General features: G+C 42.8%; 4 protein-coding genes across 14 annotated transcripts; 2 read left to right on the forward strand and 2 right to left on the reverse strand.

Annotated features, from left to right (window-relative positions):
* Positions 1-23,279: 23,279 nt before the first annotated feature.
* Positions 23,280-106,285, reverse strand: NEK11 (NIMA related kinase 11). Of its 5 annotated transcripts, none has more exons than XM_060280641.1 (16): positions 106,209-106,285; positions 100,810-101,070; positions 73,042-73,207; positions 72,054-72,172; positions 70,327-70,391; positions 68,271-68,397; positions 65,962-66,111; positions 65,788-65,866; positions 64,115-64,200; positions 61,453-61,572; positions 59,930-60,023; positions 59,269-59,407; positions 42,914-43,059; positions 41,081-41,141; positions 34,404-34,500; positions 23,280-27,389 (listed from the first exon to the last, which is right to left on the reverse strand). In XM_060280641.1, exons 2-16 carry the CDS (start codon positions 100,980-100,982, stop codon positions 27,188-27,190), a joined length of 1,824 nt encoding a protein of 607 aa, XP_060136624.1. In that variant the 5' UTR covers positions 100,983-101,070; positions 106,209-106,285; the 3' UTR covers positions 23,280-27,187. The 5 variants fall into 5 exon arrangements, with proteins under 5 accessions (XP_060136624.1, XP_034986177.1, XP_034986179.1 ...); XM_035130286.2 differs by lacking the exon at positions 106,209-106,285 and adding an exon at positions 106,094-106,200; XM_060280642.1 differs by lacking the exons at positions 23,280-27,389; positions 34,404-34,500; positions 106,209-106,285 and adding exons at positions 38,921-40,094; positions 106,094-106,200.
* Positions 106,286-106,414: 129 nt separating this feature from the next.
* On the forward strand, positions 106,415-119,189 carry ASTE1 (asteroid homolog 1). 3 transcript variants are annotated; one of them, XM_035128776.2, is made up of 5 exons: positions 106,415-106,455; positions 108,778-110,132; positions 111,203-111,413; positions 116,666-116,861; positions 118,279-119,189. In XM_035128776.2, the coding sequence occupies exons 2-5, from the start codon at positions 108,801-108,803 to the stop codon at positions 118,574-118,576; spliced, it is 2,037 nt and encodes a 678-aa protein (XP_034984667.2). In that variant the 5' UTR covers positions 106,415-106,455; positions 108,778-108,800; the 3' UTR covers positions 118,577-119,189. The 3 variants fall into 3 exon arrangements, with proteins under 3 accessions (XP_034984667.2, XP_034984666.2, XP_034984668.2); XM_035128775.2 differs by having other exon boundaries at positions 108,781-110,132; XM_035128777.2 differs by having other exon boundaries at positions 108,781-110,111.
* A 1,110-nt stretch (positions 119,190-120,299) lies between these two features.
* Positions 120,300-174,486, reverse strand: ATP2C1 (ATPase secretory pathway Ca2+ transporting 1). 4 transcript variants are annotated; one of them, XM_035128771.2, is made up of 28 exons: positions 167,756-167,892; positions 166,801-166,991; positions 156,382-156,492; positions 154,315-154,431; positions 152,333-152,422; positions 149,829-149,864; positions 148,296-148,357; positions 146,941-147,049; positions 144,874-145,029; positions 142,884-142,952; positions 141,992-142,067; positions 141,831-141,897; positions 139,090-139,214; positions 138,448-138,545; positions 136,606-136,701; positions 136,429-136,518; positions 133,435-133,539; positions 132,498-132,654; positions 131,299-131,469; positions 129,935-130,032; positions 128,800-128,850; positions 125,931-126,097; positions 125,433-125,501; positions 124,436-124,552; positions 123,216-123,363; positions 122,521-122,616; positions 122,148-122,289; positions 120,300-121,130 (listed from the first exon to the last, which is right to left on the reverse strand). In XM_035128771.2, the coding sequence occupies exons 2-28, from the start codon at positions 166,804-166,806 to the stop codon at positions 120,997-120,999; spliced, it is 2,763 nt and encodes a 920-aa protein (XP_034984662.1). In that variant the 5' UTR covers positions 166,807-166,991; positions 167,756-167,892; the 3' UTR covers positions 120,300-120,996. The 4 variants fall into 4 exon arrangements, with proteins under 4 accessions (XP_034984662.1, XP_034984665.1, XP_034984661.2 ...); XM_035128774.2 differs by lacking the exons at positions 166,801-166,991; positions 167,756-167,892 and adding an exon at positions 174,341-174,486; XM_035128770.2 differs by lacking the exon at positions 166,801-166,991 and having other exon boundaries at positions 167,756-167,939.
* A 24,150-nt stretch (positions 174,487-198,636) lies between these two features.
* PIK3R4 (phosphoinositide-3-kinase regulatory subunit 4) lies at positions 198,637-226,670 on the forward strand. Of its 2 annotated transcripts, none has more exons than XM_035129500.2 (20): positions 198,637-198,885; positions 202,399-203,160; positions 205,710-205,843; positions 205,950-206,532; positions 207,261-207,395; positions 209,879-210,100; positions 211,443-211,616; positions 212,753-212,898; positions 214,110-214,313; positions 215,099-215,300; positions 216,436-216,635; positions 217,901-218,111; positions 219,837-220,002; positions 221,347-221,511; positions 222,632-222,843; positions 223,338-223,469; positions 223,836-223,936; positions 225,194-225,282; positions 225,730-225,838; positions 226,126-226,670. In XM_035129500.2, the coding sequence occupies exons 2-20, from the start codon at positions 202,431-202,433 to the stop codon at positions 226,294-226,296; spliced, it is 4,086 nt and encodes a 1,361-aa protein (XP_034985391.1). In that variant the 5' UTR covers positions 198,637-198,885; positions 202,399-202,430; the 3' UTR covers positions 226,297-226,670. The 2 variants fall into 2 exon arrangements, with proteins under 2 accessions (XP_034985391.1, XP_034985390.1); XM_035129499.2 differs by having other exon boundaries at positions 198,637-198,806.
* Positions 226,671-233,123: the final 6,453 nt, after the last annotated feature.

Genomic DNA, 233,123 nt, shown 5'->3' on the forward strand with positions numbered 1-233,123 from the left:
GGTATGCAGGCTGAGACCCTACCTGCCCACGGACTGCCTAGCCAGAGTGGTGCATGCTCTAGTTATCTCCCGCTTGAACTACTGCAATGTGCTCTACGTGGGGCTACCTTTGAAGGTGACCCGGAAACTACAACTAACCCAGGATGCGGCAGCTAGACTGGTGACAGGGAGCGGCTGCCGAGACCACATAACACCGGTCCTGAAAGACCTACATTGGCTCCCAGTATGTTTCCTAGCACAATTCAAAGTGTTGGTGCTGACTTTTAAAGCCCTAAACAGCCTCAGTCCAGTATACCTGAAGGAGCGTCTCCACCCCCATCGTTCTGCCTGGACACTGAGGTCCAGCGCCGAGGGCCTTCTGGCGGTTCCCTACGAGAAGCCAAGTTACAGGGAACCAGGCAGAGGGCCTTCTCGGTAGTGGCACCCAGAGGGCCTTCCCACCAGAGGTCAAAGAGAACAACAATTACTAGACCTTTAGAAGGCATCTCAAGGCAGTCCTGTTTAGGGAAGCTTTTAATGTTTGATTGATTTCTGTATTTTAATATTTTGCTGGAAGCCGCCCAGAGTGGCTGAGGGAACCCGGCCAGATGGGTGGGGTATAAATAAATTATTATTATTATTATTATTATTATTATTATTATTATTATTATGTTTATTTATATCCTGCCATTTCCCCCAATGGGTACAGGGTGCCATTGATGGGCTCTGGCCATTTCTAAATTCTCACAACAACCCTTCAAGGTAGGTCTTTTGTGGGGGTGGGGATGAGCTTCATGGGTCAACATGGACTTGAGCCCAGGTTTCCCCAAACCAAGCCTAAAACTTTTCACACTGTGCCGCCAAAATGACTCGGTAGATCATAGTACAACGAGGACTGCCTGCATTCTTCCCACCTTCATTCATGTGTTTCATAGACTCACAGAGTTGGAAGGGACCACAAGGGTCATCTAGTCCAACCCCCTGCAATGCAGGAATCTTTTTTGCCCAGCTTGGGGCTCAGACCCATAACCCTGAGATTGGGGACTCAGCTATACAGCTGCAAATATAGCGTTTTAAGTACATTATACAAATGTGACACTAGATGGTGCTGGTGAGCTAATGGCAGATTCCATATATATTTTAAAACATTTTTGGAAAAAGCATTTTCGCAGTGTTTTTTATACATGCGTGAATTCAGGCTAAGAGTCTCATTGCTATAGCCAGTGTAAAAATCAAATCAAATCACATTTGCTCTTTTCCTCCTTTAGTTTTTTGTGGCATTTCTCATCTCCGCAATATTGATACTCCAGTGATATAAACTCAAGTCAGGCTTTCTTAATGCCCTATTTTGCCTGTTGTATCACCATCTAGATGGCCTCGGTGAAATCAGCAATGCAACTGCTTAAGTGTAATTAATGTCCACTTGGACAAACAACTAAAGCTACCAAGCCTCGGGTGCAGAAAAGATTTTTGTGGGTTTCGGGGGGAAGCTTTTTGGTTCTTTATGTTGTTCTGTTCTTGTTGTCGCCTCAAAGCATGATGAAACCATCTAGTTCAGGCATCCCCAAACTTTGGCCCTCCAGATGTTTTGGACTACAATTTCCATCTTCCCTGACCACTGGTCCTGTTAGCTAGGAATCATGGGAGTTGTAGGCCAAAACATCTGGGGGGCCGCAGTTTGGGGATGCCTGATCTAGTTGGTGTTGAGCCACTAAGGGTCCTTCATTCCTTCTGTAAATGGTGGTGATCACTCCTTCAACTTTTAGTACTAACAAATGTGAAATGGCCCAGTAAAAGGTAAAGAGGTAAAGGACCCCTGGACGGTTAAAGGTGACGATGAGGTTGCAGCGCTCATCTCGCTTTCAGGCCGAGAGAGCCGGTGTTTGTCCACAGGCAGCTTTCCGGGTCATGTGGCCAGCAGGACTAAACTGCTTCTGGTGCAATGGGACACCGTGATGGAAGCCAGAGCGCATGGAAATGCCGTTTACCTTCCCACCGCAGTGGTACCTATTTATCTACTTGCACTGGCGTGCTTTCGAACTGCTAGGTTGGCAGGAGCTGGGACAGAGCTATGGGAGCTCACCCCACCATGCAGATTCTAACCGCCGACCTTCTGATCAGCAAGCCCAAGAGGCTCAGTGGTTTATAGCACAGCACCACCTGTGTTGTCGCCCGAACCAGGAAGTGATCCCCTCTAGACCACGGAACGACTCTCCTTATCTCTGTGGCTGCAAGATTGTCACGACACAAAGCACAAAAAGTTGTAACTATAGCCCTTACATTATCTAAATGGGTACAGTAGGTTAAAATCTTAGCCTGATGCATGAAGCCTTGGGAAAGTTTGGGGCAGGGGGGACACCAAGGAGCTAATATGGCAGGGACGTATTCTGGAGGTCTGAGCTTTCTACTCAACAGTATCAATCTGCTGCTGTTGATAATACGAATGCTGGAGCCTAATGTGTTAGCTATCTACCTGGAGTATTGGTAATTAGCCTGCTCAATTGTTAATAGGTATTCTCTCCCCCCCCCCCGCTGTGTCTCTGATCCTCATGTCAGAATAATTGATTAAGCCAAGTTCCCCTTTTCCAGATTCATGCAGCATTTAGTTATGTAATAGGTTTTCTTCCATTTCTTCTCTCCAACATTAAACTGCTCAAGGGACTATGAACCTCTCAATATATCCTTTTTATTCTCCATTCGCTGGGATGATTTGTGTCCATCATTTGTGCTGTGATGCTATTGAGGCCAAAATAGTGGTATCGGTGTGAGGAGGCAAGCAGCAGCAGAGCAGGATGGCTATTTGGGATTTGCCCTGGCCTGTTCTGGCTGCTCCTCTGCAGCTTGCCTGGGCCACCCACCACCTGCACCACTCACCTGAGCTGCCTGCTTGCTCGCTCGCCTCTCTGGGGCTGTGAGCCTGCTTTTATGTCGTCATGCAGCAGTTTGCCCAGCCACCTACTGGTGACCACATGAACTACAGCATGATGGCATCCTTACCATTTTAGTATTGAGGCAGAAAATGATATTTATCTTTTTCTTCCTGATAAGAGTTTGAATTGTTTGAACATAAACACATAGCATAAGAAAAGCTCTGCTGGATCAGACCAAAGGCCCATCTAGTTCAGCATCCTGTTCTCGCAGTGGCCAACCAGATGCCTGTAGTCAAAACTAAATAATTGACAACCCCCCACTGTTTATGGCACCCCAATTTCTGCTCCCTGAGATAAACCGCATCACCCAGGGAAATGGTAGGGCTAGCCGTGTGTGTGTGTGTGTGTGTGCGTGCATGTTTTTTTCTGGTGGGAAAAGTTCCTAATGCAATTTTCCACAATGTTCCTCATAATTAGTACACAGCTCTTAAGCTACCCTTGAAAGAAAGATTTGTGCCAAATAGGTTCCCTTAGAAAATAAGGCATAATTGGAGGTGAAAATTGTGACGGCAGCAAATGAATCCCCAGCTCCCAGTACTTGCAAGCCCTACTCTTCACTACTTGAACTTACTGAGCACTTAGGGGGTGGAAAGCAGAGAATGGCATCTAAGGATTTGGCCCATTAAAGGACACATGTACAACATAAGACCATCTTCGCATGTGCATGTCATTGGTGGTGGTGTAGCATTCAAGCTGCCTTGGAGGTTCCCAACATGGTGCCCACAGGACCTCATGTGCCTACAAAGGCCTTTGCTGACACCCCATGAGGATCCTGCGTACCCCTGATATCTGGGGAACCTCTCAGCATCTCCTCCCCTCCCCCTACTGAAATGTAGCCTTCAGTTCTAGCCTGTCGAAGGCCTTTTACAAGCCTAATTGCAGTGGGGGAGGGGTGTTGTTTTTTTTTTGCAGGGCCACAGGTTTGATGGAGAAGCTTAGCCCTCTCCTCCCAAACTCTGACTCCCCACCCCCCAAGTTGCCGAACCTCACAGCAATTAAGCCTGGTGAGGATGGAACTTTCTACTGGTCAAAGGAGAGAGATGTTTTCATTGGAGGACTCACACCTGGGGGGAGTTAACTATTTGCTTCCCAGTTGTGATCCCTACCAATTGTTTCTCCCCAGTGGAAATTAGTATTGGAAAAGATTAACCTTACCTTCCCAGTTGCACTCTCCAGGAAGATCCCCTCCCCACCAAAAAAAAAGAATATTAGGCTGGGGGAAAAGGTAAAACACATTTTTACATCTGTGGGTTGTGTGGGGAGGAGAGTGACTATTGAACTAGGTGGCAATTGGGTGCTTTCTAGCACACGGGAATTTGTTGCATTTACCTTCTCTAAGTAGCTCCATGTGCCATACATGGATTATCCCCCTCCTCAATTAATCTCAACAACCCTATGAGGTAGTTTAGGCTGAGAGGCAGTGAATGGCCCAAGGTCACCCAGTGAGCTTTGTGGGTGAGCTGAGCGGGGATTTGAACCCTGGTCTCCCAGCCTCTAGTCTGACCATCTAACCACACTGCCTCTGGAGTGTGATTGTATCAGAGCCTCTCCCTCCGGTAACCGGACTCCCACACGAACAGCAGAGTAAACGAAATCTTGGCTGCAGAAGTATGTAGCATCCACTATTTTATTTCTGTACATCAAATCAAACCAGAGTAAAGCAAATCATAATAAAGAAAATAACAACAGTGTGAGGAGCAGCTCACACAAACATCCTGCCTGTCCGGGAGACAGAACAAAGAGCCTAAAAACAAAAGCACATAGGACGGAAGTTCAGTGTCTAAGCTTCCGTTCTCACACTTCCAGAAGTAATGGAATGTAAACAGTGTGGATTACGAGATCCAACAGCAATGGAGAATGAAAAATGCTAACAGACTGGTGTCTATGGCCCTTTCCCAAAATCCTGCATGTTCCCACAGGCCCCAAATGGTTGGCAACCCCTGGCTTCTAGGGACATTCCTAGTCCCCATAAGGATGCTTCTCACAGCAACCTGGTTCCCTTCAGATGTTTCTGCACTTCATGTGATCTTCAGCTAGTCCACACTGGCTGGGGATTATGAGACGTATAGTCCAGAAAATCTGGAGGACATTGGATGAGCCAGGGCTGCTTTAAATGCTTCTTCTCAAGTTGGGGTGAAAGGAATGGTCCTCAGAGGTCTTCCTCTCTGCTGCTTAGTCTGAACTTGAACTCATAAAGCAACCAAGCAGGAAGGACAGTTCTTTTTTTCCTAATGGGCTGCTCACAGCAAGCAGTTACATATCCCTTATCACCCAGCTGATACTCTGTTCAAGCAGCTCAGCTTCTATAATCTATTTGCTCACCTTGTCATGGACACATCTCTTCAGCTGTGGATGTTTGCGAAACTCCTTGTGGTAATCTGTAGATGCAAAGCCCAACTATATAAATGCTAATTTAATGTATCCGTTCGTGCGATGCCATTGAAGGTTTACACAAAGGCCAGGTAAATCACACCCAAGCTTTCCAAATAGGGGTGGCCTAGTTTGCTGTAACCCCTTAGTTTTCAGGTATGTCATTTTCTTCTTAGTTATGGCTTATAATAAATATATCCCAAAATACCATTTTTTATTATTCCTGGTCCAATAAAGTATCCCTGGAATGTAGTAGACCAGAGGGCTGTGTGGGTGATAATGCTCTATGTATAGGAAAAGGGAGAAGCCCCCCCCCCCCATTTTTTTATTTGTGTTAACAAGGGGAATGACATTAAAAAATATGACACACACACACACACACACACACACACACACACACAATCCATAATAATAATAATAATAATAATAATAATAATAATAATAATAATAATATATTATTATTTATACCCCGCCCATCTGGCTGGGATTCCCCTGCCACTCTGGGCAGCTTCCAACACACATTAAAATACATCAAATATCACAGATTAAAAAATTCCCCTAAACAGGGCTGCCTTTATGTATTTTCTAAATGTCAGGTAGTTGTTTATCTCTCTGACCGCTGATGGGAGGGTGTTCCACAGGGCGGGTGCCACTACCGAGAAGGCCCTCTGCCTGGTTCCTTGTAAAATAAATAATTCCAGTAAAATAAACTTTACTTCTTCAAAATCCTGCAGCTTTACCGATCTCAGGGCCTGCAGCCACTTTGCCTAAACACTGGGACGTGTAACTTAACTCTGCAGCTTTCGTCACAGATTATTTTACGAGAAGCACCCGTGTACTCTCTGCTGCTGAGGGTGAAATTATTATTATAGAATCCTGAATCGTTCAGGAAAAGCGGAGCACAATCACCGCATAGAAAGGTGTCATTTTTACAATAGCAAGAGCCCTAGGCATTCGGTTTCTGGGAATTAAGCCAACTGAAGTCTCCACAGAGCCTAGGAAAAGGCACGCCGTTCTTTTTACAAAGAAAGCCCTCAGCAAAGACGCAATTGTCTCATTAACAAAAGGGACAACTTTATTAGTTAGCAGCACAACTCTTCCATACTGGAATAATAGCTGTTAATAATACTTTGAAGTACTTTTAATCAGCTCTAAAATGGGATTTTTTTAAAAAAAATAATTCTTATTTTTATTCATGATGAGATGCAAAAGGCACCCCTGTTCCATTTTACACACAACATTTTGCCAAAATGCGAAAGGGAAGATGAGGTCCCATCCATGCTATACATTTAAAGCACTACCATACCATACCAGTGTAGTTTGTCAAGGGTGCTGTGGGCGCTTAGGAGACCCCCATTCCCCTCAAGAAGCCGAACATTTCTATAGCTACTTCTGCCATTGATACCTAACTGGCCTGCCCCTTTCCATCATTGCTACTCATTGGTTAAGCCCTGAACCTGCCCTCAATTCACTCTTGTCGAAGTCTGTGAATCCTCACAACACACCGAACAGTAGCACCTTGATTATTTATTACCCGAGCTTTTGAAGCCTCTAGCCCAGGCATCCCCAAACTTCGGCCCTCCAGATGTTTTGGACTACAATTCCCATCATCCCTGACCACTGGTCCTCTTAGGTAGGGATCATGGGAGTTGTAGGCCAAAACATCTGGAGGGCTGCAGTTTGGGGATGCCTGCTCTAGCCTCTCCATCCCAAATCACACAAAGATGCTCTTTCCATATTGGATCCCTCAATAAGACAAACTAGATATGGCATTACAGTTAATGCGCACGTTTTTTCCCACCCCAAAGCAACTATTTGGTATGAAGAGCTCATAAGGACTCAAGGGATCTGAGCCAGGGTCAAGCAAGCATTTGCCCTTCTGCTCCACGGGAGGTTTCTGTCCACCCTGATCCTCGCTGATCTTGCCCTGTTCTTTGCATGCATAAGGTCCCGAGTTCAACCCTTAGCATCCCCGGGAACAGCTGGGGAAAGGCCCCCGTCTGAAACTTTACAGAGCTGCTCCCAGGCAGCATAGACAGTGTTGAGCCTAGATGGGCCAATGTCCTGACTCAGTACAAGGCAGCTCCCTGGGTGGCTATGGCCCACAGGCAGAGTTTAAAATAGAGTAGAAATGCACAAATAAAGAGTGCCAGCAAAGAGTTTCATGCAGAGAAATCTGAGGACTATGAAAATAGATCACTTGGCTGATGGAGAGCTGACATACCCACCGATGAAAAGAGGGACACCCTATTCATACTCTCCAACATTTCTTTGAAGAAAATAGTGATGTCCAGTGTGTGTGTGTGTGTGTGTGTGTGTGTGTGTGGAAAAAGAGGTGCCGGAGCTCAGTGTGAACACCTCCCCTCATTTTCTTAGAATGGCAATGGCGCCCACCTGAGAGGTGCCAGAACTGAGTTCCGGCTGAATAAAAGCCCTGGGGACAGCCTATTCCATACCTTCCAACATTTCTCAAATGGAAATAGCGATGTCCTAAGGAAAGGCAGGACAGTTTGGAATCAAATCGGAAGCTGGGATGGCTTCTGTAAATCCAAGATTGTCCATGGAAAACGGGACACTTGGAGGGTCTGAACTGAAGCTCCGTGATAATCAGTTAATCGCTGGTCAAGTCACGGAGGCCTAAAATGAGACACACACACCCTTAAAAAAATCTTGTCAGGGACAAGGAAGATCTTTCTAACCTGAAAACCTCAGTGGAAAGGTCTGGGCGGCTGCCGCCTTGTGGTAGGCCGGGACAAGACCCAAGAGTGAGGAGGAAGGATGTTTTCTTCTGCCATGTATGTGACCATACACTTCTTCATTCCAGGATGTTTATAGTATAATATCTTTACCTCATTAATAAAATAGATTCAGAGCTCAACTTGTGGGTCTCCTTCTGCTCCCAGACTATAATTAGAGGTGTGCGAGTGGGCGGCAGGGCTGGCTAATTGCCTGTATTTTTTTAATATTGGCATCGTGCTGCACCTACTATTTATGATGAGGAGCAGATGGAGAGGAGATAAACAGAAGTAGCATGCAGCAGGAAAAGAAGAGAGTAGGATTAAACAAAAATAACATTTCAAATTTCCCAAGGGAGTTTCAACAATATTGCAGGAGCAGAAGGACTTGAGGAGGGGGATAGTGGCTGCTGTTTCACAGAGAAGTAGACTGTTGGGTACCTGCCACTTCCCTGTTTGGGATCTCAAAAGTCGTACGTAAACGAACCCTCAACATTCGCCATCCTGTTGCTGGGCAGACAAAGGAGGGGAAACCATTTTGCCCAAATTCTCCAGCGGGAGAAATTCGCTAATGGTGCTTCAGAGTTAGGGCTCACCATCAGTGGTGGCAGTAGCAATAATAGTAAACAAAATAATATTATGATTTATATGCCACCCATCCGACTGGGTTGCCCCAGCCATTCTGGGCAGCTTCCACCAAAATATGAAAGATACAACAAAACGTCAAACATAAAAACGTCCCTATGCAATAGCGCACCAACTTCTTTCTGACGGCCTCCAAGGTTTGATAATATTATTTTGTGTGGGCTGATGTTCGTTACAAGTAGCAGTAACTATGCTGGCACCCTGGCTTCCATTTGCACCCTCCACAATGCGCCGAACCTAGCATTGTTCTAGGACACTGGAGTCGAAGGCACCTCACCCGCACAAAAAACCCCAATAGAGATTCTGCAGTGCGGACTTCTGTTTCCTTTTAATAGAAAAATGTCTCCCGGAAATTGTTTGGCTCAGCTCTGCAAACTGCTCATTTGCAAACCCCACCCAACTCTTCTCCTGAGTGAGATTTACACAGGTGCAATATTGTAAAGGCAGCATTGCCCCCCCCCCTCCGGAGAGTCTGCTGTGCTGACGCAGGAGCTATAAGGATTCTTGCTTCAGCTGCCTCTTGGAACAGACAGGGAAGGGGTGTTTTCAGCCATGGAAAGAGGTGGTATCAGTTTGGTTATAAGGCTTAAAGAGACTTTTCAGATATTTGGATCTTTAGAGCAGGGAGGGCGCACTCTTTCGTGAGGAGGATGCAAATAATTTTGTGTCGGGGCTGGCACCAGACACAAGGGGGCCCTTACTGTGGTTTGGCTGATGCTCTCACTTTCCCCCCATCCCCTCCTCTTTGTGGTAGTTAGCACCACAGCCCTTCTTTCCCTTTCCCCTGCTGCCCCTCATTCATTCTCCTCTTCCCCAACCTTCCCATGGGACCCAGGGTGGTGTGGTGGTTAAGAGCGGTGGACTTGCAATCTGGTGTGAACCAGTTTCACTTCCCCGCTCCTCCACATGCAGCTGCTGGGTGACCTTGGGCTAGTCACACTTCTCTGAAGTCTCTCGGCCTCACTCACCTCACAGAGTGTTTGTTGTGGGGGAGGAAGGGAAAGGAGATTGTCAGCCGCTTTGAGACTCCTTAAGGGGAGTGCAAGGCGGGATATCAAGTCCAAACTCCTCCCCCTCCTCCCTCTTACTTTAAAAAAAAATCCCTTCTAGTTCCTAGGTCAAAGGTGCCCGTCTTCATAACCAAACTGCTGAGATGACCAGGAGAATGAATGCCTTAACCGTCATGGTTTATTACAGTGGATAGAAACACTTTGTACTTGGATCCTGTCTGTCTGTCTGTCTGTCTGTCTGTCTGTCTGTCTGTCTGTCTGTCTGTCTGTCTATGAGCTGATGTGAATTGCAGTAGCCCAAAACAACATTGGCCAAGGCTGTGCTAGAGAAAGCAGTATTCTCATTTTGCCCTACAGTAGGCCAGACCAAGAAAGGAGTACACACCTTACAAGTGTCCCTATTTTCCAGGGACAGTCCTGGATTTACAGACGCTGTCCCAGTTTCCAATTTGATCCTGGAATGTACTGCTTTCCCTTAGGATGTCCCTAGTTTTATCAGAGAAATAGTGTAGAGAGATTGTCACCCCTGAACCAAGGAGATGAGTAACTCTGCAACTTTTAGAAGACATATGTAGGCAGCCCTGTAGAGGGAAGTGTTTCTTTTAAAATGTTTAATGTATATGTGTATATATATATATATATATATATATATATATATATATATATATATATATATATATATAGGAAGCCACCCAGTCAGATGGGCAGGGTATAAATAATAAAATTGTTACTATGGAATAAGGCATCCCTATTTTCATCGGAGAAATGTTGGACAGTATGGGAGTATGGTGAGAGAAACCACAGAGGCATCCTGTGTGGGGCAAGACCAGAAAGTTCCGGAGTGTTCTGAGCACCTGCGGACCATGTTACTTGGTGTTGTTACTCCAAGTAACGTCTGCGAGGTAATTACCACACAATACAAAGTGCTTACCACACAATACAGTCTTTACTTTAAATGCTGAGCGGGCCATGGCTTCCAGTTCACAGCACCAGTGCAAACCAGTATTCACACACAGACGTATACCCTTGTTGAACGCAGGCAAACTTTCCCCCAAGTCTTCTGTGTATCCAAAACTTCAAGCCAAGTCTGAAGAAGCCTCTAATGATTACTCTGGGGAGTTTGAAAGCACTTACCTCACATCTTGTAGGTGAGCTTCCTTGTTAAAAAACAAAAAACCTGCCTTCATATACCGTTTGCCTTTTGGACCTTCCATTTCGTTGCTGCAAAATGTCAGCTATATACTCCAGGCAACCCTCGTCTTTGACTGCAGGTGGGCAGAGACATTATTGAAGATGGAAGTAACCTTGATTTTCCTCCTACATGCTCCTGCTCTTTCCCTCCCAAAACTCTTCGTTCAATAAGCTGGCTCCCTTCCCAGCCCTTGACAGGGCTGGTTTGGGGTGTGTGTGATTTAATATCTGACCTACGTCGCCCTGACATTTCTCCTCCGGGCTCCTTGACTAGACACTAATAGATGGATTCGACTCTTTCCAAGGCAAACCTTTTTGCCGTGCTTTTTTTGGGGGGGGGGAGGAAGGAATTCTTTGTAGACAAAAAATAAAATAAAACAAGAAACGATGACAGGTGAGAAAAGTACAGCGGTGCTTTCTGAGTCCTTCCCTCTTGGCACTGCCTTGATCAGAACCTTTTACAAGACCGGCTGTGTTGGAGATGTCCTAACGACTTTAAAAATTATTATTTCTTTTTCCCTACTTTGGGCAGTAGCAATGGATTTTGCTGCACTTTTACAGTCACTTTGAGGGTCCGAGTTTTCTGGTTTTAATTGGATAGCTTCGCGGCAGGCCTGGCTAGCCACAGATGCAGACCGATTTAAATTCAAATGAGCTAGCACTTGCGAATGGCTGAGCATTTTAAATTCCAGTTATGATGGTGGGGGAACAAATGAAAGAGCAGCCCTCTGGAAGCAAGGCAGGTGTTCTCTTATGTGGAAAGAGATCGTGCTCTCAGGATTGAGGTGGAAGTGGGGAGGCTGTGATTTTGTTGATTGAAAGCTTTGGTTTTATTAAGTTGATCTGTGACAATCCTCTCATCACAAAGGTAAGTTAGCAAGTTTACAAGGAGAAAAACACACACACACACACAGAGAGAGAGAATGGCCCACAATAAACAACTAACACGCAAACATGTCCTAAATCTCTGTGGGTTTTGACCGGGCATCCCCAAACTGTGGCCCTCCAGATGTTTCGGCCTACAACCCCTAGCTAACAGGACCCGTGGTCAGGGATGATGGGAATTGTAGTCCAAAACATCTGGAGGGCCGAAGTTTGGGGGTGCCTGGTTTTGACAGTAGAAAAGTCACACCATGACTTGATATGCTTTCTTATTCTACAAACCTACAAAAGGTACAGAATTTACAAGGCCACAACCCAGCCAAAGTTATGTGCTTTTCAAGTCGCCATTTTGGTGGGAGAATCAAGCTGGTTTCTCTCAGTGGAATCAAGCGGGATTTAAAAGTACCTAGCTTTAGCTGGACTGTGGTCTAAGTTGCTGGCACTACTTGGGGACCATTTAGGCTGCAATCCTTCAATCTCTTACCTGGGGATAAGCCCCACTGAAATCTGTGGGGTTTACCTCTGCGTAGACATGCCCAGGATTGCACTCTTGAGATGGACTGGCTACAATCTGCCAATGTAGCCCCGCACCTAACTGTGCTTTCATTTACAGTAAAAGTGCTTAACAGATTAGACAACTGGGCCAAAGCAAACAAGATGAATTTTAACAGGGAGAAATGTAAAGTACTACACTTGGGGGGGTGTGTGTGTGAAAGGCGCAAATACAGGATGGGAGACATCTGGCTTGAGAGCAGTACATGTGAAAAGGATCTAGGAGTCTTGGTAGACCACAAACTTGACATGAGTCAACAGTGTGATGAAGCAGCTAAAAAAGCCAATGCAATTCTGGGCTGCATCAATAGCAGTATAGCATCTAGATCAAGGGAAGTAATAGTACCACTGTATTCTGCTCTGGTCAGACCTCACCTGGAGTACTGTGTCCAGTTCTGGGCACCACAGTTCAAAAAGGATACTTTCAAGCTGGAACGTGTCCAGAAGAGGGCAAACAAAATGGTCAAAGGCTTGGAAATAATGCCTTATGAGGAACGGCTTAGGGAGCTGGGCATGTTTAGCCTGGAGAAGAGAAGGTTAAGGGGTAATATGATAGCCATGTTCAAATATATTAAATGATGTCATATAGAGGAGGGAGAAAGGCTGTTTTCTGCTGCTCCAGAGAAGCGGACACGGAGCAATGGATTCAAGCTACAAGAAAGAAGATTCCACCTAAACATTAGGAAGAACTTCCTGACAGTAAGAATTTGCTGCCAAGGAGTGTGGTGGAGTCTCCTTCTTTGGAGGTCTTTAAGCGGAGGCTTGACAGCCATCTGTCAGGAATGCTTTGATGGTGTTTCCTGCTTGGCAGGGGGTTGGCCTGGATGGCCCTTGTGGTCTCTTCCAACTCTATGATTCTATGCTTTGTGTCCTTGCCAAACTCCCTCAGCTGATGCTAGCAATGAAATGTGGCACTAGGCTTTCATTCCCTGTGATTGCTTCCTTGTCTCATGCTAAGTAACTTTAGAAAGTAAGGCTTCCAGCTTAAGCACACTTGCCATGACCCTCCAAGTCTCCCTATTTTCCAGGGACAGCCCTCATTTAGAGAAGCCATCCCGATTTCTGATTTGATCCCGTAACGTCCCACTTTTACTTAGGATGTCCCTATTTTCATTGGAGAAATGTTGGAGGGTATGGCCGTTATCTTACCCCTGAGCCGTCTGTGTTGTTGTTGTTGTTAAGTCGTTTAGTCGTGTCCGACTCTTCATGACCCCATGGACCATAGCACGCCAGGTACTCCTGTCTTGCACGGCCTCCCGCAGTTTGGTCAAACTCATGTTCGTAGCTTCGAGAACACTGTCCAACCATCTTGTCCTCTGTCGTCCCCTTCTCCTAGTGCCCTCAATCTTTCCCAACATCAGGGTCTTTTCCAAGGATTCTTCTCTTCTCATGAGGTGGCCAAAGTATTGGAGCCTCAGCTTCACGATCTGTCCTTCCAGGGAGCACTCAGGGCTGATTTCCTTCAGAATGGATAGGTTTGATCTTCTTGCAGTCCATAGGACTCTCAAGAGTCTCCTCCAGCACCATAATTCAAAAGCATCAATTCTTCGGCGATCAACCTTCTTTATGGTCCAGCTCTCACTTCCATACATCACTACTGGGAAAACCATAGCTTTAACTATACGGACCTTTGTCGGCAAGGTGATGTCTTTGCTTTTTAAGATGCTGTCTAGGTTTGTCATTGCTTTTCTCCCAAGAAGCAGGCGTCTTTTAATTTCGTGACTGCTGTCACCACCTGCAGTGATCAAGGAGCCCAAGAAAGTAAAATCTCTCACTGCCGTCTGTAGGCAATCCTGTATAGGGAAGTTTTGTTAATGTTTAATGTTGAAAGTTGCCCTGAGTGCCTAGGGCAACCCAGTAAGATGTGTGGGGTATAAATAATAAAAGTATCATGGGATGGGGTGCCCTTATTTTCATAGGAGAAATGTTGGAGGGTATGTGGGGAATAAGCCCCCACTGAATACATTGGGTTTGGGCAAACCTGGGGACCCAACCTGTTTTAAGGCATTGCCATCCCATGAAAGCTCCCCATTTTTTCAGGTGCCTATGCAAATGTTTTCTGCATCCAGCCGCCATGACATTGTTCCCTGGAAGAAAGAACTATTGCATTTAGACTGCAGCGAGCTTCCTTGGCTTCTCACACCTCCAATTGTAGTTGCCGTATTTTCCTCTAAAGAACTGAGCGTCTCTTAAGTACATTTCCCCCCTTTGTCGTGCCAAGTATAATAGCTCATTATGTGTAGTTTTCTACTTTTTTTATAGCACAAAGCTACAAAGGAGTCAATTAAAATTCAATAACGGCACAGTGTTTATGCACTCATTAAGCAGACATGAGGCAGATCTCCTTCTCGGTGCACGTTTTCTTTTTCTCTCGGCGAACATCTCTCATAACGAAGTAGCTTGAACGCAAGCAGGGAAGTGTGGCTTGCATTTTAATTCGCAACTTTGATGTGTAGACTTACTGATTCCCAGAAAGCTGGTTCCTGCTGCTGCTGCTGCTAAGTGAGAGCCCTCATCTCCCTTTAATTCTGGAGAGCCACCTCTGCAACCAGGGAGCTCATTCACAAGCTTTGGGCTAGCTATGTCCGGGAAAGGAGTTGCAGAACTAAATGGGGAAGGCAGCCAGGCAGGAACAGTTTAGTCTTCCTGGTGGGAATACTCTCCTTTATGGCATAGTTTGCCAAAATGGTACCCTCCAGATGTTTTAGACTGCAAAAAACTATCTCTCAGCATAGCCTGCTGCAAAGCATTGTTTTCAGAAGAAAACAGAGCAGGGATAAGAATAATGTGTGCTGTCTTGAGCTCCCTGGAGGAATAATGGACTCACAAACAGGGCTGGCCCTACGTGCAGGCTGGGTGGCGCAGGGCACCACGGTGCCGGCCCGCCAGGAGGGCGCCGCGAGCTGCGCCAGCCCGCTGGCTGGCCGGTCCGGTGCGCAGCAGCGCGCTGCGCCCACCCGCACACCGCGCTGGGAAACGGGGCGGGAGGGTGCCGGAGAGATTGCACTGTGTCTGCCTGCCCGCTTGCCGCGCAGCGCGCTGCAGCCACCTGCCCACCGCGCTGGGAAATGGGGCGTTAGGGCGCCGGAGAGATCCGGTGCACCACGGCGCCAGGGGCGCTTAAGACGGCCCTGCTCACAAATGTAATACATGAATTTGCTGTTCCCACCTTTCAGATTCCCCCAAGTCAAGTGACGCCAGTGCTTTTTTTTCTGGAGATACTCAAGGGTACGCAGTACCTGAGGTTAAGAACTTAATTCGTTCTGGAGGTTCGTTCTTAACCTCAAACTGTTCTTAACCTGAGGTACCACTTTAGCTAATGGGGCCTCCTGCTGCCGCCACACGATTTCTGTTCTCATCCTGAGGTAAAGTTCTTAACCCGAGGTACTATTTTTGGGTTAGCGGAGTCTGTAATCTGAAGCGTCTGTAACCTGAAGCGTCTGTAACCTGAGGTACCACTGTACTGGCACCTTCACACACACACACACACACACCCGAGTGCAGTGCTTACTTCATGGTGAGTACAGACACCATTTTTTCTTCCCAAGGGGGGGGGGCTGGGTGACATCCCAAAGACAATTAAACCAAGCAAACGCTGCATTTCTGTGTAGTAACTGTGTAGCCCAGGCTTCCTCAACCTCAGCCCTCCGGATGTTTTGAGACTACAATTCCCATCATCCCTGACTACTGGTCCTGCTAGCTAGGGATCCTGGGAGTTGTAGGCCAAAAACATCTGGAGGGCCGAGGTTGAGGAAGCCTGGTGTAGTCCATATGAACCTGCCCGGACCCTGAGATCTTCTGAGGCCTTCCTTCGTGTGCTTCCTCCACGAGAGATCAGAAGGGTTGCAACATGAGAAAGGGCCTTCTCTGCAGTGGCTCCCCATCTGTGGGATGCTCTCCCCAGGGAAGGTTCACCTGGCACCTTCATTATACACCTTTAGGCATAAGGCAAAAATGTTCCTCTTTAACCAGACTTTTGGCTGATAGACATCTAATCCCCTTTTAAAATGTGTTGTGGGAGGGAGGATTATTGGGTTAGGGTGACATACAAATTAAATAAATGAACAGAAATGAGCATACTGTATAAAGGTAAATTTTACATCCATTGCTCTGCCATCTCTTTTCTCAGTCCCTCCCCATCGCTGTCATGTGACCCTCAGAAAGTTGTCCAGAATGACATGTGGCCCACACGCTGGAAATCTTACTCACACCTGTGTTATACAAACACACAGGCCCACCCTTTGCATGCCTCCCACCTTTGGCACATGCCTTCCCTAGTCACTGTCTTATGTCCTGTTACTATGCCTGAATCATGTACAGTGGTACCTCGACATCCGAATGACTCGACTGCTGAAGTCGGCAAACCCGTAAGTCTTTTCGCCGCGCACGCGTTCTGCGCCTGTGCAGAAGCGCAAAACGGGCGCTTCAACAACCGAAGACTTCGACTTACGAAGAGCGCCGCGGAACGGATCGCCTTCATAAGTCGAGGTACCACTGTAATGGGATTGGGATTGCACCTTTGAAACATTATCCGTGCCCACAGTCCACATACAACATCACTTATTTCTAGCAAACTTCATACACCCAACATTTCTCCGATGAATAGTAGAATACCGTGTTTCTCATATTTTAAGACGTCCCTATAAAATAAGCCATGGCACGATTTTCATGCTTTGAAAAAATATAAGACATACCCCGAAAATAAGCCGTAGTGCTACCGTAAGTGCAGTTCTGGAGGGCCTCGCCAAAATACCCAGCAGCGCGCGCCGTGTGGAGCCCCGAGCCAGCGGGACCCAGCTGAAGCGCCGACAAAGCCTCAATCATCCTGTTCTGGGAAACGTTATGGCTGTGGGGTGGTGGAGGTTACTCTGGCTACCCGGCGCTGCTCCTTTCACCCTCCGCTGTTTGTGGCGTGCAGCAGCAGCAAACTGGAAGGGCCAAGCAGCGCCTCGTGGTCTGCAGAAACGCTCACACAGTGCAGGATTGTTTTCCAATTATCTCGGGACAGTCGCTCCACCTGGAGCCATAACTTGCCTTTCTCTTTCGCCGTGTAGCGCCAGCGATTATTCCCCTCCTCCCTTTCTGCCCGCTCTCTCTCCCCTCCTCCCTTCCTTTCCCCTTGGCACGGGACCCGCTGAAGCGCCGACAAAGCTCCCGGCAGCGCTGCGCAGAGCGCCCCGAGCCGCAGCAGGAGGGGGTGAGAGTAACGGAAGTCGGAAGTGGTGTGTCTGCCGCGCGCCTTTCCTCTATGGTCTCTACGGGTGCCGCGGAGGAACCTCCTGGTGGAATTGCACTCGCCCCTGGCTTTGCATGGAGCACTGCCGAGCGGGCGAAGCCTGGGACGCCCCGGGAGGGAGCAGGAGGCGGCGGCGCCTGCGGCGGAAACAGGAACAGGACAGCGGAGAGGCCGAGAGCCACTGTGCTCCTCCTGCGGCTCAGGGCGCTCTGCGCAGCGCTGCCGGGAGCTTTGTCGGCGCTTCAGCGGGTCCCGCTGGCTCGGGGCTCCATGCGGCGCACGCTGCTGGGCGCTTTGTCGGTGCTTGAGCAGCAGCAGCAACTTACCGGTTAGTAAAAGAAATAAAATAAGACACCCCCCGAAAATAAGCCATAGGCTTATTTTCTTGAGTAAAAATAAATATAAGACATGTCTTAAAATGTGAGAAACACGGTAGTAATAATTTTACTATTTATACCCTACCCATCTGACTGGCTTGTCCTAGCTATTCTGAGCAGCTTCCAACAGATATAAAAACATAACAAAACATTAAACATTTATTTATTTATTTATTAAAAACATTCCCTATACAGGGCTGCCTTCAGATGTCTTCTAAAGGTTTTATAGTTACTCATCTCCTTGGCTCGGGGGTTGCATAGCTGCCATACAGTCCAACATTTCTCCGATGAAAATAGGGACAACCTAAGAAAAAAGCCGGACATCCCATAATTAAATCAGAAACCAGGACGGCTTCTGTAAATCTGACGCTGTCCCTGGAAAATAGGGATACTTGAAGGTCTGAGACTTAGGTCACTGATAGCAAATGCTTTAGTAGTATATAATGCTTGCATTGGGGGAGGGGTTAATTAAAGGGGAGGAGAGAGATCACAAATCTCTTTCCAGAACAGATTAACCACTCACCAGATTACTGAAGAAAGTGTGTGGGCAATTGATCTTACACCACAAGTTCACAAATAAAGTTCTCATCTGCTCTTTAAAAAAAAGAAAAGCAGCAGCAGCAGCAACGTAAGTTGCTACACAGGTTGGAAAAAGCAATATCAGGTAATAAGGGCTGCCTCTAGGTACAAGAGACAATAACCAACAACCTCCCACGGGAGAGTCTCAAACACCTTGTTTGTGTGTGCCTCTCTTTTTTTGATGGAGGAGTATTTGTGTGCCGTGCAGAGCGAGAGAACAAAAATTAATTCAGTTTATTGCTGACTGGGGCTTAGGACAATTCTAAGTGCAGCACTGATGGTGATGATCTACTTTAAAAGTTCAACTTCGGAGAAAAGAATGGAAGCAATAAATACCATGACAGTGAGGCAGGGAGAGCCAGGAGCTCTCCCTTTATGGAAGAATTAATTCCCCATAGAACTGAAGTAAATGGACTCCAGTGGGAAATTCAATCTGCAATGTATTCAGCCTTGATGTCATACTTGGTCTCGCTGCCAGGGCTGTCAGAGTCTTCTTTAAATAAAAATAAAAATTGGCCCTGTGCCTCTGCTTTTAACAACAGTTTCTGGCACGCAGAAATGTAGCAGGCAAAGGTTTCCCCATCCTTCGTTTAACATCAGGTATTAAATACATGTATACTGTATGTATGCCAGGCTGCTGTTAAAGACACAGGTTATATATCTAAGTATACTCAAAGCAGATTCTTTGAAATGGATGGATCTAAGTTAGTCCCTTGTCTATTAATTTCAGTGGGTCTACTCTAATATTAGATACAATCAATAGGAACAGAAGCAATTCAAAAGGTGTATCCTCCACATCCCAGACCAAAAAGTGTAACATAGTCAGTGCCCAGCTTGCACACAAGCACAATATATTGTGTGAACACCCATATAGCCGGATTTGAACAGACTGCCTTTTACCGAACGAAATATGGCGATGACCTTTCCTAGCCTTAAATACTCCATTTCCCAGCATGCCAAATGTCACTGCCGATTAGAACAGGTGGCTTTCAGAAGCCGCAATTCCAAGAGAAAGGCTCAAAAATATTACCTTTCTGCATCTCATAAAGCTGCGACTGGTCCAGAGATGGATTTGAGCAATTTCTCAACTTCCATTCCCTTCTATAAATATGTTAGTAGAATAGCAGCAATCTCTGCATGTTCTCTATCCCATATCGACCTGTTTATGGGCAAAAGAGTGAGGAAAGGGCCAGTGAAATAGCTGTACACGACTGTACAGGTGCCCTGCTTGCAACATCTCTCTCGTATTTAGTGGGTGCATGGGAAATAGGCAGGAATGTTGCTCCGTAAATCTCCATTAGTTCACACACAAATGACCGCTTTCTCATTTGTACTGAAAATCTTACAGCAAAATGGTAAAATTGGTTAACGGATCTATCAAGAAAAATACCCTCAATACTTAGGTGATCATTGTCAAATAGAAGGTTATGTATTTGGGTCAAGAAAGACAGCTCTACTAGACTTTAATTCTCTCTATTCTATGTATGTAATGAGGGTCCACCCTGAAGTTCATTTTCTTGAAGCTTGGAAATGGATCAGACCAAAGGCCTACCTAGTCCAATATCCTGTTCCCATGGTGGCCAATTGGATGTCCATAGGAAGCCAACGAACAGGACACAAGCAGATTAGCACTGTTCCACTCATATTCCTCAACAACCGGTCTGAGATACACATGGGTGTAGAAAAGGGGGGGCAGTTGCCCCCTGCGACGAACCCCCTCGCCGACGTTGCCGATAGATTATGAGACGAAAGGGTACAGGGGTAAAGCAATCCCCACTCAATTCCTTATGCCTTAAAATATACCCCTCAATTCTGGGCTTCTCAGTAAAGAGGGTCTAATTCCAGCTTTCGTGGCCTGATCTCACAAACACTCGGGGCTATTTGAATGAACAACCTCTTGCCTACAGAACAGGGACTCCCTCAACTCAGATTCCCACTGTATCAGTCTGCCAGATCACCCTGGCAAACTTGTGGCACTCTAGATTTTCACCATACTGCCATTCCTGTGTGACTCTAGGACACAAACTATCCCCTTTTCCTTAGGTAAGTTTTGCCCTACTCTGAGTCTCCACTTCTGTGAGTTTTAATACGCTGCTGGAATAACCAAGACGATACTCTTTGGCACAAAAAGAAGATGAATTTTATTTTCTTGAGAACATAAGTTTTTCTTAACGATGCATAAGTTTACAATCTTAGTTACAGTTATACATTAACTCTGTCAGACTTTTAACTTCAAATTATCCTAAGCCTAACCTAAACCACCACTATCCTGGCCCCACACCCTTCTTCTTCCCTCCTCGTCACCAACCTCCCCCTCTTCCAACTGCCGAAACGGTTATTCCCTCCTTTTTAAAACCGGCACCGTCCTGCCTCCTAAAGATGCGCTGTCAGTTAAGCTGGAGGTGGATTAACTCTTTCTAATCCAGGGTGTAATAAATCCTCCATCCTGGGGCTAATCCGTTACACCCCCCAAATCAAGTAATTCAATAAACGTATTTAACGAAATGCATAACTAACTGAAGTTCTGCATACCCAACATAGAGCCTGCCCCCCGTAAATCCTGGCTACATCCATGGAGATACTGGAGGTAATATAGAAGTAATAATAATTAATAATAATAATTTATTATTTATACCCCGCCCATCTGGCTGGGTTCCCCCAGCCACTCTGGGTGGCTTCCAACAAGATATTAAAATACAGAAATCCATCAAACATTAAAAGCTTCCCTAAACAGGGCTGTCTTGAGATGTCTTCTAAAAGTCTGGTAGTTGTTTATCTCTTTGACCTCTTGTGGGATGGCATTCCACAGGGTGGGTGCCACTACCGAGAAGGCCCTCTGCCTGGTTCCCTGTAACTTGGCTTCTCGTAGCGAGGGAACCGCCAGAAGGCCCTCGGCGCTGGACCTCAGTTAGGACAAGCAACCATGGATAATCTTAGCTTCCATGAATAACGCTCTATTAAGACATCCAAGCTCGTGGCCCATCATTATAGGCAAATTCTATAGTGTAACTATGAACTGTGTACTTCCTTTTGTCTGTTCTGAATCTCCCACCATTCAATTTTACCGGCTAAACCCTGTTCTATTATGAGAGAAGGAGATGCACCACATCAAGGGAAATTGCTTGGCAAAGATGTGTATTTTAGGCATTGAAAAATATGTATGCTAGAATAAATTCACGCTAAAATGCTGGTGAAGTTTCACGAGGACCTTTTCGCAGGGGGAATTCACAAATGTGGAGAACTAAAGACTGCGAAATTAGAAACTGAGAGAAACTCAAATTGCCAAATCCACTCATCCTTAGCCGTGAGGCTGGGAAACCCAGCCATATGGGCGGGTTATAAATAATAAATTATTATTATTATTATTATTATTATTATTATTATTATTATTATTATTATTATTTGGACTATGAAAGATGCCACATTGTCCATTGTCCCGTCAAAATACACCTCTCTTTTTCCATGTAAAGTGACGTGTCCTTCAGTTTTAATTAATTAATTTAAGAAAACCTGTTCTTAAAGGGCAGCCTCAACCTACAAAACTTTCATAGCTAAATACATACTGTGAGTTGCATGGATCAGCTGAAAAGGCATAGGTCTGTCCCTGGGAAAGGATCAGGTACCTTGTATGAAGATCCCTTGGATGCTCAACAAGACAGAAAGGAAATCCAATCACATAAAACTCAGGGGGGCAGGGCCTTTTTGCTAATGGCACCTGAATTTTGGAATGCAGGAGTCATCAGGAGGCTCGCCTGGCACCTATTATGAAGTTCTTGTGGGCAGAAACAGATCACTTCATTTTCTCAAGCCTTAAAAGGCTCGGGAAAATATGCCTTATCTCTTGTGAGGTTCATTTTAGATTTTGGACCTGGCTGTTTTTAGCCGGTAGTGCTTTAAAACGCTTTTCCACATTGTACTTTTGATTCAGTACTTGTAAGCCACTCTGGGAATTCATCTGAAGGGCAGGATATGAATTCTTAAACAAAGTAAATAAAATCAGTAATTCCATGGATTATCCTTGGCTCTCTGCAGAACTTTCTTGACCTTCGTCTCCCTTTGAGTTCAGGTCCACATTACGCTCACAATGGGCGAGCGACAGCAAAGCAGACCATCTCTACATAGAGAAAGTCAGAGGGACTCTGAATCTCACAACAAGAGGAAAGGTGGGCTGACTTTTCTGTCCTGTCCATTTTTTCCTCTGCCCTCAGTGGCTCATTTGGGGGGAGGCGAAGCAAGAAAAAGTAGCCATTAAAAGGAGAGACAAACAGGGATTTGCTATGGGGTGGGTCCAGAGTAGAATACTTCGCTTGCAAAAGGGATTGAGAATCAGCAGAGTCTCTCCCTACAGTAGGGGTGGCAAATCTTGGGTCCTCCGGATGTTACTGGAATACAACTCCCATCATCAGCGACTACAGTCCATACCAGCTGGACCTGATGGGATTTGGTGCCCAACATCTGGAGGGCCACAGTTTAGACACCCCTGTACTAGAAGAAAGATGGTGCATTTGCATATTCCCTCTGCAGCCTGCCATGCCAGAAGTCAGGGGCATAAGTGTGGGGGAGCTTAGAGGCCGTTGCCCCGGGTGCACAGTTTTGAGGGGGCACAACCAGGCGCCCCAATGCAAGGGAGTGGAATTTGCAGTGACACGTGCAACCTGTCAGGCCGCTGCAGATTGGTTGCTCCGGGCTGGCACGGTGGGCTCCCATCACCATCTGCGCCTGCTCCCCCTTGGTGTGTGCACACCGACCCTGGGCACTGGCAACCCACTCTATGCCACTGCCACAAGCAGCTGCAGGGAGAAAGAAGAATGAGCAAAATTTGTCTCCACCCACTTCCTCCAACAGGAGCCTGGCATGAGCAGCACTCTGCTCTTGGGAATTCTGGATTCAAGACAGGTGGAGAAAGGCAGCCTGTGGTTTGTCTTGCTTTGTGTGTGCAATTGTATCTCCCTAAAGCATTATCTGCCTGTAGGCAGGGGAGGCTACAGCATTCTCAATGGGCAGAGTCAGGCTGCTCTGACATGATGAGTGTCAGTGAAGGAGGTGGAATAAATACTTCACACCACAACCTGGATCCCTATTTATTTTGCCAATTGTTTCAACACATGCATTTTTTAAATAAAAAAGATCTATAACAAAATAAACTAAGGAATCGAATGCAGAAAAGAGCAGGAGAAAGGCCGCGTTAAATCTGTAGAAGGCTAAGAGGCGAGAGGAAAGTGAAGGAAAATGCACTCAGTTCCAGGTTTAATATCAGCTGAAAATTGGTTTTGCAGAACATTAGACAGTGTTGTCCTTAGTTTTATTCCCACAAATGCAAATTGGCATGCGTTCCAGTTGAAAATGCAGGCACTGGCACTGCAGTTGGGTGGCATTCTTGCAATTACAATGGTAGCTGACTTTTTTTGCAATTAGGGAAAGTAATGGGGAAATATACTTGAAAGTGTTGGATAACCGAATGCTTAGTGGGAAGATGCATAAACACTGCACAAGCAAATCCGGATGAATGCTCATTGCTGTATCAGCTCCCCACAAACAGATTGGAATGAATGCTCAATAAGGACCTGGATATAGCACAACCTTCACATAAGCATATCAGGATGAATGCTCAATAAAGAGCCTGTCTGGAAGAGCCCCATGACAGGCAAACTTTCAAGGATTTCTATTTCACTTACTGCACATGATTCCTCCATTGCCCTGATTTACACAGCCCCTTTGCTCCATAGCCAAGTGTCTCAACTCCTGCAAACAAGTGGGTGCTAATGTGCTCAGGCAAACCAGAAGTTTTCACTCTTTCCAGAGCTCAGCACTCAGTCTTCTGTATCTCAATTAGGTCATGCCTTGCAGCTCCTATAAAAGATTTTCACTTCTACCTTCTCCTGCAGCTTTGCTCTCTTTCAAGCAGAGAAGCAGCATTCTGACACTCTATGCAAATTAGCAGTGTTCACAGTGGATTCTAAAACGCAGTTGTCTTGCTTCACATAAAATGGGGTCTCTCCTTCACTAGATACTTCCCATGTGGCCAATGTGAGCCAATCACTTGAGAACTACTAGATAACTCTCTAGAATTAAGTTACCAACTAATCAAATTTGAACACACAGTACAGTGGTACCTTGGTTCTCAAATGCTTTGGTACTCAAACAACTTGGACCCCAAACACTGCAAACCACTGGCAGTTTTGGAAACTTTTTCAGAAGTCAAACATGCTCCGCTTTGGGTGTTACGCTTCTGTTTTGAGTGCCACACTTCCGTTTTGAGTGCCACACTTCCGTTTTGAGTGTTACGCTGAGGTCTGTCTGTTTTTGCTATTTATTTTGCGTTTTTGTTTTAGCGGCTCTTTTTTTCTTTTTGTGACTGTGTGGAACCCAGTTCAGCTACTGGTTTTGATTGAAACATTGTTTATTGCTTTCATTTCATGGATCAATGGTCTCGTTAGATGGTAAAATTCATGTTAAATTGCTGTTTTAGGAGTTATTTTTAAAGGTCTGGAACGGATTAATCCATTTTGAATTACTTTCTATGGGAAGGTGCGCCTTGGTTTTGGAACGGACTTCCAGAACGGATTGAGTTTGAGAACCAAGGTACCACTTTAATGCATGCAAGCATTTGCAATCTCAGTGAATTAAAACACCATACTTAACAGGGCACCTTAGCAGCCCCTGCTGCCCATGGAGATGATCTGCTGTTGAAGCAACTGGGGAATTGGCACGGCCAGAACTCTGCTTGCTTGCCTGCGGCAGTGTATGCGAGTTGTAAATCAGAGCAATAGATTGTGAAGGGATCAGGTGCTGCGAGCTTTGGGTATCTTGGAAACGTACCCATGAAATAGAATTTGCCGGAGTTGCTTGGATCTTGCTCGCTCGGTCTCTTTCATAAATAAATAAAAAAATGCATCAAAAAGCTCTTGAGAGAGTTTACCTGAAGCAGAGTGGGTAGCCACAACATGTAAAGGTTACAGTTAATGGATTTTTGAGGGCCAATTGCTCCAGGGAGTCTTGTTCACCCAAAGATTGTTCTTTGCAGCTTTATAATGCCAAAGCCCCAGGGGTTGAGGACTCTTAATGGTGTGATATTAAACCATCCTCTAATACGGTCTTTGCGATGCTCAGAACCTACGATGAACTAGTAACAGACGACTCAGCAGATGAGGCTGTATCACTTGGCCCCCAAAGCACAGGAAATCTTAAGAGGGTGCTGACCGCGAAGCAAAGTGAAAAGTTGCAAGATTTGCATAAAGTGGAGCTGAGCCAAAATTTATCACTTTGCAGAGTTTCCTTCGTTATTCACGGTCTTTTGGGTGGCAGCAATCATTTCCTTCCAATGCTCAAGGAAGGCCTAGGTGTGGGGGCACCGTCAAGAAGGCAGTGTGGTGGGCAGGCTGCCAGTGCACTTGTTGCTGCTGCTGATCTTTGCAGTGGCAGCACACACACCATATTTGAGGGGTATGGGAGCTGTGCTACTATCACTGTTAATGCTGAGCCCCAGAGAAACCGTTAGAAAATTTCTTCTTGCCCAGAGGAATTGGGTGAAATGGTCCTCCTGATTTCTGTGCTTGCAAATAAAGTAGGGAATTTCAAGAGACCAGATGGAAACAGCTGCGGCATAAACAGAACAACATGGCATTTTATTTTTATTTTTTTAAATTCGCATTTAACTCGCAAGGGTGCCATTTGCAAAATGGGAAGAGAAATGCTGGTGTTAGGACTTTTAGATAAAGCATGGTCACAGATCACTGGTATAAACAGAAAAAAGCAGGTTAATAGTTTACAAAGCAATTCATTTACTAGGGCAAAAGCGCACCAGCAATGCGTGTTCTGCAAATATTTTAACCCCGCCCCCTTTTTTCTTCAGGTCTTTTGTAGGGTTTGTTTTGTCATGGAGGTGTTGCGGGGAGAAGATGGCAATGCAGGCCCTGGCACACATTCAAGCAACCTTAACCATCCCTCCTCCCAACATCTGGTATGTAGGCAGAAGAAGCTGGCATGAGGCTGTGTCAGCCGCCCTGCATTATAATCCCTTTGCAGTACCAACTGATTGCAAGGAAGAGGATCTAATTTTGAAACAGACAAAAATGCTGCAGTTGATTGAAGAAGCAAACAAGCAGAAAACTGGTGCAAAAAGAGGCAAACTTCTTGGGGGATTTTAGAAACCTCCCCCCCCCCTTCTCAGAGCACCTTTGTCACACTGAAAATGTTTGCTGGAGACCATCTGATTCAGCCCCAACATTGATTTTAAAAATTTCTTACAAGGTTCCTTCTTTGCACGATAGAAGTAAATCAAAGTGAAGTGTTTTATTTCCCCTCTATCCCGTATTATCCCTGTACCTCACATCTCAAGCATTTCCTTGCATATCATTTTGAAACATGGCTGAAATGCAGGCTTTTGAACACCCCAATTTCTCCCAATGGAGTACTCGAGTACGCACACTTGTGATCGGCAGCCATAATCCAGCAATTTTCGAGGCAATGATTATTGAGCTCCAAGTGTCAATACTGCTGTAGGAATCAATCAAAGATCTCCTGGTTTCACCTGGAGATAGTAAGAGTACTATTTGTCTCAAATAAGAAAATGGCATACATTATTCCTGTCAGTGTCTCCATGATACTCATTGCCCTAACCCTATGGCATAATGCCTGCTTCCATCTGAACACTGCCCCATTTATTGATTTCTGATGCTCCAAGTAAAACCATTCTTCGATGTCACACAGAGGCTTCTTCAGAAGCCTTCAGCTGGTCTTCAAAATAGAGGAGCTGATCTACTTCAAAACAGTCACTTGCCCGAGACACCATTTTTTCCAGGTATTCTCTGATTTCGTTTTCACTTGCATTCTGTCGTCTTGCTCGTTGCAGGAATTCATAAACTTTTTCAAAGGTTTCTGTTCCCAGTTTCTGAATGGCTGACCTGTCAACAGAAAATGAATGCCAGCAAGTGAGCTGGATTATAAATTACTATAATTAGACAGATATTGTATCTGGCAACTTTCCATAGCATTTGAACAAAATTGTATGTATGTATGTATGTATGTATGTATGTATGTGTATATGTGTGTGTGTGTGTGTGTGTGTGTGTGTGTGTGTGTGTGTGTGTGTGTGTAATGCATGCATCACAACACACACGCAACATATATGAAGAAAATTTGATTCAGTAAGATACTTTTATCACAACACCAGCTCCTGCATGCATATTTACAGCCTCTGGATTTTATAAAAAAGCTCTGAACAATTTTCATGGAGTAAGTAGATAGCACAGCCATGCTTCATAAATCATCCTTTGGACCAGGCATCCCCAAACTTCAGCCCTCTAGATGTTTTGGACTACAATTCCCATCTTCCCCAACCACTGGTCCTGTTAGCTTGGGATCATGGGAGTTGTAGGCCAAAACATCTGGAGGGCCGCAGTTTGGGGATGCCTGCTTTAGACACTTACCAAAAGAGAGGAAGACTGTAGTTCACCACAAAGTGGAAATGGCACTTGTCTTCTGAAAATAGAATCTCCTCTCTTTTAAAATCTAATACAGTGGTACCCCGCTTTAAGAGCAGTCCTACTTACGAACGATTTGGTTTACGAACTCCGCAAAACCGGAAGTACTCTTCCGGTTTGTGAACTTTACCTTGGTCTACAAAAGAAAACTGAACGGTGGAAGGGCACTGGCGGCGGGAGGCCTCATTAGGGAAAGTGCGTCTCGGTTTAGGAACGGATTCGGTTTAAGAACGGACTTCAGGAACGGATTAAGTTCATAAACTGAGGTACTACTGTATAAGCATGCTTCATTAATGAAAATTATACTTGTGCTGTCCTACTAGGACAGAGGGTTTTAGTCTAAGAGAGTGAGACCCCCACCTCAATTCAGTGTACAGAAGGCAAAAAGATACACTTCAGTGACCAAATCTAGCACCAGTACTTGGCACCCTCAGGCAAGAAGGCCCAAGAACCCTAGCGGATTCCACCATGCTTACATAAGCTCTATTACAGTGGAACCTTTACTTACATCCGCCTCTTCTTTTGGACATTCCAGTTGCGGCCGCGGCAAACCCGGAAGTAAACACCAGGTTTGCTGCAATTTGCGCATGTGCGGAAGTGGCTCCTGCCATCCGCGCATGCGCACAAGCGGCTGCTGCCACCTACGCATGTGCAGAAGCACACTGCCACCGAATGTGCATGTGCACAACAGCGCCTCTACTAGCGTCCGGTTTCACCCAGTGGACGGGCCTCCGGAACAGATTGTGATCACAGGTAGAGGTGGTACTGTAATTTAATTTTTAAAAAATCGGGGCCAGGTTCTGAGAGGAAAATTGTGCCATGTGGCTGGAGCCACTGCCATGCCATTTCTCCCAAAATACTTCTGGGCATTACCCTGCAACAAGACTATGTTGAGAACCAGGGGCAATGTGGACGAAGATGGCAGCACCTCCGGCCTCGTGGCACAACATTGGTCCTCTTAGCGCAGGGCAATGCTACGAGGAGCTGCCAGTGCTGTCAATCCTCCGAGGGAGGGTGGTATATAAACTTTATTATTAATAATAACAATAATACCACCCCTCCAGGGGCTGATCGTGGATTGTGTGACCCACAGCCCCCCAAAGGTGAGGCACCCCTAGTATATAGTCCGTAGAAGCCATTTGCTATTTTCTGACCTGCAACATAAATGCCTAGCTAATATTTAAGAACAGAACAAGGGGGAATGCAAAGAAGACTGCTCCCTCTTCTGAAGCTTACACACACACACTCCAAACCCCATTCCTGAAAAATACATGTTTAGAAGTATAATTTTCTACCAAGGATAAAAAGATTTGCTGTCAAATCAATTACATATTACAGTGGAATAATAATGCAGAACACCAGAATAATAACCTGAGGTTGAAAGGACGCTTATATGTTTGATAGATAGCAATGATGACCGTTTTCCTCTGCCATCAGAGCAAACATGAATTAGTGTGTTGAAATGAACTGTGGATTGTTCTGCTGTGATTCCCACTTCAGCCATGGAGTAAGGTTGATTTGATCCACCCACTCTAGTTCCTGATGGTAAATCTCTATTCCACCCAACCCCGCTTGTTCCTGTTGTAGATCTTCACTCAACCCTTTTCCCCTGGTGGTGGGAGGCACCATTTTGGGGTTTGCCTCAGGTGCTAGAATGTCTTGGGCCAGCCCTGATAACATAGCCACACATATTTGACTCTCAGTTAATACTCAAGGTGGATCTACACACAGGGGGAAATGCTATAATTAAGTAATAAATTAAATCGTTATAATGAAAGGAGAAAAAAAACCCTGTATATTCCGGCGTATAAGACGACCCCCAACTTTCACAGTTAAAATATAGAGTTTGGGATATACTCGCTGTATAAGAAATACGACCCGGCGTATAAGACGACCCCTGACTTTTGAGAAGATTTTCCTGGGTTTAAAAGTAGTCTTATACGCAGGAATATACTGTAGGTAAAAATCACATAGAAAAGTTTTGTACTCTACAGCGCCATCTGGTGTTGCATGTTTATAGCACATTTAAAACACTGTTGCTTTTTGACTAATGTAGTTGAGTCCTCGGTAGTCACTAAGGATTCCAGTTCAATGGAAGTATCAGCTGGGAATGTCAAAAGCAACTAATGGTGACAGTTATTAAGAAGGGGGGCCAAATGATACAACACTCAGATTACTGATATGTGTCAGTTTCAATGTATTCTGAGGGAAGGATGCATTCTTCTTTTGTCAGAATGGTTCTTTAAAATATAGGACATAACGTAATATATACGTTAACATATTGCATTTAAGCAAGGCAAAATGTGATGTAAGAGAACAACTTGTTGAGAAATGGATCATTTTTATTTATTTTTGGAATGAGAAATTTGGAGATGATGCAAGGCCATAATCTTAATTTTATTTATTGCGTACCAACAGAATGCAATATTGATTTAACTTTCTTTGTTTAAGATTAAACCTTTTTCAAAACCATTTATTTATTTAAGCAGACTTAAGTTAGTACAGTCCATTGATAGGTATACAGTGGTACCTCGGGTTACAAACACTTCAGGTTACAAACTCTTCTTTACAAACTCTGCTAACCCAGAAATAGTACCTCAGGTTAAGAGCTTTGCTTCATGATGAGAACAGAAACTATGCTCCGGCGGTGCGGCAGCAACAGGAGGCCCCATTAACTAAAGTGGTGCTTCAGTTTATGAACAGTTTCAGGTTAAGAACGGACCTCCGGAACGAATTAAGTTCTTAACCAGAGGTACCACTGTATTCTGAGTATGAATTAGTTGGGTCCAGTTCTCACTTAGGAATTTATTTGTGTGGTGGGGCCTTGCGACCACCCTATTCCCTAAGGTGCAAATAACTAGACAACACACAGCATATTGAGTTTTGGAGTCAAATAAGGCCACAACTTTATTGGTTACAGGTGTGAAAGGTTTGGCCATAGACACTGAGGTAAGTGATGGCACAATGCACTCCTGTCCTTCCACTGGGAGTATTTCTAAGGGTGAAGCCGCTGGCGGGGGATGTCCCCCTGTTGGAGGAGTGGTATGGCCCTAGCCCCCATCTGGGCATTCAAGCGCCGCTACTGGTCAGTTGGCACAGCACCCAGGTAACGCCCCCTGGATTCCTGCTGCCATTGGCCAATTTTGTGGTAGGATTATGATCTGGCCGGCAATAGGTCAGTTTGCAGGGAAGACACCATGCCTACCCACAAAGCCGCTCACCCGAAGAGGGCAAAGGGACTTAAGTTACACCATGAAATTTGCTGATAGAAAGAGGAAAACATACGTAAAAGTGATTTATTTGAATGTGGTTATTGGAAAGTTTTCATGCCCAATAACTGGTTAGGGGGGTTCTCATGGAAATCAATAGTAAAACAACCTTTGAGCTCAACAGGAGCACATTGAAGCTATTTAGAAAGTCTCGGCATTATTCTAAGCACTCACATGGACTATGTACCGCTTTGCTATGGAAAAGTGGACTTTTTCTTAGCTAGCTGTCAGCTAAGCTTAAAGATCATGCCGTGCTCAATCAATTACTTCAACATGACCTTTCTTTCTGAATTTTTAAGAGACATGGGCATTTGATGCCAACGTCATAGGCCTAAGGGTCTTATATACATAAGCCTTCTGGATCTCAAGCAATGAGAAACATGGCCATTCATGGTGAAAGAACAAAAATATCACAAAATGCCTTTCTTTTGCAGCTTCTGAAAGACAATTTCACTTAGACTCAGCAGGCAATGATGATGCCTTGTGCCTAATCCTGGTGCACTGCTGAGTAGAAGACACTGGGGACTGAACGAGAAGCAGTCACTGCTGTACTGCAAAATTTTAATTTACTTACATTTTGGGTCCATGAAAGCTTTTCCATTGTACCCATCTACATGTTCTTGAATATTTAAACTGCACTATTAAGTTCGCTGCCATTAAACTCTGAGCTTATTGCATGTATTCTTAGGTTTCTTTGTAAAAAGAACACGAGATGCCATGTATTTTAGAGTCATTTCCCTCCCTTTCTTTTGATTCCCTCACTGAAAGAGAATGGTATAAATGCCTAAGCCGATTATGCATGTTCTGTTGTTCTGTAGTCAGGCACACACAAGGGCCCAAATCATGAAGCTACAGATAAGTCCCAAGAATAAAGTTCAGTTCCCATTAATCAGCCAGGAGGCTGCCAACAGCAGTTTAGCGGACTCAGCTCATAGAATCATAGAGTTGGAAGAGACCACAAGGGCCATCCAGGCCAACCCCCTGCCAAGCAGGAAACACCATCAAAGCATTCTTGACATATGCCTGTCAAGCCTCCGCTTAAAGACCTCCAAAGAAGGAGACTCCACCACACTCCTTGGCAGCAAATTCCACTGCCGAACAGCTCTTACTGTCAGGAAGTTCTTCCTAATGTTTAGGTGGAATCTTCTTTCTTGTAGCTTGAATCCATTGCTCCATGTCCGCTTCTCTGGAGCAGCAGAAAACAGCCTTTCTCCCTCCTCTATATGACATCCTTTAATATATTTGAACATGGCTATCATATCACCCCTTAACCTTCTCTTCTCCAGGCTAAACATGCCCAGCTCCCTAAGCCGTTTCTCATAAGGCATCGTTTCCAGGCCTTTGACCATTTTGGCTGCCCTCTTCCAGCTTGCAAGTATCCTCCTTTTAACTGTGGTGCCCAGAACTGGACACAGTACTCCAGGTGAGGTCTGACCAGAGCAGAATACAGTGGTACTATTACTTCCCTTGATCTAGATGCTATACTCCTATTGATGCAGCCCAGAATTGCATTGGCTTTTTTAGCTGCTTCATCACACTGTTGACTCATGTCAAGTTTGTGGTCTACCAAGACTCCTAGATCCTTTTCACATGTACTGCTCTCAAGCCAGGTGTCTCCCATCATGTTGCCTCCCAATGGCTTTTGCGTGTCAAGGCCCCGAGCCCTCTCCCATTTGTTGAATAATAAAACACATGGACACCAGTATTTTAGGTTAATCGGCTAATTAAGGTCACAACCTTATTGGTTACAGAATGTGAGTGGTATTGGCTTAGGCACTGGAATTGAACAGACTATATCTGACTCCTGCCCACCATGCAGGCAGTCCAGTAAGGGTCAACCACCAGCAGGGGAAGCAGGAACAAAGAGGGAGATCCCCCAGCCGTGTGGCTGCTTAAATACGGTAAGTCATGCCCCCCCCAGCCACCTGGATTGGTTGGCTGGGGGCGTGACGCAGCCGGGACTCCCCTGTGGCGTGGGGGCACTGCCACGCCCCTGCCGTGCATGGGGAGAGTGCGTGGCCTGCCTGCAACACTGCCCCACAGGGAAGTGGAGTGGCTTATGCCAATGGTTCTGAAAGGCTTTTAAACGTGGCTCACAAATTTAGAAAGAGAGATGATGTTGATGGCTGGGGAAGAGGTATGAGCTTTCGTGTGCATGCACATTTCTTCATTTTGTGCATGAACACTATAATATATATATATATATATATATATATATATATATATATATATGTGTGTGTGTGTGTGTGTGTGTGTGTGTGTGTGTGTGTGTGTGTGTTGGTCAAGAACCATAATAAATCAATCTTATCCTATATATCTATAAGTACGTCCCGTCCCGTCCCTCCCCCAAACCCAGAGTCCTTTCTGTTGGGGATAATTCAGACTGAAAGTCCCAGGTGTCAGAAAAGGTTATTTATGTATGTTACTACTGCGGGCTGTGTTTTGTTAGCCCAAAAATTGCAAATGAGTGTGGTCCCAACCAAAGAAGAATGGCAACTTAAGTTGGCAGAATATGCACAACTATAAGAGAACAAGAAGAACATACTTTTAGAGAAGATTGGAAAACATTTATTGAATATATGGGAAATAATTGCTGTACAGCTGAAAACGCTGGCAGCATTAAGATAAATTCAACAGTATAAATAAGTTTTGATGGATGCAATAATGGAATACTGAATGGTATAAGTTTTATAAAATATACAGGGATTTATGATATGTAAATGAACCATGGAAAGAGAAAGAGAAGAAGGGAAGTCATTGATATTTTAAGGATGTAAAATGAGTATTTTAAATTGCAAAACAGAAAATTGAATAAAAATTATATACAAAAGAAGAAGGAGGAGGATTGCACGCAGTCAAAGAGAGCAGGCAACCATAAAAGCAGAGTTTTGGACATGGCTAAGCAAAGCTGATTGATCAGATTTGCACTGAGATGATAACACAAAAGGATAAAATAACTAGTTTAGAGACTGGCAGAGACCAATGAGACGATGTCTCACTTCAAAATAAATGACAGATACTGTGCAAAGAAGAGAGAAAGCATCCTGAAGTAAAACGTAACTGCCGCTGGAAAAGATGTGGTTGTAATCTTAATATTCTGGAATCAGGTTTTTTTGTTTGTTTGTTATATGCATGCAAAAACTAGCATCTCTAAAAGGCAACTTACTCCCTCATACTCCTCAGCTTGGTTGCAGCCGTGGTGCCACTCAGCACTCCTGATCGTTCGGGTCCCAGCGGAGTCGCTCTGGTGACAGTCCCAGTGCCTACAGATCAATGCAGAGATAGACAACCTCATTCACCTTGCTCCCCTCAACATCACTACAGATCCATAGCACTATTCAAGGACAATCAAGAAAAGGCTAGCGATTCACCTTTGTCACAGGTAAGCGCTGCCTTGATTAAAGACAAATTAGCTTATTAAATACGCATTAAGGCAACTTGGCTCAGCAGGGACAGCGACGGTTTCAGTATGATAGCGCACGCCAGATCTACACCATGTCTTGTAAAAGATGTTTTTGTGGGGGAAACTCCTATAACAGTAGGAGAAACTGCACAAAGAAGCAATCCCCGCCCCCCAGTTTTTCAAATTTCATCAAATCTTGAAAGCACAGCTGGAGAAGTAGCAGTCAGAGGATTTTTCTAGAAACTGCAAAGATTGGTGAAGTTCCACTGTTGCATGAGGAGTGTGGGGAAAGCAGCTATGCTATAAGTCAGGCATCCCCAGACTTCGGCCCTCCAGATGTTTTGGACTACAATTCCCATCTTCCCCGCCCACTGGTCCTGTTAGCTAGGGATCATGGGAGTTGTAGGCCAAAACATCTGGAGGGCCACAGTTTGGGGATGCCTGCTATAAGTAAACAAATACATTTAAACAAACAAGTTAAAAGGTTAAACTTAATATTCCCATCACAGACTACCATTAAAGACGTGTGTGTGCGTAAGAGTCCAAATATGGATCAAAACCAACCTTAAGCTGCTTGTTGCTGTTGTTCTTTTAATCCACTATGGACATGATGTCTTAACTTAATGGCAAAACATAAAGAATATATATTTTCAGGATGTGTCACTGTGATTTGCGTAGTCTGCACACTCTTATTCTAGCAATGCCCCAAGTAGTTTTACACCTATAATATTTCAGATTCCTTTAACGTGAAATGTTATTAAAGGCATCCTTCTCAGCTTTTCTGGAAAGTTGGACTAAATAACCCAATTTTTTTATTAGGTTTTTGCCTTCGTGCTGGCTATTGGACCAACAAAACCTGTCCCTGATTACATTATTGCCCTCTCCAGTAACATATGTATCTTGCACAAATAATTTAGCTCAGTTTATAAAGTTAGAAACCAGCTCATTCATTGTTACGAAGCTTTATAGAGATGGGTTGCATATGAAGTCTTGGGACAGATTTCTACAAGCACCGTGGAGATTTGGGTTGAGCTCTGTCTATAGACCCTGATTAGTTTCTGCAGCTCTTCCTTAACCCCTGCCCCCTTTTTGTCATACCGTGGCATTATTTTATCAAGCATATACATTAGAAATAGAGACTGTCACACATGTGCTCACCTTTCTACCCCCACCTCCCCTCTTGTGGAATGCTTTGCTGAAAACACACCTAGGAGGGGAAGCTTAGCCCTATCCCCAGTATTTTGGACTTGGCTTAGCGCTTCCTATTGGCTTGGAGCTGGAGGAGCTTCACTGCTGTTTTCTGCTGGTTGGAATTCCTCACTGCAATGCACCCCAGTTGCTGTTGCAGCCTTTTTGCTGGAACATACATCCTAGGCGTGTGTGTTGTTGAATGACTGCTGTTTAGACATCCAAACTGGACTCCCAGGTTTCCTGGGTGGAGGCATGAGCCAGAACTCAATAGAAGTAGAAAATCCCCTAGACACTGAACCTAGCCCCCGGCCATCGACCCAGGCGTTACAACTTTCTAACCACATGAGGCTGCTGTATTGCTGGTGTGTTAATACTGCTTTTATAGTAACTGCTGGCAGCTAAATCTGTGAGTTCTTTCCTGCATAGATTCAAAAGCTGATTCAACAGCAACACTTCTTCAGAAGTACACTTTGGGTAGCACAGATTTGTTCTCAAGGAATGCTGGGGACAACAAAACGCTTTTGATCAGCTCGAGATGTTTCATCAGCAAAATGAAGGCCAAAAATAGTTCTTGCTTAAGACTGCAAAACTCTTTCCAATTCATGCAAATTTATACTCTCGTGGAGACATTATGTGACTATAAAATGGATCACCTTCATTGTGCATTGCCTCTGCGCTCTGCTAGCAAGATCACTTTTGAAAACGTTTATATAGTAAAATTAGCGGGGACACGATAAGCTTCTACACAAAGCATTACATCCCATTGTTACATAACTTGAGCACTGTAGAAGATACAAAAACAGTCACATTGGCCCATTCATTATAGCTACATTGCATCGTTTTGCAACTTGCAATCCGTAAATGTTTAATGAACATTATCATTCATTAATGTTAATGAACTGAACCTTGATCTTTTTAGATTCCACCAACTGCTTTACACACACGACACAAAACAGTGCAAGCACACCATTTAAGCCTCCCACACACCAAATGCAACGTTCCTTTTGTTTGAAGGTTGTTCTTATCATCTAATACACGGATAAATCATAAATGAAGTGCGGGAGGGCGAGGATGGGGGTTTAACGCTAGAAAATCAAAGTTTAGCATGGGGCATGCTAAACTTAAGCACCAGTCCAATGTCAAAAAACTGCGGTGTCAGAAAATAACTACATATTTAATACATGTGATGGCTCATCATGTGTACAATATCCAAAATTTGTGGCCAAAAAAGGACTATGTTTGGCTTTAATAGGACACTGGCAAGTGGAATTCTTTAACTTTTACGTACAAAAAATCCAGAAGTTCTGGAAACGGTATTTTGAGAGAGAGGTGCTGTCTGACCAATAATATGACATCTAAAGCAAAGTAGGCTTTTTAACTATGTAGAAAGATTGTAATGAAAATGCTTTAAAGTATTTTAGAGAAAGAATACAGATCAGCACGAAAGGAGCATTGATTGGTCTTCACACTCACCACTATGTCACAAACACATTGTTCAGTTAATAGAAAACAGGATCTCCCTGGATGCTACACTGGTATTGTTTATTTATATCCTGCCTATCCTCCAATGAGCTCTTCCCTCCCCCTCCATTTTTTCCTTCTAACAACCCTGTATCAGGCTGTGACAGAGTGACTGGCTCAGTCACCTAGAGAGCTTCATGCCTAAGCAAGAATTTGAACCTGGCTCTCTCTTGTCCTAGTCTGACACTCCAGCCCATGGTTAAATAATGCTATGCACTCCAGATGCTGAGTGTACTACAATTCCAATCATCCAAGACAAGTGGCCAACAACATCTGGATCACACCACCAGGGCCGGCCCACCCAAAGGGAAAGGTGAAGCAACTGCCTCAGGCAGCAGGATCTACAGGGGCAGCAGTGCCTGATGTAGCTCTTTCTTCCCTCCCTGCCTTGTTCCTGATTTAGATATTCACTCAGCCCTTCTTCCCTGGCAGGGAGAGGGGTGCCATTTTGTGGTTTGCTTCAGGTGTCAAAATGTCTTGGGTCACTCCTGGACATGACATTAGCTACCCCTGGTCTAACTAGACTATGATCCAGTGTTCAGGGAGATTCAACATGTGGCTACCTAAAAACCACTCCAGTTTCTTCTGTTGGTATCACATCTTTTCTTGGCTCCTTATGATGAAGTGTCTACATTGCAGGCCTAAAGCTGTAATCTCTTATTTAATTAAGTTATATAATGAAGTGGGCAATATACTCAGTTGGTGTTAAATGGCTACAAGCACCTTTTGCAGCTTTTTCATTTTGTATCTGAATGCTTTAACTCCCATGGGATTGTATGCAAATTAGTGGCAAATTGGAAATGGACACTTTTTTTCCATTATCCAACACCCCCCCCCAAAAAAAAACCCAACTGAAAATAAAAGAAATTGGGACTTCCATAAAAATAAAAAGCAAATTAAACCAGCAATCTTTTAATTATTAATGTATTGATTTATATACCCCTTAATTTCCAAGGTGGCTTCTCACTCAATTTACTTAGTTTGTTTATCTATTTGTTTAATATCTCCCTCTTGCCTACTTCCTATTCCTGATAGTTCTGGAGCCTTTGCATTTACAAAACTCCCTATTGCATAGAAAAATTCCACCCTCCAAATGTGCAATGCAAATGTGTACACATCAGCTCGATCAGAAAAGAACGTGCTTGGTTTAACTCCACTTCTAAGCCTGGGGAGAAGTGGATTTGAGTTTGCTTAGAAACTTAAGTAAGATCATGGCCACTGGTCCCATCACCTCCTGGCAAATAGAAGGGGAAGAAATGGAGGCAGTGAGAGATTTTACTTTATTGGGTTCCATGATCACTGCAGATGGTGACAGCAGGCATGAAATTAAAAGACGCCTGCTTCTTGGGAGAAAAGCAGTGACAAACCTAGATAGCATCTTAAAAAGCAGAGACATCACTTTGCCGAAAGGTCCATATAGTTAAAGCTATGGTTTTCCCAGTAGGGATGTATGGAAGTGAGAGCTGGACCATAAAGAAGGCTGATCGCTGAAGAATTGATGCTTTTGAATTATGGTGCTGGAGGAGACTCTTGAGAGTCCCATGGACTGCAAGAAGATCAAACCTATCCATTCTGAAGGAAATCAGCCCTGAGTGCTCAGTGGAAGGACAGATCTTGAAGCTGAGGCTCCAATACTTTGGCCACCTCATGAGAAGTCTCACTGGAAAAGCCCCTGATGTTGGGAAAGATTGGGGGCACAAGGAAAAGGGGACGACAGAGGACGAGATGGTTGGACAGTGTTCGCGAAGCTACTAACATGAGTTTGACCAAACTACGGGAGGCAGCAGAAGACAGGAGTGGGCATGACTAAACGACTAAACAACAACAAGAAGAAACCATCTGAGGAGGTATTAGGGCTTTTTCTCAGCTGGAACTGAGTTCCAGCACCTCTCAGGTGGGTGCCATTGCTGTTATAAGAGAACAAGGGAGGCATTCATGGTTCCAGTACCTCTTTTTCTAGAAAAATAGCACTGGGTGGATAGCATGTTGGAGCTAGAAAAGCCCACTCAAGGTCCAATACTGCTAAACTAGACTCATGATTTCCTCCTGCCCATACATGTATATCCCATTTCTCCTTCATCATAGAACCAAATGTGGCATGTTTCTGTTTCCCAGAAGTCACACCTAAGCACTGATCAGCCCGAGGCCTGATGTGCTTCTGCAAGTTGGTGGTCTCATGACGTCTGGGAAGAATTTCTGAAAGGTGGCACTTTGTCCTGGATTTTAGGCAAGTCAATGGAAAAATCGTGGTGGTTTTTTTGGCGTTTTGTTTGTTTGTTTGTTTTTTTTAAAAAAGCTCAACAGCTTTTTGGGGGGGGTCCTGGTTTTTATTTACTTTTTGAAATATGGCAATCCTACTCATGTACTTTCAGTGAGGAAATAGCTTTTTGTAGCTAATTGAGGCATCCTATCTAGTGATTTGACTGCATTGGCATGGAAGAGTGGGATTAATGTCCATGTTGGCTCCATCCCCAACCTTCAACCAAAGTTTTGAACAAAGCCTCTGTGCATACAAGTTGTACAAGTGAAGGCTGTGTTCACAGCTTTGGATACACTAGTGGAGACTGGGGACAGGACCAACAGGCATGTTTGTTTGTTTACCTGCTCCTTTGAAACCTACTGCTGATCATCTGATGCCATTGGTTTTCCTATAGCTTTGTTTCATCACTGCATGTAGAAGTAGGTTCTACTCATTATAAAAGGAGCTCTTAGCTGGCCTTGGTTCATACTCCATAAACATATCTATGAGGATAAAATGGAGCATGTGTTAATAAGGCCATCGACATCACAGCAATAATTCTCTAATGGAATATAGGCAATTGCCAGCATATCTAGAGAAACAGAACCATGCAGCTTCCAGAGGGATAGCTGTGCCAGTCTCTTGCAGCAAAAGCAACAAGAGTTTTGCTAATCTTGAGTTAAAAATTAACACAATTATTATGGCATAAGTTTTCATGGACTGCAGTCAACTTCTTAAGTAAATACATTAAAATGTATACAGTAAAATAATATATATATTAAGTAAAAATATACAGTGACTAAACACACAGCTAAACAACATAGGCAGGAATTTAGGAGTTAAGTCCTGCACATTTAAATCTACACTTGTTACAAATTTGTCTATGGGGAAATGTGGTATATTAAAGGAGAGTGATGGATCGTATCCAATCCCAAATTAATTCTAAATGAATTGACTTTAATGTTTTTTTCTTTCAAGGCAACATATGCTAATATCCATTGGAATCAATTGAGTATGACCTTAATGTGATGGAAGATAAATGGTAAAATTTTATTTTAATCAAGTTTTTCCTACCCATGAATCCAATTATTCTTTTTTTAAAAAAATGGTTACATATGGTTTCTAATGTTACATTTTTAACTTTGTTGTTGTGCACCACATACTAAATATAGAAGAGCCCTAAAAATGAAATAAATAAAACAAATTCATAATAATACTAGTCTGGAATCAAATATTCCTTATGATCAGTATTCTTTCTGTTAAGCTTGCAGACTCAAAAAGATTCCAGTGCTAGTTTTGGAGCTGAAAAGCTCATTTGGAAATGAGCTTTTCTTTCAAATGTGTGGTGTGGTGGGGAAAGGTTGACAGAAGAAGCACCATTTGTTTTTATGGGTCTTCTGAGTGTCATGGAGAGAAAGAAAATTCAATTCAATATTCAGTATTGCTATCAAACTGTTCCTAATTTGAGGGAATGGGCACCTCATCTTACCTAGACAGCTGGTGTTTAGGATGTTCTCCATGTACCTGACCATTGCTTCAACATCACTGTCCTGTAGTCGGAAGGAAAACAAAGAGACCTTAGGCTTGGGAACAGCACCATATAAGCAGTATTTGTTAGAGAGAGAGAGAGAGAAATGCTAAGAGGCAAATGTTACAATCATCAGAAAACACTGTATACCACTGTTTTAAATCTTTTGCCAGTCCTGAGAGAGAGAAGGAGAACATGGTCTATGCCAGGCATCCCCAAACTTCGGCCCTCCAGATGTTTTGGACTACAATTCCCATCTTCCCCAACCACTGGTCCTGTTAGCTAGGGATCATGGGAGTTGTAGGCCAAAACATCTGGAGGGCCGCAGTTTGAGGATGCCTAGTCTATGCCAACAAAATTGTTTTGAGTCCCAGTCCATTGGTACAGAAGAGCTATGCCTCCTAGATGGGCACAGCAGATATTCATTCTGCTCAGGGGTTAGATAAGCATTGTTTGGGTGCTCTAGGTAGTTAATATGGTCTTTCTGCACCAATATTATTTCTATGTTCACCCATAAATCTTGCTCTGCCCTGCTGCTATTAACATTGTCTATTCAGTTAAAGGAGAAATCAGTGCTTAACATACTGTGAGGGCCAGGGGCCACCATCACAGAAACAGATTTGAACTCATTTCAGCCTCCAAAGGATGAACCAGAAGCTGAAGGAAATGAAATAAAGGTAAGCAATATCAAGGAAGATCAGGGACTTTTGTTTCACCACTCTTTCACCCAATTCTGGGTAGGCAGCCACTTCTAAATTGTGATTGTATGGAGAGAAAACTCTACCCCCCCCCAAAAAAAATTTTTTTAGTAGCATCTAGCCTGTCTCATCACTGGCGATAATTTTTGGCTCAGGCTGCAGTGTTTTCAATTTACAAAGCTGAAAACAAGGGTTTGTTTGATGGTGAAGAATGGAGATTTAGAAGAAGGAAATGATCAAATACGCTGACATAAGGGAAAGGTGATGGGACTGTCTTGTTTTATTGATAAGGTGCTAGATGCGAATGTGCCAGGGTTGTACAGCTCTCGCCTGATTGTATAGCTGCTTCATCCATTAATGACAGAGAAATTTATGTGTGTGCACTGGGTGGAAAACTAACAGGCACAAACAGTAGAATCAAATTCTGGCAGAGGTGTCAATAAAACCACATCCATTTCTCCCCTAATTTTTCTTGTCACAGAAATGTGAACCACAAAGACATGACAAAATGTGAACCGCGGAGGCTTGACAAAATGTCACTCTGCCCCAGTCTGACTGCCAGTCCCGAATTTAACTCTGCATTGTTCAAAATTATATTTTATATTGTATGTCTTTGGAAATACTGAATTGCAGCCAATCCTGTTCAAAACACAATTAACTGCAACTCGTGATTATATAATTCCCTTACATTCTACCTGGAAATGAAAGGGAAAGTTTGGATTAGGAAGAGGGAGGGAATACAAGTTGCAGTAATAAAAGTGAGGAACCATATGTATGTTGCAGCATACATTGGGGAGTTTTCAAAACAGTGGTACCTTGGTTTACGAACTTAATCCATTCCGGAAGTCCGTTCTTAAACCAAGGCGTGTTTTCCCGTAGCAACGGGGGACTCAATTTATACTCAACAGGAAGCTGAACATGTTCTGTTTCCAAGGCAAAGTTCACAAACCAAAACACCTACTTCTGGGTTTGCTGTGTTCTTGAATCCAAGTTGTTCATAAACTAAGCTGTTCTTAAAGCAAGGTACCAATGCATGTTTACTTAGTGCAGTCTTAACAGTCTATGTTCAACGGGCAGCTGAAGAGCAAGTGTATACCTGCCGATTTGTCTGACACACAGTCTGTGATGTGACCATCTCTTCGACTTCTATCTCCTCCTCTTCCTCCTCCTCACTTGTTTCTGAGCATGAATCGAATGCATCATTATAATACTCTTCTGCAATGACTGGATCTTCTGGGATCTCTGAAACAAAATAGAAACAATAAACGAACTTAAAAATCATGATCAAAAATTATTTAAAATATCACTTTTAAAAAACCCATGCAGATAAGTCAAAGTCTCTAGTGAGAAATTTATAGGAGGAGGAATATATGAACTTGCATGAAGGTTCTATCACAGGGGTCGGCAACCTAAGGCCCATGGGCCACAAGCAGCCCATGGGGGTCGTTTAACGGGCCCACAAGCTGCCCCTGAACCAAGCCGCCTGCTTGGCGAGTCCCTATGCAGACGCAGACGCCAGAAATCGCAGGCGCACATGCTCACGCGTAATCTGGCCCACAGAGTGATCTCCGCTGGAGTGAACCTGCCCAGGCGAGGTAAACCTTGCCGACCCCTGTTCTAGCAGCTGTCAAATACCCATGAACTCTATATGAGATGGTCATCCTCTTTCACAAAGCATGCAACTTCGAGATGGATGTACATGGAGTGATGAAGAAGATGACATATGCCTAACCAGCCCTATCAGCCAAATGAACTCTGGTGATCAGCGTGGTGAGATATGTTGCAGTCAGCTCACCCTCCTGTTGAGGAGCAATATGAGTTTTTACATTGCACGTGCCCAGTGACATAAATAAAACCCCATGCTAAAAATGCAACTTTCTTTTTTTAAAAAATGTTTTTTATTTATTTACTAAAAATGTAACTTTCAAGTGGTCACCATGCAATCATCCTGAAATTATTACATTGCGGCAAGACTTTACACAGCAAAGCATGTTCTGTGCCCTATGGTGCCTGAAGATCTGTCTTTTCTTTTAGGTATGTTTCTGACCTCTGTCTGCAATCAGACTTGGCATACACAGCAGAGTGTTGCATTGCAGCTGCTCAGCTTAACTGGGTGATCACCTGCACATACCAAGATCACAGCAAGGATCCCTTTTTCAGGAAAAATAAGTGGTAAGAGAAAGTTGCAATATTTTATTACAGCGAACAATGCATTTTTGGGAATCATGCACTCGGCATACTGAGGCAACTGCTAAAGGCCCATGAGTGCTCTTGCCTTCACTGGATTGGATCCACCTTCTCTCCCCCCCCCCCCCCGGTATTCCCTAGCTTAGTTTTGATTTAGCAGCAGGTGGCTACTAGGCAGTGCCGGAGCTTCTTCAAGCTCTGGCGGGGGCGGAGAGCAGAAGGGGGCGTGGCTAGCACGTGTCCCATGGGCGTGGCACGCTGCCTGCAGGTGCGTGGTGCATGTTCCCGGGGCATGGCGTGGGCGTGCCACCTGCAGGGGCACAGCGCCCAGTGCGGGGGGGCAGCTGCAGTGGCACCCCACCGGGATCATGCCACCGGGGGTAGTGCGCTTCCCCCGCACCCCTGTTCCTCCACCAGTGCTAGTAGGTGGTTAAATGACTCCCACCCTTTAAATTCACCACGTTGTCCTAGAGGAACACCATGTTTCCATATTGTGGGGCAGGGGGGCTCAAAGTGGTAAATCTGCAGAAGAATTCTGAGGTTGCTGGCCCTTTGCTTGGACAGCCCATTCAAATCTAGAAGCACTCCTGATTGGAACTGCAATGGGGGAAACTAAAACAGTCCTCCTTAACATTAATCTAATGATAAAAGTGTTGTTCTCGTGAACAAACAAGAGGAAATGTACCTAGCACATAATGAATACTGAGGTTTCTACCCAACACTTTATAGGCTGATTCTTTCTGCAAGGATTGAAATTCTGCAGAAAAAGCAATGAAATATGAAATATGAAACATCTAAACGTGGGCTTGCCAAGTTTCCAGCTGCCTTTCTTAGGTAGCATCATCTTTTATATCTACTACAGTTTCCCCTTCGTGAGATAAACAGCCGTTGAAAAATAGTTTTAATTTGCTCTATCCCCGGAGCTCATTAATTAGTGCATTAATGCAGCACTCTAAATTTTGCCTGCATTTATGCGGCACTGAGTGACATTGCAATCGTAAGCATGCTTACTCAGAAGTAAGGCCTGCTGGGCCTCACTCCCTAGTTAGTGTGTTCAGGACTGCAGTCTCAGTTCATTTATTTTAAAGAAATAAAGCACAATGGAATAAGGTGACCACATGAGGATAGAGTTTGGCTACAAGTTAGCAAGTTACTAATGGACAGAAAAGGGAAGAACTTTTTTTCTTTTTTTGCATTTAATTCCAAATCCTATACATGGAATAAATCTGCTTGTAGGTGTCTAGGAATGTATCATTTTACATAGCTGGATGATGGGGGCAATATAATTTCACAAAACTTAGAAAGAAACAATGAAGACAAAAGGGTGCTTCGTCAAGTGATGTAGTTACATAGTTCACAGTAATAACAGGAGTTTAAGCATGAATGAGGTTAACATCACATGACAGCTGACTTTGTAGTTTGTGTAGTTTCATAGCAATCAATGAGCAGTCCAACAACAGTAAGAGATTGATGTGAATAAATCCTGAATATGTTCCCAAACAGCTGTCTTAGGGCATGCTGTCTGCTGAATAGCAACAGGGCATATTTCAGATTCCAAGTCAAATAAGAACTTCTGGGAGAAATTACTCTTGATTCATAATATAGCTGAGCATTATGACCAGGACAAATATACCAACAAATCAGATAATTACAAACTTCAGCAATTTCAATATTCAAAATGTAATTGTTACCATCTCTGGACATATCTCTAAATCACATAAAAATCAAGGTTTATGAGTTGCTCCAGCTACTAATGAAGTAATGAGGCCATGCCCATGCCATTTAGGCAGCAGTCTGCCACTTATTCTTGGGGTCAAACATTCAGCTGTGTCTGTGAATTGGCAAAATCAACTAATTATAAGAAAGCTAATTGCCAATAAAGAATAAATTATGCCACAATGTGCACAATTATCCCTATTGTGTTCATTCCATTATTTGTTTCAGTAACACAAAGATTTCTGATTAAAATCTCTAGGTAAAGGTAAGAAAATGTGATCAAGCAGTGTCACCCTGGGGAAGTATTATTAATTTCCTTATCTACTATAGCTTTCCAAAGCAGAAGTAAACAAGTTATGAGTGCTGCTTTTCCTAAAACAGACAGCGAGGCGCATAAGAAATAGAGTAGAACACTAAATATAGAAGTTTTTTTATCTTCAGAAGTGCTTAAGGGAGAAGGAAAGAGAACATTCTAAAGAGAACAATGATGGCAAAGGACACTTGGCGATCACCTGTGAAAACTTTCTTTTATCATGGCACAACAGTTACTTGAAAAGTTGCCCTCTAAGAAGCACAGGATCCAGCAGCTACCTAGCAAAAGCTAGGTATCCTAAAAAAACAACTAGAACATAAGCGTAGGCTTCCTAAATCCTATGCTTACTTTGAGGATCTGCTCAGTTCTTCAAACAGACAAAAGAAATACAGTAGCAGAATTCTGACTGCTAATTGCTGTAATGAGAATTATTTTGAAGAAGTTGCCTGCCCACCCATCACTCACCACTTTTGCATTGGGTTGAAATGAGAAGACTATTTGAATAACAGACTTCTGGAAGGGTAGCAACATTGGTCTGATGCAGCAAAATATGAGTGTTTTATGACATATTTAAGTTTGGCTTACCGTAACATGAAAATCAGGCCTATTTGTTTTACTCAATACCTACTATTCTAGTCAAGGCTACTACTAATTTTCAGACATAAAATAATTTCAGATGTCTTAAGTCCATTTCCCAGAAATCAATTAAATTGATAAATAATGAAATTGTGGCTAGGAATGCACCGTTAGTATACTTATAATAACATATGATAATGCAGTTAACAAAGTCTTGATTGTTTCCTTATGTCTGCTCCCAAATGCATTTATTCAGAAGGGAATCCGTATAAATGAGCAACAATCCTTCCTTTCAAATTGAATATACTGAGTTTCTAGTCTTAAAAATGATTCTACTCTGCAATATTACCAAGGAAATGTTACATGAGATGCTTTGAATGGGCTGTGCAAATGCTACCCACTAATAATTATACTAATGAGGAGTCATTTGTCTTCTTTCAGTTAAGAGTTCCTGGAAGAGTCACCATGAATAGGAGTGTTGTACCTGGATAAAGAGAATCTAGACAGCATTTGCTGAACTGTACAGTGAATGAGTTCAAATTAGAGAATGGAATTCATTCAGTGCACGTCATGTTCATGCTCATTACGAGTTTTGCAACCCCTCTGACTGAAGCAGTGGGACAAGTGTCAAAATCTGGCACAAAGTATGTGAAATACCATCTGCATGTTGACTTTTAAACTGAATGATGTCTTTTTGAATTGTTTATAGATTGCATACGTTAGGCATCACTAATGAATGTGATGTTCTTCGAAATATTGATCTAACCAAACCTTGTTGTTGTTGTTATTTAGTCGTTTAGTCGTGTCCGACTCTTCGTGACCCCATGGACCATAGCACGCCAGGCACTCCTGTCTTGCACTGCCTCTCGCAGTTTGGTCAAACTCATGTTCATAGCTTCGAGAACACTGTCCAACCATCTTGTCCTCTGTCGTCCCCTTCTCCTAGTGCCCTCCATCTTTCCCAACATCAGGGTCTTCTCCAGGGATTCTTCTCTTCTCATGAGGTGGCCAAAGTATTGGAGCCTCAGCTTCACGATCTGTCCTTCCAGTGAGCACTCGGGGCTGATTTCCTTAAGAATGGATAGGTTTGATCTTCTTGCAGTCCATGGGACTCTCAAGAGTCTCCTCCAGCACCATAATTCAAAAGCATCAATTGATGCTTTTGAATTCTAACCAAACCTGGTGACCTTCAATACCAATGCGAGGAAAGCTCAGCAATTCCCAATGTTGGCACCATCATGGCAGCTGGAGGCATAATCCAAACTTGAGAACGCAGCCCACCAAAAGGAGAGGTAATTAGAGGGAAGGCAAGTCAGGGACAGGATCGTGGACACTAACCCTATGCGGCTGAGGGCACCTCAGACCATCACCCCGAAGTACGTGAGGATGGGGCTGAGCCCCCCCCCAATCTTGAGGAGCCTCATAGCCTCCTCTCAACACATGTGATATCACATGTGTGTCACACATGTGACCCCACATGCACATGATGAGCCCTCCCAGTGTCGGGCAAAACTCAGTGCCCCTGGACAGGAGCAAGAAAATGTGACAGGCAGACTAGATGACAAATAGCTGAGCAGCATCTTGATCTTCACTTGGAACAGCAGAAGCAGACTCTGGGAATTTAGAAGACAAGGTGAAGTATTATTACTATCTTGCCGGGGGGGGGGGGGATTCAATCTGGTCACATTTAAAGGCAAACCCTACCACATAGCTTTCCAAACTTTTCATGTTGGTGACGCACTTTTTAGACATGCATCATTTCGTGACACAGTAATTCAGTTTTACTAGCAAACCAGAAGTTAAACTAACCTCTTTCCTGCCCTGGGAGGAGTGTGGGGAGCGTTCATGCAACATACCTACAAACTGCAGTCGACACACTAATATGTCACAACACAGAGTTTGGACAGCTCTGCCCTACCTAATTAACACTTCCTGAAATGATGCATGAACTGAAACACACCCATCCTTTGAAATTCCCACCGCTCCAAATCTTGCATAGTTCTCCAGACAAATAATGTGTACAAAACTGCATTTATTAGGAGAGATTGTGCATAAAAATGCATACATTAGTGAAAACAGCAACACACCAAATGCACTATGTTGGGGAAATTTGCTTTGCAAAATTGTGTATCGTAGGCAAACTATATTTCAATGAGAAATTTGCACAGGGCCATCTTAACCATATCCGGTGCCCTGGTGCCAAGATCCCTCTGGCGCCCCCCGTGAGGTGGGCAGGAGGGGCGCACGGGGAGCTGAGAGGCGTGTAGGAGGCAGCCCCAGGCTCGCGCTCCCTGCGTGCCTCCGGAGAGCAGCCTGAAGCCGCTCAAAAGCTGAGAGGCGTGGAGGAGGAGGCCCCAGGCTCCAGCTCCCCGTGCGAAGCTCCGGAGGCGCGCAGGGAGCGCGAGCCTGGGGCCACCGCGCTGCACCTCTCAGCTGTTCAGGCGGCCCCAGGCCAGCACTCCCCGCGCGTCTCCAGAGAGCTGCCTGAAGCTGCTGAACAGCAGAGGCGTGCGGAGGCAGACATCAGCGTTCAGTGCCCCTTCCGTGCCCCTGATGGCCAGGCACCCTGGCGCCTTGCGCCACCCAGCCCGGGCCTAGGGACGGCCCTGAATTTGCACTACAATGCTGACGAGTATTCATGAGAATTTTTTTAAATTGCAAACTGACATGGAAATGTGGAAAACTGCACTTAAAGACTGGGAAACTGAACTTTAAAGAGTGGCAAATGAGAAACTGAGAGAAATCAGACATCAATCCAAATTTGCCCATCCCTATGGACTATTAAGTGAACAACCGTCATGTTGGTATTGCATACAGGTCCCAGAGAGATGATAGCTTTTTCGGACAGTTTAAGGTCTGAAAGCTCATGGTGCGTTCCCTCATTCCATTGTTGCTTCTAGCAAACTGGTTTTACAGGCAGTTTAGAAATGGGCAACACTTGTCTCCAGTGGCAAGAGGGGAACTAAGGAATCAGGTTTGTATATCGTGGGAAGCAGCACCTCTTTCAGATATCTAACCATCTTCAAAACCATTGTCTGTCTTCTGTCCTATGTTTGCAACTTCTCCCAAGAATGGTAGACAGATCTAGTCTTGGAATACCAGGAGTGGCATTTTATGGCTAGCTATCTCAATGGGAAAGGAAGTAAGAAACTGAACCATTTACATAAAAAATCAACTGTGCTGGAATGTTTTTCCTGCACCTGCTTTCATGGGAATGATTTTTCAAAAGCACTATCATGAAAATAAATGTTGTTTCAGAAGAGGGCCATGGGGCTTGACTGCTCTAGTTTAAATAAATATGAATATCGGTTTCACCAATCATCAGTGTCAGAAGTTAAGCACAGTCAATCAGCAAATGTTTTAGAAAAAATTACAGCAAGAGCTTCTGAAAGCAATGTTTTTGTTACCCAAGCTTTTGCACTCCATTCTTCAAAGACTGACCGTATTAGCCAAACAAGCATCTCTCAATAGAGTACAGTATTGCAGGTCAAAAGGAGAAGCAAGCAGTAAAGTGCATATTAAACAATTTCATCTCATAGTTTCTCATCCTTGGAATTATAAGAAACTGCTTTTCTCATTTCAGCAACACTGGAGCTTTAATTGAATTACTGGCTGATCTACAGGAATAAAAGTTGATAACAGAACAATCCCATGCATGCCCTACACAGACCTACTGTGTTCCTGCTGCAGCTTCCTTCCAGGTGATTGTATAACTGTTTATATTTCTATAACTCACTTCTGACGTCTGTGTGACATTTATAGTAAACCTGGGCTTTCAAACAGTTCAGGTTATATAATTTTGTCTGGATAGACAATTCGAAATAACCTTATCGGAGGTTGATTTGTGTCTGGTGTCGAGGTGAGGTATGTGTTAAGCAAAGAATTTGGGGACGATTTGGGTGAGAATCAGCTAAAGTGTGGTTTATGCTGATTTGTGGTTGCTGGATATCAAGTATGGACAGTACTATAGTGTAATTGACAAGGGTTTAGGTCTATATGCAGTAACTGGATGGGATGGAGGAGAATGTGTGTGTGATGGGGGGCATAAGAAATGCTCAATAACACTAATTTTGGCTTTAACATGTAGATAAGCAAAAGCTTTTAGCCACAAATTGTAGATAGGGCAGAGAGTCCCATCTACATACAATGTAGTAAACCCAGGAAATCCCTGACAGCAAGAACCAGTTTTTCTGTGCTGGGCAAAATTTGCATATAATTGTCTAATTAACAATATGCAAAATTATTTAAATTAGTTTCCTGGGGGCCTGTATCCCTTACCTTTTTAAATACCTAGCAAAATGCCCCAGCTGAGCTGAAACTTTTTTTTTGACTGAAATCCATAGTGAAACATTCTTACAAAATTAGCATTGGAAATATGGAAATGATATATGCAATTATTGTAATGTGCTTGGCTATTTTGGTCTCATAATAAACTCAGAGGCTTGTCAGATGCAACATATTGCACTGTATTTATTAAGGAAATGAATTTTGAATGTTGTAACCGGTAGAGTATAAAGCAATAACAGAAGAGAAAAGTGGGCTGAGAGTTTAAGGTACTAAAGCTCAGTGACTGACAAAGGGGAGAGATGAAACTTCTTTAAAAGTTGAAAAGAAAGAAGATGAAAAAACAATGATCTGGCAGAGAACCTGGCAGAATTCATAAAAGCTTGTGAAAGGAAGCAAGTATATTTATGCAGTGCTGAAATGGTGAGGGGGAAGGTGGGCGAAGCCCTTAATGAAATCCACAAGCCGAATCCCCAACTCACCTCAATTTTAGAATCATGGGTGCCCTGCAGCCTTCTAATAACTGCAGGTAATGTGACTGACCACAAAAGATATACAAGTCATGCCCCCTCTGTTCCCACTATAGTTTGAACATTGCATTTATGTAAATATCTGCAAGCATAGGTAAATCCTAACTCTGGTCCGCCACAGACTTGCCCCCGTGGGGATTTCTGGCACCCGGTCTGCCCCTGCTGACTTTGTACTTTCCCGTGTGTGATTTTTTTTTGCGGAAGACCGTTCTGCCAAAAGACCTTATCCAATGGGAACAAACACCTTAGTCCAGCACATGGACTTGTGGGATTTTCTCTAAACAGAAACCACCCCAGTATCAACCACAGAAAATAGGGGAGTCATCCCTTCACAGACCACATGAGATGGGCGAGACAGCAGGATCAGGTTATCTGGGCCCATCAGACCATGGATATAGGGCATGGCTCCCCCTTAGGGCAAGTCAAATTTCATTGGCACCCCGCGTGACGCTAAAATTTGGCAGGCCTCCTATCGTCACTTTCCTTCCATTCTACATTTTAGTTGTGGCGCCCCTGAAGCCCAGTGTGACCAAACTAGAAAGGAAAAAGGTCACCAATCTCACAAACTGACACAGAACAAACACTGGAAATGCTACAGATGAGTTTTGTTTTGTTTTTCAGAGAAGAAAGACCCAGCAGGCAGGGTTGGTCTGGAAAGAGGGATGAAGAAGAAGAAGAAGAGTTGGGATTTGATATCCCGCTTTATCACTACCCGAAGGAGTCTCAAAGCGGCTAACAATCTCCTTTCCCTTCCTCTCCCACAACAAACACTCTGTGAGGTGAGTGGGGCTGAGAGACTTCAGAGAAGTGTGACTAGCCCAAGGTCACCCAGCAGCTGCATGTGGAGGAGTGGAGACACGAACCCGGTTCACCAGATTACAAGTCTACCACTCTTAACCACTACACCACACTGGCTCTACACCACACTGGGATGACTTCTCCCCCTGGAAAGAAGGCCGAAGACTTCAGAGGACATGGCCTGATCCTTGCAGAAAGAGGCATCACCCCTATCAGGATTGCCCTGCAGCAGAATCTGGTAAATAAATAAATGGACTATCTGTATTTGCATGCACAGTTCATAAATATATTTTTAATTGCCCCTCTCGTTTACAATGTCTTTTCAGCTGTGAAATTGATATGAATATAAACCAGCCCACTGCGCAAAACGTAAGAGTACATAGTTTTATATTTTCATCGCAAAATCCACTTTTTCCCACTGAGTCATTGTGTTGAAAAATTGAAGTGATTAGATACTGTCTGATTGGTCCATAACATAAACCTAGCAGATTTCATTTTAAGTTATTACTACCAGCAGAGCAGCACATAATCAAGCGCAATGCTAATATAGTCCCCTCCATATCTACTAACCCCCCTCCCCAATAATTTCAGTTTCATCCTCCTAAAGGTACAGATTCAATGTCAAAAGAAATATAGCCTCCACCGCGTTACTTTTATGAAAGAGGCACTATAAGTACTGGGTGGCAGGCTGCATTTGTTCTAGATGTCCTTTGTTCTAGATGTTCTAGATGTGCAAACAGCTGCTCATGCACAGGCTTTTTCTTAGCAGACTGCCACACTAATGTAGGATCCTATACGTAGAAAGGGTAGCAATTATTTTGTTTATTTACTGCATCTTATTAGCTGCCCAATAACTAATGTTCTCTGGGTAGCGTTCAACATACGAGAAAAGCAAATTAAAACAATAAAATTTGGAAACATTCTAAAAGCAGCATTAACACAATCCTTAAAAGGCAGGTGTTTTTACTGCCAGGGAAGGCTAGAGGCACTTGTGGGATTTTCTGCCTCAGGTGCCAAAATAAGTTGACCGGCCTCTTGGTACTATTGCGAATGGATGCTATGTGCTGCCTCACCTGAGGTAGCAAAACGCCTTCAGGTCAGCCAGTTTCAAACAGTACCAAACAGTTAGTGTACCTCACAGTGAACAGCTCAGGGCCTTTTTTCAGACATTTCCAGTCACCTCAGGGTTTTCCTCGCCCCCAAAATGGGCCCTTCCCTGAGCATGGTGGCCACTGCTGAAAGAAAACCAGCCATGCTTTGTCACAACTGTTCTCTCATGCCGGAGTTTTGTCAATGCATCAGCAAAGGATGCTTCCAGCGAACTAAAAGCTCATTTTGCTTTCTTTTTAAGTGAGTTCTGAACTCTTTGCTGAGCCAGGATGCTGCCTTTCTGCACAAAGCTACTGGAGTGAATAGAAAGAAATGACAGCATGTCAAGGTGAGCTGGCAGTCGCAAAGCAGTCTTGCTTAGCAATAGATAGCTGAGCAGATGGATTCCGCAGTCATGCTTTGCCTCAGTTTCAGTCTCAGGAGCATCAGATTGTTCAGCAGTTCTCTCCGTTCTTAGGTGAAAAGAATAAATCTCCATAATTATTCTGGGTGGTGCAGTAAGGAATGAAACCATCCACAGCTAATATTAAACCTGCTTCTTCATTTTTTAAATATTCAGATTTTCCATAAGCATATATTAATCTTGTGAATTAACTTTATTGCACATAACCAAAGGCCTTTGCAAAAAAAAAAATCCCTCTCATCTTCTCCATATAGATAGCCTTATCTCTTTAATAGAATATAATGTGGATTTACGGTATCCATAAAATCCATCATAATTAAAATCCGTATCTTCAGTATAATACACCAATACGTTAAAAATTAGCATCATCCATTCAGTTTATTCTACACCAGTATCTCAGATAAAGCAAATCTACTCTTGAGTTAATTAACATTTAATTTTCCTCCCATTCAGCCCTGTCCTTAACAATATCACCCTTTATGTTAGGGCTAACACTTGCCAGAAAGTCTCTTTCTTGTAACTGGGCCCTCTCAGTCTCTACTTTCTTCGGTCCTCTGCCTAGGAGACTGCTCCACCAGTGCAGTCTTTTTTCTGGGAAGATGGTTTCACAGTCAAGTCTTTTGTTCCATGCCTCTCTTTTCAAGGCCGCTGCTATGCAACTGGTGCCTGTAGGAGCAAGACCTTTCCTTCAGCTTAGCTGGATCTCCTTGCTTCTCAGCCATGCTTGTTTTTCTCTAGGATTAGTCAGGACATTTTATGAGAAGCAGAAGCCAGTGGCATTCCATTATAAAATCTTTTCCCCCCCTTTCTAATTTTGAACCATATTGGAAGGGTTCTATGAAACCCAGGGTGATGAGTGGACTTCACTCAAGGACAGTCTATGGACAACCCGAAGAGATCTGTATTTTACACATGTGTTCATGGAAGTATCATTCTGGGGATTTACTGGAGATGATTGTACAGCTCTTGCAATGGACACAATTAGTATCAGTATTGCTGTACCTATTTGGGGGAAATCAGTAAGACCCAACAAATGGCAATCTGAATGCATATAAAGTGTTTATTCACACAAAAATTGTGGCTATGATATGCAGATAGGTGTAGATATGCCTTGTATAGGAGGGTGCTTGGGAACAAGACACAATGCTATGGAGGGCTAAATGCAAATGACAGGGGTGTGGATTAATGTGAAGATTTGGCAATGAGATTAGAGAGCCATCAATAAACACCCAGGAAACTGATTTTTAGGCCCAAGTGATAACAATGTGGATGAAGGGAGATTAGTTCAGTTCAAATATACATTTTATTCCTTTACCAAAACTCACAAAACTCACAAAACTCATACAGCTTTGTTTTAAATCTCCTTATTTGACAGATGCACATTTTCAAGGGAAATGTTAAAGATCAGCATTATAATTTTAAACTTAAGAAAAAGCACTTAGAAGTCATGTATTTGTTGATTAACTACCCAGTTCAGCTTGGGGTGATGGACCTGGGGAGGAACAAGGATACCGGATACTGGGTTGAAGCCTGAACGCAATGTGACAAATGTGAGTAACACACCACTCTGAACTGCCCATTAATTCTGTATCTTTCAAGCACTGATCGCAATGATATATGAAAACCCTAGCAGGGAGTTTTAAGACCTCTGTGTCTCTAGACCATGCAGCTAAACTTTCAAATACACTGGGAGATGGGGGGGGGGGGAAGAAGCCTATTAGTCCTATATATTATAACTTGATAAAAATAGATACAGGTGGTGAACATTTTAGGCTTGTCCAATTGATGCACAATAGCTGACGCGCAGGTCCTTTTGGACTTTGCATGCCCCACCAATGCACACAGGGGGCCAAGAAGGGAACCCTGCGTGAAATGGTCACCGCCTTATGTAAGAGCGACAAATTTGCCCTGCTGTTCTGATTCCACTCTTATATACTCCTTCCCTTATGTTCTAAACAGTCACAAATTCCATTCCATATCCATCTCTTTTGTTTCCTGATTTTCATTTCTCTCTCTCTCCTGCCTGGACATAGTTTCTAGAATGCAGCTTCCTCCCACACAGATTTTCTCTCCTGATACTGTAAAAGAACAAGTTGGCTGGCAATGCTTGGCTTAAAGTGTCATACGTATTTGCCTTCTCTTTTAAGATAGTGAATCCAGCAGATTTTAAAGTCCTACTAGTCAATATTAAGCTTTAAGAGTCTCTCTCTCTCTCTCTCTCTCTCTCTCTCTCTCTCTCTCTCTCTCTCTCTCTCTCTCTGTGTGTGTGTGTGTGTGTGTGTGTATGTATGTATGTATGTATGTGTAGGGTAGAGAGGTGCCCACAGATAGAGAATATACTATGTATTCTTGATGCATTGCTTTTCCTAGGCAGGTACAGCCCAATGAATATATTATATTCCATTAAAATGTATGTTATATATACTATGTAACTGAGCAATGGAAGTTTCTACCTGCTCTAGAAAAAAGCTACCTGATTAACATTTTAAGCCATGCTTGTTTTTAATATGCTGTAATGGGGGTCACCAACCTAGCACCCACAACAGCTTTCATGGAGCTTTTATGGTATTTCAAAAAACAACAGTAAGTCTGTAGTCCTCCTACAAAAAAAAAGTTTGAAGCAACATGTGCAAATACCCCTTAAGTTTCATACACTGGAGAACAGTTCCAGGAGTTGGCATGGCCCACAAGCAGCACTACTGAGATCAACTATCATGTACCTCTTCCCATCCCAGAACTGCTGTTTATCTTATTAAATGTGTGCGCATTTATGTGAGATTTACATTTTGATTAAATGAGGCCCATGATGATTTACAACAAATTAAAACCCACAAATAAAGCAGCCCCTGATCCTCTGGCTGCTGGCAGAAGCTAATATCCTTCCTAGGGGTGCTCCAGAATTTGGTATGGTTCACATTTTCAAGTGTCCCAACCTGATTCACACTTCCCAGACGAATACTCAGATCAGAACACACTTTTCCCAATATTGTGACACAGTTCTCAGCTCAAAAAAATGTATAAAAATGCACACAAAAATGTATCTTGGAACAAAAGCAAAAAATAATGAGGCAGACAAGAAAAATTCAGAGACCAAATTAAGAAACAGAAGAGGTAGCACATCTGAATTTTGAATTAGTGGTCTCTGCTGCTGTTAATGGCAGGCTTCTCATACATTTCTTTAGTTAAGAAACTGTCATTTAATGAAGCATTTTCTTTTGACTTAATCTAAGTAGTACCAACCATGTTAATACCCTGGGTGTTATACCGTGCAGTTATTTACTGAATCAAAAAGCTCATGGAAACTCAATTTACATATCAGGTCTTTTGAGAAAATACCCATCATGGCTGCAGAGTGCTTCGCTGCTCGTTGTGCCATCAGTAGAAAAAAATAGAGCATGGTTATAAAAGCACAGCCCTGAACCCAACAGCTTCTCAGCCTTGACAGGTAGGTATTTTAGCTATTCATTTTCTCTTACTGGGAAACAGCTGCTTTTGGAACACAGATGCCCAGCTTCTGCAGGAGCTGTAGGCTAATACCTGTCACATGGATCAAGAAATACAGCTTCAAAATAAAGGGATTTATTCTGTTTGTTGTTCAGTTACATCTTGCAGATTTTAGGAGGCTTAAACTAAAATATCAATAGCATTATAAAGCTATTAGATGAACCCAATATTAAAATCACAGTTAATCATCTCTATACAAACTAAAACAAACAATGAAATCCTCAGTACAAAGAGCATGTAATCAAGAGAAATGAATAAAACTATCTGAATTTAAACCAGCCAACCTAATCCTTACAATTCTTGCTGTAATAATACAAAAATGTGTTACATTTTATTCAGAAACCCCACGGGCTGATACTGAGGCTTACTTCAAATCTTAAAAGTTACCTGCGTGGAAAAGCTTTCCATGTAGACGTATGTGCAAAAGCCCACATGAAAATGGTCACATACTTTCCAGGTAAGAGAACTACATTCTCAAGTGACCCCTGACCCCGTCACACACATAAGTAGACTTTTGTAAGTAGAGAGGATGCTCCTTAACTGATGGAACTTGTTGTTCAAGTTAAGTGCTTTGAGGAAGTCATGCAAAACGTCTCCTATGCTTTACAGTTTGGCCCAAACCAAAGAATTTCTGGCAATATAAGCATTAGATACATAACGCACTGGTCAATTTTCCTAGGCTGTCTTCTCTGAACAGTTGCGATCTGAGAACAATTTCTGTCATATTGATCTCTTATAGACTCTTTGCTTCAGACATTCAACTTCAGGATAAATGGAGGATGCAATGGTAACATATATCATTGTACGGTGGTGCCTCGCTAGACGAAATTAATTCGTTCCACGGATCAATTGGTGTAATGAATTTTTCGTCTAGTGAGTTGTGGTTTCCCATAGGAATGCATTGAAACTTAATCAATGCGTTCCTATGGGCTCCGGGAAACTGGCGGTGGCGGACCTTGCTCTCTTGGCTCGGGGAAGGCAGGCAGGCACTTGCTCTCTTGCCTGCCTGCCTTCCCCGAGCCAAGAGAGCAAGCGCTGCTGCTGCCAGTCCCTGAGCCGCAGTGCGAGGAACACAGCGGGGATGGGATGGGGCTTGAGAAGCCTCGTCCTCTCCCCGCTGTGTGACAGGCGGTGGTGGGAGGGAAGCGGGGTAAAGATCCTGCGCTTCCCACCCCTGCCTGCACTTCGGCTTCCTTGGCAAAGGCAAGCGGGCAGGCTGTCTGCCTGCTTGCCTTCACCGAGGAAGTGGTGCTGCCGCTGAGCCGAAGCGGCAGCGGGCACTTCCTTGGGGAAGGCAAGCGGGCAGACAGCCCGCCTGCTTGCCTTCACCAAGAAGGCGCCGGCTGCCGCTTCGGCTTTCTCGGCGAAGGCAAGCAGGCAGGCTGTCTGCCTGCTTGCCTTTGCTGAGGAAGCGCTGCTGCCGCCGAGCCGAAGCAGCAGCGGGCACTTCCTCGGCGAAGAAAGCCCGCTGCCGCTTCGGCTTCCTCGGCAGGCGGGGGGGAAGAAACGCTTCTCTCCCCCGCCACCTCCCGCCTGTCTTCCCCGGCATGGGGTGTGTGGCGGTGCAGTGGCTCCGGGGGACGAAGCCGAATCACGGCAGGCGCTGCTTGCCCCCGCCTGTCTTCCCCGAATCAAGGGGAAGACAGGCAGGGGCAGCCGCCGCACTGCTGCGTTTTGGCTCCGTCCCCCCTGGCAAAGGAAGATCAGCTGTCAGCTTCATCTTCCTTTCCTGCTTTCTATGGCCGCACTTCGCAAGACGAAGCGGCGGTCATAGAAAACCTTTTCGCCTTGCGAATGCCTTGCGCAACGCAAAACTCTTTCGTCTAGTGAGTTTTTTGTTGTGTGAGGCATTCGTAAAGCGAGGCACCACTGTACAGAGAAAATGCATACAGTTTGTGATCACTTTAAAATCAAGTTTTGATTTTCCAACCTTTTAAAAGACTAAACAGACACCCCCAACTGAAACATCTTACCTCATCTAGCTTTAACTAGATGAGGAATTAACACAGCATATAACATCAATCTCTTACCGCGCTCCACAGGATCAGACATACAGAGTCTGCCTGTTGCATCACTGTCACTTTGATCCTCACATTCTATGGACAGATAGTTCAACGTAGTGACTGGCTGAGATTTAATCAGAGTCTCTGCTGTCTGTTCATCAGGTTCCTTATTTGAAAAGAGACAGTAAATCATAAGTGGTCACAATGAAACATGAAAATTCCAGCTATTACTCCATTCAGAATATAAGAATTTGTTGTTGTTGTTATACCGGTATATGCATGTGTATGAACAGGATACTGGCAACAGGCTGGGGTTAGTGCCAGCTTTCTGTATGTAAATTTTGCAGCACTATCAATTGATAGTGTTTGGGATAGTTTTAAGTATGGGGGCTACATTAATTGGAATCTTCTTTCAATATCCAGTCTCTATTGACTTTTTGTGAGTCACAGACATTGCTATTTTTCTAGAAAAAGAGATGCAAGAACTCACCATGAACACCTCCCTTGTTTTCTTAGTATGGCAATGGCACCCACCTGAGAACTCCCAGAACTGAATTCTGGTGAGTTCCAGCTGAAAAAAAGTCCTGGTCATAGAGGGCTAAAGAAAAGTAGAGAAGACAGAGGTAGAAAACACTGTAGAAGTTGGTGTCTGGGTTTTAGAAAATAGAAGCAAAGGCTAGAAACTTACATGAAGCACATCTATATTCACACGGTGGAAGTTACGGGATCTAAGCTCCTGCATTCTCTTGAGATTCTCTTGATATTTTTCTTCAGCCAACTGCCTGAAAAGAATGACAATACCGGTAATTCTACATCACAAACGGTAACTGAGCTAAGAACTTTCTAGCGACTTCCTTCAGCCGTGATTCCTTCAAGCAAAAGGATTACAACTGGTATGAGAAATGAATATTAATGCTTCATACTTGCAGAGGGAAGAAGCTCCTCAAACTTTGCAGACATCTTGCAACTTTAAGGGGTGACAAGACAGGAAAGTCACCTTCCACTGACTTCCTTCTGCAAGCGGTTCTTAGGATCAAACCCAAAGTAAATCTAGCTCTAAGGCAGCCTTCCTCCACCTTGATCCTAAGATGCTGCTAGACTGCAACTCCCATCATTCCTCATCACTGGCCATGGCTGAGAACAGTGAGAGGCGAGAGGCGGCGGCGGGAGGAGGTCTTCCCCCGCCTCTGGCCCCGCACCCCCTGCACGGAGCGCAACTTCGGAGGCCTCTAAAGTTGCGTTCTGTGTCAGGGGAGGCGGGCGAGAGCCGAAGCGTGCCGATACGGGGGCGGTTTTGCCGGCTGCCTTCCCCTTGGCTTGGGGAAGGCAACCAGTGAAAACGTCCCCACACCGGCGCGCTTCAGCCCCGTCACACGGAGCCAAAGCGCGCCGATGCGGGGACGTTTTCGCTGGCTGCCTTCCCCAAGCCAAGGGGAAGGCAGCCGACGAAACACCCCCGCACAGGTGCACTTCGGCCCAGTCACCAGGCGCCGAAGCGCGCCGGTGCGGGGACTTTTCGCCAGCTGCCGAAAGCCCCGCTTTCCCCTCACCCCGCTAGACACAGCGCAGAACGGAGGAGGCTTCTCCTCCGCTCCGCCCTGTGTCCGGAGGGGTGGGTGGAAAGCTGTCGGCGGCAGGGGGAGAGGAAGGAAGGAAGAGAAAGGGCTCTTTCTCTTCCTTCGTTCCTCTCCCCCCCCTGCCCAACAGAGCCCGCATCTGACGGGGGTTCGGAAGCCCTGTCTAATGCAGGCTCTGTCGGGCGAGGCGGTGGCACACACCTCTCTTGGCTCGGGGAAGGCAGGCAGGCAAGAGAACAAGCGCCTGCCTGCCTTCCCCGAGCCAAGAGAGCAAGTACCGCTGTTGCCGCCAGGCCCCCGGAGCCCATAGGAACGCATTAATTGACTTTTAATGCGTTCCTATGGGAAACAGTGCCTCGCTACACGAAATTTTCGTAGGGTGAATTGAGTCCTGGAACGAATTAATTTCATCTAGTGAGGCACCACTGTATTGGATAAAGCAGTTGTATCTCTTCCTGTACATCAAGGAATGTCCAAATCTCCAATTAGGGGGGTGGCATTTAGGAGAGGTTGACATGAAGATTGTGGATAGCAGACCACAGAACCTTTCTGGAAACAAACTAAATGCTTCCCAAACAAATGGAGACACTGAAGGATCTCCTTTTGGAGGCTAACATAACGCCATGCTTCTTACTTCAGCTTCTGTGCTGTCGCGTCAGCAATGCTCAGCTTTCGCAGTCTCATTCGTTCACGCGGTGTCATTTTCTGCACTTCCGAGAGGGCCCTCAGAGTTTGTAGATGTACTTTTTTCTGCCTGAAGAGAGAAGGGTTAGAACTGAAACAAGTGTGTGTGGACATTTGCTTTCAAAAATTCAAATGAATAGTCCTGGGCCTGAAAAGCTGAAAACAGGACCAGCCCCAAGACATTTTGATGCATAATGCAAAAAACAAGATGACAATTATTTCCCCCATTCCAGGAACAAAAACTGACCAAACTGACACAGGGTCAGGGAGAGGTGGTGCGGTGAAGCTGGCCTGGCCAAAGACCTGCTGAATCCTAAACTGGTGCAGCTACTAATAGTGGGTTATGCCAACTTTCCACTGCAGCCAATACAAGTAGGGGGATTCTGAATTAATCAATTACTGCACTCCTCTATTAAGCTCTTCTGGTACCCGCAAGGAATTCGGATGCTCCCTAACTTTATCTGGATCCAACCACTCTCATAAGATTGATGGACAAGATTTAACATTTAAAAAAAATATTTCCAAAAGTCTCATTTCAAAATAAACACTTTTGAAGTTTGAAATAAAAACAAAATAAAATTCTGAAAGGTGCCATATTTCTATTTGGCATAAATTTGTTTCTACACTATTCTGTTGATGATAGGTTTCAGTTATTTACATTTTACTGCGCTCTCAACAGTTGGAAAAAATGCAATTAAGATGCACAGAACATTAGCATGAGAAAGCTCCAACTGCATTAATTTCAATACCACACTCGTTTTATAATTAAATTATGTAAACTTAGACCTTTGAACTCACTTCATTGGACATGAGTAATATTCATTATTTCCTTGAAAAAGAACAAAGGAATATTCCTTGTGTTTTAATAATAGAATCAAAAATGAAAAGGCGTATTAGTGATCACACTATCTCAGCTGACCTCATTATCCAGTGTACCATAAATAAGGGTACTAGCTTGCCAATGACTATGAAGCTCGTACTGCAGTATTTCATTAATTATTTTCAAACATACAATAAAGGACAATAAAGAGCCCTCCTTAATGAGAATGAGATGAAACTAGAGCAGATAGATATAATCTATTTTAATTAAAACCCTTTATGCTAAAAAGCCAGCCCTTCTAAAAGGTCCTAGTTCTACAAAAGCTTCTGATTGCATCCTGTCTGAGAGCACTGCATCTCTGCTGAATCCCACAAATTATGTACCAACCCTTCTGAGTACAGGGGGAAAGCCTTGGTAGCACAAATTGTCTTCCATCAACTTGGCTTGTGGCCCAGTTGTGCCCATATTTGTCCAGGGGTAACCCAACTTCTGTGGTCCATGCTATGGTAAGCTGTAGGTTAGATTAGTGCTACACGTTAGATGTGGGGCTATATCTGAAGACAGTTCAGAAACTTCAGCTGGTGTAGAATTCAGCAGCCAAGTTGCTCACTGGGGCAAGATGGTTTGAGCATATTATACCAATCCTGGCCCGAATGTACTGGCTGCCAATTAGTTCCCTTGTCCAATTCAAAGTTTAAACAGCTCAGGACCGCAATACCTCAAGGACTGCCTCCCCATATGAGCTGACCTGGACCCTGCAATCATTATCTGAGGCCCTTCTGCCTGTATTAGAAAGTAAACTGATACTACGTTAAGATGACATAGATCTCCTTGCAGTTTAGTGAGATATAAAAATCAAGATTTCTAAGCTGAACAATGCTTTCCTTCTTTGTTGACTTTACCCATCTCAAAGAAATATACAGAAATGCACTATCTAAGTATAATAAACATTGATTATGGCAGACAAGAGAACAGCAAAGAAAGTAATTTCCCCAGCAGTGAATGTAACAGCAGTTGATTAATGTACCGGTAATAGAGCAGCAGTAACCACAGGGAAAGAAGGGAAGTAGATCCAATAGAAACCAAAAGGGGTAAGAGTTTAATTACAAGCTTTGAAATTTCTATTCATCATTATACCATTGTGTTCTGCTATTGTTCCTATTAAATCAGCTTAATACACGAATTATGTAAAACAGAGTATGCTATTTACATTGGTTGAAAATAAGACACACAATTATCCTTTGTACAGTAATTGGAAATCAGCATCTTACACACCAGCACAATAAATGGTGCTGTTAATGCCTGCAGGATTTTGAGAAGAACTTTGATGGGGAAAGTGTGTGTGTGTCTGTGTCTGCGTACAGACACATGTTGAATTTGTGTTGAAGCTATTTCATTTTTCAGTCTAATCTATAGCCCGGTTCAATGCAAGGCAAAAGTAGACCGCCCTTTTAAGTTAGTAACAAGTTTACATTTTCATAAGGTTTGGGCACTTGGAATACAAATGGTTACTTAAAAAAAATGCACACAATTCTTTCCTCCAAATAACCAGTGCACTTTATATCACAACCCTATCCAAATCTACCCAGAAGTAAGCCCCACTGAGTTCAGTGAGGATTGTTCCTAGGTAAGTGTAAGTGAATATAAGATTGAATAACTCATCTATTTTTTGCTCCTCTTACCTAGCCAACACAGTACTACCCTTCAGATTACAACCCCCATCAGCATTGGTGGGAGTTGTGGGCACCACGTTAGCTACTCCTGTCGTTCCCCCAAATAATTTCATACTCACACAACATTAATGATATGGGCGGCTTCTTCCTGAGAATTAAGCGCTGGGTCTTTCAAAGTCATATTTGTGAATTTACACTTCATGTTCTACAAGAGACAACAAAACAGCCGTAATTGCAACCATTTATTTTTATTACCGTGAAGTGTTCAGTGCCTTTTTGCTATTTTTACAAAACCCACACAGTGTGTTCCATTTTATCAGGCTCCTTCAGCCAGATTGAGCAATTTTAGGCATCCATTTACGGACAGTCTCAGGACTCAGCTGTACATAAAATGTTTTAAGTGTGTTGTAAAGTGCAATATGCAAATGTAAATCTAGATGGCAATGGTGAGCTATGGCAAATTCAACATATTTTTCAAAACATTTTAAGCATTTCCCCAGCTTTTATATATGTGTGTAGATCCACCTCAGTCTAACTAACTGTGAGAACAGAAGCGAAAGTCACATCAGAGGTACCAAAATTAAACTTGGTTACAAATCATCCTGTCCCCTTTCCTTCTGGGTGCTGCAAGACAAAGATACAGTAAAGGCAAATGGAAAGCATACCATTTTGGTTCCTTTGGTTTTTGAAGTGCCTGCACTAGCAGGAAAAAAATATTGGGTTACACTCAGATTAAGTAAGTTGAATGCAGTTCCTATCAAAGTCATAGAATCATAGAATTGTAGAGTTGGAAGTGACCCTGAGAGTCATCTAGTCCAGTCCCCTGCAATGCAGGAATCTCAGTTAAAGCATCCATGGCAGATGACCATCCAACCTCTGCACAAAATCCTCCAAGGAAGGAGAGTCCCCAACCTCCTCAGGGAGACTGTTCCACTGTTGAATAGTGAGTCTACTCTGAGTAATAGTGGGCACCACCATCTGTTACTGTATTTTTCACTCCATAAGATGCACCTGACCATAAGATGCACTTAAGTTTTCAGAGGAGGAAAGGGGGAAAGCCCTGTTTTGGGGGGGAATCAGCTCACAGTTGTGCAGCTTCTTTTGCAAAGACGAAAAGCCCCATTTTTTAAAGGATCAGCTCAAAGTTGTTGAGTTTACTTTGCAAAGGGAAAAAATCCTGTTCAACTCACAGTTCTGCTTCTGATAATCTAATCAGCCAGATAATCCAATCAGCCAGTCACATGTTGCTGGGGAAACAAACAGCCTCCCTCTGCAGAACATTCAACAATGGAGGCCTGGGCAAGGGGCTGGGCCGGGAAGGGAGCTAGCTTCCCTTATCTCCCTCCCCAATCTCTTGCAATCAGCTGCTGAGCGGCTTCTTTTCAACACCCCTCTTTCCCTCTTGTTAGCCTTTAGCGCTTTCTAAAAAATTTTTTTTAAAAGCACAACCTGCTTTTTGCCCCTGGGCAATTCGGCTCCAGGGACCACATTCGCTCCATAAGACACACAGACATTTCCCCTTACTTTTAAGGAGGAAAAAAGTGCATCTTATGGAGCGAAAAATGTGGTATGTTGACTCTAACAACATGAAATATATATCCTTCCCCATTTGAACACCTAATGCTCTATTCAGTATCTTATACAGAATGACTTGGATTTAAGTCCCATATTTCAGTGGTACGTCTGTGGAAGTAGGCTTAGGACTGTTTATTTGGTCTTTTATAGGGCTCATTCTTTTCAATGTGGGTGACAATTTCAGCTATTAAGTCTACTGTCATTTCATTTCAAATACCTGTAATTGATCACGAACGTATGGAATCCTTAAAATCTCTGCAGCGGATGGCCTCTGTGAAGGATCCTTGCTCAGCATGCTGAAATATTAATGGTACGAAATGAAATCTATTCTCATGCAAACTATAAAACCGCTGTGGGTGAAACCAGTTTGAAACAAAAACAAAAAACCCACCTGTGCAGCAAGGTATCAAGTTCGCTTGGATAGATGGCTGGCAGAGATGGTGCTTCACCTTCCACAATTTTTAAAACAATGGACAAAAAATTGTGACCAGTAAATGCATGATCCAAACAGCACATCTCATATAAAATGCATCCTAGGGACCTGAAAGGAAAATAAATAAAATGAAAGCAATTCAAGGACAAGAAAATTTCAGCGTCTGCTGACTGCTTGTTGCTGCGTTTTAATCCTGGTCATACAAAACTATGAGCGCCTTTCTATTGAAAATGAAACACACTTTTATCTCAGTGAAAAGCCTGTTCTTCCATTTCCACAGGGTTCATAACGCATAATGTAGGGGATATAAAAGAACAGAAGGTCATAAAGTACTGTAAATGTCGCCTTGCCATGACCATATTCAAGTTGCACTTCCCTACAGGATTAATCTTGGGTGCGTGGGTGGAGAGACTGTTTGCAAATGTGTAGGCAAAGCAAGCTGAAAACGGAGTCATTTGGGTACCTCCCAGTTTTTGCCCGTTTAAAAAAATGTTTTCTTAAAATAAGAACAATAAGAGGAAGAATGAATGTAAAAATAAAACCGATAGGGTATGTGATCCTTTTAAAAAAGCAAGAAAAATGTGGCAGGCCATCTGCCACATTGGCAGCAACAAGACCCCCATCCTTGGTCAGCCAAAGATAATACTTCAATGAAAACACCCCCCCACCCCCACACACATACAGCTGGATCTCAGAGCATGGTGTAGCACGAGTTGTTGGCACCCAAGATGGGGCAAGTGTTGCGCCCCCTGGTGGACTGGGCAGTGGTCAGTCCCTTCCCCGGCCAGTGTCTAATCAAGGGAGTCTCTCCTTGCAAACTAGCCTCAACCTGGGAGCAGACATAAGGCAAAGTCAGGAGCGCCTCTGTGTTGCCTTGGCCCCCTGTCCTTGCAGCAAGGCGCTTTGGGCAACACACATGACACTGGCAGTGCTTTTCTGCCTTCCTCTTCCTCCCTGCCTCCTCAGTGGGTGGTGGCTGTGGTACCCTCCTTTTCCCTCCCTCTTGGCCAACCCTGGGGTGGGGCATGTGTGGGTGTCCTTTTGCTGGCCACAAGGAGGAAGAGGCGCTGCTGCCCCAGCCCCAAAGGCCCAGCCTGGGTGTGGCTTGCTTCCCTGTGGCTCCAGCCTTGATGAGGGAGCTTGCTGTGGGGACGCCTGGTTGTGCCCCCTCAGAAATTTGTAGTCGGGCCATGGTCCCCCCTGCCTTCCCCACTATGCCACTGTCTCAGGGCCACCTACTATTTTAAACTTCCCGCAGTGCCCCAGTGTTATGCTAATTTGGGTGCTGCAGCGCACCCTTCTGAAGCCTCCTCAAAACAAACTGGCACTCCTACTCCAGCATCTGAGTGAAGGTTTGTCAAGCAAATTGCAAGTCTAGGAAGAAGCTAGATTCTCCTTATGGGTGAAAAGCCCTCTATAACTTTTCCTGGATTTTTATGTCTCTCTTTATTCCTATATACAGGTGAAGGTGCTGTCCTTGGAAGCTGCTGATATGTACACCTAATAATACACAAAAATGACATGGTCGCTAATCATGATGGCTGTATTATGAGCTCCACTTGCCTAGGAGTTCACATAGAAACCTGGTTTGTAAGCAGCACTTATACCAACTGTGGGAAACTGTGATTTAACAGGATATAAGCTCTGAAGCCTACCAAGTGAGGGGATGAGGGAAGGAGAGAACATGTAAGTATATATGAAATATTATGAGGCTGATTTTCTTTTCTTTTTTTGCAGGAAGTTAAGAAAAACTGTTAGAAAATAATAGTTCAAATTATCAAACTCCCAGGAAGTGAGGATCCGATGAAAAACCAGGCGCTGGGGCTATGACAGAGCTGCTTTAAATCCCCCAGGAGCGAAACTAAAGGAAGCCTACCTGCCCTGTCAGGCCTGCCCCCAGGCCAGTTTGAAGGCAGGCTTGAATCCAAAATGCCAGCCAGTGAGAGAAACTTGAAGCTGCCCTCACCAGCTGGGCAGTCCTTGGCACTAGGGCCCCCATGGGGTGAGGGTGCCAGGAGGTATTGCCAGCCCGCAACACAGCCGCACTCAAAGGATAAGCGGACATGTCCTTGAATACATTTATTTTTGGCAATAGATACATTTCAGCAACATGGAAGCATATTTATTCAAATAATTTCATTTCTTCAGAGAAAAAAGAGATAAGCACACAATCTAAGCAGAAAGTGACCTAGAAGCCAGTACTGTCTCCAGCATGATCATTAAGATAAAATGAAAGATTCATGTGAAACAGAATGCTGCTTTCTTACCAGATGTCTGATTTTGTGTCATAACCCTGGTGTTGCAGGGCCTCGGGGCTCATGTAGAAAGGTGTCCCAGTAAAAGTAGTTGCTAAATCACAGGATCCCATCAAGAGGCGAGAAACACCAAAGTCCCCTTGAAAAATATTTTGAAATATAGTTACTTGAAGGAAAAACAGCTGATGAAACAAGAAAGGGACGGATGGGACATATTCTAACCTGTGCTATTTATATCTATTGTAATTAAATGTGCAGCTCAGAGAGTTCATAGGAATGGGCAAATCTTCTCACTTTTGGTTTCTCTCTTTCTCATGTTACCAGCCTTAAGTTCAGTCACTTCCACATCGGTTTGCAATTTATTTATTTTTATAATGAAGTCCTCATAAAAATCAATCAGCATTTTAGTGCATTTTTTTCTGAATATAGTACATTTTCCAAAGCATTTCCCCTAATATAATGTATTATTGTATATTATTTTCAGTAATATATGCTTTATGCGACTTTATCCTAGTATATTCCTTTCCGTACACATTACTTGGCTGGAGAACTGCATTGCAAAATTCAGAGAACTGCCAATTTGGACGATTTTGGCTGCTTAGTGGCAGTGATTATCGAGGGTTAATTTTTCTGTTATGCTAGCATAGTGGGCACTATGCACATTAGGAATAAAGAAATATGTATAAGCAAATTGTAAAAAAATAAGTATTCACATTTGCTGTTGATGGTTGTCACATGATTACATGCACCTGAATAGTTACAAGCACTACACTTGCACAGTGCGACCCAGTTCACACAAACCATGGCTTAGTGCAGATGCACAAATGTGCAGGTTCCCAGAGAGATCATGGCTACTTTGCTCTCCCTCCGGCCCCGCTGCTGCTGTGCTGTTGCAAGCTAAGCTATGGTCTGGTTTAGCATGTTGACCAAACATGATCTTGCGGTTTGTTTCACTCTAAACCAGGCTTCCTCAAACTCGGCCCTCCAGATGTTTTTGACCTACAACTCCCATGATCCCTAGCTAGCAGGACCAGTGGTCAGGGGTGATGGGAATTGTAGTCTCAAAACATCTGGAGGGCCAGGTTTGAGGAAGCCTGCTCTAGACCATGAGCTATAACCAAGGTTTATTCTATGGCAGGAGGAGGACAGGAAGAGGAACAAAAGAGCTGTGATCTCATTTCCAAGAGCCTGCAAATTTGTGATAAGCCATATTTTGGCTTAGCGTTATGTGTGAATTGAACCTATGAGAAGTAACTGTGGAATGCACACTGGATATAACTATACAGTACAAAATTTCATGCAGCCAGAAATCACTTCCATGGCACACAGACAAACCACATGAAACTTATTTAATGGGGCAGAGGTTTCACTGGCCTGTATGAGGAGCAATAAGGCTGCACCCCTTCATTGATCTCTCAATGCGTAACTACAGGCACCCCCAAACTGTGGCTCTCCAGATGTTTTGGCCTACAACTCCCATGATCCCTAGCTAACAGGACCAGTGGTCGGGGAAGATGGGAATTATAGTCCAAAACAACTGGAGGGCCAAAGTTTGGGGATGCCTGCGTAACTACATCCAACATCTGCATTAGCATTATATGCAATGCTCTGTTACACACTGGCACTGTACAGAAATAACCAGACAAAGATAAGCTTTCAGGAACTTCTGAATAGCATAGGCATCATTATGTCATATATTTATCATTTTAAAAAAGATGGACTGCAACAGAAAAGTATCGTTTTTGAAATTGAAAGAGGGGTAGAGATAAGGAGGGGGGAACCCGCTCCTGGTCCCAAGATGCTGTTCTTGTCAGTGAAGCTCTCATACCAGAAGTGTACTTGGCCAGGAGAAATGCTTTGGGAGACAGGGGCAGGTTCTGCACTCCCTGCACCCAACAACCTTGGCTACTGGCCGGGGTCCCATCTGGCATCTGCCCTGGGTCCAGCTTGGAGTCTCTATTTAAGTTTCCTACGATGTCCTGGATCACCCCCAATGCAGCATCATTCCATGGCATTGTGTAAGCGGAAATGTTACACAATAATAAAACCACATTGAAAAACCTCTTACCAATTTTAAGAAGGTTGTTTTTCAAAAAAATATTCTTTGCTTTCAAATCTCTGTGAAGTATTCGCCTGAATATGACGAGAAATGAAACTATTTCAGTAGGATGAAAAAGTTAATAGCACATATTACAGTCTTTTAGACTATTGTGAAATGTATTCCTTGCTCCTAATCACCTAACTTTGAAGTGCAAATGACACTGAACACATTTACTAGCGCTGGACATACTTCCAAGCAAACATGTATAGGACTGAGCAGCATGTCAAATTTACTTCCAAATATTGGCCACCAGAAACCCCTACAAGAAAGTGTGTCTAACATATTCTATACAAAATCAACCAGAAACTGCATTTTAATCAGTTTGAGAAGAAAGACTGCTTCTGTAAAAACTGTGAATTAAAAGATCTATACTGTATACATACACATTTAACATGTGCAGTAGTATCTTCTTTGCTGCCAATCACTATAATCTACCAATTTCATACAGGGATTAATCACAATGGAGCAGCAGATAAAAATGCAGCCCTTTGCCATTACAGATCTGTTTCCACTGAAATTAACAGGACAGCCCACAAATGCAATAGCTTTGTGAGCCCTAGTTAATAGAGATTGGAGTTTGTTATACGTATCACAACATGTAGTGGAGACAAGCAGATGGAACACAAGTCTGAAAATGTGTGTTTTTGTTTTTTTGTGTGTGGTAGGGTTCCAACTTCTGATTTAGCATGGAGCACTGTCAGAAAGAATAATCAGGGCCCAGAGGAGACACAGGAACAATGGACACTGTAAGAGGCTGTGATATTTACTACTTTCACGGCAGATCCTAAACCCCAGAAGAACAGGATACTCCTGATTCTTTGTTGCTCCAGGAACTTCTTTCTTTCTTTCTTTCTTTCTTTCTTTCTTTCTTTCTTTCTTTCTTTCTTTCTTTCTTTCTTTCTTTCTTTCTTTCTCTCTCTCTCTCTCTCTCTCTCTCTCTCTCTCTCTCTCTCTCTCTCTCTCTCTCTCTCTCTGTGTGTGTGTGTGTGTGTGAATAATTCAGATTTTAAAATTGCCCATCTGCTCTTCAGCAGTATAGCCCCTTTTTATTTGGCTCACTGAATGGCTGCATAAACCATTTAGGGCTCATAGTCAACGCTAGCACCTTGAGTTGCACATATAATAGCATTTCTATGCTTTCTCTGATAACAGTGTGCACCAAGAAATCCAAGACCTGAAATGTACATATTAATTTTTAAAGATGCTTGCAATTAAAAATGGATGATGCAATAATAAAATGAATATGAAAAAATAAAATTGTTGAGTTGGCAGCATGTGACCAGGATAGTACTATTAAATAGTGGTCACCTTGAAACCATTGAAAGGTGTTTAAAAATTCATTGCTTCAGTCACTAAAGAATTAAACAATCATTTTTAGAAAATTTAGTGGTTCATATGATCAAAAGTATCTTTTAAAATAACCCATGGGGATTTAAATATTTTTTTCCCTGTTTTGCAAGAATGATGATGGTGTTGAGAATCCTGGGAACGGTACTACTCTACGTGGAACTTAAAAGTCAAAACTTGAAAAATATACTCCCATCCATCACACATTAATAGTCTTATTCCAGGCGGCGGAATATCAAAGGTAAGTAAAGGCTAGTCAGCAAGTTTTAATTTTCACTTTAATATAAGCAACCAAGAGGTGCAAAATGTACTCAAGTTTATAACCATTTGAAAGCAAATGACTGTACCTTTCATGCATGTAGTTGACTCCAAGTAACAACTGTATAAACCATTCTACTATTTGGCTTTCAGGAAATACTTTGCCAGCCTCTTTGTACTCCTGAATGTTAAAGTCGAGGTCTCGACCCTGAAATGCAGGAGCAAATTTACAATCAGAAACATTAAATCGCAACTTCATTAAAGTTAATGGGTGGGAACTGCTATCAACCTGAACAGAGCTAAGATCCCTCCAGTTATGACAAATGCTTCAGGGCTGAAGCTGTGGTTAGTACATGTTTCTGTAATAGTTTTAATAACACACATCTTCTATGCAAATCAAAATATTATCATGAAAGCTTTCCTTTTAAGTCCAAGGCCAAAAAAGACAAACCAAACCAAACTAAACTAATAACCACAATATTTGTGGTGCTAATTATTATGAGGTTGCCAAGGTTCTTATGCCAAGCCAATAATGGTTGTTTTGTGAACCCTTGCTTCCTAACCTGTGGGTTTTTGCAGGTCACCAGCATATCCATGATAGAAATGGCACTATCCTGGTGTGCAGAAGACCATCATGAAAGCTACAACATGTAAAAACCCACCACCACCATGACCATCAAGAACACAGTGCCACTGACATGTAAATCCCATTCTGGTAGAGGGAAGCTTAACTTCCTGCAAAAATAAAAAAATCAGCCACCACATATTTAAGCAGTTAAGCACAATGCAGAATAGGAAGCTTTCTGTATCTCTAAGTGCATTATCTAGTAGTCTAGGCCAGTGTTTCCCTACCTAGTACCTTCCAGGTAATGTAAGGTAATGCTAATTATTAATAATAATAATCATTATCATCATCATCATCATCTCTCTCTCTCTCTCTCTCTCTCTCTCTGTGTGTGTGTGTGTGTGTGTGTAAGTACTTGACAATCATTTAAAATGATTTCTATGCAATATTACACACATTTTCCCATTCACTTTTTAGGAAAACACATTCAGCAGAAGTAAATGAAGTCCCACCTCACAGTATTCAGTGATGATGCAAAAACTCTCTCCTTCTACAAAGCTGGTATAAAATTTGACAATGGCTGGGTGGTCTAGCCTGGACAGCAACTGCGCTTCTAGATTTGCCTCAACTGTTTCATTAGGCTTAATGTCTCCCACGGAGATCTCTTTCAAAACTTTCCTGTTGATAGAAAAAACGGACGGAAAACATAATGTGGATTGCTTTCACACTAGCCCTTTTCTCTGGGATTCCTATTTTTTGTTCATGTGCTTTATATAGAGGATACCCTTGCTGTCAGATTCTCTATAATACATTTCTTCCATGCTTTGAATTGCGATAATTTCTTAAACAATAGAATACCTGTCTGAACAGGCAATGTACTATCAAGCCCTTTATGGGGTCTTTTGTGTTTAATGTAAAGTTTATGGTTTAAAGGTCCTATCAGTTTTATCACTTTTGTCAGTTTCTGACTTCAGAAACATAGGAAGCTAGCTGCCTTATGATGAGTCAGATCATTGGCTCATCTAGCTTAAAATTGTCTACACTGAATTCTGTGAGGGATTGTGAAAATTATATGATTCCCCCCACCCTCCACTATGGCAGTAAAACCAGCAATTATTCTCCATACATGAAATAAATTCATTAACAAGACAAACTGGATTTTTAAGGACTCAATCAAAGTTTAAGTTGCTAATTCTGAGAAGTGAGAATAAATGTCTACTGGGGAGAACTTGTAATATGCTAAGGAGATTAACTGTGCAGCAGAATTCTTATCAAGGCAGATGGAAATATGGACTTAGAAGAATTTGTGGAAAGAAGTAGAGCTGCATATGGCAGGCAGCTCTTTCAGGAATTCTACGCCTTAATCTTAAGGAAAGCTTTTACAATTTTTTGTTCAGATGGTACTTTACTCCAAAAAGACTGAAACATATATACCCCGGGGTAGGTAACAAATGCTTGAGATGTGGGAACATAGTAGACATACTGCATGCTTGGAGGGTAGGGAAGGGATGTACATTTACAGTATTAACAGGTTCTGGGAATTAGTTTGGAGAGTATCAAGGAAATGACAAATTATAACTTAGCATTATAACTTAGCATTATAACTGACCCAATAGTCATTTTGCTTTGTTACATCAAAAAGAAAAGAAAAGAAGTAAACCAAGAGGATGAAGAGCTGCTTATTTATTTATTTAAGGCTCCCAGAATAGCAATTTCCTAAAAGCGGAAACAACATGTATCTTCAAAATAGAAAAGGTTGCCAAGCTAGTAAATGTTTTATTGAAAAGTGCTCATTGTACTTCCAAATGCACAGCTTAATGTGAGTTCTGTAATAGATAATCAGAAACATTTACTATGTTTCTCTTGAATAAAGCACACATGATTTTTTAAGAACCCAACTCAGAAATAAATATATATTTTTCCTGTGCAATCATTATTAACGGTTTCTTAGTTATTTAATGGAAGGGCAGATAAAGAGCCAACCAAAATTTCTGCTAGGTAGAAGTTTAGTAAAAGAACTGCAAACTACAATTTCCCCATGTATTTTAATCAGGCAAATAATGATAACATAAAGCATAATACTACTTTATATCATAGTCTGATGAGTTTATATATGCAATATTATACTGTACTAGGGGTTTAGAAGACTAAAGCAATATTTTTTCAATAGTTTAAATCAACCAAAAGGTAAATTCCAGCTCAAGTTGTATGATGAGATCATTTCATATTTTAAACACCACTCAGTATTGCTATCACAGCAATAGAAATCCTAACAAAGGAAGCACAAATTATTTGTTTTGAAAAAATGAATTATCATAAATCCCTGCAAGTTATTTCCTTACATACATCACACATCAGTTACCCAGTAACAGAGCATACATTTTCTTTCTTTTTATGCATACAACTTGCCTAAAACCCTTCTGGAAATCTTATAATAAAACATGGAATTCACTTGTCTACATCGCTGCAGACTTGCTCAGTGCTGTTAAAATAGGTAATATCTACAGCAATCTTCTCATCTTTGACTTGACACCATGACATTTCTTACTCCTGCTCACAGATCATGTCACTAAACTGTCAAACAGAATGAGTCTTCTTTAAATATCACTTAATACAAGATCTTTATGCACCAAAAGACAGCAATGAAAACCTGACGCACCAGGACAACTTGTCACCTAATTCACTCAAGTGATTTGGATGCTGCCATCACCTGTCAAACAACATGACAAATGTTTATCTTATTAAAATTCTATCACAGGAAAGCAAATCAAGAGTCTGTACACTTATAAATTAGCCAACAGTTTTCTGCTCCACAATGGTACTTCGATACCAAACTGACAGCTTGTACTATCATCAACTGGAAAAAGCATTGTTATGGTATCAGAATTGTAGTTACTTATACATGCAATCTGGGACAGATGGCATAGATAGTTTTATGGGGTAGCTGACTTCTGTTGTGTCTTGAAGCAGTAGAATGTCCCAAATACTTGTATTGTATTGTCTCAGGAGAACACTTTTTAATCTGGTTCCCTGGAACATTTTTTGCCTGTAAAACCACACAGAACATTTTTACTGTTTACATTAATCAGAAACTAAGATATAAGACAGTTGTTGAGGGTCTTTTTTCTAACTCAGTGCATCGTGTTGGTGTCCCCAGATAAAGCCATGTGTGGTGTATTGCTTGAAAACTGGGTGGAATTTTTTTTACTACTTCAGTTGGTAAACATTGGTCACATCTACACCATAAATTTAAAACACTCCTATACCACTTTGATTGACATCACTTCCCCAAAGAATCCTGGGAACTGTAGTCTGTTAAGGATGCTGACCTCATCGAGCTAAAGTTCCCAGCACCCTTAACAAACTACAGTTCTCAGGATTCTCCCTGACATAAGAGTGCTTTAAATAAATGGTGCAGATGTGACAGTTGCCCGAGGCAAAGAAAAAGAAAAAAACCCACCCAGTTTGTAAAAATCGGTCCCTTCTCTTGGGATTCCCCCCCCCCCCCCGAGGTGCTTTAGTTTACAGAAAGAAAACTGTAAATGCTAAGTGGCTAAAATCTGCAGACATTGTTCACTGACACTGTTGTGTTATTGTAGGTGACAATAAATTAGAAGGATTGCACCATAGGTCTACTTCTGTGCAAATTCTGCAATAGAAAGTGCACCTAGTTCAACTCTGTTTTTCATATGAAGTTAAATATTAGTGGTTTCATTATTTAAACCATTCACAGGCTGCCTTTTAATAATAAAACTTGTATCGTGGTGGCTTTCATCACAAGAATAGAAAAACATATTATAACCAAAGTTCTCCATCAGTTAATAAAGCCAGCAGTAATGAAAGCACACATTCAGCCCAGAAGTAAAATACAAATTGTAACTATAACTGCAAAATATCAGCAGCAAGAAAAAACACTGACTAGATAATACAAATAGGAAGGACAGAACAGCTTTCAAGTGTGATAAATTGTGTTAGATCTTACGGAGCACAGGATATCTCACCTGAAATCAATGGGCATCTCACCCCTAAGTCAGCACCGCTTCTCTGCCACTGACAGAGGTGGCAGAGCAGCTGGTGCAAGTGGCAGGTACAGTGGCACTGGCGGCAACTGCAGGGCAGTGTGGCACTTCTTGTTTCGCCTCAAGCAGCAAAACAGAATGTGCCATCCCTCATAGTGAAGGATGCAATTATTCTGCTAAGGTCCAAAAGCCATCTTTGGTCAAGGAAGAAGACGACTGATCAATGCATACGCTACACTGTAAAGTATAGACACCAGACCTGAAATCCAAGCCAGCCAACCAGGCTTTACTTGGGCTTGAGTTTGCAGAGACCTTGGCTTGGCATAGATCTTTAAAAAAAAGAGCTTCTGCACCACTGAAACATCTTCTAACGTTTTGCTGAACAACTACTGGGACTTTTGGGCACTTGGTAGCAAAAACGTTGGCACATACTATGTTCAGTGCATTTTCAAGTAAGAAACAAATTGCTTCTCAGAAAAGACTGTATGTGGTGTGTATGCACACACCCTTCAATAGCCTTCCAAATCTGAGCATGACTAAAACCATGAAGCACCAACAATTAGTGTGGGGGCATGAGCAGATTAGACCCGAGTACACATACATTTGGTGAAAGTGGGTTCCTCACATGACGGCCCAGCGCTGCCATGCTGAAAGCTCCACTAGTGGGTCAGGCCTGACTCAGGGGCAAGAGAGGAGAAGAGGCAGCAGCAGCACCGCTGTGCCTCTGCTGGGCTCCAGTGCGCGAGCAAGCTGCAGAGGCGGCTTCCTTCCATGGTGGTCCAGCACCCCTGGGCTGCCCAGTCCACCAGGGGGTGCAACACTTGCCCTCCCCCCTCTTTGGGGGGATGCTATTGTACTCTTGTACTCTATTGATTAAGTGGGGATGGTTCCTACTTCAGTAAAGGAGGTCTAGGGACCAGCACAGTTTCCCTACATTGCAAACGGTAAGAGGCATTCTATAGCCATGGCTAAGCACTCTGCACACCCTTTCTCTTTTTCCTGGGGTGTTATTCTACTGATTTATTATTTGCATGACTAAATAAAAAACAAACCTTGTAATGCAGCACTGCTTTGAGATCTGGAATTGTCTGAAACAGTGGAAATACAAAAGGACAGAATGCTGTCGATCACTGTCAAACTCACCTCTGCAGCCAGAAGTGATGGGCAGTTAGCACACTAAAAAGCACAGATGAAACTAATAGGAAAGGAATAGCAAAAAGGAAGCCGAGAATGCTCCAAGAGAATGGTCCCTTAAGATAAATGGCATCTGGCCATATAAGCAGTACACGGCATCTGCCCCTGCCTCAAAGCTCAGAAGACTGCACGGAGCATATGCTAATATCCCAGGGAGAGACAGTGATTGCCAAGTTCTATCGCTCTGCAGCAAACTCTGCCAGTGAGGTTCCTTAGAGGGTCTTCCATCCACAGACTTACCCAGGACTCCTGCCTTGGTTTATTTGAAAGCTTTATTTAAATGAATATAGAACAAACAGTTCCTTTAAAGACACAAGGGTATTATTTAATAAAACAGTGAGCACTGCTGCTACCTACGATGTGTTGCAAAATAACTGAAGGGCTTTAAACTCTCACTGTCATATGCAACAGATGATTGTATAGCCAACCTTTTAACCATCCTCAAGCAAGCTAACATTCAATCCCAGTTTACAGCAAGGGTGCCAAACATAAAGCAGATAAGGTGCCCAAACACAACAGGAGGAAATTCTTTATCAAAAGAAATGTTTAATGTGTCTTGACAAACACTGCTTGGTGAATCTTTTCTACTACACCCCTTAGCAAACTTAGGTGAGCTGTTGTAGAATAATGATCCCAAGCCATTCTTATCAAGAAGCATTAAGCCCTTTCTTCAATAAAGAGCTTCCTAGAAAATGTCTAGTCAACCAGATTGGTAGTGGGGTTCCTATTGAGGATATTCAATGAGCCAACATGACAGTGATGTGGGATTGACAGTGAAGTGGGATTGAGGATTGGAGTAATCATTCTGTGATATTATGGCAGTGGACAAAGCTGTATTCTAACTTTTGAATTATTTTTTAAGGAAATGTGCTGAGAACCATATCTACTGTATTAATTTTACAGAATAAAAAAAAAACAAGAAAAAAAAACGGTACATACATAAACACCTGTTTATGTTTTAAAAAAAAAAGAGAACCATATCTACTGTAAAGCCATCTTTTTTATCTTGGATCTTTCTACGGTATGATTGCTATGGATCCTCTCTATTTGTGTGCCATCAAACCTAAAGCTCAGAGCAGTAGACCAGGCATCCCCAAACTGCGGCCCTCCAGATGTTTTGGCCTACAACTCCCATGATCCCTAGCTAACAGGACAAGTCGTCGGGGAAGATGGGAATTGTAGTCCAAAACATCTGGAGGGCCGAAGTTTGAGGATGCCTGCAGTAGACCCTGCATGAGTCATTGATACAACCTGTGATGCCTTACTGTGCAGTCCTGGTTAGGCACTGTGACCCATAATTGAAAGCACAGGTAACTCTTCAGAAAAGTACAAGTATCCCAGGAAAGTCAACTGTGTTGAAGTACACAGTAGATGCTTTTCAGACAAGATGGATGAGCAAAATCTAGCTGAGGCTGAACCACCTAGAGATCTTGACTGTGAGAACCAGGGGAACCGAAGCAGTGGCAGACCAGTAAATAAATTGATGGAGAAACAACCCAACAAAGATTATCAGGGAACTGAAGCATCTTCCCTATGTGAGAAGGGTGCAGAGTTTATGGGGGAGGGCACTGTGGAGGATTATAAAACATTTCAACTTTCACATGGAGAAACATAAATAGAGGTTTTTCTCCCGCTCTAGTCAAAATAAAACTTGGGTTCATGACATCTAGTGAAACTGGAGATTCTGGACAGATGAAAGGAAGTACTTCAGTACTGCAGAAATTTATCTACAGACTCTCCTTCCTTAGAGGTTTTTAATCAGAGGTTGGGTGGCCATCTGTCATGGATGCTTTAGTTGAGATCTCTGCATGGCAGGCGGTTGTACCAGATGACCCTTGGGGTCCCTTCCAACTCTACAATTTTATGATTCTATAAGATGTGGTGAAGGCTACTAACTTAGGTGGCTTTAAAGGGGGATTTGACAAATTCATGAAGGCTTTCCATGACTATGAGTTGTAATGGCTATACTGTATGCTACTTTCAGGATCAGAAACGAGCAAAACTACACTGAATGCCAGCTACTAGGGAATAACAGCAGGGGATGCGTACAGCTTTCATGTGCTGTATCTGTTTGGGTACTGTGGGAAAGGGAACTAGATTAGCTTTTTCTTTTATTTTTCAGGGCTCTTCTTCTCGTTCTATGCTCTTGAGATACAAAAAATCATAAATTCTGGTATAGAGGCTCTTAAGTGGGACCACCTGAGCAGAGCTCCAATTTTAAAGATTTCCAGAAGTCTGCTGTTTTCCTCCATTTGCAAAGGTAGATTAGCGGACAAGGACTTATGCTAATATTGCGGGAGCCAGCAATGCTGACACATTATTTGGCAGTGTTTTCTATTATTCAGAGTGTAGAATGTTGCGGAAATAATAAATTAACTGCCAAGTCAAATGTAAATTTGCTACATGATTGCCAATCAATATGTAGGAACAGAAAGTCCATTTAAAAATGGATTGCAATTGGCCTTGCTTGGGTAAGGAGATTAATCATCAGAGGATGTCTGAGGGCATATGCTATAAATTTAAAAGAAGACTGATGCATTAACGGGGGTGGGGGTGGGAGGGAGCAGTGACATAAATGATGAATTCTGGTTATTATGGAAAGGACTAGTTTTTCATTCAAAAGAAAACAGATTTATGAGGGATTAATGTGGGAAAGGTGGGTAGGAATCAAATATTTTTGTCTTGATTAAGCAACCTTGATGAATGCATGCTATGGTTTCATCATATTACAAAGCCAGAAAACTCCTATCCCTGTTGGGCCGGATAAGATAAATCCCCTTGGCCAGCAAAAAACAGTAAGTTGGTGCAGTGAATTCAAACACACCTTGCAGTACCACTGCACTGGTCGTAAAGTACCATTTGCAAAAAACAAACACACACACACACACACACACACAAAACCCACTAGATTGGCAGCACTATGAAGAGGAGAGGAGTGTTTGGAGTTTGGGCAGAGCAGGGAGGAGCTGGCATCCTATGTTCACTCGGGGCTCCGTCGCTCCTGCCCCTCTGATGCCAATGTAACATCAGGCCAGTGAAAGGCAGTGTGGGTAAAAACACACCCACTGACTCACTGAACCTTCACCTCCATGCAACAGTGTTCTCCCGACTGCTGGTTCTCAGGTAAGATTCACCTCTATCGTGTGTGCTGCATGATCCCTCCCCTTACCTGGCCAATCCCCTGGCAACACCTCCCCAGGCTGGATTGGCCGATTGGCTGAGGGAGGCGGAGACCCTAGGTATCCAGCCTGGGGAGGATGACACCAGCCCGAACTTCCAGGGGCTGCTCTGGAATCCAGGGGGCTGCGTGCGACTGCGCAAAAGTCGCCTCCCATTTGTACAGCTCCACAAAGAGACTGCTCGGTACTGGCCTCTTTAGCTGGAAGTCCAGGCCTCTACTACCCATAGGACTGGTTGAAGGAAAAATTATGTGCTCCAAGCTAGTCCCTGGGAGAATAACGGTCACAGCATTTGTCCCTCTTTTGCCTGCAACTGCACCCTTGTAATTAGGGTGTAGCTGTGTGCTGTGGACAAGCTAAATTCTAGCTTCCTCCCTGCCCTCCCTCCATAATAATTGTTACCAACAGCAACCCTTACACCATCCTCAGCTCAAAGCTAGGGATTGCCTTGCAAAGGCCACATTTATATTGCACTGCTCTTTCCATCTCCTTTATCAACGAATTAAAGTGTTGTCTCCTGTGATCTTGCAGTTATAATGTGCATTCTACACTGTCCTTGAGTTTCCCTTTCCAAAAGCTTGTTCTTTTCACACAGACACATGTATACATGTTGTATAGTACAGTGTTCTAAAACAGGGGTTCCCAAACTGTGGTCTATGGACCACCAGGGGTCTGCGAGCTTCATTCAGGTGGCCCATGGCATGTCTACATTAAATATTCACATAGATTATTATTATTATTATTGTATTTTTATTGCTCCTTTCATTTCTTACACTGCATTTTATTGTACAAAATTACAATTGGGATTCTATGGAATGCAATGAAAGAAATAAAAGCAGCAATAACAATACAATTAAAAACCACACAGCACCTGGTCCAGCACATTACAACTCCTACAACAGGCAGAAAAATATTTAAGTGATCCACCAAGACCGCCAGCAATTTTCAAGTGGTTTGCGGGGTGGGGGGAGGAGTCTAGGGACTGCTGTTCTAAACACTGTGTGAACTCCTTCATATTGCAGTGGGATTCAAGCTCTTCTTGTCACCTTTCACATCCCCTTCCCACTGGACTACAGATGCTTTCTAGTCTCTTCCAAAGAGGGTACTTGGGCATTATTATACAGCACATTTGCCATCACTCTATATGGACTGATGCCTCCCATACATGGGTCGTGTGGTAGCTGGTACTTTAACTCTCTTCTTCTAGTGAAATTTTTGTGTTTTCTGTTTTGCAGCTAGAGGAGCACATAACAGGATCGTGACTATGTTAGGCTGTCACAAGCAGTAGCAAAGCAGCCACTTGGAATAGCATGGTCCTGCATAATAAGTGGCACAATCATTTGTAATGATGGGCAGATGTTACTAGATACTTATTAAATAATTAACTTCCTAAATTTCAAGCAATGGATCTAAACCCCCTGTTGGACACACAAAACAAATTGTGAACCTCTCTGCTTTCGACATGAAGTCTTCCAGTCCTCATAACCAGAGCCATCTGGAAGAGCACAAATTTGCAAACAAAAACTCCTATCTATACCACCATCTTTTCCAAGAAGATAACTCCCATGAACAAAAATTGTAATATGGCTCAATTTACAAAACCGTCTAATCAGTGGGTACTGTCATTCAATATATCACCAACTTTTACAAGATACTGTAGTTTCAACACATATTCCTACCGCCATTTCCCAATTCTGCAGGCTACGTTTGTGCCCTTGCTATCTTGATTATTAAAAATGTACATTATGGAATCCAATTTGCACCATCTACCTGATGAATGGCTCTTGTTTATAAAAGCTCATGGCTTTTACAAGGTATCTGTTGGTCTTCAATACTTGCACTTTCAATGTACCATGTATAATCCTTGTTCAACAATGCAACAAACCTCCGAGGTAAGTCCGTATTATTTCAACTGCATAAACAAAGGATAGAGTGACACTGACATATTCAACCAGTCAGTAACTCCTTAGCTGAGCAGAGATTCAAACTCAGGCCAATCAGGTTTGACTCCAACATCTCATTTAAAGTAGGCCACACTGGCCTAGTTCGCACATGATGGTAAGGCAAACTATAGCTTACTGGGACTGTGCAAAAAAGCTGGCTCCCTAGAGGCGCTTGCACCTCCTCAGTTCTAAGCAAAGGCTTGGATGGGAGTGGACCTTGGTAATATGGTGCCCTGTGCAAGGTGAAAATTTGACTCCCATCCCCCCAGCCCTTGCAATGGCTTCCCAAAGCTAGGTAAGGGAGGCACTGGGCTTTGGGAAGGAGGTGGGAGGGTTCTGACAGGGTCCTAGAGCCCTCCCAGCTCCTTCCCAAATCTGGGCAAGAACCAACTAGGCTTTGGGAAGAAGATGGGAGGACTCTAGGACCCTGTCAGAGCCCTCACACCTCCTTCCCAAATGAAGCACTTACTAGGCTTTGGGGAGGAGGCAGGAAGGCACCCCCTGAGGCTCATGATGTCAACCATGCAAGTAGCTGTGCTCACCCTGCTCTTCAAAAGGAGAGCACAGGTGGTTGGATCAGCATTTTAGCCAAGCCTAGGCATTTATCATTTGACGTTGCCATACTTTACCTAGTTGTAACCTGTAGACCACGGGTGTCAAACACAAGGTCCGCGAGCCAAATCCGGCCCGCCAGACCTCGTCATGTGGCCCGCCGAGCGCCCCAGCCAGCGGGACCCAGCAGCGGGACCTTGCTGCTGAAGCGCCGCGCCGACAAACAGCTGGGGCCTGGGGGGGTAGAAAGGCGGATGGAGCAGCGCTGCGTGGAGCGCCCCGAGCCACAGCAGGAGGAGGAGGAGGCAGCTTGCCGGGTCAGCACCTGGCAGTGCCGCACGGAGAGTGCCGAGCCTCTGCGACGCAGCAGTGCTCTGTAGCACTTTGAATCCTCCTCCTCCTGCCACGGCTCGGCGCCTGGAAACGGCTGCTGCTGCTGCTGCTGAAGCACAGACAAAGCACCCAGCAGCGCCGCGTGGAGGAGGAGGAGGATTCAAAGTGCTACAGAGCACTGCTGCATCCCAGAGGCTCGGCACTCTCCATACGGTGCTGCCGGGCACTGACCCGACAAGCCACCTCCTCCTCCTCTTGCCTCACCTCCTCCTCCTGCCGCGGCTCAGCCTCATGAACGTGAGCTCAGCAGCGGCTCAGCCTCATGAACGTGCAACTCTGAGGCTTTACGCACGTCTGCTAAAACGGACACCCACTGCCTCACGCTGCACGGGAAATGTTTTTTGCCCCTGGGTCCCTTTGCGCTCTTTTCTGGAGCTGAATCAAGGCGGCGACCCCCCCCCTTCCCTTTCTTTCTTCCTCTCTCTCGTTCTTATTCTTTCTTTCCCTCTCTTTCCTTCCTTCTTTATCTCTGTCTTCTCTCCGCCTTTCTTTTTCTTTCCTTCTTTATTCCCTTCCTTCTTTCCTACTCTTCTTTCTCTCCCCTCTTTCCTTCCTCTCTCCCTCCTGCTCCCTCTTTTCTTTCTTTCTTTCTTTCTTTCTTCCTTCCTTCCTTCCTTCCGTCCTTCCCATCTTTCTTCCTCTCCCTCATTCTTATTCTTTCTTTCCCTCTCTACTTCCTTCCTTCTTTCTCCCTTTCCGTCTTCTCTCCCTCTTTCTTTTTCTTTCCTTCTTTATTCCCTTCCTTCTTTCCTACTCTTCTTTCTCTCCCCTCTTTCCTTCCTTCCTTCCTCTCTCCCTCCCACTCCCTCTTTTTTTCCTTCCTTCCTTCCTTCCTTCCTCCCCTCCTCTCCCCTCCCCTCCCTCTCCCTCTCCCTCTCCTCAGAAACATAGGATGCTGCTTTATACTTCTGGCCCTTAAACCCTGGAACCAGGAGAGCAGCTCCAGCGGGTCGACCTCAGCCAGTCCCTTTGGTGAAGGGTGGTGGCTCACTGGCAGAACATCTGTCCTGCATGCAGAAGGACCCCAGCATCTCCAGGTACCAGTAGCTCTGCAAAGCTCCTGCATGAAACCCTAGTGAGCCTCCACCACCCAGTGCAGTTACCAAAAATCATTTTTCAATAAATTGTACAATGATTGTACATTTGAATATCTACTTGCCATTATTCTGACTATGTTTCTGCTTTCAGAGCTAGTTATTACTTACATTATTACAAAAAAAACAGTAATAATTGAATGCAGTGACAATAATTTATGATAATAAAGAGTGGACACATTGTCCTACAGATACAACCGGCCCTTTGAGGGTGACCAAACTGCTGATGCGGCCCCCGATGAATTTGAGTTTGACACCCCTGCTGTAGACCCATGTTGGGAGGCTTTACTGAATTAATAAAACTTTCAGAATCTCTAGCCGTGGTTTGGGTTTGGGTTCTGAGCCTAAGCGGGAGAGTCAGGACAGGAGATTTTATTCCTGATCTACCATGAGCAACTGGGGCTAGAGGGGATTTTAGATAGATAGATAGATAGATAGATAGATAGATAGATAGATAGATAGATAGATGATAGATAGATAGACAGACAGACAGACAGACAGACAGAGACAGATAATGATATACACCTCAAGTTCATATTACTTAAATCTAGCAACCATTTCACTAGATCAAAGTGAACTGTGTGTTCTATAAAGTTGAGAAAACCTACATGAAACCTGATAAAGCAAGCAGGAAAGTTTCCTGAATAAATTCTGTAAAAAGTAATCTTACCTAACAATATTTTAATTCATTAGATGTGGCATTAAAAGCCTCAGATATTTTTGACAAATGCAAGATTATTCCACATGGGAAAACATTGTCTTCTCTACTTGTTTGCACTTGGGAGGGTGTTGATAATTTATTTTTATTAGCAAGAAACTCAACAGTCTAGTCATAAATCTGTCACTTTAACACTGATTGTAAGTTGTTTACTTCCTTCTGCAAAATACTATTATACATATGACACCATTATGTGCAGAAAGCCATTTTACAGTCTATAAATTGGGTGTTTACAGATTGACATTCCATGCTGAGAAGCAGCTGCAGCTGTTCTTGGACATTTGTTGAGAGGGTGATGGACGGCAGTACATCCACAGCATTTTTATCAAGGAAAGTTTTATTCCTGCTTTTCACCATGAATTCCTTGTAAACAAGCTGTACCACTTTTGCTAACTGATAATAGACATAAACCACCACAGTGCAAAACATATACCGGTACTTAATTTTAAGGAAAAGCCAACATTGGTCCAGGCACAAACACCAGTACAAAATAAAGGAATTAAAAGGCTATGGCCCTACATAGCCCATACATTAAGTGAGGACCTCCTTCTCTATCATGATTTCTATGCTCAACTGTGAATGCCTCTTAAGCATACTATATGCATATCATGGAGCGTGAGGGAATAGACATAAAAGCAGAACCTCAGTCCCTCCTGAGGTTCACCAAAGCTTGAGTTTGAGCATTTTCCTGTGAAAAAGGAAGATCTAATATGGGAAAGAAGGGTTCATTTCAGATATATTGTTAATATTTCGCTTGTTATTCCCTCTAAGCTACTGAAGCTGATAAATCCACGTACAAAAGAAATTCAATTTTACTTCATATATTTTTTCCCCATTAAGTTTTTGAAGTCGGAAGTTTTCCTGTGAGTACAGGGAAATGATTTTGAAAAATAAAGTGCTTAATCTACAGATAAAGGAAAGAATGGACACTGAACTATTTGAACAAGCATGAGTAATGAAGATTTAAAAAGTCTTCCTGCTAACGCCTCTCTCTTAAGCCCATTTGTACTTTTCTCCAAGGAAAATTATAAACACTTTGATTACCTTTTTAAAGCTCTTTCCTCCCTTTAAACCGAAACTTAAATATTTATAGTTTAATTAAAATAAAGAAATTCCTGCAGACTCAGAAAATAATTATTAGGAGCATTGCTGAACACAAAATGTGTACAGCAATTCTTGGAAGGCACTCTCGATGTTACATCACTGCCATCTACAGTTCAGAGCTGTTTTATCCATAAGCCACTGCAATGATGACAGGGTTTTTAATTTATAGATATTCCTTTAGTTTTAAGAAGCTGGTAATTTGAGGGATTGCCCTAAGGTCATATGCTCCAGACACTTCCAAAGGAATGTAAGTTGCTGCACATGCTTGTCTCAGAAGCTCCAAAGAATAAAGTAGTTTCAAGCCATTCCTCATGCCTCTCGTTTGCCCGTGGACCCAGAATCATTGCATGGTGTCAGAAGAACAGAGTGAGGAATCAGCTGAATTAACTGGAAGCAGCTTTCTGGATGTACAGTTAGATAGAGAAGATAGTCAGAATCTGTGGAGCCAGTGAAAACAATAAGGCCTCCTGCTGAATTCTGATAAACATGGGTATGTTGAATCCACCATAGGAAGAGAAACCTGGTAAAATCAAATTATCCATTTATTTTATTTTTACATGATGTGGGAGAGGCCATTTATAATAACTGGGGTTGCTGAAGGTGAGGAAACTAAAATGTGGCATTTGTTCCTTATTGTACCCAATAATATGATATCCATCCTAGGCCTAGCAGCCTGTGAAATATTACTGTGCATGAGTACTGGCCACTTACCAAGAAATACCAGGATTTGTTTGTAGGGCTAGCCTGTCTGACAGATAATACGAGCTTTATGCTCCATGAATTTCTTGGAATCTCTCTCGTGTTTTCTGGCTTAAATGCTGGAAGGTCACAGGCTGTCTCATCAAAGTAACGTTTTGTTTCAGGAGAAAGATTCAAAAACTAAAGAGAACTCTGCCGGCTTCTCCGGGATCAGTCATGTTAACTGAACATCATGCCTCGCGGTGTCCATCTCTGCCACTTTGGATTCAGGGATCTGAGCCTGACTCCATTTTGATCAGCTGAGGACAATGGAAGCCATTAGAATGACACTCACTTGGTTAATAGAAGCCATCAGAATGGCTCCCACCTATCTCTTTAGGTCCTGCTTAGAAACCCTGAGCAACTCTGATGGGAAGCCATGTTAGTTAATTTGCCCATAACTGATTATTTACTACACAGCCATACCAAGATGATGAAGAGAACCCAGAAGCAGAAACAAACAAACAAACAAACAAACAAACAAACAAAAAATCCGTTGACAAGGCAGCTTGTGATGTTCCAGAATTTAAATCAGGGGACAGGGTATGCATGAGGAATTGTTCTTATACAGTGGTACCTGCTGGAGATTCATTCCCCGTGTTTGCTGTCATGGGATTGTTGTCTATCACATGACAGTGTATGTTTACATTTCACAGAGTGGGAAGTGATGAAGACAGGGTGTTTGTGTTACCGTGTTTCCTGAAGTGGGACTGTTGTCCTTTGTCCTTTCTCTTTGCTGTCTGATGCTAGGGAGAGGGAGCCATGTTGCAGTGCTCTGGGTGTGTTTTTATGTAAATAAACGTAATTAGCCAAATGCTGTGCTACTGAGTTCTGTTACGCAACTGCACAAACTTTGCGGATCCATAAGTGTGCTGATGTCAGTTGGCATCAGTCGCTGTGATGTTTGGGCAGAAGATTACCTATGAAGCTCCTGAACAATTGATGTCAGGAGGGAGAGAACATGCCAGTCGGGCATGTGTCTCTGCCAGGGTCCTACTTGCGAGTAAGAGATCCTGAACAGCTTAGCTGTTGAACGCAAACCCGTGAGTTTGCAAACGTTTTTGGAAGCCAAAAGTCCAACATGGCTTCCACGGCTTCCGAATGAGTGCAGGAAGCTCCTGCAGCCAATCAGAAGCTGTGCATTGGTTTTTGAATGGTTTCAGGAGTTAAACAGACTCCCAGAACGGATTAAATTTGAGAACCAAGGTACCACTGTACTTGAGACCAGAATGGGACAGTTGTAGAACAGCCATATCCAGGGTCATATGGAATACAGACAGCCAGGCAGTACTGGATTAAACCCTGTGGAGGCAGTCAAAATCTCTCTCTCCCCCCGCCCTTGTGCATACGCTCCATTGGAATAACATTGAACTAAGAAAACTTGGGTGTAATTTTCTTTCAAGATCAAATCAGTATTATTTTGATCCGTTGTCACAGGACCCCTAAAAGGCACAAGGCCCACAGGCCGGTAACTCCTCTGCCAATTTGGTAATCCGTCACCACAGCCAGGGTCAATTTATTGTCCCATAACCATTGTAACATACATGCCATTCCAGGATATTCCTCAGATGTATCCGAAAGTACTGATTCCAGCTTCTATCAGCTGATGCTATCAAGAAGAATTTAACAGCAGGGCCCATAGCGACCCATGATGAACACTGAAGCATTCTACTAACTAGGAAGATAAAAATTCTAGAACTTGTAAATAAGTACCGTATGAATTAACAAAGTGTAATTAACGGGCAAAGATAACTCATTTTCTGTGTATAATGCATTTTAATCAGTTATTTCAATCTATGTTTCAAAATTGTCATTTATTTACTTATTGTTATTGTCTAATAATTAAGGGGAAGATGTGATAACAGAGCCTATAAATGAGAGAGGTCTTTTAGTATTAAGAAGTTGGTAATTTGGTGACTTGTCCTAAGGTCACATGATCCAGGCTGTTCCAAAGGCCGTTGCTGCAAATTTGTCGTAGATTTGTGTTAGAAACTCTGATAAAGTTGTTTTCAAGCCATTCCTTATTCCTCTAGCTTGTCTGTGGACCCAGAATCATTACCGCCACTGTGAGCTTGCCTCGCTTTTCAAGCTTAAATGTCACACATGCCAGTCACTCCTAATTTCAATAGAAAACAAAGTTTTTCTCTGGGGGTTTCAGGGTCAAGGGCTAAACAATGTGTTTACAAGGTATTTTGCAAGACAGTGTTTCATGAAATAGAGCTTTGTAGATATCAGGAATGGCTGGTAGACTGGGAAGGTGCTGCATAGACGCAGGAACCCTTCTCCGTGCAAATGATAACCTCTGTAGTTAATTAAATGTCTGCACTGGAGATAACAATGGTTTGAGTCAACTATGATTAAGTCAAAAACATTATTTGAAAAGGGTTTGCAAGCCATAGTTTTGGGCAAACCTGATAAGTTGTAACCATAGCTGGCCTCCAATATAGATCTACTATGTCCCCAATGTGGGGACTCAGGGCACAGTCCTTCAATGGCTGCACTCGTTCCTCTCTGGTAGGGGACAGAGGGTGGCGCTGGGGGGGGGTTGTCATTGCACTACTCCTTGGTGTGTAGAGTACCGCAGGGCGCAATTCTCTCCCTGATGCTTTTTAACATCTATATGTGCCCCCTGACCCAGCTCGTCTGGAATTTTGGTTTGGGCTGTCATCAGTATGCTGATGACACCCAGCTTTATCTGTTGATGGATGGCCACCCTGACTCAGCCTCAGACACACTGTTCAGATGTTTGGAAACTGTGGCTGGATGGCTACGTGGGAGCCGGTTGAAGTTAAATCCTTCAAAGACAGAGGTCCTTTGGCTGGGTCAAGATAATATGAGGTTGGGGGGCCAACTCCCATCCCTTGTGGGGGCGCAACTAGTGCCAGCACTTTCTGGGTGTAATCTTCAATGCCTCCCTTTCTATGGAGGCACAGGTTACAGCAATAACAAAGGCAGCATTTTTTCATCTCCGCCAAGCTAAGCAGTTGGTCCCTTACCTCTCTCGCCCTGACCTCACCCCTGTGATCCATACAACAGTCACCTCCAGGCTTGATTATTGTAACTCACTCTATGTGAGGCTGACCCAGAAACTCCAGCGAGTGCAGAATGCTGCAGCGAGACTCCTTACGGGGTCTTTGCTGCAGGATCACATTCACCCAGTGCTATACCAGCTGCACTGGCTCCCAGTGGAGTACAGGATCATGTTTAAGATGCTGGTTTTAACCTTTAAAGCCCTATACGGTCTAGGACCCCCGTACCTACGGGACTGCCTCTCCTGGTATGTCCCATGGAGGAACTTATGGTCTGCAAATAACAACACCCTGAAGATTCCGGGCCCCAGGGAGATTAGACTGGCCTCGACCAGAGGCAGGGCCTTTTTGGTCGTGTCCCCGGCCTGATGGAATGCTCTCTCACAAGAGACCAGGGCCCTGCAAGATTTTACATCCTTCCGCAGAGCCCGCAAGACAGAGCTGTTCCTCCAGGCCTTTGGTCAGGGTTCAGTCTGACTCATTTTCTCTTTGTATAAGAACAAGCACGAAGGAGGTTTCCCAGCCCGCTCACAGGTCCTTATAATATCAGTGGAAACAGTTGGTCCTGGTGAGTATTAAGCGCTTTCAATTTTAACTCATTTGTCCAGTTTTACTTTTAATTTATTTGAATTAAATTTGGGGTGCATTTTAATCGATTGCTTGTTTTAAGCATATTGTATTATTTATATGATGTTAGCTGCTTTGAGCCCAGCTCTGACCAGGGAGGGCAGGGTACAAATAAAATTTAAAATAATAATAATAATAATAATAATAATAATAATAATAATAATAATAATGTTACATTGTGGCTACTGGGCCCATGGAAGGGAAGAGAGAATGGGACAATGCACACTTAACTCCAAATCGCCTGTTTACTAAAGTCAAGAAACAGCTTGGAACGCTTAATACTGCAACCTTGTTCAGACAATCTGTGCTGACTGAATGTGCATGCATCGGAGGTGGGTTCACCCTGACCCCAGCATGCATTCATTTCAGCTTCTTAACAAAGCCTATGTATGTACAAATTGCATGTGCAAAGACTATGTATTTGATATTGGGAAGCCTGTAACTATAAGGATCCAGAATCATCTAGAGTGTAAGTAATACAGTTTCTATGAGGACAAGTTCTGATCAGAAGTTATTATGGGTATAGTATTATGAATGAAGGGAGGGGCTTGTTAAGGAATGAGTTAATTCTCTGACCAAATTGTGGGAGGCAGTGGAAGACAGGAGTGCCTGGCGTGCTCTGGTCCATGGGGTCATGAAGAGTCGGGCACGACTAAACGACTAAACAACAATTCTCAATAAGTGATAATTCTCCAAAAGGGTGTTTTTCCCCAGGCTGCAGCTGCAGAGTACTTGTGACTGTCTCATTGATTGATTATTTATGTTGCTGTGCAGACTGGCAAGAAGTGCTGGCCTATATCAGACGCTCCAATTACAGCTTTCTGTGGTAGAGAAGTGTGGATAATTGCGGAGAAGGATTGTTGGAGACAGAACTGGAAAGACTTGTGAAGAACAAACAGAAGGCTAAAGTCGCAGAACTTTGGAAACTTTGGACTTGCTGAGAACTTCAAGCAAGGACTTTGAAATCCCTCTCTGGGCTCAGAGAGAGAAGCCTTCTCGAAGCAACTGTGTATAGTGTATTTTGTGTTTACTAAGTAAAACAACCTCTGCTATACTTTGTCTACTGTGGGAAGTTTAATCACTTTGCTGGACTTCTGACTGTACAGTCACCTAACAGGTTATTGGCACAAACATCCAATAGGTTTAGTGGATGTGACCAGTGGTGTAGAGGAATAAAAACAGTGAAATGGAGCTTTGAAACTTCTATCAGATGAGGAGCAATGACATTATTTGTCACAGCAACAGGTTAACTGACAAATTCTCCTTGCTCTGGGAAATGAATGAGTTTGTGACATATCAGCAAAAGGAAATCAGAGACTAAGAAGAGCATACTATTTTGATTGTCAGCCTATCTGTGCAAAGAGACTTAGACTTGGCTCATTTGGATGCCTATCCAAATTTCTAGGAAAACAAAATCCAACAAATTAATCAGAAGTAAGCAAGTAGTCAGGATGTGGGGCGGGTGTGGATGTGTCAACATTTCTTCTAAGGGCAGTTTTTCAGAGCACTCAAGTGTTGTTGTTTTGGGTAAATCCACATTGTACACTATGAAACGCATTTTCCTTATGTAGCTTTGCTTCTCCAAAGGACCACAGACAGAGCAAAAACTTTTGGGTGCTAATCATAGCACAAGGATGAGGTTCTAAATCTGGGGCAGGGAACCTCCAGTCCAGAGGCCAGATTCAATCCTCTAGGCCAGTGTTTCTCAACCAGTGTGCCTCCAGATGTTTTGGGACTACAACTCCCATCATTCCTGACCACTGGTCTTGCTAGCTAGGGATGATGGGAGTTGTAGTCCCAAAACATCTGGAGGCACACTGGTTGAGAAACACTGCTCTAGGCCTTTGCAACTTCTTCAAGTCTTTTTGCCTAGCTTGAATGTGTTCATGAACTCTAATATATAGTACTTCTTGCTTACCTAGATGAATGATAGAGGGGGGGGGGTCAGTATAGAAAATAGCCTACTGCACAAAAATATGTACATCCATTGCTCTGCCTACTTTTGCCTCTGTCCCCACCCACAACTGGCATGTGACCTCTAGAGAGTTGCCCAAAAGGGAATGCCACCTTTGCTCACCATCCATTTTTAAAATTATCTGATAACTTTATGCCTTCACTTGAGAGTTTTGTTTTTTTTAACGGACAGTGTGTGATTCCTTTCTCGTCCAGCTGATTTACAGTGTTAGATCAATGAAGCAACCCTATCATTTGGGTCCCCTGAAATTTCTCATGAGCTTAATCCAGAGTCCACATGGTCAGACTTTGCTCCCTTGATAACTGATGAGCATTCTTCAACCCCTTCCCATCTCTTTCACTTGACATAAGAATGAACGTCTACCGTAATTCACACACATGCAAGGTGGTAAGGTCTGTACAGAGTGGTTTTCTCACCTCACTCGGAGAGGCCTTGATGTGAAGGTGCACTCCACATTTTCTCTGATAATGTAACTGGAATTCACAGAGACACGTTCGCTCTGCCTTTATCAGGTAACAGGGAGGTGGCTAATTCACTTTGTCACCTCAGAAACAAAACCTATGAATCCTGCAGGGGTCATGTTTATTATCCTTGGGCATGATGGATGTCAGCTATGGTAAATTAAACTCCCCCCCCCCAAGAGCTTATTCCAGAAAGACAATGACACTGTATAAAGAAATTCAAACGTGCTGAAACTAAAGAAATTCCTATCTAAAAGGTTATAGCAAGAGCATATTTGTTCAAACAAATAAACACCCTATGACTTGAACAGAGCTTTCTCTCCCTCTATTCTTCCACCTCCTCTCTCTCTCTCTGTCTCTCTCTCTCTCCATCTCTTTCTACATTATATATAATTTTATTTTCAGAACTCAATGCCGTCGAAGAAAAGGCAAGCAGCATGATTAGATGAACAAATGCAGCGCAACCAGTGGGGAGCCATTTGTTATTGTATTAATCGATTCAGCTTCAGCGGAATGTTCTCTTTGGAATACCTTCAGAGAAACAAACAGGCCTGCAAATGCAGGGATTTAACTACACAGCAATCCGCTGATTGTCTCTTAGATATTCATAAGTTACAGAGTTCCTTCCACCTTTAGATTTCATTTCAGTTGTAATAAGAAGGCATAAATAATTGAGAGACATGCCATAAATTATTCAGCTAAGTGCGCCGTTTCCAAGGAATCCTAGCATGAGTCGGGATTAATGGGATAATGCAAGTCAGGGGCAGAAGTGGTGGTGACACCCCACCATTACCACATGCAGGAACGGTGCTGGGTGCTTGGCGCTTCTCAGCATGCAACTTCCACCGAGGGGACATATTAACACCTCTTGCATATTTATGGCGTCCAAGTCCCAACTGCCCGCTGTGTACTTCTGCTGCTTGGTCGTGCATGCCTTTAGAACAGCCTCCTTTTTATGAAACGGATGGGGACTTTCGTTACCCCGAGAAGGCTACAACGTCTTCCAGTGGCCACACTTCAATAGGACTTGGGTACTTAAACATTAGAAGTTTTTTAAAAAGAAAAGGAGATATATATTAATTGGGGAAGTGGCCTTTAAAAGGGAGTTGAAGGAAAGGAAACTCCCAGGAGTTACAGGCAATTGTGATGAGAGACATTTGTATGGAAAGCCAGTATTTGGTTTAATAGGATAACAATGGCCCGTCAGCATATTTAACGGAGAGAGGGTTTTTCTTTGCTTGCTCTCCACAAAGTGGTAACATACCATAGGGAGAGGAGGGAGTCCCAGCAAGACATTTGGAAAGCCTATACTGGCATTTAATTTGAGTTAAAGGGTAATTAATCATTCATTTTTCCAAAGAAGTAGTCTACACTGGAGGAACAGAATTGGCTGTTTCTGACTGCAAACTTCCTTTCCCTCTCCTCGCAGTCCTCTTGATTTTTTTCCTTTCCCAATACTGTTATGTTGACTTAGTTGAGTATGTTTCTGACATGCAATTAGAATATGGGGGGCACTGAAAAATAATTAGAAAGGGAGGATGCAAACTACTGGACCATAACATATTACAAGCAGCACTATTTTTTGTTTTGTAATGGTGCTATATGCCTTGATCCTCTCTAATGAATAAGTTGTTTTCATTCCTACCCAGACTTTAAGAATACGTTACAAGGTTTTCTCTTGTAAACAGTACACAGACTTCCTGCATTATCTAATTTGTGTGGTGATGGTGACTGAGTGACTTCAAAAGATGTTTTTCAGTTGCAATGAAACCCTACAAATAAGGGGGGGGGTAGCAAAAAACAAACAAACTATGAATGTAGCAAAGACAAAAGACATAGTTACACTGCAAACATACAATTTTGCAACAGTTTAACGGTTATGTTTCCACCACAAAAAATGTGGGAATTGTAGTTTGCGGAGGGAGCTGTTTGGTATCCCAATGCCCCTCAGAGAATCACAGATTGATAATGAGATTGTGTTTTGTTCTAGGTGTGGTTATGTCCTGACTTCTTACTTACACCCATCTCCTCCAAGAAGCTTGGGGTGGCATGTATTGATCTCTTCCACATTTTATCCTCACACCAACAGGGTGAGGTACTTTAGGCTCAGAGAAAGTGACTGGCCTAAGGCCACTCAGCAAACATCCTTGTTGAGCAGGAATATGAACTGGGTCTTCCCAATCCTTCTGCTCGCTTTTGGCAGTGACATGGAAAGCACTACCTGGAAAGAGCTGCTCCCCTAGGTTCCTGTATTCATGGCTCTCCCTGTGTGTGGTTTAATGTTTATGGCTGCACCCACCAAGCATTCTGCATCTGACACAGAATTCAGGTCCTCAGCATCTCTGCTTTAAATGTTTTAAACAACAAAAATGTAAGTTGCTAGATCTTCTAGTTTGAAAACATAGCAGTCTGGGGAAACAAAAGGTTTGAGAGCAGGGCTTCAAGTAGGCAGGTTTGTAAAGCATCATTGCTCTGCCAGTAGTTCTTAATTTATCCTGCCTGGCTAGGAAAAGCCAAATAAATTATGCAAAACAGCAAAAGGCATACCTATTTGCATAATTTTCTGTAACACTACATGTTACCACCCAAAAACAGTTCTAGACATCTTGTTAATTTTATCAGATTCCTTACCACAGAAGCAAAACCCACCAAATTCACAATTCTGCCTCAAAACATTGTTTTATACCCTATATAGTTCTTATAGGGAGATAATGTATTGGAGAGTCTAATGGTTTACAGATGCATATGGAGTGCAGTTGTACAAATTCAGCATTCATAGAGAATAGAAGTTTCTGTTGATCTAGGAACTGTGTGACATGTTAGCACAGGGACAACAACATGAGCCAAAATTAAAATGAAATGTAAGAAAAGCATGGGCCTGGAGCCATACACAGTGTTTGCAAAGTGCCAATGTGATTTGCTCCACAAATCTCAAAAATAATGCTCCAGAGAGGCTAGAAATCAATATTGAACCAACATTTTTAAAACAGGTTTTGAGTGTTAGGTACTGCATGAACAGTCTATAATGGTTGGACAGCAAACTTCAGGTCTTCCTAATGAACTTCAGGCTGGGCCCCCTGGCCAATGGCCCAGAATTATTAAATGGGAAGAAGAAACAATCATATGAATGTACTGCATGTACTGCATCCCACTGAGCTGCTCGGTGCCCCCCTCCATATTCATTGGCTGTTTCTGTGGAAGTCCATACAGGGTCAGAGCACAGGCCGGTGCAGCGGTTAGAGTGTCAGACTAGGACCTGAGAGTCCAGGGTTTAAATCCCCACTCGGCCATGAAGCTCACTGGGCCAGTCACTGCCTCTGAGCCAATTGTGGGGATTAAAGATGGAGGGAGCCATGTACACCACCTTGAGCTCTCTGGAGGAAAAGGTGGGATAGAAAGGCAACAAATAAGTCTTTTAGTGGTTCTGTCTGATTTGACCATCAGCCAGTGTGCTGCCCAGTAGCAAAAGTGGATGCTAGCTCAGGAGGAGGAGGCAATGTAGCAGGGCAAACACAAAAAGGAAACAAAAAACCACAATCGCCAGCAGGGCCGGCTCTAGGTATAGTCCCGGGGGCGCGGGGTGCCGGGCTGGCAGGTGGGGCGCTGCGCGGCAAAGCCGCGCGGAAGCCATGCTGTACGCTGCGAGGGCGGGGGCGATGGAGCGATCTCCGCGCCTCAGCGCCCAGGCACCCAACCTGCTCGAGGCTGCCCTGATCACCAGTAGCAAAAGTGGATGCTAGCTCAGGAGGAGGAGGCAATGTAGCAGGGCCAGGGCCGGCCCTACAGCCAGGCTGGCTGGTGCAGGGCACCACGGCGCCGGCCCGCCAGGAGGGCGCCGCGAGCTGCGCCCGCCCACTGGCCGGCCGGTCCGCCGTGCAGCTGTGCCCACGGCAACCGCGCTGTGCCTGCCCGCCCACCACGCAGCAGCGCCTGTGGCAGCCGCGCTGCGCGCTGCGTCCACCCACCCACCACGCTGGGAAATGGGGCGGGGGAGCACCGGAGGGATCTGGCACACCACGGCACCAGGGGCGCTTAAGACAGCCCTGAGCAGGGCAAACACAAAAAGGAAACAAAAAACCACAATCGCCAGCAGAGCTGTCAACAAAAAAGAATAGAGACCATAGTCAAACAGCTATCCAACTTCTTATCCTCCAATTACCAGCAATTCTCAAACTGGTCTGTGCCAGATATCTATAGTTATCTTGGAAAGAGCATTAAATCTGTGCAGCTCTAATAAATTATCTCTAAAGCATTGGAAAACCACTGAAAAACCATTGGAAAACAGACCTCAAGTTCATTTGGGATTTTGCAAATTCCAGCTTTATTTTGAGATCTGTTCCATGACGCTAAATGTAACCATTCAGGGAAGCTGAATAAACTTCATTATGACAAGGAGGAAATGTTTGTGGCATTCGCCAAGACGTACAGACAGACATATTATCCCATGTATGCCTTTTGTATACGTTCTGCTGGTAAAATGCGAGTTCTCAACAGATTCAACTTTGCTGTCTACTCAGAAGTAAGCCCCATTGGTTTCAACAGTGCTTACTCTTGGATAAGTGGATGTAGGACTACAGCCTAAGGTACTTCATCAATTTTAACTAGTTGCTGGTGGGGTGCACATGTTGTAATGACTAAACAATATGAATTCAAATAAATAAAGTTGGGGCAATGAGGCACCTACCCTAGAAGCAACCTGGACATGACAAAATAGGTACCGAAATGTCACAGCTATTGTAGTACAGTAACAGTAAATTGTGTTCTTTTCTAAACTGAGTAACAAAGCATATGTTCAAGACATTAGACGAAAAGGCAGTTCTCGGCTTGCTCTGAGGTTTAATAAGACCAGTAGGAAAGGAAGTATAACACCCTGGAAGCTCGTTATTGACCTCTGCACTTGCATCACAACAGAGGAAGGCTTTTGCAGCAGAAATACTGCTGGAAACAGAACTGTGCAAAAAAAATTCTGAGCCAGAATACTTTCGCTCAGTGGTAAGAATTTGACATTTCAGCAGCAGAATGCTTAAAGATCCACAATTCTTAGCTCATCCCTCGAAACTAATTTTGGTAGGCAAAAGTTCTCTCCTTTTAAAATAATTAAAAATCAGTGCAGAAATATTCAAACACATGTCATATCCATGCAGAAAATTATTGTGATACCTTCTGCTGTATTAATAAATAAACTTCTCTTTTCCAAAATGTGCAGCTGAGGTTAACTTTCAGTTTTGGTGAAAGCAACTGTAAATCCTCAGGGAGAAGTGAGCACTTTATAGTGGCATAAGTTATACACTGGCTCCCCCAACTGGTACATCACTAAATTGCAAAGTTCTGTATGTGAAAAGGTAACCAAAAGTACTTTGCTAAAGGCCATGAAGAATTACTGTCATAGATCAAGGGATTTAAATCTACATGAAGAGTAATGGGGGCATACTCAGCTTCACCTTTTCTGAAGAATATATTATCTCTGAAATTAATGAATTCATCTGACTCTAATTGTGCAGCATACGGCTGCTACTGCCAGTAAAACGCGGCAAAAGAAAAGAAAAAGCTTTGCTAGGTAGATGATGTGCTGCACTAGGAGTATCTAGTCCAGGCATCCCCAAACTTCGGCCCTCCAGATGTTTTGGACTACAATTCCCATCATCCCTGACCACTGGTCCTCTTAGCTAGGGATCATGGGAGTTGTAGGTCCAGCATCTTGTTTCTCAAATGGCCAATCAGATGTACCTTGGGTCCCACAAGGAGCACATGAGGACAAAACTGGCCATTCTTTCTACATGCTACCCCGATACTGACTGTAGGACCAACATTGATAACCACTGATAACTTCTCTTCCATGAATATGCCTGATCCCATTTTAAAACCATCTAAAATGGTGACCATCACTAAAAGTTGCAGTAGTGAAATTCCATAGCTTAACTCTGTGCTGTATGAAGAACTTCATTTTGTCAAATTCTTGCATCTCTTGCCATTCTGTTTCATTGGTTAACCCTGAGTTTTAAGTACAGTATTTAGTATTATGAGAAGAGGAAAAAAACTTCTATCTCCCTTTTCCATGCCATGCATGATTTTATACAACACTATCATGCCCTGCCTCCTTTCTCACATTTTGTCTAAACTAAAAAGCCACAGTATGAGATGCGGGTGGTGCTGTGGGTTAAACCACTGAGCCTAGGGCTTGCCAATCAGAAGGTTGGCGGTTCAAATCCCCATGACGGTGTGAGCTCCCATTGCTCGGTCCCAGCTCCTGCCAACCTAGCAGTTCGAAAGCACGTCAAAGTGCAAGTAGATACATAGGTAAACGGCATTCCCGTGTGCTGCTCTGGTTCGCCAGAAGCGGCTTTGTCATGCTGGCTACATGACCTGGAAGCTGTACACCGGCTCCCTCAACGCAAGATGAGCGCCGCAACCCCAGAGTTGGTCATGACTGGACCTAATGGTCAGGGGTACCTTTACCTTTACCTTTAAAAAGCCACAACTGTCTGGTCTTTCTTCATAGGTGAAGCCCCCTGATAATTTTGGTTGCCCTCCCCTGCACCTCATTTGATGCTACCTTTTTGAGATGTGCCAACCAGAAATATGCACAGTATTCCCAAGTCTGGTCACACTGCAGTTTCATATGAACCCATTTTAATATTGACAGCCTTCTTTACAATCCCCTTTCTTAATGATCCTTACATTAAAACTTGCTCTATTTACAGCTGTTGCACACAGGGTCATTTTCACCAAACTATCCACCATGACCCCTTTTAAAGTCAGTCACCACCAGCTCAGAACCCGTTGATTCTACCAACCTAAGTCTCAGGAGTTTTCTCCTTTCCCTCACAGGCTGCAGTAGCTGTTGTCTGTCAATTAGAGAACTGCTTTACAATAGCAGCTAGGAGTTGACTAGCAGATACACAAACCTGAATTTGCAAAATACATATGAATTAGCTTTGGAACAATCAGCTTGGTTCCGTTCTGAAAACTACAAAAAAGGAAGTAATGAAAAAGAACTGAGAAAAGTAGGAGAAAGTATGGGAAGAAGCTAAAACAAACTGAAGGGCCTATGCTTTAAATCAATTTTAGATCTCCATCCACTTAACATTAGGGGAAACAGGCTGAACACTCCATGCAGACAAACATTAATCCATTGTGTTTCATCATTTATCTTTGAAGAAAATACTTAAAGATGTAAACAAATCAGATATATGTAAGAGGATTAAAAAAAAACCCCAACTACACACAAGTTATTTCACCATATTTAACACTTACAATTGTTCTTCTTCTTCTTTTGCTTTTTTGTCAGAAACCAAGTAGACAGTTCCAAAGCTTCCACGCCCAAGTTTCTGTTGAATAGTGTATCTTCCTGCAATCAAGGTCTTTGAGCAAGTAGAAATGGGCATAAGAGGAGCACCATGCTTAGCAACTTCTTGGAATCTCAACATTGCTCCATACAGCAGTGCTTGGCCAGTATTTATGAGTCTGCAGAATTAAAGGGTCCTCTGTCACTGAAGCAATATTCACAAGTGTCACCTGAAAGGTGGGGAAAACCTAAGATGTAGATTATAATTCGTTTAAGTACTTTTGTGTCAATGTATGAGGAGCTACTTTAAGCTGGTCCTGTATCAATGCTACCCCAGAAATTAATTTCTACATCAGAATATTTCAGAGACTTAGACTAGCTCCTCTCCATTATATTATCTCAGCAGTAGACCTAAGAGGGACAATTCTCTCCTAGGTGCTATGCCTCACAATCTTCGCTGCCGCCACAAAAGCAAAACATATCAATGATGGGTTAGGACATAATGAAATTCATTATTTATACCAGCTGGGATGCCTATGAGTTCCACAAACATCATGTCCTGCCTACAGGCTGATATTTCTGCACTGCAAGGGTTGGACTAGATGACCCTTGGGGTCCCTTCCAACTGTACGATTCTAGGATTCTACATTGCCCCAAAAGCAATTCTCTCAGTGGGTACAGAGAATCACAGATCCCTCCTGAAATCAGAGCAGAGAATTTAATCACATAGTAGATGCAGGCAAGTGTTGTGAGTGTTCCAAAAGAAAATTTCAGCAGTGATACAGCTAGCTCACTTTCACCTGCATAAATTGTGATCTAATCCTTTAAACTTGGACAACAAAGGGAAGATGGGAAAAGTGATGATCCCTGTGGTTATTAAACAATGCATGGTAATATTTTTTTAAAAGGAATAACTGCATTTTGCATTTGAAATTTCTTCTTGCAGTTGGCTGGATAGTATTTTGCAGCTCTTACAGCATTGCCAATCTACTCTACTGAAATTATTCCTTGACGTTTGTAGCAAGTATGAAATCTAGTACGCCAAGCGGTCTTGTGTCTAGCCCACTTACGTATAAACTCTTCCACTTAATCTTATTTCCATTTCATTCATCTTCCACCGCTTTATTTCCTTGCCCTTCTTCTACTACTCACATTCCAGTAATTTTTAAGGTGCTGCAGTATGTGCAGATTGCCATTTCCTGCTCGCCAAGCCTCTCCTGTGTTTTTTTTAAATCACCCGTCGCTATGACCCAGTTGCTATCCTACTCACCAATATCTCATACTCTTTTTTTATTTTAGTTCCTTGTCTATTGAGACACATATGGATGACACAAGTGAAAAAACCCAACAGTGCTAGTAAATATATTTATGTCTACCAGCTCTTTGTACAGTATCTATATAGATCTATGTCAGGAACATCTATGTAGAACAGACTGGTTTTCTCTCTGGCTGTAATTGTCTGCTCACCTAAGCCTGCATAAATCCCAGTGAGTTAACAGATTTGTTTTTAATTTTCTTACATCTTGAGTTGGATTGTACATTTAACAAATACTGTACTGTAAATATTTTCATGACATAAATTCTACATATAAAGGCTCCTCAGCATAATGTGTATAGGAGTGCATTCCTGTGTATAGGAGTGCATTCCCACTTTTATTTAACATCACTCTGAGGGCTGATAGAGGATCCTAGCCATTTTGGTGGAGCTGTGTTGTTGCTTTTCAACTACTGCAGAAATGCTTTGTTAAATTGCGTTGTTTGTCAAACAAGCAAGTTTCATTTTATAGTTTCAGAATGTCTATGCTTAAACAGTAGCTTTCTTCATCAAACTATTCACAAGCTTCAATGAGGTATATGAAACTGTAATTTGTAACAATAACATCATGTGTGTGAAACTGTTCTGACACCCAGCTACTGAGATACTGACACATCCTGTGCCAAGGACTTGTACTTGGCAGTGTGATTTCCCAATGAAATACAGCCAAACTTCTAATTACTGAAAGTGATGTTCACAATAGAACAAGTAAATGGTGATCTTGGCTTCAAAAAGAAAACACTCAAATGAGACAGAATATGAGCATCTTTCTAATTCCAAGCCCTCCTACAAGAAAAGAGGATAACAACAATGGTAAAACTTAAATATTATGCTGAGACTGCCAGCTACGAAATCTCCTGCTTCTGCAATTCTCCATTTGCCTCAATAAGTCAAAGAGGCCATAATAAAGTCTGCAAAGCACTGATGAAGTTTTTAACTCCCCCATTTTACACACTTTTCAATGTAAAGACAGAAAGTTTTATGTTAATTATGGCTGCAACCTTATCCGCAATTTGGTGTAAGTTTCATTAAATTTGGTTGGGGTTACTTCTGAGCAGACATGTAAAGCATTTGTGTAATTCATTGGTCTCCAAATGCATGTTTGGGCTAAAAGTGGGTCCTGGGTCTGAAATAATAATAATAATAATAATAATAATAATAATAATAATTCTTATACCCCACCCATGAGATTGGGTTGCCCCTGCCACTCTGGGTAGCTTCCAACAACAAAAGTAAAACATTAAAAGCTTCCCAAAACAGGGCTGCCTGAAGATACCTGCTTTAGAGGATTACACTTGCCCTGCAATAAGGTATATGTAGTGCTTGGATGATTCTATGCAAACACTACATTAGTTTTATAATCACACAGGTACAGGTATGTGTGTCTGTGCACTTTATTGCAGCCATGTAAATTGTCATAAACTGCTACAGTTCTTAGCTAAATCTCTTACTCCTTTAAACTTTTATTGTGTTTTATTCCTCTGGATGCGTATTTTAAGTACACTTAATTAGCATATTGATTGTTAAACTCCAGGTCCATCATTTTTATTGTTTATGAAGAAGAAGAAGAAGAAGAAGAAGAAGAAGAAGAAGAAGAAGAAGAAGAAGAAGAAGAAGAAGAGGAGTAGTAGTTTGGATTTGATATCCTGCTTTATCACTACCCGAAGGAGTCTCAAAGCGGCTAACAATCTCCTTTCCCCACCTCCCCCACAACAGACACCCTGTGAGGTGGGTGGAGCTGAGAGACTTCGGAGAAGTGTGACTAGCCCAAGGTCACGCAGCAGCTGCATGTGGAGGAGCAGAGACGCGAACCCGGTTCCCCAGATTACAAGTCTACCGCTCTTAACCACTACACCACACTGCAGAAATTCTGGTTTAAACATGGTGGCTGTTTGCTCTAATAAACATTGATTGATACTGCCGCCATGTAAATTTCATGCCGGAAGATTCCAACTTGCTCTAGCCATTGGCATGCATAGGCACCTGGGATAGCTCTGTCGGGAGAGCATGAGACACTTAATCTCAGGGTTGGGGGTTTGCTCCCCACATTGAGCAACAGTTCTGCATTGTAGGGGGTTGGACTAGATGACCCTCGAAATCCCTTCCAAATCTATGATTCCAATCATTCAAAAGCCACCTAGATACAGATTGTAACATACAGTAAGAAGCCATAATAACCAGACCCACAGTTGTTATCAGCAGGGCTTTTTTCTGCTGGAACTCAGTTTCGGCCCTTCTCAATTGGGTGCCATTGCTATTATAAAAGAACAGGGGGAGGCGTTCATGTAAAACTGCCATACGCCCTGATATTCCAGGACATGTCCTGGAATTCACCTCTGAAAATGGCAGTCTGGATTACTGTATTTTTCCAGAAATTGGGCAAATGTCCTGGAAAACTGGCAACGGGGGTTAAATAATGCAAAAAAAAACAAAAACAGAAAACCAAACCCTTAAAAATTCTTGTAGTTTTTACTAAAAAAATCTTTGGGGTTTATCTGAAATAATAATAATAATAATAAAAAAGCTCAACCAATTTCAGGGTTCAGCAACTTTTGGGGTGTCCTGGTTCTTTACTTTTTGAAATATGGCAACCCTAGTTCCCACACCTCTTTTTCTGGGGGGAAATAGCACTGATTATCAGCAATATAGTGCTTACAATCTTTAAAAGGTAAAGGTAATGGGACCCCTGACCATTAGGTCCAGTTGCGGATGACTCTGGGGTTGCGGTGCTCATCTCGCTTTACTGGCCGAGGGAGCTGGCGTACAGCTTCCGGGTCATGTGGCCAGCATGACTAAGCCGCTTCTGGCGAACCAGAGCAGCGCACGGAAATGCCGTTTACCTTCCTGCCAGAGCAGGAAGTAGATGTATCTACTTGCACTTTGACGTGCTTTCGAACTGCTAGGTTGGCAGGAGCTGGGTCCGAACAACGGGAGTTCACCCCATCGCAGGCATTCAAACCACCGACCTTCTGATCGGCAAGCCCTAGACTCTGTGGTTTAACCCACAGCGCCACCTGCGACCCTTACAATCTTTAGGTGACTGTTCCGACTATAAGACGCCCCCATGTATTTGGGGGGCAGCAACCAATCGCCAGTCCACCCTCGGCACTATCTGTGTATAAGACACCCCTTCTTTTTTGACATTATTTTTAAGGAAAAAAACCAGTCTTATACATGGAAAAATACAGTATATATGTGTCTATAAAAAAAAGAAAAGGCCCTGCCTCAGGATATACAACTTGAAATTAAAGGCAAGACTCATGAGGGAGAAGATTGATCTCATTTACAACCTATGACCTATATACCCTTTTAAATTTGTGGGGGTTTTTTGGGGGGGGGCTTATTGTGTTGCTGTTTTGCTTTTCATCATGTATTTTGTGGTTTTATATCTTGGTTTTATTCTGTGAAAAAAAAACCCAATAGGGCGGTATATAAATTCGATAAATTCATAAATAAAATAAAATAATAAGGGGGGGGGAGGGATGGCGCCGGGCCTATCGGAACTGAAACGCAAAACACCTGAGGCAACTTTTCGAGCGGCCGGAGGAGTTACGCCCTAATTAAAAAAAACCACAAAAAACCCACAAAAACACAAAAAAACGCCGGAATCGCCTGAGGCGGCGAGCGGGGCCTCGGCGGGAATTCAAACGAGGGACAAGCCTCGACTTCTCCCTCACACAATCCTGTAGGGCCATCGGCACTGACCGCCAGCAGGACGTCGAGGCGGCGGAGGGCCTCGGCCAGGCCTACCTGAAATGGTCCTCTCCCTCTTGAGAGAGGCTCCTTGAGAGAGCGGCGGCGGCGAGGAAGCGAGGACCACCTTTCCCTTTCTCCCCCCATATAATAATTATATATACAGGTACTTTAAAGCCAGCGACGTCCGGAATATGAGGTGGAATGAGGGGCAGGGGGTGGGGAAGCGCTGTTCGTTTATTTACCTTGTCCATTCACTCAGCGGAAGAGGCGAGCCCAATATTAACTACGGGGGTGGGGGGAAGGGGGAGACCACCCTATAAAAGTCGCTGTGGGTGTACCTCCCACCCCACCGCACACCTGGCTCCTTGGTACGGTCAGATTCACAAACCTCCCGCCGCGCGAGTGTTTGGCTTGCGTCGCTAGGAGACGGCGCAGCGCGTGACGAACGCGCGCTTGCTTTCCCTGGGCGGGGCTAGAGGTGGGGAAAAGGGGCTGCTTTGCCCCGCCCTCTTTCCCCCTGGCGCGGACGCTTCCACAGGCCTAATATCTTGGGGGGGGGGGTGGAGAGAGAGAGACTTTGTTGGGAGCAACCCCCGCAACGCAGGTAGGTCGAGCTGTCCGCCTCCGTCCCGAACGATAGAATTGCTCGCACATTTGCTAAAGCTACGTAAGCAGGGTTCGTGGTGGTATCAAATTGGATGGAAAACCGCTTCCTGCTTTGCAAGGGACCCTCGGGATCCCTTCCAACTCTGTTTTTATGGAAGCTGCTACTGCTACTGCAGGAACTGGGTTCCCCCTCACCCACCCGCTTCCAAAGCTGCCCAGCAGACCGAAATTCAACAGATGCAGCTCTCTGCAATGTCAGAATAAGCCAGTTTCTGCCTGTCCATGTACAGTATTTAAACACACAGGAACATGGACGTAGCCAAAGGGGGAGCAGGGAGGGGCAGCTGCCCCCCCAACCAATAAAATTCAATAAAAATACATGGCAAACTGAGGTTCTGGGCCCCCCCAACAAAAGGCCTGCCCCACCCCCAACAAAAATTCTGGCAACGCCCATGCACAGGAAGGCTGGTGGTTCGACCCCACCCAGGGGCAGCTGTGGGCAAGATGCTGGCATTGCAGGGGTTGGGCTAGATGATCTCTGGGGTATCGTCCAACTTTATGAGTCTATGAATCCTGTGAGCAGTGGAACTCCTGCAACATGGACTCAGACCGAAAGGAGGAACTTGAGAGACTTCCTCAAAATTGCACACAGCTCTTTGGTTGCCACTCCTGCCTCTGACAAATGCTCAAGGAGGCAGGTATTCAAAAGGAATAGTCTTTCCCCATAACATTAACATCTTCATCATCTCACCAGTGATGTTTCCATAAGGTGACCGGCCCACCCAGCCTTTGGTGGTATGTAGGGCACTTGTTACAGAAAAATCGAAAGTCTAGGGCATGGGATTAGAAAGTCCTCGATTTTCACATACATTATTGTGTCCATACATGGTTTAAGAGACACTATTTGCAAAAAGTTCTTAAAACTCATGGCATAGTTCAAGCAGTCATAGAATCGTAGACTTGGAATGGACCCCATGGGTCATCTAGTCCAACCCCCTGCACCGCTGGAATCTCAACACGCGATCCCCCATCCAATTTGAAACAAAACCTCCTTAGCTTTGCAAATTGTGCTAGCCATTTTATTGCAGACATTCCTTGTCCTCCAAGGGTATACCACTTCAATTTCATATAAATGTTTGAAATTTGTGAGAATATCACTAATCTTTTACCTACTGTCGATTACACAGCTTGCCAATGAGACCATTGATCAGCTTGATCATACTTGTACAGTATTTCTGTTCCCCATTAAGCATCATTTTGCCATGTACCTAGACTCTGAAAGCTTTTAAAAGTACAGTAAAGGACATGCCAATTCTTGATAGAGCAGATTCCAGAATCTATGGGGTTGGGCACCAAATTTTATGGGTCTGTCTTTGGAATCAAGGTTCATTTGGGGCCCAGAGCCTACTAGAGAGAGATGGATATAAAATGAATTGAGGTGAAATATGGAATGGGTTTGTGTTGACACACCTTTCTCGTGAGTCCTCACCTCTGCTCTGTTCCCCCCAAAATTTACAGAGCCAGGGGAGCGACTAGGAGGGGTTTGAACCTTCAGAACTTGATGGTGCCACAAGCATACACAGCTACATCCTAGAATGCCAGGTAACGTGGCTGTGCTTTCTCGCATCCCTGGGCACTGCTGTGCATGCTTGTGGCATCATCCAGATCTCTTCTCTTGTTGCCCTGCACCTGCCAGAAACCTCTGCCAACAGTCCCTTCAGTAAATTTGGGGGGAAAGTGGTAGTATCTTTGAAGGCCTTGCTGTAGAAGTGGATAGCAGCAAAACCTCTGGGCCAACACTGGGAGCAGGATAGAGCCTTGGGTAAAGAATAGGGCTGGGCAATATATCGATACAAATTCCAAAACCGGTTTGAAGTCCATATGATATTGGTTTCGTAAATTTTGACCTGGCAATATATTGCAAATGTGTGTGCACGTGCTATGCAAAAATCACGATGTGGGGAAAACCGTGAAGCCACCCAGTGCCTCTATATAGCTCCATCCTTATTTCAGACATCGTGATATATCAGTGTAGCGCGATGTTTAGCTGGTGGATGTATCATGATGTTGAACACCCGATATCGCCCAACCCTAGTTAAGAATGGGTTCAAAAGTAAAATGGATACATTTTGAAAGTTCATCAAATTAATCTATTTGCACAGGCTCCAAATCAGATTGAGATGGGTCATTGGTTACCAATAAATCATCCAGGTGAAAACGGTGCCAGTTACAATCCTGACAGCAGGTTTTGATTTTTTTACTTGTTTCCCTTTGAATTGCACTGTTTGGGCATTGCATCTGTACGGCTATTCTGTTTCAGCAGGGGTGTTTCAGCCCGGCAGCATGGGCATCCACGGATTAATGAGCTACGTAGGAGAACATAGAGAGTTCTTTGTTGACCTGCAGTTGAGGGACACCAGTATAGTAATTGACGGAAATAATCTGTACCATCGCCTTTACTTTGATTCCAACCTGGACATGCGGCACGGAGGGGATTATGATTCATTTGCAGGTTTCGCCCACAAGTTTTTTGAAACGCTGTCTCTGTGCAACATCCGGCCGTACGTCGTGCTAGATGGAGGGTGTGATGCATCTGACAAAAAGCTTGCAACCATCAAAGAAAGAGCTCGGGAGAAGATCCTGTCAGCCTATTGTCTCTCCTGTGGCGGCGGCGGCGGCAGTCTACTGCCTTTGCTCATTAGAGAAGTCTTCAAGCAGATCTTGACCAGCTTGCAAGTGCCTTTCGTCCAGTCTTTTTCAGAAGCGGACAGGGACATTGTGTCATTAGCCAATCACTTGAATTGCCCGGTGTTAACTTTAGATAGTGACTTTTGCATTTTTGACCTGAAAGCTGGCTATTGTCCTCTGAATTACTTTCAGTGGAGATGCCTGCCTTCGTGCAAAGACTCGCAAGACTGCTACATCCCAGCACGGCGCTTCTCGTTAGAGAGGTTTTGTGGCCATTTCAGCAATATGAACAAAACCCTCCTGCCTCTCTTTGCAGTGATGAATGGCAACGATCATATTAACCTGCCGGCTATAGAAATGTTCTTTAGCAAGGTACACCTTCCCGTCGGAAGCTCCAGGCAGAAATGTCAAAAGCACGTCCGCATTCAGGGCTTGCTGAACTGGCTGTCTCGCTTTGCTGATCCTGCCGAGGCCATAGAAAATGTACTGAAGTATGTTAACAAGCGCGAAAAAGAGGAAACAAGGCAGCTTCTCTGTACTTTTATGGAGGAATACGAACCATCCAGTGTCAATCTCCAGGATTTTTTCCAGAGTGGAGTTTATGAATCGGAGGAAGCCAAGAAATTGGAGTTGCCTCCGTGGATTCTTACTGCGTTAGCAAAAGGCCTTATAGCACCATTCATCAGTGATGCCCTGATATTAAAAAGAACAATTCTCCACGTTCAGGTAGAGAATATGCAAAGGCCTAGTGCTCATGCCATATCTCTACCAATTCGACAAATCATCTATGGATTACTTCTGGGCGTTTCAAAGCGTTCGGCCAGTACCTCCTTGGGAAAAGCACCCACTCACGTTTTCCATGAATTTGACAGAGTGCAAAGAGCACTCAAGAAATCATTCGTCCAAGCAGCAGCATTGTCCGGACATTTTTGTAGCGACCACTATTCTCTGAATACGTTAAGAGAGGTAAATGGCTCAGAATGGCAGGTATAAAGCAAACATATCAATCGTGTTTGAATACTGCGGTTCTGTGGGGGTGGGGGGTGGGGAGGAAATAACATCAAACAAAACAATCCAGAATAAAACAATTTCAAGCTTCAAGGAAAATAATTCTGATCCTTCTCTAAGGGACATTTGGCTTTCCCCATTTTTATTTACCTGTTTAATTTATAGAGCTGTCCCATAGCAGTAGTACTCTAGGAAACCAGTGCGGTTTATTGGTTAGAGTGTCGAACTAGGACCTGGAGATGAGGGTTCAAATCACCACTCAGTAATGAAGTTCACAGGGTGACCTCAGGCTAGTCACACCCTCTTAACCTACCTGATAGGGACTGACTGTGGAGAGGTGAACCATATACTCCTTGGAGTAAAAGGTGGGATTTAAATTCAATAAATAAGCTCTTTAGCCTAGCTCAGTGGTTTTCAACCAGTGTGCCATGACACTCTGAGGTGCCTTGAATGATAGGGGTGCTGCGGGTAACACTGGCCTCTGCCCCAATCCCTTCTCTCCTTTCCTCTGATGCCCTCTTGCATCTCTGCCTCCCAAAGGCTTGCACAGCTGTTGCAGCAGCCCTGGCTACAAGCTCCCCAGGTGAATGGTGCCTCCGGGTCTGGCCAGGGGGTGCTTCCCAGGCCTCTGTGGGGCAGTGTGAGGCAGCACCTCTCTTTGGGGCAGGGAGGGCAGCTCAGAGACCAGGGACGGTAGCTGCGGCTGCCCAGAGGACTCCCAAGGAGAGGGGAGAGGAGGCTGAGGGAACACTCCACAAGGGAGGGTGTTCAAAAAGGGGGAGGAGGCTGCCAGCTCTGCAGGCAAGGAGTGACAACTGGGCTGCTGAACCCAGGGGTGCTGCAGAAAGAATGTAGTTGGTCAAGGGAGCCATGGACTAAAAAAGCCCTAGTTGCTTAAGAAAGCCGGAGGGGCCAGCCAGATGGAGATGTCCGTTGCCAGCTTGGCATCCAGAGATCTCCCCATAGTCCCAGTTGGACCCACACCAGTTGCAAAATGATTCACATCCAGCTGAAATTTCATGAAGGCTTTGCCATTTATTTATGTGCAGGTTCCCTTAGCAGACCGTCTGATACTTTTGTTGGAGACATTGGGAGTGACAGGCAGCATCCTGGAGCCTGCCCCTTGTCACCTGTGGCTTCCTCTGGCCGTGACTTGTTACTGGACACAGCATTCAGAACCCAAAGTGAAGTTACAGCACACGAAAGCCTTACTACTTGGAGTCATAGTTGGGGAACTTGATAAAGCGATACATAGTCCAGGTGGGTTCAGCTTTAGTCCTCTTTTTAGTCCTGGCATTGCCAATGACTGTTTTCTTAATTTGCACACTAGGGCTTTTACATGAAGGGCCAGAGGATCTTCTTTGCATGCAGGAGAGTCCCAGGTTCAATCCCTGACATCTCTAGGTTGGGCTGCGAGAGGATGCAATCTGAAACCTTGGAGACAATGCTGAACTGAATGGACCAATGGTCTAGCTCAGTATAAGGTGGTGGTTGTTAGCATCAATCTGTCTCGAGAGACCATGGAGTGCGCCTCCAGGGGTGAAATCAGACCGTTGCTTTAGCAGCACCAAATAGAATCATAGAATCATAGAATCATAGAATCATAGAGTTGGAAGAGACCACAAGGGCCATCCAGTCCAACCCCCTGCCAAGCAGGAAACACCATCAAAGCATTCCTGACAGATGGCTGTCAAGCCTCTGCTTAAAGACCTCCAAAGAAGGAGACTCCACCACACTCCTTGGCAGCAAATTCCACTGCCGAACAGCTCTTACTGTCAGGAAGTTCTTCCTAATGTTTAGGTGGAATTTTCTTTCTTGTAGTTTGAATCCGTTGCTCCGTGTCCGCTTCTCTGGAGCAGCAGAAAACAACCTTTCTCCCTCCTCTATATGACATCCTTTTATATATTTGAACATGGTTATCATATCACCCCTTAACCTTCTCTTCTCCAGGCTAAACATACCCAGCTCCCTAAGCCGTTCCTCATAAGGCATCGTTTCCAGGCCTTTGACCATTTTGGTTGCCCTCTTCTGGACACGTTCCAGCTTATCAGTATCCTTCTTGAACTGTGGTGCCCAGAACTGGACACAATACTCCAGGTGAGGTCTGACCAGAGCAGAATACAGTGGTACTATTACTTCCCTTGATCTAGATGCTATACTCCTATTGATGCAGCCCAGAATTGCATTGGCTTTTTTAGCTGCTGCATCACACTGCTGACTCATGTCAAGTTTGTGGTCAACCAAAACTCCTAGATCCTTTTCACATGTACTGCTCTCAAGCCAGGTGTCTCCCATCCTGTATTTGTGCCTTTCATTTTTTTTGCCCAAGTGTAGTACTTTACATTTCTCCTTGTTAAAATTCATCTTGTTTGCTTTGGCCCAGTTGTCTAATCTGTTAAGGTCATTCTGAAGTGTGATCCTGTCCTCTGGGGTGTTAGCCACCCCTCCCAATTTGGTGTCATCTGCAAACTTGCTCAGGATGCCCTCAAGCCCATCATCCAAGTCATTGATAAAGATGTTGAACAAGACTGGGCCCAAGACAGAACCCTGTGGCACCCCACTAGTCACTACTCTCCAGGATGAGGAGGAGCCATTGATGAGCACCCTTTGGGTTCGGTCAGTAAGCCAGCTACAAATCCACTGAATGGTAGCATTGTCTAGCCCACATTTTACCAGCTTCTTTACAAGAATATCATGGGGCACCTTGTCAAAGGCCTTGCTGAAATCAAGATAGGCTACATCCACAGCGTTCCCTTCATCTACCAGGCTTGTAATTCTGTCAAAAAATGAGATCAGATTAGTCTGACATGACTTATTTTTCAGGAACCCATGCTGACTTTTAGTGATCACAGAGTTTCTTTCTAGGTGCTCACAGACTGTTTGCTTAATGATCTGCTCTAGAATCTTTCCTGGTATTGATGTCAGGCTGACTGGGCGGTAATTGTTTGGGTCCTCTCTTTTCCCCTTTTTGAAAATAGGGACAACATTTGCCCTCCTCCAGTCTGCTGGAACTTCGCCTGTTCTCCAGGAATTTTCAAAGATTATTGCCAGTGGTTCTGAAATCACCTCTCCCAGTTCTTTTAATACTCTTGGATGTAGTTCATCTGGCCCTGGAGACTTGAATACATCTAAACTAGCCAAGTATTCTTGTACTACCTCCTTACTTATCCTGGGCTGTGTTTCCCCTGCTGAATCATCTGCTCCATATTCTTCAGGTCGGGCGTTTTTTTCTTTCTTGGAGAAGACTGAGGCAAAGAAGGCATTGAGGAGTTCTGCCCTTTCTCTGTCCCCTGTTTGCATTTCACCATCTTCTCCTCTGAGTGACCCCACTGTTTCCTTGTTTTTCCTTTTGCTACGGACATACCCATAAAAGCCCTTTTTGTTGCTTTTAACCTCTCTGGCGAGCCTGAGTTCATTCTGTGCTTTAGCTTTTCTGACTTTGTCTCTACACGTGCTGGCTATATGTTTGAATTCCTCTCTGGAGATTTCCCCCCTTTTCCATTTTTTGTACATATCCCTTTTAAATCTTAACTCAGTCAAAAGTTCTTTAGATAGCCAGCCTGGCTTCTTTAGGCACCTTCCATGTTTCCGTCTCATTGGTATTGCCTGAAGTTGTGCTTTTAATATCTCCCTTTTAACAAACTCCCAACCATCATGAACTCCCTTCCCTTTTAGTATTACTGTCCATGGGATTTCACCCAGCGTTTCCCTAAGTTTTCTGAAGTCGGCTTTCTTAAAGTCTAGAATTTGGACCTTAGTATGCTTGGTTGCTCCTTTCCGCTGGATAATAAACTCCAGAAGAGCATGGTCACTCCCACCTAATGATCCTGCCACTTCTACCCCACTAACCAAGTCATCACTATTGGTTAGGACCAGATCTAAAATGGCTGATCCTCTTGTTGCTTCTCCCACTTTCTGGACAATGAAGTTGTCTGCAAGGCCAGTGAGGAATCTGTTCGACCTTATGCTCTTGGCTGAGTTTGACATCCAACAAATATCAGGATAGTTGAAATCCCCCATTACTACTATCTCACTTCCTTTGGAATGCTTGGCCATCTGTTCCAGGAAGGCATCATCTGTGTCCTCAGTTTGGCTTGGGGATCTATAGTAAACTCCCACAATGAGATCACTGTTGTTTTTCTCTCCCTTAATTTTGACCCAGATACTCTCAATTTGGCTTTGAAGTTTTAAATCCTGGATCTCTTCACAGGTATACATATCCCTAACATATAAAGCTACTCCTCCTCCTTTCCTGTTTGGTCTATTTCTCTTAAATAGATTGTATCCCTCTATTACTACATTCCAGTCATGAGACTCATCCCACCAGGTTTCAGTGATGCCTATTATGTCATATTTAGTTTGCTGTACCAAGAGCTCAAGTTCATCTTGTTTATTTCCCATGCTCTGTGCATTAGTATACAGACATTGAAGACCGTTGATCATTCCCCCATGTCTCTTATTTAAGGATATTTTCATCCCACCACTAGGTCTGCATGCTGCTTGCTCCATTTGGTCCTTGACATTCGGATGATCATCTTCAGCATTTGATAGACTCCTACCTTCAGGACCACTGTCTCCCTCCCCCACATAAGTCAGTTTAAAGCCCTCCTGATGAGGTTTTTGAGTTTTGTGGCAAAAACATTCCTCCCAACTTTTGTGAGGTGCAGCCCATCACTTGCCAGAAGTCCATCTTCAAGAAACTGCAGACCGTGATCTAGGAATCCAAACCGTTCCTGTTTGCACCATTTGCGAAGCCAGTTGTTCACTTCCCCTATTTTTCCCTCTCTCCCTGGGCCATGTCGTTCAACTGGGAGGACAGAAGAGATGACAATTTGTGCATCTAATTGCTTCAACTTCCTGCCCAGAGCCTCATAATCATTTTTGATCTTCTGTAAGCTATGGCTTGCAGTGTCATTGGTTCCCACATGCACCAAAAGGAAGGGGTATTTGTCAGTGGGTTTTATGATTCCTTGCAGCCGTTCTGTTACATCTTTGATCTTGGCCCCAGGTAGACAGCACACCTCTCGAGACATCTTGTCAGGCCCACAGATTACTGCTTCTGTACCCCTCAGTAGGGAATCCCCAATCACCACTACACGCCTCTTCATAGGCTTGGTTGGGATTCTTCCATGTGCTGTCCCTTCCAAGGTTACCTGCATATTCCCAGAGGACTGACTTGGTTGCTCGTCTTCATATTCCTCATCAACTGTGATGAGGGAGAGATCCTCAGGTGGAGTCTGTTTCTCGTCTTCCATGAGCACTTCAAAACGGTTGTGTAATTCTAAGCACTCAGAGCGATCCCTGGGCCTTCTACTTCTATGAGTCACGTTCCTCCATACATCTGGCTGCTGTGTTGGGGAACTGACCTCCTCCTCAGGGAGATCCCCTGTCTCCTCCTTGGTGCAGACAGTGTGCTCTGCTGCATCCAAGAAAAGCTCCAGCTCTTTAATTCTCTGGAGCGTAGATACACGCCCCTGAAGCTGCTGCACCTTCTCTTCCAGAAGGGCAACCTTGTTTTCTAGTAGGGCAACCAACTTGCAATTGTTGCAGGTGTAGCTACCCACATCCTTTGGCAAGAAAAAATAGACCTCTCCCCTGGGCGCAAGCCTGGGCTGCCCAGACGACAAGACACCCCACCCTGGCTCTCAGCCTTGCTGATCTGGTCCAAGCACCTCCAGGCGGTATATGTGGTTCCTTTCCCCTCCATTTCCTCCTCACAACAACCCTGTGAGGTAGGTTAGACCAGTGTTTCTCAACCTTTTTTGGGCCAAGGCACACTTGTTCCATGAAAAAAATCACGAGGCACACCACCATTTAAAAAGTTTAAAAATTTAACTCTGTGCCGCCCTATAGTGACTATATAATTATGACTGTAAGAAACACTTGCCAATTGCTGTGTTGGTTGCAATCTCCTGTAATAAGGCTTCACAAGCCGCTGATTTCTCTGCCAGCACAATCCTTTGCTCAGCAAGTTTCAGGTTGAGCTCATCCAGCCAGCTTCTTTAAGTTTGTCTAAAACCACCCTCCCGTGGCGGTGGCTGTTGAGAGCTGCGCTCGCCCCGCGTCATGACCCGGCCGGCTTCCTTTCTGGCGGGTCAGTGATGTATATTGGCGGCCGCCAGGCACATGACAATGCAAATCGCCCTTCTCGTCGCCGCATGTCGCGGCACACCAGCCAGCGTCTCGCGGCACACTAGTGTGCCGCGGAACAGCAGTTGAGAAACGCTGGGTTAGACTGCAAGACAGTGTCTGTCCCAAGGACACCCAGTGGACTTTCTGACGGAGTGGGGGTTTCAAGGCTGGTCTCTTTGGTCTGGGTCCAGCCCTTCAACAACTATAGCCCACTTTCTCTTAACATGTGAATAGGCTTAGGTGCTATCAAGTAGGCCGTGACTACTATTTGGCAGAGATGGTTATGTTTCAAATATTTCAAATAGCAGTACATGCATTTGCGCTTAAATGTCTCAAAACATTCTGAATCCTCTCCCCCCCACACCCTATTTCGTGTCCAGATCCCAAGTGCTCACCAACTGAGATTGATAAAACTGTGTATGAACAGTTCTCGAAATGGAAAAAAGACACATCTCAGAAAGAAGCAATGGAATTGGACGCTGCCCACATTTTCTGCCAGTGGCAGTGCTGCCTTCAGATGGGATTGTATCTCAACCAACTGCTTTGTAGTCCTCTCCTTGAGCCAGATCTGACACGGTAAGAGTTCCCAAGGCTGCGACCATATGTATGCACTTAATCAAGGGCAAGTTCTATTGAATCAGCTGCTCTTTTCCCCACTTCTTTTTTCCAAGTCAGGAATGGTGGTGGTTTTAGTCCAGCAAAATCCAGGCCAGAGGTTAGCCACCTTGACGTATAGGAGCAGAAATGCATAAAACAGCCCCATGGTTCCAGTCCTGAGCTACACCAACAAAGCAGTTTCGGAGTGAATGTTAAAATTCCCCAGGACTGAGAGATGGGGCTCCAACACCAGACTGAAGGCCATGTTGGTAAGCTTGGCTAAGGAATCTGTTTCCCAAAGCCTAAGAGGTACACTAACAGGCTACATTAACTTGGTGCCCTGTTTTAGACAGCTGTGTTGGCAGGGACTGATGGGGACTGTAGTTCAAAATATCTGGAAGGTACTGGGTTGGGGAAGCCTCCCCCAGCCTCTCCCAAGACCCCCACACCAAGGTGGAATCTACACACATATTAAAAACGCTGTGAAAACGCTTTTTTAAAAAGTTTCAAAAAATATATTGAATTTGCCATAGCATACCATTACCATCTAGTGTCACATTTGCACATTGCACTTTACAACACATTTAAAACGTTTTATTTGCAGCTGTATAGCTGAGTCCCAAATCTAAGCACTCTCTCAAGGTAGTTTACTGGACAAGGCATAAGGTGAGCAAGGTGGTTAACAGTGTGTTGCTGATAACACCAAGGTTGCAGGTTTGATTTCTATATGGGACAACTGCATGTTCTGCATTGCAGGGGGTTGGACTAGATGATCCTCAGGGCCCCTTCTAACTCCATGATTCTATGTTGATTATGGCCACTCCACCTTACCCTCTCTGTATTTCCACTTTGGGCAGGAAGGAACCAGGCCAGTTCTAGCCGCCTCATCAAACCAGCTCTTGGTTTGCCAAGATCAAATCCTTTATCATAGACTTTCCTCCATCATTCCTAGTTCAGCAATTTCGGATTTATCTCTCCAAAAGCCTGCTCTTTATACGATTGGCCTCCACCATCCAGATTCTCTATTTGTTTTGCGCAGCCAGACTTCCTTCCTGTTCCTACAGCCACCTCACTTTTAAGATTGTCCTGTGGCAGATGCGACTGAATTCTCTCCTCTACTTTCCCCCACCAGCCCCCAAACTCCCTCTATGCTTTTCCCATTTTCACCCCCATGATATGGGGTGATTCTTGAGACCTCTCAAAATATTATCAAACTAGGAGATAAAGGAGGCTGAGTGCTTTTAAGTACCTACTTCAAATACAAAGTCTTAAAATACATTTTTATGTCGTAAAGGACACCCTTCCCATCCGAGTTCTCAAACCATAAATAACTTGTACTAACAGAACCAAGCTGTGCTAGATGCTAACTACTCCCCCCCCCCCAATCTTTTGACAGGCTTTACAATGGAACCCTGGTGCACAGTCTGTATCGGGAGCTTAAATCAACATCCTCACCAGAGAACCTGCTCAGTGCATCTCCAAAAATGTACCAGCTTTATAGCAACATGATACATATAGTGAAAGATGTAGCACCGCCAGGCTTCTTCCAGAAAAAGAAGAAACCCAAATCGCGTAGGAAAAAGAACAATCAAACCCCTGATCAAGGGCTGGATAAAAGAGAAGGCGCCATGTTGGAAACTCTGCCTTCATGCAGTATTAACAACAGATTTGAAGCATTAATGGTGGGGAACTGAAAGCCCAGTCTACTAGAAAGAGGCTGTGTATCCTTTGCATTGAATACTTCAGAAGTCCTCTCTCAAAATGAGTCTTCAAGAAACAATGACAGGAATCATATGGTGCTAATATGCTTGATTTGCTGGCCAGTTAAGGTTGGTCTTAGTTACAGGGGGGGGGGGAGTCTTCTTACCTTTGAGTAGTACTATTGCAGTGAGTAGTCTGAGCGACTAGCGGATTGACAATTTATTTTGTGCACATGCAAATCCTCACTATACCCTTCGCCCTCTATGGCCAATGACAAATCCCTGAAAGCTGACAAATACACATTGCTCACTCAGTAGTTTTTACATGCAGTTCTAAGACTCATGTTTTGACTCCCTGTTGCCCTTCTCCCCCCATTATTTTTTAATATACTTTGATGTGGAGAATATCTGCAAGAAGGATTTTTAACAGACTGGTCTTTTCTTGGCACTTCTACCAGTGTCACAAATATTTCACAATATACCTGATAAAAGTTTCCTAACACCTGGCAAATGTCCGAGGACAAAATCAAAATTATGCTAGACAAGTTTCAGCAGATATGGCTGCATTTCCAAGGGGATATCTTTTAAAAGAGATTCATTCCCCTTCCCCGATAGATTTTTTAAAAAAACAAACCGAGAGAAGCTATGGATAAGAATCCACTCTTCTTCTTTGTTCCCTTGAATACTAGGAAGACACTAATTACGTCTCAGGAAACACAGTGGATAGCCCCAACATCCTTCTGAGTTCAATTTGAATAGAACGTAATGTCTAAATTTGCACAGGCAGTCATTAAAACAAACGAAATGATGTTTTAATCCTACCACTCGGAAAGTATGAACTGAAGGACACATATATTCAACATGCTGTGTGCACTGAAGTTCATTATTAACAAAAAGCACACAGCATGTCAGCAAGGCCTTGGGAGTGACCTGCCAAAATCCTCTTGCAGAAATGTCACCAATGAGGGTGGTGGAAGGGACCAGTAGCCCACAATACTTGCAACAGGCTGGAATCCAAAGTTGTCGATGAGCAAAAATCACACCTATGCAAACACATGTGATGAGGTTTGGTGATTCCCCCCCCCCTTCCAACCTATCATGCTGTTATTGAATCGGCTTAGGAGGGCCTTCAGGAGCAGCTCCTCAAGGGGTCTGCGGTGGGATTGGGAAGCCAAGAAAGCCCTGGTTTGACCACAAAACACCATAGATCCTGACCATAGTTCACAAGTGGTTAGATCCACTCTTCATACAAAACAGTGAAGATTTATTGTATACCAATATTGATGAATTCGAGCTTTTTAAATAAATAAAGTTTTTTCCATTTGTGTCAAATTACACTGAATGCAATACACAAAAAATTGTATAAAGTTTTTTTAAAAAAAGAAACCATGGGAAATTAAAATAAAAAGGGATGAAATGCATTAAAATGGGGATCAACTAAGTGCACCTCAGAAATACAGAAGTTCTCATCTTGCTTATTAAAGGGAAAAAAGAAAACAAAGGCTCAGCTACTCATGGACTTGAACCTGATGTTAGGATGTAGTTCATCTGGGATCAGGAATGCTGAAGCAGGGCATACAAAGCCTATCGCTGGCTTATAGCCAATATTTGTGGAACCTCGCCCAAGGAGTTCCTAGTTCAGCAAAACAGGAAGTTGTTAAATTTGGCCAAGTTAAAAGATCTAGCTCACTGTGGAAGTGAAAAAATCCAGAAATCATTTTTCAGTTTGTGACCCAGCTTCATTTAAAATACCAAGTTACACATTCACACGTATTTTAAGAAAAGCAGACATTTACTTCAAAATTGCAATTATAGGCTTTTCAATCACAAAAAGGAAGAAAAGACAGTGATCCGACAGTGGTCACATCCTGTGCAAAGAACATAGGATACCTAAAAAATAAAAGCACAAGGTACAACATTGCAGGATAATGTAAATAAATACAGAATCTGAAAATATGGCACTCTTGTATCTCACTCGAGACCAGATGGAATGCCTTGAATATTTCATAGCTAAGTCCCACCACCATCATAAAAGTAAAGGGTTTCTTTAAATAAAAACTAAAATCTTTATATCTAATACACATTTCTATACATTTATATCTCTTAAGAGCAAAAGGTGGGCAAGACTTTTGATTTTTTTATTTTTAAAGTAGCCTCTCACACACTTACAAAGTTCCATACAATCTGAAAAGTACAGTTTTGTCTTTGAGGAAAAAAATATTACCAAAGTTGCATAATTGTTTATTACTCCCCTGGCTGGAAGTTTTAGAATTCACCAGTCTTTAAAAATTACCAGTGTTCGTCCATCAGGGAAAAGGAGGGACTTGTCAAAAGCCCTTTATCTTCTCGTGATAACTTCCTCCTACGTACGACAGCAGTTTCTAGTTTTGCAAACGGAAAGAATGCAATGTGCATCATACATCAAGAAAAGACGGCAAAGACGAAGAACCACCATGTTTCTGGGGCTTCTCCCTGCTCCTTTCAACCTTCTTTATAATCTCTGCTACTATACACACTGATGAGGTGAGTCCCAGAAGAAACAGCAAGTCTAAACCAAAACAAAAACAAAAGGGGTTTGAAGAATACAGGTATTGAGTAACAGCTTTTCTTTTCTTGCCAATTTTTATTCCTTTTCAAATTTATAACAAATCAAAACTAAATTAAAATTAATTAACTAACACTTTTTCAGCTAGCCAGAAATACAAAGCTAACTGTTTAGCTATGAAAAAACTTGGGAGTCAAGCTGTTTGTCCTTTGGACTAACTTGCCAGATATTTTATGGTCATAAACAGAACAAATTCTTGCTGGCCTTGCTAACTATGCCAAAACGTCAGATTCCACACTCCTGTCCTTTCACTATAATCCCATGCATGCTAACATAGAAGCAGGTCCCACTACATTCTATGGGGCTGACTCCCAAGTTAACTGTGTATATAAATTTACAGCCATGGTCTCTGATCTTCAGTTGTGCCTTTCAGAGCTGGGGAAAAGAGCAAAGGGCTGTTTGGTGATGGATGGTGACCACCGAAAGACCAGGCTTGTACTAGCCTTCTCTCAGGGGAACGTTGGGGCCAAACTGGTCAGTTGCAGCCTTCCTCTCTAGCTTGGCAGCTGCAAGGAACCTTTCCTGTCATTGCACTGAGCCCTCTTAAATCTTAGTGCAACGTTAAGATGAGCACCACATCTCTTCTCCAGCTCCAAGCTAGACAGAAAGGTGGGGGCTCATCCCTTCAAACTGAATTGAAGCTACATGTCATAAGCCCTCATTTCTGCTTTCACCCTCATCTTGGTCACACAGGCTCGAAAGCAAGAGCAATGTTTCAGTGTTGCCATTATGTGAAAGATAGCTGTTGAGGGGGACAATGCTGAAGTCGCTCTTAAAAACGGAATTTCTGCCACCTTGTGTCCAAAGCGTTCCCCCCAACTCATTTAACTATATTCATGTTTTAAGTCTACGCCCTATTTGTTAATGTCTTACAAAACAAATCACCAAGGAAATAATGTACTTGTCTATATTTGTTGGTTTGAAAGCCAAACTCTGCTGAACAAGAAAAAAAATCCTTACCAAGTATGCTTAGACTCTCAGTTTGAAAAACTTTCTGAAGAGGAGGGAAGTAGATTACTAGTAGCTGCCCCATGATCGATCCAAGCACTGCGTAACAGAACATTTTGTTGCTGCAGAGCCCAATCTCAAACACAGATTTAGTCTGCAAATAAAAACATAACATCTATGATTTTATTCTTGTGTATCCTAGTTATTTGAGATTATCCATCTTAACTCAAATGATAGGGTCATTATACACTCATCTATTAGCATTTTGGTAGCTTGAATTAAGTTATGGCTTTTCGCTACTTGCATCTGTGAAATTTTGATAATTTGCAGGGGTTGTTTTCACTTTTTCAAAATACCTTATCTTTAAACGCAGCCACTCACATACCTGAGATCTGGAACTCAAAGCATTGAACATGTCAAAAAATACAAAGCACGTAAACGTCATTGTTGTATCTCGAGGAGTTATGCCATTGTCTCGGAGCTGCACAGAGAGGGGGAGGGCGAGTTAATATATGCAGTTCTCTGCCACTTTACAATGAAACATTTTAAATTCCACCCTACATAATACTACAAAGCATCAGTTCTCTAGCCAAGTGCGGAAGTATCTCTATTGTCTGATTTAGGCGCCTAATTTGATACTGGCATCTAGAATTTTAATTCATTCCTCAGCTGTGTGTAAGACTGCTACCTAGAACTATAATTATTTCCTATCTTCCTCATACCATATCTGCATATAATTTTTTAAAAATACAACCAGACCGATTGATCTCTATTGCACACAACCTTTAAAACCTCTGCACGATTTAATTGCCAAACCTAAGTTTAAGTTCAGTGGAAGTATATAAACATGGGCATTTTGCAGTTTTTATTTAATGCTATGCTGTTTTCTAACACTGGTTTTAAAATGCTTCTCCATTTGAAAAGCAGGTGGTTATGCACCTCAATAACACTGGATTCATGGACTTACTTGCATGGTTCTTTTGCACAGTCTATGTAATTTTAAATTTGCAACTATTGGCATATATGAAGCACTGCAAGCAGATAATATACTTTTTTTTTAAAAAAGCATCTTTGTCATACCTCTCGCCAGAAGACAAATAATGTTCCACATACAATAATTATAGATGAAACTAGTATTTTAACAATCAGATTTCTGGTCAAAATGCTATCCTTGACATTTCTTGGAGGCTTTCGAATAACATCTTTATCCACAGGCTCAACTCCAAGGCTAGAAATAAGAACACAAATAACTTTTTGAAAGTTTAGATTGATTGAGGCATCATAAAATCAAATTAATGTAGACAGTGACTCGACATACTCTTCAATAAAGGTTCGTATGTGCCAGGGCAACCCAAGCATTACTGCTTAATTATTATGATATAATTAACTATGATTAGTACTCGATCATGATGGGATGGCTCCAGACCGAGTAATTCACACTTAGTTCACAGTAATACAATGCAACCTAAATTCAACTAACTTTGCCTGGATCAAACCTGCTAAGTCCCTTATACAACTGCAAAACTTAACATTATGATCTTTCTCATACCAATACTGCTTAAAAATGTAAATTTTCCTGAGTAGTTACCCTAAGAGTTTACTGCAGACTACTTGTAATATAAAAAGCTTTTGAATGCAAACACAAATGCAGCAACCTCTGGGCATCATTGTAATAACAAAACCGGAAAGTAACAGTGGTGCCTTGACTTACGAATTTAATCCGTTCCGAAGGCACCTTCGTACCGGTAGATTGAAAAATTTGTAAGTCGAAAAGCGCCATTGGAAATGCGATTTCCCATAGGAATGCATTGGAAACGGAAAAATTCGTAAGTCGAAGCAACCCCATCTAAAAATTTGTAAGTCAAAAAAACCCTATCTAAAACCGCTGCGGTTTCCGTTCAAATGTCAAGAAATTCGTAAGTGTGCGGCCATTTGCCCCACTCGTAAGTCAGTCGAAAAATTCAGTTGTCGAGTCGTTCGTAAGATGAGGTACCACTGTATTAATTTTAAATCCTTAACAAGGCGCCAACAAACAGCGTATCAGACATAAAGCCCCGTTTGGGAAATTACCCAGAGTTTTTGCACAGAAAATAATTACTTAAACAAATTATTCCAATTTAATATACTTTTTTCTAGGAGAATATATATTTGATACACAAGACCACACAGAGGAAAAGCTCTGTGCAAGATTCTATTAACATTTCTAGGAGTTATACCATCCACAATTCTAGAGTTACACCAGTCAGCAACTTCTCAAAAACTCAAAAACTTCTCAAAAACTCTCAAAGGAAAAGTGTTACCTTTGAGCTGGAGGCCCATCCATGATAATGTTGATCCACAAGATCTGCATGGCATTGAGAGGATTAGGAAAGTTCATTAATGTGGCCAATGAGATTAATGTCAATGCAGCTATACTCCTGTTGAAAAAAGTTATTTTACACAGCTGTCAGCATTGCAATTTTTTGGGGGGGGGAGTGGTTTTTTTAAATTATTTGGAAATTTGTTATTAAACATTTCAAGCATCTCGAAGACCCACAATACATGAGCAGCAAGTAAATCATCATACACAGTAACAATCCAATTGTTTTAAATAGATCATGCAGGTTATTTGGGATGCTACGCATCAAGCAGGAGTTAGAAAATATTTAGCCCAAGACAGCAATACAAGCCAAAAGGAAAACTCTCATTTCATTAAGCCCCCTCACTTAGAGGCTGTATACTGTGTGCCAGACACAAAATGTACTTTTGTTATATACTTTTGTTATAGAAATCAAAAGATAATTTAGGAGTGCCTTACAACTTAAAATGCCAAACAACTGATAAATAAAAACCCCTTCTTCTTGTTTAAACCTTCTGTTGCAGTGGTTGGAAAATGTGTGCCTTATCAGGGAGGCCAAACCATCATGAACTCTTGGACTTACAAGTTGCAGGAACTATTTTTAGATCTGTTCTCATTTAGCAACAAGGCACAACCACATGGCTCTGATAATTCCAAGTAAAAGGAACTGTTGCTAAGATTAAGCTTTTACTATGCAGATACTTGCTCAGTGTCCTATTTTCAAGCAATTATACCCCATTTTGAACTAACTGTGCCAGAATGGAGGCTGAATTTATTACTGCTGTTAGAATTATGGTCAGCAATCCATTATGGCAATACATATATAGCAAATAGTGTGCCATTTACAAATCACCGAGCTGAATTTATGTCAGTTTTGGTCATGCAAATTTCTGTGCAATTAATCTCAATCAAGAAGAATTCATAACAGGAAGCTTCTGATACTGTGCTGCAAAACTTACGTGCTGAGTTGAAATCTAACAAAATTTTTAATGTTATTATAAATTCCTTTACCCTCTTCAATTGCAGACCTGAAATATAAAAAGTAAGAAAAAATTGCTTAAACAAATTATGCAAAGGCACATTATTTGGATGGCATCCTGAAAACGCAACTCTTATTTCTTGCAATCTAACAGTAACAATAAATGGCTTCCCACTGCAAAACAGTATCAGGCAGTTTCAAAGTTTTTAGCTTTGTTCACTAAACACAAGTAAAATAAAAATACTAAATTAGAGTGATCATTTATCCTCATGTGCATGAGAAATTTTTCCCATTTAATTTTTTTTTAGAAAATCCACTAGAATAAAACAGCTTGTGTTTTAAATTTCACCTAAGTGTTGTTGTTTTTTTTTAAAAAAGTTCAACGTGATGGCGCTTATATATGCTAGACAAAATGACACCCATCCAGATAATGCAATTGCTACATAGTATGCAGAAAGGGAACGTAAAACCAACTTACATTATTGTCTGAAAATCATCATCCACCAAGATCATATCAGCTGCTTCTTTACAGACATCTGTGCCAGTCTGCCCCATTGCTACGCCAATATCAGCAGCTTTCAGTGCTACAGCATCATTCACCCCATCTCCTGTCATAGCAACTACTGCGCCAATACTTTGTAGTGACTGAGAAAACAAAATTAATCCAATCTATCATCGCAAGATTTTATCACTATCCGAGATTTTACAACGAACACTGTCATAAAACCTAAATAAAAAAATTCCTTCAGTAGCACCTTAAAGACCAACTAAGTTTTTATTTTGGTATGAGCTTTCGTGTGCATGCACACTTCTTCAGATACAGTGAAATGGAAGTTTCCAGGCACTTATGTAGAGAAGGGGTGGGGAGGGGTGGGGATGGGGAGGGGGGATCACTCAGAAGGGTGGTGGAAATGGGTGATTGACTGACTGATAGCTGTTGATGACCGCAAACGACTGCAAATGGTTTTGCATGAAAAAGCAAGGGTTGAGATGGCTGAAGATCGCTTATCATGTATAATGAGATAAGAACCCGATATCTCTGTTCAAACCAGGTCCCTCCATGGTTTTGAGCTTGGTGATAAGTTGCAATTCAGCAACTTCTCTTTCCAGTCTATTTCTGAAATTCTTTTGTAGTAAGACAGCTACTTTGAGATCTTGTATAGAATGTCCTGGGAGATTGAAGTGTTCTCCTACTGGTTTTTCTGTCTTCTGGTTCCTGATGTCAGATTTATGTCCATTTATCCTTTGGCGTAGGGTTTGGCCTGTTTGTCCAATATAGAGAGCTGAAGGGCACTGTTGGCATTTGATGGCATACACAATGTTAGAGGATGAGCAATTAAATAGTCCTGAGATGGTATGTTGGATGTTGTTGGGGCCAGTAATGGTGTTGTCTGGGTGTATGTGGCAGCAAAGTTGGCATCTGGGTTTATTGCAGGCTCTGGTACCAGTGTCCATGTTAAGTCTGGTGGTTGTATTATTGTGGGTGAGGAGTTGTTTAAGATTGGGTGGCTGTCTGTAGGCAATGAAAGGTCTTCCTCCCAGAGCTTGAGAAAGGGAGCGGTCATTGTCCAGGAGAGGCTGTAGATCTCTGATGATGCGTTGTACTGTTTTAGCTTGGGAGCTGTATGTGATGACTAGTGGTGTTCTGTTATTTTCTTTTTTGGGTCTGTCTTGCAGCAGGTTCTCTCTAGGTATCTGTCTGGCTCTGTTGATCTGTTGTTTAACTTCATCAGGTGGATATTTTAGTTCTAAAAAGGTTTGCTGTAGATCTCTTAGGTGAGATTCTCTGTCTGTAGAGTTGGAACAGATGCGGTTGTAACGTAAGGCCTGGCTGTATACGATGGATTGTTTGGTATGTTTGGGATGGTAGCTAGAAGCATGTAGATATGTTTGTCTGTCAGTTGGTTTTCTGTATAAGGTGGTGTCTATACGTCCATCCTGTATTTTTATAGTAGTGTCCAAAAAATGTATTTCTTGCATAGATTGGTTCATTGTTAGGTTGATGGTGGGGTGAAAGTCATTGAATGTCTGGTGGAAGGTTTCCAGGGTCTGTTGTCCATGTGTCCAGATAATAAAAATATCGTCAATGTATCGCAGGTACAGGAGAGGTTTGAGTGGGTAGGAGTTAAGGAAACGTTGTTCTAAATCTGCCATGAAGATGTTGGCATACTGTGGGGCCATGCGGGTGCCCAGGGCTGTGCCGCTGATCTGGAGGAACAGGTCATCACCAAATTTGAAGTGGTTGTGGGTAAGGACAAAGTGGCAGAGTTTGGTAGCAAAGTCCGCTGTGGTTTTATCTGAAATGGTGTTCCTTATGGCTTGTAAACCATCATTGTGTGGGATGTTGGTATATAGAGATTCCACATCCATAGTGGCTAGTATAGTATTGTTAGGAAGATTGTTCAAATATTGTATTTTCCTCAGAAAATCTGTGGTGTCACGTACGTAGCTGGGAGCACTAATAGCATATGGTTTCAGAACAGAGTCCATATAGCCGGAAACACCCACTGTAATGGTGCCAATACCTGAGATGATGGGGCGTCCTGGGTTTCCTGGTTTGTGTATTTTGGGTAGAAGATAGAAAGTTCCTGGCCGAGGTTCCGCTGGTGTGTTTGTGAGGATCTGTTCTTGGATGTGTAGGGGTAGCTCCTTAATAATCTTGTTCAGTTCTTTTTTGTATGCTTGTGTGGGGTCTGAGTCCAATTTCATGTAAAAGGCAGTATTGGAAAGTTGTCTGTGGGCCTCTTGGATGTAATCAGTTTTGTTCATGATGACGACAGCTCCACCCTTGTCTGCCTCTTTAATTATAATGTCTGGGTTGTTCCTGAGATTTTCTATGGCTCTCCTTTCAGCATGGTTTAGATTTTGTTGTAAGCGATGGTGTCATAAAACCTATCGTGTGCAATGTTCGGTTGACAGGGAAGACTTGTAGGTGAGTTCTCTCTGATGATGTAAGTCTATACAGGCTTTACCAAACCAGCTGCAGGCATCCTTAAAATCACTCAAGCACAAGCAATCACTGGTTCTATGCCATTTTCTTGTGCAGTCAGAACAACCTTCTTCCTAGTTCTACTTCTCTATTTACCTTTGCTGTTTTTAATCAACAGTGTATGTACTTCATACTGACTTAAACCAAGGTCCTGTATGAGTCAACTGCAAAGAATCATTCTGAATTTTAGCTGCCCCCCCCCCTGCATCTTTTCCACTAAATATATTTGTGTGAGATTCCTCTTGATGAGCCTCAAATGATCCCATCTGGATACTAGATCACTACAGTTCAACATCTCTGTACCATTTAAATTAGATACTACTGTACATGACTGTCAGTTTTAGAAACACACACATACCTTGACAATCTTCAATTTATGCCTGGGACTGGCTCTGTAGAACACTGCTACCTAAGAAATGGAAGGGAAAATTAAGTCTTTACAATTGCAAGATTGTGCTTCTTAACTATAAGCAAGCATGTTCTCTTCCACTCAACACAGCATAGCCATGACAGAAACAAGGCACAGCTAAGCAGAAAATGGACACAGGGAAGGGAAATTTTTCTACTCCCAATACTTTTGCTCTTTCCCTCCTAACCCCACCATCAGGATTTAGCTTGTCAATTCCCCATTTCCTTCCCTGCTGGCCATTGGAGCTGTCTGGGCTGGAGCTCCACTGGCAAGACTGGCCATTTGCCACCATACTCAGATTCCATGAAAAAAACACAGGCGTTTGCTTACTGTGAACTTCTGTTCTCAGTGCCCCACCAAGAGCAGTTCTTTCCTCTCGAGATAGCTCCCCCCTCTGGCTGAGTCAAACAGGATCACAGAGTCTTTAGGCTCCTTCTCTGCTAAAGGAGGGTCCATCCCAATCCCCAGACTTGTCCTGCCTAGTGCTGAGAACAGTTCAGGTTGCAGCTCCATAAGAGCTCAGCCTAGAGGACCCGGCAAGGGCAGCAGTGCGCGCCGCACTGCGCCCCAACCCAGCGGGAGCCGGCAAAGACAGCAGCGCGCGCTTTGCCGGCTCCCGCTCAGTCGGGGCTCAGCAAAGCGCGCGCTGCTGCCTTTGCTGGCTCCCGCTCAGTCGGGGCTCGGCAAAGCGCGCGCTGCTGCCCTTGCCGGGTCCCGCTGGGTCGGGACTTGGCGCGGCGCGAGCTGCGGGTCGCGCAGGGTCCTGCTGGGTCGGGGCTCGGCGCGGGGCGTGCTGCAGCTTCTGCCGGCTCCCGCTCCACGTTGCGCATCCGCTTCTGGCAAGGACAGGCATCTTCCTTTTCCTGTTTCTTACGGAAGCGCCATCCGGACCTGCTCCCAGCACGGTATAGTACCGGTACCCCCAGCATGTCTTATTTTGGGGGGATGCCTTATATTTTATTGCCTTGAGAAAATCGCGCCATGGCTTATTTTATAGGCACGTCTTAAAATGTGAGAAACACGGTAGCACACTAACTCAAGAGTTCCATCTACCCAAACCACTTTGCATCCATTTAAAACTAACCTTGGGTGCTATTTGTGAAAGTTGTTGTATATCCAGTGTGTCTATTTCTTCACCTGAGACTGACTGAGAGTTTTTGGAATACAATCCTAAGCGATTAGCTAGGAAACAAAACAAAACAAAGTTACCAGATGTTAGAGTTAAATAATCTAATGGAGAATGACCAAATGAATATATACAATTTAAAATTCTATGTTCTCACTGATTAATTTATTATTTCTTCCTGTTAGCAAAGCTACAACAATGCACACTGAACTATTGCATGTCACACCCACCCATGTGGTACATGACAGAAAATGTTCAGGGAGTTTTACAATCCTAAATGCTTTCCTGCAGCCCTGAAGCAAATACAGTTAGTTAAATACATATGCATGACCATATGCTCTGGAAATGCAACAAAGTAACTGCAACAATTGTGGGATCAAGGTCTCTCCAAAGAAGAGTAAGTTTCTCCTAAGAATGTGCAGCTAGCTGACCACAGGAAGTTCGTGAAGGTTGCTAGAGGGTGCAATGCAGGACACAAAGTGCACTTTCATCACTGCCCATGCTGCCAAATGGCTTGTCCAATTATGTGTGCTAACTAGCATTTGGTCAGCTTCAGAGCAAGATGTGCCACATGCAAACTGGAGAAGACTGTAGCCTATGATTCTCCAGAATACCAGGGCACTGTTGGGGTCCACAACACCAGAGAGGATGCTTGGGAGTGATCACATCAACCACCTGTCTCATCTTTCCTAAATAGCCTCTAAGACACAAAACAGGCAGCCCTGAAACTTCTTTGAGCCCTGCCTCCCATCACAGAGTGCCTTCCTCTGTGAGCAGAAAGTGAAGCTTTCTTTTAGAAAAATATTCACAAATGACGTATCATAATAGTAACATAAACTGATCTCATGTGCAACTGGCAAAAAAAAGTTAGTTCAAATAATCATTTCAATAGCTACAATCCAGAAGGGTGTGGAAGCAATAAAAAAACCCAACCCACTACTTGGTTGTTTTTTAAACTTGTGAGTAAAAACTTCTCAAGAATACCATATTGATCAGGATCCCAAAAGCTGGTTAGCAGCATGAAAAAGGTTTGCACTATGGAATTTTTAGCTAAAGTTTGAATAGTTGATTCCTAAGGTATATCAGATAGTTTTTGAAACTGCCCTCAGTTACAAACGTAGCTTGCCATGCACTCTGTGTGTGTGCTGTTTGTTAAAGCAAGCCTAAATAACTTATCTTGGGCTAGTGAGTGGGTCATATGGCCCTTTGGATCCTAGCCCTGATTTCAGAGTCTAAAGAAACCACATTGTTATACAGTACATTCATTGACAAGGCAACGAGTAACTCAATTGATGGAAATAAAGGGGGGGACACATTCATACCAATGGCAATGGCAGTCTCCTGTGAATCTCCAGTAATCATTTTTATCATGACTCCGGAAGTGATAAGTGCAGTGACGGCTTCTTTTACACCCGTTCTTGGAGGATCAATAATTCCAACCAGACCCAGAAATGACAACTGTCCAAGCTCAGGACCAGCAGCTAAGGCCAGAACTTTCAAAGAAACAGGGAAAAAGTAGTTTATACATTTAGATATGGCACCTACTTAAAAGATCGGAATGATACAGCTAGACCTCTCCAGTTTCTAGAATAAGAACATCTATACAGTATGTATATTTCTAGCAACACTGTAACCTTCATGGATACTTTTGTACGTGGCTTCCCAAAACAAATTTCACTTGCATAGAATGCAGTCAATCAGAAGAGATGCAACTACAGTATTTGCATAACCAGCAAAAACAGACATGCTTTTCCACCACAGGGAAGCACAAGCGTAATTTCCCTCTTTGCCTTACAGTATGTGAGTTGTCTTTTGCCCTCCATATCTAGTAGGCTGGATTCATATCAAGTTAACAGCACTGCGTTCCCTTTGCAATAACGGGACTTAAGTCATGCCTAACTTTTGGATTGAAATAAATGCAGACAAAATGCAGCCCAATCTCAGGCATGTCTACTCAGAAGTAAATCCCAGCTATTTCAATGAGATTTGATCTCAGGTAACTGTGTACAGGTCTGGAGCCTTATTCTGCTTCTAACTGTTATGGATGCTTTAGTTGAGACTCCTGTATTCCAGGGGTTGGACTAGATGACCCTCAGGATCCCTTCCAACTCTACAATTCTATGATCCAATTAAATCATGCTCACCACAGACCTACTGTAATCATTACAATGGGTCTGCTCCAAGATTTCAATACAGCTCATTATCTTTTAGGTTTTAAGACAAGTTTCCTTGTATAAAGTTACATCAGAAGTCCAACAAATAGTATAGGTGTTCCTTCTGAAATTTTAGGAACTGTAATTTGCAAAGCTAAGAAGTTACACATTCTCATTTTAAATATGAAAGTTTAAATACTATTGTCCATGCAATCTGAAAGCAACACAATGCATAAAAATGGAAACAAATGACGCAGAAGCATTATTCACAGCTTTGTTCTAGAGTTTCTCACGTTGAGCACAGCAAGCAATTAAGTTTTCAAAATGCTTTCTTTGGTAGTAGAGACAATAGTGAAATATGCTATTACCTCTGAGTCCGGCAGAGCCCATGGATGCTTTTTCTTGCTGATAAAGATCTCTTTGTTGTTGGCTGAGAGGTAAACTATGCCCTTTGCTATTGTATGTTGTACAGTATCGAATCACTTCCTCATAAGCACCTTTCATGAAGCAAATCTCTGGTTTGTCCTAAAAGATAAAACATGTTAGCACCTGCTGCTCTGTCCCCTGTCGCAACGCTAACATTATATAACTTCAAAGCTCTTTCAGTGTGCTGATAATAATTTATAAACAACTTAAAACTCATTAGTCTACTGAAGGCAAGCCTATATACTACATACTGTATTCCACTTACTGAAACACAAGGCAATATTTTATTTCCATGACTGTTCTGTGACTATATAAAGATGCATACATTTACCATGTCCGCAAAAATGCTATTCCGGCATCTAACTTAAAAGAACTGGGTTTGAATACCCTGAGAATATGGGCTGATATAGTTTAAGAGTTGTGAGAGATATGTCCCTCTCTATTTCCTCTCATTTTCAATAAATCACTTAGGTTTTGCAAAGCACTTAGAAGGTCCCCACCCCACCTAAAATCAAGAAGCGTATCATTTTTTGCAAGCAAGCATACAAACAAACAAACAAACAAACAACACTTTCTTGATTACTGTATAAAGAATAGGCTGGCCAGCAGCATTTTTGAAATAGAGGAGCACAAAGACCTTCCGCAAATAACTCTGTCCTCAAGCAGAGCTCTCCTGGGCCAAGCACATGTTGTTGCCAGACATGAAATTACAGTGCCATTTGTTTCTGTTAAGTTCATTTTAAAGTAAGCTTACAATTCCCATTCGGTTAAGATGAGAATGTAAACTTTGCATAAGCAGAACTGTTGCTGCATATTTAAAATGGTAAGATATAGTGGGATATTGGAGCCTGTTGAAATACAACTCAGAAAAGGACATACCTGTTGTGTTCTATGTACACACTTAACAGCCATCCATTTCTGCTCAGAGCTGAAGGGATATTCTGCTTTTCTAATGTAGTCCTGCTGGATTCCATCTAAGCCCATCTACAAGAACAAAGAACACAGCCAATTCAGTCCACTGCATTTGTAGCCAGAGTAGCAACAATCAGTTGTATTTTGTTTTAGTGTCCCCTCAGCTTGTTTGCTCCTGGATATGGACAGCAGGTACAGGTTACTCTGAAAATACTGCTTCACTGCAAGATATTGAATTAAGGCAGCCTGGCTAGAGCTGCTAGGAGTTGTAGTCCAAAACATTTCAAGGGCACCAGTTTGACAAAGGGTGACTTATGAAACAGAGTCCTTCTAGATCAGGCTTCCTCAACCTCGGCCCTCCATATGTTTTTGACCTACAACTCCCATGATCCCTAGCTAGCAGGACCAGTGGGCAGGGATGATGGGAATTGTAGTCTCAAAACATCTGGAGGGCTGAGGTTGAGGAAGCCTGTTCTAGATGTATATGTGGTTCAAATCCATTTCATTCTTGGATCTACTTATAGTGATGCATAACCCACACATTTTTCTTTCCATATTTATGTGGAATTAAACTCCCATTTGTTTCAGCTGAGCTTACTTTTGAATGAGTTTATGATTTCATCTAGTTTTAAAATTTCCCCTTCATATTATTTTCTCAGCAAATTTTAGAATAAGCTTATTGTAATGATTACTATATCACTTGTTTTGACAAATCCCCTAGATGCTCTACCAGTGTCACACAATAGTCAATCCACTTAGAACAGAATCAATGCACTCTGAATACTCTCTTGTAACATAGTGGTAAGCAATATACATTCTAGCAAAGCCTATAAAGCACTGTGAAGTTATCCAATGTAGTTCTTCCCAAAGTTCAGCAACTCCAGGCATACCCAATACCTCAGGCATCCCCAAACGTCAGCCCTCCAGATGTTTTGGACTACAATTCCCATCTTCCCCTACCACTGGTCCTGTTAGCTAGGGATCATGGGAGTTGTAGGCCAAAACATCTGGAGGGCTGCAGTTTGGGGGTGCCTGCAATACCTGCATGAAGATTTCCAGTCTTTGTTTCTTGGGGCATAAACAGGATACAAATGGAACCAGCAATAATTATGACAATGGATCAGGATTTGAATAGCACTATGAATTAAAATTGTAAGCAGCTTGCCCAGTGGGGCAGAGCAGTAGCACTATCTTCATGGAAGCAGGGAAGAAAAAGGAACATGGGAGTAAGGTTAGAGCTGTGTGGGCACACTAGCAGGAGCACTGGATATGCCCAAACAGTCCCGAGTTCCCCATACCACCTGCTATGCCAGAGTGCCACCATTGCTAGAAACCTAGCATTATAGCAAGCTGCCACTGATTAAAACATTATGTGTTTTCTAAGCAGGAACTATGAAATTTTGCAAGATGGGAGTAGCCTCCAAACAGCCCGGTTCAATGCGAGCATGTTCCGAAGAGTCACTAAACTTAATGAAACTAAGTCCCAAATAAGGCTGTGATCCTTATGTACACCAAGTCTTGAAAATTCATTAGAGCACCACTGAAATGCAACTGAAAAACAGATCAGAAGAAAAAACACACTGTGAATGAATGATGGGTTTAGTTTTTTTTGCCCCCTGCCTAATGGTTTGTTTCTTCCACGTCGCTGATTGAACACTCTGAACTCCACCTCCCACTCTACCTTTAGATCCAATTCAACATATCAGATTAGCGTCCTAGTCTAATTCTTCCATTCTTCCCACTATGTTTTCCAAGACTGCCCATACACACAACAAAGCCGTACCAGTAGAATTTTTTTTATTACAGAACAATCAGTGCCTAAGTTACAGAACAGTTAACACATAAATATCTTATTAACTAAGTATTCAAGAACCCATGTTAGCTTTGGAACAATTTCAAAAGCTGAACACTTCTGAATTAACTATTAAATAATACCAACACAACATCAAAATTGCTTTATTTGCAATAACTTATAAAAGTTAACTAATCAAACCACCTTATGTTCTTGGAGCTCCATGGATGCATCTTCAAGATTCAACATAAAATGGTTAGCAGTCTTTAGCAAATTTGGAACTACTGTATTTTTTCTAAAGAAACCCTGCAAATGTCTACAGAACATATTATTTCTTATTCTTATTCATTGAATTTATATAGCGCCCTGTACCTGGAGGTCTCAGGGCAGTTTACAGAACATAGTTGTTCCTCTTTAGGAGTTATTAGCATTAATGCTATTGCTATGCCTAGCCCTCTAGTTTAGAGTGGGCCACACCAATTTGATCACGTTCTGCTGCTTGGATTCTTTACTGCATAGTATTGTGACACACCAATCACTATCTCTGCATGGTGGACTCTGGCCAATGAACTGCAATAATAAATTTGTTAGCCTAAGGTACCTACCCTGTTTCTCATATTTTAAGACATACCCATAAAATAAGCCATAGCAGGATTTTTAAGCATTCAAGGAATATAAGCCATACCCCGAAAATAAGACATAGTGATAGGCGCAGCAGCAATGCCAGCCGCGGCAGGAGGAGGAGGAAAAAAATAAGACATCCCTTGAAAATAAGCCATAGTGGTGTTTTTTTTTGAGGAAAAAATAAATATAAGACATGTCTTATAATATGAGAAACACGGTAAGACCCTGGTGGCTTTGCCACAGCAGAACACACCTACTCCCTTGGAGTACAGAAAATCTTGCATTTCTATTATCAGTACAGTCGCACCTTGGTTTTCAAACACCTTGGGAGTTGAATGTTTTGGCTCCCAAACGATCAAAAACCAGAAGTGATTGTTCCAGTTTTCAAACATTTTTTGGAACCTGAACGTCCGGCGCAACGTCCATAGCTTCCGATTGGCTGCAGGAGCTTCCTGCAGTTCGACTTCCAAGGTACCACTGTACTAGCTCTGTTGCCCTTAAAAACCTCTATACTTCAAAACAATATACATCAACATACCACCTACCTTCATAGCTAGTGCAATTAAGGCCCCTTCTGTTGGTCTTCCCATTAAGGTGTTGTTTCGAATTACAGCATCATTGCACACACACCCAGCCTAAAGAAATGAAAAAGGAAGTTCATGTAACACACAAGTATCCCTAATTTCAAAAAAAGAGAGTACACTTTCTGTGCAAGAACTTACCTCAACAATTCTGCTAACAGATGGTTTGTTAAATCCATGAACGACATCACCTTCAACCGTGACTTCTCCAAACCTGTTATAACCTACTCCAGTAACCTGGCAAAAATTAGACGATATGAATTTTACAAGGAAGCAAACATTTGCTAATATTTTTTCCTTTATGACCTTTGAAGCAGAGATATTATGAAAAGAGAATATGAACTTTGAAACATTAACCCTTATGCATTCCCTTATGCATTTTAAAAATTTGTTTCTTATAATAGGTTTATAGGGCCTGCAGTATCTGTAATCAGATGGCAATGCTGAGGAGGAGCCGATTGCTGAGCCAGGGAACAACAGCAAAACTAGAGCTCATACACTGGCATGTGACATTTCCTACACGAGGAAAAAAATTACATTGAAAAGAAGCCAGAGTTATTCATTTCAAGATGGAGTATAGTTAATGTAAGAGAGAGGGCTTGCAGAGAGCAGCCCACTCTGCTTACTTCCATCAGATGGGAGAGCAGCAGCAAGTCTGGGAGTTCAAATCAGGAACAGGAAGGGTTAAGACGGGTCCAGGGCTCTGCAGAGTCCTGGTGGCTCAGCTCCAGGTTGGTAGCAGGGAAGCAGGGGAGGAGCTAGCTTCAGCAGGGGCTGGAAAGGAGGGAGTAAGTAGAACGGCACCTCAGGAGCCTGTTTTGGGACCACGGAGGACCCATAGAGCAAGGAGGGGGGGCGTTTGGATGCCCAGTCTTAAAAGGGGGGTCAGAGCCCACGAGACGCCATTGTGGGCTTCTGCCCCATGCAGAGCAGACATGATTTGAGACATCTCACCACTGTATATAGCATGCACAATAAAACTCTGAAAATCCAGAGGATGTGTGGAGTGCTTACTCGGGAGTAGCCAACACCCATCTGTGACAGTTAATATTCCTCCGAAGGCTCTCTTGCACATTTATTTTATGCAATTGAGTGGACACTTTAGTTAACGTTAACATTTCCACAATCTCTTCTGTATTTAAAGGCACACTCATCTTCTCTTAAATAGTAGTAGTAGAAACAAATGCAGCTCAGAGATAAGTGTGAGGCAGCTGCTGGGTTCACACCAGTCCTCCAAAAATGGAGTTCTCAGGACCAACACATTTCTCATAAAATTTAAAAAACCTCCCCATCCATGCTTATGTTTATTAAATACAACATAGACAAATGCAACTTAATTTTATCCCTGTGATACAGCAGTTGGGGTTCCTTTAATTGCTTCCCTTATCTTGCACCTACAGGTCTTACGATTAGTTTTTGAAAGTCACTGACCTGGCAACCACCCAAGTAGGTCACTGTGACCTGGCAACCAGCCAAGTAGGTCCCTGTGATCCGGCAACTGGCCAAGGGTGAGGTCATTCTTGGGTATATTAAGAGGGGTCTGTACATTGCCTCCTTGCTTTTGCTGCAAGGAAGCTCTGCCAGATTGATACTGATCTCTGTGCTGTATGTATGCTGTGAGTTATACTTGCTTTGCATCTGAAGCCTGCGCCTTCTACTAGGGATCTAGCGGAAGCCTGTATATAGTGAAACTGCCTTAATGCTTTGGACCTGTCAGTAAAGGACTGAACTGACTGCAAAGTTGGAGCCTGACTGAATTTCTTCCAGCACAAAACTGCACTGCCACGAACCTACATGCTTGGGGAGCTGCATGTGTTTGGCACATGCCATACGCCAACAGCAGTAAAATTACCAGCACATGCGCAAAGCTAAGCAGGATCCAGTATGGTTTCAAATTGGATGGGGGAACCACGTGTTGAGATTCCTGCATTACAGAGGGTTGGACTTCCCACTCTACAATCCTATGATCTGCTTACTACCTACCTCAGCATGTAATCCATCTGCTGTAAATATATGAGTAACAGTCATTTCATTCTTTGTCAGCGTGCCAGTCTTATCTGAACAAACAACATTGCAGCAGCCTGGAGGAAAACATGAATGCAGTAATCACACTGAAGTTATGACATATTTGGCGGGGGGGCAGGGGGCTGGAGGAATGACAGAACATGGGGAAAGAGCGTCTTCACAAAATATCAAGGAACGGTAAGAGTCTTTGGCTAGGTTAAGGCAGTGATGGAGAACTTGTGACCCTCCAGAGGCAGATGAGTTCCCATCTTCCTTGACTATTGGCTCTGCTGGCTGAGGCTGATGGGAGTCCAGAGTCCAAACACATCTAGAAGGTGATAACTTCCCTATCCCTGGGCTAAGGGAAAGTAGCACCAAGCCACCCACTTCTCTCCAGCCAAACACTGCTGACTCCCTTTCTTCTTTCGTTGCAAGTCCCACTTTTCCTGCAAGCTTCCATACAAATCTAGATTGCTCCAGAGATTTCCTTAAATGCCACCTACAAGATCAGGTTCAGCCTAGATTATTTCTAGATTACATACCCCATTGTTAATTCTTAATTCATGCTGTCATTATGACCATCAGATACTCTTGAGTAATTCTGCACATTGCCATTCTTACCTAGAGTTTCAACAATTGGAAGTTTCTTGACAATTGCCCGTTTCTTGACCATTCTCATCACACCAAGAGCCAATGTTACTGTTACGACAATAGGCAGCCCTTCGGGGATCGCAGCTACAGCCAAGCTATAATTTTAAGAGGACATGTTAAGTGATTGATTTCACAACTGTATGTACATCACGCGTCACACATAGAGAGAAAAAACTATTCACGCATCACAACAAAGCCATACTCTGCTTTGTTTCCTCCGCCAGCGCAGGGCAGGCAGGAGCAGAGGAACAACTAAAAAATTGTGCATGTTAACACTATCATTTATATTAAAGTATGGTTTAACACGGTGTTCAAACCAGGCCAGAAAATGTGTTCTTTATAGGGCTGAGTGAAAATGAGGGAGTTGGCTCATATTATGAAGTCTACAATCCTAAATTTCATTGTTTTTAAAGGCCTGCAAAACAAAGCAAAAACATTTGCCCATCCACAGTGAGTGAAAGCAGCATTGCCCTCACTCTGATTTGCCATTCTGACATCATGCCTGACTACATGACATCGGTGTTGCCTATGTAGTTCCTGTTAGCTTTTTTCAAAGGAAATACCAACCTTTGTTTCAAAAAAACAAACAAACAAACTTGTGCCTCAGCTACTGGAAAGAACCAACTGTAAAAAGGCAGCAATCAGTGTGCAAATGAATATTTTAAAAGATATTGTCCTGAATATTTCAGCCCTAGATATTAGCAAACCTATGTCAAACTAGAAATAAAAACAAAGTAGAATTAGCACATTTTATGAGTAGGTATCCTATGAAGCTCCCCACATCCCAGTATAAAGATGGGGAAAGGCCTTAGCATACATTGTGCGAGGTCCACATTCATCTCCAGTTAAAAAGATCACAGGCAGAAGAGTTGGGCAAGATCCTGAGAGCAGCTGCCAGTTGGAATAGCCAGTGGTGGGCTATACAGACCAGCATTCTGATTCAGTATAAGATGCTTTTGAAGTCTACTGAAAAGTGGCATATATGTTTGCTAAGAACAGTCATATAAAAAGGTCAATGATAGCAGGATATATTCTACTACAGCATGGAGCAGTTCTTAAGAGAAACAAAGGGCAAGAGAGCACTGTTGGGCTCATAGCAAACATGTGTTGTTAAGAGCATTCATACTCCCACTCGCCATCCAAAAAGGCTTCCAGAGCAGCTTACATCAATCCATTGCAAGAGCCATGTCCCTACCCACAGGCTTACAAACTGGGGGGGGGGAACCAAGGGGACAGGGAGGGAAGTGGAAAACAAAGTTCCTCGTAAACTAAGGAAGGGAGAAGCTCCTCAACCCTGCCCTGGACTAATGGCCTAGAACCAGCCAGTTCCCAAGAGAGATGGCATCCCAAAAGGATACAGTGAGGAAAAAGTGCTTTCCAAGGCAAATAAAGAAAACCTAATATATACAGTCCAATCAACGGAAGTTAAATGCAACATTGCTGTGAAGGCCTCACTGGGGTCGGTGGAATTCAATCAAATTTCTACAACGTGCATATGGCTCTGGGGAGCAGCTATTGCTTTTAAAGCAGATGGGAATGACCATTTGCTTTAGAGAGAGAGAGAGTTATTTTTGATTAGCAAGATCTACTTGTGTGAATAGGGACAAGGGTAACTGGAATATAACTATTTGCCTATAATAATAATAATAATAATTTATTATTTATACCCCGCCCATCTGGCCGGGTTCCCCCAGCCACTCTGGGCGGCTTCCAACAAAACAGAAATTCTAAAATACAGAGATCCATCAAACATTAAAATACAGAAATCCATCAAACATTAAAAGCTTCCCTAAACAGGGCTGCCTTGAGATGCCTTCTAAAGGTCTGGTAATTGTTGTTCTCTTTGACCTCTAGTGGGAGGGCATTCCACAGGGTGGGTGCCACTACCGAGAAGGCCCTCTGCCTGGTTCCCTGTAACTTGGCTTCTCGTAGTGAGGGAACCGCCAGAAGGCCCTCGGAGCTGGACCTCAGTGTCCGGGCAGAACGATGGGGGTGGAGACGCTCCTTCAGGTATACCGGACCGAGGCCGTTTAGGGCTTTAAAGGTCAACACCAACACTTTGAATTGTGCTCGGAAACGTACTGGGAGCCAATGTAGGTCTTTCAGGACCGGTGTTATGTGGTCTCGGCGGCCGCTCCCAGTCATCAGTCTAGCTGCCGCATTCTGGATTAGTTGTAGTTTCCGGGTCACCTTCAAAGGTAGCCCCACGTAGAGCGCATTGCAGTAGTCCAAGCGAGAGATAACTAGAGCATGCACCACTCTGGAGAGACAGTCAGTGGGCAGGTAGGGACTCAGCCTGCGTACCAGATGGAGCTGATAAACAGCTGTCTTGGACACAGAGTTGACCTGTGCCTCCATGGACAGCTGTGAGTCTAAGATGACTCCCAGGCTGTGCACCTGGTCTTTCAGGGGCACAGTTACCCCATTCAGGACCAGGGAGCCTAGCTTTGTTATCACTTCCTTATCTCATTTCTGTGCCATGTAAACAGATGAATCTGAAAGTTCTCTCTCTGAAACATTAACATGGATTTTGGAACATACATTAATATATATTAATGAAGGGACCAATTTGGGAAGAGTCCACAGGAAAAGAAAGATTCAAATGGCAGATTCTCTAATTTGCATAAAGCAAGTAAACTTTTGCAAGGACAACTTCAGTCTGAGACATTCACTTTTTCAGTATTATTAGAGATAATACTTAAGAACCTCACCTCACACCGATGGTAAACATATCAAGGATATGCTTTCCTTGCAACCAGCCAACCAGCATAATTATGCCTATAATAAAAGTAAATTGAACATTAAAAGATCTCCCTATTCAGTTAGAATAGCGCAAGATGAGAGAGCTGTACAAAAACAGTTGTTCTCTTACCAATTATACCAAAGGAATACAAGGAAAGTTGTTTTCCTAAGAGATCCATGCTCCTCTGCAAAGGTGTCTTTGGGGCCTAGGTAAGAAGAACATTAAAACAAATTTATTTAGTGGAACGGATTTTTCTAGGGCTATCTGATTTTATAGTTTTGTTAGCTTTGTATTGTGTTTTTTGCATTGCAGGACAGTTTTCTATTACTTTATTTGAGAGCGGCCTTTAAAATTTAAGCTGAAATGAAAAGGCAGAATAAAATTGCTATAAAACAAATACACTGCACTCAGCTCAGCAAAGCTCAGCAAGTGGCAATGCACTTATAGTGGTACCCCACAGGTACCAATTCTTTCTCTTCTGTCCTCCATACTTTCTGAAATACTAATCAGATGTGAAAGGAAGAAAGACTCAATAATTCTGTCATCGTCAACAAGACTTCCTCCACAAAAGCCATTTCACATCTGCCCTGAATATTTGGCTTTTCACAAAGGTTAAATGACATGGGGGGGGGGGGCTTAAAAGGCTGCATTTGTTCACAAAATGCAGGCATTTCAGTCCATCATGAATGCACAAACTTTTGAGATAATTTTATTAACTCTGTTTGCAAAGAATATTGCAGTGAGCACCAAGATATCTTGCAAATGAGAACAGAAAACATATAAAAGTGTTATTCTAGCAAAAATAAAATGAAATATAAACTAAGATTAGTAGACCCTTCAAATTCAGTATAATTTTTGGATGCATTTCTACAATTGACTTTATCACACTCCTATACTTAAAGCATCTGTGTGTAATGATGAAAGGTTATTTTTTTAAAATTCTGGTTTCGATGCTACCTCCATGTTGTTCAGCTTACAGTGAACCCTGTAAAATGTTCATTTGTAATACTATATTACTTACTTCTTCTGCTTGCATCATTTTGAAAACCTCCCCAAACTCAGAGTTTTCTCCAGTTCCAATAACGATCCCCTAGAAAATGAAACATAACAAGTTCAAAATGTAATTCAAAGAGGATTGGCTAACCCCCCCCCCCCAGTTGTAACAAGTCTATTCTTATTTAACTTGCAAGAGGACTGACTTCTAGTTCTTACTAGAATTACAACGGTTCACCAAAGTTTTAAAATGTTTACAAGGTGTATACTCAAGATCTCACAGCTGAAGCATGACTAATATTTAATTGAGCCTGAGAATGCACTTTTGCCTAAGACCACAAGAAATAATCTGCAGAATTATATCAAGGTTGACTTAGCCCAGCTATGACAGAGTTCACATTCTTCGTACGAATCCAAGCAACCAGTGGCATACCAGGAATTAGCCTATTAACCACTATCTGCCCAACCCTTGTATAACTGAAGCCAAACTCTTATTTGCACTGACTTTTAAGCATTGTCTACAAGGTACCTTTATAATGATTAAATATTTCTTCTTCAAGTTATCATGCATTCACTTTTTAATTATAAGTGGTAGCAGAGTGCAGGTGTTGATAACCTACAGTGCAAATCAGGGATGCTGGAGGAATCCGTTGAAAAATGAACTATCAATCGGATTTCCGTTCAGCGGCCCTTTCAACTCCCACCACGACACAAGATTATTGTTATGAATTATTTTCACCTTGGTTCTCTACAACAAAATTTTGGGAGTTTTTAAAACACATGCAACATTATATGTGAAAAGATACACAAATTATGGGTGTTATTTAAATATTCTTTAATGTATATTTGTCTTTCTCCCAAGGAAGACAATTTGCTAGCCCAGAAATGGAATGAAGATATGAACTATGCTGAAATGGCAAAACTCACAGGAAGAATAAGGAACCAGGAAGAATCAAACTTTAATAAAGAAGGGGGAAAGTATATAATGTATTTGAAAAATTATTGTAAACAACTATATTCATTAGTAGGATTGGCAGAGTAGAAATCTGAATGATGGATTAAGGATTTATAATAATTGGAGTTATCAAGGAGATGTAGAGGGAAATTAATAAAAAGGGGGGAATCAACGGGGATATTCTGTTTGTAGTTTTTGGTTATTGTTTGTAAAATTGAAAATGAAAAATATATATTAAAGTGGGGTTAGGATTGCAGTCTTAATCTGCTTCCTGTTGTGTTAATTTTACAACCCAACAGAATGTATGATTCATTATTGTTCTTTTCAAATGAAAATTAGCTACAGTGTTGTTTCAGCAGACACACACATAACCATTTGCTGAATAATGAAATAAAAAGGAGTTATATGTGGTTAAATGGTAAGAATAATTTATACAAACCAGGACACAAAGAACAAAATATCAACAGGATTTATACAAGTTTATATAAAACTCTGAAATCAAACTAGCGAGAAAAGTTGCAATCCTAGCCTCTGGAAATTAACTAAATTTGAAAAGGAACATATAAGAAAGGTAGTTGATTTGTAAATATCTCCTGATGCCAGATAAGCATATATTTAATATGCTTGTGCAAATTAAATTGCAGAGGAACAGAAGATACCGTGTTTCTCCAAAAAAATAAGCCATAACCCAAAAATAAGCCATACCCCGAAAATAAGCCATAGTGATAGGCAGTTTAACCTTGTAGATCAAACTGTACTATACTTAATAAAAAATAAAGACATCCCCTGAAAATAAGCCACCCTGTGTTTATTTGAGGAAAAATAAATATAAGACGGTGTCTTATTTTTGGAGAAACACGGTACCAGTGTGAATGAATGCTGGAACAGATTGAGGCATGTTCGTACCTCCCTAATACCAATGCATTTTTCCAAGGCTATATTACCAGAGTTTGTATGTATGTATGTATGCATAAATAAAATATATCCTGAATTGTAGCAAATCAGTAGCCTTTACAGTCAACCTAACTTTTACAAATGCATACATTTAGTATTCTTGTAATACCTTTGCCTTTCCACATCGAACAAGTGTTCCCATGAAAGCAATATTGCTCCTTGAAGTGAGGTCTCCATTTGTAGCAGCTGACTGAGGAGAAGTGCATTTTGAGGAAGGAGTTGTCTCCCCTGTCAGACTAGATTCGTCAATAGACAGATCCGCGGCCTTTGAGGAAAAGACAGAAATGATAAAATGGTTATATTTTATTTTCCTTCTTCTAATACAGCCTTCTGCAACCTTGGGTCCCCAAATGTTAGTTCTGTTACAACCCTCATCATCATCCCCAGCCAGTGATGATCAGGGGTGATGAAGAGTTGTACCACTAAAACATCTGGGAACCCCAGGTTGGAAAGGTGGTTCTGAAATATTAGTGGACATGCTTGGTATTTTGAGATCCTATTGAACTTTCATTTTAGACTATGCATGTTACGGACGGAACACAAACAGTAATCACACTGCTTTTGAAAATAAAGAGTTTCAAAATCAGCTTACAACGCAGCATGGGGTTAACTGTTCGAAGAAAGTAGTCTCTCCTTGGAGTGCCCAGAGGATACATGGCCTATGTTTATACAATTGCCTCTGGACTACTTCAAGTTGAATTTTCTAAATACAGTGGAACCTCGGTTTATGAACACCTCGGTTTATGAATTTTCGGTTTACGAACGCTGCGGACCCATCTGGAACGGATTAATTCACTTTCCATTACTTTCAATGGGAAAGTTCGCTTCAGTTTATGAACGCTTCAGTTTATGAACAGACTTCCGGAACCAATTGTGCTCATAAACTGAGGTACCACTGTACAGAATTGGCTTTACATAGTATGCTTTATATTCCATGCTCAATTACCATATTTTTCCATCTATAAGACGCTCCTATGTATAAGACGCCCCCTATATTGGGGGACCCAGATTTAAGAAAATGGGGGGAGATATATCCATATATAAGATGCCCGCCTAATTTTTCTCATTATTTTTTAGGGGGGAAACCAGTCTTATACACGGAAAAATAAGTTATATATTTAGGATTCAGCCGTACCACACAAATAAAGAGCTACACTTGACATTCCTTGAGATGACAACTCCCATTGGGGAACACTTTTCTTGTTCTCAGGCCAGGGGCAGCACAGAGGAATCGTGGAGGAATCATATCTGTGGGCCAGGCAGTGATGTGCCAGAGCTTGGGAGCCAGCAGTTTCCCTACAGAATTTATGGGGAACCTGTGGCCCTCCATATGTTGTTGAGACTAAAACTCTCATCAGCCCTGACCATTGGCCATGCTGGCTAGGACTGAGGGGAGCTGGATTCCAACAACACATGGAGAGACACATGGAGGTTCCCAATTCCATACCTACAGCTTCAGGGACAAAAATGAACCTATACGTGGGTGGAATAATGTGCATGAATCATATAGGATACTCTGCTGCTTTAGGAAACAAACCTCATCTCTTCAATTATTTCGCATTCTCTGGGATGAATAAGCAACAGTATATTGCTGCTACGAAATTCATGATGATCCAGCCTATTAACATGATCAAATTGTTCGAAATTAAGAAAAACCTGCTTGGAAATCTTTGAATTAGAATTATTGTATATTTCAGACAGGGCAGAATGTCCACAGCCACCAAATATAGTAGTGTACTTGGAATTCAGCATATTTCCTCATTTCATAGTTATAGCTACTGCAACTGGCTACCCACTTCAGTTAAATTTTTAAAAATCCTAAATAGATAACCATCTTTTGGTCTCTGGTTAGTCATACAAAGAATGACATTTATGTCATGCCAACTTGCTCCTGTTGACATGTCAGGCGGCCTTTGCACTAATGGATGAATTATATTATGGCCAGTTACCAGAGAGCATATAACCTGCTCACAAGTTAGCCCTTTCACCTTATGGTATAATTTCCCAAAAACTCCAGTGATAAGATGTAATGTGAAACCAGATCTCTCTAGGCCCACATTATTGTTGGGCAAAGTTAGCGTGTGAATGTATATTATTAAATGTCTAAGATTAATACATATCTGCTAGATCCCAGAATCCAAAACTACAGTTTAGCATGCAATTAATGACAACGCACCTCAAACAGACGCAGGTCAGCAGGAACTCTGTCTCCCACTGACAGGCAGACAGTATCACCTGGAACCAAGTCTCTTGCAAGTGTATGCTCCACCCTGCCTTCTCGAACACTGTAGAGAATGAAATATGTTGCAATAACGTGAAAACTCAGTGGAATACTGTACATACATATATACACTCACGTTTATTCTGAGATTTAAAAAGAAAGGACGTCTGGATACAATAACTAATGAAGAGCACTGCATCACATCACAGTGAACTATAATCTTCAGCTAGCCCTTGCAGATCTAATTGGATAAAATATGCTTGATCCGCTATGTTCAAAGAACTTTCCCTCTTCAGATGTCATTTCTTCCATTTCAAGTCAAACTGACGGTGCCAGTTCTATATTAGCAAGGGGAAAAGCAAAATGCCAATGTAAGTACTGCACCTTTAATAAAGTTCCTTTGGAAGTGATGTTTTCCATTCTGAGTCTTGAAATTACACTCTAGCATGCTACCTTTTTACACAGTTATGTGAGGCCAATTTCCATTTTCTTAAAAAGATACCATCTTCAGAGTTTTAATTAAATCTGCTATACCAACTAGGGGCATGAAGCCAAATGTGGGGAGGAGACTTACAGAAAAACTACTCAGTAAAATATATATATGCAGTCAATAGTGTAAATTAATAGCCATGATCCAAGAAGTAATTTACATATGAATAAGAAAACCTCAAAAAGCCCTATTTCTCTTTGAAGGTCTTACAGTTCTTATTTATATAAAATATTTATGAGGTGCTTCTCAGCTCACAGGCACAAAAGGAAATGTAAAATATTAAATAAAAAAACTAAACAGCAATACACTATAAATATACCAAACCCCATCCCCCATAAAAAACAGGCTATGTTTTTGCTGTTTTCAGCACATGGTAATTTCCCTTTCCAAAAGGCAAGCTCTTATACAGTTTCTAGAAGTGTCTGCATCCACCATCCCCTGAGACCGAAACAAATGACTGAATCCCAGCTATTTACTGAAACATTATCTATTATTTATTTAAAATATTTTCGTATCATCCTTCATGTGAACATGATCTTCAGCTAAGCAGTTCTATTTGACAATCTTATCAAAAGCTTAAAGAAACCAACTAGCTCTCTCGTGGTACGTAGATACAATCATTTGGCATCACGTGAAATCATGAAGGCATCTCCAGCTATATCCATAGCTGCCAAGTTTTCCCTTTTCTCGCGAGGAAGCCTATTCAGCATAAGGGAAAATCCCTTAAAAAAGGGGATAACTTGGCAGCTATGGCTATATCAGATTAGTTATACTGAAGGTTATTAATTTAGGTTAAGTCAAAAAATAAGCTGGTCCATACCAGTGACATCCTGGAGGTACAAGTTTACTCAGCTCTTCTAGAGATTTTTCAGAACGGTATTCCTAGAGGCGCACAACAAGAAGAAAATTAAAATAGCTCTCAAAACGTACTATATCAGCCCTATCTTTTTTATAAAATTTTTTATTGGTTTTAAACCAATTTAGTTTTACATTCACAAAAAGATTTTAAAAAATTCCAAAGATATAGGATTCTCTGAATTCTCAGACTTCCACCCTCCCTTTCATGGGCTCTATCAAGTCTGTCTGCTATTCACTCCTCTCTTGACTAGATTCCAAAAGAGCTGCTACCTGGAAACACTTCAGAACTGCAATAACTCCATAGAGCAAACCATAACATACAGAAGTAATCCACCAGCTGGACTGACCCATTGTATGGGAAGGTCTACAATGATTTGCAATGTTACACTCTTCTCCAGTGAAAAGTACAAAACAGTGCTCAACTACAAAAAATAAAGTCTGTCTCTTAGCACACCTGTAACATGTTTCGAAGAGCCTCTTCTTCACATTTCCATAGAAGTTGTTACAGGCAATGTCTAGTGCATAATGAATAAGCTGCTCCTTATGAAAGCACATGAAAGTGAACTGATGAAACTGCAAGAGTCCATCACACTTCCTTCTGAAACCGATTGACAGCTTCTTCCTAAATTTATTAATTATGGGCTAGCAGGCATTAGGATATCCAGCAAACCATCTGGCTTACAGCATCAATGCCACTCTCTGACATTGCACCTAAATCAGTGCTTCTCAAACTATGGGTCCAAACATATTCCTGTTTGGGTCACACATTGAGGAGCTCCCCCCACAAAAAAGGAGAAGCTATCTCTTTCCACAGTGTAGCATTACTGTTGTGTCTTTTTTAAAAGACAGACTTGCTCCCTGGGCTCCCCATTCCCTCTATGGCATGTTTAAATTCTATATCAATACATATTACCTGTATAATAATCATATTAATGTTAAAAGGGGGTGGGGCAACCTAACTTGTTGAATCTTAACTGCTGATGTGATATTCTTGTGTTTCCCATTGGAGGCTTGAAAGTTGGGAGTTAGTTTGCAGCAAGTCAACTTTGACAAGTCAACGAGCCAACATCCTAATGTAAAAATAGAGCATTTTTCGCTTTGTGGAGGTGCTTCCTCTCAACTGTATTTTTCCTCAGTAGAGGGAAGAAAAGGTTCCTTTTGAAGGAAGCACTTTTAATCTGTGTTGCTTCCTCCGGTCCCCTCGGCTGCACCAGGAAGTTTTCAACAATCCCAGCTGGACTGACAAAGAGCCCAGCTTTCAAAGGAACAACTGGGAGCCCACATAGGACGTCAGATGGATGTGGTTTGTGGGCAATACCTTCCAGGCCAAAGTGGACCCAAGCTGGGCCTAATTACGACATAGGCAGGAGGTTTCCCACCCGTGTTTGAGAAAAAAACCCCTAGCCTAAATGCTTTTAAATTGCTTTAAGAGTAATAAATACAGCTTTTCTACAAAAACGGCTCTTGGGTAAAGTAAATGAAAAAAAAATCTTACCTGAACAAAGGCAACTGTAACAACAATAAGTATTGCCTGTATGAATGAAGAAAAATGTTTATTAAAACAAACTGCCTTGTCGACATTTATATCAAACATGCAGATTTCCCGCTACTTGAATCAGGTACAATATACTATTTAAGACTAAACTGAGGAACGACAAACACAAGCAATAGCTTTCAATCATTTCTTTTTTCTTTCTAAGGTTCCGGGAGATAAAAACCAAACAACCTAGGAAGCAGGCAAAGCCCCACCCTGCTGTACCACTATCTCCATGCCAGACTTCTAAGTCAGGCATTAATGTGAGAAAGGCAAGCAAGTCACTGTATATCATAAAATTATTGATCGTCTAATAAATTAGTATTGGAATCTTTCAGACTGCATTGGTCACACACCATGCATCTTTTTTTGTTCAGTTTCTATTTTCCTACATTCAACAACATAAATGACTTTTTGGCAGGTTAATACTCTCTCTGCTTCCAAGAGTCTAGATGTTATTTTATTTATTGTCAGCTCACAGAGTCAAGTCAATTAAGCCTTAATGATTTTTACGTATTATTCTAAGAATCAAAAGCCTGGTTATTTGCCCGCCCCCTGCTGCCAACTCCATGAACAAGGCAGCAGCAGGCTGCTTTAAACATCTAGGCATGGTTTCCAACAGTTCCATTTAGGCAGCAGCAAAAACTACTCAAGGAAACTCTATAGTCATGTACATCTCCCCCTCCCCTTTGTACTGCCAATGTTTCTGCATCACTCTGAAGAATACGTACTTAACATTTAGGAATTGAGCCTCTCTACTGAAAGGATCAATGGTACGGACTGTGTTTTCGGCTAGCCAATCCATGCTTAACTTTTAGGTTTAAAAAGATTAACGCTGTAAAGGTATTTTAATAATCCAGGATTAGAATCAGACAGTATAAAGAGTAGTTACAAATGCCACTTCAGACTTTTAGCCCAAAAAAGTGAGTGAAAATCAGCTCCTCTTGACATTCAAAGCCTTCTAGTCTGCATTTCTTTCTGCTTTGTAACATTTATCCATTCTTATGAAGCTATACTCCATGGGCATCTCCCAGCGCCAGTAATTCTAGGATGTGAGCTGAATCATCATCCTGACCAGGCAAATTATGTTTCAGCCATGTATTCTAGCCTTGTTTTAAATTATATTAAAACCGCAATTACAGGTCTTCCTGTTTAATAGGAAACCATGTAATTAAAAAGTGCCTTAAATTGCATTGGCCTTATACAGAACAATCAGCTATGTTTCTAGAAGAAAGGAGAGAACAATAAACAACATACACATTGTTTTCAGCCTGTTGCTTGGCATGCAGCCCATTAAAAACAATGCAAATATTGACTGGAGGGGAAAACATAAAGTTATCACTTGGGCACCATGAAGAATCCCCCCCCAATTTTTTTTATCAATTTATTAAAAATATTTCTTAAGGAGATTTCAGGGTGATGTACAGAAGTATGACCAGAACTATTCAAGAAACTTATAAAAAATAAAATAAAATAAACCCAACCACAAGAAGAGACCTACTGGTTCAGACCAAAGACTTATCTAGTCCCTGTGGTCAACCAGATGGCTATAGTTAGTCCACAAGCAGGACATGAGAGCAATGGCATTCTCCCTACTCAGGATCCCCAGCACTTGGTGTTCAGAGGCATATTGCTACTGGAGTTAAGATATCCTTATCCTCCTCCATGAATATGCCTAATCTTTTAAAGCCATCCATGTTGATGGCCCGTCACTAATAATTTTGTGGTAGTAAATTCCAAAAACTAACCAACAAAATAAAAGGCAGACTAAAGACACAAAACTGAAAAACAGCAAGAAAAACACAGCTCCCATTAGAATACTATCTTGAATGAATGGTGAATAGGAAAATATCAATGCAGCACCAAAAATATTGCAATATTGGCACCAGATTATCAGGACAGCACCATGACATATAACCCCTCCAACTGGTGTCCCAACCAAGCAGATTCACCCCACTCTAAATTGCAACAGTTGGTCAATTAGTAGCTACAATACCCATTTTTACTACAGTACATTCTTTTTTTAGCTTAAGGAGGAGGAAGGAGTCTACATCATGTATGCCAGCTGGTACACAACAGGGAGATAAAACATATTTCTCAAAGTAACCAAATATATAGCACTGAACAAATTTCCATCTGGTCTCTAAGTATGGAGAGTTTTCAATCCAACAACGCAGACTAGTGTTTGTAAAAAGGGAAGTGCACTGTGAGGAATATTCAAGAGTTTGGGGTCATTGTGTGGGGAAGGCAAAAGGGCTTGGTGTGGCAAATGCCTCACAGGCTCCCATTCATATGAAACAAATAAGGAACTGACAAGGAAAATAGATTATTAAGTATTACTATGAAGCACCTTCTAAGACACTTGGCTGGTTTCTACTCCTCACCTGGTAACTGACTAGAAGCCCAAGATTGAATAAATATCCAGCAAATAACAACAGGGGGAGGAATCTTAGGATTTTACTTACCACAGTGATACTGACAGCATCATCAAACTGATGCATTAAAACACTGAATACTGCAGAAGCCAGGAGAAGCATAATAAGGGGATTTTTAAACTGCAAAGAAAAAGGAAACATTTTTTTCAGAAGTGTGTTAAAATAACTGTTAATAAAGCTCCTTTTTGCAAATTGGTAAATTCAGTGTATTCTGTACTAAGGTGCAGTCATGGGCTAGTAGGCCCTGATGTCTTAAAGGAGAGGAGGTCCATAAGAGGTGCAGGTACGAACTTTTATATAGGTTGAAATGCCCAAGTTTTAAAAGACTTCCTTTATTACTACAAAAATGAGAGGCTTTAAAAAATGTTAACACCTCAAAACAGTTAAACCACTATTTGAAGAAAAACTACTACATTCAACAAATTTAATAAAATCAGAGTTTCGATTTATAAATTTAGAGTTGGAATCCTCCTCCTAGTGTAAGCATTCATTTAAATAAAGATTGAACAGGAAAATGGCAAGAACAGGAACAGCATGAGACTTCCCATGCAGACCGTCGTAATCTTTTGAAAGGCCGGTGGGTGGGGAGGAAGTGGCAAGTAAAAAGGCATTCAATGTGATGTGCACTGAATATGTGCTTTGTGTAAATGTCCATAGCAGATGGCACAAGCAACTGTCAGTTAGGACATGTCCATTAATTGTATTTCAATATTTTTAAAAACCCCAAAATTTCACAGAAAATATTTAACTGGAGAACATATTGGCCGATTTAACTCCCAATAAGCTCTTCTGACTAAAGTTCAAACTAATGGGGTAAAAATAATTAATAATCTTAATAAAGTTCCTTCAAACTTTAAAAAATGGGGAATTGTTTTCATAGAAAGGTGTGTGTTTGTGTGTGTGTGTGTGTGTGCTTCAGATTATTTTTCAAAATATGAATCAGACAGTTTGACACCTTTTGACTTTTGCTTGTATAAGCCCAGTAGTTGTGCTTAGGCTGAATGCAAGGCCAGCCCAAGACATTTTGGTACCCTCAGCAAACTACAAATTGGAGCCCCCGCCCCCTAACTGGGGAAAAGGGGGTAAGTTAAGATCTACATTGGTAACAAGGGTGAGAGGAGACCAGCAGGGTCTCCTATTCACCAAGAGGCCGTTGTAGAGGCTGCATTGGAAGTGGGGCTGCTGAGATTGTAGATGTACCCTCCAAAGAGCGGGGTGCAGCTGCTGCTGTGCATCACTCACTGCACAGCAGCAGCAACGAGTGATGCATTTCTTGGGAGGCAGGATCCGCTGCCCCTGTGGATCCTGCTGTCTGAGGCAGTTTCCTCACCTTGCCTCAAGGGTGGGCCAACCCTGGCTGAGTGACATTCAGGCCCCTTAAATCAAGGAATATTACACTTTTCCAACAGTGAAACATAATGTATTATTTCTGGGGAAAGTAAGTCCCTCTTCACAACTACCAAGGCTACTGCTATTGAAAGCCCTGCCTGGAAAGCAGTTGTACAAGTGGCATGAATACCTACAGAACAGTGCTAGTGGCATCAAATGAGTGGCAAGTCCCTAACCCATCCCCGCTACCCTAAGCATACAGGGTCCTCGCTTGTCTTTGCTTAGCTTGCAAAGAGGCACCTCAGTTGAAAGCTGAAACTCCTTACAAGACAGCGAGTGAAGAAACCGCTTATGATATTCCCCTACCAAGCTGACACTTTGCACAAGAGCTGGAAATACCGAGTGAAGTTGTCTCTTTACTGATTGTGTGCACCTCTATATTTGATAGCAATGACGAGTGTCCTCTAACAAATGTGGAGAGGGCGAGTAGCCATTTCCCCCACCTACAGGTGTGTCTAATTCCTCCTTCTACTGCTCAAGGGTAATAAATCACACTGCTGCTCTGGAACTGCGACCAGCCGGATAATACCGCAATGACTAAAGGCTCTATCAACATCTTTTGAACAGATAAATCTTTCTTTCTTTTTTTTTAAAGCCCTCAGAAAGGAAGAAGAAAGGCTTACCTGAGAAATGTATTTTTTCCATAGTGGTTCATCTTCACCAATATCAAACTCATTCCATCCATGGAAGGCCCGTCTATGACAAACCTCACAGTTTTTCAAGCCATTCTGAAGGTCAGCCTATGAGAAGATGCATACTTATGTGCATTTTATTCATTTTATTTCTCGTGCAAAGCCAAGGTTTCATTTCATTGCAATCAAAAGCTGAAATATTATAGCAGTCAAGTCTGTTATTCTTATCTCACATTCCTGGTTAAAAGGTTGTTTACTGAATCTAATTTCATAGCTGTAATATTTAAGAATTTGAATGACTAAGCAGGAGTTCTATGACAAGGACAAATTATTGCTGCATTCCTGAAGTGTTCAGGGATTTTTTTCCCTAGGTAGAGATAGAAAGTGAAAACTTCCTCCGATTAGTAAGTTCCTAGACCCAGATACAGACCTGAAGGATCATCATCCCTCATATAAACCTGCTCATATTTTAAGGTCATTTTTGGAGGTCCCTAATCCAGATATGTCCACGCTGGAGATTAGGCAGGAGGCTACTGGAAATAATCTTCTCATTTGTAGTGTCCCACCTTTGGAATGTCATCTCCAAATATGCTCATCTAGTAGAAATTCTCATGTCCTTTCAGTTCTAGGTGAAGAACTCTCCCTCCCCCAGCTTCTAGAATTTCTAAAATCTTGTTTAAATCTGGTTTTACTTTAATGCTGCATTTTACTGTTTTTCCCCCTTTTCTTTTACTGTTCTGCTGTCTATGGTTCTAATATACATGTTAGTCTCCTTACGTTTTTAAAAACATTACATTAAAAGGATATTCTGGAGGTTGCAAAGGGGGATTTTGAAACAGATAAATGGCTTTCCTTCAATATTGAGTAACAGATCAGCATTTCCTCTAGCTGCTCCAATATATGATGCACATTTGAGAATACCAAAATATAAGTGGACACGTCCTGAGAATCTGTCTGATTTTAAAATTCTACCACAGATACATTGATATAATTTGCCAAGACAGCAGACTGACAGCTGTGACGTACAGAATATACGATCTGGTCATTTGAATACAATGCCCTTATTTAAATCATCCATGCTTCTAAGAAGCAATATTATATTAGAAAGATTTGAAAGCCATACCTTTAAATATGCACTTTGGCAAAAGACAATAATAACTTTCTTTCAAAGTTTTAGATTACGTTAATTCAAAATTTGATTGGCTCACAAGACAAAAATACAAAATGAGAACACAAAATAGAACACAAAAAACCAATAACCCCACTCCCACAAAAACATTTAAAATGCCAAAGAATGTTAAACAGCCAAAGGCCTGCTTGAAGAGAAATGTTTTCCCCTGGTGCCTAAATATATGTAATGCAGGTGCTAGCAAGCCTCCTTGCCAAGAGCATTCCACAAATGGGGAGCCACTGCAGAAAAGGCCTACTCTTGTGTTGCCACCCTCCAGACCTCTTGTGTAGGAGGCACATGAAGAAGGGTCTCAGATGATGATTTTAAGGTCCTGGTTGGTTCATATGGGGAGAGGCAGTCCTTGAGGAATTGCGGTCCTGAGCCATTTAAGTCTTTATAGGTCAAAACCTGTTTAGTAATACTTCAGAAAATTAATAACCCTAGTTTTCAGATCAGCAAGAAAAATAATTAACTAAATATTTTGCTATCTAGTCCACTTAAAACTAATGTTTAGCAAGTCTATTTAGAAAAAGTCGCCCTAAAACATTTCCCACAGAACCACCAACATAGCATGCTTATAGCATTTTCATATAATCGGATGCTTAATTTAAATGCAATGTAGATCACTGTTAATCAACAAAACTAACATGCAATTGTTCAGTGTAACTCCAGCATGTCAAAGCACTGTGTGCAAGTCAAAAAGCAGTAGTCAATATCCAACTAAATCGTATTCAGTGTAGGCTAACTTTGAGTATGACTCATTTGGGGCATCATTCAGTATATTAGTAATATCTCTTCTCTATTCAACTGGATAGACTCTTCAACTTAAATACTGAATAAAAAAAAACCTTTATATTATTATTTAAACATTAATAGTATTTACTTACCTGAAGAATGCTTGCAACCTCATTGACTGGTAATTCACTTGCTTTTTTGGAAGTCAGAACAGGAATCATTATTTCAGTTTCATCATTAGGCAGTTGTTGAAAACGTGCAACCTAAAAAGCAAGAAGCTATACATATCACCAGATTGTGCATTCCTTCTCATGCCAATAACTTACAAAGTAAAAAAAAAAAAAGGTACTGCCACTTGCATGCATATGTCCATTTAAGTAATAACAGTTTCAGTGCTTTATCAAAAGTAATTAAAATACCCTTAGCTATTGTGTAACTTTTCAGAATGTACGTTCAAAACGATAATATTTAGGGCAAGCTGTATAACAAATTAAACTTACATTCTAGGTAGTCCTTTCTACATCGTTAGAAAGTAGTGACTGTCCTAATTAAAGGATCATAATGATTATATGTATACATAATCCTTTTGCTCATTATCTTAATGACTAGACAAGGAGAAGCATTCATGACAGCTCACTGGACCCTCCTGTGCATTGCACTCTCTTCTCCACCCCCACAACCCCAAGCTCTAACCCCAAGGCTCACATATAAATAAAGCAACACAATAGGAAATAAAATCTCCATATAAATAAAAACAAAGCATTGAAACAATAGTAACTTCAGAGTGTTGCAATGTTATTTGACACAGCACAAATTCTTACTGCAAAAGTGTATTCTGTTTGCACTACTGTACATACAGAAATGGCATCACTTAACACCAGAGAGGAACATGGTACTAAGAAATGCACCAGTACACACTGGGAATGTGAATAAAAAACAAAAGCTACCCAGACCCTATAGTGGTTTTTTTACATGCCCAATTACCCTACGGACGTTTGCTAAATAACAGACAGCTCAGGAAAGCAGAGCATATTGAAGGCTCACAAACCTGTAAACAACAGCAGCTCATACTAATGAAGGATGTGCTGCATAAGCACAAACTGCATTAAAATGTTTGCATGCTGCAAGCATGAGAACTGGGTAAATAATAATGGCAGTTGAGGAAAAAGTGCCTCTTATGTTTAGAGAACTCTGTCTTTAAAAAAAATAAAAATCAACAAGCATGTTTCAGTAAAAAACAATACAGCTATACTGTATTTTAAACAAATTTTAGCCCCTATAGTCAGGTCTACAGTAACTGGAGGAAATGAGGTTTTCCACTTTCTGGATCAACTGCCTCATTAGGACATTAACCAATTTTCCATTCCTATGAAGAAATATACTATACGAATGCTTTTGCTACACAGCACCAACATTTTCCCACAGAGACCAATGAATACACTGACCAGAAGACCAACCATAAAATAAGTACCGTGTTTCTCATAAAATAAGACACCGTCTTATATTTATTTTACTCGGGGGTGTCTTATTTATTTTACTTGGGGGTGTCTTGTTTTTTTAAAAAATTACCTCCTCTTCCTGTCATGGCTCGGCGCCCGGAACTGGCTGCTGCTGCTGGGCGCTTTGTCGGCGCTTCAGCAGGGCACGCTGCTGGGTCCCGCCGGGTCCGGGCTCCACGCGGCGCGCGCTGCGACTCTTGCCGGGTCCCAGCTCGGTGCGGCGCATGCTGTGGCTCTTGCCGGGTCGGCGCTCGGCGCAGCGCACGCTGCTGGGCATTTTGGATGGGCAGCAGCATCCGGTTCTGGCCGCTGAAAGGCATCTTCCTCTTCCATGGCACCATCCAGGCCTGCTCCCACCACTATGGCTTATTTTTGGGGTATGTCTTATATTTTTTCAACCCAGGAAAATCCTGCCATGGCTTATTTTCTAGGTGTGTCTTATTTTATGAGAAACACGGTATGAACAAAAGGTGTAGTGACCACAACCCTAGAAGTGCATTAAGGTGAGCTCAGAGGGCACATTACTTTCACCACCTGCTCCTGATGCCACATAAAAGGTTGTCTAGGCTGTGGCTGGTGCCAACACTGGTAGAATTGGAACACTAATCCCTCTTGTAATAGAATTCCCTAATGAGGAATCTCTCTTCAGATCCGCAGCCTGATGACACAAACTCTGTGCAGGAAACCACACATACACATCAGGGATGAGGAATGCTTTCTAACCCATCTACATACAAATTATAAAGCTCTTAAAATGCCACCCAGGCTTAAAGAGCAAGTTTGACAGTTATGTGCAAGTGTGTCGCTGAAAAAAGACTATTGGGTGACTATTGGATCTCAGATATGCAAGGTTCTCCCAGGTCCAATGTGTAATACGCAACATAAGTATATTTAAAGATGTGGCCAAATTTCTGCTACCGGTAGTACTAATAAGCATGTATATAGCACTTTTGAATATTCAAACTGTTTAACATCCATCGTCTTATTACAGCACTGCCTATGACATAGGTCAGTATTTTGCAGATAGCAGTGAGCTGGAAAGACAGCAGTTAGTCAAAGGCCATATAATGAGTTCGTGGGGAAAGCTAGATTCAAACCAGGGATGCTTCCCAATACAGTGGTACCTCTACTTACGAATTTAATGCGTTCCGAACACACATTTGTAAGTTGAAAAAATTTGTAAGTCGAATTCCATAGTTATGCATTGGGAGAAAAAAATTGTAAGTCGAAGCAACCCTATCTAAAAATTCGTAAGTAGAAAAAATCCTATCTAAACCGCATCCAAGATGGCGGACAGAGCTCCATTTGTAAGTAGAAAAATTCATAAGTAGAGTTATTTGTAAGTAGAGGTACCACTGTACATTCCTCAGTCTCTTAATCCCTGTGGTCTAACAGCTCTCATTACACTTCATATCACTTCCCACATTTGACCTATTGTGAAGGCTACTGTATCTCTGTTTCACAGAGGCTATTTCCATTACTACACGTTTGTGATAGAGATTTAGTACCAGTGAAATCTCCTTTTTAGGCACTTCTTTAAAATTTGTTAAGAATGTTAAAGTCCTGCTGGATTAATCCAAATGCCCATCTATTCCAGAATCAATGGTCGCCAGCTAGATGTTTCCCAGAAGCTCACAAGGAAGACATGAAATTAAGAGCCCTTCCCTGTGATTGCCTTCTAGCAAATGATAATCAGAAACATCCTGCACCTCTCAGCCTGGAGAATTCAGTATAATTCAATCTCATTTGATCCCACTTTAAACCTTTCTTTTTAAAAATTATGAGTGTTTAGGGGGGATTTCTGAATTTACTATCTGTTTGGGGTTTTTTTAAATACGGTTTAAGAGCCTTTCTAAATTGAAAACAACAGCCAGGGAACATTTCAACCTCACAGGATACCCTGTAACTGACCTTAACATGGCCATAATGAAACAGAGGAACAGAGGAACCACAATGTGAAACCGCTGAATTAGAATTCACCAAGAGATTCAGTGCTATCACTTGTGTATAATTGGCTTATCAATATCAGGATGTCTGTGACAGCAACACAAAGTGGTTTGAGAATAGTTATCACCCTCTGAACTTTTTCTGAATTTCATTTCTTTCTGACCTCAGTGTCTGCAGTCTCCCACCCACTGCACTCTGCCACCACGTACATATATGTACCTGCAACCCTTCATGCATTTGTTGAAGAAGACTGTAGTCCACAAACACATAACTAATTTGTCAGCCTTCACAGGCCACAAAATGTTTTTGCTGCAAGAAGCTGACATTGTTACTGCCATGGAAATTGCTGTATTGATTTTTTTCTCTGCTGCTCAAGTTTATAATATATTCTATTTCTTGTTTTTCATGAGGCAGAATGCAACACTGAACCTCATGCAATGAAAACTCCCTTCCTTCCTTCCTTCCTTCCTTCCTTCCTTCCTTCCTTCCTTCCTTCCTTCCTTCCTTCCCCCCTATCAGCACCTCCACCCCATACCATCAACCTCCAAAAAATCTGCTCCAGATTATATTCTGAGAGCATCCGGGAGAAGGGCTGCAGGTAGGAGAAGAGAAAAGTGAAGTCCAGCTGTGTGAGCAGAAGTCTGTTCTTCTCATACAAAACATTGGATACACCCTTGGTTTACAGTTCTCCTTTAATATATGTTAATTTTTAATCAAAGTTGCTCAAAGCACCTTGTTATTTGCAGCATATAAATACTGATAATAAACAAATAAGCAAGCCATCCAAGTCAGTGCTGTCATCGCAGCATTTTGTGGTAGTGGTTTCTGTAAATTAATTACGAGTTGTGTGAAGAAGCACTTTATTTTAACTTCCTGGAATCTACTGCCAAATCTCAATGAGTGAAGCTTTCTAGCATCATGGAAAAGGTAGAAAGCATATATATCCATTTTCTCCACACCTTGCCTAACAGCATAAAGCTTTAGTCATGTCCCTCCCACCCACGCCATCCAGTCATCTTAGTTTCACTCTAGGGCTGGACCTGATGACAATATGAAGGGCAACAACACCCAGACGCACAGTGAAAGAGGCCAGCATGACAGGTAACCTAATTTCTACCCAGTTGTGGCAGCACTATCATTCTGCACTCCTGGAGTAAGAAGGGTAAGACAAGGAGAAAACCCAACCTAGCAAAGGCCTCACACCTCCACTCTTAATAACTTTTAGCTTGCAGAATTTTTGCACCTATTTCAGAACATCTTTCTTGTAAAGATATTTGTTACACCTTGGCCCTAGTTTTGGTCCTGTATTTGCTTCTCTAAATGCAGTAGATATCTACTAAGCATTTCCCACATTTTCCGTGTCACAATCAAGGAAGAAAACAGTCAGATTCATCCATCAGTGCTGCAATGATGTAAGGCAGGTATCCCCAACCTACAGCCCTCCAGATGTTTTGGCCTACAACTCCCATGATCCTTAGCTAACAGGACCAGTGGTCAGGGATGATGGGAATTGTAGTCCAAAACATCTGGAGGGCCGAAGGTTGGGGATGCCTGGTGTAAGGCAAGGGTGGTGTACCTTCTGTCCTTGACATCACAGTTCAAGGACAGATTCCAGCCAGTCAAGAGCACTCAAGGAGAGGGCAGAGCAACATAGGTGAGAGATGTGGTCTGGGGAAAGTCTTAAGGACCAGATAGAGAGGACTGAGGAGCCACAATGTCCCCCAGGTCTGACATTCCCACCCCACTGTAGGATAAACACATTAAACCAAAATCTCTATGCTATATATTAAATATACACTGCCTTTATCCCCATTACCGGTAGTTTTCAAAACAATTGCATAATACAAGCAAAGTATATAAAACGCAACAAAACCAAAGTTTCGTTCCAAAGTTATGAAACCATAAAGCCATTTAATACATGAAAGCAGCAGAAGAGGTCTACAAGAATCAGCACCCATTAAAAACTTGTTGAAATAAGGATGTCCTAACAAGCTTCCTGAAATATTTGCAAAAGGGTAGTTTTAGTAGGCCTTTTAAGAGAATTCCCTGGGCCAGAGCCTGCACAGTGTTCCCTCTTCTCTGCTTAGGTTCTTTTCTTGGATGGAGGTGGAGCAAAACAGGCTCAAAGATAAATATTACCTCAATATGGACAGCCAAATACAATAATCCCTCATTTTATCTGCATTTCACTTGTCCCATTTCAACTATACACGGTTGAAAGTGGGCTGTTTGACATTGTGCAACTCAACTCCCAAGCGAAGCAAAGAGCTTAAAAGCTATTTTCATGTTGGGTCAGCTTGGGGTTCTGACATGAAAAGAGCTTTTAAGCTCCGTACCTTACTTGGGGGTAAGGCCTGCTCAGCACACTGGCTCTGGGAAGGCTCTGATGAGATCTCATGGAGCAATCCAAATTCCCATGGGATCTCACAAAAACAACCAGAGCCTTCCAGAGCCACCAGACTGAGCAGGCCTTGCCACCACAAGGAAGGCGGAGAGCATAATGACTTTTTTTCACACTGGGTAACCCAAACAGTCTGGATGCAAAGAGAGATTTTAAGTTCTCCACTTCGCTTGCAAGGTAAGGCTCACTTGACCTGCCTGGTCTGGAAGTGATGGGAATGCTCTCCCCCCACATACCTGCTAGCCACGGGCAGCTCCAAAGGTTTGACTATATGCAATCTTCATGTATATACAGAACCCTGGTAACCAAACCCCCTCATAAAATGAGGGATTACTGTACAGTATGCTGAAAAGTAGTGGCCATAAATGTTTGCAATAATAATAATGTATCCTTCCAAATAGTGGGTCAATGCTGAACAATGTATGCATCCGTCATTTGGGAAGGAGGAGATTATTGGGTTGTTTTTGTTTTTATTATGTATTGTATGTTTTTATATTGTGATTTTATCTTGTGAACCACCCCGAGACCTGTGGTTATAGGGCTGCACACTAAATAAATAAATAAATACTTTTTGAAATGATTTTTTAAAAAACTCAATTCATCATCATCCAACCTTTAACAATTTAAATAAAAGCTCTTTAGGTGGCCCTGGGCAAGGCCCTATTTTTCAATGTTATTTAGCTGACAGAACTGTCAGATCCAAACATTTTTTAAAAAAAGAGTAATAAATATCTGATTAAAAGTGGATCAGCAGAACAAATTCAGTATCAGTGGCAAAAATTCAAGTTTCTGCAATCAACAGGTAAGTTTAAAAGATGACTGATTTGTCTTCAACTGAAATTACTACATTCACAGGATAGAGAAGGTCAGCCTGTGCTAATCTGTCATAGTCCATTTCACACACGTTCAACAGTTGCAGATCCACTCTGAAATGATAATCTGAATCACCTTGAAAGTAATCCACGTCTGGTTCAATATATTGCATTCTTGAGTTACTTCTTCCTTGTGAAGTTGGTTTTTTTTTGCAATCTAATAATATTAGTTATCTGAGAAATCACAATATCATGTATAAAACTGAACTGCTATTTTATGCAAGAAATCATTGGTTCAACTCAGCTATAATTTTCCAATTATGTCTATCAAATGGCTCTGGATGGGATGAACATTTCCATCCATAACAAGAGATACATACATATTTTAGCTGAGCCCAAATCAATATTACGATATGCATGGCTCATTTGCATTAGCTACACAAGCTTAAGTCAAAGTCCATATATGGAGCTGCACTGGTGGGTTGAAACAGCCCCATTCTGAACAATTTATATTTTATAGAGATAGAAACTTCAAAGCAAAATAATACTAAGAAACTGAACTGTATATAACGCATCAGTCTTGGTACTCTCACAGGCTTTACTACTGAAAGTACTGAATATCTGTAAACAAACTTACCGATATGTTGACCAAAAATATTTAGATTGGTTTTTTAACCTAAGACAGCTGCACAGTATTCAAAAACGGGCTGTTGTTTTTAATACAGAGAGTATGCATGACAACTGGCTAAGTTTGACCCAATCTTTCAGGAGGGTAGGCATAGGAAACAGTAACATTTCCCCTATTATGAAGTAATGCCAAATAGCTTTATATTGTAACTTATGAATAGAGCGAGGGACGTGGGTGGTGCTGTGGTCTAAACCACAGAGCCTAGGGCTTGCCGATCAGAAGGTTGGCAGTTCGAATCCCCGCAACAGGGTGAGCTCCCGTTGCTCGGTCCCAGCTCCTGCCCACCTAGCAGTTCGAAAGCACGTCAAAGTGCAAGTAAATAAATAGGCATCGCTCTGGCGGGAAGGTAAACAGCGTTTCCAGAAGCAGCTTAGTCATGCTGGCCACATAACCTGGAAGCTGTATGCCAGCTCCCTCGGCCAGTAAAGCGTGATGAGCGCCGCAACCCCAGAGTTGTCCGCGACTGGACCTAATGGTCAGGGGTCCCTTTACCTTTATGAATAGAGCATTTGAAGCAGCCTGCAACACTTGATAACTGGGTAAGCAAGCCTTATCCCATTTACCTAGGAGTGAGTCCTGTTGAATTCAGAAGAGTTTACTTCCAAGTAGATATGGTTAGGATTATGCGCAGGGCAACAAATTTGTCAGTTTAAAGCAAGAAAGCTACAGTTGCAACTGCTCTTTTTAAGGACTTTAGTACTTATAAAATATCATCACACGTGCACTATTCTGTTCTCAACTACTGCACCTTGCTACAAAACTACATTAAAATTTAAATGATATTAAGAACCTGGAAAAAATAGATCTACATTTTTGATAGAGCTAGGGACTCTCCTTCACTGGAGGTTTTTAAGCAGAGGTTGGATGGCCATCCATCTATCATGGCTGCTTCAGTTGAGATTACTGCATTGCAAGGAGTTGGACTAGATGACCCTTGAACTCTACAATTCCATGATACTATGATTCTAAGTTACTGATTTGAGCTACCCTTTCTGTTCATGACTGAGGATAAGCATTCCCTTTATATGTATTGGTTCTTTTCTTGCAAGAGATTAGTGTGAGGATAAGCAGGAAGGCTGCAAAAAAAAATTGTAGGCTAGTGACAAGCTGGAGATTTAATTGCAAAGCTTCATATTTCCATCTACTATTGGCAGTGACATATTTCTCACTGGAGAAAAAAAAAGAAACCCAACCAAGTACACCTGTCCAAGTACACCTGTGCGAAGTTTAAACTTCTAGTAGTAAGAAGTACCAGCTACAGACCTACAAGTATTTTGCACCTAGTATCTTCCGCTGATTATCTTCAGTACAGCAGTTATGTAAGAGTATGCTCAATGGACAAATGGTTGCCAACCGATCAATAGCAGCCTTGGACTTCGTTAACTAATGTGAAGATGTATTATGTGGCTCTTCAAACACACTGCACAGCACCATAGTATTTGGACAAAACACTTATTGCTTGCTGACTTCTGCACTTAAGACAGCTTTCCATGTTATCTAGAAGCCCATTTCAAATATGGAGTAAAAAAGGCCCTTGATTTAATCTCAAAATGGAATTTGTCGTGAAACAGATTTATACCAAGATTATTTCAGAAACAACAATCAACCCAAATCTACAGAACTTCAAGTTCTGTTCACACAAATGAGCTTGGCAGGAAACAATAACATCAGTACACTGAATGCAAGATGTGCAAATAGCCATGCTTATCAGCATAATTTAACATCACCCAAGTATTTTAAATCAAATGGATATGACAAGGGTAGAAGAAAAGTATTTCTGAAAAGTGCAGTACAATCGTATGCATGCATAGAAAAAAACCCTACTGGATTCAGTGAGACTTACTGCTAAGAAGTGTGTACAGTATAGGATTGCAAACTTGGGAACAAACTACATGGTATCAATTATTAGACCTCCAAATGCTATTTTTAAATGAAATGCTGCTGCAGAGGCTGTCAATTTGTTTGGAGCAATGGTGCCTAAGGAAAAGGAGTTTGACCCTTATCCTCAAACCACTTTCACAACCAGGGCCGGTTCTAGGGGTAGTCTGGGTGGTGCGGGGTGCCAGCCCGGTGGAGGGGCGTCGTGCGGCGGAGCCGCGTGAAAACTGCTGCGCACTGCGCCCGCCCACCAGCCGCGACAAAAAACAGAGCGGGGGCGCCGGAGCGATCACCGCACCACAGCGCCAGGGCACCCGACGTGCTTGAGACAGCCCTGTTCACAACCCAAATTCACCCCTTCCCCAGTTGCAGTTTGGCTTTTTGCAAAGAGTAAACTACAAATACCTATTAGAATTTTAAAAAGGAACAATGAAGCATTCTGGTGTTTTCTGGCATCCTTAGAAGGGTAAAAACTGATCTATGCAGCCCATTTAGCATTTCAGAAGCCCTAGTGATAATAGAACCAATTAACACAAAATCAGCTAGAAGATCAGTGTGAAGAAAGCACTTGCCAATTTAGAGTATAATTCCCATGTGGCTATTTCCAATTAACATCAGTCATCTTGATTATGCAGGTTCAGATTTCTATAACTGTTTTCCTTCAGAAGATCCAGAAAAAGGACAGCTGCTAAGTTCAGATATTTGATTTCATAACATGTATATACTGTATATTGGTTGCTTGATTCTTTTTAACCACTCCAAAGTTGTTTGAGATAATAGAATTCAAGGGCTTGAGCTAAGAGCTCACAATTACTATTGTATCAGTGTTGTTGAAAAAACATCAACTAGATTTCTATATTTTAAAAATCCCTCTGAACATTTTTTCAACAAGTTCAATCACAGCCTGATCTTAATCAATATGCCCTCAAGTGATGAATATCTGCTTGGAAAAGAAAAAGTAGTACTTTAATCTCTTCATTACTGGGAGAAGCAAGCAATACTGATTAACAGTAAACAGGACTGATCTGGGATTGTACACAGGAGTTTATCATTTATTGGGGTATATAAAACACTGCCGTTGGAGCTGCAAGATTTGGGTTTAGGCAAAGCACAACAATTTACAAAAATGTTTTACGGCAAACCTGCACAACCAAGGTCCCATAGTCTAAAACAAGTTCATTCAGCACCTTGCAGGGAACCTCTGAAACAAACCTACACCTCAAGAGTCACCCTTGTCAGCTGATCAATAAAATGCGGGTCAGTTTAAAAAAAAACAGGAAACAAGAAACAGTTGCGATCTCCCACACAAGCTGGAAACACAATTGTTACTTTGTCAATATATTTACCTTCATGTTTCCATTGAAACAGCTCTTGGGTTGATGATTACAAAGACCTTAGTGGCAGCAACAGCAGGAACCCTGGGGTTAGAGGACTGAGAGGTAAAGGGCGGAGAGAGATCCCTATATTCCAGGCAGTTGCTTTGTTTCCCCTGCCCGCAAACACAGCAACATCGATGAGGGGAGGAAATGATGTAGCACTAGCGAGGGGAAAAAAGGAAAGAGAAAGAAATAGAAGACACAGCAGCACCAAACAGATAGAAAGCCACACCACTTTCCCTTTCTCTCACTGCGTGCCAGTCAGATGCAGCCAGAGGAAGGCTAGCCACCCCCAGCCCTAGCCCCCTCTCCAGTGGGGAAAAAACATTTGCAACCCCAAGAAAACAGGAAAGAGCGAGATTTTGGCCAAGGGGCACCAGTGGCAGGGGATCTTTGCCTGCAAAAAAATAAAATAAAAAGCCAGGGGAAATAGAGAGACCCGTCACCGCACGCCCCTTCCCCCCACCCGACACCTGTCAGCTCTTTTCTCCAACAAACCCCCTCCCCTCCTCGGCGTCCCCGGCGCCTGTTGCTATGGAGCACGCCGGATAACACACAACTTGCGGGGTGGGAAAGGGGAAATAAATTTGGGGGGGGGAGAAGAAGAGGAAGACGAGAGAGGAGTTGATCATGAAAGGAGGTGGCAATGCACCGCATAAACCCCTCGCGGACAAGGCGGGCGGGCACAATATATATACACACATACGTGTGTACACACATACACACACGAACACACACACACCGTGGAGGGCGCAACACGGTATGCCCCCAGCTCCCTTTACCCCGCCTTCCAAGGGTCGCCCCAAACTCGCATGCCCGCGGCCATTTCTCGCGTGTCCACCCCCCCTCCCCACCGTGCCTCAGAGCTGAGGTGATATTTATTATTATTATTATTGCCTCGCCTCGCACGGCGCGCCCCTCTTACCGAGCGAGAAGCCCCCTCAGTGCGAACCGCTCGAGGGCGCCTCCTTCCCGCTCCCTCCGCAGCGCTCGGTGCGTGGCTCGTCTCCCTCGGAGCGGCGAAGACGGCCCAGGCGCATCCTCTCTCCGTCGTCCCGCCGCGCCACAAGCTCGCGCTCCACCTCAGCGCCCTCATTCACTTCCGCTGCCAGCGGCGGGCACGGAGCGGAAGGAGCCGGGAGGGAGGGAGGGAGACGCCCCTCCCGTCCGGCTAGCGCGAGGGACCGCGCATGCGCCGCCCCGGGTTTCGAGGCGGCGGCAGCAGCTACTCAACCTCGGCTTCGGAACTCCGCCTGGCTGCGCGCGCGAACTCGCGGAGGGAAGGAGGGAGGCCCGCCCGGGTTTGGCGTAAAGGGCGGCGGCCCGCTCTCCAACAACGCAACAAAGGCTGCAGCCGCGCAGGGAGGGAGGACCGCTCGGTCCCAAGAAAAGGGACGCGCGTGGGATTGGGCCGCCAGAGATGCCGTGAAAACCGCGGTGGCCATCCATCCATTCCACCGCGGTCGTCTTGCACTCGCCGCAGGTGGCTTGCAAAAAGCTCTCTTGCAAAGAATCCTTGTCTGTTGAAGAAACTCCTTGGCCCTTCTAGCTCAGTATTTCTGTGAACCGTCCCGAGACCTCCGGGTACAGGGCGGTATATAAATTAAATAAATTAATAATAATAATATTGTCTGCAGTGGCTGGGAGCGGCTCTCCGGGGCTTCAGGCAGGGCTCTGACTCGGCCCTACCTGGAGATGCCGAGGAATGAACCTCGTGCCTTCTGTGCGCAGAGCAGATGCTCTAACCGCAGTGATTTTCAGGAGGGCCATAACACAATTTCCAGATGTCACAACTCTCCTGATTGCCTGAAGAGCAATTCCACAGACAGCCTTGGGAAGAAGTACTGTATCTTCATTGGGCAAGTCTAACCTGCAGGTGCATTCTGTATACCCTTCCGCCACTGACATAATTAATTGCCCTGTGGCTGATCAGACCCAAATGGTCCTTTCAGCCCAGTAACTCCCAGGAGTGACCAGCCAGAGACATCCTGCATACCTTGAAACTCTACTTTTACACTGAAGCGGGCTTTTAATTCTTAATTAAAATTTTAATTAATTTTTAATAGTGCGCACTTCTATGGGTTCTCCCCCCCCGCCACGTACTAGATTTGCACCCACTACCGTACTAGCCCAGCCACTAGTAACATGGCTTCTTACCCACCTCTTCCCAGCAAAGCAAGACTACTGTGCCTATTTTGATTTAATCCTTGTGTTACAAAATTACACTCAATGTCACATTTAGCAAAATCACGAATTTACCTTCTTGCATTGGATGTAAGTTTTTAAAGGTTTAAGTCTTTACATGGTAGCTGACTAGACCCATGCAAGAATCCCATCAATTGCTTCGGAGACAAGGCAGATTGCAACAGATAGTGTTGCTGCGGTGCCTGTAATACAGCCATAACCAGTACGTGGCCATTTGTTTAGCCTGAAATTCTTGCAGGATTCCTATGTGAAACATTATTACGTAACTCACTGTTGATGTGGTTAGCAGTCTTAAGGCTAGGTTTGAACAGTATGTAATTGCGCATGAACACAGCTGTTGTGCCTAACAATACTCATGCCAAAGTAAGTACGACTAATTTCAGGTACCACAAGTTTATTTTCTTGTCGCTGCAGAATCAGGGCAACTTGACACATCCACAAAGAGAAGCAAATTTGCAAGATCTCTGTGTTCTGCTGCATGTAACCAAATAGCATTTGTGCATCCACTTCTCAGCATTTGTCTTATAGTCAGTTGGTTTGCATGTTAAAGACTACTACCGTAGTCTGAAATTTGTCCAGCTCAAGTGGTGTTTGCAGTTGGAAACTCAACACCACCTAATACACCACCTATGTAGTGCAGTATTCACTTCAAGTTCTGATGTACTCATTCCATTACCACAAGGATTTCCATTTGGTCAACAGAACTTTCCCCCTCCTCTCCGTGCAGCCTTCCCAAATATGCTCTGGAGGGTTCAGAGGGGGGTGGGGGTATCCATAACAGATTTAGGGGGTATTTGGGGCAGGTACAGTGAGAGAAAAATCTGTTTGTCAGTCAAAAGTCCTTCCAGGGATGGAAGGGGTGCATTGAATGCTGTACTCTAATCTGGACCCACACTTCACCATGAGCTGAACACCCAATTGAATTGAGTCAACCAACATTTCACCATGCTAAAAAAGTTGTATGGATTGGTCTAGACCAGGCATCCCCAAACTTCGGCCCTCCAGATGTTTTGGACTACAATTCCCATCTTCCCCGACCACTGGTCCTGTTAGCTAGGGATGATGGGAATTGTAGGCCAAAACATCTGGAGGGCCGCAGTTTGGGGATGCCTGGTCTAGACTCTAGAGAAATCTCCACACTTAGTTGTTGAGAAAAGTTACATATACCTTTCAGGTTACATTGGCATTTGTGTTTTGCAGGTGATAAAAAGAATTCACAGCAGCCTCCCTTTAATCTTATGTTAACTATATTACAAAATTAAAATACTTTTGAAGTGCTTTACTTTCCATTCTTTGTCTTCCAAAAGAATAATTAAAACAAGAAGTGAGGTGATGAAGTTCTAATTGGCATATGAAAGAGCCAACAGTAAAACTTTAAGCCTCTTTGTAGCTGCTAGTTTCAAAGAAGATCTGCAAGGGTTGTGCAAACACCAGTGGGAATTTAAGAATCCTTTTAATAAGAAAGTTAGTTAACATTTACCAAAAAAACCCCAACTCCTAACCCAAAACATTTGCAGTATTTGTACATGTATGTCAGCAGAGCTTGAAGAAAATTTGAGCTGAGCCTTCAATTTGATTGCAACTATTTTAGCGAAAAGAATTTAATTAAATCAGGAAAATAGAGGTTTGCATCTGGTTTTTACTAAAATGTATACAAAGTTTTGAGAGCCATTATGAATTAATACTCCATTTTTCTCTTTTATTTGCTTCTCTACTAAAGGCAGCAACATATATGGGGCTAGCCTTGCTTGTAGGTATGGCTAAATTTCCTCCACATGACCCTCTAACTAGGATGTCAGAAAAGGTGCATTGCTTGAACCAGCCCCAAAAGGGAATGCAAAAAAGCCCCAATCTCTAGAGATGTCCTCACTTAGAGCAATATTACATTTTCCATTTTAGTTTGAACATGTGATGGGATACCCATCATGCAGAGGTTCCCTTTATTACTGCAATTCTATGCATGCCTACTCAAAAGTTCCATTGAGTTCAATGGGGACTATTCCTAGGGAAGTGGGTGCATAATTGCAGCCTAAATAAAATTGCTTTGTTGCTCTTAATACATTTATGGCTTTATTGATTCCTTGCTTTAAAGTACAGCACTAAGAATTTTACTCAGAAGTCCATACAAGCCTGGAGGATGATGAATGGAATGCACTCCCCAAGTGGTGATGAACAGCCACACTTTCACACCATCTGACGCTAAATGTCACCTAGGCACTTCACACAGTACATTATAAATGGTCTTGGAGGTTAGAAATGCAGCGTGAACAGACAAATATGCAGACTGTTATTTATGCAAGAACTGGTTTCCATAAAATAGGAAATAAAATGTACAGCTGTGATATTTGTACATGCAGTTTATGCAGTTTTCTGAAAGGGAACACCGTTCTATAGAAAGGAATAAAGGGATGCCTGTTTATCCCTGTTGGGTTTCAGAAATTAAAATGCTTACTTACCAGACTGCTAATGGTGGTATTTAGTTCAAACCACTTCACAGTACTTTCAGGTACTAAATCATGTATAAATCAAAGACCTCTTTCCCCCCCCATACCCACCCCCAAAAAAACAACCCTGACTTGCAGATTGAGAAAAACCATTAAATTTTTTTTTAAAAAATACATTCCTTCAGTAGCCAAAAATTTTGATAAATCAAAGTTCATACCTATCAGTATGTTTATTTCCCTCCTTCCAGATTGTTCTACCCTTCTTTACATATTGGATGGGTCAAATTTACATGAAGAATTCCAAGGCTGATGTATATAGACTTTAGGTTAAGGGTGGAGAACCTGTGACCCTTTAGATATTGCTGGACTACAATTGCTATTATCCTTACCATGCTGGGTGGGGTATGTGGGAGTTGTAGTCCAACAACATCCAGAAGGCCACAGGTTCCCCATGCCTACCATCAGGATGAAACAGGAAGTAATTAATTATACTTGGTACCTAAGCTCATCAGCAATAATAGAAAAAATGCAGTTTGCTTATCCATAACAGCATTTTATCCTAATCTTAAATGAGCATCACTAATCCTGGTACTGTATTGGTTACTTGTGGTAGTATTTTTTCAGACCTGGGGGGGGGGGGTAAGATTATGCATGTTTAAGTAACACTTCGTTATATATTTTTTAAAGCTTTAGCCCTGCTATTCTGTTGTCTGTCTGTCAATGTGTTAGTATACCAGAGTATCCTTTTGTCCTGCCTGCTTAATGGGAGCCCAGTTCCTTAATGGTATAGCAACACACACACACACCCCACACAGATTTTCTGCTGGAAATTGGCCTCTTACCACACAACATTTAAACAAGTGAATGTTGTCTTTGGGTGGATTTGGTTCCTTTATGCATGGTCAACTGCAAATAGTGATTAATTCAGATCTGCACCACCATAGAGGGGCTTTGCGCAGAAAACGCCTTGAGTGTTGAAAGCACAAGCCCTTCACACAACCTCCTGCTCAATATACAAAACCCAGATCCAGAGCAGCCCCATCAAATGACCTGCTAATAGACCTCCAGGAAGGAAATAAGTGCTTGGTATGGCATCCATATAAAGGGCATGTGGGTATGTTTCCACCGAAACCCCATGCTACTGTGAGAAAAAGCATATACTGTTTGCGTAGACAGATGTCTCACCTGCGCAAAGTAAAAAACCCCAAACCCCGTGTTTCAGAACCAGAGCCGGCCCTACGTGCAGGCTGGGTGGCGCAGGGCACCATGGCGCCGGCCCTACGTGCAGGCTGGGTGGCGCAGGGCACCATGGCGCCGGCCCGCCAGGAGGGCGCCGCGAGCTGCGCCCACCCGCTGGCTGACCGGTCCGCCACGCAGCTGCGCCTGCCCGCCCACCTGCCGCGCAGCAGCGCCTGTTGCACCCGCGCTGCGCGCGGCGCCCACCCGCCCACCGCGCTGGGAAACGGGGCGAGTGGGCGCCGGAGGGATCCGGCGCACCACGGCTCTGGGGGCGCTTAAGACGGCGCTGTTCAGAACACACAACTCACCAAAAAGTGCATGCTGGGAAACAGAATCAGGAGACCTTGCACAACAGCGGCCTCTAGCGGTGGCTACACCGGTACTGCAGGTAGGAAAGCTTCCTACTCCACAGCAGCTTGGCTCGCCTTTGCAGACTATGCTGAGTAGAGGTTTGAAGACTAGGCCGAATAGCCCATTTAACAGACTAAACTATAGTGGGGCGTTCAGGGGAGTTTGAAGAGGGACTCTGAGGGCCCATTTAACAGACTAAGCCACAGCAACGCTGTGTCCTGCCCTGCAGGGACAAACCTTTGCCGTTAGAAAGCATTATCCACGAGCCCTTACGTCTTTTCTTCTGCAGGCTAAATCAGCGTTTCTCAACCGCTGTTCCGCGGCACACTAGTGTGCCGCGAGACGCTGGCTGGTGTGCCGCGACGTGCGGCGACGAGAAGGGCGATTTGCATTGTCACGTGCCTGGCGGCCGCCAATAAGCAGCACTCACCCGCCGGAAAGCAATATTTCTCCTCCTCTTTCCCAAAGCTCAGTGCAAACAAGCCTGGCGGCCGCCAATACACAGCACTGACCCGCTGGAATGCAATATTTCTCCTCCTCTTTCCCAAAGCTCAGTGCAAACGAGCCTGGTGGCCGCCAATACGCAGCACTAGCCCGCCGGAAAGCAATATTTGGCAAGTGTTTCTTACAGTCATAATTATAATATAGGGCGGCACAGAGTTAAATTTTTTAACTTTTTTAATGGTGGTGTGCCTTGTGATTTTTTTCATGGAACAAGTGTGCCGTGGCCCAAAAAAGGTTGAGAAACACTGGGCTAAATGTTCCTAGTGCCTTCAGCTTTTACTCACAGCACTTTTGTTTTCCATATCCTACCCAGACAGTATTCATTGCCCTCCAAGTTGTCTATATTATATAATATATATTATATACAGTGGTACCTCGGTTTAAGAACAGCCCTGTTTACGAACTATTTGGTTTACGAACTCCACAAAACCAGAAGTAGTGTTCCAGTTTGCAAACTTTACCTCTGTCTAAGAATCGAAGCCGAACGGTGGAAGGGCACCGGCGGCGGTAGGCCACATTAAGGAAAGCGCACCTCGGTTTAAGAACAGACTTCCAGAACTGATTAAGTCTGTAAACCAAGGTACCACTGTATTATATATTATATATACCCTGGCTTTTTCCCTGACGGGCTCAAGGTGACATACAGATAAACTGAGAACAGTTAAAACCCAGTGGGGTGTTAATTAAAAAATATTAAACATTAATAGAAGTATTAGAACTATAGATATATAATATCTATTAAAAACATGCAACCACAACAAACTCACCGCAGCACCAGCCCCCTCATTAAAAGCTGTCAGTTCCCAAAAGCCTGTTGGAACAAAAAGTTCTTCACTTGCAGGTGAAAAGACAACAAGGAGGGAGCCAGTCTCTCTAGTTCCAAAAAGTCAAGGAGGAGCCACTAAGAAGGTCCTCCTTCTTCTTAAAGTGTGGCTTCCAGATTTGCAGGAAACCCTTTACCACCATGGACTCCCTCCTCAATGTTGATCATCACCTGACAGGAAGAGGTTGGTGGTGAGATATTAGATCTACCACAACAATAGCAGGTCTGTTGTAGCTCACCCCCTTTTAACCTTGGCTGCATGAACCAAGCAACATGTTCCCTTCCACACCCACTGTTAGGCCAAGTGTTTTGAAAGACTGCTTGGGTTGCTTGTGCAGTTAAGCTGGTTCCTCTAAAACTCAGTTGCTAAGCAGCAGTTACTAGATATCAGTTCTAAGTAATCACAAATGTAGATTAGGCTACTGCTGTAGAACTTCCTCCCTAGGGCAGCTCATCAGATATTGAATATTAGCTCTGAGTAACTACAAATAAGTGTAGTCTGGTGCTGTAGAAATCTCTCCCCATGCCCCCTCACATCATCAGGGTGACCATCTGTCCTATTTTACAGGACAGTCCCTCCACTTGAATGAGTCCTCTATTGTAGGGCTGTGACCGAGTCTGGTTTAAAGTACCATAAGAAAGGAAAGCAAGCGGGCATTTGATATTGGCCATTAGCAGTGAGAGGAAATCAGCCCTGAGTGCTCCCTGGAAGGACAGATCGTGAAGCTGAGGCTCCAATACTTTGGCCACCTCATGAGAAGAGAAGAATCCTTGGAAAAGACCCTGATGTTGGGAAAGATTGAGGGCACTAGGAGAAGGGGACGTCAGAGGACAAGATGGTTGGACAGTGTTCTCGAAGCTACGAACATGAGTTTGACCAAACTGCGGGAGGCAGTGCAAGACAGGAGTGCCTGGCGTGCTATGGTCCATGGGGTCACGAAGAGTCGGACACGACTAAACGACTAAACAACAAATTAGCAGTGAGCACCTGAACAACACCTGGCCATAGTCTTCTTCCCCACAATGATGAGATGGATTGCATTTCTATTTAAATGGCAGCCATTATTTTTAAAATTGTGTTTAGACACACAATTAAGCATGGGCAACCTTGAAGCAAAATCAGTGTCCTTTGCTGTTCTTAGTCTCAGAAGGCTGACGGTTCAGTAGGGTCTTTAGGGAACAGTCCTGGAACTCTGTTATACAGCTCTTTTAGTCTATGGTGTTGGTCATCTTAAATTGTAATTAAGTATTGATTTTGATGTTTTCCTGGGCTGCCCCCAAGGGCCCTTATGGTGATAGGGCAGGATATAAATCTAATCGACAAATTAATGCCAGAATTTAAATGCCTTTTATTTCACACTAGCAAAATGCCTGAAAAGTAGTATGTGTGGAGGGAACTTTTTATGAGAGTACAAAGCACCCTTTGGGGTCCTGTATGCAATCTTTGGGGGAGAGGGGTCCCTCTTGTAAATGTATAGATGCCCCCTCCATTTTTACTTGGTGCTTGGACACTTGCTGTTTTTTTCCCTAGATCCCTGAAACAAAATCTTACACAGGCATCCCCAAACTTCAGCCCTCCAGATGTTTTGAACTACAATTCCCATCATCCCTGACCACTGGTCCTGTTAGCTAGGGATCATGGGAGTTGTAGGCCAAAACATCTGGAGGGCCACAGTTTGGGGATGCCTAATCTTACACCTGTCAGTAGGGGTCAGGAAGGTTTTGCCCCATCACAGCAGTATCCTCAAGAGTACAACACCTTACTTTTCTTCACAAGAGCATATGAAATCATTTAATTTATTTAAATTGGGGTGGGGTGGGGGTGGGATAGACAATCTATGAGGCCGAGCCAACATGGCTACTGGGTGCTATAGTCATTTCTGGAAAGCCGCAGGTTCCCCACCCACCCCATTTTAATGAACATCCAAAACAAAAAGTGCTTTCTTCTATTTTGAATAGCTTATTCCTATTAAATTCATCATTGGGAATGCACACAATTCCTCTGAATAATTTTTTGTTTACTTAAAAGCACACATTCTTGAAGAGTTTTTCAAAGGTCTGCACCTTTTATCCAGGGTTCAAAACAGAGCAGCCTCTACTATCCATGAATTGCAAGGCCCTTTTAAAAGCAGCAGCACAAAGAGCAATTTGGTCTCACAGTGGGACTCAACAGGATGGGGAGCTGAGTCACACCAGAGGTTTAACTGCTGAGCAGTCCTGGCTCTCGTTCTGTCCACAATGCACACTTATAATTATGCAATTAATATTGCATTGTGCAATATTACGGGCATTCAGGGTGCCTGACCAAAGAGAATAGTTGATTATTTCCCACCAAAAATGAAACTTTTAACAGCTCTCAGAAGACTTAAAGCAGAAAGTCTTTATAGGAGTTACTTACCGTACAATTGCATGCCACCATCTCTACATGTCACTGAAAACACTAGGTTTAATTATGAATGAAGATTTACCATTTGCCATGCATGATTGCCACTAATCAAAGGTCCCCGGTTATATGAAATGGATGCTTGATAAGATTTATTCAATGGAGCAATGCAAGATCCACAGGGCAGTGGTTTTTTAAAGGAGCTAAACCAGTTCTCACTAATACCAGTAGAAGTAAGACATTGAAGTGACACACCCAGGCCAAGAATCTGACATGTACATGTGACTATTTCTTTTTCCTTTCACCTTCTAGAAATCTGCAGCAAACTGTCATACACAGTTCTTTTTTGCTGTAGGAAGCATAGCTGCCAAGTTCTCCCTTTTTTTAAGGGAAATTCCCTTATTCTGAATAGGCTTCCTCGCGAGAAAAGTGAAAACTTGGCAGCTATGGTAGGAAGCCAAATGCTCAAGCACAGGAATGACAATAAATGCCCAATATTAGAATAAATTTTATAACAGCAGTGTGTACTGGGAAGAATTCCAGGAGCAGTTCTGAAAAGTGCCAAGTCATTTCCCTGTCTGCGTGATCAGGCAACCCAATCTCTCTATACAAACTTGTTACTTTGCAGACATTCTTCTGCTCTTAACACCCTTTGGACAGCTGAACCTGAACCATCCATGATGCCACTGGCGTTTGGGCCTGTTTGACCCAGCAAAAAGTTGAATGCACACTTTATTCTGCTGGAGAATTAGGTTATGTGGATCTGGGCCAAAGAAATTACTTCGTTATTATGCAGAGTTGCTAGGTAGTTAACAATGGGATATGTGGAAATGCTAGATAGGTAATAAGCCAAGCGGAATCCATAATTACATATACAAGTGCAAGGAAGAAACCTGCTGAACTAAGGTTCAGACAAAGATAAAGAGCCTGAAGTGAATGAAATGCACAACTTAACATAAGCCAGAGCTCTAGGTGCTCTCAAACACTAAATATATAACAAGCTGATAAACCCCATAGAAAAACATGCTAAATACCCTCTTATCACCAAAATGTATTCTGCAGCTTGAGACCCAAATCCCTGAAAGAGCCTCTCCCTATATCAGCCTGCCTAGAATCATAGGGGCCAACTCCTAGGGGAGGAGGGCCTTGCCCCCCCCTAAAATATTTGAGGGGGCCAGCCCCCTCCCGTTGATGGACATTTGTAGGGGAATCATAGCTATATGTTATAATCCTCACCAGTTCTCAAAATGCACACTATAGTGATCTGGTATTGCTTCATAGCTGTATCACTTGATTCTGAATGCTGTAGCTTTAAAGCCTCAATGGACTTTACTAGACAGTAAGTACACAGGTTTGGGATGAAGGAGGGCACCAGGGCAGGAGGCCCAGAAGCTGCTGCACTCTCCAGCTGATTCACAGCAGATTGAAACCAGACAGAAAAGTAGCTATCAAGTAGTAGATGTGAAAAGGACCTAGGGGTCTTAGTAAATCACAAGCTTAACATGAGTCAACAGTATGGTTCAGCAGCAGAACTAAAAAGGCTGGATGGCCATCTGTCATGGATGCTTTACTACTTGAGCTTCCAGCATTTCAGGGGGTTGGGCTAGATGCAGGGGCAAAGGAAGGCATTGTAACACCTAGGGTGGGTGTCGCTACATAGGGCTCATGTGCGGCGTCGTTACGTACGATGCATGTGCCGGACGTAGCGACGCCGCACATGCGCTGTACATAGTGGTTTGCCGGCGCTGCTGCTCCAGTGCTGTACAGACGGTGCTGGGATCCTCTGCTCGCAGCGGCACCGGCAAACAACTATACAGCGCACGTGTGGTGTCACTAAGTACAGTGCATGCATGCGATGCCGCACATGTGCTGTACTTGGCGGTTTGCCGGAGCGGTGCTCCAGCGCCATACAGATGGTGCCAGGATTCTCTGCTCGCGGCTGCAGCCACGAACGGAGGATCCTTCACATGCGGCTGCGGCAGCACGATGGCTGCTTGTGTCGCCGGAAGCCCCCACGGGGTGACTTCTTGTCACTCCCACAGACATGGCACCTGGGGCGCACTGCCCCCGCCCCCCCCGTTGTGACGCCACTCACTAGATGACCCTCAGGACCCCTTCCAACTCTTACAATTCTATGATCCTATGACTGTGCAACTCACAGACACTTGTCAGTGTGGTGTAGAACAGCGTTTCTCAACCGCTGTTCCGCGGCACACTAGTGTGCCGCGAGATGCTGGCTGGTGTGCCGCGACGTGCGGAGACGAGAAGGGCGATTTGCATTGTCACGTGCCTGGCGGCCGCCAATAACCAGCACTCACCCGCCGGAAAGCAATATTTCTCCTCCTCTTTCCCAAAGCTCAGTGCAAACGAGCCTGGCGGCCACCAATAATCAACACTGACCCGCCGGAAAGCAATATTTGGCAAGTGTTTGTTACAGTCATAATTATAATATAGGGCGGCACAGAGTTAAATTTTTTAAACTTTTTTAATGGTGGTGTGCCTCGTGATTTTTTTCACGGAACAAGTGTGCCGTGGCCCAAAAAAGGTTGAGAAACACTGGTGTAGAAGTTCAGAGCGATAGACTCGCAATTTGGGGAACCGGGTTCGTGTCTCCGCTCCTGCATATGCAGCTGCTGGGTGACCTTGGGCTAGTCACACTTCTCTGAAGTCTCTCAGCCCCACTCACCTCACAGAGTGTTTGTTGTGAGGAAGGAAGGGAAAGGAGAATGTTAGCCATTTTGAGACTCCTTAGGGTAGTGATAAAGCAGGTTATCAAATCCAAACTCCTCCTCCTCCTCCTCCTCCTCCTCCTCCTCTTCTTCTTCTTCTTCTTCTTCTTCTTCTTCTTCTTCTTCTTCTTCTTCTTCTTCTTCTTCCCTGGAAGCATGCATTTTAGAGCTTAAAAATGAGAGCTCTGTGATCAACTAAGTTACTGAGGGAAGGCAGTTAGGCAGTAGAGCAATACCCTACCCCATAAGCCACGTGCTGCTTAATTCAGTTCAGCTAATTATAAAGGTTATGGTCACAGGCACAACGTTCCTCCGCAATATCCTCACAGTGACAGCGATAGCTCAGACTGGTCTCAACTACTCGGGAACTTGGACATGTTTGAGTTTGGGAGGGCAGCACAGGTTAAGCCGCAGTGATCACACCAGTTGCTATAGGACATCCAGCTTCTAAAATAGTCCATTTGGGCTCGCCCTTTTTGAAACAAATATTTAGAGTGTGTCATGGACTGGCTAGAGGTAGAGGCGTGGTGGAAGACCCCAGCGGGAGAACTGCCTGGGCAATCCCCAGCGGAAGAAGGCCCAGAGCCAGAGGGTTGTTGGTGGGAATGAAGATGAGTGGTCAGAGGGAGAAGGAGTGGACTAGGAGAATGAGGTGTCAGCAGCAGGAGAGGTAACAAGGTTTAGTGAAGCAGAGCACTGTTCAGACTTCAACTCTTAGGCTGAAGCAGAGGCTGGAGGGGAGGGTGGCCAAGAGGCAGAGTGGAGGCTGGCTACTGAAGAATTCAGGGAGTCTCCCCCTCCTGCTGCCTCCAGCTCCTCTCCCCGCTGGTCTCCAAGAACTCGCAGAGAAATGAAACGGGCAGAGCATAGGGTGGTTGTGCAGGTACATGGCCTGAGAATGTGTGGGAAAGACCTTGGAGAGGAGGAGTCCTAGTGGACACTTCAGTCTTTGCAACTGCTTCTTTGGGGCAAGACCTCCTAGAACAGGGGTCGGCAGTTTTTGTGGCTTGGGCTGGTTCATGGTCCCGCAGATGCCGCGGTGGGCCGGAGTGTGTGTATGTGCACGTGCATGCATGCTTGTGGCCCATGGTCTTTAGGTTGCCAACCGCTGTCCTAGAATAAAGATTTCACTTAATTGGCCTCAAGTGATTTATTGTTTTTGCGGCTGAGTCGGACACGACTAAACGACTAAACAACAACAACATACAACTGACTACAGCTGTGTCAGTGGTTTAATTGTCACTACACTGGAGGCATCCATGCACATACAGTGGTACCTCTGGATGCGAAAAGGATCCGTTCCAGAGCCTCGTTCACATCCAGAGCAGTACGCAACCTGCGTCAGTGCTTCTGCGCACGCGCGGGTCGCAATTCAACACTTCTGCGGATGCACGAACCGCCAAACCCGGAAGTAACCCGTTCCGTTACTTCCAGGTTGGGCGCATACGGGTTGTACCCGCAGCATTCGTATCCAGAGGTATGACTCTAATAGTTTTCACAATTATTGTGCACATTGCTGAACTGCTTACATTTAGGTTGGTAGATTATTGTCTTGAAATCCAGATGCATGCTGAACTCATTCCTGCCATTCTGTAAGTTTTTGTTTAATTAAGTTTAAGTTTCTCCATGTTAGTTCCAGGAGTATTGTAAAGACTGGACGGGCAGGGATGAAGCACCATTGTTTATTTCATAGCAGGGATGATGATGTCCTTTCCTGGGGATACTATTTGCCAATTCTCTGCATGTCAAATATAGAAGCTTGTCTCAGAGAGAAACTCACCAAATAAGCCAAGCAAAGGAAGATGAAGGTAACATTAGCATGCATGGTTAAGGGATAAACTGCCACTTTTATTTTATAAAATTCCAAGTTTCCTTTCACATGTAACCAACAAAAATAGGGAGCTTCTAAATCCACCAGAACTCTTCATCAGGCTTCTGTTAAGCAAAGTGGAAGAGTGGAATGAGGAGGAGCAGGGAGGAAAACTGCCTTGGAACTGAAGCTATAACATTTATGTCTGCATTGGTCAAATAAATCAGAAGGGGCCATAGCTGTCAAGTTCTCCCTTTTTAAAAAAAGGGAAATTCCCTTATGCTGAATAGGCTTCCTCGTGAGAAAAGGGAAAACTTGACAGATATGGAAGGGGCATGATTTTGACCCTGAGGGAATTCCTGAGAACTAATTATGAATCCACGGCACTGCATTCCTTATACCCATAAAGCTTGCCCTGAAAGATTTTATTCCATTTTACTAGGTCAGCTGCTTATCTATTAGGCCATATTCTATAAATGCCTACTGGAAATTGTGACTGGCTCTCAGAATTAATCCAGCGCTCTGCTATCACTCAGTGGAACATTGCCTCTTTTACAAGAGATGTAAAAACTGCACTAGATGCCATTCTAGTCATTAATGCCTGGAATCCTGCCCTTAGTCAATGTGCTTTATGTTTCTGAGTGACAGCTTGGCTGCTTATTCTGCAGCCCATCTGCTTGCATGGCAACCTGCCACCTTTGCAAGGTGATCTAGCTTTAGCAGAAACACAACATCAGCCAGAGGGAAGCGACCTGAGAAAAGCCTGCCTCCACCCTTGGCATAAAGCACATCCATCCATTCAAACTTTCTGTGGACTTATGCCAGTAGATCTGCAGCACAAGAAAAACATGAAGCAACAGGCACAGCTATGATTGATATCGCAATTATGAACCTGCCCAGAGAAATCAGCTGGGAACAACTACGTACTTGCTTTATTGACATTCTTTTAAATCATTGTGTATTTATTTTCTGATTGCAAAGCTCATCCTTAATGTTTCAAGTCTATTTCGGATTCTATAAAAATTTGAATATTTAATAGAAAGGTGGAGTACATATGTTACTGGAGTGTAGGAGAACCAACCAAACAGGTCCCATGTCTTCCAATATCCTGCTGGACCAAGCCTTGAGCTCTTGCCAGTGGTCTGGGGTGTAAAATGGTACAGAGTTTAATGTTTCCACAGCATGTTTTCTGCTTTGTAATTTCATTAGTAACAATAGATAGGTACCAACCACAAATAAATATAAGACAAGCTTGGCAGTTTCAAAGTTTTTATCTTTGTTTACTAAAAAAAGTCAAATAAATGTGCTAAATTACCGTAGATCACCCTCTAGGCTAGGGCCATCAGAAAATTTCCTAGTACATATTACCCTGTGCAAATCAAGTTGAAAAGGAAAACTTTCCCATTCAAAGTTTTCCAGAAAATGTACATCATTGGCTCCTGCTCAGTAAAATAGTCTTTCATCTCGATTTTGCATTTGTTATCCCAACAGGAGACTCCACAGAAAGCAAAATCCAAGTTTACCAAGTCATAACACTGCCATAACTTCAAAAGAGAAAGCTTCCCTCCAATGAGGTGATTGGTAAAAAGGAAGTTGAAGCCCAGTGTATAGATGCTTAACTAAGCACCAATACCAATATAACCTGAGTTGCCAGCTGCTCCTTATTCCAAGGCCCCCATCACTGCATTAAAAATATTTTAAACTTTAGGGCAGGGTGAAGAATCTCAGACCCAGAAGTTGACTGTGTCCCTTCAAGCATCTCCTTCTGGCTCAGACAAGCAAAATCTATCTAATCTACCTACCAACCTACCTATCATACATATTTCAGGCCCCTGAATCATGAACCATAGCCATGCATAATATTCCCCATATTTCCACAGAATATGTACAGTTTCCTTTAGTTCAGACATTGCAGCATTACCCTGACCATGGAAAATGTCAACCCTTCTGTTATCACTCCTAGCAAAACCGCAAAGGAGACAAATTGTGCTGACTTTGTAGCATGTGAAAAAGATGCCAAAGAGTTAAACGGTAGCAAGGAACATTTTTTTGCTGAGAAAAGATAGAGTAGCTTGAATACTCAAATAACTTCAGCCATGGGTATAATATAAATCCTATAAGAAGATCAAGAGAAGCCTAGCTGGAGTCTAAAGACATTTTCCTCAGCATTACGATCATAAACTTTGCTTATCTTGAATGGTACATGCTGCGCTATTTGTATGCAGCTAGAGCTCACTGGATTCTTTTTGTTTAGCCGTACACCTAATCTTACCTCAAACTTACTTTGATTTACTGTGGCTCTTTTCCAAGGCTAAACAAGAGCTATTACAGCTGTTGCTGTTCCACAAATGCTGTTCCACAAATCTTGCAACAATTAATTCAAAACAACCACTTCTTACTTCCATATATATATATATATATATATATATATATATATATAGTTACATAACAGCAACAGTTTGAAGTCCCATTTGTCAGCCGTGTCTCAAAGCAAACTGCTCCTGCAACAGATTTGACACTTGCAAGAGACATGCTTTGGGTTTTTAAAAATTATTTTATCTAAATTAAAATCTTGCCCTATTTAAATGAAACACTTGGGCTACAGCCCCTTCCAATCAAGCATTCTCTAGCTTCAGACTAGAAGTATTGGCTGAATGACTTTATAGCCTCCAATTTGTTTCACAGAAAATCCAATTAATATTTTCAGCAATTATAGCAATTCCCAATATCCATAGCAATAGTATAGCATAGTTTAACAATTCCCAATATCCATTCCTCTGAGACTGTATAGGATTTCACGCTTCCCATTTTGAGGTCTCACTAGTATGATATATACCCCTATTTTCTGGTCACATTACCATAGGCAGAACAGATGGCTTTTATTTGAAGCACATTGTCTGGATTCATGTACCCAAATTCTGAGGCTTGATGGGGAGGAGGCTCAAGGCAGTTTTAAAAAAAATACAACAATGAAATTATCAATACGGAAAAAAGAACAATAATAATTTAAGACTTTCAGAAAGTTAAAAAAAACAATATAAATTTAAAACAGATTAAAACTCACAGCAGCTTTCTAAATATCTGAGTAGGCTTTTCTAAACAAAAAAGTTTTAGCAGATGCCAGAAAGGGTACACTGAAGATGCCTGCTGGATATCAATAGGAAGGGAGTTTCCAAGTGTAGGTGCTGCCACACCAAAATATTGAGTTCCTACAGATGCAGAGCAGGTATTATGGCACCAGGGCTGTCTTAAGCATATGCAGCATTGGGGTGCAAAGATCCCCCCCAGGTTGCCCAGTCCCAGGTGTGCAGGAGGGTGGAGCCACCCACCTGCCTCAGCGTCTCACTGGCTCGGTTTCCCCCGAACTTGCAGTGCAGAGCCGCACACAGAAGAGCCTGCTGCGGCGCTCTGACCAACGGGTGGGCTCTTCCCCGGACTCAACTCTTGGGCCCCGGACTCTCGGCCTAGCGCCCCTGAGAGCCTGGCGCCCGGGTGCCCCACACCCCTAGCGCCTATGGGTAAGATGGTCCTGTGTGGCACCTATAACACTTCCAGTTTCATTGGTCGAAGCAGTCAAGTGGGTATATATGAAGCTTTTGCCTTCAACCTGTCAACAGCAAGGCAAGGGGACTTTCAACTATGCAATTCTTTCATTAGATATAAATATCATAACATAAACAAACCAAGTCCGGGGGGGGGGGGGGACAACCAGAAACCAAACTAACCTCTTTACTCTTCTTCTCTTGCTCATCTCCTCCCACATTTCCTTTCCTCCTTCTCTGAAGCAAACTTCCTTCCATATTCTCCCTGAAATCTTTTTCTTTCTTTCTTGATAATACCTTGTAACACAGGAACAGGCGGAAAAGGGCAAAGCCAGCCTTAAATTGCCCTTATAAAGACCTGGAGCAGATCCCCCAGCAAATGTTCTTAAAGAGAGGTCAAATCTAATTAACAGCAGTGAGAGAGAGAGGTTTTCTTCTTTGCGTGAAAACTGGAGCTGAGCCAAAATTTCTCAGGAGACATTTTTTCCCCCTGAAGCAAGTCCTGAGATTTTCTTTCACCCCTGTAGAAAAATAAAAAGACCACTTTACTGGATTTTCTTTGCTCATTCTTCACCTCTCATGCATGCACAATGCATAGAATAATGCTAGAACTGAGGCATGCAAAATGGTGGCCAGGCTGACTACACAGTTGCTGAGGTTGCAGTGACAACTTAGATATCTTTTCCTCTCCTGCTAAAGAAATTTTGTGAAATAGTCTCCCCGATTTGCCAGGAAACAGTGGTGGATAATTTTAAGAGGCCATTTGTGCACCATTCAAATACAAAATTTCCCATGGAGTTTTCTGATAACAGATAAACATTAAATACAGATATAAATATTTTACATAAAGTGTCTGTCTCCTAGTAGAATGTGTCCTTTTATTTAAAATGCATATCTGGGTTATTTGTGGGGCCTGCCTGGTGTTTTTACATGAGTACAATGCGTGCTTTTATTTAAAATGTGTTTCTGGGTTATTTGGGTTGCATAGGAATTCGTTCATCCCCCCCCCCAAATATAGTCTGGCCCCCCACAAGGTCTGAGGGACAGTGGACCGGCCCCCTGCTGAAAACGTTTGCTGACCCCTGTTTCACATATTCACTCAGAAATCTGTTCCAAGTGTTCAGCAGAGCTTGCTCAGAAATAAATGGGCCTGGATTTGTAGCCTGAACCCTTAGTCCTACAACATAAAACCAGATTATAAAACATATTTACTCAAAAGTAGGTCCTGTTAGGGATGCCATATTTTGAAGAGCAAAAAAGTGGACACATTGCTGACTTCTACTTTTAACTATGGATCACTATGACAATTCTACCCATGAAAAAGAGGATGTGTCCTGGAAAAAGTGGACATACGGCAACCCTATCAGCCTCCAGGCACAAATCAGTCTACTGTAGTAAAAATATAAAAAGGTTGCAATCCCAAATTTCTGTACTATCAGTATCAATAAACCTGACTTCCAAGTGGGCCTTGTTTAAATGAGGGTTGAAAAGCTGATACCCTTAGGCATATCTAAATTACAAATTTAGACTGGTTTCAAACCTATTTAACTATGATGCTGCTCATGGAAATCTAGACATTCAACCTGAGCATCTTTCCATCCCTGTCCACAGAATCTTCTCCTGAAATGCAAATAGCAGCTTGGGAGAGACCATTTTTGTCAGGGAGGTGGTAGGGAGAGAGAATCAATCTCCTCTCTCCAACCCTCCTCCTCCTGCAGCTGCTCTGATTGACTCCAAGGATACTATTTCCAAAAAAGTGTGCCATTTAATTAATTTCATGTCAGTTTTTGCTCAGCTGTATGGGAGTTACTTTCCAAAAGAGGACCTAGCACTGCTGCATAGGGCTGCAAAACGAGAGATCTTCAACACACCTCTTGCCTCCCTGATGGCGTTCTCCCCATCCATTCTTTCCCTGATCCTGGCACCCACTTCCTTTTCCTGACTGCAGAAATCCAGGTGTAATGTACAGCAGCAGCAAGAGGGGAGCAAATGAGGCCCGTGGGAGAAACAGGTGAGGTACCCATTCCCACAAGGCATGGATGGGGAACCTATGGTCTTCTGCATGCACAATGCCTATCAGCCCCAGCTAGCATGACTATTGGCCAGGAAGCTGTAGGATAACAACATCTGGAAGGCCACAGATGCCCCATCCCTGCCTATGGTGGGAAAGCAATGCAGCTCCTCACTCACGCTCTCTTCAGCCAACTTTGCTGAAATACCAGGGATGCTACACCCTCCCTTTACCCTGCTTGGTTTCCCATTGCTCGGCTGAAGCCTTCCAGCAGCTTACAATGCCAGTTGCCACTTTCCAGTTCTATCCCCCTGGGTTCTCTTTTAGATGGCTTCTTGCTTGGTGTACTTTGGTTCCCATGGCAACTATTGGAAGCTGGCAGCCTACCTCTCTTCTGCTTTCCAGCAAGAACTCACTACTACATCTGGGAAGCCTCATCAGTGCCTGAAGCCAAGTCCTAATATCACAATGCTAGCAAGTCTGAGTGCCCTCCCCCAACCGTAATTATTCCCATCTCCGTGGGCAAATTTAGCCTCGGCCTGTCTTACTTTTCAAAACCTTACTTCTTGAAATCCTGAATCACTTGCCTTAGCCAAAGGAACATGCATTATTTGATTGTGATTTCAGATACTAATCATTTCACAAATAGTTATATGGTAGCAGAACTTAGGCTACAAAGGGATGATCTCCTGGCAGTTTTATTTCAAGTCAACAGGAGGGAATACAAAAGAATGAAGGAACTATGTGTCTTTAAAAACTGCAGGAGTTCAACAGGTGCAGTGTCTCCCTTCAGAGGAATACAGCTATAGGTAAATCAGCACTTGTTGAATTGTGGCGCAGTGTCCCTATCACAGAAAGGGTAGTCCATAAAAGATTTAAAAAAGAAGCCAGCATGCTTATCTATGATAACAATGAGAAGAGGTGCTTTGCTGTTAGGGTATGGTACTTTCACTTAATTAGCTGGCAAATGTTTGATATTTGACATTCTTTTGTTAAAGCAGAAAGATGCTTTAAAATATTATTATGAAATGGCTGCCTTCTATTCTATGGATTCTATGGAAAGCTCTCCCTCTCCCCCCCCCCTCTAAATTTCCTACCTAGAAGTCCGGTTTTATGTCAAAGAAATCTGTTCAAACTGCTTTGTTCAGCTTCAAAACTTATTCTGGGAGCAGAATGTTGTTGCCTGCCACGGCTTCTTTGTAAAAGTGTCATATACACTTCCCAATAGCATATAATCATAGAACAATAACTGAACAAGAGGCACCACCATGAGGTACTTCAGTCAGAGGGGACCTGGGTTCAAACCCACTTCTCAGCCATAAATCCCACAGGGTGATCTCATGCTAACAGCTGCTGTTCTTCATTGTGACTTCAGGGTATTTGTGAGGAGAGAAGGGGCAACAAGTATGCTGCCAAGAGATCTTGGGTGGGGGAGCTCAAAATGGCATAAATGAATGACCCTACCCCATGATGGGGTGGAAGGTTCACAGGCTATGAAGGACTTGCTCACAAATTTTTTGACAGATGCACAAATTATGATAGCTAGGAAGTGGAAGGGGCAAGTAGAATATAAAATGGAAGAATGGCATAAAGAGGTGTGGGATATAGCTATTAATGATAAATTAACATGCGTCATTAAGGTAAGACAGGGAATACACAGGAGAAATGATTTTGAGGAGATATGGAGGGTGTTTGTAGAATTTGTACTGTTAAAACGGAAAGGGGTCAAACCATTGCAAGAGGTGTTGAAATTTTGGGAGGTTGGATAGTTACAATGGAATGGTGTTGATGGCGGGGTGCACATTTTTATTCTTATTTATTTATGATTATTACTTTGTCAAATAAATAAATAAATAAATGACACCCCATCACACCCTTTTAAAGTGATGCAGTAGCAAGGCTGTGGGCAAGATGTTGATATCAAGAGTCCTTTGGCAGAGAACTCACTGCCCCTCCTTGTATTAAGCACCCCCCATCATGAAGACTTTGGACATAACACCAGGGGTGAGGGGTCTGGTAAACATCACAAAGCCTGAAACAGCCATAGCTTTTATTGATACTTATCTAACAGTGTAGTGTCTAGAGTGTTGGGCTATGACACACTCTAGTTCAAATCCCCACTTAGTCATGTAGCTCATTGGGTGACTGTGTGCTGGTCACAGCCTCTCAGCCTAAATCTACTTCACAGAGATGTGGTGGTGATTACATGAGGAGATGGAGAACCACCAACACTACCCTGAGCTTGGGGGGAGGTACAATATAAACGCAATAAATAAATGATCAATGTGTGCATGCAGGGTCCAATGCATTTCAAAGCTTTATGACATACAGAGAACTACTTTTAATAAAGGTTTCGCATGCAAAAGTTTTGGGGCAGTTATACTGCTTCGTTTCCAGTCTGTGCATGTCCTGTAACTTCCTGCTGAAATCCTGTAACTTTTTATATCACAAATGTCCCAGTTTATTTTTTGTCCCACTTGTGTTGAGCTATAGTGCAAGAGTGCTCCTCCAGATGGCAGTAATATGGTTGCATTGGGGAAGCATTACAGAACTAATAAAGCAGAATGATGTGTAAACAGCCAATCCAGCATAAATCCTCCACCAATGAGCTATTAATGCATCAATTACATGTTGCAGAGTACATACACACACACCCCACAGGCAGTAAGTATTTCTTTCTACTTAATTTTTCCCTAAGCCCTTCATTCAATATCTTTTGTTTGCATTATCCTATGATTTGCTACTCCCCCCCATTGCCCAATATCTCTCCTTTGCAGAGTGCATGCAAGCTAACATCTCACTCTGTTGTCACAGTGCAATTTTTCTTTTACTATCTCATGGGAGCCGAATCCATATCTTTTCCCTTTGATCTTTTAAATAACCTTCAAACTGACTTTAAAATAAGGCACATTATATTATTTTTCTCCCAGTGCAGCCTTATAAACTCTCTGTGGGTGTGTTGCTAGCATAGTGCTAATGATTTATGTGTAAAAATAAAGGCTGCCCCTCAATTCAATTATGGCTTTTAATTCTTTCCAGGTACGGCCAGTTTGTCATCTCAGCTCCAAACATGGTACTTGAAAGCAAGTCCCATAATGGCAGGGAAATGTACTTCCAATATAACCTGCCCTCTGCTGTGCAGCCCAACTACAGCATAAATGCTAAGGGCCTTTGCTTTCTCGTGGGAACAGTTTATGAACAAGGTTATTCAATGCAAGTATAAACGATTTGGCATTCACTGTTTTGGGGAGGGAGAAGGGGAGAATGGGGCTGCACTTTTTGCCCCTGCCCCCTCTGTCACATCACCAGGCCCTGTCGTCTTCCACACGTTGGTAGCGGAGTCTGAAGTGGGGAACCTCTGCTACAGTGTAGGACAGGGGTCAGCAAACTTTTTCTGCAGGGGGCCAGTCCACTGTCCCTCAGACCTTGGGGCGGGGACTATATTTTTTTGGGGGGGGGGAATGAACAAATTCTTATGCCCCACAAATAACCCAGAGATGCATTGTAAATAAAAGCCACATTCTACTCATGTAAAAACACCAGGCAGGCCCCACAAATAACCCAGAGATGCATTTTAAATAAAAGGGCACATTCTACTCATTTAAAAAACGCTGATTCCTGGACTGTCCGCGGGCCTGATTTAGAAGGTGATTGGGCGGATCTAGCCCCCGGGCCTTAGTTTGCCTACCCATGGTGTAGGATCCCTGTGCAACTTACAACCCTAGCCATTTCAACCTGTACAGTTGCTGCTGTTCAGATGCTCCCTTTTTCTTCTTTATCTTAATCCCCCTGTTCTGGTACTGTGAATTTCAGACCTGCCCCCAGCTGCCATCTTCTGCTGAAGGATCAGCAAAGGAGCTTGTGAGGAGGACAGAAAGTTACCCACAACAGCAGTGGTCGTGGTGACTGCTACTGTTGTTGCTGGATGAGCATTGCCCTGGCAGGCAGCAAGCATTGTGCAGGGACAGTGTCTGGTTTACGTATAAGCTAAACAAGCTATAGCTTAGGGCCCCCACTCTCTTGGGGGCCCCCCAAAAATTTAAAACCTGGATGTACATTTCCAAAATATAAGATAAATATAAGATTAAAAAAACAAATAAAATAAAACCTACATACAGCAACAGTGTTTTGTGTTGTGTAGGTTCCTATGATGTAAGTAATGGGCCCCGTCTGCTAGCCTGCTCCCTCAAATATCTCTGGTTTGCTCATTTCTATATTTAGGGTGCCTATATTCTGCATGTGCAAATGGCTTTAGATACCTATTAGGTCCAAAAAATACCATAAAGCATATATTCAACACAAAAAACAGCAACAATTTGTTGTTGACAAAGGACAGCTGGACATATAAAGGGCCCCATTCAGTAGCTTAGGGCCTCATCAAACCTAAATCCAGCCCTGTGCAGGGAGAACTGGAGGCTGACAACTGGAGGGAAAGGGTCAGGTCCACACAGGGAGTTGTCAGATAAAACACTATATACAGTAGCCCTCAGAGACTTTCCGCTTTAGATACTAGTGTCTGTTACCAGGCCAAAGTGGGATGACTTAACTTAGGCGCATGATGATGTCTAATTGGGCTTTTCACAAGCCCTGCCTCTTGCAGCACTGTAAGATATCTATTGGTCGGTGAAATGAGGGTGAAGGAGGGTGCTTCTGTCATTGTGTATGCAGCTGTTTATAGACATTACACATAGCTATGATGGGGAAGGTCACAAGATACAAAAGATTCACATGAGCTTGGCTGTGCTCAACAAGTGGTCTATGTTTACTCCTTCACTGATACTTTATCATGGAATGTGCATAGCACAACCTGTGAAATACCATTCTATCTGCAACTCAGCAGCCAGGGGTGGGACTGTAGCAGAATGACAGAGCACAGGCTTTGTAGGGAGGTCTTGGGTTCAATCACTGGCCTCTCTAGGTAGGGTTGGGAAAGTCCCTGTTTGAAACCCTGACAATATTGAGCTACATGGGAAAAGGTCTGTTTTGGTATGTTTATTATCAGGAAGTAAATAAACCTCCTGTTTCTTTTTGCCTCTTTGGAACGGCAAAAATTGGGGGTGGGGGTGGGGGTGGGGGTGGGGCAGGGCAGAATACTCGATCTATATCAGGCATCCCCAGACTTCGGCCCTCCAGATGTTTTGGACTACAACTCCCATCTTCCCCGACCACTGGTCCTGTTAGGTAGGGATCATGGGAGTTGTAGGCCAAAACATCTGGAGGGCCGCATTTTGGGGATGCCTGATCTCTATAGTATGATTCATGTAATTCCCCTACCAGCAATTATGTCTGGAAAATTCCAGACATATGGCAACCCTACCTATAGGTCAAGTTCAAACCTGAAGAAAGAGCACCCAGGGAGGGCAGTCTCAGCAGCCACCCCACAAGTCTTTTTCAAAAGAAATGTAAAATCTTTCTATTTGGGACAGCTTTTGGTGGCCAGGGTGGATTGAGCTTTTAAGTGGCAATGATGTTTTAGAGCAGGGGTGGCCAACTCCCAAGAGACTGCAATCTACTCACAGTTAAAAACTGGCAGTGATCTACCCGGAGCTTTTTTTAGGAAGAAGGAAGGCACATTTTTGGGGGGTTGGGATCAAAGTTGTTGAGTTTCTTCAGGGAGGAGGAGTCACAGTTGTTCAGCTTCTTTGGGAGGAGCTGATGATCTACCAGTGATCTACCGCAGACGTCCAGTGATCTACCAGCAGATCACGATCTACCTGTTGGACATGCCTGTTTTAGAGGAATGTTGTCCAGGAATGAGTTCCACATGCCCAATGAGGCTTTGAACTTTTGTTTCTTAAACAGCAGAACCTGCTCCTATTTCCATCCATCACACATAAGTTTCAAAGGTTGTTTATGTTTTTGGATGGGAGTCTCCTTTTCAAGAAAAATGTTTTTTTAAAGGCCAGAGGGACAAAGGTTAAAAAGCCAGAATTCCAACTGGTTCCATAAGCACTGTGTTCCTGTGTGTTCAGTAGAACATATTCCCCTGTTAGTATGCATAGGGGTTCCATCTTAAAGTGGGAGGGGCAAATCTGTCAGTTATGGTCTCTCTCTCACACATTCTCATTTTTCCAATCTTAAATCCAGTTCTCCACATTTCTGTAGCAATTTGGGTTTGGCTGGTTTGCTTGTTTTACATTCCTTATTAAAATTAATTAGCACTTTAAGTGCCAATTTCCCCTAATTTAAACATATTTGTTCAGTTTTTTTTACTAATATCATACTTGCAATAAATTTCCTTGACAGAATGTATTGTTATTTTCAAAATTGTTTTTATATACACTTCCCCTGATATATGTATTTTTGTACACATTAGTTGATTAGAGAATTGCATCATAAAAGTCTGAGCAGGACGAATTTCAAAGAATAATTGAGTTTGCATATTTGTTCAATAAGTAGGAGTTAAGTAGTTTCTCTTTGAAATGAAAACAAACCAAAATTTATCCCCCATCCCTACCTTATGTTAGCTCATTGGATACCAGCTATTTTATTTAGCTTTTATTTTTACGTTTAGTCTGCTATACACCTAAGGTTAACTGACCCAACCGTGCAGGGGAAAATATGGTATTTTCTCTTATACTACTGGATCAATTACCTTAGATGTATAGCAGACTAAAAGTAAAAATAAGTATGGATACTTCAATATTTTCCTTGAAGTGAAATGTTGTTAATATAATTAAGAATGAAAATATCTCCTGTCACCAGGAGTGAAAATTTGACATATCTGGATAATCATGGCAGTCTCTCTTCATTCTCCTCTTCTTATATGCATAAGCAATCAAGCTTGCTGTCAACATGAGTCTCTGGAAATGAGATGGGAGACAAATCAAATGATAAGTAATTAAGGACTATTAAGAGGTAATCTGACAGACATGGAAAATTATTTTCAAATAATCCTTTGAATTGTTAATGCATGTTCAGTTCAAACCTCAAGAGACCCTTTTAAAGAGAAGTGTACACAAAGCTATCTTGATTGCTTGGAACTGCAGTGACCCATAAACCCCATCTTGCTCTAAATCAATGACAATTCCCTCAATCATTAGATATCTGAAATTGTTTATGTTGCCCTTTTCTCTACACCCTGATAAACATAAGGTGCACAGATCGGCTCAGTTCGCACTTAATGCTAAGCCAAACCATATGTTTATTTGAATATGCAAGTGTGTGGGCTCCTGGAGAAGACTGTGTCTGTTTTGCTCCACCTCTGCTTGTGCTGCACTAAGCCATGATTTGGTTTAGTGCAGGGCTATCTTAAGCATATGTGGTGTCAGGGTTCAAAGATCCGCCTGCCCCTCCCCCCGGTTGCCCAGTCCCAGGTGCGCAGGAGGGCAGAGCCACCCACCCGCCTTGGTCTCTTGCTGGCTTGGTCGCCCCCGAACTCACGGCGCAGAGCCGCCCGCAGCAGAAGAGCCTGCCACAGTGCTCTGACCAACAGGCGGGCTCTTCCCCGAACTGAATTCTCGGGTCCTGGACTCTTGGCCTGGCACCTTGTAAATCAAGGTGCGGAATGTGCGGCCCTTCAGATGTTCTTGAACTACTCACCAAGTCTGACCATTGGCTATCTTGGACGGGAGTTGGGAGGGTCACAGGTTCCCCACTCCAAGTATAAATAGGGCATAATAAATGCTGCATTTGGTTAAGGCCACTTGCTAATCCCTTCCAGTTTTGATTATCATAAAACATCAAACATTTTCACAAGGGACACCAATAACGGTGTCAGGATTTGAATTTCCCAAATTTGCAGATCAAATGAAAACAAAACAGCTTAATCCAGATTTTAATTTCATTTTTAAATTGTTTTCTTCTGCTCTCCTTACTACAGTAACACCAATTGTGGTAATATAGGGGAATCCCAATATGTTAGCATCAATTGTGAAAACACCCTTGCTTATAATTAGGCCAGAGGAATAAACACTACTTGACTACTTCTGAAGTAAGATGTAGCATACTAAGGGTAATAGTTTGTGTTAGGGTAGACCAACCACCAAATCAAATGCTGGATTGATGAGTTGCTTCCTGTCTCTGTGAGGCGAGTCGTCCTTCCAATTCCCACATCTAATTCTGCCTCAACCCAGTAATTTATGTTTACAAACAATGAATACCTATCCAAAAACCCTAACTATTCAGAACAAACATATTTAACACCTTTTATAAGCCAGAGGCAAAGCACAGCTGTATGCTCTTGATAAATTTTTTTTATACAATTATATATACATATCTCTAGGGAACTCAGGTGCTATTTGAAATCCGAGGAGAGTGAGAGAAACCAAGATTGCCAGCCATTTCCTGGTGTCAGTGCCCAGATTCACTGCTGGGAAACCAGTGAAAGAGCGGTGGTGGTTTCCCCCCTATAGTCTATGATTTATGTGTTTGAGAAACATTGACTAATATCTTCCTCAAGACACTCCTTAAAACCAGAAGAGCTGTGCCTTGTTAGGCTGCTTCAATAGCTGTGACAGCTGCTCTTTTATTCATTACTGCAAAAGATAAAAGTAGGAGAGGAGATTTGATGGTGTGGGAGGAAATGCAAATTTTCTGTTTAAAAGACAGATTGGTGTCAGGTGAAAGAGACCAGGAGCAAAATATATTAACCTGTATTTCTGCTCACCAGACTAGGAATAACCATCACCTCTAAAAGCATGCATATGTCCAAAACATATAAGCGTATTTTTCTATGAGCATGGATGCTTTCTAAACCATCCCTGGCAAATTACTCATTAAGCATGGCCCTTAATATTATCCTCCACATCAGCCAGTTCAGGAATCTCAAAATGTGTATCCAGGTCCAGTTAGTTTGTATCTAGCTTTTAGAATAGAATGGAGCAAAATTCATTTGAGAATGGTCTTATATGCATTAGGGTCCTTTGGTACCTGTGCTGAGGCATTGCTCTTCTGCAGTCAGCTCAAATCAAAATGATAACTTGTGGTACCACACAATATTTCATATAGTATTACATTCCATATTACAATCCCACAATTGAGATGTGAATCCTCTTCTGGTCAAAATGTGCTGAGAATTGTAGACTTCCATTAGTGAAGGCTTCCCTATTTGTTGTGCTTTAAAAAAGCTCCTGCTTCTCCCAATACCGTATTACCTATTAAAAGCGTCTTTTTAATTAAGCATTTCCTAAGGTGGTTTCCTCCTACCCACTTTAATTTCGCCTGCAAATGATTCATTTCTGCAACTCAAATCACACTGTTTCTCAGGAGTCTTTTGGGGGTGGGTGGGGAGTTGAGCACAATTGCAGAATCTTAATTATTTTAAAGTTTTTATTTTCAAAAGAAATGTGATGCATGCAGGAGAGGATTAAGAAGTAGCAAAAGATGCAGGAAAGAATGTAGCAAGAAAAGAGGAGGCAATGATTAAAAGGTATACAGAGGAAGGTGGTCCCAATAGCAACAGGGCTATTATAGTCTATCACCGCCTGGCCTCCGTGTTTATGGAAGACAATCTTATGCGGCTATGAGTGAAAGAAGAAGAGGAGGAGGAGGAGGAGGAAGAGGAAGAAGCTTAATTTGCAAGTCTGCCGAAAGTCCCTAGAATCCAAGAGGAAATACCATTTGTGCAGCCACTGTGGCTGCTTCTAGAGGCAGTACAGTACTGGTGGCATCAAAGCCAGAGATATGGATGGCACTCAATCTTTCATTGGAGCGGTGGATATACTCAGTCAAAAGTATCGTAGGTAGTTTGATCTTAGTGGATATGCATGAAACCCAAATATTGCAATGAAAATACAATATTTTGTGTGTGTGTGTAATGCTATATTTGCATAAAAACTTATTTTGTATGGGTTTTTTTAATCCCAGGTGTTGAAAAGCGATGGGGGATGCACAACACAGGACATGGAATAACAATGCAACCAGCAAACAAAGGAAAAACCAATCAGAAAGCTGAGTCAACACCCATCACAACACCAGTTGCCTCATGGACCATTCTTCTGCCAATACACACAGGTTAGGCTGATGCTGCAATTTGGTTTAAATCATAACAATTGCCACAAACCTGGTCTTTAGAAAGATGGGAAGACAACTTGACTAATCAATTGGCAGTGACATATTGATTTTTATCTCCCACTAAATTACAGTTGTCTTTAAACAGTGTACATGAAACTCAATACAATGAGAATAAGATTGAGTTAAAACTATGACATCAGAATTCAGTTAAAATACTGGCTGGAATAAACAGTAGGCACCAGAAGTTCAATAGGAAGTGGGATCTTATATTGAATGCACAGCTAAATGCAATACTGAATGCACAGCTCCTGCTGGATACGAGCTGTGCATGCCAGCCATGGATAATACAAAATAACTGAATAAACAAATGTCACCTCCAGCCTACATTAACTGGGAATTTATAGGAATATAGAAACAACTTAAAATGCCCACCATTTTAATCCCAGGTGTTGTAAATTAGCACCACTAGTAAGAACAAGTGAATCATGCACTTTGGGGTGGGGTAAGAGAGAAATGAAAATGTAGTTGCCAGATTATTTGTTTTTGGCTAGACACTGAAGTTAGATTATTATTATTTCTTATTATTATTTCTTATTTCTTAAAGTTACTGATTCACCTATACAAGCTTGCATATATCAAGCACACTCTGGTGTGCTTGCCTGTCAGGTTCCTCATGACAGACACCCATCTACAGCCCGCATTTTGAAATTTGTATTACCCTACTTGGAAATAATCATCATCCCTTCAGACATCTGTCCTGACGCTAGCTAGATGCAACACCCCAAATCCTTTTATAAGGATTTCTGAGCGGCTTAATTTTTTAACACCTGATGGAACAGACATATTATACAGAGCATAGGTACTTCCGCATTTTAGGAAAATACAGCCATCTTGTGGCCAAAATTAAAGTTCCTATTCAGTGGCATACAGCATGTTTTCCAGGGGAAAGCTGCAGGGAAAATGCAAAATGGCTTGGACGCATGCCTAGAAAGCACGGGAGAAAGCACGGGAGAAGTGCCCTGTTTTTTGCCTGCTAGAACGTATCATTGAAATGGATGTTGGGGTTATGGCAGATGGAAATGTTGACCCAGCATGCAGCAAAAAGAGAAATTGTAATTGTTATTATTATCATTATAATTCCCCGCCCCGTTTCTTCGTGCTGAGAGGCTGTCTGGAAGCAGCAAATAATAATAATAACTTCTTCTTCTTCTAGCGTTCCTCAACCCATTTCTTCATGCAGAAAACAACTATTATTATTATACCGTTTCTCGCCCGTTTCATGCAGCAAACAACTCCCTCCTCCTCCTCTTCTTCTATCGTTCCTCCTCCCGCAGCAAATAATAACAGCAACTACTACTACTACTACTACTACTACGTTCCTCGCTCCATTTCTTCATTCGGCAAACTATTATTATTATTATTATTATTATTTTGTTCCCTGCCCCGTCTTCGTGTTCTATGAGAGGCCGTCTAGGAGCAGCTAATAATAATTACAACAACAATAATAATAATAGCAATTATTACTTGCTGCTCACAGACGGCCTCTCTCAGAACACGAAGAAACGGGGCGGGGAACAAAATAATAATAATAGTTATTTGCCGCATGAAGAAACGGAGCGAGGAACGTAGTAGTAGTAGTAGTAGTAATAATAATAATCATCATCATCATCATCATTTGCTCCCTGCCCCTGAGAGAGGCCGTCTGGAAGCGTCAAGCGCCTCGCTTCCCGATGAGGCCGCGGGAGGGCCAGCAGCGTCGTCCAAGCGCCGGCCTCCGGCTCCTCCTTTTCCGCCTTTTCCCTCCCCGGGATGTGATGTGATGTGAGCTCAGTGGCCGCGCCGCCTCCTTCCTCTTGTGTAATGCTTACCGGTTTCCCGTGCGGCGGTGGAGGCAGAGGAGCGGAGAGCGCTGGGGGCAAGCGCGGCCCTGGCCTCCCCCCACTCCCCGGCCGGACTCCCCGGGGCTAGCTGAGGAGAGGCGGTGAGTCGCCGTTGGCGCGGCGGGAAGGCTCGCGCGCTCTCCCTCACGCCTCGCCTCAGGCGGCGGGAAAGCGCCTGAGGTAAACGGCGCGAGGACCCACACGCCGTCCCTGCTGGGAGGAGGGACTTCGCTTTTGGGGGCCCCCCAGTGTCATGACGGGCCCCCTTTTATTGGGGGACCCTTCGTGAAGCCCTTCTTTTCTCTCCCCCGAATACGGCAAAGGGATGTTAAGGAGCAGGAAGTGTGTTTCTGAGGGAGGGAGGACGGGCGGACTGACGGGCTCATGGCTGACCGCTGGGCATGGCAAATAGAAATGTTGACCAGCGAGATGGTGCGTTGGCTTCGTCGACTTGAGTCTGAGACTCCACGGAGCGGGGTTTCCCAAACTTGGGTCGCCAGCTGGTTTTTTTTTTTAGGACTACAACTCCCATCATCCCTGAACTACTGGTCCTGCTAGCTAAGGATGATGGGAGTTGTAGTCCAAGTCCAAAAACAGTTTGGGAAACTGCTCCAAAAGAGTGAGGGAGTGTGTGTGTGTGTGTGTGTGTACAGTGCTGCTCCCCCCCCAAAAAAATGTTTAGGGGTACTCTCATTTTGACTCGAGAAAAAAAATCACCCTTTTGTAGTTCAAATTGGGAAAAATAAATACTGGATAAATAATGGACAAAAGTACTGTACAAAGATTCACAAAATATTTAGGGGTCTGCGTCCCCACAGAAAAAAGCGCTCTGTCTCTCTCTGTGTGTGTATACACACACACACACACACACACACACACACACACAGAGGGTGAGTCCTTTAAACGAGGCCCCGTGGATACAGAGTACACATGTTCCATGGGGTCTCTTTTAAAAGACACCCTGTATATGTGTGTATAATAAAATTGTATATATGTGTGTTTGGACTATATATATATATATATCCTATATAATAATGTCCAAGATGTCCCTGCGTCCAAGCTGTCCCGTGTGTCCCTGGGTCACTGCGCATGTGCCCCAGGGATACAGGGATTGGACAGCAGAGACTGCGCGCGCGCACTCTCCCCCCCCCTGCCTCCTCCAACCGCCGCTCCTGCCGGACACCGCCTCACTGCAGGGCACGTCAGGGAAGCGAGGGTGGAGGCCGGTGAAGGCCTCCTCACAACCCTCCCTGGCCGTGAGGAGCGGCGGTTGGAGGAGGCAGGGGGGGGGGAGAGTGTGCGCGTCCTTCCTGTCGGCAGCTGGGGGAGAGGAACGGAGGAGGAGAACGCAGTGCTTTCTCCTCCTCCGTTCCTGTCCCCCTGCCGCCAACAGCAAGGACAGGTCCCAGGGTTCGGAGAAGCGCTGCGCAAGCGCTTCTCCGAACCCTGGGATGTCTGCTTGCTGTCGGCGGCTGCGGGAGAGGAACGGAGGAGGAGAACGCAGCGCTTTCTCCTCCTCCGTTCCTGTCCCCCTGCCGCCAACAGCAAGGACAGGTCCCAGGGTTCGGAGAAGCGCTGCGCAAGCGCTTCTCCGAACCCTGGGATGTCTGCTTGCTGTCGGCGGCTGCGGGAGAGGAACGGAGGAGGAGAACGCAGCGCTTTCTCCTCCTCCGTTTCTGTCCCCCTGCCGCCAACAGCAAGGACAGGTCCCAGGGTTCGGAGAAGCGCTGCGCAAGCGCTTCTCCGAACCCTGGGATGTCTGCTTGCTGTCGGCGGCTGCGGGAGAGGAACGGAGGAGGAGAACGCAGCGCTTTCTCCTCCTCCGTTTCTGTCCCCCTGCCGCCAACAGCAAGGACAGGTCCCAGGGTTCGGAGAAGCGCTGCGCAAGCGCTTCTCCGAACCCTGGGATGTCTGCTTGCTGTCGGCGGCTGCGGGAGAGGAACGGAGGAGGAGAACGCAGCGCTTTCTCCTCCTCCGTTCCTGTCCCCCTGCCGCCAACAGCAAGGACAGGTCCCAGGGTTCGGAGAAGCGCTGCGCAAGCGCTTCTCCGAACCCTGGGATGTCTGCTTGCTGTCGGCGGCTGCGGGAGAGGAACGGAGGAGGAGAACGCAGCGCTTTCTCCTCCTCCGTTCCTGTCCCCCTGCCGCCAACAGCAAGGACAGGTCCCAGGGTTCGGAGAAGCGCTGCGCAAGCGCTTCTCCGAACCCTGGGATGTCTGCTTGCTGTCGGCGGCTGCGGGAGAGGAACGGAGGAGGAGAACGCAGCGCTTTCTCCTCCTCCGTTTCTGTCCCCCTGCCGCCAACAGCAAGGACAGGTCCCAGGGTTCGGAGAAGCGCTGCACAAGCGCCTCTCCGAACTCCAGGATGTTCTAGCGCCCGTTATTAAACGGGCTGAAATACACTAGTATATATATATATATATATATATATATACAGGTGAAACTCAGAAAATTAGAATATTGTCGAAAAGTGCTTTTATTTCAGTAGTACAACTTTAAAGGTGAAACCAATATATGAGATAGATGCATGACATGCAAAGCAAGATATGTCAAGCCTTTATTTGTTGTAATTATTTGTCGTTAGGCGGGTCGATTATGAAAGGAATGTAATTAATGAAATGTAATAGCGATGTTTATTTTTGTATTATTGTAACTTTTTGTTTTATTACTGTGGAATTTCCAAAAGAAAGCATTTGTAAAAATTAAAAAATAAAATAAAATAATAAGTTGCATTACTGAAATAAATGCACTTTTCGACGATGTTCTAATTTTCCGAGTTTCACCTGTATGTATAATAAAATCTTCCAAGATGAATCTTAGAAGGAAACTGAGGGAAGAGGTGTAAAGTTAAAAGGCGGGAGAGGTGCGAAATGCTGTGGTAGAAATTGGCCATGGCTTGCCGTGGGAATGTTTCGAGGAGGCTGCTTGGGAAAGCTGTACCTTTGCACAGGCTGTTCCTTCCAAATATTCTTAGACTGACTACAATTCCCATCAGCCCCAGCGAGCATGGCCCCATGGTCAGGCACGATGGGAGTTGTAGTCCAGCAGCATCTTGGCAGGCACCGGTTCAGAAAAGGCTGCCCTATTAAATATTCTGTGTTAAGGGAAGTGGGAGCCTTTGGGTTATTAAATGCTGTGATCTCAGACACATTGTGAAAAATGGGAACATAAGGGGACATAAGAGCCTCAGGTGACTCGATGGGTCAGTGCGTCTGGTGTTTTGAGGTTGGTGTTTTGAGCACATCCAGGGATGACTGCAGGCAGGATTCCTGCATTGCAGGGGGTTGGACTAGATGACGGCCCCTTCCAGCTCTGCAGTCCTATCACCCACCTAGTCCAGCATCCTGTTCTTCCAGTGGCCAACCAGAGTCCTATAAGAAGCCCAAAAGCAGGATCTGAGTGCAATAGCACTCTTCCCACTTGTGATTTCTAGCAACTGGGCTCTATATTGACTTGCCATCCCGTTCTACACTTTCTAATTGGTATTTTACATCACACTGGTGCATGTATGGACTCAGTTTAATAATATTAATAAAACAAGACATTAACAAACCTATTTGGCTCTATTTTAAATATTTATAAAATATTTAAAATAGAGCCACTTAAAATTTCAAAATGAAATGATGTATTGTGTGTCGTTTGTGAAGAGCAACGCAGTTGAGATGAACAAATCGTTCTCTTGTGTTTTTTTTTAGGCAGAGTCGTGAGGAAGAACTAAAGGTCTGCCATGGGGAACCAGCTGGCTGGTATTGCCCCTTCTCAGATCCTCTCCGTTGACAGCTATTTCTCAGACATCCATGACTTTGAATATGACAAAAGCTTGGGCAGTACTCGGTTTTTTAAAGTTGCCCGAGCCAAGCACAGAGAAGGTCTGGTGGTTGTCAAGGTGTTTGCCATTCAAGATCCAACTTTACCGTTAACTAGTTACAAGCAGGAGCTGGAGGAGCTGAAAATAAGGTTGAATTCTGCGCAAAACTGTCTTCCCTTCCAGAAGGCCACATTATCTGAGAAAGCAGCCATGCTTTTCAGGCAGTACGTACGAGATAATCTCTATGACCGTATTAGTACTCGTCCGTTCCTAAACAACATTGAGAAACGGTGGATAGCCTTCCAGATCTTGACTGCAGTGGATCAAGCACACAGGTCTGGGGTCCGTCACGGGGACATCAAAACTGAAAATGTCATGGTGACCAGCTGGAACTGGGTCCTTCTAACAGATTTTGCTAGTTTTAAACCAACCTACCTTCCTGAAGACAACCCTGCTGATTTCAATTATTTCTTTGATACATCAAGAAGGAGGACTTGCTACATTGCTCCAGAGCGCTTTGTTGATGGCAGCATATTTGCAACGGAACTGGAGAATATGAGAGATCCTTCCACACCCCTGGTGGACTTGGCTAACAGTAATCAACGAAGCAGGGGGGAACTGAAGCGTGCAATGGACATCTTTTCTGCAGGTACTTTAAAGTGATCAAGTAAACGATGTGTATAAGCTGTGCGTGCCTTCATAGAAAGTGTTGCTTTCTGATTTCTGGGGGAGGAGTGGGGAACTTAGTGCTATCTTGTGATGAACTAAAACCATCAACCTTTTCCAGATGCAATGTATGAGATACAGTATAGAACTACAGTGGTACCTTGGTTCTCAAACTTAATGTGTTCTAGCAGTCCGTCCCAAAACCAAAGCGTTCCAAAACCAAGGCGTGCTTTCCCATAGAAGGTATTGGAAAATGGATCAATCCATTCCAGACTTTTAAAAACAACCCCTAAAACAGCAACTTAACAAGAATTTTACTATCTAACGAGAGCACTGATCCATAAAATGAAAGCAATAAGCAATGTACTGCAGTCACACAATCACTCAATCGGTAGCTGAACTGGGTTCCACACAGTCACAAAAACAAACAAAAAGAGTCACAAAAACAAAAATGCAAAATAAATAGCAAAAACAGACAGACTTCAGCGTAACACTCAAAACGGAGGTGTGGCACTCAAATTGGAAGCGTAACACTCAAAACGGAACATGTTTGGCTTTTGAAAAATGTTTGCAAACTGGAACACTTACTTCCAGGTTTGCAGTGTTTGGGTTCCAAGGTGTTTGAGTACCAAGGTGTTTGAGTACAAGTTTTACTTCACAGTCACATTAGTCTGCATGATAATTCTTAGCATTCCCTGTGAATTCTCTTCTTGTGATTAGCAAAGTATAATGTTTAGCAGGAGGCTTGCAAACAATTAAGCCCCACATTTGTCCAGCCAAAGTATATATTAAAAAAATAACATATAGTACATCTCTCCTGTAATCATACCCCTTCAGAATGTAATGGGAAAATGCATCATTGAAAGCTTCGTGTAAAATCATAATAAAATCATTGCACATAGAAAATTAGCAAGTAAGTATTAAGCGTCCTAGCTTAGCCTTCTCCCCAGTATGCTAGTTTTCCCCATTTAGAATGGTGTTGTTTGTTTGTTTGTTTGCTTCCTTTAAAAAAAAAAAACAAGCATGCCATTCTCTCGTCTGTGTTCTGATATGGTACTGTCCCAGGAGACTTACTCTAATTTCTGTAGTTGTGAAGTACACTGAATAACAGTAGCATCTCTGTATTTTAATGGTGATTCATACTGGGCTAATTTCTATGCCTCTGAGGGTGCTTCCAGATGTGGGCTTAATATTACAAAAAGGCTATTGAGACATTGCAAATAGGTCATTGTAACTTGCTGGATTTCCCCTTTTCTGGAAAATCCTGGTTAAAGGTGGGGGGAGGAAATATGGAGCGGTATTTTGATGTCAATAGCATTGTTTTGCATCCATAATGAACACCATTCCCCAATAAACACCTGTCTGGAAGCAATCTGAAAGCACTTCCTGGTGTCAGATCCATGTGGCTACTGGGGTCTCTGCATTAAGCCTGTGGGCTGTAGTGGGAGGATTAGTCACATGAGTTAGCCCCAGATACATTAGCGAAATTGTAAAACATGCTCACAATAAACCTTATAATTTCATGATCCACAATATTTTTTTTTTTATTGGCGTCAATGTCTTCTTACTATTTAGAGGCCAGACGTCTTGCCCTGGTGCTGACAGTTATTTGCACTTCTGTCATTCTTCCTATGTGATGTGAATCTATATGCAGGTTTGGGGGCTTCATCATGTTGGGCAGCCCTTGATCGTTTCTGCTTCAGGAAACAATGGTAGTTACCTTAGTTGAGAAATCCTACAGTCAACTGGACAGAGAAACTAACTCCAGGCACATCTAGAGAAGAACAGCTTATTTTCATACTTTATTTCCTTTTTCAATAAACAGTATTTGGTGGGACCTTTTCTGCCTAGCTGTCAGTGCATGATGTGGGTTCATATTGTGTTCTGAATACAGCCAACTGGTAATATATAGTCTCGCTAATTCAGTAGCAGGAAATATGGATGCCAACAGGTGCTGAATGCTCCTTTTCTCCTGGCTGTAAAGGCTAATCTACAATTTTGAACTCCACATAGAATTCTGTCTACATTGCAGCCCTAGTCATATTGTTTTGGGCCTCTGATCATCTCTTGTAGGTGTGTGGGTGTGTGAAATGCACATCTTCAGGCCTGCATGTATTCTTACTGGTTTTCAGTGATGGTTTCCAAGATCATTTGAACATCAGAGGAAAAAAAAGATGTGGTTGATACTCCTTTCCCACCCAATTTGATGGGGTTTCTATTTCTTTTAGAAGCAGTAGGGTTAGGAAAAGCAAGTTCCTGTGCTGCAAGCTGAAGTCTTCATCAGTCTCCTGATGTCAGTTTTTGGGGTGCAGGATTATTTTTTCTGTATTGGTAACTAGAGCACTGAGGGCTGGAAGTTGAACTATAGAGGTGGAGAAAAGTGATGTCTTCTTAAATGCTGGAACTTGAGAAGGAAAGTGTGGCCAACTGGAAAGTGACATCATCTCCATCTTTTATAGTCTTTGGTTATGAGCAGGCAAAACAAGAGATGTCTACCAAATAATTCTCAGGAAGCTGTTCTGTATTTTCCAGGTTGCGTAATAGCTGAGCTCTTTACAGAAGGTGTACCTCTGTTTGACTTGTCACAGCTTTTGGCGTATAGAAATGGCCTCTTTTCCCCTGAACAAGTCCTGAATAAAATTGAAGACCGGAGTATTAGAGAACTGGTAAATAATTCCACTCTATTTACAGTGGCTTATTGCATTTTCCATACCTACTTTAATAATAAAGCATTGCCTCCACCTTGCTCTTTTTGCTCTCTTTTATCTGAAGGTTACCCAGATGATCCACTGTGAACCAGAAAAACGTTTAGCAGCTGAAGACTACTTGAAACAACAACGTAACAATGCATTTCCTGAAATATTTTATACTTTCCTCCAGCCTTACATGGCACAGTTTGCCAAGGAAACCTTTGTATCTGCAGATGAGCGCATCCTCGTTATACGTAAAGATCTGGACAATATTATCCATAATCTCTGTGGGCATGACCAAACCGAAAAAGCTGAAGGAGAGACAAAGGAAAATGGGCTGGTCATTTTGGTGTCGGTGATAACGTCATGCCTTCAGACCCTCAAATACTGTGATTCAAAGCTGGCTGCTTTGGAACTGATTCTCCAGTTGGCACCCAGATTAAGTGTGGAAATTCTGCTGGATCGTATCACGCCTTATCTCTTGCATTTCAGCAATGACTCTGTGCCCAGAGTGAGGGCAGAAGCCGTTAGGACGCTCACTAAAGTTCTTGCTCTAGTCAAAGAAGTACCACGTAATGATATCAATATCTACCCAGAATACATATTGCCAGGTATTGCACATTTGGCCCAAGATGAAGCCACTATTGTCCGACTGGCTTATGCTGGTAAGAGGGGAGATGGGGGGCATTGGGGAAGGATTTCTTTGATGTCATTGCATTTCTTTTTTTAAATCACAGAGCTGGAATAAAGAGGGAAGTGTGTGCAAATGTAGATTTTTATTTAGTGCTGAATTTATTTTTCCTTGTATGAGAATTTGAGGGATTAAAAGAAATTCTCAGAATGACCTATTGTGTCTAAATTAAATAAATAGGCCAGAATGTCAATGGCAAAAACATGTTTGGGTCCTCCCATCTGCCCGTCTTACTGCTCTAAAAATAACAAACCAACCCTGAGTGTGACCTGTTACTTGTGCTTCTGACACAAGAATGCCAGAATGATCATTGGTTTTTTGGATCTGAAACAAGTTTGTGTAGTCCTGCATTCTGTTTGCGCCAGTAGTCAGTGAGGGGTCTCTTGGACCTCACACACAGAATGTGATGGTAGTGCTGAGGTCCATATGGCACAGACATGAAATGGGCATCATTGGTGGCTCTTGCCCATGCCCTGCCTCCGCCCCCCCAAAAAAACTGTTAAAGGAAGCAATTTTGCAAAGTTCAAGCTTGGTTTTCTATGTCTAGGGGTAAGCCAGTATAAGATGCTGTTATTCTGAGTCACTTCACATTTTAATCACATATCACCTGTGCTTAAAACTATTACCACTGTTTCTGTTGTTGTTGTTTTTTATTAAAAAAATGGATTATCTGTCTCTCACATCCCACTCTAATATTTGCAGAAAACATAGCACTGTTGGCAGAAACTGCTCTGAGATTCCTAGAGCTTGTCCAATTAAAAAACTTGAACATGGAGAATGAACCAAATAGTGAAGAAATGGATGGTGCAACACATCCAAGTGAAAATTATGATACTGGTAATGTATCTTTCACTTTCCTTTACTTAGAGCATGCTCATATGAATACTTATTTGGGAGTAAGCCCAATTGGATGTAGTGGTTGTTGTGTCCAAATAAACATGCATATACTCAAGAGACTGTTAATTTTTTCATCTTTATGGTTCAGATTCCAGAAGGATGCTGAGAACTTCCGCTTCTTGAGAGCTACAGTAGGGATTTAAGATAATCTCCCAATTCTTAATGAGAAAGAGGCACCAAAAGACCAGACCTTTATCTAGTCCTTCAGGAAATCAGATGTGATCATCCTAGCAAGAAATTATGACTTAAGGATAGCCATCACCCTTCTTGGCATTTTAAAGCTCTGTGGAACTTGACAGAGCACAGAGAAAACATTGTCCTACAAGGCAGCCTAAAATAGCTGCTCAAAGAAGATAAAATATTTTAAATAAATAGAGTTTTGCAAGTAAAGCAAAATTGGGGAACATGAGGCACAGGGAGTGGATTCAGCCATCCAGGCCTCTCTAAGTGGCCTTTGGGACTCTCTCCAGGCCACACCACTCCCATTCCCCTGCTTTGTGCCCTTATGAAGCTCTTTTGCCTGCTCAGAGTGGCAGAGTGACCTTTATCTGTGATAATCCCTCTTGTTTGCTTGGATGGCTAGATGTGTGTTGATTTGGGGAGGTAGAAATCTCCAGCAGTTGTGTGTCTGGAATATAGCATACTGTACAAAGTTAAGAGTCATATCAGTTTTTCCACCAACCTTTGCCTCTGGCCTCATCCACCACTGGCACATAGCTGCCAAGTTTTCCCTTTTCTCACGAGGAAGCCTATTCAGCATAATGGAATTTCCCTTAAAAAAAGGGAGAACTTGGCAGCTATGCACTGGCATGCATCCCTGGAAGGTTGCTGATGAGGTAATGTAGCCTTCTTGCTAGTTGAAGTTCCTCATCCCTAAAGTAGAGCCTTCCATATTCCCTATAGCATTAAGGAGATCACTCCAATGGGTGTAAGTGCACAGGTATATCCTCAACACTGAACTGCATGAGGAAAGTAATGTTTGCAGAGTGAACTTTAGGCTCTGTGCAGCAGGTACCTCTAAAGAAGAGTTGCTTCCTAGTTTCTAAAATCTAAGGTATTTCATTGAGCAAATAGTCAGGGAGACTTTTAGTTGTTCCTTCAGTTTCAATGTTGCACATCTACTCTAAACCCCTCACTCCAAGGCTACACAAAGCTACCCGCAAGAGGTTCCTCTCCTGATCAAAATGTTTTTCTACCCACAATTGCATGCTGGTCCTGCTTCTGCTCATTCTCTCTTTCTCTGTTCTGTCCACCATTCCTTCCCCTGCTATCTGAAGGGCAGTCTTTTATCCTGCTCCACAAGCTGCAGCAGGCCCTGAGTAACCTTTGAAGTTATAGGAATGGCCAGAAAATTGAATTTCTTGGGCGTTGTTAACATAGTGCTTTTTCTGCATATTTGCTGATCTACTTACACATGTAACCACATACATGATTCCTTCAGAAGCAGTGACATTGTCAGTGCAGCAAATTGATCACCATAACACATCCAGTTTAGAACAAGGAAGCATAGAAACTCTATGTGAGTGTTGCAGTTCATGTGGGGCTGTGACTGCGCCCTGATGTGTACGCTGTGGGCCCAACTGTTTAGGAGACTTGGATTTCATATGCTCTGACAGCTTACTTACCATACAGTGGAACCTCGGTTTATGAACACCTCGGTTTATGAATTTTCGGTTTATGAACGCCGCGGACCCATCTGGAACGGATTAATTCACTTTCCATTACTTTTAATGGGAAAGTTCGCTTCAGTTTATGAACGCTTCAGTTTATGAACAGACTTCCGGAACCAATTACACCCATGTTTCAGTTTATGAACGCTTCAGTTTAAGTACTTTGCGGACCCTTCTGGAACAGATTAATCCACTTTCCATTACTTTCAATGGGAAAGTTCGCTTCAGTTTATGAACGGTTACTCCGCGGACCGTCTGGAACGGATTAATCCACTTTCCATTACTTTCAATGGGAAAGTTCGCTTCAGTTTATGAACGCTTCAGTTTATGAACAGACTTCCGGAACCAATTGTGTTCATAAACCGAGGTACCACTGTATTGCTGTGGTGGCCAGTATTTTTAGCAAATGTGCCACAGGTGAAGTTGAAATTATGAGACAGAGAACTGCTTGTTAAAGTATATATACACCCCCAGTGCCTTGATACATCCACCACTCTTTATAGAGCTGGAGAGCAGGAATCTCACATGCAACACTGAACAGGCAGGCTGAGTCCACTTGGGTACCCATGCCATGGTTTGACCACCATGGCCTATTGGTGTTCTATATATGAGTGTGTGTGTGTTTTAAAAATATATATTAAATAATACAAAAATAATGACCAACAAAAGGAGGGTTTCCTGAGTGCAAATAATACATCACAAGGATGTCACATCTGGTTTTTCCTTAACACTTTTTATGGTCCTTCTTTGTAGAGCTTCAGGCCTTGCATGAAATGGTCCAACAGAAAGTTGTCACTTTGTTGAGTGACCCAGAAAACATTGTGAAGCAGACGCTGATGGAAAATGGAATAACTCGCCTTTGTGTCTTTTTTGGTCGTCAAAAAGCCAATGATGTTCTCCTCTCCCATATGATCACCTTTCTCAACGATAAAAATGACTGGCATTTACGAGGAGCATTTTTTGACAGCATAGTGGGTATGTGCTTGACAACAAATACCAGCTTTTTATCCTGAGGTCACTGTTGGGCTGATAGCTTTATTAGGACCAACCCAAAAGTCACAGAAATGTGGTAAGCTTTCAAGTTTTCCAGAATTGTTCATCAGATGAGATGTTATACAAAGCAAGGGGTAGTGGGTGCAGGATTCCTTTTATGTGCAGATTGATAGAATGAATGAGTTTAAGCACAAGGAAGGAACACAGTCCCTCAAGCCTGTCACAGAAGACACTTTAACCTCAAAGCCAACATTTAGGAGATTTTTTATTAAGAGACAAGGGTGGTATTTTAAGTAAATAAACCTAGTTGCATCAGCCTATTACTCGCAGGCAAGGTCACCCCAAGTGAAGAAGCAACATGTACGGTGAAGGAGGCAGGCAAGTTTTATACTATGCTTTGGGCACAGTGGTGACCTTGGTTTAGATGCCTTGGGTAGGAATTGTCTTTACAGATATCCATCTTCCCACACAGCTCTGGATTGGCTATACAAAGCATTCCCTGCTTTGTATAATACCTTGCCTGATGAAAACTGCCGGAGAATTTGAAAATTTGCCACATTTTTGTAAACTTAATGGTTGATCCTCATAAATGTATTTTCCAACTGTGGAATTCATAGTTTTTTCTTGGGGACTAGCACAACTACCTTTTGCTTTTTATAAGCAGATTTTCAGTGTATGAAATGAGGGTCTGTTTGTTTCTAATTGGAGGATTAAGAGGGTTTCAATTGCTTATAAGACTAATTGTCTGTGTTTGAGTGGCAGTGCTCCCCAACCTGGTCCCCTCCAGGTGTTTTGGACTACAACTCCCACCAGCCCCAGCCAGCAAAGCCAGTAGTCAGGGATGATGAAACATCCAAAACATCTGTGGGGCACAGGTTGAGGAAGGGTTGACTAAGGACTAAGCCTAAGGTATGACAAACAAATTGGCTCTCGAATGCCGAAAACCTGGAAGTCAGTGTTCTGGTTTGTGAACATTTTTCGGAAGCTGAATGTCTGTTTCGGCTGTTGGCATTGTTTCTGGGGTCAATCAGCCAATCGGAAGCCACACCTTGGTTTGCGAATGTTTTGTAAGTCGAACCGACTTCCAGAACGGATTGAGTTCAAGAACCAAGATACCGCTGTATTTAATGGTGGAAAATAATTTTTAAGATGAGACCTGATGATTAAAAGCACTGAAGCTCATGGGTAGCTCAAATTGAACCCTACTTATTTGAGTTTTTCCCTTTTTCAGGATTGCATGGGTTAAACCTGCTTGCATGTGATATTTCTACTTGCTTTAGCTTTAAGGAATTGTAATTTGTGTTTTATTCTGCCTTGATTACAGGTGTCGCTGCTTATGTTGGCTGGCAAAGCTCTTCAATTCTAAAGCCTCTGCTCCAGCAAGGGCTCAGTGATGCAGAAGAATTTGTCATATATAAGGCCCTCAATGCCCTTACCTGTATGTGCCAATTAGGACTTTTGCAGAAACCACATATCTATGAGTTTGCCTGTGATATTGGTAAGCCTGCTTCCCTAGCAGCAATTTTATACTTTTAACAATCCTTTGTATAGCATGTAGTTTATATTGCCAACTTCATTATCCAGAATATGACATCACTTAGTTATGAACTTCTAACCAGAATGACATTTAAGCAGTTGTCATTCAGTGTGTATTATGTTCTTGGCCTTCCCTTACACATTTTTACTCAGGAATGTTAGGACTTATTTCAAAGTGACTGTGTTTAGGATTGCAGCATTAGAAAGCTGAGAAACCTTTGTTGCCAGTTCTATACATGTTCTAGTTCACGTTACACAAACCATAGAGATCCGGAGTCCATTAAATGCCACATGAAGGACTTATCCACACTTCAATGACATGAGGAAATTAACAAAGACAACTGAGTCTCAACTTGGATTTGAACAGAATAATGTTTATTTGCAGTGTCCAAATGCTGTTTGGCAAGGCAACTAAAAATGGCTTTTTGGCTTGAAGTGACAAATGGAATGTCACAGACTAGCAAAATGGTTAGTTACTGCAAGGCTAAAGAGGTCTGCTCTCATGGGCATCCATGAAGATGAACAGGCTTGGAGAAGAAAAGCATGGAGCAGCCCCATGGGAGAGAGACTGAACAAATTGGGGCATTGACAGGTGCCAATTATAGGAACAGGGTTTCCTGGAGGAAGTGGTCTATGAGACAATGGATTATTCTGTTAAGGACACATTTAGGTGGAAAAAGATATTGAAAACTAGTCCACATAATGAGTCATTACATAACAAAATACATAGATGGTGAATTTCCTGGGACCACCTGAGTTAAACTTATTGAGTGTCATGTTATTTAAAAATGCTCATGCCTTTGCTGAAAGAAGTGAGCTTGGGAAATTTCAGGAAATGCAAAAAAGGGCATTTGATTTATTTTAACTGTAATAATACAGTTGCAGGTCAGAATAGAACAAAAGTCCAGGGTAGGTGTCTGCCATGAGGCAAGATCATAATGTGAACTTGATTTTGTATTATTTTATGTTGGATCCCCTTTGGAATTTAGTCTGAAGTGTGTGCGTGAGTGTGAACTTGTTCCTGTTTTTAGAATTTTAATTGCATGACTTACATCAATTAAAATCGGTTCCTCCCTTTTTGTTCATTTCCTTCTCTAGCACCATTCCTATGCCACCCTAATCTTTGGATACGCTACGGAGCAGTAGGATTTATAACTGTTGTAGCACAACATTTGAATATTGCTGATGTTTATTGCAAACTCATGCCTTACTTGCATCCTTTTATCACTCAGCCAATAATACAGGTAAGGAATTAACTGGATAAGCACCTTTCCTTCATTTGGAATTGCAGCATATGAAGGGCTTGAAAATAATTTAGCTTAATATCTTCATGCCTTGACTCTGAAAGCTTCGTTAGATATTAGGCTGATCAAGAAGGTGCTGCCGATGCCAGCATCTCAGTGGTGAACCCTCCCTACCTCTGCTGCAATTACTTGCCACGTGATGCAACAGCACAGGCATCCCCAAACTGCGGCCCTCCAGATGTTTTGGCCTACAACTCCCATGATCCCTAGCTAACAGGACCAGTGGTCAGGGATGATGGGGATTGTAGTCCAAAACATCTGGAGGGCCGAAGTTTGGGGATGACTGCAACAGCATCATGTGAATTTTGCTATCCCAGCCCAATTTCATTGGCTACTGCTGGTGGAGGTGAGAAAACTTGGAATATGGTGATCCCTAATGCATTTTAAGTACTCACAGATATTATTTCTGTAGGGACGGGGGATTTGTGACATGGATGCTTCCCCCCCAACCATGCAAAACACTGGCCAGTGCAATGTGTGACCCAGCTCTTGCTCATCATGCGTACAAACCCACCCTACCTAGGTTCTGTTGTGTAGCAAGCTGTTAGCAGGAACAAACAAAGCCATGCCAAAATTCATGCCAGGTCTGAGGAGCATTTTAATAAAATAGCCCAGATAGTTCAAACAGGCCCTGGGCAAATCCTGATTAGCTCTCAGCTTTCATTTCAGGGATGGGGCACCTGTGACCCTCCAGTTGTTGTGGAATTCCAGCTCCCACCATCCTTGTTCACTGACCATGCTGGCTGGGGCTGATGGGAGCCAGAGTCCAACAACCTATGGAGGGCTACAGATTCCTCTTTCCTGTATTAAATGCAAAGTGTACAGTTTTCATTCCTCGGATGATTGTTGCGAAGGAAGCCACAGTATGAATTGTGCAGCCTTTTACATGTTAAAAAGTGCTGCACAAATAACAAAAAGTAGTTTTATATTATCCAAAATAGCTCAAAATAGTCTGATATAAAAGAAGTAGATATTTGCAAAGTTTTTTTAAAGTACTCTTACCAGCCAAATCAGTCCCCTTACTTTCAAAACCTACCACTGAGGTCAGTGACTAGGCGTGACCTCCCGCTCATTCCCTCAAGAAGAAAAGTTCCTCAGTTGCATTTCTATGGCCATCTGATTACTTCCTTGTTCCCTGTCCTGAATTACAGATAGATAAAGAAATAGTCCTACTGAGCGTCCTCAAAGAGCCTGTAAGCCGTTCTATATTTGATTATGCTCTGCGTTCCAAGGACATAGGAAGCCTTTTCAGAACTCTACAACTTCGTCAGAAGAAAAGGAATGGAGCTCTTCCCGACTGCCCTCCCCCTGAAGATCCAGCAATTGTGCAGCTGTTAAAGAAGCTACTTTCTCAAGTATATTCTTACTGCTATAATGGTAGTGCTGAGAATCCACAATAAAGCAGGCACATGTATTGTTTCAGCATCTGTACTACATCAAAGTAGCACTTTGCCAGCAGCGCTGGAAATTTCTCCTGCACAAGCCCCATTGAAAGGAATCTGAGTTATGAAACAGCAATGGTGTCCTTTTACATTTCAGTGGGGCTTGTGCTTAAACGGAAGTTCTGTTTAGGAACCCATGGCTGTAGGAAGCTTATCAGATAGTCACCAAAACTATGTGGTTGGTCTTCGTCCCAGATTATTATGTTTTATTATTGATTCCTATTGAGTAAGAGCTCTCTCAGCATAAGATCTTGCATAGAACTCAAATTGGCTTGATTTCCCAAATGTTTTCGTATCTGAGCAGCCCACAACAGACCATCCAACATCCTGACCATTATTTGGGGAAGGGCCATAGCTCAGTGCCACAGTATCTGTTTTGCATGCCCCACTTTCAGTTCCTGGGATCTTTACATAGGCCTTGGAGTGCCTCTTGTCTAAAGAGACACCTGCAGAGCCAGAGCCAGCCAGTAATAGACTACTCAGCTAGATGGACCAATGGTCTGGCTCTGTATAAGGCAGTTTCCAATGTCCTATTTTAAAAAGGTGCCCTGTTATATTGTGGCAGCCAAAGCCACACATTTCTTTAGTTACAGTGTAAATATCCTGAACCCTCTTGAGCCCAATTGCCACATGTTAAAAACTGAAAATCTTTGCTCTGTCTTGATGAACTGTCTATTTTTTGTTTTCTTTTGGGGTAGGGAATGACTGAGGAAGAAGAAGACAAGCTGTTAGCCTTAAGAGACTTCATGCTGAAGTCTAACAAAGCGAAGGCCAACATAGTGGACCAGAGCCACCTTCATGACAGCACCCAGAAAGGAGTGATAGACTTGGCAGCTCTGGGTATAACTGGGAGACAAGTTGATCTTGTTAAAACTAAGCAGGAATCTGATGATAAACGCGGTTAGTATGGTCTTGTAATTTGCATTGTTGCATTTTTATAATTTTATATTGGAGGATTTTAAATGCTTATAGAAGATGTGGAAGAGTCCACTATCAACACATTCCAATGACATCTAGAATATCTGCTTACATTGAACTTTTCAGACTGAAGGGGGAAATTTAACATCTTGAGTTCACATACATATTTATTGTTTAGTGACGGCAACGTCGGGTGAAACATTGCAGATTTGAATGGGCCATCAAGCTTTCATGTAATGGAAGCAATTCACATATAACAAGTGATTGTGCTGGCTTATTGAGTGATATATAGGCCTGTGTGAATTAGTATTATATATGAGGATAGAGGTTCTGTACCAACCATGACTACAAGATATTCTCTCACAGCCTCCAGTCATGATTCTCCAATTGTCAATCCAGTTTCCTGCTAAACTAGTCACAATTTCCTTCTAAACTACTCAAATATATGTAAAATAGGAAAATGGACAGGTTTTTATAGCTTTGTATAGTTTAACTTTGGCAACAATATATGAAGCTGTAGTTTGTTGTAAAAAATGTGAAAATCATGTGAGTTGAAAGTGTCATAATAAGGAAACCCATTTTCAAGCTTGGTAGGCACAATATATTGAAATGAAGTTTCTGTGCATTTTGGCCTATTTGTCTAACTTGCCTTTGCGGATATAATTGGCTGTGTCTGTTCTAACTTTTAGATGTGTTTACATAATGGCCTAAAAAACAATCTTGGAGATCCATGATTCTTTCCCTACCACCACCACCCCAAACTTGGCATTCTAGAACAATTACTTCCTTAATGCTAAGGCCAGCATAACCTTGCAAAAAACCACAAGGTTCATTCACTGATCTGTATAAATTAAGATGACATGGGTCATCTGCAGAAATTAGGCTAAGCATTCTAAGTTTATTTCATCTGGTGATGGATTGAAACCTTTGCCCAAGTCATGTAGCAGCTGATTTATATGATCCAGCACTCAATTTCCCCCCTTTGACATTATGCCACAATAAACCAGGTTCAGTAACTCAAAACTCTGCTTATACAGCTAGAATTCTGTACATTTTGGTTGTTTTGTTATAAACAAAATCTTACGATGATCCTTCTTTTGGGTCTTGCTGACTTCAGCTAGAAAACACGTAAAACAAGATTCAAATGTAAATGAGGAATGGAAGAGTATGTTTGGCTCTTTGGAACCTTCTAACATGCCTCAGCCAATTAGCAAAGGCCACAGCCAAGCCACAGATCAAGAAGCCATTCAGAGTGGGAAATCTCTTCGGTCAGAGTCCTCTGCTGGCATTTGTGCTCCTTTGTCATCCTCACCACAGGTACTTCTGGGGATTTTTAAATTAGAGAGTTTTACCATAGAATTAGAAGAGCTGTCAATAGTTTTTAACATAGAGGAGTTTCTTTTTACCCTCAACACTCAACCATTTCTTTGAACAAAACAAGACTCTGGGGCTATTTTTAATACTATAAACTGCCCTGTGAACTCCAGCTGAAAGGCGGTATATAATGAATAAATAATACTTTTCAACAAGATTAATAGTCCTGAAACTACGACTTCTGAATTCAGCTTTTGATTTGGATGTTGTGGTGTGAATCAGATGTTGAAGTGAATTGGCAAGCCAATAGCCCACTAGTAAGATACAGAACTCTTGACTGACCTGTGTCTCGGGGTAAATGAACCTGTGAGTGGAATCAGTGGTCTCACCCCTGCTTGGTTAAGTTTACGGCTCCATAGAGCAGCTCAGAGTCTGCTCAAACAGTCAAAGTATTTTTTCATTAGGTTATCATTGGCATTTGTTGTTTTTATGTTTAATTTCCCCCAAATGCACTTCTTTTTGTTGTTGTCCCCCCCCTACCCCATGTAACGCTGAATCGACGTGTGTGTGTGTATACACATACACATATACATACACACATTTCATGCATCTGATAAAGCTTTTGTCATGATAAATGTGTTGGCATTTAAGGTACCACAAGACTCTCTGCTGGCTTTGCTACAGCAGACTAACACAGCTATCCTTCTGGAAGTTATATTTGAGGTCACCCCTAGACACCTTTTTCAGGGTGCCCTCAGCACCTGAGCTTTGCCTACTGGGGAGGTGGTTTTCTATGGTTGTGGTCTACCTGTGCCTCACTTTGCACCAACTTTTCTGTCTTTAAGGAGTCAGGCAAAATCTGTCTTGTTTACCTGGGCTTGCGGGTTGCTTGGGATCTGACTGGGAAAAAGCCGGGATATCAATAAATAAAATCAAACAAGCAGTAAATTAGTAAAATGGTAGTTTGAAGTACAGGCAGCGGCCGTTTCACACACATCTGATTGACGTGTGATCACGCACACCCGTGTCGCTGCCCACCTGGAAGTGGCCCAAATATGGGGCGGGGTGGGCTTGCGCATGCTCTGCCGACACGTGTGGGGATTGGGAATGGAACCCCAGTGCAAAATGGCCGCTGCCTGTAAAGCTGATTTCTGATGCAGAAGTTGGTTTTGAATTATAGAAGAGAGGATGTCGCCCTTTCCTTTGAAACATAAAACACGGGTTGCGTTTTCTAAACGTGAATACACAGCTGGGCTTATTCCTTTCAGGCAGCAGATGGAACCGTTGTGCAAGCCAGAAAACCAACCATACAAGTGTTAAGCAATATAGCTTCGCCTTCCACGTACCAGCTGCGCATTACTACTTGTAAAACAGAACTTCAGCAGCTGATACAGCAGAAACGTGAACAGTGCAACGCGGAAAGAATTGCCAAGCAGATGATGGAGAATGCAGAATGGGAGAGCAAGCCACCACCTCCAGGTAATACTTGCTATACTTTTAACATACGGCCAGAGCTGCTATGAGGGTAGCACCAAACTGTCCCCTTTTAGCCCTGCAAACACCAAAGTCTACTGGCATTGGGGGGGGGGGTGGATGGTTGTTTTTCTATTTATTGTGTCCTCTGAGGTCCAATTTGGCTGGTCTGCTTGCAAATAAAAAGAACATGTTAGCAGGATACCAGGTCTCTGTATTACAGGGGGAGACTTCACAAGTGGAGGAGGCTCCCTGCTTGCAGACAGGTCAGCCTCCAGCTTGGTGGGAGTGGAGGTAGTGCACTTGTTCCTGCTGTTCTGCTCTACTTATGAGTACAATGCCTGGATGGGGTCTTAGTGGCTTATAGTTTGAGGGGCTGGGAGCTGGGGGCACTGTCATACAGTGGTTCCGCTCCTTCCTCCTGGGCCGTGTTCAGAAAGTGGTGGTGGGGGATGAGTGTTCAGACCCCTGGGCTCTCACTTGTGGGGTCCCTCAGGGTTCTGTCCTCTCCCCCATGCTTTTCAACATCTACATGCAGCTTCTGGGAGAGATAATCAGGGGGCTGGGCTGGGTGTTCATCAGTATGCGGATGATACCCAGCTCTACCTCTCCTTCAAATCAGAAACAGTGAAGGTCCTGTGTGAGTGTCTGGAGGAGGTTGGAGGATGGATGGCGGCTAACAGATTGAGGTTGAATCCTGACAAGAGAGAAGTACTTTTTGGGGGGACAGGAGGCGGGCAGGTGTGGAGGACTCCCTGGTTTTGAATGGAGTAACTGTGGCCCTGAAGGACCAGGTGCGCAGCCTGGGAGCCATTTTGGACTCGCAGTTGTCTATGGAGGAACAGGTCAATTCTGTGTCCAGGGCAGCTGTTTACCAGCTCCATCTGGTACACAGGCTGAGACCCTATCTGCCTGTGGACTGTCTTGCCAGAGTGGTGCATGCTCTAGTTATCTCCCGCTTAGACTATTGCAATGCACTCTATGTAGGGCTACCTTTGAAGGTGACCCGGAAACTACAACTAATCCAGAATGTGGCAGCTAGACTGGTGACTGGGTGCGGCCGCCAAGACCACATAACACCAGTCTTGAAAGACCTAAATTGGCTCCCAGTACATTTCCGGGCACAATTCAAAGTGTTGGTGCTGACCTTTAAAGCCCTAAACGGCCTCGGTCCAGTATACCTGAAGGAGTGTCCGCATCATTCCACCCACACACTGAGGTCCAGCGCCAAGGGCCTTCTGGTGGTTCCATCGCTACGAGAAGCCAAGTTACAGGGAACCAGGCAGAGGGCCTTCTCGGTAATGGCACCTGCCCTGTGGAATGCCCTCCCACCAGATGTCAAAGAGAAAAACAACTACCAGACTTTTAGAAGACATCTGAAGGCAGCCCTGTTTAGGGAGGCTTTTAATGTTTAATAGATCACTGTGTTTTATTTTTCTGTTGGAAGTCGCCCAGAGTGGCTGGGAAAACCCAGCCAGATGGCGGGGTATAAATAATAAATTATTATTATTATTATTATTATTATTATTATTATTATTATTATTATTATTATCTTGCATTTCCTGTTCACTTTCAAATATATTACATGTTTATCCTGATCTAGTAATTGCTGATATATACAGTTGTCACAGTCTAGAGTCCCATGTGTGAGGCATTTTGCAAAAGGAACTCCTGCATGTGCTTGCTTCACCGCTGATATTAATGGGGGAAAAAATCTGCTGCTTTCCTTAGGATGGCATCCTAAAGGGCTTCTGGTTGCTCACCTTCATGAACATAAGTCTGCTGTGAACCGCATTAGAGTTTCTGATGAACATTCAATTTTTGCCACATGTTCAAATGACGGAACAGTGAAAATATGGAACAGTCAGAAAATGGAGGGCAAGACTACTACTACTAGGTAATGCATAACACCACAGGATGGCAGGATACTCATAAATAAAAAATAAATAAAATAAAAACTTTTGCACCAAAACAAGTACAGTATTTTGCTACCATCTGGGATATCAGGTTAAGAACACATGCTCACTATTTTTTATTCATTGACAATGGTGTTTGAAATCCTCTTGGATGTTACCGTTCAGATGTGTTACTAAAATAACAGAGCCCAGCATTTTAAAATTACATTTCCTTTGACTTCTTAGACCATCCCTTTATTCATTTATATTTATTACTTATCTTGCTCTATCTCTATCCACTTAGACTCTTCAGTGTTTAAACAGTGAATGAAGAGCTGAAGTAAAATAAATATCACATGGGCTCAGTGTGGCTTATAGCCATAGCTGTCGAGTTTTCCCTTTTCTCGCAAGGAAGCCTATTCAGCAAAAGGGAATTTCCCTTTAAAAAAGGGAGAACCTGACAGCTATGCTTATAGCACTGTCTGTTTAAACACCAATAGCTCTGTTCCCTAAGGTTTCACAATCTTGGGAATTAAATGGTCTGGGGGATAGGCTGAGTGGGGGCAAAACAAAACCAAACCTGTTTTTTAAAAGTGAATTGTTCATACCACAGCCAAAGCAACCATTAAAAAAAAATCAAAGGTCAATGCTTTCTGCAGACATGCTAAATGTCTATTGTTAAAGAGGTGCTGAAGAGTTAAGTGGGATGGATCACAATCTTTGCCCAGGAAGTAGTTGAATCTTCACTCCCACGCTTTGGAATGCTGTTCCTCTCCAGCAGCAACATAAATTAAGGAGCTGCAGAGTGGGATGTGCATATATAGGGACTCTGTAGCTGTTATTTCACATACCCATCCCTTCCAGATTAAAAAGGAAAAAGAAACAAAAATTCCAGAAAATAGTAGTCACTTATTCTCCTAACCAAATGAAGGACTACTGAACACATGCAGGGGCCAGTTGGGTTAAGACAAACCACTTTACTGAATGGAAGATACAACTCTTTGCTTACTATGTAAAATGTACTTGCTGTATCACTGTTAGTGTCCCCCCCAATTCAAATAATAAATATATTCCTATCCAATCATAACTCAGCTGATATTATATCAGGTGACGCAACTTGTAATTTCTCTCCCAAGTTGATGGAAAAGGGGATCTCTTAACAGAAAATATTCACTTTCCTAACAAAACTGCAAATTCCCAGGATTCTGTAGAACAAGCCATGATAGGAGATACATGTTAAATTTAGTTGTTTATTTGATATTTCATTGGACCTTATTGTTCAATTTGTGTATATTTTTAGAGTCTTAAAAGTCTTTGAACTATGTCCTTTCTGCTTCCTACGACAGGTCAATCTTGACATATTCCCGGATTGGAGGGCGTGTGATGACGCTTACATTTTGCCAGGGTTCTCATTACTTGGCTGTAGCTTCAGATAACGGAGCTATTCAACTTCTTGGGATTGAAGCTTCAAAACTACCCAAGTCTCCTAAGATCCATCCAATACAAAGCAGGTTTTTATCAATCATTTGATGCATCCCATTGGGTATCTGCTGTGCTCACTAGCAGGCTCATATTAGAAGCCTGAAATGGAATTATTATTTATTTATTTATTTATTTATTTATTTATTTATTATTTATACCCCGCCCATCTGGCTCGGTTTCCCCAGCTACTCTGGGAGGGTTCCAACATAACATTAAAATACAATAATCTACTAAATGTTAAAAGCTTCCCTAAACAGGGCTGCCTTCAGATGTCTTCTAAAAGTCTGGTAGTTGTTTTTCTCTTTGGCATCTGGTGAGAGGTTGTTCCACAGGGCGGGTATAGTCTACTCTTGCCACCTCATTCTCCTGAATGTGTGTAGAGATGTAATTAGTAGCTTTAGTGCTACACCTCTGCCACACCTGAGTTCCTTCATTCAGATACTAAGTTTTTTGTGGGCATTGAGGAAGTTGGATACATACAGAGAACATTTTGTTCATGTTACACCGCCCTCTCCTTTTTCCTGCCAGGGAGGTCATTCTTTTCCAAGATTTGTGAGAGGGCTGAATGAATACTTGGGGCATGAATGATAAAACAAGTATCTGCTATAACTAGGTACAGAATCTCCATTCAGATCCAGAATTGGTAAAGGTAAAGGTAAAGGGATGACCGTTAGGTCCAGTCTGGGGTGCAGCGCTCATCTCGCTTTACTGGCTGAGGGAGCCGACATTTGTCTGCAGACAGTTTTTCCGGGTCATGTGGCCAGCATGACTAAGCTGCTTCTGGCGAGCCAGAGCAGCGCACAGAAACACTGTTTACCTTCCCGCCGGAGCAGTACCTATTTATCTACTTGCACTTTGACGTGCTTTCAAACTGCTAGGCTGGCAGGAGCTGGGACCAAGCAACGGGAGTTCACCCCATCGCGGGGATTCGAACTGCCAACCTTCTGATCGGCAAGCCCTAGGCTCTGTGGTTTAGACCACAGCGCCACCTGTGCCCTCCAGAATTAGTAGTTCCAGCCAAATATGCATCACCAAAAAGAGAGCACAGTGGAAGACTTTAGGCAAGAGAAGCAATCCTCAAGGGTGTGGACAATTTGAAGTCGTGACATTTCGATGAATGATATCCATCTTGTCATCTTCTTTACTCAGGTTTTTAGATCAGAAGGACGATGGCTGTGTAGTCGACATGCATCACTTCAATTCAGGAGCCCAGTCAGTGTTGGCTTACGCCACTGTGAATGGTTCCTTAGTGGGATGGGACCTGAGATCTTCTAATAATGCCTGGACATTAAAGCATGATTTACGGTTGGGACTTATAACCTCATTTGCTGTAGACATACATCAATGCTGGCTTTGTATTGGTAAGATGCATTTTGTGTTTCCCCCATTAAATGTATTTAGAATCACTGTATAAATAGAATTGCTCTTTGTGCAGGTCTTGTGGGGAATGACTGCAACATGCTTTCTTTCAAGAGGGGCAGTTTAGTTAGGTTGCTGGAGAGATGGGTGGATTTTGACTTCAACTGCATTTTCTGTTACGGATTTAATCTGGGCAAATCATGTCTTCTCGTTCTTGGTTTCCCAGTGAGTTGCTATGCAGGGCTGTTACAACGGGCAAGTGCACTAAATCTCTTTGCAAAAGATAAAAATTGTAAGTGATTAGCAGAAAGCAAAGATGTCTTTGAACCTTAGGCATACTGGTATATATATAATCAGGGCCAGTGGACATTGCTTAAAATGTCATTAACTGCAGTCTTAACCATGTCTACCCAGAAGTAAATATTGAATTATAGGGGCTTACTCCTTGGTCAGTAGGGCTAGGATTGCAGCTGATAAGTTTTTTTTTCTTTACCAGGTACAAGCAGTGGTACCATGGCATGCTGGGACATGAGATTTCAGTTACCCATCTCTAGCCATTCCCATCCTTCCAGAGCACGGATCAGACGCCTGCTTATGCATCCCCTTTCCCAGTCATGGGTGATTGCAGGTAGAGCTCACTCTCTTTCTCTCTTTATCAGAGCACTAGCAAAATGGCAGATGGCCATCCAACCTCTGCTTCAAAACCTCCAAGGAAGGAGAGTCTGCCACCTCTTACGGGATTCCGTTCCACTGTACTGTCAGGAAGTTCTTCCTTAAGTTTATTCGGAATAAGTGAGGGCATTCTCCAGGGGTTGCTAAGGGTCAGTCTTCACAAGCATCTATTTTAATGAGTGCTGTCAGCAGCCAAGTAACTCGTTTTCCTCATCCCTTTTTATATTGCTAGACTATAATGCAAGAAATAAACCCTAAGATGTAAGTCTGCCCCCATTCCTGCACTTTTGGTTTATAACTGTTGTCCATGGCTTTTCTGTAGCTGTTCAAGGCAATAATGAAGTCTCCATGTGGGATATGGAAACAGGTGACAGACGCTTCACATTATGGGCCAGCAATGCCCCACCTCTTTCAGAATTGCAGGTTTGTGATTGTAAAGTTTTGAGCAGAATAAAGCAGGCCTATGCAGTTTTCAGTCTTTTGGTGGATATTAAATGCCCATCATGCCAAAGTTTTATGTTTTCAGTTGAGAAGAGATGCATTATCTGTACACTGGGTTAAGCAAAATACATTTCGCCAATTCTGAAAGTGCTTCATTGGATTCCTGTGTATTTCTGGGTGCAATTCAAAGCACTGATATTAACTTATAAAGCCCTGCCTAGCTTGGGGCAAGTGTACTAAGTCCAGATAGTGGTACCAAACAAAATGATGTGGAATACTATGTAAGCTTTCAATTTCTCAGAACTCTTCATTAGGCGAGATAATACACGAAGCAGAAGTTGGGGCGATGATGCAGAGGGGATTTTAAAAAATAGCCTTAAGGTTTGCATTCAGACTCGGTCTGAAGATGTAGAGTACAGACTAAATAATTTAGATTGCAGGCTGAATTATATGCTTGCGGGCACTGAATTACACATAGGATTCTTGGATGAAGAGGCAGTTGCTGAGCCCCATTTTGAAACATAAAAGCCTGGCTATCACTCTGACCTGTCTCTGTTTTAGCCCATATTTGCTTACTTTAGGCTTGCCATATGTCCGGAATTTCCCGGACATATTTGGAATACTGTAGTCACAAGCAGTGTCCAGGGGGAAATCGGCTAAATGTATGGGAAAATCCTGACATATGGCAGCAGCCCTAGCTTACTTGGAAGTAAGTACCACTGTCTTCATTGGGGCTTACTCTTGAGAAAGTGTGCATAAGATTGCAACCATTCAAGCCTAAACACGTCTACTCAGGAGTAAGACCTGTGGAGACCAATGGGACTTACATACTTGTGAATAAGTGCAGGGTTGCAGCCTTAGTGTTTTTATCTACTACTGTTTCAATATTTTTATTTTGCTAAATGCTCAACAGCTGTTTTTATTCTCCCTGTATTGTGTTCTATTCTGAGGTTTCAATTTATTTCATAACTTGTAAATTGCCTTTGGTATTAAGCAAATACTGTAATTTGTGAATACAAAATTTAAAATGATTAATTTGATTTTTTTTATTAAAAAAACACCAATTGTTTATAGTTGTAATTTGAAGTTCAATGTCTTTCATTAGAAGCTACAGCTATGTGAAGGTGTTCAGGATTAGTGCCTCAATGACATGATTGTTAATTAAAATAACTCGGTTTTTAAAAGTTAGCATATTTTAACACCAGTTGTTGAAAAAAAACCTATTTTCCCACCCTTTAGCCTTCACCTCATAGTGTTCATGGAATATACTGTAGCCCAGCAGATGGAAATCCTATATTACTGACAGCAGGTTCAGACATGAAGATAAGGTAAAATCTAAGAAATGATTATATCTCACCACCACATAAGCTAGAGTTTCCTTTTCTGCATAAAAATCCCATATGAAGTTTTTTTTTTTTAAAAAAACAATCTTGTGAGGTTCAGATTTTCTTTGACTGACATATTGATTCAAACTGGTTGGTGGGAGGAGGGAACCTACCAGATTTAGTGTGTGTTCAACCAGTCTGTAGATGGGACATAAACTTCTCACTTTTCTGTAAACCTGCTTAATACCAAACTGTAAGGTTTTGAAACAGAAATATACTGCAAGTACCTTATAGAATAAAATTTTCCAGAAGCGTTGAGATTCAGGCTAGACAGGTCTGTGATGTGACCCTATACTGCTCTCCTTATGATAGCTACAATGTTGTTTTAAAGGCTGGAAGGATTCTAGTAAAATATTTTAGGTTTTATATTGTTGCCTTTGTTCTTTGCAGGTTCTGGGATTTAGCATACCCTGAGAGGTCCTACATTGTTGCTGGAAGTTCAAACAGCCCATCTGTGTCTTATTATAGGAAAATCATTGAAGGCACAGAAGTTGTTCAGGTATAGTTGCTCACAAGTCTCATTCCCAGACCTGGGAAAGTGGGAATTGTTCCACAGTCACTGCAGGTGGTAGGTATCTGTGAGCACATTCATATTCCGCATAGCAAACTCAACAGCTCTGGATTCACTATCAGTTTGGCATGTAACAAAATAAAGAGTACTTTTGTTGGGCTTAAAATAGGAAAGCACCTTTCAATAAAAACAGTTAAATACAAAGCAAAACAGGAAAGCACCTGAAACCGAAAGCATTTAGTCACCAGTGTTTCACCATTTCCCCTTTTCAACAGGAAATTCAAAACAAGCAGAAGGTGGGTCCCACGGATGAAACCCCTCGAAGGGGTCCCGAGTCTTTACCAGTTGGGCATCATGACATTATCACAGACATTGCTACTTTTCAGACAACTCAAGGATTTATAGTGACTGCATCACGAGATGGCATTGTCAAAGTGTGGAAGTAAAAGTTGCACTGACCTATAGGAACTGTAAATACAGGTAACAAAGAGAAACAGGACGGGATTGAGTCTCTTTTGAGGAATTGTTTCATGAACATAAAATGATGGATTGTAAAGCTCATGACGGTGACCAGTGGTCCTTTCAGAACCTGCCATTGTATTAAAGTAGAGTGACTCATGCAGCGTTTTTCTGAAACAACCAAGCAAATGCAGTTTAAAATGAAGACATCACGCTTAACTTCTGACCATGTTATTCTTCGGAACTCTAAAAGATGGTTTGTTATAACAAGAAGAAAGCTGTTACATCAACAATATTTATGTAAACTGACTTTGGTTTTTTATTTACTGAGCGAATGAGAAAGAAAGATAAAATTGTTGCACTTTTGGGCCATTCCGTGAAAAATGAGCCTGATAAGAAAAAAATTATTTTTAAAATATACTTATTTTACTTATAGTTTCATTAACTAAACATATTAAAGTTCAATATTCCAAAGGAAAAAAGAATTTGAAATTATTTTTTTCATGAGAAATTTGAGCTTGAAGTTTCAGTATCACTTTTCTGATTGTGTAGCTTAATTCTGTTCATTTAGGTTGGCATTATTTTTTAAAGATAAACAAAAATTGTGGTTGTCATTGTTGGTATATTATTAAAGTGAATAACTTTGTCTACACATTGGACTTGAAAATTTTTAAATAGGTAAGTTATTTCTATTTTATTTTTATTATTGAATGGGATGCTGTTTCAGTGTCCCACCCGTGACAGCAAAAGGTACAAAAGTTTATTTTGTGATAAAACTAATTTATAGGTTATGTTTGTTTTATTGTGGGAGTATGTATTAGAGTATAACACACCTATCAATAATAAAAATGCAGTTAATTAATGTAAACACCATGAAATTTTAATAATTTTTTTCTGTCCCACCCGTGACAGTTTTCAGCTTATTTTATTAGGTTGCTAACTGTTGTAGCTTGAGTTAGTGATTTCAGCAAGTGATTTCAGCTCTCTGCAGACAGGAGACAGATTCCTCATGTAATAATTCTTTATTCTGGCAAACAAGACTGAGGGACTGAGGAGAGGGGAACTAGCTAGAAAGAGATACATTTTGGAGGGAACAATCTCAAGCAATCACAAAGCTGCCTTTTGGTGGAAACCAATAAGACTAAGGAGCCAAATGCAGCTGCTTGAATGAACCAATAGTAGCTGTTCCTTCTGGAACATAAAGGCAGTTACCGTTACTTTACCCTAATGCGAATACATACAGTAATACAGATAATATAACCTTTGAATCAATACACAAAATGGGAAAGACTACATCTGCAGAACGTATGAGAAAGCTGCGTGAAAAACTAAAACAAGATAAAAACAAATGTGAAAGCTTCAAAGAAAAGGAGAGGGTCAGAGATAAGAAGAGGCGAGAAAAGATGAAGTTGGTAAAGAATTTGTCTGCAAAATCACTTATGGAATACAGACGGAAAGAAACTGAGCGCAAAAGAAAGTACAGACAAAAGATAAAAGAAAAAGAATCTAGGCCAATTGGCGACACTACTATTCCAGAGATTGGGTCATTTAAATGCCCACAATCTCTTGGAAAGGCTGTTACCAAAGTTAAAAGAGTGTTGCCATTAAGTCCACGGAAAAGAATAGCCGTGTTACGAAAGCTTGTGTATGAGAGTTCACCTCAAGCGTCAAAAACACTATTTGATAAAAGCCCTAAACAGAACACCAAAAGTTCTATTATTTCACAAGATAATATCGCAAAGGTCCATGAGTTTTATAATTCAGATGATATTAGCAGGCAGGCACCAGGAATTAAGGATGTCAAATCTATTAAAGATCCAACAAGTGGAAAAAGAATCAAAATCCAAAAGCGGCATATGAATATGACAGTCCAAGAGGCCTATGCCTTATTTAAGATTGATAACCCAACAGTTGAAATCAGCAAATCAAAATTTTATGAACTGAGGCCTAAAAATATTGACTTAGCTTCTCAAATGCCACACAATGTTTGCGTTTGCAAATACCACGCTAATTTCAATTTCCTAATTGAAGCCATAAGTAGGAAAGACATTTTTTTTCCTTCCACACATTCTGATCTTTTGAGCCTTACTTGTTGTGATTTGGAAAATGAAAAGTGCATGAATGGTGAATGCAAAAAGTGTGTACTTAATTTGCACACCCTAATTGATGAAGACTTAAACATGTCGTCTGAGATTTTCTGGAAGCAATGGAAAGATGACTGTTCTAGCCGGCCTAAGGTTTTTGAAGCAAAAGGAACCATAGAAGAAGCTGTCAATGAGCTACAAAATCAATTTAGTAAATTTAAGAAGCACTTCTTTGTAAAGCGATTACAAGCTAAAGCTTTCAAAAATATGAAGGACACAGTAGCTGATGATGAGGTGATTCTTCAAGTGGATTTTGCTGAAAACTATTTGGCAACATCGCAAGATGAAATCCAAAGTGCACACTGGACCCACAACCAAATCACAGTATTTACTGGTTGCGCTTGGACTCAAGGCAAAGTACGTTCTTTTGCCGTGGTTTCGGATCACTTAACCCACGACAAATACTCAGTATATGCATGCCTAAAAGCCATAATTGAAGAACTTAAGAAAGAATTTAACAGACTGACAAAGGTCAAAATCTTTTCTGATGGGTGTGCTGGTCAGTTCAAAAATAAGTACACACTGTCCAATCTGTGTTTTATGCCTGAAGACTTTGGTGTTGATGGGGAATGGTTTTTTTTTGCTACATCCCACGGCAAGGGTGCCGTGGATGGGATTGGTGGATTAACTAAGCAAGCAGTTTGGAATGCAGTGAAACAAAGGAGAGTAGTAATCAATTCAGCATCAGATTTTGTTAAATGTGCTGAAAAAGCAGTACCGAGAGTGAAGTTTGTCCTTTTAACACCTACTGATATCAGTGCAAATATGGCGATGCTAGATGAGCGCTGGACTTTGGTGAGGAAGATTCCAAACGTGCAGTCCAACCATTTTTTTAAAGCTAAAGACAAAAGAAGTTTAGTTTATGGACCTTCTTTTCAAAAGTCCACCCACGTAGTCTTCACAGAACTGTTCAAGTTAAAAGTTTCTGATGTTTACAGAGATTCTGATAGTGACACAGAAAAACAAGATGGTGTAGCAAGTTGTACAAATGAAACAGATGTGCCGGTGGTTGGAGTGAAGCCGTTCGTTGATGGAGTGACTATTGGGACATATGTTTTAGTTGAATTTGAAACAACTACAAAAAGACAAAGAACCAGGCCTACTAAATATAGATATGCTGCAATATGCCAAAGTAATGTTGAAGATGATGGAGAAGTCAAGGTGATGTGTATGCGAGCAGTTAACAATTCTGGAAAGCTGTTTCAAGTTGATGAAAAAGACATATCATATGTGCAGTTTGAACATATTCTTAGTATCTTACCCCAACCTAATGTTAAACGAGTCAGAAGGAACATTTTTTATGAATTTACTGAAAATGTAGATGTGTTTGAAAGTGGTTAATTGGCCCAGAGATGGACTAGAAGAAAATATTTTTTAAATAGATTTTAATTTTAGTAAATACAACATTATACTTTGTAGGCTATAGTAGATAGTAAGTATAGTAATAGCAAAAGGTTTTTTTGTAATTATTCCATTTTTAACAACCTTAATTGTATGTTAAATCAAGTGTATGCCAGACGCGTCCCACCCGTGACATTTCATTGTCCCACCCGTGACAGCATTTTTTCCTTAATTTTGTATCATTAAATTTCTTAACCTAAATTTCTGATTGCATAGTTGTAACCAATAAACATTGATTTAAACAGATATGCTGAGTTTATAATTGATTCACCTCCCAACTCACAGAGTTTTTCCATAAATCAAACTTATCTCAAGCTCCGTGTCCTTTTTTTGTCCCACCCGTGACAATACTTTAACATTTAATAAAATTGTCAAAAATATCCATAAAAATAATAAAAAATTAGTAAAATGTTCAGTATCTTATTAAGAACATAGTTCAAATTTTGGTTGTTAATTTTTATGTATATTTACATTCTTACACATGTGTGAATACCAAAAAACATGGTCCAAGTGTCCCACCCGTGACAATGGAATGGCCCTTTTGTTCATGTCTATCCAAATCCCTGTATACCTAATAATGAAAAAATAAAAAGAGTTTGGATCATTCCTGTGTGCCAAAGCTGTGTGGCAGACAGCCCTAGCAGCATCCCCTGTGAAGCATTCATTTACAATATACCAACCCTAGCATATTTTAAATCCAATGTATTCCTCACAGTTGTACCCCATTAAAAATAATAATAGATGAAACCTAGTGTTCTACATTTCCCCCTATGCTTCAGACCAGATTGCACACACTAATAAAACTTTCGGATGAGTTGAGTTTGAGTGAGCTGGAATGGTTGGGCCGTTTGAAGCAAAAAAATCTTTTGGAATTAATCGTCCTTCCGCTCATTTTTTTTTTAAATAAACACTTCAGAATGATACAGTGATTTATTTGGTTTATTTAAGGGATTTTTTTACTCATCCTTTAGTTTAAAAATAATCCTAAGGCGGAGCCCTTAAGCAAATACATGTTAACAGATGTATGTGTTTACATTTTGCATCTAATAAAATCATGTAGAATGGTGGGGAGGGAGGAGGCCCTGGGGAATGTTGTCATGTTTATAGCCACATGGTCTTGTTTAAATTCCAGAATTAGTGTTTTGTTTTTGTTTTTTATTTTAAAAAAATGAATCCACTTGTTTGACAATTGTTTTTAATATCCAGGGTGCAGAATTGATTTCTCTCTAAAATTGAAGCGACTATTCTAAGTGGCGTTTTTTTCCCCCCAAGGGGAGAAAACAGCTTTGTTCTAGCCTCAGTATTTAGTCATCTGATCACCTCAAGATGCTCAAGAGTGAATGAAGGGGTGCCTGAAAATGTGTTGCTGCAACCGAGGGATGGGAAACCCCGCTTTACACGGCCCTTGAGTTTTTCTGCCTCACTGGAATATGCCCTTGAGATCCGATAATGGTTCTTGCGTTAGTGGGAAGGTAGGTGAAAGTGTGTGGGTATGAAGAACTAAGCCTACTGTACAAAGGTAAGATTCACTTCCGTAGCTCCACCCGCTTTTGTCTGGCCACGCCCACCACGTGCCACGTCCCGTCCCCCCCGGAAGTGAGATGTGACCTTTGGGCTGACCAACGTTCCCCAGATCTGGAGAGCAGGATTTGGAGCCTGTGTTTAGCACCTGATGTCAATTTTGTTTGCATGTTGAGGTGCAGATTCCATACCCTCCAACATTTATCCGATGAATATAGGGACGTCCTATTCCATAATTATAATAATTTTATTACTTATACACCACCCATCTGCTATACAGTGGTGCGACGTACGAATTTAATGCGTTCCGAAGGCACCTCCATAGGTCGAAAAATTTGTAAGTCGAAAAGCGGTTTCCGTTCGGATGTTGAGAAATTCGTAAGCATGCGGCCATTTGCCCCATTCGTAAGTCGAAAAATTTGGTTGCCAAGTCGTTCGTAAATCGAGGTACCACTGTACAGGGAAACTACCATCAGATGTCTTCTAAAGGTTGCATAGTTATTTATCTCCTTGGTTCAGGGGGCTGCATAACTCCATACCCTCCAACATTTCTCTGATGAAAATAGGGATGTCCAAAGGATGTATAAGTTATAAATAATAATGATGCTGTGGCAGCACCACCCTCCTGTACACCCCCTCAAATGCCCCATTGGAATGACACCATGCCGTGCCACGGTGGTGCACCAGAAGTGCTGGGGGAGGGAAAGATGGCCCCCCCTCCTGGGCAGTGGCAGCTGCCATTGGACTACTGCAATGCACTCTACGTGGGGCTACCTTTGAAGGTGACCCGGAAACCACAACTAATTCAGAATGTGGCAGCTACACTGGTGACTGGGAACGGCTGCCGAGACCATATAACACCGGTCCTAAGAGACCTACATTGGCTCCCAGTACGTTTCCGAGCACAATTCAAAGTGTTGGTGCTGACCTTTAAAACCCTAAACGCCTTCAGCCCAGTATACCTGAAGGAGTGCCTCCACCCCCATTGTTCAGCCCGGACACTGAGGTTCAGCACCCAGGGCCTTCTGGCGGTTCCCTCACTGCAAGAAGTGAGGTGACAGGGAACCAGGCAGAGGGCCTTCTCAGTAGTGACGCCCGCCCTGTGGAATGCCCTCCCACCAGATGTCAAGGAAATAAACAACTACCTGACTTTTAGAAGACACCTGAAGGCAACCCTGTTTAGGCAAGTGTTTTTAATATTCTGTTGGGAGCCACCCAGAGTAGCTGGGGAAACCCAGTCAGTTGGGTGGGGTTTGAACCATTAATTATTATTATTATTTATTTATTTCCCTCTACTACTTCTGGGGCAACGGCACATCATGAGATTGAGAAACATGGAGGCCCATTGGACTGGTCATTGTTGCAGCTCCATTACCACTCATGGAAAGAGCAATTAAATTTAAGGAAGGGTTTATCATTTTCGATAAACCCTGCTGCCCATGAATATCTCCTGATTTGCCTTCCTTTCACCATTTGCTGCCCCTTCTCAGTCCAATTCCCCAAAGGTCGCTTTTGCCCCCTTCCCCAGCCACCCAGGTAGTCCACTGTCACAAAATATGGCATTGGCATTGGTGAGAAAAAAAATTCTATTTATGGTGCTCTCTTATTTTGGGGTGAGGAAGCTATGGTTCTTCAGATAGTGCAGCTTGTATTGGGCACAGGGGGTTCCTGTGTTGATCCCAATGAATTGCAAGAAGAGCGCCTCTCATTGTATTTGGGTCGTGTTTTATTTCTTTTAAAACAAGATA

This window comes from Zootoca vivipara, chromosome 12, assembly GCF_963506605.1.
Source record: "Zootoca vivipara chromosome 12, rZooViv1.1, whole genome shotgun sequence".
NCBI lineage: Eukaryota > Metazoa > Chordata > Lepidosauria > Squamata > Lacertidae > Zootoca > Zootoca vivipara.

Bases quoted from the DNA above. Each gene is read 5' to 3' on its own strand.
- PIK3R4 (XM_035129500.2), top strand. From the start codon at position 202,431: ATGGGGAACCAGCTGGCTGGTATTGCCCCTTCTCAGATCCTCTCCGTT. The intron at 223,470-223,835 runs GTAGAGCTCACT...GCTTTTCTGTAG, and splicing joins CCAGTCATGGGTGATTGCAG to CTGTTCAAGGCAATAATGAA. The intron at 223,937-225,193 runs GTTTGTGATTGT...CCCACCCTTTAG, and splicing joins CACCTCTTTCAGAATTGCAG to CCTTCACCTCATAGTGTTCA.
- NEK11 (XM_060280641.1), bottom strand. From the start codon at position 100,982: ATGTTGAGATTCCAAGAAGTTGCTAAGCATGGTGCTCCTCTTATGCCC. The intron at 70,392-72,053 runs GTACAGTCATTT...CGTCATATTCAG, and splicing joins GTCAACTACATGCATGAAAG to GCGAATACTTCACAGAGATT. The intron at 61,573-64,114 runs GTGAGTATGAAA...TTCTCTCTTCAG, and splicing joins GCCCATATCATTAATGTTGT to GCAGAAAAAAGTACATCTAC.
- ASTE1 (XM_035128776.2), top strand. From the start codon at position 108,801: ATGGGCATCCACGGATTAATGAGCTACGTAGGAGAACATAGAGAGTTC. The intron at 111,414-116,665 runs GTGGGTTCAGCT...TTTCGTGTCCAG, and splicing joins TAAAGCGATACATAGTCCAG to ATCCCAAGTGCTCACCAACT. The intron at 116,862-118,278 runs GTAAGAGTTCCC...ATCTTTTGACAG, and splicing joins CTTGAGCCAGATCTGACACG to GCTTTACAATGGAACCCTGG.
- ATP2C1 (XM_035128770.2), bottom strand. From the start codon at position 167,926: ATGAGGGCGCTGAGGTGGAGCGCGAGCTTGTGGCGCGGCGGGACGACG. The intron at 139,215-141,830 runs GTGAGGTTCTTA...TTAAAATTATAG, and splicing joins ATGTTTACCATCGGTGTGAG to CTTGGCTGTAGCTGCGATCC. The intron at 136,702-138,447 runs GTAGGTAGTAAG...AATTTTTGCCAG, and splicing joins CAGATGGATTACATGCTGAG to GTTACTGGAGTAGGTTATAA.